Source organism: Schistocerca gregaria, chromosome 10 (assembly GCF_023897955.1).
Source record: "Schistocerca gregaria isolate iqSchGreg1 chromosome 10, iqSchGreg1.2, whole genome shotgun sequence".
Lineage (NCBI taxonomy): Eukaryota > Metazoa > Arthropoda > Insecta > Orthoptera > Acrididae > Schistocerca > Schistocerca gregaria.
This window is the reverse complement of record NC_064929.1, coordinates 150072476-150360833: the sequence shown is the minus strand read 5'-3', so window position 1 is coordinate 150360833 and position 288358 is coordinate 150072476. Positions and strand designations below refer to the sequence as shown.

At 44.2% G+C, this 288358-nt stretch overlaps 1 protein-coding gene across 1 annotated transcript; it reads left to right on the top strand.

Annotated features, from left to right (window-relative positions):
- Window positions 1-85278: 85278 nt before the first annotated feature.
- On the top strand, window positions 85279-277716 carry LOC126293599 (alkylglycerol monooxygenase-like). Its single transcript, XM_049986878.1, has 9 exons — window positions 85279-85469; window positions 186352-186479; window positions 231234-231385; window positions 247586-247689; window positions 252009-252171; window positions 257798-257949; window positions 264193-264327; window positions 268487-268600; window positions 275347-277716. The coding sequence occupies exons 1-9, from the start codon at window positions 85323-85325 to the stop codon at window positions 275611-275613; spliced, it is 1362 nt and encodes a 453-aa protein (XP_049842835.1). The 5' UTR covers window positions 85279-85322; the 3' UTR covers window positions 275614-277716.
- The last annotated feature ends 10642 nt before the right edge of the window (window positions 277717-288358 follow it).

The following is a 288358-nucleotide window of genomic DNA, read 5'->3' as shown; positions in this document are numbered from 1 at the left end:
ACTTTTTCGAACAGCGCTTCAATACCAGCACCGTGAACAACGATTTCGTCGACCGCTTTCAAGCAACTTTGCACTGGATACATCTATAAGCTGAATTTGGTTTTATAGATCCATTGAGACTCTTGTTCCGGATCTCAGAAACCACAAGAAACCAGCAGAAGAATTTTCGTTTGCTTTCAGCTACTGACGAACATGGCAAAGCTATCAGACAGAACCTATCCATCGTAAGTGACATGAAAAGGGCAGTAAGGGCAACATGCCCGCCCGGTTAGCCGTGCGGTCTAATGCACAGCTTTCCGGATTGGGAAGGAGCGCCTGGTCCCCGGCACGAATCCGCCTGGGGTTCTTCTGTCAGGTCCGGTAAGCCGGCCAGTCTGTGGATGGTTTTTAGGCGGTTTTCCATCTGCCTTGGCGAATGTGGGCTGGTTCCCCTTATTCCCCCTCAGCTACACTATGTCGGCGACTGCTGCACAAACAAGTTCTCCACGTATGCGTACACCACCATTACTGTACCACACAAACATTGGGGTTACACTTGTCTGGTGTGAGACGTTCCCTGGGGGGGTCCACAGGGGGCCGAACCGCACAATAACCCTGGGTTCGGTGGGGGGGGGGGGGGGTATTTACAAGGTCAGAGAGGTAACAACCGCTACATTCACAAGGCGAGGCTTCCTCATTGAATCCTGGATCTTGTCAAGCCCATTTATAGGTATATGCCGATCTCGAACTTCTAAAAAAAGCGTGTTCGTGACAAAATCCAGAATCCAAATGAGTCACTAAAATCGCTCATATGGAAACGATGACCTAAAACTACATTTACAGCAACTAAAGTTGTCAGAATTATAACGTATGCTGCAGTTCTTGTATTTAATAATGGGAACGTATCCAGGACGAAAGGTATTAAAGAGAATGAGATTTAAAAAAGGAAATTTCACTCAAGACACCTCGAGTAAAACAGATTTACGCCGTCTCTCTGCAGGTGAAAAGTCAGTTGAATACGTGGTAAAGAAAAGAAGGCAGATAACGAGAAACTAGAAGACAAGCCTTGAAGGGAAAGAGAACCCTCAGTACAAATCTGGGAACTCCTGAAGAAGTGACAAGAATAAACATTACGTTAAACTTTAAATTGAATTTCCTGAAAATGTACCTTTTTCTCAGAATCTATGAAGGCTAGAATTAAGACATTTTTGTACACTTGTATCTAGAAAAACACTAAATGTAATTGCAACTTGAAAATCTGAATGTAAGCTCAGATATGGAGAAAGTGCTTCGAATTCCACATTAATTTGATATTTTATTTACAGAATTGCAGTAAAAAACTATTAAAATCCTCCTGTTTGATATATTCAAAAAAACTGACACAAGCTTGCTATATGCAAAAAGATTGAACAGAGAAAACTTTGTAGAAATCCATTGAATAGTTTCTGGAGAAAAGATACATACATAATTTTTTGGAAACATAATTATTAACGGTATATTGATAATTCTTACTTATGGACCGTCTGACAGCAACTGAAAAAAAAACACAATTTTAGTGCCATACACGCGTTTCGCCTTTATTTTCTGCAAGGCCTGGAATATGTACATATGTTTGCTATTTAATTTACATTTTGGTCATTGTACCTACAGGTTATAAACAGTTTTGGTGGTTGATATTTCCTATTAAGTAGTAATTTATTGAACTGTACTTACAGATTTCGTGGGCGATTTCCTACATATCACGCTCCTGTTGCATTTTTAGTGTTGTTCTTCTTATAAATGCGGATTTGCGGTTTTTTGTTTCACATTTCACAGCACTATGCACTGCACAATGCAATGTTTTGATTTCTGTTACTGACTGTCATATGTTTTTGCCAAGGATCGAATGTTATTGCCAAACTTTCGAGTGTAATTGTTGAAGTGTCTGTGATCTGTGTGTGTGTGTGTGTGTGTGTGTGTGTGTGTGTGTGTGTGTGTGTGTGTGTGTGTGTGTGTGTGTGTGTGTGTGTGTTTTTATTAAGTGTAGGACAGAGCCTGTGCTTATTTGTGTGTGTGTGTGTGTGTGTGTGTGTGTGTGTGTGTGTGTGTTCGTTTATCACATGTTTGTTTTCTGCGATGGCTTTCTGAATGTGGAAGGTTTCTTGATTTTGTATAAGATGTTTGTCATGGTTGATTATTCTCATAATTTTCATTTCTTGTTCCATGTTTGTAGGACGGTTGTTATGGTGTTTTATATGTTCGGCAAATGTGGAATGGTTTGTTTCGTACTCCCAACACCTGATATGTTCTTTGCATGTCATGCCTATGTATACTGCGTCAGGACTTTGACATTCAAGTTTATATATTCCTGATTGTTGGAATTTGTCCCTCTTGGTAGCTGGTTGGCTTAGGTGTGATCGGGGGTTTCTCCAAACTTATATGCTATTTGGAAGCCGTGTCTCTTTAGGATGTTTGCAGCTCTGTGTGTTAGTTTGTGTGTGTAGGTTATGGTGTATCATATGGTTCTTTTCTGTGTGGTGTTGTCATTCTGTGTGTTTGTAGGTTTTGAGCTTGTGAGTTCCCTTGTATTCTGGAAATGTTGTGTTTGTTTTGTATGTGTTCTTATTTTTTGATTGAGCCTGTGCACTACATGTGTGTCGTACCCATTGTTCCTAGCTATTTGTATGATTGTACTCATTTCTTTTTCATAGTTTTTCTTGTTGGGTCAGATTCTGTTTAATCTATGTAACATGTGTCTTAGTGCTGCAAGTTTCTGGCTGTGGGCATGATTAGATATGGAATGTATTTTTGTGTTTGTGGCTCTTGGTTTTCTAAACATGTTAAACGTATGGTTGCCATTTTCTTTTTTTATTTTAATGTCAAGAAAATTTATTTGATTTTCCTTTTCTTCTTCAAGTGTGAACTTTATGTTCTGATGAGCTTTGTTGATTTCCAAATGGAGTTTATCTATTTTTTCACTTGGCTCATCTACCAGACAAATAATGTCATTCACATATCTGTACCAATATATGATTTTAAAACTTTCAATCGGGGTTATATTTTCAAATATCTGATTTTCTAGATGACCGATGAAAATGTTTGCTAATGTTCCTGATATTGGTAATCCCGTGGGCAGTCCATCACTTTGTAGATAATATGCTTTCTCAAACGGAAAGTAGTTTTGTTCAGCTGTCAGTCTGAGCATATTTGTTATTTCTTTTATTGAGTCTGTGGTGAGGTTACTGTGGAACGCGAGATTTTGTTTTATGATTTCTACTTGTTTCTGTGATAGGGATGGAGGTATACATATTTTCTACGTCGAATGAAGTCAATGATGGTGTGTGAGATACCAGTATGTTCTGTATGTTTTCTACTAGGTTTCCTCTGTTTATCACTGTTCTGTTGTTTTCTACTTTATAGTGTTTTGTAACTAACTTTTGGAGGTGTTTGACCATGTGGTATGTTGGGGCTTTCTTGAGGTTAACAGCTCTCATTGACATTCCTTCTCTATGTACTTTTGGTTGACTGCGGATTGTTCGTGTTTGTGGGTATGTCTATTTGTCTGTGAGTGTCAAAGACGATTACTGTTAATGGAATAAAAGACACACGCAGTGTATAGCAAATGAAAAAGCTACTCCTTATGTTTCGGATCTATAGTGCCATAAAAATGCGAAGGAACTGTTAATCAGAACTCAGGGAGAAGTTTTAGTCTAATTCACAATCGATGTATTGATCTTAAACAAGACAACAAAATTATTAAAGAATAATCACACAACAAATATTTATTTAACAAAGGCCTTACTAAAATGGATCTATGGTGGACAAAGTGATGTACTGGGATCGACATACGACACTAACCAGAACACTGCTCGCTCTATCTCACTTCATACACGTGAATGCAGGTTATGGCATCAAACTACGCCACCACCAAGCATCTATAGTCTACCATACAAAAAAAGGAAAAATTTGGTTAGAAAGAACAGGGTGCTGAGAAATAGATATTATAGCCTGACTTGGAAGCAGCGAATACTTTACCATCATACTGGTCAAGGCGCCACGCTAAGATGCGTTCCGTGACTGAAGTCATGGGCGACAGCAATCTGTTATTAAATGTGCGTTCCCGAAAAATGCAAGTACGCGGTCTCGTGAACGGTTAGTTCAGAACACAGGTACTTCCCTAAGAGCCTCTGAAATTCCGACAGATTCCAGTGTGCAGGTGGACCCGTTTGCTGGTCTGTCAAACCAATTTGACTCTGTGCCACGACTGTGTGTGTCGGGATACGTCAAATGTTTAGATGGCCGACTAAAGACAAATAAGTACACCCACGCGTCGCTCGTTTTGACCGTGATGATGTAAGCGGTACTTCTGACAGTTCAGGTGACTGGGACAAGGACACAAGTCTCACCGTTTGGGAAGAGACCTGCAGTTCTTTTACTAGCGAAGCGCCAGTACAAGAGACTTGTACCAGAGTGTCGATCTGACTTTCTCTGTACTGCCTCCCCAGCTCGGTTCCAAAAGCACATTTCGCTTTTTTTGAGTTCCCCCAATTTCGCACAACCCAGTCATAAGCTGGAGCCTGACATTCTAAGCTCAGTGAATGGTCTTTGCACTGCAAAGCGATTTGACCAATCAGAGACTTAAAGTCAATTGGCAGAAAACAGAAAAATTTCAGCTTAGCGGCGTCTTTCCCACACGTTTGCCGTGTCTTTTGCTAACACAATACAGGGTGGAAGCACAGACCTCCATAAACAGCTTGTTGTCTCCCCTGTTGTGTCCATTTCAAAGTTTGCAGGGAACGGCCATCAACTCGCATTGACAAAGCATGTTTTGAAACGGAGTCTGGATGTCTGGGCACCAGTTTCCTTCTCCCACGGACATTTGCAGAACGTTTACATTTTTTTGGCGGCTTGCTCGCTAACAAGGCCTGCAATGCGCTGTAAGCGACTTTTCGGCGCTAAGCCGTATACCTGGATGTCTGGCGCCAAAGCTAATGTGTTTTGCCACCGTGGCAGAGGGCCATCTGGAAATCTCTCTTCATCATTCTCCAGAAAAAACGCGATTTGTTGCCCCACCAATGCCGTGGTCTTACTGCAGTCGCCTAAGTCTGCATCTTGTTCTTTTGAACGCACGTAAAGCTTACCATTTTTGTTTCCCTAGAGCACGCAAACAATACCATAAACTGCTGCCCACCATTTCATCACAATGTATAAAGTCAAATCGCCATAGATCGTATTCCCTACACCAAATCAGAAGTGAGAGTGCCCTGAAATCTCTCAAGTGTGTGTTCAATGTTTTTCACTGTTCGTTTCACGTTTGCCTGGAATCGTGTAGCTGGATCTAACTTCAGTTTTTGTATGGCATTGGTGTTTATATATTCCTTGGTTTTTGTAATGTATTGTTCTTTATCCATGAGTACCGTTACATTTCCCTTTTCTGCTCTTGTTATTAATATGTTATTGTTTGTTAACTTTTGTTTTAACCGTTTCATAGTGGCTGCTTCTTTTTGGTTGTTCTTATTGTGTGTCCGCTTTTATTTGCGGTTCACTGATGCTATTTGAGTTTATATATTTTCATTTTGTCATATGCAGATACTGAATGGAGCTGTGGACGCAAGAAAATGCAGTATCAAGTGGAAAACATTCTTCTGTTTAGTTCAATAGGAGGGTAACAGCAATTGAGGTAGCTGGAAACGTTTGCACTGTTCATGGGGACAAAGCCATAGAACAAAACACGGCAAGAAAATGGTTTTCTCTAGAAATCATCCCTATTTTTTCTCATTAAATTTCCAGTATAAGAGTATTTATAGCGAGAAGGGTTCTTCTTTGCAGAAATAAATCAGTTGGTAACAAGCAGGAAAGAATGGACCAAACGGTGTTTGTTTGTTTATTTATTTATTGATTTTATCTAGTGTTTGACACAGTTCCGTGCACCCTTTCCCTTGTGCGACCTGGGCTGTATGAGTGAGAAATTATGTGAAGTGGCAGAAAGCTTTAGTCAGAGGTTGTAGCATCGCATGAGTAGAGTGGTTGTGTGGTAAGGTAGTACCAACCCCAACCGCTAACAAGCTTGTCAAATGTATGAATGCAGAGTCTCGCGGCGATAGCATTGAATAAAATGTTCTCGGGTTTCCAACCGCGTCAATTGCTTAAAACTACACGAGCTTTCAGGAAAGCACTCCTCGGCCACTGTCAAGTCATAACACTTAACAATGGCCAAGGACTGCTTGGCCGAAATCTCGTGTAATTTTAAGCAATTGACGCGGTTGGAAACCCGAGAACATTTTATTCAAGTTTCACAAAGACCAAGTGTGCAAATCAGGCCAGAGAGGCCGCGAAGGCACGAGTATTGGCTCTGACAGGTTGGTGAAACACCCCCTCCACCCCCGCTTTTGAAAGCGAAACGGTTAGGCGATGTGGCCTGCGGGACATTGGTCCCTGGGTAGCAGCGGTGTGCAGACGTTGAAGACTTAGCTCTCGATTTTACGGTAATATTAACAAAGGTATTAGAATGTTTCAAACCTGATGGTTACGAAGGTCCAAATGTTGAAATAAAGCGTGAGATTACCGCCAAACCCCCATCAGGGAGTTTATTTTCGTAATTTCATTAAATTTCAGTAATAACTATGGCTTGGGCCTTAAGCTCACGGTTAAAGCCGGCCATGGTGGCCGAGCGGTTCTAGGCGCTACAGTCTGGAACCGCGCGACCGCTACGGCCGCAGGTTCGAATCCTGCCTCGGGCATGGATGTGTGTGATGTCCTTAGGTTAGTTAGGTTTAAGTAGTTCTGAGTTCTAGGGGACTGATGATCACTGCAGTTGAGTCCCATAGTGCTCAGAGCCATTTTTCTCACGGTTGTATTACTGCTCTGAGAGTAAGGTAAGTTACTTCATTTAATGTATTTTAATGCGGTGATTCTTTCACAGTGATATTTTGGGGGATTTTTTTTGCTTTCTGATATGTTTTCTTTGTGTACTTGGATTCCAGTCATGTGGTCGGTTGGAGTAACCGCCACATTAGTAAAGAGTAGTTTCGTTCCAAAAACGTACAGTAGCTCAGATTAGAGAATCTGTATTAAATTTTTTTTTGTAAGAATGGAATAAAGCGTGTGAAAATTTTAGGAATGTTAAATATTATTTTTGGTGTGCCTGTTATGAGTAAACGAAGGTGTTACAAATGGTATAAACAATTCAAAGTAGGCCTTAAAGGACAGCGATTTTACAAGTGTGGATGGGATCAAAAAAGGACAGTTAAGAGACCTATGAACTATCCCGAGGAAACAGTTCCTAAAGTGTTTCAGGAATTGGAAAATGCACTGCCATAAGTGTATAGTATGTAATGGGGAATATTTTGAAGAGGACAAAGTTCTTCCCAAAAAATAAAAATTAATGTGTGAACGCACCTTGTATGTCAAACTTCTTACTTAGATGTCCAGAATCGGTGTACATGTTTCGGAGGAAATTTCAGCAGTGTTTAAAGCATCTAACGCGCACGTTTTAAGCAATATGTCTTAGGATCAGGTGAGTAGTAACCGAGATAGAGATTTAGTGACAATACATTCAAATGCTGCTGTTCCACAAGATCAAAGATTTTACGTGATTGTGAAACTGTCTATAACGATGGGTTTCCTCCCAAAACTATTAGTTTTTTTTCATGACGATTCCAGTAAACGACACAACTTATTTCCACGTTCCATCCTTATGCGTCCTATTGATGGGAGGCTGACCCTTGCATAAAATTGCATTCATTTGATTTGGACTGGTAATACACTCCTGGAAATTGAAATAAGAACACCGTGAATTCATTGTCCCAGGAAGGGGAAACTTTATTGACACATTCCTGGGGTCAGATACGAGGGTCGGTCAAAAAGTAATGCCTCCCATTTTTTTTCTACTTAAAAAAATTAAGTTAAGTGAGAAATTTGAATTTGGCGCCATTCCTCAAACCTCCTTCTGCAATCCACTGCAGTAGTAACTTTCTGTGTCAACAGGTGGCAGCACAGCAGAAGTTTGTAAGATGGCCGACATCGATGTTCGTTTGAGACAGCGTTGTGTGATTGAATTCTTGAATGCAGAAGGTGAAACGCCCATACGCATTCATGAAAGACTGAAGAAGGTGTATGGTGTTGTGACAGTGGATGTCAGCACTGTTAGACGATGGGTTCGTCGTTCTAAGGAAGCTGAAGGGCAAACACCGTTGACTGACGAAAAGCGGAGCGGCAGGCCGGTGAGTGCAGTGACTCCACACAACATTCAGCAAGTTGATGACATCATTCGTGGTGACCGTCGGGTGACTGCAGATGAAGTGTGTCGCATTATTTCTCTTAGTAAAGGCAGTGTGATCACGATTATTAAACAATTGGGGTACTCAAAAGTATGTGCACGGTGGCTTCCAAGAATGTTAACGGATCAGAATAAAGAGGCAAGGAAAACAATAGCCTCCCAACACTTGCAGCGCTTCCGTTTGGAGGGAGATGAGTTTCTGAAAAAAATTGTGACCGGGGACGAAACATGGGTGCATTTTTTTGAACCCGAATCAAAGAGGCAGTCAATGGAGTGGCGTCACACAAGCTCGCCGAGGAAGAAAAAATTCAAAACTGTGCGATCGGCAGGGAAAGTTATGGCAACAGTTTTCTTGGATACAGAGGGTGTGATTCTGGTTGATTTTTTGGAGCAGGGATGCACAATAAATTCTATTCAATACGTCACAACCCTCAAAAAACTTAAAGCACGTCTTCAGCGAGTTCGCCCAACAAAATCAATGGCAGATGTTCTTCTTTTGCATGACAATGCAAGACCACACACCAGTCGTCACACCTCTGACGAGATTGTCAAAATTGGATGGGAAGTTTTGCCTCATCCCCCATACAGCCCTGACCTGGCACCATCAGACTTCCATCTGTTCGGGCTACTAAAAGAAGCTCATCGTGGGATTCATTTTGAAGATGAGGAGGCCGTCAAAACATCCGTGCGTCAATGGCTTAGGAAGCAGAGCTGTGATTTTTACCGTGCTGGGATACATGCCCTTGTTCAAAGATGGACCAAAACTGTAGAGATGGGCGGAGATTACACTGAAAAATGACAAAATGATCCTCAATGTTGTGGTTTTCAACCTATGTAATTGCATTTAAATTTCCTGACAATTAAACGTAGAAAAAAAAAATAGGAGGCATTACTTTTTGACTGACCCTCGTAGATCACATGATCACACTGACAGAACCACAAGCACATAGACACAGGCAACAGAGCATGCACAATGTCGGCACTAGTACAGTGTATATCCACCTTTCGCAGCAATGCAGGCTTTTATTCTCCCATGGAGACGATCGTAGAGATGCTGGATGTAGCCCTGTGGAACGGCTTGCCATGCCATTTCCACCTGGTGCCTCAGTTGGACCAGCGTTCGTGCTGGACATGCAGACCGCATGAGACGACGCTTCATCCAGTCCCAAACATGCTCAATGGGGGACAGATCCGGAGATCTTGCTGGCCAGGGTAGTTGACTTACACCTTCTACAGCACGTTGGGTGGCACGGGATACATGCGGACGTGCATTGTCCTGTTGGAACAGCAAGTTCCCTTGCCGGTCTAGGAATGGTAGAACGATGAGTTCGATGACGGTTTGGATGTACCGTGCACTATTCAGTGTCCTCTCGACGATCACCAGAGGTGTACGGCCAGTGTAGGAGATCGCTCCCCACACCATGATGCCGGGTGTTGGCCCTGTGTGCCTCGGTCGTATGCAGTCCTGATTGTGGCGCTCACCTGCACGGCGCCAAACACGCATACGACCATCATTGGCATCAAGGCAGAAGCGACTCTCATCGCTGAAGACGACACGTCTCCATTCGTCCCTCCATTCACGCCTGTCGCGACACCACTGGAGGCGGGCTGCACGATGTAGGGGCGTGAGCGGAAGACTGCCTAACGGTGTGCGGGACCGTAGCCCAGCTTTATGGAGACGGTTGCGAATGGTCCTCGCCGATACCCCAGGAGCAACAGTGTCCCTAATTTGCTGGGAAGTGGCGGTACGGTCCCCTACGGCACTGCGTAGGATCCTACGGTCTTGGCGTGCATCCGTGCGTCGCTGCGGTCCGGTCCCAGGTCGACGGGCACGTGCACCTTCCGCCGACCACTGGCGACAACATCGATGTACTGTGGAGACCCCACGCCCTACGTGTTGAGCAATTCGGCGGTACGTCCACCCGGCCTCCCGCATGGCCACTATACGCCCTCGCTCAAAGCACGTCAGCTGCACATATTGTTCACGTCCACGCTGTCGCGGCATGCTACCAGTGTTAAAGACTGCGATGGAGCTCCGTATGCCACGGCAAACTGGCTGACACTGACGGCGGCGGTGCACAAATGCTGCGCAGCTAGCGCCATTCGACGGCCAACACCGCGGTTCGTGGTGTGTCCGCTGTGCCGTGCGTGTGATCATTGCTCGTACAGCCCTCTCGCAGTGTCCGGAGCAAGTATGGTGGGTCTGACACACCGGTGTCAATGTGTTCTTTTTTCCATTTCCAGGAGTGTATTAGCCAACAGTTCTTTTTGTGTCGCAATGCACTCTAGCGGCAGTTGGGGAATGTTTCTAGTTCGTAAATCACACTGTTTACTCAACGGGCGCGCGTAAATTTCCCACGTTAGCTCTATTAAAACGCACATTTCATCCATCGTCCACGAAAAGGGAACTACCATGTCCAATCAATGACACAGGCTTACATAAGTTCCATTACAAACAGTTGGGTACACATTTGGAGTACTTATCAGCATAAGAATAATAAATATTGTTTATCATTTCATCATTCGCACATTTTAGTAAAACCCCCAGCTCAGTCTTACTTGATCACTGTTCCTACCCAGTAGCAGAAACTTTGCAACATGTGAATAACGAAGCGTAAAAGAAAAAGGAGCAATATATGTTTATACATGTAGCGGAAGCTGTATATTAGATTAAGCCAATCGAACTAAGTCACCACTCAAAAAATGGTGAACTTATATTTATATAACATCAAATATTATAGTGTATGCTTATATTATACTAATAACAAAGTATCAGAACTAAATAAAATCGCGAATGTTAGGAAAAAAATTTGGAAGGGTCAGGACACGAACCAAAGCCCCAACCAACAACTCAACACAGTACAGTAACACTACTCATTACGCGAAACCAACAACGCGTCCTGGGTATCTAATCATATTACGTTACCTTCCTGAAAACCTTAATCGTAGGTATGCTACTAATTGGAATTTAGTTATAACAAATTCTACCAAGAACAATGCGTTTTTGGTGAATCTTCAGTGTGTGACTGCCTTCAAATAGCCTACTGGCATACGCAGGTTACAATAATTCTTTTGCCACGAATATGATGTTTCTCATTATTTCGTTGGAACGAATCACACAGTTAACAACGGGTTTTCCAGTGATTTTCAATTTGCTGGTGCTCTGAAACGGCATATATACGTACAAGCTTTTCAAATGAATGCCGATATGGCGCCCCACAACTCTTTACTGAAGGGAGACGGCGTGTGTGTGACTTAGGTGACGTTGTGCCATCCCATTGGTGAACGCTCAGACGCACGCTCAGAATATCTGACATGCCAGATATTGCTCTGCACGTTCGGAAAGACTCCCGAACGTGCTACTCCACGCTATGACGTCAGAAACTGGCACGCTCAACGTTCGGATGCACGGTCCGTGTGCCGACGGCTTAACGTTAGACAGCACGGTCCGTCTGTCGACAGCACGGTCCGTCTGCTGAAGGCTTTAGACTACTCGGCTAACTGGGCGGTCTACTGGGAAACAATAGTTCTTATGTTGGCCAGCAGCTGCAAAACTGGCGCTGTGAATGCAAGAAAGACGTATAGATAAGTTTCCACACGTAATGGATTAGCAACGAAACGTGGACAGAAACGGCCCAACAAGAGAGAAAGCATAAGTTTGATTTTATTATTAACGTCGCTTTCGCAGTTTGTTAAATATGACCATCGGAGCTGTCGACGAGATGCTGGATCTGTAAAACGACGTGATCAACGGTTGCTCGCAGCAGTTTCTTCGGAACCTCAGCCACGTGTTCCTGTAACTGGCCTTCAGATAATGTAGACCGAAAGTGTCCCTGGTAAAAGCGTTCTTTTAGGTGTCCTCAGAACCAAGTCACATGGATTCAGATCAGGTGATTTTGCAAGCCATGCATCTGACGGTAACGTCTGACGGTAGGTTTCATTAAGCAGATCTTTCACTGGGTGAGCGACGTGAGGTGATGCCCCATCTTGCACGAAATCAGTGGTTTCCAAACAGTTGTGTTCATCCATTGCAGCAATTACATGCTGCTCTATGGGTATCCTCTCTTAAAGAAGAGCGGACCGCGAATAAAGGTGCTTGTGAATTCATACCACATTGTCACACATGGCGAGAGCAATTTTTTGTCGTGCGGAACTCATGATTCAACAGCACCCCAAATTCGCCAGTTTTGTGTATACACTACATTCTGTAGTGTAAAATGCGCCTCGCTACTGCATGGAATACTGATTACTCACCTTCATCAACTTCGATCCGTGCCAGAAACCGAAGAGCAAATTCAGAACGTTTTTGCGGATCATTAGGTTCCTGTCGCTGCACTATCTAGATCTTGGGCGGGTAACAGTGTGAAATAGATCGTAGAACATTTCGTACCATTGACCGTGGGATGCTCAATTCTAGCGACACTGCACGAGTATTATCACTGTGCCGCGTGCAACAACCACCTCGTCAGTAGCTTCCACCGGGTGTGGCGTTCTCTGTGTTACTCAGTGGTTCGGTATTTAACTGATTTGTTAGTGAAAATGATCATCTTATTTCATTACAGTGTGTAATTACAAAATTTTTCTCCCAGCTAAAGATTTGGTCAAGTTGCTAAAGAACTCAAAGTTAACGTTGTTTTAGTGTTGTCGATAAGTTGTGTGTCACTAAATCACAGCTCATACATTGATGGAAACAGTTGTCTTCAGCAAAATGATCATTAAAACCACAGAATATCAGCCGCGCACAACACTGGCGTATGTTACCTGAAACAATATTCTTCGCAACTCGTGCGTAATTAATTTCGGCTCCATACATCAGCAAGAAAAAGTTTAAATTCTCAATTTTTGGTTATTGATAACTTGATACCAGTGTCTGAGTTTAATTTGTACAGCACTGAAGATGATCACCATGTGATAGAAAATCGATTCTGCTACCAATAAAACATCAATATTACGGCCAACGCTGACCTTCCTTTTAATTTAACATATATGGTCGTTGTCTACACAGCACTCCATGGAGTCGCCAATCAAGAAAACGTTTGTTATATGGATCGTGCTATGAGCACAGTTTTTAAAGAACCAATCTGATTCGAATTATTTTCGTTAAAATGAGTTCGGGACCACCGGTGCACATTTATTTTTATTACCTTCGGCAGTTCTGTTTGCAGAGTTGCGTAATTTGAATTTGCCACTGAGATAATAAAGATGTCAGCAAACAATTGACAGAGACTTTCTATTGTTAGAGGAAATTTCCTTTTAGCGGGATAAGTATTTGAATTAAAGCTTATTACACTTTGTTTTTATATTGTGCCATATTTAGAATACTTTTCATCAAGCAAACCTTTGATACTTTCGTAAGAAACACAGATAAAAATGCGATACAAATCGCTATCGTCAATGGCTGCGCTCCTTGCAGCGGAAAGAAATAATTAACCCAGATAATGCTTATTGAGAGAGGAATTAAAGTTACAAATAATTATTCACTCATATTTACAATAATAATGAATCTATTCTCAAGTAATAATTAACAAATAATTAAAATTTCTTAACAGATCTTAATTTGATATGCGTCTTGCTTCCGCAACCTGCAAAAGCCAACCAAATAAAGGTAAAAACGAAGGAAGACAAACGCAGATCATAAAAGTAATTTACAATTATCATTGTCTTTGTATGCTACACATAGATATGTCCAATTACATCATAAAATATTACATAAATAAATATTTATCATCGTTTTGTTTTATTTCACTGTTTTTCCATATGTCGGATAGATAATGTTTATAACTGTTACAGGCATGATTTCCTCTTGTTGCACTGTAGGTAAAATTTATCTGGTGGATGTTACACGGGACAGGACGGCTTCCTCTTCCAGGTGCCACACCAAGCGTAGTTATGTTTTCGAATGTCAAGGTGATCTTCTTTAAATCATTTAATGATATCGTAACTCTCGTCAGAGCTTTTAGTGGACGATACTCTCTCAGTGCAGCACTGTAATCGCTGCCGCGTACATACTCGTACAACTGCTTCAGTAACAGGGTACGGTTTCTCTTCTCTATAGCTGTACTGTTCTCACGTTATAGCTTTGTCACACCACAGTGTGGATTTCATACCACACACACACACACACACACACACACACACACACACACACACACACACACACACACACACTCTACAGCCCGAGATTTGCATTTTGTGGCCAAAATTGGAACTAATTTGCTTTCCATTGTAAACTGGTTCCGCATTTAACGAATTAGCATATATACCAAGTTTCGCTGCCAGACGATAATTACAGCCCATGCAGGTTATCCGTGAAAAACTACCCTTTAATTATAACCACACGGTATTTTCTGAAGCTTTTATTGGAATATTTCTCATATAAACAGTGTTACACGTTACTTAATAGTAATGTAAACCTCGATGATAGCCGGCCGGGGAGGCCGAGCGATTCTAGGCGCTACAGTCTGAAACTGCGAGACCGCTACGGTCGCAGGTTGGAATCCTGCCTCAGGCATGGATGTGTGTGATGTCCTTAGATTAGGTTTAAGTAGTTCTACGTTCTAGGGACTATTCACAATATACATAAATGACCTAGTGGATGACATCGGAAGTTCACTGAGGCTTTTTGTAGATCATGCTGTGGTGTATCGAGAGGTTGCAACAATGGAAAATTGTACTGAAATGCAGGAGGATCTGCAGCGAATTGACGCATGGTGCACGGAATGGCAATTGAATCTCAATGTAGCGAAGTGTAATGTGATGCGAATACATAGAAAGATAGGTCCCTTATCATTTAGCTACAAAATAGCAGGTCAGCAACTGGAAGCAGTTAATTCCATAAATTATCTGGGAGTACGCATTAGGAGTGATTTAAAATGGAATGATCATATGAAGTTGATCGTCGGTAAAGCAGATGCCAGACTGAGATTCATTGGAAGAATCCTAAGGAAATGCAATCCGACAACAAAGGAAGTAGGTTACAGTACGCTTGTTCGCCCAATGCTTGAATACTGCTCAGCAGTGTGGGATCCGCACCAGGTAGGGTTGATAGAAGAGATAGAGAAGATCCAACGGAGAGCAGCGCGCTTCGTTACAGGATCATTTAGTAATTGCGAAAGCGTTACGGAGATGATAAACTCCAGTGGAAGACTCTGCAGGAGAGACGCTCAGTAGCTCGGTACGGGCTTTTGTTAAAGTTTCGAGAACATACCTTCACCGAAGAGTCAAGCAGTATATTGCTCCCTCCTACGTATATCTCGCGAAGAGACCATGAGGATAAAATCAGAGAGATTAGAGCCCACACAGAAGCATACCGACAATCCTTCTTTCCACGTACAATACGAGACTGGAATAGAAGGGAGAACCGATAGAGGTACTCAGGGTACCCTCCGCCACACACCGTCAGGTGGCTTGCGGAGTACGGATGTAGATGTAGATGTAGATGACCTCAGAATTTAAGTTCCATAGTGCTCAGAGCCATTTGAACCATTTTGAACCTCGATAATATAAGAATATAGTTCGTTGATGTTTTGTATTTTCCCATCCTTATCATTTTCTTTTGTTTTGGAGAGTTGTATCAGAAGTGACAAGAATAACATACAGAAGAACGGAAAAGAAAATTGAGGAAGTGCTAGATGATGATCAGTTTGGCTTTAGAAAAGGTAAAGGCACGCGAGAGGCAATTCTGACGCTGCGGTTGATAACGGAAGCAAGACTAAAGAAATATCAAGACACGTTCATGGGATTTCTCGACCTAGAAGAAGCGTTCGACAGTGTAAAATGGTGCAAGTTGTACGAAATTCTAAGAAAAATAGGGGTAAGCTATAGGGAGAGACGGGTAATATACAATATGTTCAAGAGCCAAGAGGGAATAATAAGAGTGGACGACCAAGAACGAAGCGCTCGGGTTTAAAAGGGTGTAAGACAGGGTTGTAGTCTTTCCCCCCTGGTTCATTTTGTACATCAAAGAACCAGTGATGGAAATAAAAGGTTCAGGAGTGAAATTAAAGTTCAAGGTGGAAGGATATGCTGACGACATTGCTATCCTGAGAGAAAGTGAAGAATTACATGATCTGCTGAACGGAATGAAGAATCTAATGAGTACAAAGTATGGATTGAGAGTAAATCGGAGAAAGACGAAGGTAATGAGAAGTAGCAGAAATTAGAACAGCGAGAAACTTAACATCAGGATTGATGGTCACGAAGTAGATGAAGTTAAGGAATTCTGCTGCCTAGGCAGTAAAATAACCAATGACTGACGGAGCAAGGAGGACATCAAAAGCAGACCAGCAATGGCAAAAAGGGAATTCCTGGCCAAGACAAGTCTACTAGTATCAAACATAGGACTTAATTTGAGAAAGACATTTCTGTAAATGGACGTCTGCAGTACAGCATTGTATGGTAGCGAAGCATGAACTGTGGGGAAACCGGAACAGAAGAGAATCGAAGCATGTGAGATGTGGTGCTACAGACGAATGTTGAAAATTGGGTGGACTGATAAGGTAAGGAATGAGGAGGTTCTGAGCAGAGTCCGAGAAGAGAGGAACATGTGGAAAACACTGATATGGAGAAGGGACAGGATGATAGGACATGTTAAGACATGAGGGAATGACTTGCATGGTACTAGAGGGAACTGCAGAGAGCAAAGACTGTAGAGGAAGACAGAGGTTGGAATACATCCAGAAAATAATTCAGAACGTCGATTGCAAGTGCTACTCTGGGATGAAGAGGTTGGCACAGGAGAGGAATTCGTGGCGGGCCACCATCAAACCAGTCAGAAGAACGGTGACACCCCCCCCCCCCCCCCCAAAAAAAAAAAAAATCGGAAGTGAAACTGTAGTGTGTAACAGTGTTAGTTTTGTTGCAAAAGAGTTTTAACGCCACTGTAAATAGTTATAAACTTGAAATTATCCGTCACCTCACCTACTTAGGTCAAAGAATGTGTCGTAGCCTACCGTTTCTTGCTGAAACCTGTGGTATGACGCAAATTCGTGGATTCCGCTGTTTTCGCCCTTAAGTCCTTCCATAAAATCCAGTAAAATTCTTTACCCGTGTAGGTGTTTCGAAAATGGTCTGCTATTAATTCAGAGGTATCCAGGGTGTTTTTTTTTAACTTCAGACAACCAAATATCTCGAAAACAACGCCTCTTACGAAAGTGAGCCCTATGAGAAAAGTTAATACTATTAAAGGGGACTTCTGGCTGTGCTACAACTGGCCAATTCCTAGGGTGAACTTTGCATTTTCAAACTGGAACTCATCCACCCATTTTTATTGCATATTCGGATTCTATGCCAAAAAAGTACGATTTAATCAAACTGTCATTTTCCATTCTTGGTAGATGACACTGTAATCGACAAATATCAAATGTGCTTCTTTCACGCTGTCTAGGTTCGGTCGACAGCTGGCCACGGCAAGGGGGAGTCGCCGTATTTTAACACATCACAACGCCGCCACACCTACTCCTGTCATCAGAGAACTAGTAATGGGCTCCCTGGAACACTGTATCGCCCTGCACCATTGACGGGAGATTGGTAATCTGCCGGGCGAGGGAGTAACTGTCCCGTGCGTAGCCTGCTGTTAACACCATGCCACAACTTCTCACGCGACAGCGCCGTGGTTTAATTTTCCAACGGGACAATGCTCGTCCACACGTGATATGACCTGTCATCGTAGTGTTCAGGTACTACCGTGGCATATTATATGTGTCGGACCAACTCACACACATTCCAGTATCCGGGGCATCAAGGGACGAGTTCCAACAGTTGTACGGTCAATTTGCGTCAATAGAGGATGTAACGGCCTTACAGTAGTCTTCCCAACAACACCCGAGCATGCACTCAGCGCTTGCATCCATACCAGAAGCGGTGCGACGTTGTACTGAAAAGTGGGCTCATGGTGCCAAGTTCTTTCTAAATCTGACTTAGCTTTGCAATCACTGACGTAACATTACGTACTCTCCTTCCCATGAAGTCAGATTTTATCCATTATAAATGTTTTTTAAGGCCTGCAACTTTGAAAACAAAGGGTTTGTTTATAAATAACTTTCTGCTACCCGTCATGATTTTCTTTTGTTTATGTTTTACACGACGCGTTGTGGGGAAATGATTCCCACTTTCAAGTGTGTGTTTCTTAGTACTATGTCCTTTTTTCTGTTGTTGTAATGTTTTCGATGTGTGAGGTTCTGCTTTGTTTTGTTAACTTTACTGCAATACATAAGAAACGCGCAACTTTTAGTTAGTTACAGATTTTTATAAGTAGTTAGTGGCGAAATTTGGAAGGACGTGTATTTAAAGTTTTCTTATGGTCAATTCGTGCAGTGTGTCACACATTAAACAGTACTCGAAACGTTCTGTGCACAGTACATATCGGGAATAACTTACGTAAACAAACAGTTACAAAGATGTTTTTAGATGTAGTTGATAGATATAATGTTGCAGGTCCTCTACAGATATGCTTTTGTACAGAACATATTTATCTTAACAATATGGATTACAATTTTCTTACATTTATTTTACAATGGTGTTCATTTCTGTGTTACAACAATTAAGTATATTGTCGAAGCGCAAGACGAAATTCACCGATTAATTTTCAAGTTTTTTGTTTAGCATTTTGTCTTCGTATTTTCTGTAATACTAAACGACGAGCTTGAAGGTGAATCGGTGAATTTCGTCTCGCGCTTCGACAATATACTTAAATAATTGTTGTAATACACAGAAATGAACACCATTGTAAAATATGAGTAAGGAAATTGTAATCTATATTGTTAAGATAAATACCTTGCGTACAAAAGCATATATGTGGAGGACCTTAACATTATCTCTGTCAACTACATCTAAAAACACATTTGTAACTGTTTACGTAAGTTACTTCCGATATGTACTGTGAAGAGAGAGTTGAGAGTGCTGTTTAACATGTATGACTCTCTGCGCAAATGGACCATAAGACAAGTTCATCCAAGTTTCGTCACTAACTGCATATAAAAACTAATAACTAACTAAAAATTGCGCGTTATTATATACTGCAATAAAGGGATACATTCCACTCACCGGCTTTGAGCAATGACGTCATATCTAAGACAAAGATGCAACGTATAGGCAATCTATGAAAGAAGCGGATCATACTCGTAAACAAAAAAATGTACCATGCGATAAAATTACAACCTCATTCACGCAGTTATTTACTTGGTCGTGACTTGTTTTGAAACGAGCTGAAGATAACGAAAATTAAGAACAATTAAACAAATCCTGTCTGGTAAGAAGTATTCTCGTAATATATGCGACTAGAAAAAGCAGAGTACTTTTAAATTTCATTACAGTAAAGCGCATGGTGAAGCCATACTGCTATAAAATAGCGTTAATTTTCCATTGATTATTGAATGTAACCGGAGCAGCGCAGAAAAGTGGGAGTTTTGGGAGGGGAGACACTAAAATGTAACAGAAAAGCTCGAAATTAAATGAATGACAACAAATACGAAACTGTAGCATAAAATGTGAAGAAATCGACACACTAAATTCTGAAAGAAAAGCCTGACATGACAAACGAATATCAACAAAAAATAAGTAATATTGAAATTTTTAACAAGAATTAACCTATTTCGGTAAATTCCAGTTACAGATTCCAACCGCTACATGATTCACATGTAAATTATTTTTGCAGTCTTATACACTGAAACGTAATACCATTTCTCCATTTGTAATTGTGCTCTAAAATTGCTGCGATGTATAACAGAAATTGGAATCGGTAACTAGAACTGACTTTCCATATAGGTCAATTCTAGTTACCGATTCCAATATTAGTAACTTTTTTTGTGTGGTTCAGAGAGCAAATACAAATGCAGAGACCATATTACCTAAATTTTCGTGCACACACGTGCTGAAAAAACGAGCTTACTAATGAATCACCAAATGGCTGGAATCGGTAACTGGAATTGACATACACTCCTGGAAATGGAAAAAAGAACACATTGACAGCGGTGTGTCAGACCCACCATACTTGCTCCGGACATTGAGAGATTGCTGTACAAGCAATGATCACACTCACGGCACAGCGGACACACCAGGAACCGCGGTGTTGGCCGTCGAATGGCGCTAGCTGCGCAGCATTTGTGCACCGCCGCCGTCAGTGTCAGCCAATTTGCCGTGGCATACGGAGCTCCATCGCAGTCTTTAACACTGGTAGCATGCCGCGACAGCGTGGACGTGAACCGTATGTGCAGTTGACGGACTTTGAGCGAGGGCGTATAGTGGCCATGCGGGAGGCCGGGTGGACGTTCCGCCGAATTGCTCAACACGTGGGGCGTGAGGTCTCCACAGTACATCGATGTTGTCGCCAGTGGTCGGCGGAAGGTGCACATGCCCATCGACCTGGGACCGGACCGCAGCGACGCACGGATGCACGCCAAGACCGTAGGATCCTGCGCAGTGCCGTAGGGGACCGCACCGCCACTTCCCAGCAAATTAGGGACACTGTTGCTCCTGGGGTATCGGCGAGGACCATTCGCAACCATCTCCATGAAGCTGGGCTACGGTCCCGCACATCGTTAGGCCGTCTTCCGCTCACGACCCAACATCGTGCAGCCCGCCTCCAGTGGTGTCGCGACAGGCGTGAATGGAGGGACGAATGGAGACGTGTCGTCTTCAGCGATGAGAGTCGCTTCTGCCTTGATGCCAATGATGGTCGTATGCGTGTTTGGCGCCGTGCAGGTGAGCGCCACAATCAGGACTGCATACGACCGAGGCACACGGGGCCAACACCCGGCATCATGGTGTGGGGAGCGATCTCCTACACTGGCCGTACACCTCTGGTGATCGTCGAGGGGACACTGAATAGTGCACGGTACATCCAAACCGTCATCGAACCCATCGTTCTACCATTCCTAGACCGGCAAGGGAACTTGCTGTTCCAACAGGACAATGCACGTCCGCATGTATCCCGTGCCACCCAACGTGCTCTAGAAGGTGTAAGTCAACTACCCTGGCCAGCAAGATCTCCTGATCTGTCCCCCATTGAGCATGTTTGAGACTGGATGAAGCGTCGTCTCACGCGGTCTGCACGTCCAGCATGAAAGCTGGTCCAACTGAGGCCCCAGGTGGAAATGGCATGGCAAGCCGTTCCACAGGACTACATCCAGCATCTCTACGATCGTCTCCATGGGAGAATAGCAGCCTGCATTGCTGCGAAAGGTGGATATACACTGTACTAGTGCCGACATTGTGCATGCTCTGTTGCCTGTGTCTATGTCTATGTGCCTGTGGTTCTGTCAGTGTGATCATGTGATGTATCTGACCCCAGGAATGTGTCAATAAAGTTTCCCCTTCCTGGGACAATGAATTCACGGTGTTCTTATTTCAATTTCCAGGAAGGTATATAGGTCAATTTTGGTTCCCGATTTCAACTTTTCGATGGTTAATAATTTTGGACATTTTTCCCGTAAATCTGTGCACTGTTTTTGGAGGATGTCTACATTTCTCATTGATCTCAGAACTACTACGAGAAACATATTATAGGCACAGCTTCCAAATTTTTCTTTTTTTCATTAATGAAAATAGTAATACCATACGTATAAGTCCTGTAACACTACAGTGCACACACTTTTTGTTACTTGTGTATTCGTCCCATTATATTTAACAGTTAGTATTAAGTTAGCCGACCGTGGTGGTCTAGCGGTTCTAGGCGCTCAGTCCGTAGCCGCGCGACTGCTACGGTCGCAGGTTCGAATCCTGCCTCGGGCATGGATGTGGGTGATGTCCTTAGGTTAGTTAGGTTTAAGTAGTTCTAAGTTCTAGGGGACTGATGACCACAGATGTTAAGTCCCATAGTGCTCAGAGCCATTAAAAGTTAACACTGATTCATAATATTACGACTACACCATGCGCTACACTGTACTGGATTTAAAGGTTCTCTGTGCTTTTCGTACTCGCATAAATTACGCTTTTTCTGTTCTTTATTTTCGTTACCTTTAATTCTTGTCGGTATAATTCGTGATTAAGTAATTAATCACGTGAACTGTCATTTTATAGTATGCTACAATCGTTTATTTACGAAACTGATCAGTTGCTTTCAAAGATTGCCTCTTTGTAGCGTCTCGTCTCTGCATTAGGAATGACGCCATTGCTCAAAGCCGACTAGTGGAATGACACTAGAATTGGCCCCAGTAAAGTCAATAACACAAAACAGAACCTCACACATCGAAAACATTACGAAAAAATGACATAGTACAATGAAATACACACTTGAAAATTGGAGTCATTTCCCGAGACGCATCGTGTTAAAAAGATAAATAAAAGAAATCGTGACTGGCAACAGAAAGTTATTTATAAACAAACGTACAAAGTCTCGTCTCGTCTCCCCCTTCCTTTTATTTCAATTTCTTTGTCAGACAGGTATTGTACGAACGGTAATGGCGCTGAGAAATTCCCTTTGTGTACGGCGGAAGTTGCTTTAACGTCTAAATATTTCTCCCCGTTGATATAAACATGTTATGTTTTAATGAAATGAAGTCAAATGATTGTACGGCTTTGTTTGCCGGGAGACCCCATGCGGGGTGTTCGGCCGCCGAAATTTCAAGTCCTTTTTAGCTGACGCCACTTCGGCGACTTGCGAGTCAAAGATGATGAAATGATAAGACACAACACCCAGTCATCTCGAGGCAGAGAAAATCCCTAGAATCGAACCCGGGACCCCGTGCGCGGGAAGCGAGAACACTACCGCAAGACTACGAGCTGCGGACGTTGTTTTCTATTAATTTTATCTTGAAACTCTACCATTTGGCCCGTGTTGGCATACAAAAACATGGAATTATGGGTCCGCCTTGATGCAAAAAACTTTGTTTATTCATTCCCAAACTGATTTTAGCAACAAATTCCGCTATCAGTGGGTTCTTTATACTAAAACATTAGTACATAGTTATTTTGTTCCCAATGTTGTTTTCCTTGAATACTTTAGTAATACATTATTTACTACACGTCACAGCATGATTTTACGGTTGTTTCCGTTATTTCAGGCATATTTTCAGCGTGTGGTTTTTCCATTTCCTTCAGCATGCATCATGTCATCTGCAACTGTATGAGTGAGTATTAGTAAACAAATACAACGAACGCGAGTACATCACAAACTACGTAACTACGTAACAACCTAGTACACACCGAAACTGTATCCACGACACTACCGCAATCCCATTTTTATAACACTGAGATTCCTAAATTCATGTTTTTGTTTACTAACAGACACTCATACAGTTGCAGATGACATAGCGTATGCCGAGAAAAACAACAAAAAAACCGCAGAAAATATGCCAGAAATAGCGGCAACAATCGTAAAACCTTGTTATGACGTATGGTAGAATAGTTATTTAATTATTCGCGGAAAGCAGTATTTGGAAGAACACAGTAAACATGTAATAATGTTTTACAATGTTTTATAAGTGTGCTGTTTCTCCATGTTTTAGAATCAAAGAATCCACTGATGGTGGCAATATTTGTCACTGAAACTAGTTTGGGAATAAGTAAATGTTTGCTTCAAGGCGGACCCACAATCCCGTGAGGTTGTGTTCTGTTCGCTAGGCAGTAACTGTCAAGACACAGCTCGTACTTCGCTCGTTAGGTGGTAGTGCGGAACTGTATCGAACGCCTTCTAGAAGTCGAGGAGCAGGATATCAACCTGTGCGCGGGTATCTACTGCTTTCTGGATCTTTTGAAGGTGGAGGAACAGTTTGTTTCCACCCAGTAGGTGCTGTCGAAATCCATCTTAATTCCAATAAAGGGCATTGCGTGTTTCTAGAAATGTCATTTGACGCGAGCACAAACTACGTTCCAAAATTCTATAACAGACTGACGTCGACGACATAGGCGTATATTTTTGTGCGTCAGTTCGACGACCCTTCTTGAAAACGGGAATGACCTGTGCATTTTTCCAATCGCTAAGAAAACTTCTCTCCTCCAAGAACCTTACGGCACGTTGCTGCTAGAAGAGGTGCAAGTGCTTTTGCGTGTTCTATGTAGAATCGTATTTGTATCCAGTCAAGTCCAGTGGTCTTTCCTGTTATGCGCAATATCAAGTTGATTTTCAATCAAGCTTTAACGTCACAGCCCGTTAATTGGGATTTAATTATTATACATGCATTTAATATGGAAGGCAATTTCGTGTTGTGAACTATTTTTATATTAAAATGAATAGCAATGGCGGCAACGCTAAAAGAAACTGTGGCCTCTTTAATTAAATGACTAACTTAATTCTGAACTGTTAAGAAAGTTAATGCAATTTCCTCTGAAAGTAGCAATGGCCTACAATTTTGGCTTGGAAAGCAAATTTTTTGGTAAAATTTGTTACTGACAGTGAATTTTAATGTTTCCTTGCAGAAATTAGTATTAAATTGATTACGGGACTTAGTAATATTAAAATGATTGCAGGTTCTAGCGTATTCCACACACGAGACTACGGCGCATGAAACGGTGCACGCAAACTGTAATAACCAAAAGAAATGCTTTTGTATTTAAGAAAACACACAAAATTATAGATCTGTAAAAGGAGGACAGTATTGTAAATGAAATATGGTTAAACTTTAACAGTATATTTTAAAGTAATAAGTCAACCTACACTATTCCACACAGCGAATATTTTGTGCCTAATATTTAAAACAAAAGCTCCTCTACATGAAACGCGCGATGTTCAAATACACGCACTTTATATTCTGATTTGTAATACGTTCCAGTGGCAAATAATTAAGTCCAAGAAAGATCTCCTCTGACCATTGCATCAAATCGGGAGAACTGCTTAACCTGTATCAAGCTAACCAAGTGAGATAAGCACAATTACAAAAGGGTAAAGAGCAAAAAGAGCAGAGCAGAAGGGAATTGTGCCCTTGTTCCACTGTTTTTTATACTAATTACATATTCTGATTTTTGTATGGTTGTCGATATATTATCCAGAGGTATCTGACACAGTTACATTACATAGGCTAAATTTCGTGTAAAAGTTTGTCACGTTATAACGCAGTCATTTGTTTCCGTTCTTGCGACGGTTTACGGAAAGAACTGTAGCACGATCTTCTTTAGTAAAATAGTTTTGGGAAAAGGAATTAAGTACTTAGACATCCTGTCCGTCATATTCCGTTTCAGTGCCGTTATGGTCACTGAGCGCCTGGAAAATGTTCACACCACATTCGCAACTCGACAGTCTTTATTGATAGACTTGGAGCACATACTCTAAGCATGTCACATCGTTAAATTTGTTTTGATTTGGTCTCCCTTCTTGCAAAGGTCCCCCTCGCTGTCACCCTGACACTGATAGCAATAAATTTCATGCAGACGTCAGTATCTTTCCAGCATGTTCTTAGCTCCACCTAACACAGCAACGACGACGACATTTTTATAGATAATTTTAAAACTTGGGGAACGACAGCGAAAATAGTTAAACATGACTGCTTTTTTTAAATATAGATTTTAAAACTGTAAAAATGAAACTGAATGAAATGTTCTGTTGTTTGCTGTAGCTGCATTTATTCAGGTCACTTGCCAAAATATTTTCAAATAAAAACAAATACGTGCGAAATAATTGTGACCAATAAGGGCCTCCTCATTTACATTTGTATTTCTGTTTCTTAAAATGTATCAACATCTTTCAGTATTTTAATACTGTTTGTTGTCTACTATTTTGGTATCACAGTTGTCAAATAACTGATAGTATTTGCGCGACATCATCAGTCAATTTTTGCGCAAAATATCGCAGCATGTATCACTGTTGTCGGGTAAATGGGCGTGTGTGTAGGACGGACTCGCGCCGTTTACCATGTACTCTACAGAACAGGAAAGGTCGCATTGGACAACGCAGCTTCGAAGGACGAATACGATACGAGAACATGTGTGTCTCAAAAACTATTCACCTAAATATTATGATACACACACATTTGAAACCGTCTTTTTAAGCCCATCATGTTACGCTAAAATTTAACATAGGGTTCAATTTAAAAAAATGGCCTCGTATCTCTGTAATAAAAAAATATCACAAACACGAAATGCGATGTATTCAAGTAGCCCCTGTCCCTGCAATTCACCGTCCAAACGGCATCTTTGTATCTATTATGGTTGGAGAGATACAAGGGGCTTTATGGCTTAGCTGCCTCACCCTGTATATTTTTAATATACAGGGTGATTCAAAAAGAATACCACAACTTTAAAAATGTGTATTTAATGAAAGACACATAATATAACCTTCTGTTATACATCATTACAAAGAGTATTTATAAAGGTGTTTTTTTCACTCAAAAAAGTTCAGAGATGTTCAATATGGCCCCCTCCAGACACTCGAGCAATATCAACCCGATACTCCAACTCGTTCCACACTCTCTGTCCAGAACTTTTCCCTTTGCACAAACACCCATTCTCTGTAAACTGTTTATACCAACGTTTAATACACCACATATCAGGAGGTTTAACACCATACTTCGTTCGAAATGCACGCTGAACAACTGTCGTCGATTCACTTCTGCCGTACTCAATAACACAAAAAGCTTTCTGTTGAGCGGTCGCCATCTTAGCATCAACTGACGCTGACGCCTAGTCAACAGCGCCTCAAACGAACAAATGTACAACTAAATGAAACTTTATAGCTCCCTTAATTCGCCGACAGATAGTGCTTAGCTCTGCCTTTTGTCGTTGCAGAGTTTTAAATTTCTAAAGTTGTGGTATTCTTTTTGAATTACCCTTTACAATAAGAAAGGGTCGATGTTGGTACCAAAAACCTTCGAAAATTTCGTGACGGACTTACTTCAAATTTTTACACATTCTCTACTAACCTTCAGATGGACACAGGCTATAGCTTGTTTCTGAAAAACTATGTTCTTTTTGTATTCTAAAAACGATTACGAGAAAGATAATGCTGTGCTGTGAAAAACCTTTCTCTCAATCAGTTTTAACAACAGTAAGGCAGTTAAACTATTAAACAAATTGTTTCTCGCGTATTCCTATTTCCTTACATAAAATTTTAAACAAAAAATGTATACAAAATGTGGTATTTTTCTTCACAGATGGTTTTAACGGAATACAGGAAAGTTGTATTTCTGGCTAATCGGCTTATGATTATAATGCTACTAAGGAATCTGAATCATCGGCAACTTCCCAATCCTAAGCTTTTTCGGATTAAAACTATGCGAAATACTGTCACTGAAGCCACTACCCTCACAGAACCAGGAACTGGAGGTGTCGCTATCGTACCCCATATGTAGACTACCAATGATCTCAACCGATTCTCCCATTCATTTTAAGCGACTTTAGTTTCCAGTCAAGATTTCGTTTGCATTAGCAGTAAACAAGGCTAGAGGCGTGATTATGGGGGGGGGGGGGGGGGGGGATGGACGGAGAGGGGAGGAGGAAATGCACAAAGAGCGGAGGAGATGGGCAGAGATGGGGAGTAGTTTAGGATGTAATTCAATTCCCATTGAGCGCCAGCTGCTACACTCGTGTAAACTATATGGTCTGTACAAATTTGTTTTCCTTTAATCAAATTTTTATCTTCAGAAACTGTAACACTTTCTAAACTGTTCATGCTAATTAAGTCTATGAAAGCATGTCTTTTCTGAAAGCAATTCTGGAAGCAGGAGTCCAGGGCTCTTGTTAATCATGTCTTTTGCATTCATGTGGTGGTATTTACATTTAAAGTTTCATCCCCTAACACATATCTTTATATCTAACTGAGAAGTAAAATACCAATTTTTATAGATTGTTTTAAAATTTTTTTTTATGTTCCAAGGTGCTACTGCAGGCAGGTGTAAAAATGAATGGGCGAAATGGAAAATACTAAAAGAGAAAATGAAGATTCGGCCCTATCTGGCTACCCCCTGAAGCAGATCTTAGGATCTATTAGTGGTGATATTATTTCCTCCTTCTTGCTCTTTAACATATATATTACGATATAAATGAATGATTAAGGGAGCTAGTGACCACTAAATGATAAATATTGTTTCTCCTTAGACATTTATTGTAGATTAAAACCCCTTTATATATTACAAGTGTTTATATATCAATGTCCAATGGACATAGACATACAAATAAATTTCCTAACTAATATTACTGATCAATTGCCCAAATCTGCCCCTTTTTATGGCTACGCGATCTAATATAAATAACGCGAGATGACTGACATCATCTACGTACCGAACACTAGAAGACACTACTTTCAAAGATGATCTACATTGGCGTGCAACCTCAGTGGAAATAAAACTTACGTAATCACAGCTGCTTAGCTTTATAGCCCTAATAAGCCGAAGCAATTAGTAATGTCACCGTATGTACTGCGTCCGGCACATCGGAGTGATGGTTATCGTACACGTCTGCGACAATGGAATAACTCCAGCCGCAAAATAAAAAACTCATTCAAACACTAGGACGGTAGATGGCGGTCCTCTGACTAGTATACTCTAATACTGTCTTCTCCTCTCTGTGTTCTACATACAAGAAACGCGAACTCTCAGCCACAAGGACGGAATTCAGATAAATTCTCATTGTCAGTATAGACAGTAGTAGTATTCTGTCACTGAACACTATGTACTCAACGACGACTCCCTACCCAGAGACCAAGTCCAAAATCGTACTCCAGGAGTTCACGAATAAAGCAGTAGAATACCTTACACATATCACGAATGTCATACTTAAACACCGACACTTCCCGCCTTTTGGAAAACGGCCAAAGTCCTGATGTTCAGGAAGCCGGGGAAAGACCACTCCCTCCCACAAAATTACCGACCCATCACTCAGCTGAGTGTCCTCAGTAAGATCGTCGAGAAGGTAATACTTGAACGACTCACTATGCACTGCAATACAAATGACACTCTGAGACCGGAGCAATTCGGCTTCAGGAATCACCATTAGACAACAAAACTACTCCTCCGCGTCGTTGAATACATAACACACGTATACAGCACAAAGCAAGTGGGGCTGTGTTCCCGGACATCGAAAAGGCCTTCGACTGACTATGGCACAATGGCCTCATATGCAAACTCAGCGACGCAGGGTTCCCCGACGAGCTCGTACGTCTCGTACACTCATATCTCACGGACAGGAGTTTCAACACCGACGTGCAGGGCAAACAATGAACACGACATGCTGTTCAGGCTGGCGTACCCCAAGGAAGCATTCTAGGGTCCATACTGTTGAACCTCCACATTAATGACCTCCAAGCTACATGCAACACGATGGTGGCAATCTACCCGAATGACAGCGCCATCCTCGCGAAAGATTGGAAACCGTCTAACATTAACTCACGACTACAGACTACACTCAGAGTGGCAGAGCCTTGGTTGCTGAAATGGCGTGTTAGAGTAAACGTCGACAGTGCGAAGCCGTTCTGTTCACTAGAAGACCGAAACTACTGCGCAAACATCAATACTGCAACTCAATAACACTACTTGGACACCCAATACGTTTCCGCGAGAAGGTCCGATACCTCGGTGTCTGGCTGGACCGGAAACTACTCTAGGGGGACCACATTCAACACGTGACCAACAAAGCAAACGCGAGGTTCAAACAACTCTATCATATGCGTAACAGGTGTAGCACACTAAATACAAGGCTTGTTTTTTAAATAAGTACCGTTTTGAACTAAAAAAAAAGACGTGCTAAGATATCTCGATAATTTTATTTTTACATGAAAGCCTCTACCTTAATCTACTCTTCTACATAATTTCCGTCAATATTGAGGCATTGTCATAACGTTGTACAAGTTTTTGAATACCCTCCTCATAGAAGTCTGCCACCTGACTTGTTAACCACTGCATCACCACTATTTTGCCTTCGTCATCGTCTTGAAGACGCTGACCGCCCAGGTGTTTCTTCAAGTGCAGGAACAGATGGAGTCACTGGGCGCAAGATCGGGGCAGTACGGAGGATGATTTCGAGTTTCCCATCGAAAACACGTGATGAGATCTTTGGTCTGATTCGCCACATGCGGACGGGCAAAACGATGCCCTTGCTCAACTCCCATGTACTGTTGCTTTGATTCTAGTGTGACGTAGGCCACCCATTTGTCATCGCCCGTAACAATCTGGCTTAAGAAATTATCAACGTCGTTGTGGTACCGCTCGAGGAAAGTCAATGCACTGTCTAAACGTTTGGTTTTGTGCACATCCGTCAACATTCTCGGTACCCAACGTGCGCACAGTTTTCGGTAATTAAAGTGCTCGGTCACAGTGCCATACAAAACACTACGAGAAACATTAGGAAAGTCATCCCGCAAGGAGTAAATCGTAAAGCGTCTGTTTTCTCTCAACTTATTGTCCACTTCCTGCACCAAACTTTCATTATCGACCGAAGGACGCCCATTCGTGCACATTTGTGCGGCCATCTTTAATTGCTCTCACCCACTTTCTTCCAATTCCATCACTCGTAATGTTTTCTCCGTAAACTGCACAGATCTCACGATGAATATCGATCGCTTTTAGAACTTTAGCACTAAGAAATCTTACAACAGACCGTACTTCAGTCGGCGGGACTCCCGACTATCGGAGGCATTTTAAACACTCACTTCACAACGTAAACAAGGAAGAATCAGTCTGTAATGGTGTCAGTGCGTAGACAACAGATGTAGGTACCCAGTGCGCATGTGCAGAAGGCCGACCGCACCACTGCGGCCACGGCGTGGCAAAACGGTACTTACTTAAAAAAAAACACGCCTCGTAGGAGGGTGTCCAGCTCCATGTACACCACACTTACTAGCCCTCTGGTGTATGCTGCTCCCGTCTGGGGATACGCTGCGCCGTCTGCAGCTGATACAGAACAAAGTACTCAGAATCATAAGCGATGCTCCGCGTTACACACGCACCGCGGATCTTCACTGGGAATATCGGCTAGATACCCTCTTGCACGTATTGCAAAAACTCTCCACACGATTGTACAGAAAACGAGACACTCGCGTAACCGGTTTATTCTTTCTCTGTGGAACTACGACCACAACCATAGATGGAAATATAATAGATCAAAGACACCATTAGCAAGGAACTAAAAATCTATGGTGCATAGCACGCTAACACAACAGTACTGGCGAGCCCCTGCAACACAGCTAGTACTGGCAACCGCAGATGCTCGACCCGCCAAAAAACAGGGAACCGCGGGGAAGCCGTACTGTAGACAACACACAAACCAGCCACACACACGCACACCACCTACACTGTGAGCTGACCCACTGCGGATCGCCCACTAATGTATGACGACCTCGGACTGCTACAGGGACGTAGCCGCTGCAGCAGGCCCAGGAGAATTCACAGGAGCCCAGCCGCAGCTCCCGGACTGACCCATCTACAACGAGCACCCGCAGCGACAAAGGTAGCAATGCACGATACCTCGCACTAACGTAACCTCGCCTTGCATGCACTGTCGCAGCTAGCAAGCTGCTGTAGCCTATACTGCCCGTCCTACTGTCGCAGAGGTTCTTGCCTTGGCACTTTTTTTCCCCCTGTGCCCTTATAAACCGCTTCCTTTCGATCACCTTCGTCCACTCTGTCTACTGATGGACCATGTCAATGAGTAATCCTACCCAGACGCATGGATAACATCACTAGCCCGCATCCTGTACCTCCTGATTCGAAAACTAATCAAAGCGCCACCACAGTCGTTGGCATTCAGTTCAGTGATCTAACCTGCCTTCGAACGACTGTTCAGGCCTCGGCCCCAAGCGACGCAGCCAGTTGGTATACGTGCTACAGCTTGCCTGGATCTCTCGGGCATGAAAATACACTCCCAGGGGTGGAACGCACTGCTGCCTTAGTGTCTTCGGAGGCACAAAGTGATTTTGAACTTGACGCAGTACCCGAAAAATTGTACTCCAAACACGGTTTTTACAACATTGTTTTCGTCTATTTTAAGTACACTCCTGGAAATGGAAAAAAGAACACATCGACACCGGTGTGTCAGACCCACCATACTTGCTACGGACACTGCGAGGGGGCTGTACAAGCAATGATCACACGCACGGCACAGCGGACACACCAGGAACCGCGGTGTTGGCCGTCGAATGGCGCTAGCTGCGCAGCATTTGTGCACCGCCGCCGTCAGTGTCAGCCAGTTTGCCGTGGCATACGGAGCTCCATCGCAATCTTTAACACTGGTAGCATGCCGCGACAGTGTGGACGTGAACCGTATGTGCAGTTGACGGACTTTGATCGAGCGCGTATAGTGGGCATGCGGGAGGCCGGGTGGACGTACCGCCGAATTGCTCAACACGTGGGGCGTGAGGTCTCCACAGTACATCGATGTTGTCGCCAGTGGTCGGCGGAAGGTGCACGTGCCCGTCGACCTGGGACAGGACCGCAGCGACGCACGGATGCACGCCAAGACCGTAGGATCCTACGCAGTGCCGTAGGGGACCGCACCGCCACTTCCCAGCAAATTAGGGACACTGTTGCTCCTGCGGTATCGGCGAGGACCATTCGCAACCGTCTCCATGAGGATGGTCAAACACAGCATGGGCCCTCCATGTGCCACAAAGTGTAATCTCAGGATTATGGCAACGATTCCAGCAGACAGGAAACGTGTCCAGGCGCTACAGTACGGGACGTTCAAAGTGTACAACACCACGAGAAGACCGATATCTCACCATAAGTGCCCGCAGACGGCCACGGAGTACTGCAGGCAGCCTTGCTCGGGATCTTATCGCAGCCACTGGGACAGTTGTCTCCAGACACACAGTCTACAGACAACTGAACAGTCATGGTTTATTCGCCCGGAGACCTGCAAGGTCCATTCCACTGACTCCTGGTCACAGGAGAGCCCGTAAAGCCTGGTGTCAAGAACACAGTACATGGTCATTGGAACAGTGGTCCCAGTTTACGTTCACAGGCGAGTCCAGGTATAGTCTGAACACTGACTCTCGCCGGGTTTTCATCTAGCGTGAACCAGGAACCAGATACCAACTCGTTCAATGTTCTTGAAAGGGACCTGTATGAAGGTCGTGGTTTGATGGTGTGGGGTGGGATTATAATTGCTGCACATACACCCGTGCATGTCTTTGGCAGAGGAACTGTAACAGGGCAGGTGTATTGGGACGTCATTTTGCACCAGTATGTCCGCATTTTCGGGGGTGCAGTGGGTCCCACCTTCCTCCTGATGGATGATAACGCACGGCACCACCGAGCTGTCATCGTGGAGGAGTACCTTGAAACAGAAGATATCAGGCGAATGGAGTGGCCTGCCTGTTGTTAAGACCTAAACCCCACCGAGAACGTCTGGGATGCTCTCAGTCGACGTATCGCTGCACGCCTTCAAACCCCTACGACACTTCAGGAGCTCCGTCAGGCACTGGTGGGAGGGTATACCCCAGCAGCTGCTCGACCACCTGATCCAGAGTATGCCAACCCGTTATGCAGACTGTGTATATGTGCATGGTGATCATATCCTATATTGATGTCGGGGTACATTCGCAGGAAACAGTGGCGTTTTGTAGCACATGGGTTTCGGCACGGTTTTCTCAACTAATCACATATACCGTGGACTTACAGATCTGTGTCGTGTGTGTTCCCTATGTGCGTACGCTATTAGCGCCAGTTTTGTATAGTGCCACGTTGTGTGGCACCACATTCTGTAATTATCGTTAATTTATGAGCACGAGTGTACTTCACACACGTTTTTATTTTTTATCTCCGTGAGAGTTCTGTTCGGCATAAACACTGTATAGTATAACAGTTGTCAAGATTACAGAAGGAGAACAGATGTCACTGCCCGAACGGAAGGTTTGTAATTCTGTGAAGAAAAAAAAGCACGAGGGAGATTTGAAACGTATCTCCCTCTTCGCAATTCAATAGCGTGACCACAAAACCACAACGCTGTGGCTATTTATATTTGCTCGATGTTGCACTTCTTAAGCTTGGACCGTTCTCTGTTTTTATCCTGCTTTTTTCCCCACATATCAGTACCCCTTCTTCCTGTTTTCATGCTTGACCTCTGTTAAGTTTTTTACCGTTAACTCTGAGGAGGGCTGTAATAGGGAGTTCCCTTGTTAGTTGTGCGGGCTGGGCGATGACGAGTCAGTGGGTGACGGAGTCGGCAGGGACACTGCCTTTCTAGTTATAAAGAGAGATTGTGAAGCTTTACCGGGTTGACTAGTCTTAGATCCTCTTGTTATTAGTTTTAGGAAGAAACGGTTTTGTCCCCTGATTCTGGTGTAATTGTTTTTCATATCAGCTCTACAGTGTTCAGATCACAGTGGTATGGTGAGAGCCTCAGAATGCCTTACGCTTGACAACTGTACCTGCTTCACAAAAAGGTTTCAACTTATTACAAGCTCAGTTCTTGCTAAACTAGGTTCAACTCTGGTTGTGTTCAGAATGAGCTATTTAGTAATGTCGTTTTTAAATTAAAGTTGAAATAAATAACCTCTCGGTCACAATTTTTAGTCTCTTTCACCAGACTTCAACACTTAATAAGAGTGTCTTCATCAGAATTTAAATATTTAAAGTGGCCTATAAAATAAATACAAATTTATGGGAAAAGAAAATTTTGTGTATAAAAGTGCAAGGAGACAGTACAAGAAAGAGACAGCAGAGACGAATATCATGAAGAACATTATTCAGTACATGATGAACAAAATATTCCTATTTACAACAGCGGCAGATAAAATAGCATTTTGTCTACATCAGAGCTTAGAAGTACAGTTTAAAGTATGAAAACATCATACAGTGTGTTTAAAAAATGACCGGTATATTTGAAACGGCAATACAAACTAAACGAGCAGCGATAGAAATACACCGTTTGTTGCAATTTGCTTGGGACAACAGTACATTTTCAGGCAGACAAACTTTCGAAATTACAGTAGTTACAATTGTCAACAACAGATGGCGCTGCGGTCTGGGAAACTCCATAGTACGATATTTTCCACATATCCACCATGCGTAGCAAAAATATGGCGTAGTCTCTGAATGAAATTACGCGAAACCTTTGACAACGTGTCTGGCGTAATGGCTTCACATGCAGATGAGATGTATTGCTTCAGCTATTCAATTGTTTCTGGATTCTGGCGGTACACCTGGTCTTTCAAGTGTCCCCACAGAAAGAAGTCACAGGGGTTCATGTCTGGCGAATAGGGAGGCCAATCCACGCCGCCTCCTGTATGTTTCGGATAGCCCAAAGCAATCACACGATCATCGAAATATTCATTCAGGAAATTAAAGACGTCGGCCGTGCGATGTGGCCGGGCACCATCTTGCATAAACCACGAGGTGTTCGCAGTGTCGTCTAAGGCAGTTTGTACCGCCACAAATTCACGAAGAATGTCCAGATAGCGTGACGCAGTAATCGTTTCGGATCTGAAAAATGGGCCAATGATTCCTTTGGAAGAAATGGCGGCCCAGACCAGTATTTTTGAGGATGCAGGGACGATGGGACTGCAACATGGGGCTTTTCGGTTCCCCATATGCGCTCTGTTTATTGACGAAGCCGTCAAGGTAAAAATAAGCTTCGTCAGTAAACCAAATGCTGCCCACATGCATATCGCCGTCATCAGTCCTGTGCACTATATCGTTTGCGAATGTCTCTCGTGCAGCAATGGTAGCGGCGCTGAGGGGTTGCCGCGTTTGAATTTTGTATGGATAAAGGTGTAAACTCTGGCGCATGAGACGATACGTGGACGTTGGCGTCATTTGGACCGCAGCTGCAACACGGCGAACGGAAACCCGAGGCCGCTGTTGGATCACCTGCTGCACTGGCTGCGCGTTGCCCTCTGTGGTTACCGTACGCGGTCGCCCTACCATTCAGGCACGTTCATCCGTCACGTTCCCAGTCCGTTGAAATTTTTCAAACAGATCCTTTATTGTATCGCTTTTCGGTCCTTTGGTTACATGAAACCTCCGTTGAAAACTTCGTCTTGTTGCAACAACACTGTGTTCTAGGCGGTGGAATTGCAACACCAGAAAAATCCTCTGTTCTAAGGTATAAACCATGTTGTCCACAGCACACTTGCACGTTGTGAACAGCACACGCTTACAGTAGTTACAATTGTACAACGTACAGAATGGCGCACCCACACATTGCGTTGTCGTCTATACCTTTCACATCACTTGCAGCGCCATCTGTTGTTGAAAATTGTAACTACTGTAATTTCGAAAGTTTGTCCGCCTGAAAATGTACTGTTGTCCCAAGCATATTGCAACAAACGGTGTATTTCTATCGCTGCTTGTTTAGTTTTTATTGCCGTTTCAAATATACCAGTCATTTTTTAAACACCCTGCATATCACTTTTGCGAGTGTCTGTAGCCGGGTTTCATTTGAAACGTTCGGTGCGGCGTGTTATTAACAATAATACTCCGAACTGGGATGTTAAGAAGCAGTTTTTCTTCTTAACGTTTGTGATCATTATCCTCATTCACATCATTGTGATAAACTTGGGATTTCAAATTAGAGTCTCGCCCATTTATGGAATCCGTAGCCCCTCCAGCATGGACAGTAAAACCTCTTTGGCCTGCGCTGCTCTTAGTCAGAACACCTGGAGCTGTATGCCGGTAGTGCATTTTCGCTGTGTAATGCGTAATCACTCACGTTTCGTCCGTGAATACCACTTGTTTATTTGGCCTCTTTTCATTGTTTGTGATTGCTCCCAAGTATTCCCAGCGCTTTGCAAAGACGTGGAATGTAGTGTTACGATGGTTCGTATTTTTGCGTTTTCTGAAACGAAAAGGCATCTCTTTCAAAATTTGTTGCAGTGTTTCGATAACTCGTTGGTTCACCTCTGGTCTGTGTTGAAACAGTTACTCGGCTTGGCATTGATTAACATAGTTGTTGGATGTCGTCCTAAGGCATATCGTACCGAATTCTGTCCAACTGGCGAGTTCGACCGTCAGAGTGTCGAGCTAACTGGAAGATCCTGCCCATAATGCTCAAAACCTTCTCAACTGGGGATATACAGGGTGTCCGAAAAGTCTTTCCCTAATTACATAAATTGATAACTCAGGCTATAAGTAAGATACAAATATGAAACTGGTGTCTAATTGTTTACAAACTATCAAAGTTTTTGTTCACACATCAGTGAACTTCCACATGAGCACCCTTGGTAGCACGTAGCACATCTAGGCGATATTCAATTTCCGTCCACACATTAGCCAACATCACTGGAGGGATCGATTCAACGACTGTGGTTATCCGTTGCCGCAGGGTTTCAAGATTTGGTACACGTGTTCGGTAGACCTCGTCCTGGCAATAACCCCATAAAAAGAAGTCTAATGGGGTTATGTCAGGAGAGCGTGGAGGCGAAACCGTTGGCCCGTCACGACCAATCCATCGCCCAGGAAAGGTCATATAGAGATAGACACGGACGTCCAAACCCCAATGAGGCGGTGCACCGTCTTGCTGAAACAAGACATCGGAGTGATAATGAAGCAGCTGAGGAACAGCATACAATTGCAACATGTCCAGATACACTGCAGATGTGATATTAGCCTCAGCGAAGAAGAATGGCCCGATAATTCGATCGTGCAATAGCGCGCACCAAACATTAACCTTTCGACTGCCTCTGGTGCACTCCATGACCTTGCCAGGGGAGTTGTGAACCCCAAATGCGCACATTATGGCGGTTCACTAATCCACTGACAAAAAAGGTCGCTTCGTCTGAGAACCATAATCGTCGTCAACACGTGATAGCATTTCGACCGCAAACTCATATCGACGTGTACTGTCATTGGGCAACAAGGCATGAATGATTTGCACTTTGTATGCAGGAAACGATAAACGTTTGTGTAAAATGTCATGGAGAGAGATTTTTGGCATCTGTAATTCACGTGAGGCCCTGCACACTGATTTCTTCGGACTTCGCAGAAAAGACTGCCTTACAGCTTCCACCCTGTCTGCTGAGGTTCTTGGTCGACCAGACCTCGGAAGGTCAGCAACCGATCCTGTGTTCTTGAACATCTCATACCAGGCTTTCAATGCTCTTGACAACAGGTGGATTTCTTCCACATGTTCTCTGGAAGTGTCTCTACACTGTGATTGGTGATCGTCTCGCATGGTACCACAGGACACACTGTGCCTTCTCTTGATTGGTTAGCATAGCTTATTCAGCACTGCACCTCTTGCACTACTTACGTATTGCGAACCTAAAACAGAAAAAAAAACTTTGATAGTTGTGAACAATTCGCCAAAAGTTTCTTATTTGTATCTTACTTCTAGCCTGAGTTATCAATTTATGTAATCAGGGATAGTCCTTCCGGACACCCTGTATATTGCTGCCCAAGCCAGGATCTGGCAAGCAGCAGAAACTATCGCCGTGTGCAGGCGGGTATTCTTTTTTTTTTTGTCTTCAGTCTACTGACTGGTTTGATGCGGCACGCCACGAATTCCTTTCCTGTGCTAACCTCTTCATCTCAGAGTAGCCCACCTAACCTCGGTCCTCAATTATTTGCTTGACGTATTCTAATCTCTGTCTTCCTCTACAGTTTTTGCCCTCTACAGCTCCCTCTAGTACCATGGAAGTCATTCCCTCATGTCTTAGTAGATGTCCTATCATCCTGTCCCTTCTCCTTATCAGTTTTCCACATATTCTTTTCCTCTCCGATTCTGCGTAGAACCTCCTCATTCCTTACCTTATCAGTCCACCTAATTTTCAACATTCGTCTATAGCACCACATCTCAAATGCTTCGATTCTCTTCTGTTCCAGTTTTCCCACAGTCCATGTTTCACTACCATACCATGCTGTACTCCAGACGTACATCCTCAGAAATTTCTTCCTCAAATTAAGGCCGGTATTTGATATTACTAGACTTCTCTTGGCCAGAAATGCCTTTTTTTCCATAGCGAGTCTGCTTTTGATGTCCTCCTTGCTCAGCCCGTCATTGGTTATTTTACTGCCTAGGTAGCAGAATTCCTAACTTCATTGGCTACGTGACCATCAATCCTGATAAGTTTCTCGCTGTTCTCATTTCTACTATTTCTCGTTACCTTCGTCTTTCTCCGATTTACTCTTACACCATATTGTGTACTCATTAGACTGTTCATTCCGTTCAGCAGATCATTTAATTCTTCTTCACTTTCACTCAGGATAGCAATGTCATCAGCAAATCGTATCACTGATATCCTTTCACCCTGTATTTTAATTCCTCTCCTGAACCTTTCTTTTATTTCCATCATTGCTTCCTCGATGCACAGATTGAAGAGTAGGGGCGAAAGGCTACAGCCTTGTCTTACTCCCTTCTTAATACGAGAACTTCGTTCTTGATCGTCCACTCTTACTATTCCCTCTTGGTTGTTGTACATATTGTATATGAACAGTCTCTCCCTATAGCTTACACCTACTTCTTCAGTATCTCGAACAGATTGCACCATTTTATATTGTCGAACGCTTTTTCCAGGTCGACAAATTCTATGAACGTGTCTTGATTTTTCTTTAGCCTTGCTTCCGTTATTAGCCGTAACGTCAGAATTGCCTCTCTCGTGCCTTTACTTTTCCTAAAGCCAAACTGATCGTCACCTAGCGCATTCTCAATTTTCTTTTCCATTCTTCTGTATATTATTCTTGTAAGCAGCTTCGATGCATGAGCTGTCAAGCTGATTGTGCGATAATTCTCGCACTTGTCAGCTCTTGCCGTATTCGGAATTGTGTGGATGATGCTTTTCCGAAAGTCAGATGGTATGTCGCCAGACTCATATATTCTACAAATCAAAGTGAATAGTCGTTTTGTTGCCACTTCCCCTAATGATTTTAGAAATTCTGATGGAATGTTATCTATCCGTTCTGCCTTATTTGACCGTAGGTCCTCCAAAGCTCTTTTAAATTCCGATTCTAATACTGGATCCCCAATCTCTTCTAAATCGACTCCTGTTTCTTCTTCTATCACATCAGACAAATCTTCACCCTCATAGAGGCTTTCAATGTATTCTTTCCACCTATCTGCTCTCTCCTCTGCATTTAACAGTGGAATTCCCGTTGCACTCTTAATGTTACCACCGTTGCTTTTAATGTCACCAAAGGTTGTTTTGACTTTCCTGTATGCTGAGTCTGTCCTTCCGACAATCATATCTTTATCGATGTGTTCACATTTTTCCTGCAGCAATTTCGTCTTAGCTTTCCTGCACTTCCTATTTATTTCATTCCTCAGCGACTTGTATTTCTGTATTCCTGATTTTTCCCGGAACATGTTTGTACTTCCTCCTTTCATCCATCAACTGAAGAATTTCTTCTGTTACCCATGGTTTCTTCGCAGCTACCTTCTTTGTACCTATGTTTGCGGGTATTAGCTTGCTGAAATGTAAGCCCAGGATGACTTGTCATGAAGGGCAACAAAACCAGGCGTAGAATATCGTCGACAACCCGCCGTGCTGTAAGAGTGCCGCAGATACCAACCGAAGGGGTCCTGCAATCATAAAACTTCTTGTTGTCAGGTCGTATGGCGGGCGACAGTTGCAGTCCCACTGGTGTCTGGGACGTCACCAGGCGTGTCAGCTTGTCATCGGGGCTCAGTTCGAAACGGTGCTCATCACTGAAGACGATTATACTCCAGTCACCGAGCGAGCTGGCGCAGTGTTTAGCACTCTGGAGTCGTATTCGGGAGGACGACGGTTCAATCCGGTGTCCGGCTATCCTGATTCATGTTGTACGTGATTTCTCTAATCGCTCCAGGCAAATGCCGGGATGGTTCCTTTGAAAGGGCATGGCCGACTTCCTTCCCTGTCCTCCCCCCCCCCCCCCCCCAAACAACTTCTACTCCAGTCAATAAGATTCCAGGATGAAGACGTGGCTGGAGACGCCCAGGAGAGCGGTGGGATAACATGACAACCACCCGCCATACAGCCTGACAACCATGAGCGTTGATCTGAGGTGCAATTTATTTTCATAGCAGGTGCCCATTACCTGTGGCAGCCTTACAGAATAGCGGTATGATAACGATATCGTACGATTTGTTTCGTTGCCCTTCATGTCAAGCCATTCCGGATGTATATTTCAGCAAGATAATGCTCGTCTGCACACTGTGTTTCTAATGCTTGTCATCGTACTTGCAAAACCCTACTTCGGCCAGCAAGGTCGCCAGATCTTTCTGGAACTGAGAACTTTGTGTCTATTATGGGCAGGGCCCTCCAACCAGCTCGGTATTCTGACGACCTAACGCGCCAATTTCGTGCAATATCCCTCAGGACGACATTCACCAGCTCCATCAATCAGTGCCAACCTGATTAACTGCTTGCGAAGGGCCAGAGGTGGACCAAAACGTTATTGACATGTGCAGTTTGTGAAACTGTTTCTCTTGTATAAATAATCCAATATTTTTTCTGAAATTATAATCGTTTGTTCGTCTTTACATGTACACTACTGGCCACTAAAATTGCTGCACCACGAAGATGACGTGCTGCAGACGCGTAATTTAACCGACAGAAAGAAGATGTTGCGATATGCAAATGATTAGCTTTCCAGAGCATTCACACAAGGTTGGCGCCGTGGCGACACCTACAACATGCTGACCTGAGAAACGTTTCCAACCGATTTCTGATACACAAACAGCAGTTGACGGGCGGTGCCTGGTGAAACGTTGTTGTGACGCCTCGTGTAAGGAGGAGAAATGCGTGCCATCACGTTTCCGACTTTGATAAAGGTCGGATTGTAGCCTATCGCGATTGCGGTTTATCGTATCGCGACATTGCTGCTTGCGTTGGTCGAGATCCAATGACTGTTAGCAGAATATGGAATCGGTGGGTTCAGGAGGGTAATACGGAACGCCGTGTTGGATCCCAACGGCCTCGTATCACTAGCAGTCGAGATGACAGGCATCTTATCCGCATGGCTGTAACGGGTCGTGCAGCCACGTCTCGATCCCTGAGTCAACAGATGGGGACGTTTGCAAGACTACAACCATCTGCGCGAACAGTTCGACGACGCTTGCAACAGCATGCACTATCAGCTCGGAGACCATGGCTGCGGTTACCCTTGACGTTACATCACAGACAGGAGCGCCTGCGATGGTGTACTCTGCGACGAACCTGGGTGCACGAATGGCAAAACGTCATTTTTTCGGATGAATCCAGGTCCTGTTCACAGCATCATGATGGTCGCATCCGTGTTTGGCGACATCGCTGTGAACGCACATTGGAAGCGTGCATTCGTCATCGCCATACTGGCGCATCACCCGACGTGATGGTATGGGGTGCCATTGGTTACACGTCTCGGTCACCTCTTGTTCACTTTGATGGCACTTTGAACAGTGGACGTTACATTTCAGAGTGCTACGACCCGTGGCTCTACCCTTCATTCGATCCCTGCAAAACCCTTCTTTTTAGCAGGATAATTCACGACCGCATGTTGCAGGGCCTGTACGGGTCTTTCTGGATACAGAAAATGTTCGACTGCTGCCCTGGCCAGCACATTCTCCAGGTCCCTCACCAATTGAAATCGTCTGTTCAATGGTGGCCGAGATGAAATGTAGTATCGTGTTGACGGTGCATGGGCAGCTGTACCTGTACACCCCGTCCAAGCTCTGTTTGACTCAATCTCTAGGCGTATGAAGGCCGTTATTACGGCCAGAGGTGGTTGTTCTGGGTACTGATTTCTCAGGATCTATGGACCCAAACTGCGTGAAAATGTAATCTCATGTCAGTTCTCGTATAGTATATTTGTCCAATGAATACCCGTTTATCGTCTGCGTTTGTTCTTGGTGTAGCAATTGTAATGGCCAGTAATGTATATCACATCTACCGATTCCCATCCCATTTATATAATCCCTTCGCGGTGCGTTTTTTAGACTAATAGTAGCCAAAAACTGAATTTTCTCGAACACCAAGATTGGAACTTCAACCATTGCGGCATCAGCCTCGGCTGTGTTGGCTGATTGTTTCGGCCGTGTGCTGTGGTACCCTTCCACGTGCGGAGACTGTCATACCCCAGCGGGTGGCGTCTGTGGCATTCAGGCTCCACATGGCCACAAACAGCCGGCGGCCAGGTCTCGTGGAGCGCTATTGTTGTCCCGACTGCACGGGACGGTTTGTTTGCGCGCGGCCAGCGACATGACGCAACTCCGGGGCGGTGTTGCTGCATCCAGCCACGAGTGGCGCGGCCCTGGACTCGGGCGCCATAGACGCCTTGTCCTTCCTCTGCGCAGACCTCGGCCAAGTTCGGCGCCGGTGGTCACGTGGACACTGCACCGGAGTGCATCGCAGGCCATCAGCTGGGGGTCAGGAGCGACTGAGAAAAGTGGAGGAATGTGAAAAATCCCCTCACTTCTAAACTGATACTGTTATTACTCAGCTTAGCCGCGAGTTCGTAGAGGGTGGTATGTACATGTGGCGTACAGCATAACTGGTCAGCATTTTCCACCCGGAATTTGCGAGTGTAAGTCGCACCTTCCTTGATACGCCTTGCTGGGTCGTGTCGTCGGATTTCCTCCTACCTGTGCGCGGTGCAGCTCTCGTAAATGTCCAGTGCAGATTCTTCATTGGCGCATTGGATGTCTCTGTCGGTGGAAGCTAATTATCTGAAATTGCCGTCTGATCAACTTTGGGGTATCTATTTACTAGAAATTAACATTCAGAATGCCGTAGTATCACTTTTATTCCTATTAGATCAATAATGAAACACTCATGTCACAAACTACTCGTAACCGAGAGCACGGCTACCATCGAACAAGACAGGAAGACCTCTTAATGCCGACTGCCGATTTTGGCGCTCAGTCCGTATCTCTTACTAGTTTCGTCACAGTTGGTGGATTTCCGATCAAGTTCGTACTTACTGAGATATGCATTTGTTAATGAACGGGTGTGAATTTTAATGAGGCAAAATTATGATAAATAGTTTTTCAACATCCAGAGGCTCCTCCTAGGATTCATGTTGTCATAAATGACTTTAATTATTAAATATAAACAAACAAAATCGGTGACTTTGGCGCCAAGATGGCGGTACTTCCCTTCATGCATATTTCCCAGGCTGACATTGTTGCTAAGGTCCAGCGCAGAGCCCCACCCCACTACGTGCGACATATGGTCGCTTCGTCACCTAGCCAGCCAGCGTGGGAAATGCTCTCCGACTCGTGGCCGGCTACGGACTACGGCACTTCCTACCTATCGTGAATACATCAATAAGAGACAATTTATTAGACCTGCTAAAAATGTCTTGCTCACGTAAGAGGCACATTACAAATGGGAGGAGAAGAAGTGACCAGTTGCCCTGAGTGAACGTCGAGGTTTCCCCAAGCCCTGGCATTACACTGCCTGTGTTGGTAGTGATGGAAAATTTCGTACCACCAGCTTCTTGCCTGAACGCTACGAATCAGAACCTTCAGTGTTTCCATACCTCTGTTGTCGCATCCCAAACAGGAGTGTTGTTTGGAATTGGGCGACAGGTTTCGGGAAGAAGAGAAATAGTCACTTGGCCTAATTGAGAGGTAGTCTTGACTTGACTATGTTAAAACGAAATGACTAAGTGTGGTTTTACAACTGGCATCATTCGGAAAATAGTATCAACTCCTGCTATACTTGCTTTAAAGGAAGCGTACCTATGATAAGACGTAGTCTTCACTCAGAGACTGTGACTAATGTGGTCAGCGTGACGGATTGCTGTCCTACGGGCCTGGGTTCGATTCTCGGCTGGCTCGGAGATTTTCTCCGCTCAGGGACTGGGTGTTGTGTCGTCTTCATCATTTCATCCCCATCCGGACCACAGTTCGCCCAATGTGGCGTCGAGTGTAACAAGACCTGCACCAAGGCGGCCGGACCTGCCCCGCAGGGGGCCTCCCGGCCAATGACGCACAAACGCTCATTTTCATTACTGTTTAAATTATTTTAAATGGAATTGTCAGTAGTAACTGAGCCTACACCTACGGCAGAACACACAGAATTCCACAACTACACGACTAGGATTCAGTCAGCTGTGTTGCAACTACTACAAATAATGAATGCTGGGCTCCATGTGCAGGGACTGTAAACCATAAAATTAACAAACATAGTTACGTTTGACCTCTGCTTAAGACAGTATTACTACGCAGGGCACATACTGGTTGAAAGCACCGATAATGGCTGTTGAACAGTTGAAATCGATTTGTAAAAGTGAATAAATAAAACATGATTTTTCAACTGGTTGCTACATATTTGGTAATTTTACTACAAATAACTCTGCTTAGCCCAGCCTACGCTAGTCTCTATGGCTGCGCTGATGATGCTGCTCCGACTGCCACTGGTTTCTCGGAGCATTCTGCTTGTAAGTTTCATTCAGTTTTCCTCTCGGCCCCCGTCACTACCAGATTTCCCCCCCCCCCCCCCCCCCCCCGGCGTAAGGCAGCAACTCGACGTCGCTTGGACTCAACAAATCGTTGGAAATTCCCTGCAGAATTATTCAGCCATGCTGCCTCTATAGCCGTCCATAATTTCGAAAGCGTAGCCAGTGCAGGATTTTGCGCACAAACTGACATCTTGATTATATCCCACATATGTGCGATGAAATTCATGTCGAACGATATGGGTGGCTGAAGCATTCATTTCAACTGTTCACAATGTACTTCAAACCAATTGTGTACAATTTTGGGTTAGTTATACACATTTGTTTGGGAACATGAAATCCATTAATGACTGCAGATAGTCTCCAAATAGCCAAACACAACCATTTCTCACAATTATCGCTTTCGTTGGAGCAGAGGACCCAACTTGTTGTTGTTGTTGTTGTTGTTGTTGTTGTTTTCAGTCCTGAGACTGGTTTGATGCAGCTCTCGATGCTACCCTATCCTGTGCAAGCTCCTTCATCTCCCAGTACCTACTGCAACCTACATCCTTGTGAATCTGCTTACTGTATTCATCTCTTGGTCTCCCTCTACGATTTTTACCCTCCACGCTGCCCTCCAATGCTAAATTTGTGATCCCTCGATGCCTCAGAACGTGTCCTACCAACCGATCCCTTCTTCGTGTCAAGTTGTGCCACAAACTCCTCTTCTCCCCAATTCTATTCAATACCTCCTCATTAGTTATGTGATCTACCCGTCTAATCTTCAGCATTCATCTGTAGCACCACATTTCGAAAGCTTCTATTCTCTTGTTGTCCAAACTATTTATCGTCCATGTTTCACTTCCATACATGGCTACACTCCATACAAATACTTTCAGAAACGACTTCATGACACTTAAATCTATACTCGATGTTAACCTATTCCATCGAAACACAGCCCACACCATTATGGAGCCACCACCAGCTTGCATTTTGTTGACAACCTGGGGCCATGGCTTCATGGGGTCTGCGCCACAATAGAACCCTCCCTGACCAGGCGACGGTTTTCTAGTCATTCAAGGTCCAACTGGTACGGCCATGACTCCGAGAGAGGCGCTGCAGGCGATGTCGTTATGTTACCAAAGGCAATCGTGTCGGTCCTGTGCTGCCATAGCCCATGAACGCCTAAATTCGCTGCACGTTGTACGTCCCACATTGAGATCTGCGGCAGTGTTGTTTGTCTGTTAGCACTGACATCTCTACACAAACGCCGCGTTCTTTGTAGTGACAAGTAACGCCTGAAATCAGGTACTCTCGGTACACCCTTCACACTGTGCATCTTCGAAAATTGAATTCCCTAATGATTTCCGAACTGGAATGTTCCACAGGTCTAGCTCCAGGCACCATTCCCGTTCAAAGTCGGTTAATTCCTGTCGTACGGAGGTATTCATGAGGGAAACATTTTTCACATGAATCGCCTGAGTACAAATGGGAGCTCCGGCGATACACTGCCTTTTCATACCTTGTGTACGCGATACCACCGCCATCTGTATATGTGGATATCGCTATGCCATGACTTTTGTTATCTCAGCGTACAGTACACAACATACTAAAAAAAGAGGCAATTGATGCACAGAAATGGCACTTTCACTCAAAGATCATGATTAAACAAACTATCGCGATTCGCGGTGGTCCCCATGACTTCACAAAAGGGTAGAGTGCGTGATCATCACACAGCAATAGGGATCCACATCTATAAAATTACTTCGCAATTCACAATTAAGTGGCTGGCAGAGGGTTCAACGAAATCCCTTGAAGCTATTTCTCTACCATACCGTTGCCCAACAGCGCACGGTAGAAATGAACACTTAAATCTTTCTCTGCGAGCTTTCATTTCTCTTAATTTATTACGATGATCATTTCCCCGTATGTAAGCTGGGACACCAAAATATTTTCTGGAGAAAATTGGCGACTGAAATGTCATGAGGAGACCCTGCGGCAATGAAAAACACAGCATGGAATTCAACCTTTTACAAAACGACATAAGCTCAGCACAGTAGCCTGTGGGATGGTAGCACTGGACCAAGTGACACATAAGGCAATCACCATCGACAGATGCACTGAACACTTATTTGGCACATTAGGCAATCACCATCGACAGATGCACTGCACACTTATTTGGCACATTTAAACAAGACAAATAACAAAACTATCAACACATTTATAAAATTACCACATCTTTACATTTACCATTGAGATGAGAGGAAGTTAATTCAAAATTTAAACATTCATAAAGCATGGCCCACATTTAGTGAAATGAGTTAAAAATTATTTACTCAAAAACTTATCAAACTGAAGAACAATTTACTAACATTAACGAGTAAATGTAGTGTTTCGTTACTGCAGTGATTGGTATTTCCCATGTAATTTAGAGTACAGGCAACAACAAATCAGATACCATTTGATGTGACCAAGCAACCCCGTGGGATTCAACAAACTACGCCCAGAAGCGGACGCCCGCTCACTCAGGCTCTGCACGGAACCTGAAAGGGGAGCAGCAACAGTCACGAATAGGCACGAAAAACAATTCATTACAGCACATCATCTGTATAATTAATCACCTTATTAACCAACATCAACTAAGCAGTACAAATTTATTATCTGATGTGCGTAAGGCCAATCATAAATTAAGCCGCGAGCGAACTAGATACACGGAGAGCCGGCACGCGCGGGCAAAGGCGGCGGAAAATACACAACAGCACAAACAGGACGCAACCCAGGACCCCGCACCGGCTACCAGGACAAACAGCAGAAGTCCCGATAAAACAATGCAAGTGACTAGCCTGCAGGCTAACGGTATTTTGTATGTTTACATCTCTGTATTTGAATACGCATGCCTATGCCAGTCTCTCTGGCGCGTTATAATGTTGAGGTGACCATTATTAATCGTGGAGTCTGAACCGTGATTTATTTTCAAAGAATATTCTTAAGAATTTATTTTATTTACTAGCGAGTCATCAAGAACATTAACACATTTAATCACACTATGTAAGCATGGAAGTAGTTGCCAGAGAGCAACTGATGAAATCGTAACCAAATTCCTTTTAACAAATGGGAATTTTATTCACTTTAACAGTGCCTAAAGCATTTTTAAAAGAAACAGATTTAAAATTATAGTCAGAAAGCACCCTCTAAATATCAAAGTTACGATTTATTCAGAGGCAGAAAGAAACAAGTTTTGACCATATGAGCTTTCGGGCAGAGAACCTCGCCGCTCCCTTTTGACACGGCCGTAGTTAAGACCGCTCACAACAGCATCTGAAAGACTGCACTGGTGCAAATCTGCAACACACCAGATAACTAAACTAAGAGTTTTAACAATTCATACAAGCACACAAACTATGCACACCCTACCCCTGTAGGAGGGATGTAAATGGTACAAAACACTAACAATTAAAAATTACCTTTGCCACCGAAGGTGCAACTTGATTTTAACTTCTAAGAAAAGTCTTACGGTGAAAGGGTGGCTACTTTATATACTACAATTGTGTCAGGCAAATCCAACACCTTCCATGAAAACCCTGACATAATAAGTAAATCTAGTAGTATGTCACATAGCTCCGAATAAATCGTGGCATTAAATTAACCAAAGTAATACGAGTAACGAGTGAGCAAATGGAATACCATAGACAAACACAAGAATGCCGAAATACATGTCGTACCTTCCCACTGTGAGACCGACGCAGTTCCGAGGGGAGAAACGAGAACAGAAGCCGAGAGCAGAACCGTGTTAAGCTAGAAGGCCCTACGATAAGGGACGGTCTGGACACCCACGCCGCCAGCCTACCTGTACGACTACCACCCGCACGTTTTAGCGTGAGACTTTTTCGCGTCTCAGGTACGTCAAGGACCACCCCCCAGCCCATGTTAAAAGCTAGAGCCCTCCAGAAAAACAGTATAGATCTTACGATAACGCTAAAAGGACCACACCAGCTGCAGGTTTTAGCGTGAGACTTTCTAACGTCTCTGTTACGTTGCAAACTTTAAAAACATTGCCCCACCACGAAAAGTATAACGTTTCTCATTGGATAGACAGAATTTTTGTAGGTGGAGCTTAAGGTTATCATTGAGATCCTAATTGGTCAGATGAAAACATAGCCAGATAGTTTTTTTTAAACTAACTTCGGTAAATTGTAGTAAGGAGAAGTTAGAGGAGAGTTATTTCAGAGACGGCGAGCTGGATGGCTGGTGCGCCGGCCGCTGTCGCCCTGACGCTGCCTAAACACCGACAAGGAAATGAGGTAATGAACGCACGCGATGCCGCATTTTTGAGCGCATAAGGCTTCACACAGAACTGCAGAAGACTCACTTGTTACACCCCCATTTTGCGTAATACTAGTGTCGATCGTTAATTAAAAATCATGGTGTTCACATTTGCCACTTGAAGAAAAGATCTGAAACACGATGATTTTTCTTTTATATAGTTATTGAGAAGCCACATCAGCCACTGTAATTTACGACAAGTTAGATAAGTTATTAAAGATAATTGAGGGTCACTGTAGACCATTTTGATAGTTTTCTCTTTTGTGAAACTTAAATTTAACCTAGATTATAGATGTGATATGGCATAGGTCATCCTTCGATCGATTGTAGAACTTGGAAACCCATTCAGGGAATATTCGTTCACATTTTTGTTGAACGCAGTTGGTTTTTACCATCCTGTATTAACACAATTCCTTTTATCAATAGTGCAATTTATAAACAATGTTTTGTGAGAAGAATGAAATTTCTAATGGTAAACTTAACTGCTTTTTCGACGTTATTTTACCAGCTAACTAAAAATAGGAAAGCCTTGAACCCCTTCCACTAAATTTAGTTAATATTAAGATTCTTTTACAGGGAGTGCAGTGGAGCTGACGCTGAGATCATTAAGTATTTGGTTATATCATCGCTAGTCTCACTGAACTCTTCCGAGTTCTACATGTCGTGTGTGGTCTGGCGTCTCCTCACCAGCAAGAGGTCCCAGGTTCAAACTAGTTAATTCCTTAAAAAACACGCTCAGAGCGTTGTTGCGCGAAAGTGGTAGGGAGACACGATATAGAACAAACACACAACCATGAATGTTTAGACAATGATAATTTAAATAAAAACCCATGAAATACAATCTTATATAAAATTCTACAAGGTTGGCCAAACAATAGTTAAGATGCTCTACAGTACACAGCTACCGCCTCTCAAGATCATAGGCAATAATATCAAAGTTTCCAAAGATCAAAACAGATTTCAGGCATTAGACCGTTACACTCCAAGCAATAAATTCGTTAACACACCAAACATGATTAGAGGCAGCTACTAACGTACGGTAGATTGATAGGGAGATTACCGAACAAGCCGAACCGTAGGTTGCTCTAACCCGCCCCTACTCCACAAGGGAAAAACGGACCACCCAATTTATAAACAACCACCTTCCCGCGGGTGGGCAAACGGAGAAGAATGGTGGGACGACCCCAATGCAAAACGGCTGGTGACCTCACCAAGAAACAAGTAGAATTTAACAAGAGTAACTCAAACAACATATCACCAATCACTTAACTTCTAATAAATTGTGATTTCTCGAGAAGACCTGGCGCAGCACCCCCAAATCGCTCTCCCGAACCGTCCGCTGCCAGCCGCTTGAACGGACACAGGAAGGCGCGCCGATCTCCCGTCTCACGCCGTCGCAGCTCGCACCGGCCAGACTGATGTGGTTTCACTCCTGTTGCTCTCGTGTCGGCCGCGAAGCCACTACCCCTCGCTATACGCCGCGGCCCACTGGACTCATGTGGCGACCTCAAATGCGCAGACGCTGAAGGCGGACAAGTCATCTCGTGTCTCAGTGCGCGACCGACCAACCGATCTATCCAACCGCTAACAACCGTTGCCCGAGCAACTCGAGCAGACTGGCAGCCTAACGCGCACACTCAGATGCAGGAACTCAGACCCGACCAGGCGACCAGTAGCTGAGTTCTGTTACTTGCCTAAGGGCAAGACACTCATTCGGCTGGGTTTAAAGTTTGATCCAAACGTCAGACATACTAGCACTCCGAACGACAGACGGACACTGACTGCCCCACACTGACCCTGCTGACCAACTGACCAGACTGCCTCCGACTGATCAACTCAGAGCTCATAGCACCCTTCAAATGCACGTGACGAGGCAACCTTTCCCCTTTTCCACCAGAGGGAGACACCAAAGCTGCGATTGCCACAGCCAGAAACGGAGGGCGACTGCTTCACACTACGCGCTGCTGCGCGCTCTTCAAAACAGCAGTTTTTACCACGGCTCAGAGTCTTCTGTGTAATTATTGTCTTCGATTAAGTCTCATTTCTGTTTGTGTCATCGCATATTTATTTCTGTATTATACACTGAGGAGACAAGTAATTTGATACCTTCCAATATCGCGTTGCATCTCCTTTTGCCCGGCGTAGTGCAGTAGCTCGGCATGGAATGGATTCAACAAGTCGTTGGAAGTCCGCTGCAGGTACATTGAGCCATGCTGACTCTCTAGCCGTCTGTGACTGCTAAAGTGTTGCACGAGCTGACGTCTCGATTATGTCCCATAAATACTGGATGGGGTTCATGTCGGGCGTTCTGTGGGGCCCAACCACTCTCTCAAATTGTCTGTAATGTTGCTGAAACCAGTAGCGAAAAACTGTGATCTGGTGACATATCGTTGTCTGGGAACAAATGCCTGCAAATGATCTCAAAGTAGTGGAACATAACCATTTACACTCAATGATGAGTTGAGCCAGTGGAACCAGTACATTTCACCTAAACACAGCAAACTCCGTTATGGAGCTACCACTAGTTGTCTGTCAGCAGTGACAAGTCTACATAAACGCCGCTCCTCCCGGTCGTTAAGTGAAGGTTGCTGGCCACTGCATTTCCCGTGGTGAGAGGTAATGCCTGAAATTTGGTGTTCTCGGCACGCTCTTGACACGCTGAATCCCGGAATATTGCATTTCTTAGCTATTACCGAAGTGGGATGTTCCGTGCATCTGGAAGACTACTCTCCCACGTTCAAAGTCTCATAATCCCCGTCGTGCGGCCATAATCTCGTCGAAAACTTGTTCGTGTCAATCATCTAAGAACATATGACAGCTCCGCGGATAATGGTTCAGATGGCTCTGAGCACTATAGGACTTAACTGCTGAGTTGTTGTGCGCCTTAAAACACTAATCATCTAACATTCATGGTGGTGTCTGTCTGTTCTATATCGTCTCTCCCTACCACTTGGCGCTACGACGCTCTGAGCGTGTTTTTTTAGGGAATTGACTAGTTTGAACCTGGGACCTCTTGCTGATAAGGAGACGCCAGACCACACATAACATGTAGAATTCAGAAGAGTTCAGTGAGACTAGCGATGATATAACCAAATAATATATGATCTCAGCGTCAGCTCCACTGCACTCCCTGTAAAAGAATCTTAATACTAACTAAATTTAGTGGAAGAGGTTCAAGACTTTACTATTTTTAGTTGCCTGGTAAAATAACGTCGAAAAAGCAGTTAAGTTTACCATTGGAAATTTTATTCTACTCACAAAACATTGTTTATAAATTGCACTATTGATAAAAGGAAGTGTGTTAATACAGGATGGTAAAAACCAACTGCGTTCAACAAAAATGTGAACGAATATTCCCTGAATGGGTTTCCAAGTTCTACAATCGATCGAAGGATGACCTATGCCATATCACATGTATAATCTAGGTTTAAATTAAGTTTCACAAAAGAGAAAACTATCAAAATGGTCTACAATGACCCTCAATTATCTTTAATTACTTATCTAACTTCTCGTAAATTACAGTGGCTGATGTGACTTCTCAATAACTGTATAACAGAACAATCATCACGTTTCAGATTTTTACTTCAAATGGCAAATGTGAACACCATGAGCTTTAATTTACGATCGACACTAGTATTAAGCAAAAAGGGGGTGTAACAGATGAGACTTCTGCAGTTCTGAGTGAAGCTTTATGCGCTGTTATGCGGCATCGCGTGCGTTCATTACCTTGTCGGTGTTTAGGCAGCGTCAGGGCGACAGCGGCCGGCGCAGCAGCCATCCAGCTCGCCGTCTCGGAACTAACCAACCTCTCCTAACTTCTCCTTACTGCAATTTACCGAAGTTGGTTTAAAAAAAACTATCTGGGAGTGTTTTCATCTGACCAATCAGGGTTTCAATGTTAATCTTAAGCTCCGCCTACAAAAATTCTGTCTATCCAATGAGAAACGTTATACTTTTCATGGTGGGGCAATATTTTAAAGTTTGCAACGTAACAGAAACTCGAGAAAGTCTCACGCTAAAACTTGCAGCTGGTGTGGTCCTTTTAGCGTTATCCTAAGATCATACTGTTCTTCTCGAGGGCTCTATCTTTTAACATGGTGTGGAGGGTGGTCCTAACGTGACAGAGACGCGAAAAAGTCTCACGCTAAACTTGCGGGTGGTGTGGTCTTAGCGGTTAGCTGAAGATGTGGGTGTCCGTCCATCCCTTATCGTAGGGCCTTCCAGCTTAACACGGTTCTGTTCTCGGCTTCTGTTCTCGTTTCTCCCCTCGGAACTGCATCTGTTTCACGGTGGGAAGGTATGACATGCATTTAGGCATTCTTGTGTTAGTCTGCGGTATTCCATTTGCTCACTCGTTACTCGTATTACTTTGGTTAATTTAATGTCACGATTTATTCGGAGCTATGTGACATACTACTGGATTTGCTTATCAAGTCAGGGTTTTCATGGAAGGTGTTGGATTTGCCTGACACCTTACAATCAACATCATCGACTTAACTGCTGAAGTCATCAGTCCCCTAGACTTCGAACTACTTAAACCTAACTAACCTAAGGACAGCACACACATCCATGCCCGAGGCAGGATTCGAACCTGCGACCGTAGCAGTCGCGCGGTTCCAGACTGTAGCGCCTAGAACCGCTCGGCCACCCCAGCCGGCTGCTCCGATCATACACTGCCCTTGTATACATTGTGTACGCGATACTACAGCCATATGTATATGTACGTATATCTATCCAATGACTTTTGGCACCTCAGTATAATGTAATAGTTCTTTGTATGTGTGGTCGAAGTTCCATCGACCTATGTTACTTGGCAGTGACGTGAGACGAAAACATGAAAGTTGAGTTTGCACGGTATTTAATCTTATAGTGAATGTTAATTGGGGGGGGGGAGGGGGAGGGAGGGAGGGAGGGAGGGAGGGAGGGAGGGAGGGAGGGAAATTTGTTTCCTGTTTCCTATGCAGTCATATTTACGCGCATCCTAAATGGGCAGCCGCCCATGCGCCTCTAGCAAACAAGCGTCTTCTGTTGGGAAACGCCTCCCTAAAACCGTTCAGGAGATTATTGATAAATTTTTGCTATGTGTGTGCGCAAGGCTTAAGGTCGTACGGAAGTGTAGGTGGTGATGGTTCACTGGTTCTTGTTCAAGCATAAGTCGATACTGGAGCGACTTAGGGAAAGTACCCGCAAGTACTACTGTGTTTCATCCCACAACCATGCCACGACATATGGCAGAAAGTTCTAAATGTCAATTACACGTAATTGTACCCGTGGTAATTGGTTATATGGTTATATGGTTATATGACATGCGGTCATGCAGCGAAAGAAGGAACTATTACGGAACATGTACTGTGTCCTATTGCTTTCATTCGATTGCGCCCGCAGGATAGTACACGCCATATGACACTTTGAGAAGTAAAAATCCAAACTATCTGTAATAAGTTTAATAGTCGTTGTTACAACTGTTTAGGCTCTACTGCATTCTCAAGTGATCTGCACATATGGTGGCCGAACATATTTCAAGAATTGGGAGATAAATATACATACAAAAGACTGACTAGACGAAATACTAAACGAACACACACTTTAAATATTATGTGGAAAGCTTCATTGACGCACAGTAGCTGGGCGGAGTGGCCGCTCGGTTTGAAGCGCCATGCACGGATTGCGCGGCCCCCTTCCTCCGGAGGTTCGAGTCCTCCCTCGGGCATGTGTGTGTGTTGTTGTTGTTCTTAGCATAACTTTGTGTAAGTTAGTTTAAGTAGTGTGTGAGCCTAGGGACTGATGACCTCAGCAGTTTGGTCCCTTAGGAATTCAATACGAAAAGGGATAGTATATATGGACAAAAAAAACGTGGACCAAAGGTATAATTGACAGCAAATATAACATTATCATTATTTAGCTACCTATATTTTGTAAATATATAGCACCAGAATAAACGAATACTCTAATGTCGAATCACACTTCATAGCAAAATAACTGTCAGTTTAATGACAAAACGTATTTCATACGTTTATAATAACGTGTCGCGTTGTCTCTATGAATTAGATAATGGCAGGCCGCTGTGGCCGAGCGGTTGTAGGCGCTTCAGTCTGGAACCGCGTTGCTGCTACTGTCGCAGGTTCGAATCCTGCCTCGGGCATGGATGTGTGTCATGTCCTTAGGTTAATTAGGTTTAAGTAGTTCCCATTCTAGGGGACTGATGTCCTCAGATGTTAAGTCCTATAGTTATCAGTCATTTGAACCATTTTGAACACATTAGTGTGGATAAAACACGATCTATTGGTATCCATAATAAAGGTTCTTTATAAACGTCGCCAAGACGAGCACAATCTGAATGTATATCACTTAGCACAATTTACATAAGGAACAAAAGAATATGAATTATATTTGATATTACCGCCAAATGGTGTTAAATCTTGCTTTGGCAGATGTGAACTCGGTATCTTTTGAACCCTATCACAGTGACAAAGACCTCTATAAATTTGGATTGTTTCATTTCAGATACAGAAGTTGTAACATCATTTGCCGATAGTACTAAATATAATACACGCTTTTACGTTTTTTATGTAAATTTTGCTAATTAGTGACGTACGTGCTGGTTGTGCTCGTTTCGACAATGTTCGTAAAAATACCTTCATTAGGGATAACATTAGATTGTGTTTTATCCAGACTGTGTGGAAGATTTAACACAAGTTGTTCATGGTGAGGGAGGTGGATAAAACGTCTCTCTGCACATTTGACTTTATATTTCTATTTTTGAAGCTGCTGTAACTTTCGTCATTTGTTTAACTATAAGATAGCTTGAAAATGCCAAAGATGGTGAATTAACTTATACTGCCGAAACGTGAAAGAAAGTGAATTATTATTGGTTTTTCTGTCTTAAGCTGACTGTAATTAATTACAGAGAATCTTTTACTCCAGACGCGTTTCGCTTTTATTTACAAATCATCTTCTATGATCATTCCGGAAATATAGGTACATAAGTTCGTACTGATTCAAATCAGTATTTACTTATAAAGTTAGCGTGAAATTTACTTAGTGTTTCTGCCTCTTGTTCACATTACGGGGAACCACTGCTTTTTCCTTCTATGTTAGAGGAAGTTGAACTTGAAAGAAACTTCAGTCTGTATATATACTTGGTAGCTTTTTGCCTTTTGTGCCTTTTTGCACTTTCTCTTAAGCTGTATTAGTTTTGCTTGCACCACACCTCACTTTTGGAAGCAGAATTGCAGTTACATGTCTTCGTACTCAGCACAGGGTTGCCGTGTTTGTTTGTTTTTCGTATAGGATGTGAGGCTTGCCAACCTGTGAATATTTTTCAAAAAATTAAATGGTTCAAATAGAATTGACCGCTGTGGGACTTAACATCTGAGGTCATCAGTCGCTTAGAACTACTTAAACCTAACTAACCTAAAGACATCACACACACCCATGCCCGAAGCAGGATTCGGACCTGCGACCGTAGCAGCAGCGCGGTTCCGGACTGAACCGCTCGGCGACAACGGCCGGCTGGCAGTAAGCAACTTCAGTGTTAGGGTAAGGTTTTAACAATCAAACCCCCAAATAGCAGGCAAAATAGTCAAGTTTCAGTATAGTTCTTATAAATTAATAATGGCAATGTGCGTGATTATAAATTTAAGCTAATAGGGCCCAGATTTAGCAACAAAGCTTTTCAGACATACAACGCTAAAAAAAAAAAAAAAAAACAATTATATTGGCCAAGCACATGATTACTACATTCCAACAGAATAGTCTAACAGAGCTTGGCAACAAGGCCTTTAAAATTTATTACCCTAAGGAAAAGGTATAAACCATATAGAACCAGCAAATCTAACAAAAGAAAGTATACTTAAAGAAAATAAATTATGAGAAAAATCAAACTTAGAAATAAGATAACCTAATAAGCACCTAAAACAACTACTGTAATAGTTAAAAACTTTAAATGATAAGGTAAAGCAATCACATGAGGAATAGGAAAACTTAATACTGGCCAAGCTCAGTAAACACAACATTAAAACAATAAGCTACTGTCACCCAGTCATGCTGTACGCTCACGGGGCCACAGTGTCAATGTGATAGCTTTCCCTTAAGGAGCTGCACAAAAAATGTTAAATTAAACCACGCGACTGTACCCAGCTCATCAGCTGCGGTCAAGCATTCTTACTTAAAATTTACTGCCTGCAGTGGTGCACCGCTTTACTATCCTACAGAAGCGAAGCACGCTACTTCAAGAACACGCTCCGCAGAACAACCACCCCAAAGGGGCAACATACAAACTTGATAATAAAAACCTTATAGTCAATTTAAAGGAAAAATACGATGAAAGTCTTGACCATACAACGCCCTGTACAACCAAACATGGTGCCCACACAACATAGCACAGGGACGTCTCAACTTCACATAGCCCAAGCTTCACTTTGTTGCAAACACAACGTACCCAAGAGACAGACCGCCAATGCCTCCCCCACACAACATAGCACAGGGACGTCTCAACTTCACATAGCCCAAGCTTCACTTTGTTGCAAACACAACGTACCCAAGAGACAGACCGCCAATGCCTCCCCCTTGTAGGTTACATCAGTAACAACAACCAGATACGAACGATTCAGTATCGCCACAACCAAGAATGGTATCACAGCTGAATGACGATTCTTTCTGCCGGGTTCCAGTGCTAACACACTGTTGCAACTAATGAAACTTTTGCCACCAGCGATGCCTATTCTCTTTAACCCTGGATTGCTACCCAAGAATTTTTGACGATCACTGCTACCCATTCGTCGATTCGACGAACACCATGATTTTTCATGTGTATAATCAACAATAAGAACAATTTATGTAGATTAGAGCCTTGGAATGTATGTAATACTTGTTTGCAATCAATAACATATCAAAATTTCAAAATAAGTAGGGTTCAAATGAGGACTGGTATGGGAATATAGGTAAAGAACTATTTAAGAAGTAGGCTTGGTTCGGTGTTTATTAATGTAAGAGCAGACAATTTAATTCCTTCTGTCTTTTGGGCAACAATCACTTGAAAATCTGTAAGAAAAGGACAGTATAACTATGCATTACAATAGATTCCACAGTAACAATCAGAGTAATACTGTAAGAATAAAAGTAACACATTACTATATAGAGATTTAGAAACAAAAAGAAATAGCTATTCTTCACGGGCTCCTCACCATGCATGTTCGTGAATTGAAGACTAGTAAATAAAGTGCCAAGGTTGCGTAGACTACTAATCACTCGAAGCATAGCTGAGCGCAGCCCACGCTAGGCAGCGGTAGTGTGGCTCAAATGGTTCAAATGGCTCTGAGCACTATGGGACTTCAAACTTCTGCGTTCATCAGTCCCCAAGAACTTAGAACTACTTAAACCTAATCTAAGGACATCACACACATCCATGCCTGAGGCAGGATTCGAACCAGCGACTGTAGCGTACTGTGGCTCAGTACAGTAAACATCCTTGCACGTTCGTCACATCGACGAAGGGTAACATTCCAGGGTTTACGGTCGTTTCCATCACTTTACTACGTTCGACATTCTTTTGTATTTCTCCTTAGCATCAAGAAGATTATTAAGCACAGCCAGTGTCAGAGCCAGACCTTGCGATAACTCACAACGACAGCACCACGAACCAAGACAAGGAAATGAACACTTAACACACAGTTGAAGAATAGCGCTAACAACTCGGAGTCGTTACCACCAAGAAACTACGGAACCAACGTAACTATCTTAGCCATCTCTCGTAGTCAACTACAGTCAACTACCACACGGCTTCTTATCGTCGGCACGGTCTATTGGCGTTGTCTTCTTAAGGTAGAAATAAACTTTACTACGACGCTACTCACCACTTAACAGAACCCGTCCAGTAATGTTGAAGAAAGACAAGGGGAACGATCTGCCAAGCCCAACCACTATTCTCCAGTATCCTGACTCAGTCCAGCTACACTCCTGGAAATGGAAAAAAGAACACATTGACGCCGGTGTGTCAGACCCACCATACTTGCTCCGGACACTGTGAGAGGGCTGTACAAGCAATGATCACACGCACGGCACAGCGGACACACCAGGAACCGCGGTGTTGGCCGTCGAATGGCGCTGGCTGCGCAGCATTTGTGCACCGCCGCCGTCAGTGTCAGCCAGTTTGCCGTGGCATACGGAGCTCCATAGCAGTCTTTAACACTGGTAGCATGCCGCGACAGCGTGGACGTGAACCGTATGTGCAGTTGACGGACTTTGAGCGAGGGCGTATAGTGGGCATGCGGGAGGCCGGGTGGACGTACCGCCGAATTGCTCAACACGTGGGGCGTGAGGTCTCCACAGTACATCGATGTTGTCGCCAGTGGTCGGCGGAAGGTGTACGTGCCCGTCGACCTGGGACCGGACCGCAGCGACGCACGGATGCACGCCAAGACCGTAGGATCCTACGCAGTGCCGTAGGGGACCGCACCGCCACTTCCCAGCAAATTAGGGACACTGTTGCTCCTGGGGAATCGGCGAGGACCATTCGCAACCGTCTCCATGAAGCTGGGCTACGGTCCCGCACACCGTTAGGCCGTCTTCCGCTCACGCCCCAACATCGTGAAGCCCGCCTCCAGTGGTGTCGCGACAGGCGTGAATGGAGGGACGAATGGAGACGTGTCATCTGCAGCGATGAGAGTCGCTTCTGCCTTGGTGCCAATGATGGTCGTATGCGTGTTTGGCGCCGTGCAGGTGAGCGCCACAATCAGGGCTGCATACGACCGAGGCACACAGGGCCAACACCCAGCATCATGGTGTGGGGAGCGATCTCCTACACTGGCCGTACACCTCTGGTGAACGTCGAGGGGACACTGAATAGTGCACGGTACATCCAAACCGTCATCGAACCCATCGTTCTACCATTCCTAGACCGGCAAGGGAACTTGCTGTTCCAACAGGACAATGCACGTGCGCATGTATCCCGTGCCACCCAACGTGCTCTAGAAGGTGTAAGTCAACTACCCTGGCCAGCAAGATCTCCGGATCTGTCCCCCATTGAGCATGTTTGGGACTGAATGAAGCATCGTCTCACGCGGTCTGCACGTCCAGCACGAACGCTGGTCCAACTGAGGCGCCAGGTGGAAATGGCATGGCAAGCCGTTCCACAGGACTACATCCAGCATCTCTACGATCGTCTCCATGGGAGAATAGCAGCCTGCATTGCTGCGAAAGGTGGATATACACTGTACTAGTGCCGACATTGTGGATGCTCTGTTGCCTGTGTCTATGTCTATGTGCCTGTGGTTCTGACAGTGTGATCATGTGATGTATCTGACCCCAGGAATGTGTCAATAAAGTTTCCCCTTCCTGGGACAATGAATTCACAGTGTTCTTATTTCAATTTCCAGGAGTGTAGTAACCAAAGCTGTGACCAGCAACTTAGAACTAAACCATCATAGGCGTATATCAACACTTCCGCAGACCTTAATGCCAACGGACACACATGCTATCCGCAGCCACGACGCTGGCCAGCACAATTCTGCCTCGTCGCTGTGTTGTCCCTATGCGACCCTGCGACCGTAAAACACCAGTAGTGAAGAACTGAGTGCCCGGCCTAGCTTGCACTAAACCACTCTAGCACCACAGCACTGTCTCTCGCGCACCTAGGTACGAGGGTTGTTCCAGAAGTAAGGTTCCCAATGAGCTACAGCCTCGAAGGAAGGTGCTAGGCTAAATCCGACAACAGTGCCGTGTGCAGTTGTTCCCCCACTCACGAACCCGCCTGTCCGCAATTCGCTACGTCGCTCAGTTTTGGCTTGGCAGTAGAGGTGGGCCAAACGGTTATTCTACAGTAACAGTTATCACGGTTCCAGTTATTCTTTGATAAGATATTTTCAACGGTTATCAATAATTGTCAAGTTACGGTATATTGATAATTTTTACTTATGGACCATCTGACAGCAAATGAATGAAACACAATTTTAGTGCCATACGCGTTTTGCCTTTATTTTCTGCAAGGCATCATCAGTGGCCTGGAATATGTATATATGTTAGCTATATAATTTACATTTTTATCACTGTGCCTATAGGTTATAAACAGTTCTGGTGTTTGGTTTTTCCTATTAAGTAGTAATGTTTTGAACTGTACTTACAGGTTGCGTGGGCAATTTCTTACATATTACGCTCCTGTTGCATTTTAGGTGTTGTTCTTCTTCTTGTGAACGCCAACTTGCGGTTTTTTTCCCACAGTCCACAGAACTGTGAACTGAACACTTGTTTTAATGCAATGTTTTGGTTTCTGTTGCCGACTGTCAACTGTTTTTGCCAAAGATCGCATGTTATTGCCAAACTTATGAATGTAACTATTAAAGTATCTGTGGCGTGTGTGTGTGTCTGTGTGTGTCCAGATGGTGTGGGGAAGAGTTTTTTGTTTTATGTTATTTCCTTTATTAAGTGTAGTAGGGAGCCTGTGCTGATGTGTGTTTGTTCATTTATCACATGTTTGTTTTTCTACTGTGGCTTTCTGGATGTGGAAGTTTTCTTGCGTTTGTATAAGATGTTTGTCATGGTTGCCTATTCTCATTATTTTCATTTCTTGTTCCAGGTTTGTAGGATGATGGTTGTAGTGTTTTAAATGCTCTGCAAATGTGGAATGGTTTGTTTCATACTTCCAACATCTGATATGTTCTTTGTATCTTGTTTCAAAATTCCTGCATATCATGCCTATGTATACTGCATCACAACGTTGACATTCAAGTTTATATGTTCCTGATTGATGGAATTTGTCCCTCTTGGTAGCTGGCTGGCTTAGGTGTGATTGAAGGGTTTGCCCAGGCTTATATGCTATTTTGAAGCCCTGTCTCTTTAGGATGTTTGCAACTCTGCGTGTTAGTTTGTGCATAGGTCATGGTGTACCGTCTGGCTCTTTCCTGTGTGGTGTTGTCATTGTGTGTGTTCATTGTGTGTGTTCGTTGAGTGTGTTTGTAAGTTTTCAGCTCGTGAGTTCTTTTGTATTCTGGAAATGTTGTGTTTATTTTGTATTTGTGTTTTTATTTTTTGATTGAGCCTGTGTACCACGTGTGTGTCATACCCGTTTTTCCTACCTATTTGTATGATTGTACTTATTTCTTCATAGTTTCTCTTGCTGAGTGGGATTCTGTTTAATCTATGTAACATGAGTCTTAGTGGTGCAAGTTTCTGGCTGTGGGCGCGGTTGGATGTTGAATGTATTATTGTGTCTGTGACTGTTGGTTTTCTAAACATGTTAAATGTATGTTTGCCATTTTGTTTTTAATTGTAATTTCAAGAAATCACACCTAAGTCAGCCAGCTACCAAGAGGGACAAATTCCAACAATCATAAATATATAAACTTGAACGTCAAAGTTGTGACGCAGTATACATAGGCACGAATTTTGAAACAAGATACAAAGAACATATCAGGTGTTGGAAGTATGAAACAAACCATTCCACATTTGCAGAGCACTAAAACACCATAACAACCATCCTACAAACATGGAACAAGAAATGAAAATAATGAGAATAAGCAACCATGACAAACATCTTATACAAACGCAAGAAAACTTCCACATCCAGAAAGCCATAGCTGGCAACGAACATGTGATAAATGAACAAACACACATCACCACATGCTCCCTACTACACTTAATAAAGGAAATAACATAAAACAAAAAAAATCTTCCCCCACACCATCTGGACACACACACACACACACACACACACACACACACACACACACACACACACACACACACACAGACCAGAGATTATTCAATAGTTACATTCATAAGTTTGGCAATAACATTCGATCTGTGGCAAAAACCTCAGGGTCAACAAAAGGTGACGATACCTACAACTAAACCTGTGAAAATTGGAATCGGACATTTCCCTTGACCTATACAGGGTGGTTCATTGATAGTGACCAGGCCAAATATCTCACGAAATAAGCATCAAACTAAAAAACTACAAAGAACGAAACTCGTCTACCATAAGAGCGAAAACCAGATGGCGCTATGGTTGGCCCGCTAGATGCCGCTGCTATAGGACAAACGGATATCAACTGCGTTTTTTAAATAGGGACCCCCATTTTTATTACATATTCGTGTAGTATGTAAAGAAATATGAATGTCTTAGTTGGACCACTTTTTTCGCTTTGTGACAGAAGGCGCTGTAATAGTCACAAACGTATAAGAACGTAGTATCACGTAACATTCTGTCAGTGCCGACGGTATTTGCTTCATGATACATTACCCTTGTTAAAATGGACCGTTTACCAATTGCGAAGAAGGTCGATATCGTGTTGATGTATGTCAATTGTGATCAAAATGCCCAACGGGCGTGTGCTATGTATGCTGCTCGGTATCCTGGACGACATCATCCAAGTGTCCGGACTGTTCGCCGCTTAGTTACGTTGTTTAAGGAAACCAAGTGTTCAGCCATATATGAAACGTCAACCACGACCTGCAACAAATGATAATACCCAAATAGATGTTTTAGCTACTGTCGTGGCTAATCCGCACACCAGTAGCAGACAAAGTGCGCGAGAATCGGGAATCCCAAAAACGCCGGTGTTGAGAATGCTACATCAACATAGATTGCATGATTGCACCCGTACCATATTTCTATGCACCAGGAATTGCAATGCGACGACTTTGCACGTCGTGTACAGTTGTGCCACTGGGCACAAGAGAAATTACGGGACGATGACATATTTTTTGCAGTATTCTTTTTAGCGACGAAGCGTCATTCACCAACAGCGGTAACGTAAACCGGCATAATATGCACTATTGGGCAACGGAAAATCCACGATAGCTGCGACAAGTGGAACATCAGCGACCTTGGCGGGTTGATGTATGGTGCAGCATTATGGGAGGAAGGATAATTTGCCCCCATTTTATCGATGGCAATCTAAATGGTGCAATGTATCCTGATTACCTACTTAATGGTCTACCGATGTTACTACAAGATGTTTCACTGCATGGCAGAATGGCGATGTACTTTCAACATGATTGATGTCCACCACATTGCTCGCGTGCGGTTGAAGCGGTATTGAATAGCATTTTTCATGACACGTGGATTGGTCGTCGAAGCACCATAGCGTGGCCCGCACGTTCACCGGATCCAACGTCCCCGAATTTCTTTCTGTGGGGAACGTTGAAGGATATTTGATATCATGATCCACCGACAACGTCTGATAACATGCGTCAGCGCATTGTCAATGAATGTGCGAACATTACGGAAGACGAACTACTCGCTGTTGAGAGGAATGTTGTTACACGTATTGCCAAATGCATTTAGGTTGACGGACATCATTTTGAGCATTTATTGCATTACTGTGGTATTTACAGGTAATGAAACGTCCCCTTAGAAAAATTATACATGAATGTGCTTAAACTGACACACAATATTTTTTTATTTTTTATGTTTTTTAGCGCAACGCAATCTGACTTCCAGAAATCACAACAAAAAAATGGCCCTGACTAACATTAACCTATACGTTTCACAAATCGGTTACCTCACAAAAATCTTGGTTACTCCAAGTACTGCAATACAGCGAGCGCCACTACTGCCAGCTAAATAAAAGATTCAAACTACGGAAGGCACTAACTACTGATAGGGATAGTTAGCAAATGAAAGATTTTAATGGAGAATAAACAATGTATTTACCTTAATATCATCAAAATGGTTCAAATGGCTCTGAGCACTATGGGACTTAACATCTGTGGTCATTAGACCCCTAGAACTTAGAACTACTTAAACCTAACTAACCTAAGGACATCACACACATCCATGCCCGAGGCAGGATTCGAACCTGCGACCGTAGCAGTCGTGCGGGGTTCCGGACTGAGCGCCTAGAACCGCGAGACCACAGCGGCCGGCCTTAATATCATCAAAAGTCATAATATATATAGCAGTTCATGACATCCATTCTCACAAATTTTAAAACTCCGCCATCTCTCTCCCCACATCCACCACTGCTGGCGGCTCACCTCCAACTGCGCAACGCTACGCGCTGTTAACATCCAGCTGCCCAGCACTACAATAGCGAGTATTACAACAATGCCAACCAGCCACTGACTGCACACAGCACAGCCAGTGATTTTCATACAGAGCGCTACGTGGCGTTACCAATATAAAAACCTAAACAGCCTACTTACAGTAATCATGCTGTAACAGCATGCTTTCTCAGAAATGACAAGTTCACAAAGGTACATGGATATCACATTGGGACAACCGAAATAAAATGTTCAAACGTACCTACGTTCTGTATTTTAATTTAAAGAACCTACCAGTTACCAACTGTTCGTCTAAAATTGTGAGCCATATGTTTGTTACTATTGCAGCGCCATCTGTCACAAAGCGAAAAAAGTGGTCCAACTAAAACATTTATATTTCTTTACGTACTACACGAATATGTAATAAAAACTCGGGGTTCCTATTTAAAAAAAAAACACAGTCGATATCCGTTTGACCTATGGCAGCGCCATCTAGCGAGCCAACCATAGTGCCAACTGGATTCCCCTTCAAGCTAGACAAGTTTCGTTCTTTGTATTTTTTTCGTTTGACGCTTATTTCGTGAGATATTTGCCTGGTCACTATCAATGGACCACCCAGTATAGGTCAACCACAGATGATGATACCAAAACACCAACACCTACAACTACGAAAATGGGAATCGTTTATTTCCGGTGATCTGTATATGTCCACCACAACTATTGATACCAAAAAACCAACACTTACAACTGCGAAAAATGAAACCAAATCCACAGCCTCAAAAATCCTCATATCAAACTTCCCTACATAAATTAAAACACATTCAATACTCCATAAATACACACAACATGACAACTAGGAAAAAAGGTTACTTACCACGTGCAAATTCAGAGATCTAAAATACAACCAACTCATGAACACTGTGTAATGACATTCACACACAACAGTTTTACGTCAATGCAGACTACTGGAATCGGACGCTTCCATCGTCCCCCTCCTCCCCTCCTCCCCTCCTCCCCTCCTCCTCCCCTCCTCCCCTCCTCCCCTCCTCCTCCCCTCCTCCCCTCCTCCCCTCCTCCCCTCCTCCCCTCCTCCCCTCCTCCTCCCCTCCTCCCCTCCTCCCCTCCTCCCCTCCTCCCCTCCTCCAACTCTGTAGATGAACATCTTAACAGAGTCTGTTAGACCAGCTTAAGTAAAAATTATAGTATATTTCAGTTTTGTCAGTACTTGGTCTCAACAGTCAAGATCAGGTATTCTGTGTATGATAAATTTATTATAAGTGCATAACTCAATTCTGTAATATATTCACATATTTTGACAATCTACTGACAAATGATGAGGATAATAATTATTACATTCAAATGTTTGTTATACTTTCTGAGATGTTGTTTGTCTTACTTTCTGAGATGTTATTTGTCTTCGCGATGGCCAGTGGCTATTCTTCAGTGTAGACTGATTCAAAAAGAAAGAACAGATTTCAGTTGTTTAATACGAGCTATAAAAGAAACAACACATGTCACTGGATAGAAGACTGTTCGAAGTTCCTCAATAAGTAGTAATCTTGCAGTGTGAATTAATGTTTCTTTTGAAGCGGTGTTTATACAACCATTCAGTTTCAAGAGTCCTAGTCATCCCCTTGCTTTTGCTATGACGTTTTTGTGAGGTTTCCATGATAGTGTATTCAGAGACAATTAGCCATTTTTACAAGAATCGATCATAAGTTTTATGTCTTATCCGTGAAAGTTAATACCTATTAACAAAACTGCTATATAGCACAGTTACGTCTAAATTGCAATAAGATGAATTTGTAAAAGATTTTTGTACAACATTTTTAGGGCCCAGTAGTTCTTCATTCTTTCTGATCTTTTCCTCTCTTCTTCTGAGATGCAGGGTTTGGACTTTCCTGTTGATTTGTCTTGGAACCTTATGTTTTCACCTTTAGTAATTAATTTAGCTGTTCGATCAATAAGTGAATTTTCTGAAATCTTTAATTTTACTAGGTCTTCCTCAGTTTCTTTAAACCAGTTGGGTTTCGTTTTGCAGTTACAGAAAAAGTCAAAGATTTGTTTAGTTAATCTGTTGGAATTCATTCTGAGAAGATGACCATAAAAATTTATTCTTCTTTTTTGCGTATCTGAAAGTTTTTCAATTTTCTTGTAGAGCGTTTCATTTTTGATGTATATAATCTTATTGTCTTGAAATTTTGGTCCTATGCATTTTCTTATAATTTATCTTTCCTTTAGCTCAAGTTTCTCCATTTTGGCCTTTGAAATTCATGTTTAGTGTTTCTGCTGCATACAGTGCTTCTGGCTTAATCACTGTCTTGTAGTGTGTAATTTTGGACCCCCACGAAAGGGATTTTTTTTGTATGTACTTTTTGTTACTTGGAAGGCCAATTCAAGTTTATTTTTTCTGGGTTCCATTGCTTTGCTTTCCCCAGCATTCCAACTAATCCATTCTCTGAGATAAATGTATTAGTGTATTAAAAGAAATATTGCCAATTTGAAACTGGTTCATGCTTAAGGCATCCAAAACTAAATGGAAAGGCGGGATGGCGAAAAGGTGGAATGAATTGGCGCGCTGCAGCTACCTAGAACAAAGAAGAGTGGTGTTAATCTGTAGGCAGCAGTGATAGGAGCAACATCTTAGGCTTAGCGTGGGCGTGGCTTATGCGTCAGTTGCCTATACAGCCTTGGATGTAGACGGCACTTTAATAGTAGCACGGCGTTTACAATTAGGCCGTTTTGCATATGTAAATAAACACAAAGAATAATTTATTAAACTCAAAAGCATAGAGCCCCGACTGCTAATGCATGGGTTGTGTATCCGCTACAGTGAATTGCCATACCCGTCGCCTACAGCAAAGCATTAACAACTTTATTTAGAACTGTAGTAACAGCTTGAATCAGTAAAGTTTCTTGTGTGTCTTTTTAAAAATACGAGGGTGAGTCAAATGAACACCTTAAATTTCTAATAAATCGAAATTTCGCGCCGTTATCCTGTAAGTTGGTAAGCATGCTACAAACAGCGTGCAGAATGGCCTGTAGGTGGCAGCATAGTGCAGATGCACACATACCGTCGCAGTATCGGTATAAACATGGTCGTCCCACTTGCGACTTGCACCAGGGAAGAACAGCGTTCTGTTATTCGGTTATTGCGTAGTGAAGGTGTGAAACCTACTGAAATTCGTCGGCGAATGAAGGTTGAGTACGGTGATGCATGTTTGTCAAAGCAGCAAGTCTACGAATGGTGCATAAATAAAAATAAAATTTTCGATGTGTACCTTGCAAAAAAGGTATTTCTTAAACAACTGCAATTTGTAAGCTATGATTTTGTTCTTTATTGATAGGGATTTTCTGACAGTTACGGGTGTGTCCAGTTATGAGTGTGTCCATTATCTTTAAAAACCCAAACTTTGTTTTGAGTCTTAGTCGGCACATCATAATAGCACAGCCATATCTCATTATCTGTCGTGATGTTATTCACATACTGAGAGTACCCCTTAGAAAACTTCAACATTTCTCAGCACCAAGTGACACGTCATGCCATCTGCTCTTCCATCAGTCTATGGTACACACAGAGACAACAAAGTATCTTTACTTGCAAATAATCATGCAGAATCGAACGAATTGTTAGTGCATTTAGCTCTAAGCTATCCTGTATCTGCTTATACAAGGTGTGACAATAAAGTAATGAGACTGATTTTCTTTGCAAGATGTGGCAACCCTGCAGGCTTGTGTAGGCACAATATCTTTGACCTCAGTCTATAAGCTGCTTCTAGTCCAAGCGGCACATAGATGCAACTGCACAGTCGTGAGTTGTGCTTTAATAAGTTAACATGTGTTTGTCTCTCTCGTCACGGAAATGGAAACGCATAATATTGTGCAATGGTATGCCATTACTTTTTGTGTTAAATTGGGTGAAAACGCGACAACTTACAGTAAGATTCAGAAGGCTTTTGGAGAGAAGGTTATGTCAAGAGCTCAAGTTTTTCGTTGGCATAAAAGGTTAGTGAAGGAAGAATGTTGAAAATGAAGACGACCATCAACCTCACTGACGGATGTTAACTTGGCCAGGTTGCGTGAACTCGTACAATCTGATCGAAGATTATCCATGAAAATGATTGCTGAAGAACTGAACATCAATTGAGAAACGGTTCGTCTAATAACTGAAGATCTTGGTATGAGAAAGATTTGTGTATAAATGGCCCCCCCAAAAATCGCACACCACAACAGCGAGAAACAGGGAAAAATGTGGCAGCCGATCTGTTAGAGCAAACGGAAATCAATCCAATTTTGTTGAGCCGTGTTATCACTGGTGATGACGGCTTTTTCAGTACGATCCAGAGACAAAACACTTAAGTTCGCAATGGTGCTCAAAGGGATCACCCAGACAAAAAAAGCTCGCATGTCAAATTCAAAAGTGAAAAGCATGCTTCTGTGCTTCTTTGATTCCAAGGGAATTGTTCATAATGAGTCCCTGGCTCCTGGACAAACAGTTAACCAATATAACAACAAAGAGATTTTAGAAAGAGTTCGTAAAATTGTTCTTCGTGTCCATGTCAACATTGCTGATAACTGGATTCTACATCACGATAATGCGCCATCCCATACTGCTGTGTCAGTACAGCAATTTTTAACCTCAAAACAAATTTCTGTACTACCACAGCCACCTTATTCAGCAGATATCGCTCCGTGCAACTTTTTTTTTTATTTCCAAGAGTCAAAACGGCAGTCAAGGGATACCACTTTCAAACACAAGATGTCCAAAAAGCTATGACGAGGGTCTAGGAGGATATTACAGAAGATGAGTTCCAGAAATGTTACCATCAATGGCAGAAGCGCTGGAAAAAGGGATCTACTTTGAAGGAGACAACACTAAACTTGACTAAAAGGGTAAGCAACATTTTTTTCACATCTGTCTCATTACTTCATTGTCGCACCTCGTAGGTCACTCGCCACTCACCTGTCTTCGTCTAGTGTTTTCCTCACATAATCAATGTTTTTCTCTGTAACTAATGCTTGTGGCCTTCCCGTCTTCTCATTGTATTGCAGAGCGAAATTTCCTCTTTGGAATTCTCCGTACCACCTGAATATTGTTGTACGATGTGGGCATACATCACTGAGTGCAAGAATCATTTCTTCAAAGCACCAGTCTGCTTAATACACGCGTGATGTTGTACCACAAAACTGCCTGAGGCTCATTTAGTGACATCTACATGGATACTCTGCAAATCACATTCAAGTGGCTGGAAGAGGGTTCATCGAAGCACCTTCACAATTCGCTATTATTCCAATCTAGTATAGCGCGCGGAAAGAATGAACACCTATATCTTTCCGTACGAGCTCTGATTTCCCTTATTTTATCGTGGTGATCATTCCTCCCTATGTAGGTCGTTGCCAACAAAATATTTTCGCATTCGGAGGAAAAAAAAGTCGGTGATTGGAATTTCGTGAGAAGGTTCCGTCGCAACGAAAAACGCCTTTCTTTTAATGATTTCCAGCTGAAATCCTGTATCATTTCTGTGACACTCTCTCCCATATTTCGCGATAACACAAAACGTGCTGCCTTTCTTTGAACTTTTTCGATGTACTCCGTCAGTCCTAGCTGGTAAGGATCCCACACCATGCAGCAGTATTCTAAAAGAGAACGGACAAGCGTAGTGTAGGCAGTTTCCTTAGTAGGTCTATTAGATTTTCTAAGTGTCCTGCCAATAAAACGCAGCCTTCGGTTAGCCTTCCGCACAACATTTTCTATGTCTTCCTTCCAATTTAAGTTGTTCGTAATTGTAATACCTAGGTATTTAGTCAAATTTACGGCTTTTAGATTATACTTGTTTATCGTGTACCCGAAGATGGAGTTCATTTTAGCACTCATGGATGACCTCACACGTTTCGTTATTTAGGGTAAACTGCCACTTTTCACACCATTCAAATATCTTTTCTAAATCGTTACGCAGTTTGTTTTGATCTTCTGATGACTTTATTAGTCGATAAACGACAGCGTCATCTGCAAACAACCAAAAACGGGTGCTCAGATTGTCTCCCAAATCGTTGATATAGATAAGGAACAGCAAAGGGCCTATAACACTACCCTGAGAAACGCCAGAAATCACTTCTGTTTTACTCGATGACTTTACGTCAAATTCTACGAACTGTGACCTCTCTGACAGCAAATCACAAATTCCATAAGCACGGTACCGTAGCAAGTACTTCAAACGAACCCTGCTAATGAACGATTACGCCCACAGACTTGCCACAGCGGCTACAAGGCAAATATGAGACATTCCCAGAAGACAGCAACAATCTGCCTCCTGCGACTATTGTTGCTTCGTACTGCAAAACTTTCCTACTACCCTTTGTATTTATGCGCGAGCAGACTGCAATCGTCTAATCGGGAAGTTGGTCGAGCAGCGCTACGATTAGATTAGTTTTTCGTTCCATAGATCAGTGCTGAGGAGATACTCGTGGATGTCGAACATGTCAATTTTTTTTTTTTCAAGCTGAAATAACAATGCTAATAGTATGAGTATATACAATAAGTCATTTGTTTCTATTAAAAACTTCATCGATAGAGTAGGAGTTGGCTACTAGTAAGTCGTTCAGGCTCCTTTTAAACTGATCTTTATTTGTAACTAAATATTTTTTGTTTGCTGGCAAATTATTGAAGATGAGTGTTCCTGAGTAGTGGGCCCCTTTTTGAACTGAAGTAAGTGCTTTAAAGTCCTTGTGCAGATCATGTTATTCCTGGTATTGTATGTATAAACTGAGCTGTTGGTTGCAAAAAGAGATATATTACTTAGGACAAATTTCATTAAGGAGTAAATATACTGAGAGGCAGTAGTTCATATACACATTTCTTTGAAGAGGCTTCTACAGGACTTCCGTGGATTTACTCCACAAATAATACGTATTACACGCTTTTGGACTCCGAAAACTTTTGACTTAGAATTATCCAAAAATATTATACCATATGACATTACAGAATGAAAGTAGGCAAAGTATGCAAGCTTTTTCATTTTTTTGTCGCCTATGTCTGCTAACACTCGAATTGCAAATACAGATTTGTTAAGGCGTTTCAGCAGTTCTGTGGTGTGCTCCTCCCAACTGAATATATTATCAAGTTGTAATCCCAGGAATTGAAGACTGTCAACCTCTTCTATCTGCTCTCCTTCATACTTTATGCATATGCTGGGTGGAAACCTCTTACAGGTTCTCAATAGCATACAGTGAGTCTTTTCGAAGTTTGTCAGTGAGTTGACTTTAAACCATTTATTAATATACATGAAAATATCATTAGCAGATCTTTCTAGAACTACACTCGGCATACTATTTATTGCAATACTTGTCATCTGCAAACAAAACTGGCAGTGTAACTGATGAGAGATCATTAATGTACACAAGGAAAAGCATTGGCCCTAATATGGATCCTTGTGGGACACATGTAATTTCTTCCTATTCCTATTCTGATGATGACTGATGACTTAATTCACTACTCTGTTCCCCCCTGCGGGTTCGGGGGTTAGAATAGGCCCGCGGTATTCCTGCCTGTCATAAGAGGCGACTAAAAGGAGTCTCAAACTTTGCAGCCTTATATGATGGTCCCCTGTTGGGTTTACCTCCATCTCTCAAAATTTTCCGAAGAGCGAGCCGATTGGGGAAGGGCGCCTTACTTGGTGCATTGTGTCCATCTTGCAATCAGACCTTTCGCCAGCTTATACACCGTTGAACTGCAGTCCTGTCCGCTCTCCATCTCTTGGGCATGACTCCGTTTTTGCGTGCAGATTCTACCTTGCACTGTGCAGTGCCTCTTTCTGCACCGACGGCGACCATGGACCACATGTTACCTAACATCCAGCACGGTAGCCAGTCCGTTGTGGTGGGGCCGCCATGTACCCTGTTGGTTGTAGCCCCCTGACAACACAGGGATCGCTCTACTGATGCCTGCGCCGTTAACTCCCCACGTATGCCAAGGAGTAGATGCCTATCCTCCTGGGGTATCGGGACTCCCGGCAACGGCCATCCTGCCAGGTGGCTCTTGCCGTGGCTGGGTGGCGCCTGTGGGGACGGCCCTTGGTCGGAGTAGGTGGCATCAGGGCGGATGACCCGCAATGAAGCGTGGTACATCGTCTCTCACTGGTGGCCAGCCGCCAGCAGTCTCTAAGCATTCTCGGGGTCAGTTTACCGCTCAGAAGTACGATCCGAAAATGTTCCCCTCCCTGGCCACACCGTGGGAGGAACGTAAGTCTCAGGATGGCAGTGGCAGTTACTCGCCCCGCTTCTTAGTTTGTATGAGGGCTGATGGGGAGTCTTTTCTCTCCACAAAGCCTCAGTTCTTCGTCGAGCATTTAGAGGACAAGTTTGGGGAGGTGGAGGGCTTGTCCAAAATGCGCTCTGGGTCAGTCCTGATACAAACGGCATCCTCTGCACAGTCACAACAGTTACTCGCTTGTGACAAGTTGGGGGATTTTGCCGTTACGATCACACCCCATAAGAGTTTAAATATAGTGCAGGGAGTTATTTACTATAGGGATCTTCTTTTGCAGTCTGACGGAGAGCTGCGCGCCAATTTAGAGCGCCGAGGTGTACATTTTGTCCGACGCGTTCATCGGGGTCCGAAGGAAAATCAGATTGCTATCGGTGCCTTCATCTTGGCCTTCGAAGGGGATACATTACCGGAAAAGGTCAAGGTGATGGTCTACCGATGTGACGTTAAGCCCTATATCCCTCCCCTGATGCGGTGCTTTAAGTGCTGGAAGTTCGGCCATATGTCTTCTCGCTGCACTTACAGCCTCACATGTCGAGATTGCAGACGCCCATCACATCCCAATACTCCATGTGCCCCGCCTCCCATCTGTGTCAACTGCGGGGAGCACCATTCACCTTGCTCGCCAGACTGCCGAATTTTCCAGAAAGAGCGTAAAATCATGGAACACAAGACCCTGGACCGACTAACCTATACTGAGGCCAAGAGGAAATACGACCGACTCCATCCTGTGAGAATGACATCTTCCTATGCTGCTGCTACAACACCTGTGCTAGCCCCGTCTGTTTCTCCAATTGTGGCTGGATCGACGAGTAGTAAAACTCCTCCTGCCCCCTCGCCAGTGGGGGGCTCTACCCACTAGGTTGCTCCTGTGCCACCTACCTCAGGAGCAACACCATCCCACCCATCGGGGACGTCCGTCCCCACTTCTAAGCCGGAGAAGTGTCCAACTTCTTCGGCTTCTCACGCTCGCAAGGGGTCCCTTGGGTCCCTCCCTTCCCAGGTTTCCGCCAGCGAGAAGACTGACGACCGACAATGGCGTAAGTGCCCGCCATCAGCTGGTCTTAGGGCTTCACGTTCCTCCTCCTTCCCGGAGACTGAATCGGTGAAGCCCTCCCAGCCGGTGCGACCCAAGGAACGGCGTGAGAAACCCAAGAAGAGCTCCCAGCCCAAGGAACTCGCGGTGGCAGCCATCCCACCGCAACCTTCCAGCTCTGCGTCTGAGGATGCGGTGGAGATTCTGGTGTCCGCTGAGGACCTCCATCTCGCCGGTCCATCAGACGCCGTGGAAAGCACTATCACAGGTGCTAAATCGGAGGCGGCAGGTGACCCAGCGGCGTAATCTCCCTTCCCAGTCCCGTCAAGCCTTTCTCAGCCATGGACAACACCATCCTCCAGTGGAACTGCAGCGGTTTCTTCCACCATCTAGCTGAGCTCCGCCAACTTATCAGCCTTCACCCTTTCTTCTGCATTGCTCTGCAGGAAACTTGGTTTCCGGCAATGCGAACCCCCGCCCTCCGTGGCTATCGGGGTTATTATAAGAACTGGGCAGCTTATGAAAGGGTGTCTGGTGGCGTCTGCATCTATGTCCTGAACTCTCTTCACAGCCACTCTGTACCTCTCCACACACCTTTAGAGGCTGTCGCTGTTCGGGTGTGGACGCCACAGGCTGTTACCATCTGCAGTCTTTACCTTCCACCGGATGGTGATGTCGCACAGCATGTCCTGGCTGGTCTGATAGCCCAATTGCCGCCACCTTTCTTGTTACTGGGTGACTTAAACGCCCAAAACCATCTGTGGGGTGGGTCAGTGGCAACAGGTCGAGGCGCCATCGTTCAGCATTTATTGGTGCAGCTCGATCTCTCGATCTTAAATGATGGTGCCTTCACACACTTCAGTGTGGCGCATTGCACATACTCCGCCATTGACCTTTCGATCTGTAGCCCTAGCCTCTTACCGTCTGTCCAATGGAGAGTGCATGACGACCTGTGTGGTAGTGACCACTTTCCGATCTTTCTGTCACTACCACAGCGTCAGTCTTCTGGGCGCCCTAGCAGATGGGCTCTGAATAAGGCTGACTGGGACTTGTTCTCCTCCACTGCCGCTATTGAGCCGCACTCTAACGATGACATTGATGCAGTGGTTCAATCGGTCACCACCGGCATCGTTACTGCCGCCGAATCTGCCATTCACCGTTCTTCTGGGTCCCTTCGGCGGCGGACTGTGCCTTGGTGGTCACCTGAGATCGCTGAAGCGATTAAAGCTCGCCGGCGGCGCTCCAGCGTCACAAGCGACATCCTTATCGCCTTCAAATGGCTGCGTGCGCGAGCCCGCTGCATTATCCGCCAACGCAAGCAGGAGTGCTGGGAGCGGTATGTGTCCACCATTGGCCTCCATGTCACTCCATCGCAGGTCTGGGCTAAGATTCGCCGCTTCTATGGCTATCGGACCCCTGTCAGTGTCCCTGCGCTCTCACTGAATGGTGCAGTTTGTACTGACTCTGACGTCATTGCAAACCGCTTGGCAGAGCACTTTGCTATGAATTCCGCTTCTGCCAACTACCCCTTGGGCTTCCGCTCCATTAGGGAGCGGATAGAACGTCGGAGTCTTTCTTTTCGCACTCACCATCCTGAATTGTACAATGTTCCATTCAGTGAGTGGGAATTTCGAAGTGCCCTCGCCGCTTGTCCTGATACCGCTCCTGGGCCACATAGCATCCACTCTCAGATGCTGAAACACCTTTCAGTGGACTGCCAGCGATGCCTCCTCGATCTTTACAACCGCATTTGGGTCGAGGGTGAGTTTCCGTCGCAATGGCGGGAAAGTCTTGTTGTCCCCATTCTGAAACCGGGGAAGAACCATTTGGAGGTGGACAGCTACCGTCCCATTAGCCTCACCAACGTTCTTTGCAAGTTGCTTGAACGGATGGTGAGCCGGCGCTTGAATTGGGTACTGGAGTCTGGAGGCCTTCTGGCTCCGTCTGAGGGTGGGTTCTGTAAAGGCCGCTCCGCCGCCGACAATCTGGTGAGCCTGGAGTCGGCCATCTGTACTGCCTTTGCCCGCCGTCAGCATCTGGTTGCTGTCTTTTTCGACATGCGGAGGGCGTATGATACGACATGACGTCATCACATCCTTTCTACGCTTCATGGATGGGGTCTTTGGGGCGCTCTGCCGATCTATATCCGCAATTTTCTGTCGTATCGTACCTTCCGCGTGCACGTCGCGGCCTCATATACACTCCTGGAAATGGAAAAAAGAACACATTGACACCGGTGTGTCAGACCCACCATACTTGCTCCGGACACTGCGAGAGGGCTGTACAAGCAATGATCACACTCATGGCACAGCGGACACACCAGGAACCGCGGTGTTGGCCGTCGAATGGCGCTAGCTGCGCAGCATTTGTGCACCGCCGCCGTCAGTGTCAGCCAGTTTGCCGTGCCATACGGAGCTCCATCGCAGTCTTTAACACTGGTAGCATGCCGCGACAGCGTGGACGTGAACCGTATGTGCAGTTGACGGACTTTGAGCGAGGGCGTATAGTGGGCATGCGGGAGGCCAGGTGGACGTACCGCCGAATTGCTCAACACGTGGGGGCGTGAAGTCTCCACAGTACATCGATGTTGTCGCCAGTGGTCGGCGGAAGGTGCACGTGCCCGTCTACCTGGGACCGGACCGCAGCGACGCACAGATGCACGCCAAGACCGTAGGATCCTACGCAGTGCCGTAGGGGACCGCACCGCCACTTCCCAGCAAATTAGGGACACTGTTGCTCCTGGGGTATCGGCGAGGACCATTCGCAACCGTCTCCATGAAGCTGGGCTACGGTCCCGCACACCGTTAGGCCGTCTTCCGCTCACGCCCCAACATCGTGCAGCCCCCCTCCAGTGGTGTCGCGACAGGCGTGAATGGAGGGACGAATGGAGACGTGTCGTCTTCAGCGATGAGAGTCGCTTCTGCCTTGGTGCCAATGATGGTCGTATGCGTGTTTGGCGCCGTGCAGGTGAACGCCACAATCAGGACTGCATACGACCGAGGCACACATGGCCAACACCCGGCATCGTGGTGTGGGGAGCGATCTCCTACACTGGCCGTACACCTCTGGTGATCGTCGAGGGGACACTGAATAGTGCACGGTACATGCAAACCGTCATCGAACCCATCGTTCTACCATTCCTAGACCGGCAAGGGAACTTGGTGTTCCAACAGGACAATGCACATCCGCATGTATCCCGTGCCACCCAACGTGCTCTGGATGGTGTAAGTCAACTACCCTGGCCAGCAAGATCTCCGGATCTGTCCCCCATTGAGCATGTTTGGGACTGGATGAAGCGTCGTCTCACGCGGTCTGCACGTCCAGCACGAACGCTGGTCCAACTGAGGCGCCAGGTGGAAATGGCATGGCAAGCCGTTCCACAGGACTACATCCAGCATCTCTACGATCGTCTCCATGGGAGAATAGCAGCCTGCATTGCTGCGAAAGGTGGATATACACTGTACTAGTGCCGACATTGTGCATGCTCTGTTGCCTGTGTGTATGTGCCTGTGGTTCTGTCAGTGTGATCATGTGATGTATCTGACCCCAGGAATGTGTCAATAAAGTTTCCCCTTTCTGGGACAAGTGTAGTTCCTCCCAAGTCCAGGAGAACGGTGTGCCACAGGGTTCTGTTCTCAGTGTGTGTCTGTTTTTAATAGCTATTAACGGGCTCGCTGCGGCCGTGGGAAATACTGTCTCCGCTTCCCTATATGCTGACGACTTCTGGCTTTACTACAGCTCTATTGGCATTGCAGCTGCTGACCGTCAGCTACAGGGCGCAATCAGCAAGGCGCAGTCTTGGGCTGTAGCGCATGGTTTTCAGTTTTCCGCAGCCAAGGCCTGCGTTATGCATTTCTGCCAGCGACGCAGTGTTCACCCGGAGCCGCGGCTTTATCTTGACGGCGAGCTTCTTAAAGTGGTGGAGTCACATAGGTTTTTGGGGATGGTCTTTGATGCCCGGTTGACTTTGCTGCCTCATATTCGGCAGCTTAAACAGGCGTGTTGGCGGCATCTAAATGGCTGCGATGCCTGAGCCACACCAGGTGGGGCGCCGACCGATCTACTCTCCTACGGCTTTACCAGGCGTTAATCCAGTCCCATCTGGACTACGGGAGTCTGGCTTATGGCTCAGCATCCCCATCTGCGTTGCGGGTGCTGGACCCAATCCTACACAGCGGGATACGCCTTGCCACTGGTACCTTCCGAACCAGCCCTGTGGACAGCATACTTGTGGAGGCAGGTGTCCCTCCACTGCGGTTACGACGCCAACAATTACTGGCTGCTTATGCTGCCCATGTTTATTAGCTTGCCCGGGCATCCAAATTATCGTGTCCTGTTCCCTCAGTCAGTCTTCCTCTGCCAGAACGTCGGCCCCGGTCGGGTTGTCCGATCGCCGTACGCGTCAAACAGCTTCTCTACGGGCTTGGGTGTTTCCCTGTACCACCTCCTTTCCGGGCCCCTCTGCATACACCCCCATGGTGTGTGCCTCGCCCTTGCCTTCGGCTCGACTTGGCACAGGGCCCGAAGGACTCAGTCCCTCCGGTGGCCTTCCGACGCCGCTTTTATTCCATCCTCGCCACGTATCAGGGCTCTGGCGTTGTATACACTGAAGGTTCGATGGTTGCTGGTCGTGTCGGTTATGCACTAACTCTAGGGGACAATTCTGAACAACGTTCGTTGCCGGCTGGCTGCAGTGTTTACACTGCTGAGCTGGTCGCCATCTTTCGTGCCCTAGAGTATATCCGCTCCTGCTCAGGTGAGTCCTTCGTTACCTGTAGCGATTCCCTGAGCGGTTTACGACCTCTCGACCAGTGTTTCTTTCGTTCTCGTCTGCTGATGGCTATCCAGGAGTCCCTGCATACTCTCGCCCGTAGCGGCAGGTCTGTGGTCTTTGTTTGGACCCCAGGCCATGTTGGTATACCCGGCAATGAAACTGTTGACAGCCTGGCGAAAGAGGCCACCAGTGCGCCATCTCTGGAGATTGGCCTCCTGGCGGCTTTTTTGCGGGCAGTCTTACGCCACCAAGTTCTCTCGTTTTGGGATGCTGAATGGCGCGGTCTGACCACCCCTAACAAACTCCGTGCCGTCAAGGACACGGCGACTGTGTGGCGGTCATCCATGCGAGCCATCCGCAGGGACTCAGTCGTCCTTTGTCGGCTCCGCATTGGCCACACCCGACTCACGCACAGTTATTTACTGTGTCGTGAGGATCCCCCTCTTTGTCGTTGTGGGGCGTCCTTGACGGTGGAGTGCGCCTTTTTAACCGTGCTCGGGCAGACTTTTGCAATGACTGACGCGCTCTCTGCCATGGTGGACTTGGCTTTGTGTTTTATTCGGGCATGGGATTTTATCCTTTAATGTGTGTTGTTTTTTTTTAAGTTTTGATTCTGGCTTTTAGCCTCTGATTTTAAACTGAGTTTTTAAAGTGTTCTTGGTGGTTGGCTTCTCCCCTTTTTCTCTACGGTCGGCCAATCACCATGACACTGTGTGTTATAATATGTTTTGTCTGGTCTCTGTCAAAGTATTTCATGTTCTGTTTCGTCTGCTGTCTTTCCTGTTGTTCGTTTTTTATTCTGTTCGGGTGGTTTAAGTTTTTATGGAACAAGGGACTGATGACCATAGTAGTCTGGTCCCTTTAATCCCACAAACCAACCAACCACTACTCTGTTGCACTGACACCCTTTGTTTCCTGTTACCGAGTTATGACTTGAACCATTTTGCAGCACTGCCAGTGACACCATAGAATTCTAATTTATTTAAAAGGATGTTGTGGTTCGCACAATCAAATGCCTTTGACAAATCACAGAAAATGCCTGCTGCTTGTAATTTTTTATTTAATGAATTAAGTACATTTTCACTGTAGGTGTAAATGATGTTGTTGTTGTTGTTGTTGTGGTCTTCAGTCCCGAGACTGGTTTGATGCAGCTCTCCATGCTACTCTATTCTGTGCAAGCTTCATCATCTCCCAGTACCTACTGTAACCTACATCCTTCTGAATCTGCTTAGTGTATTCATCTCTTGGTTTCCCTCTACGATTTTTACCCTCCACGCTGCCCTCCAATACTAAATTGGTGATCCCTTGATGCCTCAGAACATGTCCTACCAACCTATCCCTTCTTCTTGTCAAGTTGTGACACAAAGTCCTCTTCTCCCCATTTCTATTCAATACCTCCTCATTAGTTATGTGATCCACCCATCTAATCTTCAGCATTCTTCTGTAGCACCACACTTCGAAAGCTTCGATTCTCTTCTTGTCTAAACTATTTATCGTCCATGTTTCACTTCCATACATGGCTACACTCCATACATATACTTTCAGAAATGACTTCCCGACACTTAAATCAATACTCGATGATAACAAATCTCTTCTTCAGAAACGCTTTCCTTGCCATTGACAGTCTACATTTTATATCTTCTCTACTTCGACCATCGTCAGTTATTTTGCTCCCCAAATAGCAAAACTCCTTTACTACTTTAAGTGTCTCATTTCCTAATCTAATACCCTCAACACCTCCCGACTTAATTCGACTACATTCCATTATCCTCGTTTTGCTTTTGTTGATGTTCATCTTATATCCTCCTTTCAAGACACTGTCCATTCCGTTCAACTGCTCTTCCAAGTCCCTTGCTGTCTCTGACAGAATTACAATGTCATCGGCGAACCTCAAAAGTTTTTATTTCTTCTCCATGGATTTTAAAACCTACTCCGAACTTTTCTTTTGTTTTCTTTATTGCTTGCTCAATATACAGATTGAATAACATCGGGGATAGACAACAACCCTGTCTCTCTCCAACCACTGCTTCCCTTTCATACCCCTCGACTCTTATAACTGCCATCTGGTTTCTGCACAAATTGTAAATAGCCTTTCGCTCCCTGTATTTTACCCCTGCCACCTTCAGAATTTGAAAGAGAGTATTCCAGTCAACATTGCCAAAAGCTTTCTCTAAGTCTACAAATGCTAGAAACGTAGGTTTGCCTTTCCTAAATCTTTCTTCTAAGATAAGTCGTAAGGTCAGCATTGCCTCACGTGTTCCAGTATTTCTACGGAATCCCTACTGATCTTCCCCGAGGTCAGCTTCTACTAGTTTTACCATTCGTCTGTAGAGAATTCACGTTAGTATTTTGCAGCTATGGTTTATTAAACTGATAGTTCGGTAATTTTCACATCTGCCAACACCTGGTTTCTTTGGGATGGAATTATTATATTCTTCTTGAAGTCTGAGGGTATTTCGCCTGTTTCATACATCTTGCTCACCAGATGGTAGAGTTTTGTCAGGACTGGCTCTCCCAAGGCCGTCAGTAGTTCCAATGGAATGTTGTCTACTCCGGGGGCCTTGTTTCGACTCAGGTCTTTCAGTGCTTTGTAAAATTCTTCACGCAGTATCGTGTCTCCCATTTCATCTTCATCTACATCCTCTACCATTTTCATAATATTGACCTGAAGTACATCGCCCTTGTATAGACCCTCTGTATACTCCTTCCACCTTTCTGCTTTCCCTTCTTTGCTTAGAATTAGGTTTCCATCTGACCTCTTGATGTGCATACAAGTGGTGCTCTTTTCTCCAAAGGTCTCTTTAATTTTCCTGTAGGCTGTATCTATCTTACCCCTAGTGAGATGTGCCTCTACATCCTTACATTTATCCTCTAGCCATCCCTTCTTAGCCATTTTGCACTTCCTGTCGATCTCATTTTTGAGACGTTTGTATTCCTTTTTGCCTGCTTCATTTACTGCATTTTTATATTTTCTCCTTTCATCAATTAAATTCAATATTTCTTCTGTTACCCAAGGATTTCTAGCAGTCCTCGTCTTTGTACCTACTTTATCCTCTGCTGCCTTCACTACTACATCCCTCAGAGCTACCCATTCTTCTTCTACTGTATTTCTTTCCCCTATTCCTGTCAATTGTTCCCTTATGGTCTCCTTGAAACTCTGTACAACCTCTGGTTCTTTCAGCTTATCCAGATCCCATGTCCTTAAATTCCCACCTTTTTGCAGTTTCTTCAGTTTTAATCTACAAGTCATAACCAATAGATTGTGGTCAGAGTCCACATCTGCCCCTGGAAATGTCTTACAATTTAAAACCTGGTTCCTAAATCTCTTTCTTACCATTATATAATCTATCTGATACCTTTTCGTATCTCCAGGCTTCTTCCATGTATACAACCTTCTTTCATGATTGTTAAACCAAGTGTTAGCTATGACTAAGTTGTGTCTGTGCAAAATCCTACCAGGCGGCTTCCACATTCATTTCTTAGCCCCCATCCATATTTCCTACAACGTTTCCTTGTCTCGCTTTTCCTACACTCGAATTCCAGTCACCCATGACTATTTGTCATCTCCCTTCACTATCTGAATAATTTCTTTTATTTCATTATATTTTTCTTCAGTTTCTTCATCATCTGCACAGCTAGTTGGCATATAAACTTGTACTAGTGTAGTAGGTGTGGGCTTCGTATCTATCTTGGCCACAATAATGCGTTCACTATGCTGTTTGTAGTAGCTTACCCGCATTCCTATTGTCCTTTTTATTATTAAACCTACTCCTGCGTTACCCCTATTGGATTTTGTATTTATAACCCTGACCAAAAGTCTTGTTCCTCCTGCCACCGAACTTCACTAATTCCCACTATATCTAGCTTTAACCCATCCATTTCCCTTTTTAAATTTTCTAACCTACCTGCCTGATTAAGGGATCTGACATTCCATGCTCCGATCCATAGAACACCAGTTTTCTTTCTCCTGATAACGGCATCCTCTTGAGTAGTTCCCGCCCGGAGATCCGAATGGGGGACTATTTTACCTCTAGAATATTTTACCCAAGAGGACGCCATCATCATTCAATCATACAGTAGAGCTGCATGCCCTCACGAAAAATTATGGCTGTAGTTTCCCCTTACTTTCAGCTGTTCGCAGTACCAGCACAGCAAGGCCGTTTTGGTTATTGTTACTAGGCCAGATCAGTCAATCATCCAGACTGTTGCCCTTCCAACTACTGAAGAGGCTGCTGCCTATCTTCAGGAACCACACGTTTGTCTGGCCTCTCAACAGATACCCCTCCGTTGTGGTTGTACCTATGGTACGGCTATCTGAATCGCTGAGGCACGCAAGCCTCCCCACCAACGGCAAGGTCCATGGTTCATGGGGGGGTAGGTGTAAATAGCCTTCTCGATATCAGAACCCTTCAGAAATCCACACTGTGTTCTTGATAATACGTTATTTGTGGTCAGATGGTTGAGAAGCTGTCTGTATATTACTTTTTGTAAAATTTTTTATAGTGCTGGCAAAAGGGTTCAAATGAGGCTTAACAGCTGAGGTCATCAGTCCCCTAAAACATAGAACTACTCAAACCTAACTGACCTAACGACATCACTCACACACATCCATGCCCGAGGCAGGATTCGAACCTGCAACCATAGTGGTCGCGGGGTTCCAGATTGAATTGCCTAGAACCGCTCAGTCACAACGGTCGGCTCTGGCAAAAGGGAAATCGGTCTGTAGTTTGATGGTATCTCTTTATCCCCTTTTTTGAATAGCCACTCAGGAAATGTCCCAGTTGTAATTGACTGGTTACACAAGTAACTTAGAATTGTACTAAACTCACAAGAACATGCCTTAATTAACTTTGTTGATATTTCGTCGTAACCACTAGAGTGCTTTGTTTTTAAAGATTTTATTATGGAAGTTGTTTCTTTTGGTGAAGTGGGATATTCATGTACCAGAAGCTATCTGTAAACGCTGGTTTCATATACTCAAGGTCGTTACTTACTGATCCTGACAGTCCCTTCTATCAGTTACGGATATAAAGTACTTGTTAAATAGATTTGCCTCACTATGCCCATCGGTTACTAATGTGTCATCTACCCTTAATGCTATTTGCTCCTATTCCTCTCTTGTTCTACCAGTCTCCTCTTTCACTATTTGCGGGGTGAGGGGGCGGGGGTGGGGAGTTGGCCGTGGGATGGCCAGCTCCGACCGACAGCCAGGAAGCCCCTACACACGCCCAATTTATCGCTGTGGAAGACCCTGAATGTTCAGTTCCGCATTACGTAGTGGTGTTCAGATACTTTCCAGAAGATAGAGTATATAGGTCCATGCCGCTGTTGACTGTGGTCCAATGGTTGGTTGAATGGGGTGCGTGCGGCAGCAACAGGTGGCTGCGTGGTGGGGAGGGCGCGCCAGCCACAGGTGCGGGTGGGCGCGGCCTCCCCTCCACGGCGCCCTCCTCTCCCCTCCCCTTCCCCCATCCTTCCCTTCCCCTGGCCCGGCGCCTGTTACGTGATAGGAGGCGCCAGCCGGCTATAAGCGTCTGTGCCGCGTGCGCGCCGGCATTCAGCGTCGCGACGCCGCCATGAACACATCGTACGCGCCACACCTCTTCCTACCGGGCGAGCCGCCGGCGGGGGTGCTCAAGGGCGCCGCCGCCATGTTCTACGTCGTCGACCCCGCCGAGACGACGTTTCAGGACGCCGACGACGTCCCCAATTTCTTCAGACAGGTCAGTGCCGACAAACGTTAACTGCCGGTCCTTCTTAATACTTCTCTCGTGTACCCGATTCCGGGTAAGCCGGTTTGAATCGTTGTGATGGATGCAATTTACTGCCAGTATTTCGCTGGCAATGAAAGGGGAGTTGTTGCCTGAACTTTATCATACAAGGCTGCCCTACGTCCGACTTCCCGTAATCTGTCATATTTTCGAGATTGTCCAGAGGCGTGCATGTGTTTTTACGTTCCGTACCTCAATTGATGAAATTGAAAGCCTTATACGATTGTAGTCTCATTTATAAAAACATACAGGTTACTTACCTGTGGTCTAGGATGATGATATTTGGCAAGAAAAATGATTAACGGTAAACATAAAGGAAAAAAATCCGAAAAATGACGATTTGTAATTATTCGACACGAAATAATTTGTGATTTGTTATGTGATATGTACGTCCGTTTAAGACCTCTTTCTCTCAGGGACGGGTAGACGATTAGATATTAGATAGACGCTCCAGGTAGACGCCATTTATCTTGACTTCCGGAAGGCTTTCGATACAGTTCCGCAGTATCGCCTAATAAAGTACGAGCCTGCGGAATATCAGACCAGCTGTGTGGCTGGATTGAAGAGTTTTTAGCAAACAGAACACAGCATGTTATCAATGGAGAGACGTCTACAGACGTTAAAGTAACCTCTGGCGTGCCACAGTGGAGTGTTATGGGGCCATTGCTTTTCACAATATATATAAATGTCCTAGTAATAGTGTCGGAAGCTCCATGCGGCTTTTCGCGGATGATGCTGTAGTATACAGAGCAGTTGCAGCGTTAGAAAATTGCGGCGCAATGCAGGAAGATCTGCAGCGGATAGACACTTGTTGCAGGAACTGGTAACTGACCCTTAACATAGACAAATGTAATGTATTGCGAATACATAGAAAGAAGGATCCTTTATTGTATGATTATATGGTAGCGGAACAAACTCTGGTAGCAGTTACTTCTGTAAAATATCTGGGAGTATGTGTTCGGAACGATTTGAGGTGGAATGATCATATAAAATTAATTGTTGGTAAGGCGGGTACCAGGTTGAATTTTCATTGGGAGAGTCCTTAGAAAATGTAGTCCATCAACAAAGGAGGTGATTTACAAAACAATCGTTCGACCTATACTTGAGTATTGCTCATCAGTGTGGGATCCGTGCCAGATCGGGTTGACAGAGGAGATAGAGAAGATCCAAAGAAGAGCGGCTCGTTTCGTCACAGGTTTATTTGGTAACCGTGATATCGTTACGGAGATGTTTAGCAAGCTCGAGTGGCAGACTCTGCAAGAGAGGAGCTTTGCATCGCGGTGTAGCTTGCTCGCCAGGTTTCGAGAGGGTGCGTTTCTGGATGAGGTATCGAATATATTGCTTCCCCCTACTTATACCTCCCGAGGAGATCACGAATGTAAAATTAGAGAGATTCGAGCGCGCACGGAGGCTTTCCGGCAATCGTTCTTCCCGCGAACCGTACGCGACTGGATCAGGAAAGGGAGGTAATGACAGGGGCGCGTAAAGTGCCCTCCGCCACACATCGTTGGGTGGCTTGCGGAGTAGAAATGTAGATGTAAATGTAGATGCACATGAAACTTATTTCACATAATAACGCCTATGGTCCCTTGAATGTGTACAAAAACTCAATGCAGTCAAAAGTTTCTGCCTTCTGTCACACATTTTGCTACTCGCTAACCCACTCATCAAAACGTACTTACCATTGACCTAAAATCATGAAATTTTGCAAAAAGCGAGAACTCAACAGTACAACTGAAGAGAAAAATCTGAAAATTATTAATTTGTAATTATTTCATTCGAAAAATTTGTCATTTGAGATCGGACTGTCTGCCCGTCTATTGAACCTCCTTTCTCTCAGTAACCGATAGATGTCAATTTCAAATTTAAGTCAGATATCAAGATCTAGGTTCTATTGGCGGTGTAAAAAAATTTAAACTTTTATGTCAATGCAATCAAAAGATACGGCCGTTTACATCACATAGTTTGATAGTCGCAAACTCACTCGTCATAACTTATCTGGTACTTGCCGTTGGCCTAGAATCATGAAATATGGCAGACAGCAAGTTTTCACACTAAAAGTAAAGGTAAATTCAAAAATATTTAATTTGTAATTTTCACACACTAAAAACGATTTGTCATTCGTTGCCTGACCGACTCTCCGTCCGTCTGCCTGTTCGAAGTTTCTTAGGAACCGGTAGACATGCGAAGTTGAAATTTATCACATACGAAGGTCCACCGTCTCTTTTCGGTTTAAAACATTTAATCATGTTTGTGAATGCAATCAAAAAATACGGCGATTTAGTGACCTATTTTGATATCTTCCCAGTATCGATATCGATAACAGACAAAAATAGGCGAAATTTTAGATTCCCGAGATGAGTGAACTATCTAAACACATAGATAAGTTTGTATGGAACCTCGATGCGCGAGTACTACTCGCACATACGTGATTATTGAGGGTTTTTTTTTGTACAGTCGTCCAGGGTAAACCTGGACCCTTTTCAATGTCTGAGGAAATTCGCTAGATTGCAAATAAATTGCTTTTAGGAAGTAGTGTATTTAGTATTAGAGGGCAGCGTGGAGGGTAAGAATCGTAGAGGAAGACAAAGAGATGAATACACTAAACAGGTTCAGAAGGATGTAGGTTGCAGTAGGTACTGGGAGGTGAAGAATCTTGCACAGGATAGAGTAGAATGAAGAGCTGCATCAAACCAGTCACTGCACTGAAAACAACAACAGCAGCAGCAAGTCCTGAAGATCACTAAATGGGGACTGGCAAGTAGGTCTACTGAAAAAACAGCGGCAAACACGGTTAGGCGCTCCTACACCCACACATTTGTCATTCTTCTTTCCCCACCCCCTCTCCCCCCCCCCGCCTCCTCTCACATCTCGTAGGCCAATTTGTCGACTGTGTGTGACAGGGAAAATAATTTGATTTGATCCACGTGCCAAGCGTTTTCCAAGTTTCTGTCCTGGGTCGGCTAAAAATTGGAACAGGGCTGCAAAAAAGTTAAGTAGGTCACTTAGAACTCGTAAAACGTTATGAAATGGTAGATGAATGATTTTAACAGCAGGCGTTTCGGGGTAACCACCTACAGATATATGTGAAGCAGGCGATAAATTGTCACGTAATAAGAACAACGGGAATGGCATGGAGCATCAAACATTCATAAGTAACAAGTAAAAGGCATGTATCAGACACACAGAGTTATGCGGATGAACTGAAGTTACATGTTACACAAGTGTCAGAGGCAGACTGACAGTTCGCCGGCCGGTGTGGCCAAGCGGTTCTAGGCGCTTCAGTAGCGAACCACGCGACCGCTACGGTCGCAGGTTCGAATCCTGCCTCGGGCATGAATGTGTGTGATGTCCTTAGGCTAGTTAGGTTTAAGTAGTTCTAAGTTCAAGGGACAGATGACCTCAGATGTTAAGTCCCATAGTGCTCAGAGCCTAGACTGGCGGTTCGACAGTGATAACAACACGAAACAAAATTCTACTGATGGGTGGCGGTAGTGTACTCTTAGTGGCGCCACGACAACGTCAAGAGAAAAACGAATACTTGAGTGCAACAGTTTTTAAAAATGTGTGAAGTGATATAGCCAGAAATACCCAAACGACAGTATAAAATATCTCGTACATAATTAATTAATGGATTTATAAACGCTAAAGGTTTGAGAAAATTTAACATAAGTAAATGGCTCTGAGCACTATGGGACTTAACTTCTAAGGTCATCAGTCCCCTAGAACTTAGAACTAATTGAACCTAACTAACCTAAGGATATCACACACATCCATGCCCGAGGCAGGATTCGAACTTGCGACCGTAATGGTCGTCCGGTTCCAGACTGTAGAGCGTAGAACCGCTCCTCCACTCCGGACGGCTAACATAAGTAAAATAAGATTTTCTTTTAAAATTGTACAAGCGTTTACAGTGTCCTCGTTCCACAATAACAAGAGTTGTAATGATCCAGATAACAACATAAGAAAATAGACACAGAATTACCATTGGCTTATGAGCGTGAGCCTTGGTCCACCTCTGGCCCTTACGCAAGCAGTTAGAATGATGATGATGTAGCCGCGGATGGGTTACCATGGAGGGCGATAAAACGGAGAGTAGAATACCGTCAACGTACCGCTGTGCTGTAAGGGCGCTGAGGATGACAACCAAAGGGGTCCTGCTGGAAAAGAAATGTCACTCCGGACCATCACTCATGGCTGTCGGGCCATCTGACGGGCAACAGGCAGGTTAGTATTCCTCCGCTGTCCGAGGCGTGTCCAGACATTAGAGTGTACATCATTGGAGGTGCAGATAGAACGGCCACCACATTCCAACGTAATTAGAATTATATTAATACCTTCAGCGGCCAGCGGCTGACAGGCATTGATATATATCAACGGGGACAGATGAAGGTATTAACATAATTCTAATTTCGTTCTAGACGGCTGCAGGTTACCAGTGGTGTCTGTTCTTTGGCATGTCCGAAAGAGCAGACACCGTATCCATATAAGTGTATAGTTCTGGCAACACCGGCCACCTCTTCTGTGCCGATGCACACATACTCCCCGAACTCTTACGGGACTTGGTAAGAATGTCTCCCACGAGTAATGAGTGTGTTGGGGTGGGACACTAAGAATGTTGTGTGTGGACATACAAGGTGAGAATGTGGGTCTCGCGGGAGGCGTGCGCGAGATAGTCCCTGCAGTCGCGCTATCCTCTGTGTCCTCGGTGGATCAGCTGGATAGAGCGTCTGTCATGTAAGCAAGAGATCCCGGGTTCGAGTCCCGGGCGGGGCACACATTTTTACCTGTCCCCGTTGGCAGATATCAACGCCTGTCAGCAGCTGAAGGTATTTATATACCGGGTGATGAAAAAGTCAGTATAAATTTGAAAACTTAATAAACCACGGAATAACGTAGATAGAGAGGTAAAAATTGACCCACATCTTGGAAAAAAAAAAAAAAACCACACACACAACACCCGATATTGCTAGACGCGTGAAATATCTCTTGTGCGCGTCGTTTGGTGATGATCGTGTGCTCAGCCGTCACTTTCGTCATGCTCGGCCTTCCAGGTCCCCAGACTTCAGTCCGTGCGATTATTGGCTTTGGGGTTGCCTGAAGTCGCAAGTGTATCGTGATCGATCGACATCTCTATGGATGCTGAAAGACAACATCCGACGCCAATGCCTCACCATAACTCCGGACATGCTTTACAGTGCTGTTCACAACATTATTCCTCGACTACAGCTATTGTTGAGGAATGATGGTGGACATATTGAGCATTTCCTGTAAAGAACATCATCTTTGCTTTGTCTTACTTTGTTATGCTAATTATTGCTATTTTGATCAGATAAAGCGCCATCTGTCGGACATTTTTTGAACGTTTTTTTTTGTTGTTGTTGTAATATACAGTCTGGAACCGCGCGACCGCTACGGTCCTGTGTTCGAATCCTGCCTCGGGCATGGATGTGTGTGATGTCCTTAGGTTAGTTAGGTTTCAGTAATTCTAGGGTCTAGGGGACTGCTGACGTCAGAAGTTAAGTCCCATACTGCTCAGAGCCATTTGAACCATTCTTTGTTCTAATAAAACTCCATGTCATTCCAAGCATGTTTGTCAATTTGTACCCCTCTATCTACATAATTCCGTGATTTATTCAGTATTCAAATTTATACTGAGTTTTTGATCTCCCGTTATAATTCTAATTTCATTCTAGACGGCTGCAGGTCATCAATGGTGTCTGTTCTTTCGGACATGTCCGAAAGAGCAGACACCATATTCATGTAAGTATATTCCATCGTGGTTGGTTCCATAGGAGGCATTACTTTAGATGTTCCCTCTCCTAAAACCTAAGTCACCAGCAGCAGCAGCAGCAATACGTTCAACAAATAATCGGAGATGTTAAGTGTAAGTGCTGCTGAGAGTTGAAGCTGGTATAGGAGACGGAATCGTAGCAGGCTGTATCAAACTAGTCTCCGTTCTGATGACTCATAATGCCAAAAAAAAAGCTATCGTAACAAGAAGCACAGTTATGCGTGTTAGAAGGTCCAAGGACGCAGGCAGCTGTTGTGTGAGGTAAGACAATGCCACCTGCTGTGAGGCGTGGCCTAGAGGCAAGTGTGCTGTGAATGCAGAATAGTGTCCGCAGCCTGAATAAAGATGGCCATCCCGCGCTGCGATGTTTGCATGCACAGCAGATGAACTGCAACAGCAAGCGGGTAAACAAACAAGTGGATGAGGGGGACAGAGTAGTGTGCAAAGCAGCTTTATTAAGACTGGGATGAAAATTGAGAGGGTGGGGCAAGCCACTGGATGCCACACTGCTAAAAAGAATTAGGGGAACATCACTTTAGCAATAATTGAGGAATGGTTTTGTTAGCAAATTTATTCACTAATTAAGTACACCTTATTACATCCTGGACCGTTCTCGTGAAAAGAACTGAAATGTCCGACAGGTGTCATCCTGGTGTTTTTATCGGAATTTGAGAGCTTCAATAATGCGCACCATGAAAACTGCTACACCACGAAGATGGCGTGCTACAGACGCGAAACTTAACCGACAGGAAAACGATGCTGCGATATGCAAATGATTAGCTTTTCAGAGCATTCACGCAAGGTTGGAGCCGGTGGCGACAGCTACAACGTGCTGACATGAGGAAAGTTTCCAACCGATTTCTCATACACAAACAGCAGTTGACCGGCGTTGCCTGGTGAAACGTTGTTGTGATACCTCGTGTGAGGAGGAGAAATGCGTACCATCACGTTTCCGACTTTGATAAAGGTCGGATTGTAGACTATCGCTATTGCGGTTTATCGTATCGCGACATTGCTGCTCGCGCTGGTCGAGATCCAATGACTGTTGGCAGACTATGGAATCGGTGCGTTCAGGAGGGTAATACGGAACGCCATGCTGGGTCCCAATGGCCTCGTATCACTAGCAGTCTAGATGCCAGGCATCTTATCGGCATAGCTGTAACGGATCGTGCAGCCACGTCTCGATCCTTGAGTCAACAGATGGGGACGATTGCAAGACGACAACCACCTGCACGAACTGTTCGACGACGTTTGCAGCAGCACAGACTATCAGCTCGGAGACCGTGGCTGCGGTTACCCTTGATGCTGCATCACAGACAGGAGCGCCTGCGGTGGTGTAGTCGACGACGAACCTGGGTACACTAATGGCAAAACGTCATTTTTTCGGATGAATTCAGGTTCTGTTTACAGCGTAATGATGGTCGCATCCGTGTTTGGCGACATCGCGGTGAACGCACATTGGAAGCGTTTATTCATCATCGCCATACTGGCGTATCACCGGGCGTGATGGTATGCGGTGCCATTAGTTACACGTCTCGGTCACCTCTTGTACGCACTTTGAACAGTGGACGTTACATTTCAGATGTGTTACGACCCGTGGCTCTACCCTTCATTCGATCCCTGCGAAACCCTACATTTCAGCAGGATAATGCACGGCCGCATGTTGCAGGTCCTGTATGGGCCTTTTTGGATGCAGAAAATGTTCGACTGCTGCCCTGGCCAGCACAGCCGAGAAACTAGCTCGTCACAATACGCAGGTCCCTACTCTTGATGAACTGTGGTATCGTGTTGAAGCTGCATGGGCAGCTGTACCTGTACACGCCATCCAAGCTCTGTTTGACTCAATGGCCAGGCGTATGAAGGAAGGCCGTTATTACGGCCAGAGGTGGTTGTTCTGGGTACTGATATCTCAGTATGTATGCACCCAAATTGCGTGGAAATGTAATCACATGTCAGTTCTAGTATAATATATTTGTCCAATGAATACCCGTTTGTGATCTTCATTTCTTCTTGGTATAGCAATTTTAATGGCCAGTAGTGTAGTAGAGTGTAGAATGCCGGCGCGACGTGCGACTTCACCAGCGTTAACTTGACCACACGGAGATGAACCAGCCAAAGTCTCCATTCCTTGCTGAACTGTCCGTGCAGCAGTACCGCGTGCGTCTTGTCGCCCTTCACGGAGCCGATCGTCTAAACAATCTGCGGCTTTGTACTCAGAGATTTCTTCACAGCGACACTTGTCACAGGACCACTGCCCGTCCGAATACCCTTTATTTTGGCGATAGGATCGTAAAGTTGCAGTAGCTGATTCTCCAGTCTTATAATAAAGCTTCCGTAACGGTGGCTTTTCAGGTAAAATCATGCCCCGACTGCTGGCGCATCTGACTCCCTCTCACTACAGCTCATTTTATACGCGATTCTGATACAGAGTCAGTAAGGTGTTGGCACCCAGCGCCGTCTGTTGGCCGGCTTCTGCATTCCTTCTCGGTCTGAATAAAATCGCATATCATTTCAGGCATACTTGTCAATTTTTACCCCCTCTACCTAAATCATTCTCTGAATTTGAATTCACGGAATTCGGGGTCACCCTGTATACAAGGTGAGTCACTAACTATTACCACCTAAAATAACTCCGAATGTATGATAGGAGCTGAAAAGTTTGTGGGACAAATGTTGCATGGGACAATGGGGACAATAATATGACGCTGGTTTTTTGTTGCTTGGTGGGGTCGCGTCAGAGATATGAAGGTCAACTTTGCTTTTTAAAATGGGATGCTATAGTTTGGCACATAGTTTTTGATATCGGCTATCTAGAAGAATCCAATGATGTGTAACAGTAAGATCATCTAAATTCATCGAAGTTCAAAAAGGTGGCATGAACGTCCATTCTAAGTGATGACCATTGTTATCAATGCAGTGCTGTAATCTTCTTATCATGGATTTCGGCACTTGTATAGAAGCTCTGACAATTCCCTCTCGTATATCCGTGCAAATAGTAAATATAGTGAATACGGCGTATCCATCTAACGCGCCATTGACAGGTTCAAAAATGGTTCGAATGGCTGTGAGCACGATGGGACTTAACATCGATGGTCATCAGTCCCCTAGAACTTACAACTACTTCAGCCTAACTAACCTAAGGACATCACACAACACCCAGCCATCACGAGGCAGAGAAAATCCCTGACCCTGCCGGGAATCGAACCCGGGAACCCGGGCGTGGGAAGCGAGAACGCTACCGCGCGACCACGAGATGTGGGTATTGACAGGTAAACGGTTTCGCAATACAACACTAATAGGAACGGTAAGACTAGTATCGTCGAATCAAGCGAATGTGAATGGTTTATTCCTTCGAACAAGAAGTCGATATGCTTCTCATTTACAGAGAACGCCAACGAAATTCAGTGAGAGTTAGAGACTTACACGCTGAAGGATATCCTCAGCGTACTCGCTCTAAACGTCGTGTGATAAGTTGAGAACAACTGGATCTTCAACGCATCGGAAACATATCCGGCAAAAGAAAGTTGTTACGAGGAATCGGAAATTGGTACTCTAGCCACTGTGGTTCGAGATCCCTGTGTTAGTTCTCGTCAAATCGCAAGGGAATCTGGCACGAGACACAGTAGTTACGTTCGTGTTCTGCATCGCCATAAATATCACCCTTACCATATCAGTCTCCACCGAGAATTAACTGGTACCCACTGTATGCGTCGCATTGAATTCTGCGGATGGGCTCTACTTCAGATTCAGAGGGATCACACATTTATTAATTTGATTTTATTTACTGACGAGGGTACATTCACGAACCATGGAAATGTTAATTTGCATAAGATGCGTTATTGGGCAACTGAAAATCTGTGTTGGCTGCAGCAAGTTGCCGGTGAATCAATGGTGTGGGATTCTGGAGGACAGGATTATAGGCGCCTATTTCACCGAAGGAAATCTTAATGGTAGGAAGTACACCACATTCCTGCAAGAGAAATCAGGTCTGTTACTTGAAGGAATAACCTTCGGAACAAGGAACAGAATGTGGTATCAGCACGACGGATGAGCGGCACATTTTTCGCTGAGGGCTGGAAATGAGTTGCAGAGACAATTCCCAAATCGTTGCATTGGACGCGGAGGAGATGAGTCGTGGCCGGCTCGTTCGCCAGACTTGACACATCGGGATTTTTCCTTGTGGGGATTCGTAAAAGACGTTGTTTGTAAAGACTTTCCGACTACACCTAAAGACATGCGGGAGAGAATTGTCAGAGCATGTGCTTCGATAAGTGCCGACCTGATAAGGAATATTACTCAGTGCATGATAAGAAGATTGCAGCACTGCATTGATACCAATGGTCACCACTTAGAACAGCTTTCGTAAATGTACGTTCATGCCACCTTTGTGACCTTCGTTGACCTTCAAAGACCTTACTGTTGCACATTACTGGCTTCGTCTCGATAGCCGCTATGAGAAAGTAAGTACCAAACTATAGCATCCCATTTAAAGAAACAAAGTTGACCTCCATATCTCCGATGCGACCCCACCTAGCAACAAAAAACCAACGTCATATTGTGGCCCCCGTTGTGCCATGCAACATTTTTGCCCCACAAACTTTTCAGCTCCTGTCATACTTTCGGAGTTACTCTTATCGGCAATAGTTAGTGACTCGCCCTGTATAGTGCACCTAATACCAGTCCGTCCGTTCTCGATGAAGATTGACCGTTGCAAGATGACGTAATTTCTACATAAAACGTAATATCCATTCATTTTACTTTCTGCAATGGATTTTTAATTAATGCAGCCGAGTCAGACGTGCGCCGCACGGAGGAGGGAATCCCTGTTGATATTGCTGGCTGTTGCGTAAGGTGCTCCGGTCGCCGGCTCAGCGCTGGATGCGCAGTGTTTACGTTGCGTCGCTGCTGCGCTCAACATGTAACAGAAAACAACGGCTCATAAGCAGCAACAGCCTCCCGCCCTGGCCTCGCAACGAATTGCTAGAATGAGACTGGCATTCAGCAGGGATCGGTCGATGCATCCTTCATTGGGCCAAATATATCCAAGACGAAAGGTTCACGAAAGTTGTGAAACAAGCAATGAGGATTTACGGAAAATAAATGCGTGGTGTAATGACTGGCAGTTATCTCTCAGAAAGTGTAACCTACTGCGTATAGTAAGGCGAAAATCCCCATTAATGTAAGAGTACAAAATAATTGCCCAGTCTTTTGAAGCGGTAACGTCCGTCAAGTATCTGGGTGTGACTATTCGAAATGATCTCAAATGGAATAATCTTCAGAACTGGGGATTTTGTGCATCTTTTAAATGTGTGTTTTTCATGAACGTGCCACTTTAATATGTGTTACGTTACTTGTAAGGCTTCTCACTTGCAATCGCTAAGACGGGCAGTACAGTAGCGTGAAGACTGCAGTATCGCGTGACACTGTAGCGTATGCTACTCAGTCTGTAGACAACGAGCCTTCGCGATCGTCTTTGTAGTGGCGGTCTTGGGGATTACTGAAGAATGGGATACAACCTATCGGCTTTGACCAATGACGTCATAAGTTACCAGAGATGGTGTGTTGCACAAATTTAATAACAAAGACGAGTATTGAGAAACTACACTCATATTTAGATCATAATGTTAAGCATATCGCTTCTTTGAGTCCTAGTATCCTATTTTTTTCTCCTTCGTGTGATTCATCTGAGGTACCTGCATAGGTCAACTGAAGTATGGGACACAAATTTTACGTACTAGTTATAGCGAAAGCGGAAAAGTCGAAATAAGTTAACCGATACAGATGAATTGAAGCTTGGGATACAACTCATGTATGTCAGCTGAGGTATTCCATGCTAAAGTTACTTCTATCACTTTTTTCTTTTCCTTTCTTTTCTGCACCAGTATCCCATTCTTCAGCTGGGCTGACAAATCCATACCTAGAAACAAAAATCAAAAGGCAAACAGTGTCCAGAATGAAAAAATTCTTCCAAAGTATCTCAAACTCATTAAGAATGAAAATAGGTACCGAATGAATTGGAACAAACTATTTAAGGGGAGGATTAGTATCTTTTGGTTCTAAAGATCGATTAAATAGCCCCTGAAATGGTTTTTCCGAATACGGAACGAAAATGTTATTCGCGGTTGAAGAAAAAAATGCACCTGCCTGAAATCGGCTTTTTTCACGCACCAGTTTTTTTTTTCTTTCGGAGGACGAGTTACTGTACCGGTGCTTGGGAGGAAACACACAAAATTCAAATGAAAGTTTGAACGCGTGTATTTGGAAGTTAGCCCCCAAGGATTTGCATTCGGGCGCGAAGACTGTGGAGATTACGACTTTTCTGGCAGTGAGCAGCTTCAATGAAGGGTATTCAGCAATTCTGAAGACCATGACAACGATGGACGTCACCCTGGGACTCTATTCGACGCAGTTCGCCAAGCATTCGGACGACCACCGGATTCAAGCAGCCGAAAACCGCTCGTCACCGGCCGTACGAGCGGCTCTGGAGCAGCGCAGGATGGCCCAGATAGAGCAGAACGCCCTCTGTGAGGAAGAGGAAGGACTAGCTTATGGACCCGGAATAGCAGATTGAACGTACGCTGCATAATATTGCATTTATACGTAGTCAAAACTTCAAACGCGTTTTCCTCGAAAAAATTTTTATCGCTCCGTATGGTAACTTCAAATCCACTGAACCGATTGGCACGATTCTTTGTTTTCGACGAAGCTAACTAAATTGTCTAGGAGTTGTACCACTTTTATTACGATCTATGAACTACACATATTTTTACTTGCCCGACGATGTCGAAAACCCTATTTTTTTTTCAAATGTCCATTTTGTTTGCTTCGGTCCAAATAACTTAAGCGAGGTACAACTCCTAAAGAATCTTACATACTTCGCTAACGTCAACTCAATTTCGATTTCAGGCGAGCCCTCTGACCTGTGACATACTGTGCGTCGAGGTCTACATCGAAATTTTGTTTCGTTGCGACGGCACTTCGGCCATTGCACTTCGACATTTCCGGTCGAAAAAATTCCAGAGTGAAATTTTCACTGTACGGACGAGTTTGCGCTGATATGGAACTTCCTGGCAGATTAAAACTGTGTGCCGGACCGAGACTCGAACTCGGGACCTGTGCCTTTCGCGGGCAAGTGCTCTACCAACTGCTATTGCTATTCACAATATACATAAATGACCTGGTGGATGACATCGGAAGTTCACTGAGGCTTTTTGCAGATGATGCTGTGGTGTATCGAGAGGTTGCAACAATGGAAAATTGTACTGAAATGCAGGAGGATCTGCAGCGAATTGACGCATGGTGCACGGAATGGCAATTGAATCTCAATGTAGACAAGTGTAATGTGATGCGAATACATAGAAAGATAGATCCCTTATCATTTAGCCACAATATAGCAGGTCAGCATCTAGAAGTAGTTAATTCCATAAATTATGAGGGAGTAGGCAATAGGAGTGATTTAAAATGGAATGATCATATAAAGTTGATCGTCGATAAAGCAGATGCCAGACTGAGATTCATTGGAAGAATCCTAAGGAAATGCAATCCGACAACAAAGGAAGTAGGTTACAGTACGCTTTTTCGCCCAATGCTTGAATACTGCTCAGCAGCGTGGGATCCGCACCAGGTAGGGTTGATAGAGGAGATAGAGAAGATCCAACGGAGAGCAGCGCGCTTCGTTACAGGATCATTTAGTAATTGCGAAAGCGTTACGGAGATGATAGATAAACTCCAGTGGAAGACTCTGCAGGAGAGACGCTCAGTAGCTCGGTACAGGCTTTTGTTAAAGTTTCGAGAACATACCTTCACCGAAGAGTCAAGCAGTATATTGCTCCTTCCTACGTATATCTCGCGAAGAGACCATGAGGATAAAATCAGAGAGATTAGAGCCCACACAGAAGCATACCGACAATCCTTCTTTCCACGTACAATACGAGACTGGAATAGAAGGGAGAACCGATAGAGGTACTCAGGGTACCCTCCGCCACACACCGTCAGGTGGCTTGCGGAGTATGGATGTAGATGTAGATGAGCTACCCAAGCATGACTGACGCTCCGTCCTCACAACCTTAATTTCTGCAGTACCTCGTCTCCTACCTTCCAGACAGGCGGAATTAAAGCTGTGAGGACGGGGCGAGAGTCGTGTTTCGGTTGTTTGGTTGGTTGTTTGGTTGGTTGGTTGGTTGGGGGAAGGAGACCAGACAGCGTGATCATCGGTCTCATCGGATTAGGGAAGGATGGGGAAGGAAGCCGACCGTGCCCTTTCAGAGGAACCATCCCGGCATTTGCCTGGAGTGACGTGTTTGGGTAGTTCAGTTGGTAGAGCACTTGCCCGCGAAAGGCAAAGGTCCCGATTTCGACTCTCGGTCCGGCACATAGTTTCAATCTGCCAGGAAGTTTCGAAAATATTCCAGTTTGTAGAGGAAATATCAATAAACGTTTTGACCAAATTTGACATTGATATAACACACCCCGAGAAAAAAATTCTCAAAGGAGATGTTTCTTTCGAGCCATAGATACTAAATCTCTCCTTAAATTAATACACGCGCCAAAGTCGTACGCAATGCGTAGTCCTGTCTTCTAAAAACACATCCATTTATATCAATTTACATTGATGATGCCTTGCCACGGAAGAAAGCGATTTATTATCTACCGCTCGAAAGTAAAGACGTAGAGATGTTAGTGTCTGTAAGTAAACTGTGACGTCATTGAAGCCGATGGGTTGTATCCCCTTCTTCAGCTGTATTGTACTGTACCGTATTGTATTGTATTGTATTTTAACCGGGGACCTAGAAACGACGGAGAGGCTCCAACCCCGCCGCAGCCGCAGTGGTCCACAACCCCACGACTACCACCGCAGTCCACTTCACCCCTCCGCTGCCCCACAGCGAACCACTCTTTCAGGGTTATTGTGCGGTTCGGCCACCAAATGGTTCAAATGGCTCCGAGCACTATGGGACTTAAAATCGGAGGTCATCAGTCCCCTAGACTTAGAACTACTTAAACCTAACTAACCTGACACCACACACATCCATGCCCGAGGCAGGATTCGAACCTGCGACCGTAGCGGTCGCGCTTTTCTGGACGATTCGGTCCCCGGTGGACCCCCCAGGGAACGTCTCACACCAGACGAGTGTAACCCCTATGTCTGCGTGGTACAGTAATGGTGGTGTCCGTGTACGGGGACAACTTGTTTGCGCAGCAATCGCCGACATAGTGTAACTGAGGCGGGATAAGGGGAACCAGCCAGCGTTCGCCGGGGCAGACGGAAAACCGCCTAAAAACCATCCACAGACTGGCCGGTTCACCGGACCTCGACAGAAATCCGCCGGGCGGATTGGTGCCGGGGACCAGGCGCTCCTTCCGGCCTGGAAAGCCGTGCGTTAGACCGCACGGCCTCTTCTTCAGCTGACCCCGGTCTTGCTGCTTAAACAAAAAAAAAAAAAGAGGGGGGGGGGGGGGCACGCGAGCCGTCGTAGTCCGGTCAACTTACTGAAGAGCAAGCGCCTATCCAGCGGCCTGACTCCGCAGTTGTGGTTTCCGCTCAACGGCGGACTGCGCGTCGTCAGCTCGTTGCTACCTGTATAGTTGCTGCGGCCCCGCTGTGGTTACGAGGCTGCGTGTGCAGCCCGCTAGCGGGTGGAACACGTCAGGCCTCCCGCCACCCGCCCACCCCCGACCGCAGCGCTATTCCTAGCCTGGCCTCGCCTCCCGCAGCGGCTGCCTGCTCTTCCGCAGCCATTACCTCCAGTGGGCCAGCCCGCCTCAGCAGTCGGCCTTCACGACTGTGGCGGTGCGATCCCGCTCACCTCTTTCAGACACCATTGACACGCTTTTCCCGCGCCCAAGGCGGCGGCCCGGCGCCCGACAACAGCTCCTCGGACGCTTCATCCAAACGCTATCAGCCACCTGAGGGCAGACTCACACGAGAGTAGCTTGAAAAATGTCTCCTACCTTTAATGTAGAAGCGGACCTCGGGGAAGATCAGTATGTATTCCGTAAAAATATTGGAACACGTGAGGCAATACCGACCCTACGACTTATCTCAGAAGATAGATTAAGGAAAGACAAACTTACATTTCTAGCATTTGTAGACTTAGAGAAACCTTCTGACAATGTTGACTGGAATACTCTCTTTCAAATTCTGAAGGTGACAGAAGTACAATACAGGGAGCGAAAGGCTATTTACAATTTGTACAGAAACCAGATGGCAGTTATAATAGTCGAGAGACATGAAAGGGAAGCAGTGGTTGGGAAGGGAGTGAGACAGGTTTGTAATCTCTCCCCGATGCTATTCAATCTGTATATTGAGCAAGCAGTAAAGGAAACGAAAGAAAAATTCGCAGTAGGTATTAAAATCCATGGAGAAGAAATAAAAACTTTGCGGTTCGCCGATGATATTGTAATTCTGTCAGAGACAGCAAAGGACTTGGAAGAGCAGTTGAACGGAATGGACAGTGTCTTGAAAGGAGAATATAAGATAAAAATCAACAAAAGCAAAACGAGGATAATGGAATGCAGTCGAATTAAATCGGGTGATTCTGCGGGAACTGTAGACAGGCAATGGCAAGGAAAGCGTTTCTGAAGAAGAGAAATTTGTTAACGTTGTATATAGATTTAAGTGTCAGGAAGTAATTTCTGAAAGTATTTGTATAGAGTGGTGTAGCCACGTATGTAAGTGAAACATAGACGATAAATAGTTTGGACAAGAAGAAAATAGAAGCTTTTGAAATGTGGTGCTTCAGAAGAATGCTGAAGATTAGATGGGTAGATCCACGTAACTAATGAGGAGGTATTGAATAGAATTGGGGAGAAGAGGAGTTGGTGGCACAACTTGACAAGAAGAAGGAACCGGTTGGTAGGACATGTTCTGAGGCATCAAGGGATCACAAATTTAGCATTGGAGGACAGCGTGGAGGGTAAAAATCGTAGAGGGAGACCAAGAGATGAATACACTAAGCAGATTCAGAAGGATGTAGGTTGCAGTACGTACTGGGAGGTGAAGCACCTTGCACAGGATAGAGTAGCATGGAGAACTGCATCAAACCAGTCTCAGGACTGAAGACCACAACTACAACAACAACAACCACCCAATCTCGATTCGTCAAACAGTCTAACTCCCATGTACGAGGAGCGTTCAATAAGCAATGCAACACATTACTTTTCTTCGCCAACTTCGGATGAAAAAATGCGGAATTTGCTGTGGCACATAGTGGAATATTCCTGTTACAGCCACTATAATTTCATGAAGTTTAGATCTACATCTACATCCATACTCCGCAAGCCACCTGACGGTGTGTGGCGGAGGGTACTTCGAGCACCTCTATCGGTTCTCCCTTCTATTCCAGTCTCGCATTGTTCGTGGAAAGTGAGATTGTCGGTATGCCTCCGTGTGGGCTCTAATCTCTCTGATTCTATCCTCACGGTCTCTTCGCGAGATATACGTAGGAGGGAGCAATATACTGCTTGACTCCTCGGTGAAGGTATGTTCTCGAAACTTCAACAAAAGCCCGTACCGAGCGTCTCTCTTGCAGAGTCTTCCATTGAAGTTTAACTATCATTTCCGTAACGCTTTCGCGATTACTAAACAATCCTGTAACGAAGCGCGCTACTCTCCGTTGGATCTTCTCTATCTCTTCCATCAACCCTATCTGGTACGAATCCCACACTGGGGAGCAACACGGCATCTGCCTGGGAATTGGTGGCAGTGCTGTACGTAGCCTTCAAAATAGCGTCTGTAACGGAGACCCGTTCCAAGCAGACAGCAGTCATTGAGTTTCTTTAGGCGGAAAAACAGAACATCCCAGAAATTCAAAGGCTATTGATGTATGTCTACAGAGATATGTACGTGAACGAAAGCAGGGTGACTCGTTGGGCGAGACGTCTATTGTTATTGAAACAGTCACGCAAACTTTTTCAATCTCCCGCGTACCGGACGGCCGCACACAGCTGTGATCTCCCGCAACGTTGGAACGTGCGGACACTCTCATTGGCGGTGATCCACTGATCACAGTCTAATACCTATCTGCACAACTGGACGTCTCTCATGGTAGTGCTGACACATTTGTCCACGAGTTGGGATATTCCAAGGTGTCTGTCCGCTAGGTTCCTTGCCACCTAACGGAACACCATAAAGACCAACAAAGGACCGTCCTTGCCCAGTTGCTTGCGCGTTACAAGGTTGATCGTGACAATGTTTTATCGGACGTCGTTACAGGTGACGAAACCTGGGATTACCACTTCAAACCGGAAACAAAACTGCAATCAATGGGCGACGCCACACCACGTCTCCTCCGAAGAAAAACTTTGAAGTAGCACCCACGGCCGGTAAAGTCATGGTGACGGTCTCAGAAGGGGTTATTCTGTCCAATCTCTTCCTTTCATGGTACAACAATCAACTGAAATTAATTGTGCTGCATTCATGAGTTTCAAGAATAAAGACTTCAGCGTGTCAAACACAGAAATGCGAAGGAACTTTGTAACCTTCCCGTATAAATAAAGAAATATAAAATAATGATGTGTAACCTTCCCGAAGAGAAAATAAAAATAATTAAATTTTGATAATTAAATCCTGACGTATGAAAACTGATAAATCTTAACTCATGAAAAACTGATAAATTTTGACGTAAGCAGCGCTACGCCATGGCCGTGTGAAATCAATCTGAATCTGTCCGTGAGAAGTAAACAAAAAATTCTTACCTCGTGATGATGGTGTCGCCGGATAACGCTGTCTATATATCTGCTCGTAAGTGGCACAGCTTAGTGCAATGCTGGCCTATCTACTAATACTGGATGACGAAACTAGGCAAATGTCCGATTTAGAGTCTCGGTCCGGTACACTGTTTTAATCTGCCAGGAAGTGTCATATCAGCGCACACTCCGCTGTAGAGTGAAAATTTCATTCTAGATAAATATTGGATAACATTTGTCTGAGATCTGACAGCTGCACTGCTGGTCGTCTGATTACTAAAGAACACATAACTATGATCTGACAGGAATTCTGGAATATTTTAATTTAGATAAATGACTGAATCGAGACTGGCAATGACTAGAGGGGAATTATACTTTTACAGTTGTCTGGTAAAAACAATTATATTTTGAAAATTTTTTACGATATTGACAAAGATATTTTTGCATTCTGAGGACCAATTTGGTTTGAAACTTCCTGGCAAATTAAAACTGTGTGCTGTATCGAGACTAGAACTCAGAATTTTTGCCTTTCACGGGCAAGTGCGCTACCGACTGAGCTACCCAATCACGATTCACGCCCCGTCCTCACACCTCCGATTCCGCCAGTACCTCGTCTCCTACCTTCCAAACTTCACAGAAGCTCTTCACTCTGGGAACATCCCCCAGGCTGTGGCAAAGCCGTGTCTCCGCAATATTCTTTCTCCCAGGAGTGGTAGTTCCGCAAGTTTCGCCGAGTCTGTGAAGTTTGGAAGATAGCAGACGAAGTACTGGCGGAATCGGAGGTGTGAGGACGGGTCGTGAGTCGTGGTTGGGTAGCTCTGTCGGAAGAGCAAATTTCCGCGAAAGGCAAAGGTCGCGAGTTCGAGTCTAGGTCCCGCACACGGTTTTAATCTGCCAGGAAGTGTCAAACCAAATTTGTCCTCAGAATGTAAAAAATATTTTGTTGGCTCCCGCCTTCGTAGGGAGAAATGGTTATCATAATAAAAGAAATCAGAGTTCCAGGGTTTTTCCCGCGCCTTGTTAGTGGAGCGATAGGGAAGTACGTTGAAGGTGTTTCAGTGAACCCTCTGCCAGGCACTTCATTGAGAACTACAGCTTAACCATGTAGATGGACACTGTCTGCAAAATATTTTGCGAATACAGTTAACAGTGAGGAAGAGAGAAATTAAAACGCCGTGCCCGATGTGAAACATAGTTCATTGTGTGCGTGGCGGAGGGGTGGGGGTGGTCAGCGAGAATATGCCTATGAGCTTGAAATTATGTGCCACGTTCGTTGCAAGTGGCTAAGTGCAGTCGTTATCAAATACTGGATGAATGTATTAGTTTGTATATGAAGATAGTGACTGTTCTCGAAGGAACAGATACCATTGATGGCAGTACAGCTTCTCTAGAATATATGATAATTAATTGAAACCCTGAGCTGCAGACAGGTGTTGTTGATACACCTCAATGGGAACAGCTGAAAATGTGCGCCCCGACTGGCTCTCGAACTCGGGATCTCCTGCTCATACGGCAGACGCTCTATCGATCTGAGCAACCGAGGACACAGATGAATAACGCGACTGCAGGGGCTTATCCCTTGCTCCCCGTGAGACCCACATTCCCATCTGTCCACAGTGTACATACGTAATGTAGCTAATAGATATCTGCCCATCCACTCATTACTCGCGCACACTGTGACGATTTCCGTAAGAGTTCGGGCAACCTGTACCCATTCGCACAGACTAAGGTCAATGGCCGGGTAACCTTTAACTATGTTCTCGAAAGAACACATACCATTGATAATCGTGCAGCTTCTCTAGAATAATTGATTGAAACACTCGGCTGCCGACAGATGTTGCTGATGTATCTCAATGTGAACAGCTGAAAATGTGTGCCTCGACTGGGTCTCGAACCCGGATCTCCTGCTCATATGGCAGACGGTCCATCCATCTGAGCCACCGAGGACACGGGCAGCGTGCAAGGGATAGGTACCTGCAGTCGCGCTATTCATCTGTGTCCACGGTTGCTCAGATGGATTTTTTGTAATGAAACAAAAATGAATCCATAAATACAAAACAAAATAAAAATTTTAAAAAAATTAAAATGTTATAAATTTAAAAAAACAACAACAACAAAAGATGTATAAAGCGTCTGCCATGTGAGCAGGAGATTACGGGTTAGACTCCCGGTCGGGGCACACAATTTTCAGCTGTTCCCATTGAGGTATATCAACAACACCTGTCGGCAGCTGAGGGTTTCAATTAATTATCATTTATGTTTAATTTCTGCCCTGTGAGCTACGCTACCTCACTACCTGCCTTGTATCGCTTCAGTTACTGTGCTATACCTTTGACGCAAGACTATACCATTAAATGAGTAGTCTACGGCAGAATTTTAAATTTTTAAATTATATCAATTTTATCAAATATTGAAAATCAAATTTTTGTATCCTCTGGAATCAGTTAAAAACGTTCTCTGAAACTGTAGCCGCGCACGATGGCTCAAGTTAGCTGTTTAGTAGTACAGATATCGCGCATAGCATCGCGGAGTAGCAATCGATTTCGGTCAACTCTCACGAAATTCACTACTTACGGGTGCGCAATCAAGACGATATTGTAGAAAGCGATCCAAACAGTCTGTCATATTCGTTATCGATAATTTCAACATCTTCTTTACAATGTTAGCTTTTAACGCTCACTGCAAACAAACTACGCAGTCAATTTCTGAGCTAATAAATGAAAACGTTCAAAACACCAGCAGTCGCATCAGACCTTATAAATAATTTACCACTAATTCGCGTGCCATGATTTTAATTTATTAGTATTTAAAAAAAATCTGAACTTATTAAGTCAGTAGTACTGCTCTTTCAGTGCTTTGTATAAAAAAGTTACACAGAAATGCACCTGAGGATGTACCTACAGGATAAGAAATCGGTTATACCAGTCTCTGAGCGAATACAATAAAACAGCTTACGCAGCAAATTGGGCTCTCAATCAACTTCACCAACATTTCAACACCTCGGTACATTTTGTTTGAGTGTTCCTTTCAGTATATAATAGCAATCTCAGTGGCCCTATTTAAAGGTCGCTTCTGAACACACACGAGCCAGCTTGGTCGCTTCTGTACTTCCCCACTGTCGCGCCTCTCAGCTGTAGAGCTACTGTTATCTGAGCAGTCACTCAACCTTATCTCATCGCGAAACTTGAACGGAAGCCTTCGCGCAAACAACGCTGCATATCACCAGTGACCCCCTGTAGAAGATACAGCTGTCCGTTTCAAACTGCGCATTTACCTGCAGTTGTAAACAGGCCCACGTAACGCCCTGCGTTAACACGTTCCCGCATACATTTTCTGACGCGTGTCAACCATATTGTAAACAAAGCCTTTTCCTGTTTTATTGGCCGGCCGCAGTGGCCGAGCAGCTCTAGACGCTACAGTCTGGAACCGCGCGACCGCTACGGGCATGGATATGTGTGATGCCCTTAGGTTAGTTAGTTTTAACTAGTTCTGAGTTCTAGGGGACTGATGACCTCAAATGTTAAGCCCCGTAGTGCTCAGAGCCATTTTAACCAACCTGTTTTATTTATTTATACTAATTACGCCGTTTACTGGCGAGAGCTAGGCGCACTCAAACTATTACTTTCAGTTTTTGTGTAAGAAATACGAGGCGTGTTTTTTTAAGCAAGTACCGTTTTGAAATTTAAAAAAAGACGTGCTAAGGTATCTCAATTTTGTTTTTACATGAAAGCCTGTACCTTAATCTACCCACTGACCCCATTACAGTCTGATTCTTCCTTGTTTACGTTGTGAAGTGAGTGTTTAAGATACCTCCGATAATCGTGAGTCCCGCCGACTGTGAAGTACGGGCTGTTATACGATTTATTAGTGCTAAAGGCCTAAAAGCGATTCATATTCATCGTGAGATCTGTGCAGTTTACGGAGAAAACATTATGAGTGATGGAATGGTAAGAAAGTGGGTGAGAGAATTTAAAGATGGCCGCACAAGTGTCTATGATGAACAACAGAGTGGGCGTCCTTCGGTCGTTAATGAAAGTTTGGTGCAGGAAGTGGACAATAAGGTGAGAGAAAACAGACGCTTTACGATTACGTTGGGTACCGAATATGTTGACGGATGTGCACAAAACCAAACGTTTAGACAGTGCATCGACTTTCCTTGAGCGGTACCGCAACGACGGTGATGATTTCTTAAGGCAAATTGTTACGGGCGATGAAATGTGGGTGGCCTACGTCACACCAGAATCAAAGCAACATTCCATGGAAGTAGAGCAAGGGCATCGTTTTGCTGCAAGACAATGCCCTTCCGCTTGTGGCGAATCAGACCAAAGATCTCATCTCATCACATCTTTTCGATGGGAAACTCTAGATCATCCTCCGTACAGCCCCGATCTTGCGCCCAGTGACTGCCGTCTGTTCCTGCACTTGTAGCTAGGCTCAATACCATTTCTTCCAAATCCCTCAGAAACAAACGCAAAATAATTTTATTTAAAAAAGCGGATAAAGTGTCACTAGAAGCCTTCCTAAAAGACAATTTCCATTCCTTCCGAACTGACTATGCGAATGTAGACGAGATGTGGCTCAAATTCAAAGATATAGTAGCAACAGCAATTGAGATATCCATACCTCATAAATTGGTAAGAGATGGAACGGATCCCCCGTGGTGCACAAAAAAGGTCCGAACGCTGTTGCAGAGGCAACGGAAAAAGCACGCGAAGTTCAGAAGAACGCGAAATCCCGAAGATGGACTAAAATTTACAGACGCGCGAAATTTGGCACGTACTTCGATGCGAGATGCCTTTAATAGGTTCCAGAACGAAACATTGTCTCGAAATTTGGTAGAAAATCCGAAGAAATTCTGGTCGTATGTAAAGTACACAAGCGGCAAGACGCAGTGCCGATGGTACTGTTATCGACGACTGTGCCGCTAAAGCGGAGTTATTGAACGCAGTTTTCCGAAATTCCTTCACCAGGGAACATCTGCTAGCATGAGTTTCTTAGAAGTAGATACCTTAGGGGTTGCGAAGCAACTCAAATCGCTTGATACGGGCAAGTCTTCAGGTCCAGATTGTATACCGATTATGTTCCTTTCAGATTACGCTGATACTATAGCTCCCTACTATCGCTCACCGATAGATCTGTACCTACAGATTGGAAAATTGCGCAGGTCGCACCAGTGTTCAAGAAGGGTAGTAGGAGTAATCCATTTAACTACAGACCTATATCATTGACGTCGGTTTGCAGTAGGGTTTTGGAGCATATACTGTATTCAAACATTATGAATCACCTCGAAGAGAACGATCTGTTGATACGTAATCAGCATGGCTTCAGAAAGCATCGCTCTTGTGCAACGCAGCTAGCTCTTTATTCGCACGAAGTAATGGCCGCTATCGACAGGGGATCTCAAGTTGATTCCGTATTTCTAGATTTCCGGAAAGCTTTTGACACCGTTCCTCACAAGCGACTTCTAATCAAGCTGCGGAGCTATGGGGTATCGTCTCAGTTGTGCGACTGGATTCGTGATTTCCTGTCAGGAAGGTCGCAGTTCGTAGTAATAGACGGCAAATCATCGAGTAAAACTGAAGTGATACCAGGTGTTCCCCAGGGAAGCGTCCTGGGACCTCTGCTGTTCCTGATCTATATAAATGACCTGGGTGACAATCTGAGCAGTTCTCTTAGATTGTTCGCAGATGATGCTGTAATTTACCGTCTAGTAAGGTCATCCGAAGACCAGTATCAGTTGCAAAGCGATTTAGAAAAGATTGCTGTATGGTGTGTCAGTTGGCAGTTGACGCTAAATAACGAAAAGTGTGAGACGATCCACATGAGTTCCAAAAGAAATCCGTTGGAATTCGATTACTCGATAAATAGTTGAATTGACAGCCTTGAGAATTGTACTAAGTACCTGGGTGTTAAAATTACGAACAACTTCAGTTGGAAGGACCACATAGATAATATTGTCGGGAAGGCGAGCCAAAGGTTGCGTTTCATTGGCAGGACACTTAGAAGATGCAACAAGTCCACTAAAGAGACAGCTTACACTACACTCGTTCGTCCTCTGTTAGAATATTGCTGCGCGGTGTGGGATCCTTACCAGACGGGATTGACGGAGGACATCGAAAGGGTGCAAAAAAGGGCAGCTCGTTTTGTATTATCACGTTATAGGGGAGAGAGTGTGGCAGATATGATACAAGAGTTGGGATGGAAGTCATTACAGCATAGACGTTTTTCGTCGCGGCGAGACCTTTTTACGAAATATCAGTCACCAACTTTCTCTTCCGAATGCGAAAATATTTTGTTGAGCCCAACCTACATAGGTAGGAATGATCATCAAAATAAAATAAGAGAAATCAGAGCTCGAACAGAAAGGTTTAGGTGTTCGTTTTTCCCGCTCGCTGTTCGGGAGTGGAATAGTAGAGAGATAGTATGATTGGGGTTCGATGAACCCTCTGCCAAGCACTTAAATGTGAATTGCAGAGTAGTCATGTAGATGTAGATGTAGATGAAGAAACACCTGGGCGGTAAGCGTCTTCAAGACGATGACGAAGACAAAACAGTGGCGATGCAGTGGTTAACAAGTCTGGCGGCAGACTTCTATGAGGAGGGTATTAAAAAACCTCAATATTGACAGAAATTATGTAGAAAAGTAGATTAAGGTACAGGCGTTCATGTAAAAATGAAATTACTGAAATATCTTAGTACGTCTTTTTTTAATTTCAAAACGGTACTTACTTAAAAAAACAGGCCTCGTAAAAAATTGAATTACAGTATTGTAGGAAAATTGTAATATCTGTATTTTCCACTCCAACATAATTATGAATCAAATAAGCCATTCTGAAGTAAGTAAAGCCCTTAGCAAAGAGCAAATAGAATCTGAGATTACGTAAGCCACATATCATTAAACAGTAATTCATCTGTGGATTCCGTCTTATCTCCTTTCCGAAGGCAGACACTATAACCAAACGAACTTGAATGGCAGTACTTCTAAGTTAGTCGCTTCAAATTCTGAAAAAATATAAAATGCTTAGATATCATAAAATTCACATTACAGTTGTCAGTAATGAAAATACAAGATAATAAGCTGACTCGCTACTCATCTTTCAAAATCTGTAAAAGTAGGTTTTCTAAAAATTGAAAACTTGCGTATATTGTCAAGTTTCCTAATAGCAATGTCAAGGTAGTTAATGCAGCTGTCTTTTTCAACTTCAGTAAAAGTTATTTTTGGGTGCATGCTACCTATTGCTTGGGCAAATGCGTGGACTTCAGTGGTGTCGCCTCTTATCAGTAATAAAATTTCGTCGTTTATATCATTTTATATTTTATCTGTGGAACGTTGGCAAAAAAAATTTACATTGTAAATCGTTCACAGAAATACCTGCTAAAGTACCAGCAACACTATTACTCATGTCAGTCCCACCTTTTTTTATAATTTATTTTGTTACTGAAGATCAAAAAAATTTAAGCTAAAATGGATTCCAGAAATGCAATTAGTTCTATACACTCTGCAGTGCTGATCTTGTTATGGGACAGGAGATTACGTCTACTAATGTCAATAGTTTCTTTTATTGGCATATTACTGTAGAAGTTTTTTACATCAATTGATGATAATGTCACATTATTTGGTGTATGTATATCCTTGAAGGTATTTGACAGCTCAGAACTGTTTTTGCTTCAAAATAATTATCGAACGTGTAAACTGATGTAAGTTTATTGTTCAGAAACTTATTTATTTTATAGCATGGTGATGACATATTGTTCACAATCGGAGGAACCGGATTTCCATCTTTGTGAAACTTTGAGATCTAAGCTGGGGAAGCTTAACATTTATATTTTAAGCGGTTTGTTTACATATTCGTTAAGAAGAAATTGGGAGCTGTCAGTCTTTCTCCGCAAACCAGTCTGATCCTTCTCAGTTGAATCTGTGTGAATTTCTGTAATATCGTTTACTGCAAAAAGCTCTTCCACTGTTCTAATGTAGGCATACCTGTTTTTATAAAATAGGTATACATCTTCATATTTAAAGCGCAAAAATGCACATGTGTGTCAGTAATACTTTGCATTGTTGTCCATTTTATTGTTTTAAGCTGCTAGTGTATTTGTGTTTTTCCCATATTTTGCCCCAGATCAGAAGATATTATAGACCGAAACCGGTAGTATGTTGATAAAAAAAATTGTACCATAGACGTGAAGCAAATGCAATGTCTTATTAATTTAAGTGTCAGGAAGTTTTTCCTGGAGGTTTCTGGTGTGTTTCCTTCTGTGGAAAAGAAATGTGGACCATAGGGAATTCAGACAGGAAGAATGCTGAAGATGGGACGGGTGGATCGAGTAAGAAACGTGGAGGTATTGAAACGAATTAGGGAAATAATTAAATTTATAGCACATCTTGGCAATAACAAACAAAGTCACTTTGCGGTAATCATTCCAAGATGATGAACTCTGCACAGGATAGAGCAGGATAGACAGCTGCATCAAATGAGTCTTTACACGAAGACCACAACTATAAACCTAATGCCTGCAGATGGATGGACGGTGAGACTTAGTAATAAAAGTGCGGAATCAGGTCATGGTTCTCAATGATTTAGCGGTCATTGGCAAGCCACGGTTCTAACGTGTGAAAGACGAAGGTGTTAATGTATTGGAGGTCATGTAGGTATCTTAAGACTGGTGCAAGCTACGGGTAAAGGACAGCAATCAAATGGAGAAAGGGAGGTGACTTACCAACTATGTCTTCCCAGCGTACGTGTGGGAGGGAGGGGGGTGGGGGGAAGCTTCAGGCAGTTAACGCTGTACTTCAGCATGCAATACAGCAGATTAAGAAAACTCTCAACAAAAATTCAGCAAAAATAATCACCACCACCATCACCCTTATCATCGTCATAGTTAGCAGCGATTTATCACAAAAAGGCTTTTCCCAGATTTTTCCTAGCACTACAGTCTTCTGTACGATTTACAGTGTTACACAAGGCCATGTAATAGATCGCCATCAGTTTTTTATATCCTGCAATCCAGTAAAGAAGATTGTCATGAAAGATTTTTACACTGAAGAGCCAAAGAAACAGGTACACCTCCCTAAATTGTGTAGGGGCCCCCGCGAGAAGTACTGCTGAAGGGAATTGACACCACGAATCCTGCAGGGCTGTCCATAAATCTGTAAGAGTACGAGGGATGGAGAGCTCTTCTGAATAACATGTTGCAAGGCATTCTAGATATGCTCAATAATGTTAATGTCTGCGAAGTTTGGTGGCCAGCGGAAATGTTCAAACCCAGAAGTGTGTCCCTCGAGCCACTCTACAGCAATTCTGGAGGTTTGATGTGTAGCATTGTCCTGCTGGAATTGCCAAAGTCCGTCAGAGTGCTCAATGTACACGAATGGATGCAGGTGATCAGACATGATGCTTACGTACGAGCCACCTGTTAGAGTCGTATCTAGACTCCAATTGCACACGCCCCACACCATCACAAAGCGTCCAACAGCTTGAACAGTCCCCTGCTGTCATGCAGGGCCCATGGATTCGTGAGGATGTCTTCATACTAGTACACATCCATCCGCTCGATACAATTTGAGACAAGACTCGTTAGACCAGGCAACATGTTTTTAGTGAAATGTTGGTTTTGACCGGCCCAGGCGAGGCGTAAAGCTTATGTCGTGCAGTCATTAAGGATACCCGAGTGGGCCTTCGGCTTCGTAAGCCCATATCGATGATGTTTGTTGAACAGTTGCAGGCTAACACTTGTTGATGACCCAGCATTGAAATCAGAAGCAGTTTGCAGAAGGGTTGCACTTCTGGCACGTTGAACGATTCTCTTCTGTCGTCGTTGTTCCTATTATTGCAGGATCTTTTTCCTATCGCAGCGACGTCGGAGATTCGATGTTTTAGCGGATTCCTGATATTCACACTACACTCGTGAAACGGTCATACGGGAAAGTCCGCACGTCCTAGTTACCTCGAAGGTGCTATGTCCCATCGCTTGTGCGCCGACTATAGTACCACGTCGAAACTCACTTAAATCCAGTAAGGCTGCGTCTGTGACGCAGCTGTTAGAGGAGAAATGGACTGGTCTCCGCTGAGTCCCGACCTGAAACAATGGACATTGCTGGGGTGAGCTAGAGCGTAGACTTCACTCCAGAACCCAGCGTCCGGCATAGCCATCTTCCTCAGGTTTCGGCTCTTGAAGGAGAAAGGACTGAGATTCCTTCACATTCAGACATCCCACTGAAAGTGTACCCAGCACCGTTCAAACCGACGTGACGAATGGGCAGACTACATATTAACGTCCACTAACAGGTGTCCGAATATTTTTGATCAGATAACCTATTTCGTTTTTTATTACAGTCGCAATTACGTTTTACACTATAGTTCATTTTCCTACCTCTCCTAGTTATTGCCAATACGGAGCTCTTCAGTTGTCGCGGAATAGGCCCCATTAATCCCTACTGTGGTGAGAGCGTTCGTATGTCGCCAGGACTCCGACGAGATACCACGTCTTCATTGCAGCACCCCACAGTCCCCACATCTTCTGTAACATCGCACGCAGCGTAAGACAGTCTCCAGTTCCTGGACCACGTGGGGACTCCTGCCTTTCTGGTGAAAGTACTACACCGGATGTGGCGTGCACCTTCCTGGACAAGTTTTGGTCTGGGTGCTCCACATATCGAGACCACGCCCCCCTGCGCTTTCTCCACTCGTTTGCTGAGCGCTACAAGGGATCGTTTTCCCGACACGACACACATTCTGCCACGATCCTGCTTCCTTCACTTGTACCCCTCGTCTGTTTACGTTACTCGGAATTGGACCTTCTTTGATGTGCGTTTTAAATCGGCCACTATTATGTTCATAGACTAGTCCCACCTTATTCTTGTCCTTCAGAGTAATAGATACCTGAACTCTTTTCCCATCATGAAATATTGCTCATCAGTGTGGGATGTACACCGGATAGGGCTGACAGAGGAAGTAGAGAAGATCCAAAAGAGCACCGCATTTTGTCACAGATTCATTCAATCAAAGCGAAAGCCTTACCGAATGCTCATGCAGCTCCAGAGCAAGACGCTGCAAATAGTACGATCCTGAAGAACGAGTATCAACATCTACGTGATTACTCTGTTGTTCACAATAAAGTGGCAGGCAGAGGGTTCAATCAACCACCTTCAAGCTGTCTCTACCGTTCCACTCTCCAACGGCACTCGGGAAAAACGAGCACTTACATTTTTCTGTGCGAGCCCTGATTTCTCTTATTTTATCGTGCTGATCATTTCTGTTAACAAAAAGTTTGTGACTATAGACGTAAATTAAAGGAAACATTGTACCGAGTGATCAAAAAGTCAGTATAAATTGGAAAAGTGAATAAATCACAGAATAATGTAGATAGAGTGGTAAAAATTGACATACATGCTTGGAATGACATGGGGTTTTATTAGAACCAAAAAATACAAAAGTTCAAAAAATGTGCCACAGATGGCGCTTCATCTGATCAGAATAGCAATAATTAGCATAACAAAGTAAGACAAAGGAAAGATGATGATCTCTACAGGAAATGCTCAATATGTCCACCATCATTCCTCAACAATAGCTGTAGTCCAGGAATAATGTTGCGAACAGCACTGTAAAGCATGTCCGGAGTTATGGTGAGGCATTGGCGTCGGATGTTGTCTTTCAGCATCCCTAGAGATGTCGATCGAACACGATACACTCGCGGCTTCAGGTAACCCCAAAGCCAATAATCGCACGGACTGAGGTCTGGGGACCTGGGAGGCCAAGCTTGACAAAGTGGCGGCTGAGCACACGATCACCACCATACGACGCGCGCAAGAGATCTTTCACGCGTCTAGCAATACTTTTTTTTGTTCTAATAAAACCCCATGTCATTCCAAGCATGTGAGTCAATTTTTACCTCTCTTTCTGCATTATTCCGTAGTTTAAGTTTTTATACTGACTTTTTGATCACCCGGTATATACGAGTCATTGGTTTATTCGCGACAAAGTCGCAGCTTGTGGAACAGTTGTTTCATTGACTCATTGACTCATTGGTTCATTGTTTATTAAGACACCCACAAAAAGTAAACATCATTTACCTTTAAACAGTTTAAAAATAATTTCTCAAAGAGAAACCACCTTCATTCGGAACTTCTGTTAGAGGTTAATGTTGATGGTGGGACAGAGTGGGATACTAGGTAATATTCGACAGCACTCGGGGGCAATGGTACAAATGTTCGGAATGACTCCCCGTACGTGCTTTTTACACGGTATGAAGTCAGAAGCTTGGCACGCTCAGTGGTGACGTTGGATTGCACGGTGCATGTGACGAAAGCTCACAAGTGAACCTTCCCATCGCACCCCCCTCAGATTGAGTTATAAGTTGGCACAGTGGATAGGCGTTGAAAAACTGAAAACAGATCAATCGAGAAAAGAGGAAGAAGTTGTGTGGAACAATGAAAAAATAAGCAGAATATACAAACTGAGTAGTCCATGGGCAACATAGGCCACATCAAGGATAATGTGAGCTCAGGAGCGCCGTGGTCCCGTGGTTAGCGTGAGCAGCTGCGGAACGAGAGGTCCTTGGTTCAATTGTCCCCTCGAGTGAAAAGTTTAAATTTTTATTTTCAGACAATTATCAGCGTTCAGGCACTCACACATAATCAACTTCGATCTCCAAAATTCCAGGACATGTTCAGATTTGCTTGGACATACGCAGGATTTCACGGTCTACACACGGAAAAATTTGAAAACGTTAAAAACATATGTTTTGACAGAGCACAGAGAAAACTGTGCGACTGTGAAACTATTGCATTCATTTGTTGCAGCTTATGTGACGCAATCTTATGTTTTCATCACTTTTTTGAGACTGATTATCACATCCACAAGAAAAACTAAATCGGGCAAGGTAGAAGAATCTTTTTACCCATTCGCCAAGTGTGCAAGTTAGGTGGGTCGACAATATATTCCTGTCATGTGACGCACATGCCGTCACCAGTGTCTTATAGAATATGTCAGACGTGTTTTCATGTGGAGGAATCGGTTGACCTATAACCTTACGATCAAATGTTTTCGGTCCCCATTGGAGAGGGACATCCTTTCGTCTACTAATCGCACGGTTTTGCGGTGCGGTCGTAAAACAGACACTAAACTTATTACAGTGAGCAGAGATGCCAATGAACGAACGGACAGATCATAACTTTGCGAAAATAAAGAAAGTAAACTTGAACCAAGGACCTCTCGGTCCGCAGCTGCTCACGCTAATCACGGCACCACGGTGCTCCTGAGCTCACATCTTCCTAGATGTTGCTTATCTTACACATGGACTACTCAGTTTGTATATTTTGCTTATTTTTTTCACAGTTCCACACAACTTCTTCCTGTTTCCTCGATTGATCTGTGTTCAGTTTTTCAACGCCTATCCACCTTCCAAATCTGAGGGGGGCGGGGGGGGGGGGGGTGTGCGATGGGGAGGTTCTCTTGTCAGAAGCTGCCTTCCCCAGTGTGGAAACCACGATAACTGCACGGGCAGACTCTGCTGACCGAGTCGGTGAGCACTGGTCAGCAGGCTAGCACAGAGACGAATGACTAAAAATAGCAAGTACGCCTGCCACTCGGCTGAAATATGAAGGCGGTCAGGTGACGACGCTCGCTCGTGTCGCGTGCTATCTTTCGTCTTACCCAAAAAAAATTGCAAATCTATTGTTAAGGATTCGATCGCAGCTGAATAGCCGGCCGGTGTGGCCGAGCGGTTCTAGGCGCTTCAGTCTGGAACCGTGCGACCGCTACGGTCGCAGGTTCGAATCCTGCCTCGGGCATGGATGTGTGTGATGTGCTTAGGTTAGTTAGCTTTAAGTAGGTCTCTAAGTTCTAGGGGACTGATGACCTCAGATGTTAAGTTCCATAGTGCTCAGAGCCATTTGATTGCTATTCGTTTTATTCGCAGCAATTTAAGCTGTAGACGTAGGTTGATCCTTTGCTACATCCTCGGAAATTGCGACATATTCGGAAAAACACGATCAAATGTTTGTGACAAGAAGGAATATAACTATCTTCGTTAGTTGTTTCACTCGCAGCAATTTAATCTTTCATTTCGTAATCATAATGAAGTCACAAATTGGGCTCATTACTGACAAGGAGAGACCACGACATCGGGATCTCACATTACTTTTGACTTTGTACACCTATAGTAGGCCTTTAAAACAACATAACGTGCAAGATGTGAGGTGAACTACTCTGGCAATTCCGAAAAATTAGCAAGTGAAATTTTACGCGGCTGTTATGTGGTTTACGTGCCTGTACGGGGCGGCTCGACGTCAGTGTTGGTAGTAATCAACTGATTGGCGTTCCAGCTTTGTAAGGGGAACGTGCATTAGGCGACGGATCGGCTCCCGCTCAAACTTAACTTTCAGTCTATATTTTCGTCATCACAGGTCATATTATTTAATTTATGACATTTGAGAGGTAATATAGTTTTAAAACCATGCTTACCTGTATGAAGTATTAGTGAATTTAGTGTTATTTGACTACTTACTATTATAATTAAATGTAGTTATTAAAACAAATATAACTGTCGACAAGTAAACGAAGCAAGGCAAAGAGTTTTCCTGATTTTCGTGATTTGCAAAATTTCTTGTACATGCAGTCGGGTAACGTACCCAGAACTACTTTGCCTCTCGGCGCTTCGAGTTGCAGACACAGAGATAGGCCCCCATTTGAAACTTCCTGGCATATTAAAACTCTCTGCCGGGCCGAGACTCGAACTCGTGACTTTTGCCTTTCGCGGGAAATTGGTCTACCATCTGAGCTACCCAAGCACGACTCAAGCCCCGTCCTCACAGCTTTACTTCTGCCAGTACCTCGTCTCCTACCTTCCAAACTTCACAGAAGCTCTCCTTTCTTCCAGGAGTGCTAGTCTTGCAAGGTTCGCAGGAGAGCTTCTGTAAAGTTTGGAAGGTAGGAGACGAGATACTGGCAGAATTAAAGCTGTGAGGACAGGGCGTGAATCGTGCTTGGGTAGCTCAGTTGGTAGAGCACTTGGTCGCGGGAGGCAAAGGTCCCGAGTTCGAGTCTGTCCGGCACACAGTTTTAATCTGCCAGGAAGTTTCGTATCAGCGCACACTCCGTTGCAGAGGCCCCCATTTGGCAGGTAACGTTGCTAAAATAGCAAGAACGAATAAAATAGGTGCAAATTTTTGAATAGTACAGAATTTACACTTGTACTACTAAATTGAAGGTTTCATCTGGATTCGAACTGTCACCTCACACACGTTCGTCTTACGAAGTTCGAACGCCAACCACATTCAGCTCTAAAGGACGGCATTTACCCACAGATACATCACTTACATGACAGACGCTTAAAACTTCTCTTGCGATTTTCTTCGAACTGTCAGAATAGTTCTCCATACTAGTTGCACGTTATGAGCCGCGCGGGATTAGCCGAGCGGTCTCATATTCTGCAGTACGGAATGTGCGGCTGGTCCCGGCGGAGGTTAGAGTCCTCCCTCGGGCATGGGTGTGTGTGTTTGTCCTTAGGATAATTTAGATTAAGTAGTGTGTAAGCTTAGGGACTGATGACCTTTAGCAGTTAAGTCCCATACGATTTCACACACAGCTTTTTTGCACGTTATGTTGTTTTAATGTCTACTAAAGGTGTACAAAGTTTGAATTAAATCTGTGACCCCAACATCGTGGCCACCCCTTGTGAGAGAGCACAACGTGAAAGTTAATAAAACTGACAAACCGCAGAGACGAATTCCTGACTGAAAATGAGGGAAAACGTAATCGACATGTGTCCGGAAATGCATCGTTGCCACAGTACACGGCGCTCAGGAATTTGTTTTGCTGATTACGTGTCATGTGTTCCATGTGTGTTGCAGGTAACAGGGATAGTAGCGGCTGTCATGCGTGATACACATAAGCGTACTTTCGCTTGCACCATGCTGGAGGGCCGTTTGCCTGGAGCTTGTGGTAGGTTCGCCTCAACTTCCTGCAGAACCCGCTCCTCCAAATGTGCTGTACGCACAGTCCACCGCCTCCCCGTACGATCGTCTGTCTGACTGGACCCATGATCACACAAACGCACAAAAAGGGCTAGAAACGTTCTGTGATGCGGTTGGTGTGCGTGAGGGTAACTGCTTTGGTATAGCCATGCTGCCTCTCCATCGTTCCCATCTGCTTGACCGTACACAATCACCATCTCGGCTTGTCTTCGACGTCAATACCGTGTAAGTAGGCTGTTTGGGTTTTCTTATTGGTAACGCCACTTAGCGCTCTGTATGAAAAATCACTGTCTGTGCTGTGTGCAGTCTGTGGCTAGTTTGCATTGTTGTCTGCCATTGTAGTGTTGGGCTGTTGGCTGTTAACAGCGCGTAGCGTTGCACAATTGGAGGTGAGCCGCCAGCAGTGGTGGATGTGGGGAGAGAGATGGCGGAGTTTTGAAATTTGTAAGACTGGAGGTCATGAAGTGCTATATACATTATGACTTTTGAACACTAGTAAGGTAAATACATTGTTTGTTCTCTATCAAAATCTTTCATTTGCTAACTATGCCTATCAGTAGTTAGTGCGTTCAGTAGTTTGAATTTTTTATTTAGCTGGCAGTAGTGGCACTCGCTGTATTGCAGTAGTTAGAGTAACTTGTAAGTTACATTTCACTGCACACGTTTCTGTAGGTCATAGTATGTGGACAATATGTGAGAAGTAGGGACTGATAGTGTTTGCACGCGTGTTAACAATTCAGCAAGGGACTGGTTAACAGTATTGCTGGTTCTAAGGACAATTAAAAAAAAAAAACTTTGTGAGTGCACAAGTGGTGGTTTATGGACTTGCTATATTGTCTGCAAGACTCTTCGATGGTGATTGTTCACCTGCACAGTCGCAACAGATGGTTGCTGGCCGTCTCTACAAGGACTACAGTGGGTCTGCACCTTTGATGGCCCACTAATACCATTATTTCTACAAGGACTGCAGTGAGTCTGCACCTCGGGTGGCCCACCAATACCGTAATCTCTACCAGGACTGCAGTGGGTCTGCTCTGTGATGACCTACCTACCAGTATTCTTCAAAACTTCGACTGACTCTGCTGTGGGTTTGCTCTGTTGCGGCCCATTACCTGTCGGCATGTCAAGAGTCAACACTGTCTTTCCCTTGGAAGGACAACACTACTTCTTCAAAACTGCATGGAAATCCACTACTTCCGTGTGCATTTTCTTTTACTGCTCAGACTTTGAGAAAAGCACTGCAATTTTACTATGATGAACGATCAGGACTGTCTTTATAGACTGTGAGAAAATTTTAGCTTTTGACCAACATTGTATAATAAGTGTGTGCATTTGATATCTTTGTTATTGTAATTATGAAAAAATTTATCAAATCATTATTGGCCACTGCCCAAAACAATTTGTAAAATTTTTTGTGGGGAGCATGGGGGCTATGTAAGTAGCCTGTTAAGGTTTTCTTATTGGTAACGCCACGTAGCGCTCTGTATGAAAAATCACTGGCTGTGCTGTATGCAGTCTGTGGCTGGTTTGCATTGTTGTCTGCCATTGTAGTGTTGGGCTGTTGGCTGTTAACAGCGCGTAGCGTTGCGCAGTTGGAGGTGAGCCGCCAGCAGGGGTGGATGTGGGGAGAGAGATGGCGGAGTTCTGAAATTTGTAAGACTGGAGGTCATGAAGTGATATATACATTATGACTTTTGAACACAATTGAGGTAAATACATTGTTTGTTCTCTACCAAAATCTTTCATTTGCTAACTATGCCTATCAGTAGTTAGTGCCTTCAGTAGTTTGAATCTTTTATTTAGCTGGCAGTAGTGGTGCTCGCTGTATTGCAGTAGTTCGAGTAACCAAGATTTTTGTGAGTTAAGTGATTTGTGAAACGTATACGTTAATGTTAGTCAGGGCCATTCTTTTGTAGGGATTATTGAAAGTCAGATTGCGTTGCGCTAAAAATATTGTGTATCAGTTTAAGCACTGTCTTGTATAATTTCTCAAAGGGGATGTTTCAGCCGGACCATTAAGCTGCGTCAAACACACAGCGTGCAACCCGCAAGGATCACACAGCACTTCAACAGAACTACCATTCATCAGCGCCATCTACCGTGGTAACGATGCATTTCCGGATACATATTCATAACACCTTTTTTCCTCAGTTTCCAGCCAGGAACGCGTCCCTGCAGTTCCTGGGTTTTATTAATGTTCACCTTCTATACACAGTACATATATCATCGAATCTTGTAGAACGTACTTTTGCTACATGAGTTAGAAACCCCGCAGGAAGTGCCACAAACACAGAGACAAAGACGAAAAACAAAAATATTAACATAAATGATAATTAATTGAAACCCTCAGCTGCCGACAGGTGTTGCTGATATACCTTGATGGGGACAGCTGAAAATGTGTGCCCCGAACGGGACTCGAACCCGGGATCTCCTCCTTACACGGCAGACGCTCTATCCAGCTGAGCCACCGAGGACACAGATGAATAACGCGACTGCAGGGACTTATCCCTTGCACGCTTCCCGTGAGACCCACATTCCCAACTGTACACACTCTACACACGTAATGCTCCTAATAGATATTCGCCCATCCACTCATTACTCGCGCGCACTAAGGTGACGATTCCCATAAGAGTTCGGGCAACCTGTGCGCATTCGCACAGACGAAGGTCAATGGCTGGGTAGCCTGTACTTAAATATATGAAGACAGTAACTGTTCTCGAACTTTGTCTTCTGAACAACACACAACACATTGCAAGGCATCCCAGGTTTGTTCAATAATGTTCTTGTGTGTGTGTGTGTGTGGGGGGGGGGGGGGGGGGGGGAGCGGGGGGTTTCTGACGAGCAGACGTGTTGAAACTCAGAAGAGTGTTCCTGGAGCCACTCTAGCAATTGTGGACGGGTGGGGTGTCGCATTGTCCTGCTGGAGTTGCCCAAGTTCGTCGGAATGCACCATGGACATGAATCGATGCAGGTGATCAGACAGGATGCTCACGTACATGTCACCTGTCAGTCGTATCTAGACGTTTCAGGAGTCCCACTCCACTCCAACTGCACACGATCCACCAGCTTGAAGAGTCCCCTGCTGACATGCAGGATCCATGGATTCAGGAGGTTGTCTCCATACCCGTATACGTCCATCCGCTCGGAACAATTTGAAACGAGACTCGTCCGACCAGGCAATGTGTTTCCAGTCATCAACAGTCCCAAAATCGATGTTGTGGACCCAGGCGAGGCATAAAGCTTTGTGTCGTGCAGGCATCAAGAGTATACGAGTTGGTCTTCGGCTCCGAAATCCATTAACGATGATCTTTCGTCGAATGGTTGGCACGCCGACGCTAGTTGATGGTCCAACATTGAAATCTGCAGAAATTTGCGGAAGGGTTGCACTTCTATCACGTTGAACGATTCCCTTCAGTTGTCGTTGGTCCCGTTCTTGCAGGATCTTTTTCCAGCCTCAGGGAGGTCGGAGATTCCATATTTTACCGGATTCCTGATATTCACGATACACTCCTGAAATGGTCGTTCCGGAAAATCCACCCTTCATCGATACCTCGGAGATGCTGTGTCCCATCGCTCGTGCGCCGACTATAACACCACATTCAAACTCACTTCAATCTTGATGACCTGCCATTGTAGGAGAGTAAACGATGTAACAACTGCCCCAGACAATTGTTGTCTTACATAGGCGTTACTGACTGCAGTGCCGTACTCTGCCTATTTACGTATCTCCGTATTTGATTCGCATACCTATCAGAGTTTCAAATGGTTCAAATGACTCTGAGCACTATGGGACTTAACTTCTGAGGTAATCAGTCCCCTAGAACTTAGAACTACTTAAACCTAAGTAACCTAAGGACATCACACACATCCATGTCCGAGGCAGGATTCGAACCTGCGACCGTAGCAGTCGGGCGTTTCCAGACTAAATCGCCTAGAAACGCCGTAGAGTACACACTCCCGATGTATAACTAGTATTATATGGATCCTGCGATACAAGGCCCAAGGAATAAAAATACTCCTCTGGTTTATAATGGACCTGACGATGACGTAAGTGACGCGTCGAAACTAGACATTTGAAATAAATTTCTTTGATGACACGGCTGTGTTTTCTTCATTTACTACTGTAATATGCGTTACTCTTTTAGATGTCAAGTTTATGGGACACAGAAGCTCTCCCGAAGTCTACGCTAATACGCCGTTTTGAGCGTTGGGACACGAAAATGTACGTCTACATTCTTTATGATCAACCACCTAATAGCCGGTATGTCGACCTCTGGTAAGGCGCTTCAGTCCGGAACCGCGCTGCTGCTACAGTCGTAGGTTCGAATCCTGCCTCTTACATGGATATGTGTGACGTCCTTAGACTAATTGGGCTTAAGCAGTTCTAAGTCCAGGTGACTGATGACCTCAGATGTTAAGTGCCATAGTGCTTAGAGGCATTTTAACCATTTTTTCTGACAGCAGTGTCGTATTCTGCCTATTTGCATATCTCCGTATTTGAATAGGCATACCTATACTAGTTCCTTTGGCGCTTCAGTGTACGTTGATTGTAGCTCTACAGAAAGAGGAAAATAAACTTCTGCCTGCAAACACCATGATCCCTTCCGGGTTACATTCTCTCCCTTCCTTGCTATCGGAATCTCTGGCCGTGGTTGTTTCCTCCCATGTGTTATGTTGTGTTGTTTTTGAATCCAATATGGCGGCTCAAAAATGGCGATCGTTTGACCCCTTTGCTATTTCAGCCAAACGTACTGCCGATCTTTAGTGGACAGAGTGGCAGGTGGTTTTCACGTGACGTGAGGTTGAGTTGGGTCGGGTATTTTGTGTGCTATCGAGAGTAGTGTGTGCCAGGGCCGCGGCGCGACACACAAGCTGCCAACCCTCTCACGCCGTCGCTCTGCTTCCGCATGGGGGAACGTTGCGGCTGACGTGTCCTGACGGGCGACCACCGCGAGGTCGGGTGATCGAACCCCGGCTGAAACCCACACCCGCGGCCTACTTGCGCGCTCGGCCGACGGCCGACTAGTCTTGACAGCTCGCTGACAACTGGGTTTATCTCCGGCAAACTGCTCTCACCACACAGTGGGGCCTTGCAGCACGAGCTGAATGTGGGGGGGGAAACGAAGTTAATACTCGTGAGTCGAACACAGTGCCGGTGGTGAGCTGCTTGTCACACTCACCTCGAATGTCGAGGCGTAACGCTGGAAAGCGACGTGAAATGGAAGGAGCACATAAGGTCGGTTGTATCGAAGGGGAAAGGTCGCTTGGATTATTGGGAGAATTCTAGGAAAGTGCAGCTCATCTCCACCGAAGCGCCAAAAGTAACTGGTGTAGGCATGCATATCCAAGTACAGGGAGATGTAAACAAACAGAATACGGCGCTGCAGCCGGCAACACCTCTACAGGGTGTTACAAAAAGGTACGGCCAAACTTTCAGGAAACATTCCTCACACACAAATAAAGAAAATATGTTATGTGGACATATTAGAGCTCGTTTTAGTTTCGTCAGTATGTACTGTACTTCCTCGATTCACCGCCAGTTGGCCCAATTGAAGGAAGGTAATGTTGACTTCGGTGCTTGTGTTGACATGCGACTCATTGCTCTACAGTACTAGCATCTAGCACATCAGTACGTAGCATCAACAGGTTAGTGTTCATCACGAACGTGGTTCTCCAGTCAGTGCAATGTTTACAAATGCGGAGTTGGCTGATGCCCATTTGATGTATGGATTAGCACGGGGCAATAGCTGTGGCGCGGTACGTTAGTATCGAGACAGATTTCCACAACGAAGGTGTCCCGACAGGAAGACGTTCGAAGCAATTGATCGGCGTCTTAGGGAGCACGGAACATTCCAGCCTATGACTCGCGACTGGGGAAGACCTAGAACGACGAGGACACCTGCAATGGACGAGGCAATTCTTCGTGCAGTTGACGATAACCCTAATGTCAGGGTTTGAGAAGTTGCTGCTGTACAAGCTAACATTGACCACGTCACTGTATGAAGAGTGCTAAGGGAGACCCAGTTGTTTCCGTACCATGTACACCGTGTGCAGGGACTATCAGCAGCTGATTGGCCTCCACGGGTACACTTCTGCGAATGGTTCATCGAACAATGTGTCAATCGTCATTTCAGTGCAAATGTTCTCTTTACGGATGAGGCTTCATTCCAACGAGACCAAATTGTAAATTTTCACAATCAACATGTGTGGGCTGACGATAATCAGCACGCAGTTGTGCAATCACGTCATCAACACAGATTTTCTGTGAACGTTTGGGCAGGCATTGTTGGTGATGTCTTGATTGGCCCCATGTTCTTCCACCTACGCTCAATGGAGCACGTTATCACGATTTCATACGGGATACTCAACCTGTGCTGCTACAACATGTGCCTTTACAAGTACAACACAATGTGTGGTTCATGCGCGATGGAGCTCCTGCACATTTCAGTTGAAGTGTTCGTACGCTTCTCAACGACAGATTCGGTGACCGATGGGTTGGTAGAGGCGGACCAATTCCATGGCCTCCACGCTCTCCTGACCTCAACCCTCTTGACTTTCATTTAAGGGAGCATTTGAAAGCTCTTTTCTACGCAACCCCGGTACCAAATGTAGAGAATCTTTGTGTTAGTATTGTGGACGGCTGTGATACAATACGTCATTCTCCAGGGCTGAATCAGCGCATCAGGGTTTTCATGAGACGGAAGGATGCATGTATCCTCGCTAACGGAGGACATTTTGAACATTTCCTGTAACAAAGTGTTTGAAGTCACACTGGTACGTTCTGTTGCTGTGTGTTTCCATTCCATGACTAATGTGATTTGAAGAGAAGTAATAAAATGAGCTCTAACATGGAAAGTAAGCGTTTCCGGACAGTTGTCCACATAACAAATTTTCTTTCTTTGTGTGTGAGGAATGTTTCCTGAAAGTTTGGCCGTACCTTTTTGTAACACCCTGTATAAGACAAGCGTATGGCGCAGTTGTTATAGCGGTTACTGCCCGCCGCTGTGGCCGAGCGGTTCTAGGAGCTTCAGTCCGCAACCGAGCTGCTGCTACGGTCGCAGGTTCTAATCCTGCCTCGGGCATGGAAGTGTGTGATGTCCTTAGGTTAGTTACGTTTAAGTAGTTCTAAGTCTAGGGGACTCATGACCTCTGATGTTAACAGTGGTTAGAGCCAAAGACCGGTTACTTCTGCTACAGTGGCAGCTTATCAAGATTCAAGTGAGTTTGAACGTGGTGTTATAGTCGGCGCACGAGCGATGGGACACAGCATTTCCCAGGTAGCGTTGAAATTGGGATTTTACAGTACGACCATTTCACGAGTGTATCGTGAATATCAGGAATCCAGTAAAACTTCGAATCTCCGACGTCGCTGCGATCAGAAAAAGATTCTGCAATAATAGGACCAACGACGACTGAAGAGAATCGTCCAGCGTGACAGAAGTGCAACCGTTCCGCAAATTGCTGCAGATTTCGATGCTGAGCAATCAACAGCGTGCGAAACATTCCTCGAAACATCATCGATATGGGCTTTCGGAACCGAAAGACCACTCGTGTATCCTTGATGGCAGCACGACACAAAGCTTTACGCCTCGCCCGACATTGGACTGTTGATGACTGCTCGGACGAGTCTAGGTTCAAATTGTATCGAGTGGATCGACGTGTACGCGTATGGAGACAACTTCATGAATCCATGGACCCTGCATGTCAGCAGGGGACTGTTAAAGCTGGTGGAGGCTCTGTAATGGTGTGTGGCGTGTTCAGTTAGTGATACGGGACCCCTGAAACTTCTGGATACGACTCTGACAAGTGACACGTAGCATCCTGTCTGATCAGCTGCATCCACTCATGCCCATTGTGCGTTTCGACAGAGTTCGGCAGTTCTAGAAGGGCAATACAACACCTCACACACCCGGAATTGCTACAGAGTGGCTTCAGGAACACTGTCTTGCGTTTAAACACTTCCGCTGGCCACCAAGGTCCCCAGACTTGAATACTATTTAGCATATCTGGAATGCCTTGCAACGTGTTGCTCAGAAGAATTTCCACCTCCTAGTACTCTTCCGGATTTATGGACAGCCCTGCAGGATTCATGGTGTCAGTTCCCTCCAGCACTACTTCAGACATTAATCGAGTCCATGCCTTTGTCGTGTTGCGACACTTCTGCGTGCTCGCGGGGGCCATACACGATATTAGGCAGGTGTACCAGTTCCTTCGACTCTTCATTGTATAAGGTATATGGCGTACGGAACACTAATGCGAGCCACTTCGGAGTACTTTAAAAAAGGATTATAAGGTCTCGATCGCAAAATCATTTGTCAGTGTTCGACCATTCAGACCCTCATACCGTGTTGGTAGGCGGTGGCGGTGGATGGAGCGTGTCACGAACGTTAACGGCTCAAGCATATGAGGGTCTAAAAAGAATCAACTACCGAAACCGGTTCCATCGAAATACATCTTTTGGCTGTCGAGTTTGTTGATAGTCCATTTTTAAACTATTTTTAACCAGACCGCTGTTTTCCCACGAGAAATGTTTTCAAAAATTACCGTTACTGTTCGAGACTTCGGATCCCCAAGAAGTCGGATTACAGGAAGACGTCGAAGCGATTCAGAGGTGTGGTGCCACATTTAGTACCAGCTGATTGGATCAACAATCGAGTTACGAAAATGCTTCGTGAATACGAATGGAAATCCCTGGAGGTACGATGACGTTCTCTTTGCGAAATGCTACCGAGAAAACTCTAGTATTTGCGACGGACTGCAAAACGACCGTAGTTCCGACCAACAAAGATCTTGCTTAAGGAGGAAACAAAAAAAAATGTTGAGTATGTAAACATGGTCCAGTGAGGCTGTATTCTTTTTGTTATCCCTCTCATTGGCTAGTTTCAACGGTGGGTCAATTTCGAGCTATACGTTTCATTTCACATTCTAATACATCCCTGGTACATGTCGCCAGTTATACATCATATTTCTGTGCGTTTGTGGCACACGAATAATACAATAGTGTACGTGATAACACGTCCATTAGCCGACACAAATCTAGGTAATGGAAGTAATGTTCGCTTTTTTTTTTTTTTTCGGCGTGTCCACAGAAATAAGATGTATCCCGCACCACATTTACCAGCGATGTATTAGAATGTCAAATCTACATCTACACTCCGCAAGCCACCTGACGGTGTGTGGCGGGGGGTACCTTGAGTACCTCTATCGGTTCTCCCTTCTATTCCAGTCTCGTATTGTTCGTGGAAAGAAAGACTGTAGGTATGCCTCTGTGTGGGCTCTAATCTCTTTGGCTTTATCCTCTTCGCAAGATATACGTAGGAGGGAGCAATATACTGCTTGACTGTTTGGTGAAGGTATGTTCTCGAAACTTCAACAAATGCCCGTACCGAGCTACTGAGCGTCTCTCCTGCAGTTTTCCACTGGAGTTTATCTATCATCTCAGTAACGCTTTCGCAATTACTAAATGATACTGTAACGAAGCGGGCTGCTCTCCGTTGGATCGTCTCTATCTCTTCTATTAACCCTGCCTGCTACAGATCCCACACCGGTGAGCAGTATTCAAGCAGTGGGCGAACAAGTGTACTGTAACCAACTTCCTTTGTTTTCGGACAGCATTCTCTTAGGATTCTTCCAATGAATCTGTGCTTTACCGACGATTCATTTTATATTGTCATTAATTTACGTGATCTGACGGGAACCGGTGTATCCACTGCCTCAAGGCCGTTACCACTATAAATCAAAGGAGTAGTTTTATTCCTTGGGCCATGTATCGCAGAACCCATATAATACTAGTTATACATTGTAAGTAGGCTGTTTCGGTATAGCCATGCTGCTGCCTCTCCATCGTTCCCATCTGCTTGACCGTACACAATCACCATCTCGGCTTGTCTTCGACGTCAATACCGTGTAAGTAGGCTGTTAAGGTTTTCTTATTGGTAACGCCACGTAGCGCTCTGTATGAAAGTCACTGGCTGTGCTGTGTGCAGTCTGTGGCTGGTTTGCATTGTTGTCTGCCATTCTAGTGTTGAGAAGTTGGATGTGAACAGCGCATAGCGTTGCGCACTTGGAGGTGAGCTGCGAGCAGTGGTGGATGTGGGGAGACAGATGGCGGAGTTTTGAGAGCGGATGATCTGGACGTATGTCCATCAGAGAGAGTAAATTTGTGATACTGGATATCATATATATATATATATATATACACTTTTGAACAATATTAAGGTAAAATACAAATAAAAATATATTAAGGTAAATACATTGTTTGTTCTCTATGAAAATCTTACATTTGCTAACTATGCCTATAAGTAGTTAGTGCCTTCAGTAGTTTAAATCTTTTATTTAGCTGGCAGTAGTGGCGCTCGCTGTATTGCAGTAGTTAGACTAACGAACGTTTTTGTGAGGTAAGTGATTCGTGAAAGGTATAGGTTATTGTTAGTTAGGGCCATTCTTTTGTAGGGATTATTGAAAGTCAGATTGCGTTGCGCTAAAAATATTTTGTGTCACTTTAGTGTTGATCAGAATAGGTAAAGAGCGAAATGTCTGAGTAAGTTCAGTTCTGCTCAGCTGTTTGAAAATCAAATAACGTAGGGGCTTACCAGCACAGTAATTCATTAATTATTTCTAAGGGGACGTTTCAACATCGGGAGTGTGTACTCCACAGTTTGTTGTGACAGTGATGACAACGCGTTATAGAATATGCGCTCCCGATATATGCAATCCACGACAGCTATATGGGTTCTACGATACATGGGCCAAGCAATGAAAATACTCTTTTTGGTTCATAGTGGCCCCGACGATGGCGTAAGTGTTGCGCCGGAAGTAATCGTTTAAAATAAATTTGTCCCGCTGTGATCGTTGGTTTTCTTTGTTTATGCCATCAGCCGCTCTCCCACGTCGACAAGAACGATGGATTTCCACAAGATTCATGAAGTGCATGGCTGTACAATGCGGTGTGTTCAGACGTCAGCATCGCGAGGCGTGGTGTGCTGCGCAGCACAACGCTACTCTGGCGCGCGCTTCTCGAGTTTGTAAGCGGCACGTGTTTCGGAGTGTAACATTGTCGCGATCTGCTGCCCCGACAGCGACACACACACACACACACACACACACACACACACACACACACTTACACATACACACACAGGGTCACGTGAGCGGCGGCGGCAGTCACGTGCAGCCTCTCCCCACCTCCGTACCTCTCGGTAGAGCGGCCTTGTCAGTTTAATGACACCCGGCAGACTGGCTGTCGACTTCCGCACGCTTGCCGCTAGCTCCGCCCGCGTATAACTTGATCCCCGCATACACGATGCAGACAGGGGGATAAGATCTCCAGGCATCTTTGCGACTGGACTCATTCCTACTATATTCTTAATGAAACTGGAGCCGTGTGGTTTTATCTGCATACATCGAAGAGTTTACGCGCCATAACTTCAGACGCAACGTAAGCGTTACACTCTGTGAGACAAAAAAGACTCATCACGAAGGAATTATACAAATGGGACGGAAATCAATAGATGTGATGTACATGCACAGACAAACAAACGGTTAGAATTTCAGAAAACCTGCGTGATCCTTTCAAGAGAAAGTCCGCAGCTCGTGGTCTCGCAGTCGCGTTCTCGCTTCCCGAGCACGGGGTCCCGGGTTCGATTCGCGGCGGGGTAAGGAATTTTCACCTGCCTCGAGATGACTGGGTTTTTGTGTTGTCCTCATCATTTCGTTATCATTCATGCAAGTGGAAGATTGGACTGAGAAAAGGTTGGGAATTTGTACGGGCGCTGATAACCGCGCAGCTGAGCCCCCCACAGTCCAGTCATCATGATCTTTCAAGAGAAAGAGCTTTACAAATTAAATGAGGCAATAACTGCTTAGTCCAGCTTCTGGCCTATACAGAAGCAGTTATTCGACTTTGTTTTGACAGACAGAGTTGTCGGATGTCCTCGTCAGGGATATCGCGCCAAATCCTGTCCAATTGGCAACATAAAGAGATGACTGGAGGACGCTGCCGATAATGCTCCAATCTTCGTCAATTGAGGAGGGATACGGCGACATTTCTGGCCAAGGTACGTTTGGCAACCACGAAGAAAAGCAGTAGGAACCCTCGCAAAATCTTGCTGAAATGTAAGGCCAGATTGACGTGTTATGATGGGCAATAAAACGGGGCGTAGAATGTCGTCGTGCCACCGTGCATAAATTATCTGGGAGTCGGCAATAGGAGTGATTTAAAATGGAATGAGCATATAAAATTAATAGTCGGTAAAGTAGATGCCAGACAGATTCATTGGAAGAATCCTAAGGAAATGCAATCAGAAACAGAGGAAGTAGGTTACAGTACGCTTGTTCGCCCACTGCCGCATTTGACAACCGAAGGCCTTGTGCTTTGAAATAAAATGCCGTTCCAAACCATTGCTGCTGGTTGCTGGGCGATATGGAGGGCGACAGACAAGTTGGTATCCCACCGCCGTCCACACACTACTTCGGCCTGGAATCTCAATGACTGGAGAATAATTGTCTTCAGTGTCCGCTTCGAACTGAGTCCCTATGACCACTGAAGACGTGTCGGGGGACACCTTGCGGTGGCATATCAACATGTCTGTCGCTCACCACTGCCCAACCCTGGAGTCATATCCGGGGTGCCGTTACTTTCCATAGCAGAATCCTTTTCGTTGTCACCGGGGCCACTCTTACAGCACAGGTCTACGTCGACGTTATTCTACGCCCCGTTTTGTTGCCCTTCATAGCAAGCCATCCTGGGCTTAGATTTCAGCAAGATAATGCCTGCCACACACGGCGAGTGTTTCTAGTGCTTACCTATTGAGAAATCCTATCTAGGCCAGGAAGGTCGGCAGATCTCTCCCCAGATGAGTACGTTTGGGTCATTTTGAGCAGGGCCCTCCAACTATCTCGGAATTTTGAAGATATGCCACGCCACAGAGGCAGAATTTGGGACGATATCCCTTAGGACGACCTACAACAATGCCAAGCAGAATGACTGCTTGCATAAGGGCCATAGTTGAAGCAACTATGACACCAATTGTGTGATTGGATTGCAGAGTTCCTAGATAACAGAACGCAGCATGTCATTCTCAATGGAGAGAAGTCTTCCGAAGTAAGACTGATTTCAGATGTGCCGCAGGGGAGTGTCGTAGGACCGTTGCTATTCACAATATACATAGATGACCTCGTGCATTACATCAGAAGTTCACTGAGGCTTTTCGCGGATGATGTTGTAGTATATCGAGAGGTTGTAACAATGGAAAATTGTTCTGAAATGCGGGAGGATCTGCAGCGAATTGACGCATGGTGCAGGCAATGGCAGTTGAATCTCAATGTAGACACGTGTAATGTGCTGCGAATACATAGAAAGATAGATCCCTTATCATTTAGTCACAATATAGCAGGTCAGCATCTAGAAGTAGTTAATTCCATAAATTATCAGGGAGTAGGCATTAGGAGTGATTTAAAATGGAAAAGCCATATAAAATTAATCGTCGGTAAAGCAGATGCCAGACTGAGATTCATTGGAAGAAAACTAAGGAAATGCAGTCGGAAAACAAAGTAAGTAAGTTACAGGACACTTGTTCGCCCACTGCTTGAATACTGCTCACCGGTTTGGGATCCGTACCAGATGAGGTTGATAGAGAAGATCCAACGGAGAGCAGCGCGATTTGTTACAGGATCATTCAGTAATCGCGAAAGTGTTACGGAGATGATGCACTCCAGTGGAAGACTCTGCAAGAGAGACGCACAGTAGCTCGGTACTGGCTTTTGTTGAAGTTTAGAGAACATACCTTCACCGAGGAGTCAAGTAGTATATTGCTCCATCCTACGTATATCTCGCGAAGAGACCATGAGGATAAAATCAGAGAGATTAGAGCCCACACAGGGCATACCGACAATCTTTCTTTCCACGGCCAATAGGAGACTGGAATAGAAGGGAGAACCGATAGAGGTACCCTCCGCTACACACCCTCAGGTGGCTTGCGGATTATGGATGTAGATCTATTGCCTTCTTCGATTTGTGAAGCTCTTTATCTTGAATGAATCATGCAGTTTTCTGAAATTGTAACCATTTGTTTGTCGTTACACTTACATCAAGGCTACTGATTTGCGTCCCCTTCGGACAGCTCCTTGTGGTGCGTAGTTTCAATTTAAAAAATCTCTCATAAACTGCGCATGAAGATATGTTAAACTCTTCACAGATACAGATAGAAACATGTGTGTATGTTTTGAGGTAGTAACCCAGTGCGCACAAATACCAAAACGATATTCAACCGCCGGCCGGGGTGACCGTGACGTTTAGGCGCTACAGTCTGGAACCGCGTGAACGCTACGGTCGCAGGTTCGAATCCTGCCTCGGGCATGGATGTGTGTGCTGTCCTTAGGTTAGTTAGATTTAATTAGTTCTAAGTTCTAGGGGACTCATGACGTTAGAAGTAAAGTCCCATAGTGCTCAGAGCCATTTGAACCATTTGAACGATTTTTGACCAGTGTCTGAGAACGGGAGCACATAGCGACATCGAACAAACTTTGAGCATAATTTCAAACCTTTCCTCACTTACATGCTTAGCGTCAAATACACTACTGGCCATTAAAATTGCTACACCACGAAGAAGACGTGCTACAGACGCGAAATTTAACCGACAGGAAGAAGATGCTGCGATATGCAAATGATTAGCTTTTCAGAGCATTTACAGAAGGTTGGCGCCGGTGGCGACACCTACAACGTGCTGACATGAGGAAAGTTTCCAGCCGATTTGCCATACACAAACAGCAGTTGACCGGCGTTGCCTGGTGAAATGTTGTTGTGATGCCTCGTGTAAGGAGGAGAAATGCGTACCATCACGTTTCCGACTTCGACAAAGGTCGGATTGTAGCCTATCGCGATTGCGGTTTATCGTATCGTGACATTGCTGCTGCTCGCGTTGGTCGAGATCCAATGACAGTTAACAGTATATGGAATCGGTGGATTCACGTGGGTAATACAGAACGCCGTGCTCGATCCCAACTGCCTCGTATCACTAGCAGTCGAGATTACAGGCATCTCATCAGCACGGCTGTAACGGATCGTGCAGCCTGGTCCCTGAGTCAACAGATGGGTACGTTTGCAACCATCTGTACGAACAGTTCGACGACGTTTGCAGCAGCACGGACTATCAGCTCGGAGACCGGGGCTGCGGTTACCCTTGACGCTGCATCACAGACAGGAGCGCCTGCGATGGTGTACTCGACGACGAACATGGGTGCACGAATGGCAAAACGTCATTTCTTCGGATGAATCCAGGTTCTGTTTACAGCATCATGATGGTCGCATCCGTGTTTGGCGACATCGCGGTGACCGCACATTGGAAGCGTGTATTCGTCATCGCCATACTGGCGTATCACCCGGCGTGATGGTATGGGGTGCCATTGCTTACACGTCTCGGTCACCTCATAGTCGCATTGACGGCACTTTGAACAGTGGACGTTACATTTCAGATGTCTTATGACGCGTGGCTGTACCCTTCATTCAATCCCTGCGAAACCCTACATTTCAGCAGGATAATGCACGACGGCATGTTGCAGATCCTGTACGGGCCTTTCTGGATACAGAAAATGTTCGACTGCTGCCCTGGCCATCACATTCTCCAGATCTCTCACCGACTGAAAATGTCTGGACAATGGTGGCCGCGCAACTGGCTCGTCACAATACGCCAGTCACTACTCTTGATGAACTGTGGTATCGTGTTAAAGCTTAATGGGCAGCTGTACCTGTACACGCCATCCAAGCTCTGTTTGACTCAATGCCCAGGCGTATCAAGGCCGTTATTACGACCAGAGGTTGTTGTTCTGGGTACTGATTTCTCAGGATATATGCAGCCAAATTTGCGTGAAAATGTAATCACATGTCAGCTCTAGTATAATATATTTGTCCAATGAATACCCGTTTATCATCTGCATTTCTTCTTGGAATGGCCAGTAGCATACTCAACACAGTCACTGATTTGTAATGTAATCAGAAGTTTGAAGTTCTTTTATACCGTACATGGGCATTCGATTCTTGAAAGATACCGGAATTTTCTACTAGTCACAAAAATCGCCAATTTAAGTCGCAGTTGGAGTTCGGGATCCACATTAGGTATAGTGAAGAGGATGTTTTGCTAAGAAATCGAAAGCGTACGTGTGACCCGCGGCTGAAAATACGAGAATTTGGTTCCCGAGTCTTTCGCCGTAATATGACCCGGTGCTACGGCTGGCCGGTGTTTGTGGCAACAGGTGTGGACGTAGCGGAGAGCTACTGGAAGGTCGCGCTAAGCGCTCAATATCAGCCGTCATGGCCCACTTAAGAGCATGAGTTAGCAGCCACACGGCACCCTACCCTTTGTTACACGACGCGGCGCGTATAACGAGATAAACCGCGCCGTCCCCAGAAATAAGTTTTCCACAAGATTCATTGAGCAATCAAAAAGATTGACAGCTGTACAGCGAAAATGGTTCTGTAAAGCAAAACAACTGGCTCATTTTGCACATGGTCCCCACCACTTCTGTGTACTTACCGTATCTTTTTTTCCCTCGATCTCAAAGCAAGTTTTGAACTTTATTTACCTCACCGGTGTCGTTGAAACTGAGGTAACGCAAAGGTACTTTCATCGATACGAACTGACACAAATGAGAAGGGATACAGCTAGGGCTGTATCGACGATGAGGTGGGAACTCGCAAACCTATTTCAGCAACAGCTTCCAGCATCAGTCGTGAGGTGTGAGATCGAGAGCTGTCTTGAAAAAGAAGCATCATGCCTTTTCTCTACCAAGGCGGACATTTTCTCTTCAGCGCGGACTTTCTTCTCAATCGTGGCAGACCGGTATAGAAAAAAAGCATTTTGAGCTACCAGCTGTACATAGAGGTTGATCCATTGATCGTGACCGGGCTAAATATCTCACGAAATACGCGTCAAACGAAAAAACTACAAAGAACCAAACTCGTCTAGCTTACCTCGAACAGTATTGCGCGGCCGATTAGCTCGCCTAAATAAACATAATTTTATATACTGTAAAGTGACCGTGTGTTTCCGATAACCGTTATGGGAGACAAAGTGCTCTAATATCGTTGACAGGTAGTATCTGAAGAAATGTTTTGCCTCGCCAATGTATCGGGTGGTTATTATTAAACTTCACCTATTTAACACTTTATAGCACGAAAACTAATTACCGTAAGGGTACCAAACTTGGTAGCATTAATATTAAGAGTATGGGCTGCAGGATTTCCATGAGTCACAGCGTCACCGTCCAGTTCCAAATACGGCCACCAGGCGCCGTGATCAGTCATCGTGATACATAGTCTCTCACACCTGACCAGTCACAGTGCATTTGCCGACGTGTCGACATGAGCTTGGACAAAACGAGCACGGCATTATTGGTGAAGCTCTATTATCAAATCAGCAGTAATGCTGCAGCTGCCACGTCGAGAATGTCCCCGCTTGAAAGCATTACGGAACGGTCCTCTTTCTCCACCTGTTGTGCAGTGCATAGTGAAGAAGTTAGAACCAACTGGGGAACTGGGAGTCGCTCCGGCAAGAGGCCGACGACCGGTTGCACCACACGCGGTTGATGAAATCGCTGTTGCTATGGCAGACAACAGTGCGCTCAATTCCCGATCGTCAGGCAGTGCGCGTGCTGTGTCACGACAGTTGCACATCCCGAGGTACACTGTACGGAAGGCGCTTGGAACCATTCTGGAACGGTATCCGTACCAGATCCATATCGTTCAGCAGTTTACACCGCAGGACGCACGACGACGTGTTGACTTCTCTCTCCACTTTCTCGCAAGGACTGGAGTTGACGAGGTCCATCCTATGGACCGTCTAAGCTCATTCCTCTCTGACGGGTGAGGTGAACACACAGAATTGCCGAGCGTAGGTGTGGCTTCAAGGCTACGTACATCACTGGTCCATTCTTTTCTGAACAGGTTGGCGCTCGAGGCTCAAAGACGTGCAGTGTGACTGGCCAGCGTTAGTGCGATATGCTTCGTCAGCATGTCGTACCCTCCTTACAAGAGAGTCGCATTGAACTCAGCTGTTTTCACGCAACATGGGGCCCCGCCGCACATCGCTCGAGAACTTCACTTGCTTCTCCGAAACACATTTGGAAAGGATCGAATTATCAGCCAATCGTTTCCGAATGCTTGGCCGGCACGATGACCTGATCTCACTCCCTGTGATTTCTGTTTGTGGGGCTACCTCAATGACGGGGTTTACCAGGGGAACATTCACACTTGTGCTGATCTGAAGCACAGCATATCAAGAGAGGTAGCCAGCAAAGCAACAGACATGCTTCGTTCTGCTGTGCAGAATGCAATCCTGCGCTTTCAGACTCTTCCGGACACTGATGGGCATCATATTGAATCCATTTTGTAGCAATAATGGTACCGCTATGTAATGGTATGATGTACCGTAGCAGCACATTACAAGTTTTCCAATTGAACTGATTCTGCATTATTTCTGTTCCCCATGTCCTTGACATTAATGCCACCAAGTTTGGTCCTTGTCAGGTAATTAGTTTCCGAAACTTCCTGGCAGATTAAAACTGTGTGCCCGACCGAGACTCGAACTCGGGACCTTTGCCTTTCGCGGGCAAGTGCTCTACCAACTGAGCTACCGAAGCACGACTCGCGCCCGGTACTCACAGCTTTAGTTCTGCCAGTGCCTCGTCTCCTACCTTCCAAACTTTACAGAAGCTCTCCTGCTAACCTTGCAGAACTAGCACTCCTGAAAGAAAGGAATTAGTTTCCGTATTATAACGTGTTAAATAGGGAAAGTTTAATTTTAACCACCTTGTATATGTAGTCATTGACGAAAGAAAAGTGCCACTGTGATTGCTTGCAAGGAAAACTCTCTATCGCATCCCCCTCAGATTTAATGGTAAAGTGGTCCAGTGTATAGTTGCCAAAAACAGAACACAGATGAAGCGCGAAAACATAAGGGAGGTGTACTGAACTGCGAAACATGAAGCAAAATAGAAACAGTGAATGGTCCAGGCCTAAGACGTGCAACACAGACTGAGGTTGGACATGGCTTCGTGGTGCTTGACTGCGGTGTTCAGATGTTCGTTGTGCCACTTCTTTTTTCGCAAAGTTATGGACTGTCCATACGGTCACCGACGTATCTGTTTGCCATGTTCAAAGTTGTGACTGTGTCGTGGTGTAACGCCCGTTTGCAGCAGGAAGGGGCCTGCAGGCGTACGTACATCCTATTTCCTCTACATAGGCACCACACTTTATGATCTTGCCATACGTTTTGTAAGTTTTTACTCCTAAATGCCTTAACATAGTTCACACCTGTACGTTGTTTCCGTTTCTGTGAGAGGTCTATGCAGCATCTCGGCTGCTCTAAGTCATCGTCACATTTACTTGCGATGGTACTATATTGTCACCACATTCCTCATATTCTGTAACCAATGTGTAGTATGACAGTTGCCAAGACGCCTCGTCCCTATTGGACCTAGTCTGGCGACATTTGTGACGTTGCCTCCCTTCGAGCGACTGGGACGACTGGAAACCGTACAACAGGTCGGTCGGCTACGCGGCTTAGGCGTCCGCCAGTCCTCCACTGCTGCTACCGCTACCACCCACAGCCGGTGTTACGTAATGGACCGCGCTGTCTGCTTAAAACGGAGCAATTGGGTTGCCTCGCAGCGTGTTTTGTCGGTCCGCCATCGGGCTGAGATGGGAAGTTCCGACTAGAATTGTCATCCCACTGAATCGGATGATGTTGACGATCATGATGATGTTGGCGCTCATTTCATGATGATGTTGGCGCTCATTTCATGATGATGTTGGCGCTCATGTCATGATGATGTTGGCGCTCATGTCATGATGATGTTGGCGCTCATGTCATGATGATGTTGGCGCTCATGTCATGATGATGTTGGCGATAAAGCTGCCCAGTTTCGGCGGATAAGCAGTCATTAAAATTCATTAAAACTGACAGAAAGACAAACTTACCACACTTGGTCTATACGGTAGTTTCTCGCTGTCGTCGACGGACATGCAGTGTGATCAAAGTATCCCGACACCAGATTGAAAATGACTTGCAAGCTCCTGGCGCCAGTATGGTGTTGGCCCACCCTTAGCCCTGATGACAGCTTCCACTCTCGCAGGTATATGGTCAATCAGGTGCTGGAAGATTTCTTGGGAAATGGCAACCCATTCTTCACCGAGTGCTGCACTGAGGAGAGGTATCGCTGTCAGTGAGGTCTGGCACGAAGACGGCGTTGAAAAATATTCCATATGTGGCTAAAAGATTCAGGTCAGGACTCCGTGCAGGCCAGTCCATCACAGGGATGTTATTGTTGTGTAATCACTCTGCCACAGGCTGTGCTTTATGAACAGGTGTTCAATTGTGTTGAAAGATGCTATCGCCATCCCCGAATTCTCTTCAACAGCGGGAAGTAAGAAGGTGCTTAAAACATCAATGTAGGCCTGTGCTGTGATAGCGCCACGCAAAAGAAGTGGTGCAAGCTGCCTCTATGAAAAACACGACCACACCATAACACCACCGCTTCCGAATTTTACATTTGGCACTACACACGCTGGCAGATGACGTTCACCAAACATTCGCCATACCCACACCCTTCCATCGGATCCCGACATGGTGTACCGTGATTCGTCACTCCACACAACGTTTTTCCACTGTTCAATCGTCCAATGTTTATGCTCCTGACATCAAGCGGGGCGTCGTTTGGCATTTTCCGGCGTGATGTGTGGTTTATGAGCAGCCGCTCCACTATGAAATCCAAGTTTTCTCACCTCCCGCCCAATTGTCATAGAACTTGCAGTGGATCCTGGTGCATTTTGGAATTCTTGTGTGATGGTCTGGATAGATGTCTGCCTGTTACACATTACGACCATCTTCAGCTGTCGCTGGTACTGTCAGTCAACAGACGGCCTGTACACTTTTGAGTTGTACGTGTCCCTTCACGTTTCCACTTCACTATAAAATTCGGAACAGTGGACCGAGGGACGTTTAGGAGTGTGAAAGTGTCGCGTACAGACGTATGACACAAGTGACACCCGCCGGCCGCTGTGGCCGAGCGGTTCTAGGCGCTTCCGTCCGGAATTGCGCTACCGGTACGGTCGCAGGTTCGAATCCAGCCTCGGACATGGATGTGTGTGATGTCCTTAGGTTAGTTAGGTTTAAGTGGTTCTGACTTATAGGGGACTGATGACGTCAGATCTTAAGTCCCATAGTGCATAGAGCCATTTGAACCTTTAAAAATGGACAAACTGACACGAAAACAAGAGTTCTTCAATCTCAGTTATCATCCTTTAGCAATGACTGTCTGTAACGCCCAAATAGTGGTATGATCCCATGATTACAACATGATTTTTGAGCAGAGTTTCAAGGAAAAGACTTAGAATCAATAGGAGAAAACTGGTGATATTTTTGTAATGTTCAACCTCTTATCATTTTTTTAAGCAACGAACGGTAGGACTAAGTATCTTTTACTTACCTATGTAATTTAACATATCGTCCGCACTTGGTAACTGATTGGTCAGCGCGACGGAATGTCATACCTAACGGCCTGGGTTCGATTCCCGGCGGGGTCGGAGATTTTCTCCGCTCTGGGACTGGGTGTTGCGTTATCGTTGTCATCATCATTTCATCCCCATCGACACGCAAGTCGCCGAAGTGGCGTCAACTCGAAAGACTTGCACCAGGCGAACGGTCTACCCGACGGGAGGCCCTAACCACACGGCATTTCCATTTAACACATTGACTGTATGTATCTTGAAAATGAGCAAAAAAATTTAATAATGTTAGATTTCTATGTTCATTATAGGAAATAACAGCAATACGAAACCGAATATCACTTACCTCAAAACCGGATATTTTCAACAGCTGTAACAGTGAGGTTAAACTGACTTGCGAAAATAATAGAAATAACCGGAAACTCGTTGTTTCAACGATAACCACCACCCCTGTTATGACGAATAAATCAATGGCAGGAGAACCCCTCAGAATGCACATGTTACGAGGGTGAGTCAAATGGAATCCTTAAATATTTTTTTAAATATTATATATTGTGCAGAAGTGGTACAAAGTTGTATTACTTTTCAACATAATAATGCAAGTAGTCCAGCGCATACAAAGCGTATAAATTCCTTTACAAAAAATTCTTTTGATAGTCCGCACAACCACTCATGCACCACGTGGCGTACCTCTTCATCAGGACGGAACTTCTTTCCTCCCATTGCGTCTATGAGTGGTCCAGACGTATGGAAATAACTTGGGGGCAAGGTGTGGTGAATATGGTGGATGAGGAAGACACTCAAAATGGTCTGTGATAGTTGCAACTGTTGTACGGGCAGTGTGGGGCCTTCCATTGTCGTGTTGCAAAAGGACACCTGCTGACAGCAATCCACGTCGCTTTGATTTGATTGTAGGCCGCAGATGCTTTTTTAGGAGGTCTGTGTATGATGCACTGGTCACAGTGGTCCCTCTAGGCACGTAATACTTAAAAATGACACCTTTTTCGTCCCAAAAGAGAGAGCATAACCTTCCTTGCTGATGGTTCTGTTCGAAACTACTTTGGTTTTGGTGATGAGGAATGGTGCCATTCATTGCTCGCGCTCTTCGTTTCCGGTTGGTGGAAGTGAACCCAGGTTTCGTCCCCAGTAACGATTCTTGCAAGGAAGACGTCACCTTTTCGTTCAAAGCGCCGAAGAAGTTCTTCACAAGCATCAATTCAGGAGTCAGCTGCCGTGGCACCCATCTTGCAAATACTTTGAGGAGCACATCATGCACAATAATCTGTAAACATGCTGCCATGTCATTCAGTGTCACTCGACGGTTTTCCTGCAATATGGCTTCAACTAGTGCAATGTTCTGTGGAGTCACAACTCGTTGTGCCTGACCTGGACGAGGGACATCTTCCACTGAAGTCACACCATTTGCGAACTTCCTACTCCATTCGTAGACTTGCTGCTGTGACAAACGTGCACCACCGTACTGAACCTTCATTCGTCGATGAATTTCAATAGGTTTTACACCTTCACAACGCAAAATCCGAATAACAGAACGCTGTTCTTCCCTGGCGCAAGTTGCAAGTGGGGCGGCCATTTTTATCCTGATACTGGGACGGTATGTGTGCATCTCTTCGACCATAAATATAATAGACTGGCCTTGACGTCATTTTCGTGGCTCCAACATCTCTGGGCTAAAGTCACGTGAATGTTGGCAAAACATGGTTGTTTCGTGTTGCGCTTATGACTGTACTCAGCGTTCTGTGGGGGGGAGGGGGGGGGGGGAATGGCATTACATTTCACGTGTACGTGTTTCTGTGATACTGCAGATGCGTTTATTGAAATCTGCTGACGTGACTTTTATATGTTTTTTATACTTGAAATAGAGTATCACGTAAATTAAAGTGTTGAAAGTGACGCCTGTAAAGTCAGACTCTCATTAAATTTTGGAAAGTATCTGTGATAATTCGGTTACAGAAGTAAATACAACTGTTTCTCGTTCCTACTCATAGGTTCCCTTAGGGTGAAAACGAAAGGCAGCTTTGGATACAGGCCCTGAAACGGAAAAATTGTAAGCCATCTGCTCATACGCGCCTTTTTGTATATACAAGTGAGATTGTAATAAGGTAAGAGCACATGTAGTCGACACATGAAGAGAATTTTTTTCTACCTTCTAATACTATTAAAATAATGTAGGCTCCAAAATTATTTTCTGAAACTTCAAGGTCTCACCTTTCATCTAAAATATCATTTATTTTTAAACTGATAGTTTAAACTTTTGTAAAAATAGTAAAACCTGAACCTTTGAAGTGCACCTGAAATTGATAGTCTAAATTGGACCTGCTCCTAAAGTTTACAATTTTGGCACCTATAGTTGACATAATTCCCATATCCCATTTTCTTTTATAAGTGACTAGAACTCAAAAGGCGGCTAACCCTATGTTTAAAGTTTTGACACGAGCCCACTCTTACGGTTTAAAACAATTTTAACGACATTTTACTAGTTTATAGTAATTTCGTCCCGCTGCTCACCAGAGGGACGTTCGATGTATTTGTTAGATTTTATAAATGGTACTGCGAACAAATCCAGGTCAAATGTAGTTCTGACATAATTTTTCGCAAATAAAAAGTAATTTTTGTTGGAAGCGTTTCGCAGTCAACTGAGAAATGTGGGTAAAATACGATACAAACGTAGGATGGCAGACCGCTGATTTGAAATCCCGCCACGTTTTGCCAACAGTCACGTGGTTTATGTTGGAGCCACACCAGTCCCATAGGTTCTGCACAGCAAGGCCAGTCTACTAGTATCTACGATCTAAGCTGCACCTGTACTATGCTACCACCTACAGGCCATTCTGCACGCTGTTTGTAGCACGCTTACCAACTTACAGGATAACGGCGCGAAATTTCAATTTGTTGTTACAAATTTAAGGTTTTCATTTGACTCACCCTCGTAAATTCTGGAGCCACTGAGCACACTCCTTCAAGGTGTTACATTTTTCTCCGGCAGTGTACATAGGTGTTGGTTTCTTGAAAGAATCTCGGGTTGCAGCGAGGGTTCCACTGTTGTTTACGCAGCCGTGTAGGTGTAGCAAGCGCGTGCGGCCAGGTGCCAGATACGCAGCAGCCTCTCTGGACGCTCTGCCGACCCCAGCGCCAGTGCGAGTAGGTTCAGCGGCCGCTTACGTAACCAGCCTTGACCGAACGACCGGCTGGGGCCGCGCCCACGCCGTCTGCATCTGCATCTACAGCCACAGCTGGATCTACAGCCTCGTCCCTATCAGTGCCGTGCCCTGCGCCGCTATCAGCTTCACCCGCCTCCTCAGTCCGACTGTGCGCCGAAAAAAAAGTAAAAAAAGACTTCGAATGCAGTAAAGTCACCGCGGGCCTCTTAGTGCATAACATTCCAGTGTTAATGACGATAGAGTTGCGCTGTACCAAAATTACGGTTCTGTAGTCTCGGTACATTACATAAATGACCCAGTAAATGGTAGGATTACATGTAGTGTTGCTAGCATTGGTAGGGAAAGAAACATAATAGAAAGTGTACGGGAGAAACTGGGAGCGAGCACCTTGACGCCCTTGTTTTGAACATGGTTAGAACCGAACGTCATTAAGTATTAGTCCATTGTATATTCTATATCCTCGTTGTTGTTATGGTCTTCAGTCCAGAGACTGGTTTGATGCAGCTCTCCATGCTACTATCCTGTGCAAACCTCTTCACCTCCCGGTACTTACTACAACCTACATCCTTCAGTATCTGCTTAGTGTATTCATCTCTTGGCCTCCCTCTACCATTTTTACCCTCCACGCTGCCCTCCAATACTAAACTGGTGATCCCTTGATGCCTTACAATATGCCCTACCAACCGATCCGTTCTTCTAGTCCAGTTGGGCCACAAATTTCTCTTCTCTCCAATTCTTTTCAGTACCTCCTCATTAATTATGTGATCTACCCATCTAATCTTCAGCATTCTTCTGTAGCACAACATTTCGAAAGCTTCTATTCTCTTCTTGTCTAAACTACTTATCGTTCATGTTTCACTTCCATACATGGCTACACTCCATACAAATACTTTGAGAAATGACTTCCTGACACTTAAATCAATACCAGATGTTAACAAATTTCTCTTCTTCAGAAACGCTTTCCTTGCCATTCCCAGTCTACATTTTATATCTTCACTACTTAGACCATCATCAGTTATTTTGCTCCCCAAATAGCAAAACTCCTTTCCTAGTTTAAGCGTCGCATTTCCTAATGTAATTGCCTCAGCATCACCCGACTTAATTCGACTACATTCCACTATCCTAGTTTTGCTTTTGTTGATGTTCATCTTACATCCTCCTTTCAAGACACTGTCCATTCCGTTCAACTGCTCTTCCAAGTCCTTTGCTGTCTCTGACAGAATTACAATGTTATCAGCGAACCTCAAAGTTTTTATTTCTTCTCCATGTATTTTAATACCTACTCCGAATTTTTCTTTTGTTTTCTTTACTGCTTGCTCAATATACAGATTGAATAACATCGGGGATAGGCTACAACCCTGTCTCACTCCCTTCCCAACCACTGCTTCCCTTTCATGCCCCCCGACTCTTGTAACTGTCATCTGGTTTCTGTACAAATTGTAAATAGCCTTTCGCTCCCTGTAGTTTACCCCTGCAACCTTCAGAATTTGAAAGAGAGTATTCCAAACAACATTGTCGAAAGCTTTCTCTAAGTCTACAAATGCTAGAAACGTAGGTTTGCCTTTTCTTAATCTAGTTTCTAAGATAAGTTGTAGGGTCAGTATTGCCTCACATGTTCCCATATTTCCACGGAATCCAAACTGATCTTCCCCAAGGTCGGCTTCTACCAGTTTTTCTATTCCTCTGTAAAGAATTCGAGTAGGTATTTTGCAGCCGTGACTCATTAAACTGATAGTTCGGTAATTTTCACATCTGTCAACACCTGCTGTCTTTGGAATTGGAATTATTATATTCTTCTTGAAGTCTGACGGTATTTCTCCTGTGTCACACATCTTGCTCACTAAGTGGTAGAGTTTTTGTTAGGCCTGGCTCTCCCAAAGCTGTCAGTAGTTCTAATGGAATGTTGTCTACTTCCGGGGCCTTATTTCGACTTAAGTCTTTCAGTGCTCTGTCAAACTCTTCACGCAGTATCGTATCTCCTATTTCATCTTCATTCTCTTCCATTTCTATAATATTGTCCTCAAGAACATCGCCCTTGTATGGATCCTCTACATACTCCTTCCACCTTTCTGCTTTCCCTTCTTTGCTTAGAACTGGGTTTCCATCTGAGCTCTTGTTAATCATACAAGTGGTTCTCTTATCTCCAAAGGTCTCTCTAATTTTCCTGTAGGCAGTATCTATCTTACACCTAGTGATATGCGCCTCTACATCCTTAAATTTGTCCTCTAGCCATTTCTGATTAGCTATTTTGCACTTCTTGTCGATCACATTTTTCAGACGTTTGTATTCTGTTTTGCCTGCTTCATTTACTAAATTTTATATTTCCTCCTTTCATCAATAAAATTCAGTATCTCTTCTGTTACCCAAAGATTTCTATTAGCCCTCGTTTTTTTACCTACTTGTTCCTCTGCTACGTTCACTATTTCGTCTCTCAAAGTTACCCATTCTTCTTCTGTTGTATTTCTTTCCCCTATTCTTGTCAATCGTTCCCTAATGCTCTCTCTGTAGCTCTCTACAACATCTTGTTATCCAGGTCCTGTCTCCTCAAATTCCCACCTTTTTGCAGTTTCCTTATAGAATATAAATTGCGTAAGTTTAGCGAAGAAGTGAAGCGATGTTTGATACCTTTTTGTTTTGCATTTTTGTTTTACCTCTTTTTGAGGAAACGGCGTTTTCTGGCGCTATATCATAAATCGGCATTGCTCTTCATTTTTGCAACAAGATCGCACTGTTTCACGTTAAAAATTAACAAATTTCGAATTGAATATCAATTAAACGATAAGAACTGCAATTTTGCTATAAATACTGTTTATTTTTAAGTGACAGGCAGGAGGAAAACAATACAAAGCAAAAATGTTCCGTAGGCTATGCTGCCCTTAATACAATCCTCACTCGGTTTCTATCGCTTCCAATTTGCAGGGGATCTAGTAAGACACCGATCGGATAGCCAGAAAGGAAAAAAGATCGAAATGAGGTAACAGTCAATAGGTGTACAGCACAGCTGACGTACAGTAACGCGTTATGACTTTAACTGACCAAGGCTACTACGAGAACTACCGTAGTCTCGGCTTGCTTATTGTAATCTACCGTAGCTTACTGTAGTTTTGCAACTCTGTGTTTAAATCTCGCTACCGCCGCTACACAAGCAATCGAAGTAGTGACGGGAAGACAGTCGAACGAAATTTGTCTCCATGGCCACGTCACTAATTTTCTGGCTTCGAGTGGTTTCACTTAATGAGAGAGAACTGACTGGCCCAAGTGTATGACAGTTGCGGCAGTTACATGGATGTACTTCCTGGCAGATTAAAACTGTGTGCCGGACCGAGACTCGAACTCGCGACCTTTGCCTTTCGCGGTCAATTGCAAGTATCGGTCCGGCACACAGTTTCAATCCGCCAGGAGGTTTCATATCGGCGCACACTCCGCTGCAGAGTTAAAATCTCATTCTGGAAACATCTCCCAGAAGCCATGTCTCCGCGCAATGTCCTTTCTTCCAGGAGCGCTAGTTCTGCAAGGTTCGCAGGAGAGCTTCTGTAAAATTTGGAAGGTAGGAGACGAGGTACTGGCAGAAGTGAAGCTGTGAATCGTGCTTGGGTGGCTCAGATGGTAGAGCACTTGCCCGCGTAAAGCAAAGGTCCAGAGTTTGAGTCTCGGTCGGGCCTCACTTTTAGTCTACCAGGAAGTTTCATATCAGAGCACACTCCGCTGCAGAGTGAAAATCTAAAATCTCATTCTTGTTTCTTGGATGTTTTCACTCATACTCCGTGTTTAATTGTACATCAACCAGTCTTTCTTTCTTTGGGGGGGGGGGGGGGGGGGGAGGAGAGAGAGAGAGAGAGAGAGAGAGAGAGAGAGAGAGAGAGAGAGAGAGAGAGAGACCCATCTAAAACTGAAGTTCTTTTAAAATTTGTGCATTTATTTATTTCAGTACCAATGTTTCTTATTTTTAGCGTTGAATATGGATTTTTGGTTCTTTTTAAATGGTCAATAACTAGTGCTACATTATAATTACGATTAAACAAATGAAAAACTACTTTTATTGTAAATTTATTGAACCTCTTTCTCTGTCTTTCCGCTGCTTTGAACCTATCATTGATAATTCTGTTTCGGTAAGTCCTGAGATTATGTGAAGAGAAACCATACGAGATATAAATTTTCATTACTTATGAAAAGCAATTTTTATTCTATAAGGAAATAAAATACACGGTGAACTAACGCTGTATGATTTGCGGTTTCTAATTGCACTAGTTAACAAATTTAAACTTTTTTCTGCATCTGGTTTGTAAATGGGTGAATTTACCTAATTTTGGGGTGCTGAATACACTGGTAAAATCAGTTTTTCTCTATGACGTCGCATTTCCTAGATACACAGCAGAATAAAAAATGATAATAGCTGAAATTGACACAATTAAGTCAAACAAAAATACACATTTAGAAAGTTTGAAATCAACAGTATTTTGTATGGATAGGCATGATGCAAATAAAAGTTCCGAATTAGTTCAGAAAATATTTTCAACTGTGATCTTCTTTGGTTATTGAAAAATGCGATGACGGAGCTCTTCTTTTATTTGCCGTTTCATCATTTCCCTTACAAGACTCCAACAGTAGTCACCCATCATCGAAGGGTTCCAGTGGCCTTGATAACGATGTCCCATGGTAAGAATGTCTTCGTGAAAGCGTTCACCTTACTCATCGCTTAAGGTTCCCAAATTTTCCGCGAAGAAATAAAGGTGAGAATGTAAAAAGTGAATTTTAAGCGACATTCTACACCCCATGTTCTGATAGTTGTCAAACAGATCATTCACAATAGTAACATAGTTTTTGTCTTTTGTGTTACCCAAAAAGCCCTTCACAATTGCTTTAAAAGAAGACCAAGCAGCTAATTGGATATATGTGAGTTTGGTATCAAAGGTTGGATCTTTCAGCAATTTTCTTCCTAGATACACAGCAGAATAAAAAATGATAATAGCGACCAACAAATATACCCGCTTTCAGCTTTGCCTCACTTAATTTGGGAAACTTTTAAGTGAATGAATGCCTCACCATCTTTATCCAGAGCTTTCACAAAGTTCTTGATAAGGCCCAACTTGATATGAAGGGGAGGCAAAATGATTTTATCGGGCTCAACCAATGGGGTATTGTTCACATTTACGTTTCCAGGAACATATGACTTCCTTATAGTCCATTCCTATAGTGGTTCTTGGTGTCACGGCTGTCCCAAAGGCACAAAAAGCAGCAGCATTTCGTGACTCCTGCATGTAAACCTGTAAGGAATTCAACCACTTTTAAACCACAGCAAAGCTGCCATTCATGATGGTTATACTTGATAGCCTCTAGCAGCAAAGTCATGGTTTCATAAGTTTCTTTCATGTCTACTGCGTAAGCCAAAGGTACCGATGGAAATTCATTACCATTATGCATTAGTACTGATTTCAAACTGGTTTTACTGGAGTCAATAAATAGTCGCCACTCGTGTGGATTATGTTGTACACCTAGCTGCATCATCAGACCATTGACATTTACACACACACACACACACACACACACACACACACACACACACACACATTGAATTATACACATTGAAATACTGAGCGAAGGAATCACCTCTTGATCTGAAACAGGAAATTTTTGTCCCTGGAGCTAGAAGGTTCTGTTGTTGCAGTCTCGACCCCCAAGAGTTCAGCTTGCTGTTTCGAAAGTTTTAGATCGCGAATAAAATCGTTAAATTCCTTTTGATTAAAGAGCTGAGGCGAAGTGTTACGATATTGAGAGCAGTACTCTTCTATATGTTCAAATACTTTCTGATTCACTTGACATGATGTCTGGTTCCGTGGCTTCAAAGTTACAGAATCCCGAAATATTTGTAAGACAGAAGTAACAGTATGAATAATGGTCATTAGGCTCACAACACACCATCGGAACAGCTAATGGCATGGCTCGGCGTGTTCCTTTCAATCACTCGGTTAAAGTTGTACAGGTTATATAGGCAATATGAGGTGCACAATTTTTATGTTGATCACCAATAGGACAGTCAAAAAACCATTTATATGCCTTCTTAACCAAATCAGTGTTTGGTTTTCTTTGTGCTTCTAGAGCGAATTTCCCACCCACATAACAAAAGTAATCGGGGTGGTTTAGACAGCAACGAGATTTACTAGTCTCCATTTTTCTTAGTGTAAGCTTTAAACACACAAAGTTTGCACTATATTTCACAGGAAACACTCACCGAGGATCTCTTTCACATCACTGGATTACCACACCAACCAATACCTGAAGATTCACAAGCTGCGACATCGTCGCGAAAAAACACAGTGACCCGTATATGTAATAAGTTTCCTGTAATTTACGTCTGTGGTCACAATCTTTTCTGGTTAACAGATTATCGGTTTCGGTCTTTAATAACCATCATCAGATCATGTCTCATAAGACATGAGACAGATCTGATGATGGTCATTAAAGACCGAAACCGGTAATTTGTTAAACAGAAAAGATTGTGACCGTAGACGTAAATTACAGGAAACTTATTACTGAAGATTTGTAGATCTTCTAGCTCTCCTCTGCTAATCAAACACAAACAATGAAACGTCAAAACGAAAGAACAGCAAAAAGCTAAATACTGAATACGAAAAATAAGAAACATTTACAAACTCAAAAATGGTACGTGCTAGGACATATTGAAAGATATATTCGGATTCTACACACCAAAATACATACTAGTTGATGTACCACATCCCAGATGGAAAATGGTTGTTGACTAGTGTTATGTGAAAAACAAACAAACAAACAAACAAACAAAAAAGGAATAGAACTCGTCGGTTCCCAGTTCCTCTTCTACACATGTAATTATCTTCATTTCCTACCAGTACTAACGGTAACTCTAACATTTACTAAATCATTTATGCAATATAGCGAACCGTAGTTATGGCAGAGCGCAAGTCTACTCCATAGACGTTCAGATGTAAAAATTTGAACTGTTGTGTAGCGTCTCTAAGAGCGAACATTTTCAGTCATTGCCGTGGGTTGCTTTGGCTTTCACGCACAAGGACTTTGGAATACATTATCTGTCTGTCGACAGCTATCACTGAATAATTCAGACGTGTGGTTAACCGGTCCTCTTAAAACCTGCCACCTCACCGTGTAGTTGGCCGCGCGTGCAGAAATAACTGCCTCTGAATTCAGCAGTCGCGGTCGTGTTAGGTACGTTAGAATTAATATCAGCTGAAGAACCATAGCTCCGACGTAAGTCAGTAGTCTCTTGATTTTAAGAAGTCGACCGCGCTGACGTATTTCAATGTGTTCTCCACTGCCAAAACGCGTACAAGGTTCGCATTTACATACGGACTTCACGGCTGAAGGAGTTTTGCCTGTATCTCACATGGTCGTAACAAACTGTTATGCCGAATGTCATCAGATGCTGCTTCCTCCACTAAGATACTATCCGAACGCAAATTTTTGCTGTGAAACAAGTAGTTGAAATGAAGGGTCTGTGCATGAGCTTCATTTTGTTTAACATTTAACTTAATGTGCCCAGCTCTGAAACCTCAATTCTGGGCACAAACTGTAAGCTACATAAAAATAGAGACCGAGCAGCTGAGTGTGTCTATAGTGGCCACAAGGTATTATATTACCTTCATTTCACATTTTACTGTGATTTTTGGTAATTATAGGAGCCCCACACGCATATTCAACACATCTATGTGCAGTGTGTCAGCACACAAATCTTTTCCTCCTCTCATCTGATGAGTGAAAAGCATGAATGAGAATGTAGAAGGTAAATTTCAGTATTTGCTTGGTGCGACAATAAAGTAATGAGACTGATGTGAAAAAATGTTGCTTACCACTTTAGTTAAGTTTTGTGTTGTCTCCTTCAAAGTAGTTCCCTTCTGATTGCACACACTTTTTCCAGCGCTTCTGCCACTGATGGTAACATTCCTGGAACTCATCTTCTGTAATGTCCTCCAAGACCCTGGTCACAGCTTTTTGGACATCTTGTGTCGTTTGAAACTGGCGTCTCTTGACCGCCGTTTTGACTCTTGGAAATAGAAAGAAGTTGCGCGGAGTGATACCTGGTGAATAAAGTGGCTGTGGTAGTACTGGAATTTGTTTTGAGGTTAAAAATTGCTGTACTGACACAGCAGTATGGGATGGCGCATTATCATGATTCAGAATCCAATTATCAGCAATGTTGGCACAGACGTGAAGAATAATTTACGAAGTATTTCTAAAATTTCTTTGTAGTAATATTGGTTAACTGTTTGTCCAGGCGGAATAATTCTCTTGGAATCAAAGAACCACACAAGCATGCATCGTCGTCCACTGTGGTCTTCATCCTCTACATTCTTTCTGCCTTCACTAAACATTTTATGCCAACGAAAAACTTAGGCTCTTGACATAATCTCCTCTCCAAAAGTTTTTTGAAGCTTACCGTAAGTTGTCGCGTTTTCAGCCAATGTAACGCAAAAAGAAATGGCATACCGTTGCGCAATAATATGAGGTTCCATTTCCGTGACGAGAGACAGAAACACGTGTTAACTTATTACAGCACAACTCACGACTGAGCAGTTGCATCGATGTGCCACTTGGACTAGAAGCAGCTTATAAACCAAGGTCAAAGATATTGTGCCTATGCAAGCCTGCAGGGTTACCGCATCTTGCAAAGAAAAACAGTCTAATTACTTTATTGTTGCACCTCGTATATCTTTGGGAGTAAAAGTAGCCTGCTACTGTGTCAGGATAGCGAACTCTATAAAGAACATATTGTACAGGCTGGCACCACACAATAGGGAGCTCCCTGGACACTTACTGAGGAGCAGAACGCATTGATTCCGAAAGGGCTCGCTCGTTAGTATTCCAGGAGATGCGAGATGGGCAACACTCTGTGTGTGTGTGTGTGTGTGTGTGTGTGTGTGTGTGTGTGTGTGTGTGTGTGTGTGTGTGTTTTAGCTCCAGTCGAAATTGACGTCTGGCTCTCACCACTCATTGCTCGTTGAGCGGTATTCGGAATTTTTCTGGTTAATTTCGGAACATTATAACCAGCTGCACTTGGCCACGCATGCAAGGCATTGTTCTCTCCATCTCTGTTCAATCATGTGGACACGTGATGTGTCTTCTCAGTTCAGTCCGACTTAGTTCGTTGATGATCTCACGAGTATAGTATGATAGTCAGTGAATAATTAAAGACACAAATTGGTCTGGGGCGAAAACTGTTAGTAGGGCAAGTTTGGTACTTTAATGGCTTTAAGTTGGCATCAATGGGATGAGCCCTGATCAGCTGATGTATCAACATTGTTTTGTTTGTAATCTCAAAAATGCATTTCAAGATGGCGAGTCCGCTTGAAACGTCCACGTTAACTGAACAACGTACTTTTATTCATTTTTTACTCGCTGAAGGCGAGAAACCAGTGAATATATACTGAAGAATGTCTAAAGTTTATGGTGAAGGTTGTATGAATCGTGCAAATTTTTACTAGTGGGTAGAGCAGTTCAAAAATGGTCACGACTCAGTGCCCGTCGAACACCGTTCTGCCCGACCAGTTGCAGTCTAAACTCCTTCACTTCAAAGTCGAATTGATGACATAGTTCGTGCCGACTGCTGTGTGACTGTGGAAATGATAGTTAATAAGGTTCAAGTTAGTACCCGTACAGTTCATAACATTATCTGTAACAAACTGAAGTACCGCAAAACATGTGCTAGATGGGTCCCTAAGGAGTTGACGCGGCTACAGAAGGAAACAAGGTTGAGAGTGTACACAGAGTTGAAGGAACATTATGAAAGATAAGGTGAGCACTTCAACAAAATTTTAACTTGTATAAAACTTCGGTTCACTGCTTTGATCCAGAATCAAAAAGACAAAGCATGGAGTGGAATCACACCAACTTATCTGTCAAGAAAAAATTCAAAACCCAAGCAGCACAGGAAAAGTAATGTTGACGCTGTTTTGGGATGCTGAAGGTCCGGTTTTTTGTGATTATCCCGAATAGCAGCGTACAGTTAACAGCCAATACTATTCGGATTTATTTTTAAACAAGGTGAAGCCTGCCAGAGAGAGACGTCGTGGATCTCAGAGGTGACGTATGATTCTCCAGCAAGAGAAGGCACATCCTCATTTTGCTCAACTAACCAGAGAAACCACCGACAAAATGGGCTGCAAAGTACTGCCTCATCCCTCTTACAGTTCCGATGTAGCACCTAGTGAGTTCCAATTTTTTGGTGCACTGAAGGAGGCATTGCGTGGGAAGAGTTTCCAGCACAACGACCACGTGAAAAAGTTCATGGGAAATTGGTTCAAACATCAAGATAAAGAGTTCTTTGTAGCCGGCATGAAAGAGCTTGTAGCTCATTGGAACAAGTGCATAAATGTTCAAGGGGATTATGTTGAAATGTAGAAAAAGTGTTGTTTTGTAAAAATAAACGCTTTTACTCCAGACCAATTTGCCTCGTTAATTATTGAATGACCGTCGTATAATTGAATAGATTTGTGAAATCTCGCTGACTTCGGTTTGTTACTACTCTATCTGTTTTGTTTTCTTTGCACGAGTTAAGAACGGCTCTGAGAGGCTTAAGTTCGCAAATCGTAACTCTCGGTAATGTATCCTGACCAATTTGGTCAGCTATTCTGAATTGTACCATTCATTTTGAGCAGACTTTTGTTTGTGACGACCACGTGTTCGTGGATTGTGAGCAGCGTTACATGTCAATTACCGATTCCCGGGATAAAACATACAAATTAATTTCAGAACTTCTGTGGCGCAACTATTAAGAGTTTACTCTTAGCGATGAATACCTGTTCACTTGCTTCGTGCACTCAAGCCAAGTGAACAGCCGTTTGGCAACCACGTGCATATTGCTGAAGTTTTCCTTCGTTCTTATATTTGTCACGAATCTCTATTATATCTGTTTTGTGGCTTGAATGCCGCCGTTGAAAGATTCCTCTTACCCTTTCGTAATTAATAATTAATGATAAATCGTGCTGGGGTCTCAAAGATGCAGTTGCAAATGTAACTCATCTATGAGCATTACGTAGAACAGCAACCATCACCCAATTATTAGTTGTTTAGTTTATTAGTTTGTTCAAGATTTTTTACATGTGCCTTTGCCGGCGTACGCACATGTCAGATACCGTTTATTTCACATACAGTCAACATGTTTCACACGTATTTGTGGACATATTTCACCTGCATCTCTAGCGAATTTCGCCCTGACTTTCCTTTTCACGCAACTCAATATTTGTGATCGTACCTGCTTAATTACGACGAGGGCCGGTATGCCGGGCAGCCTGGATGTGGTTTTTAGGCGGTTTTCCACATCCCGCCAGGTGAATACCAGGCTGGTCCCCAACTTCCGCCTCAGTTACACGACCCACAGACATTTGAAAACGTTCGCACTATTTCGTGACTTACACTTGACGCAGACAGCTGGGGTACACTACTTCCATCCCGGGGGGTTCGGGGTGGCGGCAGGAAGGGATTCCGGCCACCCTCTGCAATTAACACTGCCACATCCGTCATAACCAAGCCGACTCCGCGTTGGAGCGGGACAAAGGCCCGAGAAAGACAGAGACTCATGAAATGGTCGTACGGGGAAATCCCCATTTCATCGCTGCCTAGGAGGTCCTCGTGCGCCTACTGTAACACCACGTTCAAAATCACTTAAATCTTGATAACCTGCCATTGCAGCAGCAGTAACCGATCTCACTATTGCGCTAGACACTTGTCTTCTGTAGGCTTTGCCCATCCGAGCACCGTATTCCGCCTGTTAACGTACGTGTTTGAATACGCATTCCTGTACCAGTTTCTTTGGCGCTTCATTGTATTTCGTATGGATTCTAGCTCTTGTACGCTATACACGCCACACGTAAAATTTCATTACTTGCTATCGTTCCTGGCGTTGGGATTTTGATGTCGAGCAGTGCGGGTTTGCGGAGTGGTGTGCAGTTTGGTGTGAAACTTGGCGAGGTGGTACCCGCTACGTGTGTGCGCCTGACCGGCTGGTTCGCTTTCCTTAAGCAGAAGCCGTCGCTCCGGTCTGCGTCCTGCTCCCAATCTCACGGGCTGCAGCTGGTGCAAGTGTCTGTCCCGTGGATGTGTGCGACCCAGGTACTATTGAAGTGTGACCGACTCAGCTAGCGGCTAATGCAGTATCAGATACCGCGGTCTAGTGAAGTATACAGGGTGTCCACAATGAGACTCCAACATTTGAACTCATAAAATCTGAGAGCAAACACAGTTTATTGACGAACAAATACAGGGAAGTCATACAGCAGCTCATCAGGTTTTCATACACATGTGGACGGTTCAGTACACTTGAACATGGACGCTACGGGTAGCGGAGCATCTGTTCTGTGACAGAGTTGATGACAATTCTTATGCGCTGTTTCAAGTCTTCGCAGGTCCTTCACTGATGTAGCGTATAACCCGGTCTTTCACATAACCCCACAAGAAAAAAATCGACGGGGGTAATGTCGGGCGAATGTGGTGGCCAAGGAATTGGACCTCCACGGCCAATCCATCGTTGCGGGAATGTGTCATTCAAAATTTTTCGGACATCAAGACTCCAATGGGGTGGTGCAACGTCCTGTTGAAACATCACAGTGGGGTGCAGGTCTGTTATCTGTGGCACGGCAAATTGTTCCAACATGTCCAGGTAGACGGCTCTATCCACAGTCGACTCCTGAAAGAAAAACGGTCCAACAATGCGATTTGTCATCGAACCACACCACACATTAGTTTTCGCGCATGTGTTCCCCAGGTGCATGTGGAGTTTCGGACCCCCAGATGCGCACATTGTGATGACTGACAGCCCCTGACACGTAAAAGGTTGCCTCGTCAGTGAACATCACGCGTGATAAAAATGTCTCGTCCACGGCAATACGATCTAACATGACACGTGCAAATTCTTCTCGCTTTGGTCGGTCATCAGGCTCGATTTCTTGCACGACCTGCACTTTATATGCGTACAAACGCTGATGAAGCACTTTGTGCACTGTTGAACGTATCATACGAAGCTCTCGTGCTGGCTGTCGCACTGATTTCTGTGGACTTTGTTCGAATGACCGCCGCACTTGTTCCACATGATGTTCGCTGATCCCCAGGCTTACCACCACCGTGCCCTTTCGCAACACTCCCAGTAGGCAGAAACTGATCACACCACTTCTTTATAGTCTTGAACGACGGGGGCGCTTAGTCTAAACTCGACGAAAGTTTCTTAGCACTTGGGTCGCCGATTTTGTCTCTGCATACCACCAGACCACTTGTGCACGCTCCTTCAAATCCTCCATTTTGCTAAAACAATTGTTTGCAGCTCCACTACGGCCACACCACAAACTTCTTGAGTTGCTCTGTCTGGTCCTTCAGCATTCAGAGGTCCACCACCTGAAATAAGTAAGATATAGGACATGAAAATGTTGGAGTCTCATTGTGGACACGCTGTACGATACCTGCGTATTTCGTAATCTAAAGCTTTGTCTTCTCGGGAGTCCAGTATCTCATCATTCAAATGGCTAACATGTTTGTGTGCAACCGGGAAAAGAGTCGCACTGAAGTTGTGCAAAAAATACGAGGCTACAGAATCTCGGACCTTCCATGAAAGAACTCAACACGTCGTTTTTAGCGGAAGTGAATCGAAAGTTGTGAAAGTCGTTTTAGGACTACCTCGAGGAAGTATGTTAGGATTGGTGTTGTTTACGGTATGCGTGATGATGTAGTAGATAACAGGAGAAGCTTCATGACACTGTGCGACCATGACGTCGTTGCCCGTCTGAAGGTAGTAATGCCTGAAGATTGTAGCGGACTGCAGTGAAATGTGTAGACGAATGAGAACTGGTGCAGGGCCATCAAGACAAATGTAAGGAACCGTCCATAAAACAGGCACGGAGAGCCGTTACAGTCTGATTACGGTGTTGCGTTATACCACTGAAAAGAGTGTGACCATGTAGAGCGTCGTAAAGGTGGAATGACGATACAAAACAAATAATAGGATAAGCAGATGCCAACTGAGATTCACGGGAAGCGTCTTGGGGAATATAATTAGTCTACAAAGTGGCTCAAAAAACACATGTTGTACAGATTGCTGATCATTGCTTAAAAGTCTGGGACTGTACCTCAGATTTGTTTTTTTCCGAAATTTTGGGGAAATATATTTTTCTGGGTGAACTTCTGCGTAAACGGAAACCTTGATAAATTTTTGGAGGACGAAATCTTCGGTACCGGGCCAGTCGAGGAAGTATTTTATCTGCCCAACCTTACTACCAATGCCATCTCTGATATGTTAGTTCAAACAACACAGGCACAGTTTTCTAGACATCTACTACATGTCACTCTCTCTTCAAATCAATCGATACCTCTCCGTGACATCGCTATGACGTGTACATACCCAGTTGCAACCGTTCGGGGTGTCTATTGACTTTCGTAGTCTATCGAGTTCGGAGAAGATGCAATATTGGATTTCATCGTTGCAGTTGAAGCTTGTAATTGATAGCTTGTACATTATAACTAACGTCCTACAACTATATTCTGTTTAAAATACCGAGGATCTCTCGAAAACTCGTCGGAATTGCTATGATTTGTTATAATTACATTTAACAATGCCAGATCGGCGGCCTTCAGAAAGTGCAAGCAAAAAATACAGGCATGGATTTTGTGCGTTCACATTAGCGTAGTGGAGAGAGCTGTCTAATTGTGAAGCTACTGACTTTTCTCAATTCCGCATAACAGACAAATATTTCCCCAAAATGATAAAAGTTCGTTAACTTTTTCTCAGATACACTACGTGATCAAAAGTATGGAGACACCTCCAAAAACATACTGTTTCATATTAGGTGCTGCCACATCAGCGACTTCACTACTCATTAGACATCGTGAGAGAGCAGAATGGTGCGCTCCGCGGAACTCATGGACTTCGAATGTGGTCAGGTAATTGGGTGTCACTTGTGTGGTACGTCTGTACGCCAGATTTCCACGCTCGTAAACATCCGTAGGTGCACTGATTCCGATGCGATAGCGAAGTTGAAACTGAAGGGACACGTACAGCACAAAAACGTACAGGTCGACTTCGTCTGTTGGCCGACAGAGACCGCCGACAGTTGAAGAGGGTCGCAATGTGTAATAGACAGACATCTATCCACACCATCACACAGGAATTCAAGCTGCATCAGAATCCACTGCAAGTACTTTGACAGTTAGGCGGGAGTTGAGAAAACTTGGATTTCATGGTCGAGCTGCTGCTCAGAAGCCACGCATCATGCCGGTAAATTCCAAACGACGCTTCGCTTGGTGTATGGAACGTAAACATTGGACGATTTAACATTGGAAAACCGTTGTGTAGAGGACGAATCACGGTACACAATGTGGCGATCCGGCGGCGAATGCCCGGTGCACGTCATCTACCAGCGAGTGTAGTCCCAACAGCAAAATTAGGAGTCGGTGGTGTTATGGTGTGGTCGTGTTTTGCGTGGCACTATCACAGCACAGGCCTACGTTGATGTTTTAAGCACCTTCTTGCTTCCCACTGTTGAAGAACAACTCCGGGAACGCGATTGCAAATTTCAACACGATCGAGCACCTGTTCATAATGTACGGCCTGTGGCGGAGTGGTTACACGACGACAACAGCCGTGTAGTGGACTGGCCTGCACAGAGTCCAGACCCGAATCGTATAGAACACCTTTGGGATGTTTTGAAACGCGCGACTTTGTGCCAGGCCTCACCGACATCGATACCTCTGCTCAGTGCAGCATTCCGTGAAGAATGGGCTGCCATTTCCCAAGAAACATTCCAGCACCTGATTGTGCGTATGCCTGTGAGAGTGAAAGATGTCATCAGGGCTAAGGGTAGGCCAACACCATATTGAATCCAGCATTACCGATGGAGGGCGCAACGAACTTGTACGTCATTTTCAGCCAGGTATCCGGATATTTTCGATCACATAGTGTTGTGGGTGACACCGCTGGCTTTCCAGGCAAATAATATCGGTGAATTTCGCCCAACCAGATTGTAATACACTGTCTTGTATACAACTGTGAGTCGCAACAGGTTAGCCAACTGTTGGGTAAGTAAATCGTTACTACATGGTGCCACCTAGCGAACATTCATGGAACTTTACCACCAAACTTTACCACCCAATTGCTAGTCAGCAGCGAGTTGTAAAACATTAGATGTGACGTGGTGAAAGTAACCATGGCTGTCGAAGTGTACCCAGTTTATAGAGTACCACCAATGGTGCGAGTATCACTACATGGGAGCCCCGTAGATCGCGGCCTGCTGACGTAGATGTAGACAAGGAATGGATATGAAGAGGTCTAAATCACGGAAGTTCACGACCGCAGCGAGACTGATTTTAGCAGATGATTGAAGGTTTGTGACTAGACCTCGAATAAACAGGCAGAGTGTGTCGGTTTGTATGTGGAGGGGAATGGGGGCGATGACCTTTTATACGCGCAGCAGTGCTCGTATCGGGGTTCGGGCGCGTCAATACTGAGGTGTGTGCACCTGGAGAACAGAGGGACACACGTGGTCCAGACTGATGCAACCTGCTGCCGTATTTCACGTACGTACGTCTCGCGGTCAGAGGTCGGGGCAGATAGCCGTGGCGACGCTGCGCGCAAGTCAACACACACCTGCTGCCTGTGTTTACCTCCCGTGTTGTATTGTTGCTCAGCGTCAACTATACGCGGCTCTGGCAGTTGCCTGCACAAAGCTACCTACAGCCGTTTTCAGCCCCCCCCCCCCCAAACTCACCCACCCGCGCAGCGTCTCTTCACCCTCTCAACCAAATCGCTTAATTCTAAGTAGGGAAACCACCCATCGGATCCCCCTCAGATTTAGTGGTAATATGGACCAGTGGTTAGCCTGTCGAAAACTGAACAGAGATCAAACAGAAAAACAGGAAAAGGTGTACTGAACTGTGGAAAAAGAAGCAAAACAGGAACAGTGAATGGCCCAAGCTCCAGATGTGCAACATCGAGCAAATTTGCAGTAACCACGGCGTGGTGATTGTGAGGTCACAGTGTCGGACTGCAGAGTGAGAGATCCGTGTTCAAATATGTTTTCACCAAATTATGAACTTTCCGTCCGATCATTTACGTGGCTTCTTCTTCTGTAGTCTTGATAATTGTCATACTATACATTGGTTGTACAATATAACTCACCTGGTCATCGTCATAAACTAAAGACATCCTTGCCTTTGTCGATTTAGCCACATCCCTCCCTCCATTGCCATCCTCTTCCATTCTTCATACGATTTTATCCCCATATCTTCATTGATGTTTTTAAAATACGTTGCTCTTGGCCTGCCTCTGGTTTTTTTCCCTAAAACTTTTCCTTCAAATACATTCTTTAGGAACCAGTTGTGTCTTATTATGCGCCCTATCATTTTTGATTTTCTTCTTCCTATATAATTTAGCAGCGTTCTGTTCTCATTCGCTTCTCTTAAGACCTCTATCATTACTTTTTCTATCTACCCAGCTTGTTTTCGTCATTCCTCTCCATATCCACATTTCAATTGCTTCCAGTCTTTTTCTCTGCCTTTCCCAGAGTCCACGCTTCACATCCGTATGTTAAGACACTCTAGACGAAAGTTCTGGCAAACTTTTTCCTACTTTCTAGGCTTATATGATTATTAGTAAATTCCTTTTATTTTGGAAAGCTTGCTTTGCCAAGGCTATTCTTCTCTTTATGTCTGTGATACATTTATTGTCGTCGGTGATTGTGCTCCCCAAATAACAGAAGTTCTCAACCTGCTCTAGAACATCATATTCTAGTTTAATATTAACTTTACCATTATCTTTTGTCTTCCCTACTACTATATCTTTTGTTTTCTCCTTATTTATTTTTAGATTAAATTCTCTTAGGATCTTGGCAAATTTTAGCAACATAAACTATATTTCCTTTACTGAGGCAGCAAGTACTATTATATCATCTGCAAAACGCATACAGTGTATTCGTTCCCCGTTAATTTTAATTTCTTTGGTTATCCTTTTCAATTTTTGAATGGTTTTCTCAATAAATAAGTTGAACAAATATGGTGATACTGGGTATCCTTGCCTTACTCCCCTCCTTAATTTTGCTTTCTTCTTCACACCATTCACTTCTATCTCTGCTTCCTGCCCTTTATACAAGTTCCAGATTAATCTTCTGTCCTTTCAATCAAGATTTATTTCGCTCTTTGTTCGGAATAACATTTTCCAGCTAACCATGTCGAATGCTTTTTGCAAATCTATAGAAGTCAAATAGGATTTCCTATTAACTTCAATTCGTCTTTCTAATACCGTCCTCAGAGCTATTATTGCCTCTCTAGTTACTTTTCCTGATCTGAAACCAAATTGGTCTTCTCCTAGGTTTGCCTCAATTTTCTCTTTTATTCGACTTTTTATTATGTTTAACATTGTTTTAGAAGTGTGGGATAGTAAGGATATAGTTCTCACAGTCCAGAGCATTTTTTTTTTTTTTTTGAGCATTACTGTTTTGCTGTTAAGCAAATCTGTAAGTGGTTCTTTTCCATCTTCATAGTATTCATTAATAAGTTTATGTGAGTACTCTTTTGTTGATTCTCCAATTTCCTTCAGTATTTCTGCTGGGATGTTATCTGTGCCTGGCGCTTTGCCACTACTTAGATCATTCAAGGCACTGTTGAATTCCTCTTTAGATATAGGTGGCCCTATCATGTCGATACCCGCACTGCTCTCTCCTTCCAGAATTTTCCCCTCATTAGCCATATCTTCTCCTTCATATAGTTCCTCAATATACTCCTTCCATCTTTCGCATACATCCTCTAATTCGAAAAGTAGGTCACCGTTTTTATTCTTTACCATTCTTGACTCACCTGATAACGATATATATATATATTACCGTAGCAGGTAAATGCGATGAATAGTAACAGCAGGCGAGATGCCACATAGACCTCTCAGAGAAATGAAAACAGCAAATAAACGAGTGTAAGCGATGTTACAACAAAAGGAATGAAGCAACGGTCAAAACTTCCAAAACGGAACGCAAGACTCATAACATGCGGTATTTGTGTAGAGCGGAGGTACCTAAGTCTGGGGCTCTCTACCTTACACCTCGCTGTTGCAAACGACACACAACTCTGAATACAGCGAGCAGACTCCTCAATAGTCCGACGTATAATTCAATATTCTGAAAAAACGAAAGAAAAATGTTGGCAAAAGGGATATTTGAACACGATCTCCCCCTTCGTCCAACACCGTGACCACAAACCACGAAGTGGAGTTTACTCAAATTCACACATGTTGAACTTGTTTCTGTTTTGCTTCTTTTTTCATAATACAGTAAATCTCCTTGCCGCTTTTATGCTTGATCTGTGTTTGGTTTCTGAAGGACTATACACTGGGCCATGTTACCACTAAAGCTGAGGTGAGTTTCCTTTGTAAGAGGGGACAAAAGACTGACCGACTATTCTGGAGGAGAATAAAACATTCCACAATCCAGTGAACGGTGAATTTATTTCCAGTTTAAAAATATTTGTAGCTACTATGGTGATTTTTTATCGCATAGAGTTATCGCCTTACAGCAATAAACGAGGAAACGAATGTAGGGTGAACATTAACAAAACCGACAAAATGCAGGGACGGATACCTGACGTAAGTGGAGGAAAAAAGGTCCTTTGAATGTGTGTCCGGAAATGGGCGGTGTGCGAACAACAACAACAACAACAACAACAACGAAAACAAAATAATTGTCGCTGAGCACAGTACAGTGCTGAATCGCAGATGTTCAAAGTGGCCTCCATGTGATTGCATGTGACAGGCATAGTAGTGGTTGTCATACAGGATACACATAGTCGTACTTTGGCCCACACCATCTTGGCGGGCTAATGCCGGGAGCATTTACTAGGTTTCGTTTCAATATCTTGTAGAACCCGATTCTCCTAATCTGGTGTACACACAATCCGCCGACTCCCTGCACGTTCGTCTGTCTGATAGGACCCCTGATCACACGAAGTCCCACGAAGGGCTTGAAATGTTGGGTGATGTGAATGGTGTCTGTGAGGGTACTTGTTTTGATGAAGCCGTGTTGCCTTTCGACCGTTTTCATCTACTTGGCCCTGCACAAACACCATCTCGACTTGTTCCCGAAGTGAATACCGGACCATTTTGCTGCTTAAGTACGCTGCGTCAGTCTCTCAGCCTGATGGTTGATATGGCTCTGAGCACTATGGGGCTTAACATCTGAGGTCATCAATCCCCTAGAACTTACAACTACTTAAACCTAACTAACCTAAGGACATCACACACATCCATGCCCGAGGCAGGATTCGAACCTGCGACCGTAGCAACAGCGCGGTTCCGGCCTGAAGCGCTTAGAACTGCTCTGCCACAGCGGCCGGCAACGCACAAGAAACACACGGTACGTGGTCAGAGGAACTGCCGTTTATCGGCGTCATCTACCGGACACGAAGCGCAATCTTCTTGTTGGGAATGATGCCCTGTTTCTTGACTTTCGCAAGGCGATTGATACAGTTCCCCACAGTCGTTTAATGAACAGAGTAATAGCATATGGACTATCAGAGCAATTGTGTGATTGGGTTGAAGAGTTCCTAGAAAACAGAACGCAGCATATCATTCTCAATGGAGAGAAGTCTTCCGAAGTAACAACAATATCAGGTGTGCCACAGCGGCGTATCGTAGGACCATTGCTATTCACAATATATATATGGCCTTGTGGATAGCATCGGAAGTTCACAACAGGGGCTTTTTGCAGGTGATGCTGTAGTATATCGAGAGGTTGTAAGAATGGAAAATTGTACTGAGATGCAGGAGGATCTGCAACGAATTGACGCATGGCGCATGGAATGGCAATTGAATCTCACTGTAGACAAGTGTAATTTGCTGCGAATACACAGAAAGAAAGATCCTATATTATTTAGCTACAATATAGCAGGTCAGTAACTGGACGCAGATAATTCCATAAATTATCTGGGAGTAGGCAATAGGAGAGATTTAAAATGGAATGACCATATAAAATTAATCGTCGGTAAAGTAGATGCCAGACTGAGATTCATTGGACGAATCCTAAGAAAATGCAGTCCGAAAACAAAGGAAGTAGGTTACAGTACACTTGTTCGCCCACTGCTTGAATACTGCCCACCTGTGTGGGATCCGTACCAGATAGGGTTGATAGAAGAGAGAGAGAAGATCCAGGGGAGAGCAGCGCGCTTCGTTTCAGGATCATTTAGTAATCGCGAAAGCGTTCACGGAGATGATAAACTCCAGTGGAAGACTGCAAGAGAGACGCTCAGTACGGGCTTTTGTTGAAGTTTCGAGAACATACCTTCACCGAGGAGTCAAGCGGTATATTGCTCCCTCTCGCGAAGAGACCATGAGGATAAAATAAGAGAGATTAGAGCCCAACAGAGGCACACCGACAATCTTTCTTTCCACGAACGATACGAGACTGGAATGGAAGGGAGAACCGACAGAGGTGCTCAAGGTACCCTCCGACACACACCGTCAGGTGGCTTGCGGAGTGTGGTTGTAGATGTAGAAATGGCGAGACTGGACAGCGTAAAGACTGGGATTTTGTACGAGTGCTAATAACCACGCCGCTGAACGGCCCACAAACCAACATCTGCACCAGCACAATGAGGCCCTTCGAAAACTGTCAGGTGCTGACAAAGCTGTCACGCGAGTAAGCGGCATCTCCATGTCCTTCACTCAACATCTGGCGCTGTTCACACCCGTTATATACCGTACCACACCAGGCCTGATAAAAAAAAAAACAAAGTACAACACTGTTGTACTCTGGTGGCCCTTCTACTTGTAACGGTGAATTGTAACCCTAGATAATTTACGTAACCGCCGACATCGTGTACATGTACCAGGTTACATTCCGACCTTGTCGTCTCGGCTCTTCAGTTCTTTTCTGTCGGCAAGTGTATTAAGATTATAAATTTGGGTATGCTTTTTCATCCTTTTTTTTTCTAAGGTGAGTCATATAGCCAGCATTGCCCCGCGTGTTCCTGCTTCCGTCAATCAGATTCTCTCTCTCGCATGATCTCCAAGGATCTCCGTTCGGCCTTGCGAGGCTACGTCACGGACCAGAATCGGCGTTTCGTTGAGGCTACGACTTGCGTCACTGCGTCGTCACTGCCAAATAGGTTATTTTCCTACGTTAAAAGTATGGTTTTAGAAGATTTCATGATGCCTTCAGCTGCCATTCTCCTAATTTCACGCTATTTTTAGGAGCTCGAAAGTAACGTGAATAAAGAGAATGCCAGCTGAAGCAATCACGAAATATTTCACAAAATTCATCGCAGCTGCAGACCCTATTGTATTGAAAAATTATGTTTCGGATTGTTATTCTGATTGATCATATCATTCAAATAGCATTTATGTTCAGTATACTTATAAAATGTAATTTTTATGTAATTAAAGCTTAAGAATCATTCAGTGTCAATATTTGGTCACGTGACTGAAAACGCTCTGTTATTGGCTGCAGCTCTGGTGACGTCACAGACTACGAGTAAGATGAAGCTATGCGTGTGTTATAGGGAGTGTTGATCGAAATTAAGAGGTTTTTACGTACTTTTCCTGCAAACGCTTTAGCTATTTACTGAGGGAAAACGCAGTAAGAACATTTAATTAACAGTAGAAAGGACTTTTGTGAACGCTGATCGTGGAAATGTTGCGAAAGTTTTTGCGTTTATATTCCCCCCATTTAGAGCGGCGGTATGTGCAACGAGTGATATTCTAGTTCCTGCTCCCTATATCATTATTAAATTCGCTCAAAACTAAGGAATTCTGGAACTTATGCAAATGAGTCGGTATGCTATAACTAGAAACCACATTTTACGCATCTTCTCATTCCTTGGAACACTCAACAACTTTTCTGGAGTTTTCATACATTTATTTGTACAGTATGGTGCTACCCACCATTTGTTCCGAAATGTAAATTCCAAAACAGGACATCACTGTGAATTACCGTTAAGACAGTAGGAGCAGCGAACTAGCCAGTGACGTCACAGGTATCACATGACTCGAATGGAGCGTTTTAGCCGGCTTCCAAGTTATTTGACTTTCATAATCGTTTTTATAAAAGAATATTGATATTAAAGAGGAAAAAAGCATGTCAGGTGCATGAAATGGCATAATTAATCATCTAAAACAGTTTCCAGAAACGGTCAAGTACCCTAGTAAAAGCTACTACGTCTCTTACTTGCAGATAACTGTGAACTTCGTGGGGAGTGCACTCGTCATGTATCGTGGACGGATATCTACGCTGGTGCCAGTATCAGCGGATACACCACGTAACTACGAAATGTACGAAGTGTTCACAGAAATAAGGAGGGGTTTATTTTTTAAAAGAATTTTATCTATTCATAGACGTCAGTTTCATACCCTCCAGGATAGCCGAGAGCACTAACGTGCTGCTGCCTGGACTCGGGTAGGCCCGCCAGCCCCGGATCGAATCTGCCCGGCTGATTAACGACCACGGCCGGTGTGCCGGCCAGCCTGGATGTGGCTTTTCGGCGGTTTTCCACATCCTACTAGGTGAATACTGGGCTGGTCCCCACGTCCCGCCTCAGTTACATGACTCACAGACATTTGCAACACATTCACACTATTTCAAGACTTACACTAGATGCAGACAGCTGGGGTATACTACTTCCATCCCGCGGGAGAGGGGGGGAGGGGGGGGTTATGGGGTGGCGGGAGGAAGAGCATCCGGCCACTCCTTAAAATTAACCATGCGAAATCCGTACTTAACCCTGCCGACCTTGCGGATAATGCGGGATCAAGGCAGTAGCAAAAGAAGAAAATAGACGTCAGTTTCATGTCCTTCCAAATAGTTTACATTATGAAAGAGATTGTACTGAGAAGTAATATTCTGAATTTTTATTCTGCTCTCAATATTGATTGAGGTATAATACGTCATGCATAGTACTCGGTCGACTTTCTCGCTCCGTTGAAGAAAGTTGCAACCGTCTGCCGCTAGAGGACTCCGAATAGCAGCCTGTGACGTGGCAGTGTGTGACGTAACTACGTCGGTGCGTGAGAAACAGCGTGGCGTAACAGTTTTCAGCCGTCTACCATTGTAAGACGCCGTCCTCCAGCATGACAATGCCGGACCACACGAGCGCTGCGACGCCTCGGGTGCACGGCCATGGATCATCCTCGATACAGTTCCGACTCGGCCCCATCCGATTTTAATCTGCTTCCCAAACTTAGAGAATGCCTTCGAGAACTTTACTTTGATACCGATGAGGCGGTGCGAACAGGGGTGATATTGTTGCTACGTCAGCAAAATGAAACATTCTGCATTGACGGTATCACTCTTTGGGAGCAATTGTCGCCAGGGTGACTATGTTGAGAAATAAATATGTAGACATGAAGAATAAAGTCTTGGAATGTTCATAAAGTTTTATTGAAAAGCTTTCAGAGTTTTCACATAAAAAATTGGAGGCTTTACTTCTAAGCACGGTATGTATAACTGATTTCTACCTCAGCACATTGTCTCAGCATAGCTTCCAAAAAACTGCAATTCAGATAAATACACCATCTGACAAGCCCTTCTCCATAAATTTCGGGAGCACCCGTACACTTATTTTGACAACAATAATACGAGGGCATACAATATGCAGTGCAACAATTTTTTTTTGCCCTCCGGCTGTTTAGGTTGAAATATTGCGCAATTTGTTGTGGAACATCGTGGAATACTTACGCCTCAGACCTTATAGTTCACGAAATACAGATAGGTGGCGGCGCTGTACTAGCCTTTAAAATGGCGGCTGTAACGGGGCTGCGTTCCAAGCAGAGATCTGTCATTGTCATTGAGCTGCTTCTGGCGGGAAAAGGGAGCATAGCATTCACAGACGCTTGTAGAATGTCTTCGGAGACCTGATAATGACGAAAGCACGTAGAGTCGTTGGGCGAGGCGTCTGTCATCACTGCAACAAGGTCGCGCACACCTGTCCGACCTCCCGCGCACCGGCCGGCCGCACACAGCTGTGACTCCTGCAACGTTGGACACTCTCATTGGAGGTGATCGGCGGATCACAGTCACAGTCAGTAGTCACCTTCCAGCTCAACTGGACGTCTGTCTTGGTTGGTAGTGGTGACGCACTCGTCCATTACTAGTGATACCCAACCGTTTGTGCCTGCTGGATTTCTCGACGCCTAAGGAAAAATCATAAACAACGATGAAAGACTGGCATCAAAACGGCAGTCCTAGGAGTGGCGCCTCAGCAATTCTACTCCGAAGTAGTAGTTGGAAGCCATACCATTAGCTGGTAAAGTTACAGCGACAGATTCTGGGATCCTGAAGGGGCTGTTCTGTTTGATGTCACCCCCTCACAGTTCAACGATAAAGTATGAAGTTTCCTGTGCTGTTGTTGTTGTGGTCTTCAGTCCTGATATTGGTTTGATGCAGCTCTCCATGCTACCCTATCATGTGCAAGCTTCATCATCTCCCAGTACGTACTGCATCCTACATCCATCTGAATCTCCTTAGTGTATTCATATCTTCGTCTCCCTCTACGATTATTACCCTCCACGCTGCCCTCCAATGCTAAATTTGTGATCCCCTAATGCCTCAGAACATGTCCTACCAACCTGTCTATTCTTCTTGTCAAGTTGTGCCACAAACTCCTCCCCAATTCCATTCAATACCTCATTAGTTACGTGGTCTATCCATCTAATCTCCAGCATTCTTCTCTAGCACCACGTTTCGAAAGCTTCTATTCTCTTCCTGTCCAAACTATTTATCGTCCACGTTTCACTTCCATACATGGCTACACTCCACACAAATACTTTTGAGATACGACTTCCTGACACTTCAGTCTATACTCGAAATTAACAAATTTCTCTTCTTCAGAAACGCTTTCCTTGCCATTGCCAGTCTACATTTTATATCCTCTCTACTTCGACCATCATCAGTTATTTTCTCCCCAATTAGCAAAACTCCTTTACTACTTTAGGTGTCTCATCTCCTAATCTAATTCCCTCAGCATCGCTCGACTTAATTCGACTGCATTCCATTGTCCTCGTTTTGCTTTTGTTGATGTTCGTCTGATATTCTCGTTTCAAGACACTGTCCATTCCGTTCAAATGCTCTTCTGTTCTACCCTCAGGAAATTGAAGAAAAGACTTCATCGTCTTCATTGCCACAAAAATTGCAAACGAACGTCTCCTACATCACAATACAAGGACTCACCCACGTCTGCACACACGAGAGCAACTCAAAACACTTCAGTGGACTGTTCTTCCTCATTCACTCTGCGGCCCGCATCTCGCACCCGCTGAATTCCATCTATGCAGCCGAGTGAAGGATGCACTCTGCGGTAAGCAGTACGGGGTGACGTGGAGGTTATTGACGCAGCAAGACGTTGTCTTCGACGCCAAGTAGAGTGGTACCACGCAGGCACACAGGCCCTTGCAGTACGGTGGCATAAGGCCATCTCTTAGAACAGAAATTATGTTGAAAAAAGTGTTTTCTTGCCAAAAGACTTGTGAATATTATGGTGTATTGGTATCCTGTATAAAACCAACCTGCTTTCAGAAAAAAATGTGTTACTTTCTTTACTGATCACCCCTCTAATTTTGGACTGTGTTTCGAATATTAAACTCAATTTTTTGCATAAAGAAAAGTACGAATATATATTAGACCTCTGCAAAAATACGAGCGTGAGTCAAATGAAAACCTTAAATATTTTTTATTGTGCAGAAGTGGTACAAAGCTGTATCACATTTCAACGTAATCTCCCCCACGCTGAGTGCAAGTCCTCCAGCACTTACAAAGTGCATAAATTCCATTACAAATAAATTCTGTTGGTAGTCCGCGCAACCACTCGTGCACCGCGTGGCTTACCTCTTCATCAGAACGGAACTTCTTTCCTCCTATTGCGTCTTTGAGTGGTCCAATCATACCGAAATCACTTGGGGCAAGGTCTGTTGAGTATGGTGGATGAGGAAGACACTCAAAATGAAGGTCTGTGATAGTTGCAACTGTTGTAAGGGCAGTGTGGTGCCTTCCATTGTCATGTTGCAAAAGGACACCTGCTGACAGCAATCCACGTCCCGTTGATTTGATTGCAGGCCGCAGCTGATTTTTTAGGAGATCTGTGTACGATGCACTGGTGACAGTAATCCCTCTAGGAATGTAATGCTGCAAAATGTCGCCTTTTTCGTTCCAGAAGAGTCAGCATAACATTCCCTGCTGATGGTTCTGTTCGAAACTTCTTTGGTTTTGGTGATGAGGAATCGCGCCATTCCTTGCTCGCTCTCTTCGTTTCCGGTTGGTGGAAGTGAACCCAGGTTTCGTCCCCAGTAAGGATTCTTGCAAGGAAGCCATCACCTTCTCATTCAAAGCGCCGAAGAAGTTCTTCACAAGCATCAACACGTCGTTCTCTCTTTTTCAGGAGTCAGCTGCCGTGGCACCCATCTGGCAGGCACTTTCTGAAACTGGGTCACATCATGCACAATGTGGTGTGCTGACCCATGACTAATCCGTAAACATGCTGCAGTGTTATTCAGTGTCACTCGGCAGTTTTCCTTCACCATGGCTTCAACTGCTGCAATGTTCTGTGGACTCACAACTCGTTGTGCCTGACCTGGACGAGGAGCATCTTCCACTGAAGTCACACCATTTGCGAACTTCCTACTCCAATCGTAGACTTGCTGCTGTGACAATCAATCATCACCGTACTGAACCTTCATTAGTCGATGAACTTAAATAAGTTTCACCCTTTCACTACACAAAAACAGAATAACAGAACGCTGTTCTTCCCTGGTGCAAGTCGCAAGTGGGACGGCCATGTTTATACTGATACTGTGACGGTATGTGTGCCTCTGCACTATGCTGCCACCTACAGGCCATTCTGCACGCTGTTTGTAGCACATTTACCAACTTACAGGATAACGGCGCGAAATGTCGATTTGTTATTACAAATTTGTTTTCATTTGACTCACCCTCGTACTTCCAACTAACGGTCTTCTCAGTCTGTATCTGCGAATAGAACAAGAAGAAAGCATAATTTATGGTTAAAGTTATGCGCGAGAAAGAAGCCTTCGGCACTTGCAACTCATCCGCGCCTGTGGAGACTGAAACTTTGTAAACCAGTTAAACCTGTTCGTTGCGCCGGAGTTCGGGGTGGTGGCACGTGTTCTGCCTGTGTGTCCGTCTGCTCAAGTCGGACCTCGCAACTTGCATTACATAAACCAAGAACAGCGAGGTCGATCATGACAACATTCATACATACATACTCGTATAAATTTCGCAGCTATGTTTATTTTCCTCTGGGGAGGGGGGAGGGGGGAAGGGCGTACATAGCAGTTGTAATATGAAACTGTTGTGCAAACAGAAGACCACCTCGTCGCTAGAATTGCTGTCGCTCCTGGTACCATTGCAGACATGCCAGGAACCTTCGAACGAACGCGAAAGTCAATGGTCCGACGATCTAGTGCTTGCATGCACACCAATGGTCGCGCATTTTAGCAGTTGCTATGAATATCCCTGCTCTACTTAGCATGCTGAACTACCTTGTGAGTTCATTGCCCCTAGCGTCAGAAACTGCCGTCAGGGACCGTATGTACCACGACTCAGTTGTATTTGTTTCGATGTTCTCCACCTCTTTGATAGAATATTTTCGGAATAACCTGTATGTAAGCGACCTAGTCGGTGACGTTTGAAGTTCCTCCAAGATTTCAGGGATGGTGCTGTTGTATACAGAGGATACAGCGCTAGAAAGATGTAGCGAAATGCACTAAGATCTGAACAGGATCGACGCTTCGTACAGGGATTGAAAGCTGGTCCTGAATTTAAATTTAAGTAATTGCTGTTACTGCCAATTTACGCGCAATATGTGTAGGATTACACAGTTTCTGAAAAATGACTGGAAGCAGTGAAATGTAATAAAGATCTTGGAGTATGTGTGCATGTAATTTAAAGTCGAACGACCAGAGAAAATTAATCCTATGGAATGCAGATGGCAGATTCATATTCATTGGAAGAATGTTTAGAAAGCGTAGTCCACCCTCAAAGGAGTTAGGTCTTCGTTTGACCAATACTTTAATACTACACGCCAGTCTGTGATCGACACCAGGCAGCTTAGAGGAATTACAGAAGATCAAAAGAAGAGCAGCACATTTCGTCACACGTTCGTTTAGTAAGCCCGAAATCGATGCAGAGATACTCTGCCATTATGCTTCACGGTGTTGTTTCTTGTCGACTTTTCGAGAAAATACTTTCCTAAGTGAGGCAACCAATATATAGCTTCCACCTAACAGGGGGAAGGTCACGACGCTGAGATCAAAGATTTATTGCAAACTTCCTTTAGTAGGCCATTAAAACAACATAACGTGCAACTAGGAAGGTGCACTACTCTGGTAATTCCGACAAGTGAAGTCTTACGCGTCTGTTATGTGGTTTTTGTATCTGTGCGTAGGTGCCGGACGTTAGAGCTCGTGGTGGTAAAATGATTAGCTCTCGAGCTTCGTAAGACGAACGTGTATGACGCGACGCTTGGACTCCCGCTCAACCTTAATTTTTAATCTGGTTTTTTCATCACTGGTCATATTATTTAATATGTAATACATTTGAGAGCTATTATAATAGAAAAAACCATGCGTATCTGTATGAAGTTTCGATCCGTTTTCCTTGTCTGTGTGACAAATACCATCCTGCAACGTGTGATGTCGAGCGCACATCCGACAAGTAAGACTATATTACCCTTGTGGTCTGGCACATTGTGACTTACTACATTACTCAATGTGATTGTCATGTGCGTCATTATTTACTGAGGTTTGACATTGGCTTCCCAAGCCCGTCCCTCGTCCTTCAAAATTTAATTACAAATAGTAAATAATCAAATAACATATGAAATTCACTACAACTTTATGAAGATGCACGTGGTTTTTTTTGTTATTTCGATTACTCTGCTATTCACAATAAAGTGCCTGGCAGAGGGTTCAGTGAACCACCTTCAAGCTGTATCTCTACCGTTTCACTCTCGAACGGCACGCGGGAAAAACGAGCATTTAAATTTTTCTGTGTGACCCCGATTTCTCTTATTCTATCGTGACGATCATTTCTCCCTATGTAGGTGGGGGCCAACAGACTGTCTTCGCAATCGGAGGAGAAAACTGGTGATTGAAATTTCACGAGAAGATCCCGTCGCATTGAAGAACGCCTTTGTTCTAATGATAGCCACTCCAATTCACGTATCGTGTCTGTGGCACTATCTCCCCTATTTCGCATTAATACAAAACGGGCTGCCCTTCTTTGTACTTTTTCGATGTAATCCGTCAGTCCCACCCTATGCGTATCACACACCGCACAGCAATACTCCAGAATAGGACGGGCAAGCGTGGTGTAAGCAGTTTCTTTAGTAGACCTGTTACACCTTCTAAGTCTCCTGCCAATGAATCGCAGTCTTTGGTTTGCTCTACCCACAATATTACCTATATGATCGTTCCAATTTAGGTTATTTGTAACTGTAATCCATAAGTATTAAGTTGAATTTACATTTGTGTGACTTATCGCGTAATCGAAATTAAGCTAATTGCTTTTAGTACTCATGTCAATAACTTCACACTTTGCATTATTTAGGGTCAATTGCCACTTTTCACACCATATAGACATCTTATCTAAATCACTTTGCAATTCGTTTTGATCATCGGATGACTTTACAAGAAGGTAAATGATAGCAACATCAGCAAACAATCTAAGACGGCTACTCAGATTACCTCCTATGTCGTTAATATAGATCAGGAACAACAGAGGGCCTACAACACTTCCTTGGGGAACGCCGGATATTACTTCTGTTTTACATATACATTAAATAATATGACTAGTGATGGAAAAAGTATAGCTGAAAATGTTAGCCGGATTCGGACTGTCACCTCATCCACGACCTTCTCGCATAGCGTGAACTGTTACTTTACCACAATGACTTCCTCTGACCGGTACCTTCACACACATACTTCAGCTGCACGATAGATGCGTAAAATTCCTTTTGCAGTTTTCTCAGAGATGCCAGAGTAATGCACCTTATTACTTGCACATTATGTTGTTTTAATGGGCTACAAAGAAAGTTTGAAGTAAATCTGTGATGGGAATGTCGTGGCCTCCCCTTGTAATTGTATCCAAGATTATACTAAGAAGATAAGAGTTTGTAGATAAGACCTCACAGGCAGGCATACAGACAACTGCTCTCCCTGTGAACTGTTCCTGAGTGGAACAGGAAATGGGCAAAACGACAGTCATATACGAACTTGCTTCCGCTAAAGACGGTAAGCTGGCTTGTGGACTGCAGATGTACACTGCTGACGATTAAAATTGCTACACCACGAAGATGACGTGCTACAGACGCGAAATTTAACCGACAGGAAGATGATGCTGTGATATGCAAGTGATTAGCTTTTCAGAACATTCATACAAGGTTGGCGCCGGTGGCGACACCTACAACGTGCTGACATGAGGAAAGTTTCCAACCGATTTCTCGTACATAAACAGCAGTTGACCGCCGTTGCATGGTGAAACGTTGTTGTGGTGCCTCGTGTAAGGAGGAGAAATGCGTACCATCACGTTACCGACTTAGATAAAGGTCGGATTGTAGCCTATCGCGATTGCGGTTTATCGTATCGCGACATTGCTGCTCGCGTTGGTCGAGATCCAATGACTGTTAGCAGAATATGGAATCAGTGGCTTCAGGAGGGTAATACGGAACACCGTGCTGGATCCCAACGGCCTCGTATCACTAGTAGTCGAGATGACAGGCATCTTATCCGCACGGCTATAACGGATCGTGCTGCCATGTCTCGATCCCTGAGTCAACAGATGGGGACGTTTGCAAGACAACAACCATCTGCACGAACAGTTTGACGACGTTTGCAGCAGTGTGGACTATCAGCTCGGAGACAGTGGCCGTGGTTACCCTTGACGCTGCATCAGAGACAGGAACGCCTGTGATGGTGTACTCGACGACGAACCTGGGTGCACGAATGGGAAAACGTCATTTTTTCGGATGAATCCAGGTTCTGTTTACAGCATTATGATGGTCGCATACGTGTTCGGCGACATCGCGGTGAACACACATTGGAAGCGAGTATTCGTCATCGCCATACTGGCGTATCACCCGGCGTGATGGTATGGGGTGCCATTGGTTACACGTCTCGGTCACCTCTTGTTCACACTGACGGAACTTTGAACAATGGACTTTACATTTCAGATGTGTTACGGCTCGTGGTTCTACCCTTCATTCGATCCATGCGAAACCCTACATTTCAGCAGGATTATGCACCACCGCCTTTTGCAGGTCCTGTACGGGCGTTTCGGATACAGAAAATGTTCGACTGCTGCCCTGGCCACCACATTCTCCAGATCTCTCACCAATTGAAAACGTCGGGCTCAATGGTGGCCGAACAACTGGCTCGTCACAATACGCCAGTCACTACTCTTGATGAGCTGCGGTATCGTTTTGAAGCTGCATGAGCAGCTGTACGTGAACAAGCCATCCAAGCTCTGTTTTACTCAATGCCCAAGCGTACCAAGGCCGTTTTTACGGCCATATGTGGTTGTTCTGGGTACTGAATTGTCAGGATCTGTGCACCCAAACTGCGTGAAAATGTAATCACATGTCAGTTCTAGTATAATATATTTGTCCAATGAATACCCGTTTATCATCTGCATTTCTTCTTAGTGTAGCAATGTTAATGGCCAGTAGTGTAGATACGGAGCATCTTCTAATGAGCCAGCAGGCCGCCAAGTGCCTTTTTCACGTGCACCGACACGTGGGTAAAGTGGCCACCAAACACAGGACAGCACAGGGCAGCTTACGCAACGGCACCGGGGCGGGTCCTTACGTAAGGAGCAGGAGCTGGGCTGAAATTCCAGACAGCCGCCTCGGTCACGTTCAGCCGCTGCGGCGTGGCTCCCTGCAGCTACGGGTGTGCCCTGGGGACCAGGCTAGGGGCCGGCGCGAGTCTAGCGTTGAGGGTTGCATACACTAGAAGTCAAGGCGCCGCGGCACCCGCTTCCGTCCTTCAGGCTGTGCTTCAGCTGGTGTGGCGAGTCTGAATGGTGGCGCTGCCGCCACATCCTACTCGCCAACTTGTTCTCTCTTACTGAAGAGTGCTGGAGAGCAAGGCCGTACTATTTCTACGTTTGATTTTGCATGGGGGCTTAATTAAATATAATGCAAATATGTTTAGTAGCTGTCTGTCCAGTTACACAGTCCCGTAACCGGTTGCATTGAGTAATATTAGTACGCAATCTGACTGCATAGAATAACAACAGAGAATGAAGGGAAATTTCCGTTAACACAATTGATTAAGTAAGTCCCCAGCAACTATAAAAGCTACGAAACAACAAAGCACAAGTGTAACTGTTCTGTGTGTGGAAGTGTGATTAAAAGTACACATCTGGCACGGTTCTTCCCCAATACGACAAGATATTTTAAACACCATTTACAATGAAGTAATTAAAAAAAACAGAAATACTATAATGGCACATAGAAACCAGAATTACAGTCCAATACATGTACACAAGTCAGATGCTTTGTTGACTGAACCTGTGACTAAGAGGCATTGTTGTTTAGCAAATTTGAAATAAAATTTTTTTGTTACCTTCATATATATTGACGAAAAAATACACTGCGATCATTGCAAAATCCCCAATCGAACAGCTACTGCTGTCTCGCCCAACAGAACAACTGCACAGAACATACCCTCAGCTAGTACTGCTATCGACGTCCTCTCAACAAGCACTGCCCACGGCAACCTCTGAACTACTACTGCCCAGGGCAACTTCTGATCTACAATTGCCGGTGGAGGCGGCAGAATAATAGTCGTTGGCTCAATCTCCGGCGCTGTGACTCAGGGTAGCCACCTTTCCATTTTTGTGAACAGAAACTAAACTGAAGTGCTAATCCTTACACTCATGCGTATCTGTGTTGTGATGCTGAACAACACAACTGATGGAATTACAGGAATACTATCTGATATCGAATCGCCAAAACTGAAGCTGTATAAATGTATTTTCATTAAAAAAGCAATTATAAAACCGAAAGTGTAAACTAAATAAGATATCGTGAGAGATGGTATTGCCGCACGGGATTAGCCGAGCAGTTTAAGGCGCTGCAGTCGTGGAGTGTGCAGCTGGTCCCAGCGGAGGTTCGAGTCCTCCCTCGGGCATGGGTGTGTGTGTTTTCCCTTACGATAATTTAGGTGAAGAAGTGTGTAAGCCTAGGGACTGATGACCTTAGCAGTTAAGTCCCATAAGATTTCACACACACATTTGAGACTGTATTGTGTGGTGAAGTGAGCAATGCTACAATGTGTGATATCACAGTATGTGATTTGCAACTCCAACACACAAAGTTCGGTCAACAAAAATGCTACATTAGTTACTAGTTGAATTTTGAAAGGACGACTCACGAAAATGTTTCTCTAAAAATTCCCTGTGAATTTACGTACATGATCTGAATGAACAAAATTCCAAACACTGAATTATACCAATACAAATGTAACAATGCACTGTGAATACAAAACTGTCGGCATATGAAATGGAAACTGTAATAAGCTTTAACTAAACTAACTCTGATAATGAATTTTGAAAAAGCAAACCTAACTGTAAATGATTTTGGTTTGACTGTAATATACACTCCTGGAAATTGAAATAAACACCGTGAATTCATGTCCCAGGAAGGGGAAACTTTATTGACACATTCCTGGGGTCAGATACATCACATGATCACACTGACAGAACCACAGACACATAGACACAGGCAACAGAGCCTGCACAATGTCGGCACTAGTACAGTGTATATCCACCTTTCGCAGCAATGCAGGCTGCTATTCTCCCATGGAGACGATCGTAGAGATGCTGGATGTAGTCCTGTGGAACGGCTTGCCATGCCATTTCCACCTGGCGCCTCAGTTGGACCAGCGTTCGTGCTGGACGTGCAGACCGCGTGAGACGACGCTTCATCCAGTCCCAAACATGCTCAATGGGGGACAGATCCGGAGATCTTGCTGGCCAGGGTAGTTGACTTACACCTTCTAGAGCACGTTGGGTGGCACGGGATACATGCGGACGTGCATTGTCCTGTTGGAACAGCAAGTTCCCTTGCCGGTCTAGGAATGGTAGAACGATGGGTTCGATGACGGTTTGGATGTACCGTTCACTATTCAGTGTCCCCTCGACGATCACCAGAGGTGTACGGCCAGTGTAGGAGATCGCTCCCCACACCATGATGCCGGGTGTTGGCCCTGTGTGCCTCGGTCGTATGCAGTCCTCGATTGTGTCGCTCACCAGCACGGCGCCAAACACGCATACGACCATCATTGGCACCAAGGCAGAAGCGACTCTCATCGCTGAAGACGACACGTCTCCTTTCGTCCCTCCATTCACGCCTGTCGCGACACCACTGGAGGCGGGCTGCACGATGTTGGGGCGTGAGCGGAAGACGGCCTAACGGTGTGCGGGACCGTAGCTCAGCTTCATGGAGACGGTTGCGAATGGTCCTCGCCGATACCCCAGGAGCAACAGTGTCCCTAATTTGCTGGGAAGTGGCGGTGCGGTCCCCTACGGCACTGCGTAGGATCCTACGGTCTTGGCGTGCATCCGTGCGTCGCTGCGGTCCGGTCCCAGGTCGACGGTCACGTGCACCTTCCGCCGACCACTGGCGACAACATCGATGTACTGTGGAGACCTCACGCCCCACGTGTTGAGCAATTAGGCGGTACGTCCACCCGGCCTCCCGCATACCCACTATACGCCCTCGCTCAAAGTCCGTCAACTGCACATACGGTTCACGTCCACGCTGTCGCGGCATGCTACCAGTGTTAAAGACTGCGATGGAGCTCCGTATGCCACGGCAAACTGGCTGACACTGACGGCGGCGGTGCACAAATGCTGCGCAGCTAGCGCCATTCGACGGCCAACACCGCGGTTCCTGGTGTGTCCGCTGTGCCGTGCGTGTGATCATTGCTTGTACAGCCCTCTCGCAGTGTCCGGAGCAAGTATGGTGGGTCTTACACACCGGTGTCAATGTGTTCTTTTTTTCCATTTCCAGGAGTGTAGATAGTCCTAACAAACACTTGTGGTTATTTGTAGCAACAGAAACCCGGTACTGCTCGAAGCGATGGACACAGAATATGCAGGGCAGCAGTAAACAAGCTAATTAGGAAAGAAAAAGCCACGCAGAAGTGCGGTGCGAGGGCGTGCCACTATTCTAAACAGATCATGCTTTGCTTTTACTTTCTGCACCCACGATGCACTGTGGGCGCGCGTGTGCATTAGTAATTTATTTGTACCAAGAACGTTGGTGTAGTGTGACCTTCTGGGGGGGAAGGCGTATTTTCAAACTGTCTTAAAACGTTTTTAACGCTTTTCAGATCATTTAGAAGTGTTAATGTGACACTTGTACCGGTAGATTTCTTAAAACGTTTTTTTACGCATTTCAGAACATTTGAACTGGTAAGAAAGTTCTATCGTGCCACATCTCAAAATCTGCGCTGCTTTCCATCAGAGGTAACGGTAAGACGAGAAGAAAATCAGAACTGCAGATTTTGAGAAATGGTACGGTAGAACTTTCTTACCAGTACAAATGTTCTGAAATGCGTAAAAAAACGTTTTAAGAAATCTAGAAATCTAGGTTTCATAAACACCCCTCTCCCCCCCCCCCCTCTCCATCCTATCCCTCCAGAAGGTCTCAGTACAGGATCCTTTTCTCCAAAAATAAGGCACTTTATACAGGGTGTTCGGAAATTCCCGTTACGAACTTTCACTGCCAGATCTGTGGAGACTTTCTGCAAGCGCCCATGAATATTTCCGAAACTGAGGTTTCCGCCAAAAGAAACTCAATGACACCTCTCCGCTAGGGACGCGTCCCCGTTACCGATCTCATTTTGAAGGCTAGGTATAGTAATGCCACCTAGCGGAACTTCATGAAAAACTGGTTGAGAAAAAAGTGTTGCATTACTTACTGAACAGCCATCGTGTCTTCTCGGCAGCAGAATCGTTCTGGAGTCAACTGCCAATACCGGTTCTCCAAATTTCCTAAATACTGCTTCGCGAGAAAAACGCCGCCTTCCCCACCAAGCATTCCCTACTAAGTTCACGGATCATTTCTGTCGATGTCTTCCTTTAATCCGACGTCATAGAGATCCCAAAAATTACCCAGTTAAGAATCAGTTAAAAATTCCGCTACACTCACTCACTGTCCAGGGTGCTATTGGAATATTGGATGGAACATAATACTATAGACATGGCATGGCCTCTGCTGGTGAAGTGTTCGGTGTCAACAGAAGCAGACGATATAAAGGTGGTGGTGATAGGTAGCTATAAAATAATTTTGATAAACCATGAATTGGCACGGTAGCTATGCGTCACTGCACCAGGGCTCTGAGTTTCAAACAAATACTAGCCCACCCTCAGGCATAATAAAAGACGTGCGAATCATAATCATTTGCATCTACATGAATGTCACACGGGATGGATAAAATAAAACTGGGCCAGAAAACGTTAAGGTAAACAGCACACCTTACATCGTCTGCCTCGGCAGGAAAGATGTAACGTGGGTTCCATAACTTAATTTGCATGACAAGTTTTCTGGTCCAGTTTGATTTCTTCCACCGTGTACATTACTTACATCAGAATTTACTTAATCGGCTCAGCGGCTTAGTCATGGAAAGAAAATATATAAAGGCACTTCCACGTGGTTTTAGTAAGGTTCAGCTACTCAAGGAGGTCCAGTGTGGGTTGGAATTACCGTATGACAGAGAAACTTGGTAGGTATGCTAAAGTGTTGTTGCGGAACGGATCTGCACTGGAAAGAAAATTCAGTTCCACGTTTGGCCACCAGGAGCCAGTCTGGCGCTGTACACCATCTCGTCGACGTCTCCAGCGCACATATTGAACAAATTGTGTAAGCGGCAGTTTAATAATAAAATCTTACGATGCCTTTCTCAGTTGTTTGACCTGTTCTGCCCACGTACCATCCCTGATCCATTACATGTGGAAACATTTTTATACGTCTTTCTTGCATTCACACCTCTAGATTTGCACCTGGTGGCCAAAATTCAACTAGTGTTTCCCCAGCGTAAATCTGTTCTGCACTAACGCATTTTCCTTGCAAAATGATTTAGATAAGATATCTGTATGGTGTGAAAAGTGGCAATTGACCCTCAGTAAGGAAAAGTGTGAAGTCATTCACAGGAATACTAAAAGAAATCAGCTAAATTTCGATTACGCGATAAGTCACACAAATCTGAAGGCTGTAAATTCAGCTAAATACTTAGGGATTACAATTACAAATAACCTAAATTGGAACGATCACATAGAGAATATTGTGGGTAGAGCAAACCACCTGCGATTCACTGGCAGAACACTTAAAAGGTGCAACAGGTCTACTAAAGAGACTGCTTACACCACGCTTGTCCGCCCTATTCTGGAGTACTGCTGTGCGGTGTGGGATCCGCATCAGATGGGACTGACGGAAGACATCGAAAAAGTACAAAGAAGGGCAGCTCGTTTTGTATTATGGGGAAATAGGGGAGATAGTGTCACAGGCGACGGGATCTTCTCATGAAATTTCAATCACTATTTTTCTGCTCAGATTGCGAAAACATTGTTGGCACCCACCTATATAAGGAGAAATGGTCACCACGATAAAATAAGAGAAATCGGGAATCGCACAGAAAAATTTAAATGCTCGTTTTTCTCGCGTGCCGTTCGAGAGTGGAACGGTAAAGACACAGCTTGAAGGTGGTTCATTGAACCCTCTGCGAGTCACTTTGTGAATGTCAGAGTAATCGCGTAGATGTAGAGGTAACGCAGTAGAATACGTACCAAGTTTCGTTCCCGTGCGATATTTACGGCCCACATTGGACCTCTGCGAGTGGCTGCACTTTAGTTGCAATGACTGGGTATCAGTCTGCACAATAAGGTACACAATTTTTTCTCCAGGCAACACGTCTATCTGTTGTAAAATTTTAGAACATGTTTTTTGCTCGCGTATCATGTCGTTTTTGGAAACCCAGAATCTACTCTGTAGGAGTCAACATGGATTCCAGAAACAGCGATCGTGTGAGACCCAACTCGCTTTATTTGTTCATGAGACCAAGAAAATATTAGATACAGGCTCCGAGGTAGATACTATTTTCCTTGACTTCCGGAAGGCGTTCGATACAGTTCCGCACTGTCGCCTGACAAACAAAGTAAGAGCCTACGGAATATCAGACCAGCTGTGTGGCTGGATTGAAGAGTTTTTAGCATACAGAATACAGCATGTTCTTCTCAATGAAGAGACGTCTACAGACGTTAAAGTAACCTCTGGCGTGTCACTGGAGTGTGTTATGGGACAATTGCTTTTCACAATATACACTCCTGGAAATGAAAAAAAGAACACATTGTCACCGGTGTGTCAGACCCACCATACTTGCTCCGGACACTGCGAGAGGGCTGTACAAGCAATGATCACACGCACGGCACAGCGGACACACCAGGAACTGCGGTATTGGCCGTCGAATGGCGCTAGCTGCGCAGCATTTGTGCACCGCCGCCGTCAGTGTCAGCCAGTTTGCCGTGGCATACGGAGCTCCATCGCAGTCTTTAACACTGATAGCATGCCGCGACAGCGTGGACGTGAACCGTATGTGCAGCTGACGGACTTTGAGCGAGGGCGTATAGTGGGCATGCGGGAGGCCGGGTGGACGTACCGCCGAATTGCTCAACACGTGGGGCGTGAGGTCTCCACAGTATATCGATGTTGTCGCCAGTGGTCGGCGGAAGGTACACGTGCCCGTCGACCTGGGACCGGACCACAGCGACGCACGGATGCACGCCAAGACCGTAGGATCCTACGCAGTGCCGTAGGGGACCGCACCGCCACTTCCCAGCAAATTAGGGACACTGTTGCTCCTGGGGTATCGGCGAGGATCATTCGCAACCGTCTCCATGAAGCTGGGCTACGGTCCCGCACACCGTTAGGCCGTCTTCCGCTCACGCCCCAACATCGTGCAGTCCGCCTCCAGTGGTGTCGCGACAGGCGTGAATGGAGGGACGAATGGAGAGGTGTCTTCTTCAGCGATGAGAGTCGCTTCTGCCTTGGTGCCAATTATGGTCGTATGCGTGTTTGGGGCCGTGCAGGTGAGCGCCACAGTCAGGACTGCATACGACCGAGGCACACAGGGCCAACACCCGGCATCATGGTGTGGGGAGCGATCTCCTACACTGGCCGTAAACCTCTGGTGATCGTCGAGGGGACACTGAATAGTGCACGGTACATCAAAACCGTCATCGAACCCATCGTTCTACCATTCCTAGACCGGCAAGGGAACTTGCTGTTCCAACAGGACAATGTACGTCCGCATGTATCCCGTGCCACCCAAAGTGCTCTAGAAGGTGTAAGTCAACTACCCTGGCCAGCAAGATCTCCGGATCTGTCCCCCATTGAGCATATTTGGCACTGGATGAAGCGTCGTCTCACGCGGTCTGCACGTCCAGCACGAACGCTGGTCCAACTGAGGCGCCAGGTGGAAATGGCATGGCAAGCCGTTCCACAGGACTACATCCAGCATCTCTACGATCGTCTCCATGGGAGAATAGCAGCCTGCATTGCTGCGAAAGGTGGATATACACTGTACTAGTGCCGACATTGTGCATGCTCTGTTGCCTGTGTCTATGTGTCTGTGGTTTTGTCAGTGTGATCATGTGATGTATCCGACCCCAGGAATGTGTCAATAGTTTCCCCTTCCTGGGACAATGAATTCACGGTGTTCTTATTTCAATTTCCAGGAGTGTATATAAATGACCTAGTAGATAGTGTCGGAAGTTCCATGCGCCTTTTCGCGGATTATGCTGTAGTATACAGAAAAGTTGCAGCATTAGAAAATTGTAGCGAAGTGCAGAAAGTTCTGCATCGGATAGGCACTTGGTGCAGGAAGTGGCAACTGACCCGTAACATAGACAAATGTAATGTATTGCGAATACATAGAAAGAATATTGTATTATTATGTGATAGCGGAACAAACATTGGTAGCAGTAACGTCTGTAAAATATGTGGGAGTATGCGTACGGAACGATTTGAAGTGGAATGAACATGTAAAATTAATTGTTGGTAAAGCGGGTGCCAGGTTGAGATTAATTGGGACAGTCCTTAGAAAATGTAGTCCATCAACGAAAGAGGTGGCTTTCAAAACAGACGTTTGACCTTTTTTTTATACTTGAGTATTGTTCATGAGTGTGGGATCCGTACCAGATCGGGTTTACGTTGGAGATGGAGAAGATCCAAAGAAAAGCGGCGCGTTTCGTAACAGGGTTATTCGCTAGCCGTTGTAGCGCTACGGAGATGTTTAGCAAACTCGAGTGGCAATCTCTGCAATAGAGGCGCTCTGCATCGCGGTGTAGTTTTCTCGCCAGGTTTCGATAGAGTGCGTTTCTGGATGCGGTATCGAATATATTGCTTCCCCCTACTTATACCTCCCGAGGAGATCACGAATTCAAAATTAGAGAGATTCGAGCGCGCACGGAGGCTTTCCGACAGTCGTTCTTCCCGCGAACCATACGCGACTGGAACAGAAAAGGGAGGTAATGACAGTGCCCTCCGCCACACACCGTTGGGTGGCTTGCGGAGTATAAATGTAGATGTTAAGAGAGCGATGTGACACAGAGCTGCCGCGCCAGTGTGTGATGCTTCGGAGCGGGCGCAGTGGAGTGACGGGCGTGTTGCGTGGTGCTGTGTTGCAGGCGTGGCCGTACTTCGTGGCTTTCATGCTGCTGGAGAACCTGCTGTTGTGGCTGGAGGGGCGGCCGACGGCGCGGCTCAACGACAGCCTCACCTCCATCTCGCACGGACTCTTCCAGGAGTGTGGCAGGTCAGCGCCCACATTTCACTAGCCTTCCCATCGTGGCAAGCGCGTGTGTTGTCTGCTTACCAGGGAACTTCATAGTCTGGTAGACCTCGACGATCTTCGTACTCACGTACAATCAGTGTGCGATTTGTGCTTTTACCAGTGGGGGGGCGGGGGGATGTCGTAGGGGGTTAGTATAATTATATATGTTGCTAGCTTGGTCCGCGGTGTTGCCCATAGTTAAACAGTTACTTATAAATAGATTTTAATGCCGAAACTCATTATTCATGCGTATGCACTATCAGAAAAGCCATCCCTTGTTATATCTTTAAACGTACATTATAAGTAAAGCTTATTTAGATAATCATCTACATACAGGTATACGAGGGGATTTCGAAAAGGAAAGGCACATTTCTGAAAAGCTGTACTTATCCCGATGATAGAAAACTGAAACATGCGTTATTTTTCTACCTAACCTCCCTGCACTTCAATGCAGTTTTCCCCACGTTTTACGAGTTTTTTTTATTTCATCAGAAAAAACGTTTATCGGTTGCATCTGTAACCAATTTTGCACCGCAGCAATGACGTCTTCATCACTTTCAAATCTTCTTCCCTGTAGTGCTTTCGTTAAGGGTCCAAACATGTGGAAATCGCTTGGAGCCAGCTCTGGACTGTATAGTGGATGTTCCAGCACCTCTAATCTCAACTCCTTTCCGCTACAGTCGCAGGTTCGAATCCTGCCTCGGGAATGAGTGTGTGTGATGTCCTTAGGTCAGTTAGATTTTAGTAGTTCTAAGTTCTAGGGGACTGATGACCTCAGAAGTTGAGTCCCATAGTGCTCAGAGCCATTTGAACCATCAGCCCCTTCATTGCGTCGGCTGTCCGTTTGGCAGAATGTGGGCGAGCGTTATGTTGCTGCAGGATGACACCTCTTCACAGTTTTCCACGACGTTTGGATCTGATTGCACGTTTTAGTTTCGTACTTAATACATCACATTCACCATACAATACAGACCTGGCTCTAAAGCCTCGTTTACGCTAGGTTGACGTCTTGCAACATTGTGGCATGCTACGGAAATGTGGCGTGCGTCGTCTTGTCATTTAGTTCTAAATGTTTTGAAATGCTTAACTACTACATAATAATTTTTCAAAATTAATAAGCAAACATATTAATAGTAGTAATAGTAAACTTTCAGTGTTCGCCTCCACAAATTTAAATTAGATGTAAAGATTTACTCCAGTGCGTGGGAAATAAACATCCCAGGTTGGGATGCATAAACTAAAACCAGAGGAGGGGATGGTCTGATGCAGAGGGGGGAGAATCTCCCCCATCCCCCTTGCAAATCGCACCGTGCATACAATCTCGATGCTAGAATGAGATTTTCACTCTGCAGCGGAGTGTGCGCTGATATGAAACGGCGCGTGAGTCGTGCTTGGGTATCTAAGTTGGTAGAGCACTTTGCCGCGGAAGGCAAAGGTCCTGAGTTCGAGTCTCGGTCTGGCACACAAGTTTTAATCTGCCAGGAAGTTACAATCTCGAACGCTGCTAGGATCATATAGTTTCGTATACTCCATTTGAATGTGTAACTGGAAAACATCTCTGGAGAAGACGACGTATTTCTCCCGGAAGCAAAGGGTTAGATTACGGCGTGTATCAAAGTCTACAAGTAGTTTTTTACTCGGTCAGTTTCCTAAAGCAGTACGTAGCAGTTCTCAAAGAAATCCTACCTTCGAATATTAGATTTCTAAGTGCTCTTAAGTATAAAACTATGTTTGTTCGCATATTCCGCAGTAGATACGTGCGTATCGTAATAATGTAGTTAATCGTGACGCCTAACAAAAGTCTACCATCTTGTGAGCAAGATATATAAGACAGGCGAAATACCCTCAGACTTCAAGAAGAACATAATAATTCCAATCCCAAAGAAAGCAGGTGTTAACAGATGTGAAAATTACAGAACTATAAGTTTAATAAGCCACGGATGCAAAATACTAACGCAATTTTTTTTACAGACGATAAGAAAAACTGGTAGCTGACCTCGGGGAAGATCAGCAGAAATTTTGGAACACGTGAGGCAATACTGACCCTACGACGTATCTTAAAAAATAGATTCAGGAAAGGCAAACCTACGTTTCTAGCATTTGTAGACTTAGAGAACGCTTTTGACAATGTTGACTGGAATACTCTCTTTCAAATTCTGAAGGTGGCAGGGGTAAAATACAGGGAGCGAGAGACTATTTACAATTTGTACAGAAACCAGATGGCAGTTATAAGAGTCGAGGGGCATGAAAGGGAAGCAGTGCTTGGGAAGGGAGTGAGACAGGGTTGTAGCCTCTCCCCGATGTTATTCAATCTGTATATTGAGCAAGCAGTGAAGGACACAAAAGAAAAATTCGGAGTAGGTATTAAAATCCATGGAGAAGAAATAAAAACTTTGAGGTTCGCCGATGACATTGTAGTTCTGTCAGAGAGAGCAAAGGACTTGGATGAGCAGTTGAACGGAATGAATAGTGTCTTGAAAGGAGGATATAAGATGAACATCAACAAAAGCAAAACGAGGATAATGGAATGTAGTCGAATGAAGTGAGGTGATGCAGAGGGAATTTGATTAGGAAATGAGACACTTAAAGTAGTAAAGGCGTTTTGGTATTTGGGGAGCAAAATATCTGATGATGGTCTAAGTACAGAGGATATAAAATGTAAACTGGTAATAGCAAGGAAATCATTTCTGAAGAAGAGAAATTTGTTAACATCGAGTTTAGATTTATGTATCCGGACGTCGTTTCTGAAAGGTATTTGTATGGAGTGTAGCCATGTACGGAAGTGAAACGTGGACTATAAATAGTTTGGACAAGAAGAGAATGGAAGCTTTCGAAATGTGGAGCTGCAGAAGAATGCTGAAGATTAGATGGGTAGGTCACAAAACTAATGAGGATGTATTGAATAGAATTGGGGAGGGGATTGTGGCACAACTTGCTAGAAGAAGGAATCGGTTGGTAGGACATGTTCTGAGGCATCAAGGGATCACCAGTTTAGTAATGGAGAGCAGTGCGGAGGGTAAAAATCGTAGACAAAGAGAAGAATAGACTAAACAGATTCAGGAGGATATAGGTTGCAGTAGGTACTGGGAGATGAAGAAGCTTGCACAGGATAGAGTAGCATGGAGAGCTGTATCAAACCAGTCTCTGTACTGAAGACGACGACGACAACAACAACAAAGTAGTTTTTTACTCGGTCAGTTTCCTAAATTACTAAAACAGGAAATTAACCGTAATGTAATCTCTTGAAATATTTTATTATTCAGTTTTTTCGTTGTATTTTTAATTTTTTTCCGTTGAGGTAGGGAACATTAAAAAAAGTACCAACGAATGAGCGATTGAAAATATGTTTCATTTAATGGAATGTTAATCGATATTTCCCATATTTTGACTAGTACATTCCGGAGGATGGTACTTGTTATAAAAACAATCAAAACAGTCGTACTTTCGACACCACGAACATTGTACGAATGCACATTCATTTTCGTCACAATCGCATCTGTATTCTCTCAAGCCCGCAGGCAACGCCACTACATTGACGTTATGGAAACTGTTAAAATAAAAAAAAACGCAAAAGATTGAAACCATATTTGACAATCAATGTGTAATTTTGATTTATAGAGGCTCGTAATTCTTTTTCATCAATTCCTTGCGGAATTTTCATGATTAATTATAAATTAAAACAGTCATTTGAAAAAAAAAAAGGAAACAAAAGTAGCATATACGGGTCTAGAACCAGCGTCGCCTGGACGGGAGTCTCGCTCGCTTGACACTCGGCTACTCGCTTGTCAAAAAGACACTGTGCAAGTTGGTGGAGGCTCCATAGTGGCGTGGGCTGTGTTTACGTGGAATGGACTTGGTCCTCTGGTACAACTGAACTGATCACTGACTGGGAATTGTTCCTTTCGGGTACTCAGAGACCATTTGTTCCCAGGCAACGATGTAAATTTTATGGATGACGGTGTGCCATGTCACCGGGCGACAATTTTTTGCGACTGGTTTGAAGAACGTTCTGTACAATTTGAGCGAGTGATTTGGCCACACAGATCGCCTGACATGAATCCCACCGAACATTTATGGGACATAATCGAACGGTCATTTCGTGCACAAAATCCTGCATAGGCAATACTTTCGCAATTACGGGTAGCTAAAGAGGCAGCATGACTCAGTAGTTCTCAATAGTTCCAACAACTTGTCGAGTCCATGCCACGTCGAGTTGTTACACTACGACGGGCAAAAGGTGATCCGACACGATATTAGGAGTTATCACAAGACTTTTGTCACCTCAGTCAGCTCTAGAGTCTAGCTGCGTCGGGAGGTCGCCTCGTGAAAGTGGTCTCCACAGCGCAGCGCACCACACAAGGGCGCCTCGTTAGCGGTCCCCAGAGACCTCCACCGCCAGAGGCAAAACAGAACGGAGGGCAGGGAATGTTGATCCCGCCCGCTGTAGACTGCTTCGGCACTGCGCGGAGCCTCCTTACCTAGAGTTGTACAACTATCGTAGGCTGCTGTAGCCTACCACACTTAGCCTAAGGCAGTTTTCCTACTACCTTTGATTAGCTAACTCTATACCCGTGTTACAAACTTGTAAGTTAGGTATGTTGCATACCTATCAGGCTTTACCTCGCAATGGTTGCTTTATTTATGTATGCCGTCAGTGTGTTACTAGATGCCTCTAAAAGCCGGAAACGGTGAATCATCTAGAAACTGAGTGAATAAACGGTATTTATAGCAAAACTGGAATTATCAGTGTTTGAAGTCTTATTCGAAAATTCTCGATTCGCTACGGTCACAGGTTCGAATCCTGCCTCAGGCATGGATGTGTATGATGTCCTTAGGTCAGTTAGGTTTAAGTAGTTCTAAGTTCAACGGGACTGATGACCTCAGAAGTTACGTCCCATAGTGCTCAGAGCCATTTGAACCATTTGAATTCTTGATTTGTAACGAGAAACACGGGGCTGTTATAATAAAATTAAAGGAAACATTACAGATTCATCAAACAGCGTTAGAAGAGACAAATTCATCCACTGAAGGTACAATAAAAAAACTGCAAGGCAAAAAATATCAAACATCGCTTCCATACTTCTTCGAACTTACATAAAACATGTTTCTCTTAATAGTAGAAAACTTTGCGTTTATGAATAATAACAAGAAACTATTGTCTTTGATCGTGAAGAATGTTCTATTGCATGCAAAAAAGCAAGAATACATATAATGCTTGGGAGTGTAAAATGTACTTGAATCAAAAGTAATTTCTTTGGTTACATAAAAGCACAGAATTTTCCCGATCAACTAATTATTATCACTTACAAAATGCTATTTATATTCTGTAAGGATATAAAGTACACAATGGACTAACACTGATTGATTTGCGGTTCTCATTATACGTAAAAAACGAAAAGAGGAGGAAATTATAGGGGCCCATTTGTCCCTTAAACATTGATCTATATTTAAAAACTAAAAACCCGCCTCGATTGCGAAAAAAGCACCTAGTGTTAACCTAGGTTTCGGCGTAGATAACTACACCTTCTTCTACGCCGAAACCTAGGTTAACACTAGGTGCTTCTTTTTCGCAATCGAGGCGGGTTTTTAGTTTTTTAATATATTAACCAACGATTGCTAACGCGCTGCGATATTGAAGGGTACATTGATGTATGTTTCTTTCACAATCCTCCCGGCAATCCCACCAGTTACTACATAGTGTACCAAAACTACTGAGCTGTAGTTTTAAGCCGGCCGAGGTGGCCGAGCGGTTCTAGGCGCTACAGTCGCAGGTTAGAACCCTGCCTCGGGCGTAGATGTGTGCGATGTCTTTAGGCTAGTTAGGTTTAAGTTCTACGTTCTAGGGGACTGATGACCTCAGATGTTAAGTCCCACAGTGCTCAGAGCCATTTGAACCATTTATTGTAATTTTAATAGAGCGCAACTCTACTCCTACCGGATCATAGTCTGTCGCGCCGTTTTCAAGAATCCACCGCTTTCCACATTCAAACGTCAACACTAAGAATGCTACAGGTAATTCTTCGCTCCCTTCACACTAGGTGCTCTTTATTGTTACAAGCTCGACTTACACTTATTCAGAATTTCTTCTGATGACGTAATTACACCGTTTAAATTTCTTCGTGTTGCATGTAATTGGCACAGGTCACCCACAGTATTATCTACAAAACAGCTCCTTAATTCGAAACAGATGTCTTTTCTTTCAGTCTGTTAGGACAGATGTCTTGTTCTCAGATTTTCGGTTTTGGTCAGCAGTGACCATCTCCAAATCTACGAGGTGCAACAATAAACTGACGAGACTGATTTTCTTTGCAAGATGTGGCAACCCTACAGCCTTGTGTAGGCACAATATCTTTGACCTTGGTCTATAAGGTGCTTCTATTCCAAGCGACACATCGATGCAACTGCTCAGACGTGAGTTATGCTGTAATCAGTTAAAACACGTTTGTCTCTCGTCACGGAAATGGAACCGCATAATATTGCGCAGCAGTATGCCATTTCTTTTTGTGCTTAATTGGGCGAACACGCGACGACCTCTTACGGTAAGCTTCAGAAGTCTTTTGGAGAGGAGGTTATGTCAAGAGCTCAAGTTTTTCGTTGGCATAAAATGTTTAGTGAAGGCATAAAAAATGTTAAAGATGCAGACAGCAGTGGATGACCCTGTATGTTTGTGAGCTTCTGTGATGCCAAGGGAAATGCTCCTGGACAAATAGTTAACCAATATTACTACAAGGAAATTTTAGAAAGACTTCGTAAAACAGTTCTTTGTGTCTGTGCCGACGTTGCTGATAATCGGATTCTGTATCACAATGCGCCATCCGATACTGCTCTGTCAGTGCAGCAATTTTTAACCTCAAAACAAATTTCAGTACTACCACAGCCACTTTATTCACCAGATATCGCTCTGAGTAACTTCTTTCTATTTCCAAGAGTCAAAACGGTGGTCAAGGGACACCATTTTCAAACAACACAAGATGTCCAAAAAGCTGTGACGAGGGTCTTGGAGGATATTACAGAAGATGAGTTCCAGAAATGTTGTTATCAATGGCAGAAGCGCTGGAAAAGGTGTTACAGTCAGGAGTGAACTACTTTGAAGGAAACGACACTAAACTTGACTAAAACGGTAAGCGACATTTTTTCACATGTCTCATTACTTTGTCGCACCTCTTATAACAAAAAGTTGGAAAAGTCGATACAACTAACAGACTGTTTAACATCTTAAAACCAATAAATTACGCCGTCTGTTTCATAGTTTTAGAATACATACGCTTAAAGTACGTCGAAGGATACCTGTTTTGAAACGCGTGCAAATATAAGCGCCGACCCTTACTGACGTCAAAAAATACACATGAAATCAGCTTACCGTCGTCGCACATCTAAGCATAGCAACTTTCGCATTGTAAGAAAGTGTGGGTGGTAAAGATTGTAGGTGGAGACCAAGATCTGAATACAGAATGTAGGTTCATATGGCTGTAGGTTAGGGTACTTAGGAAGAAAAGAAGAGGTTTGCAGAGGATAGAGGAGCGTGGAGAACTGGTTCAAACCAGTCTTCATTTGGAAGAGCACAAGAGTAGCTTACATTATTGTCTTACCGAAATGATGGAATCCATCTAGCGCTGTCGATACGATAGTTCACGTTTCACTCAGCAAACATAAATGAATATCGCGCCTATCGAAACCAGTCGCGGATACTAATTAACTTACCTAGCTTTGAGCGTTCGGCTTAAGAAATTACCTTGAGCTCAATAAGCCAGCATTTGCGCCCGTTAGCATAACAGGTATTGACTGGGACAAGTGCAGACACTTCCACTGATTTGCTGACTTTTACGACCGTCGCTTCACAGGCCTGAATTGCCTACCCGAGGTTTTCTCGAAGGTTTCGTTGAGATCGCCGTCCCTAAACACTCATCCCACTTAACTGTCAGTTAATTTTCTTTGCTCTGCATGCTAAGCACCGCTGCTCGCCGCTGTTGTGTCCGGGTCTTCGGAGTTCGGTTCTTTCTGCAAACGTCGACGATTTCTGCAATTCCTGTTGTAAGCTGCCTTCATATGTGGCTGCATTTCATGCACATCACGAAAGTTTTAAAATTTATTTATACACTCCTGGAAATGGAAAAAAGAACACATTGACACCGGTGTGTCAGACCCACCATACATGCTCCGGACACTGCGAGAGGGCTGTACAAGCAATGATCAAACGCACGGCACAGCGGACACACCAGGAACCGCGGTGTTGGCCGTTGAATGGCGCTAGCTGCGCAGCATTTGTGCACCGCCGCCGTCAGTGTCAGCCAGTTTGCCGTGGCATACGGAGCTCCATCGCAGTCTTTAACACTAGTAGCATGCCGCGACAGCGTGGACGTGAACCGTATGTGCAGTTGACGGACTTTGAGCGAGGGCGTATAGTGGGCATGCGGGAGGCCGGGTGGACTTACCGCCGAATTGCTCTACACGTGGGGCGTGAGGTCTCCACAGTACATCGATGTTGTCGCCAGTGGTCGGCGGAAGGTGCACGTGCCCGTCGACCTGGGACCGGACCGCAGCGACGCACGGATGCACGCCAAGACCGTAGGATCCTACACAGTGCCGTAGGGGACCGCACCGCCACTTCCCAGCAAATTAGGGACACTGTTGCTCCTGGGGTATCGGCGAGGACCATTTGCAACCGTCTCCATGAAGCTGGGCTACGGTCCCGCACACCGTTAGGCCGTCTTCCGCTCACGCCCCAACATCGTGCAGCCCGCCTCCAGTGGTGTCGCGACAGGCGTGAATGGAGGGACGAATGGAGACGTGTCGTCTTCAGCGATGAGAGTCGCTTCTGCCTTGGTGCCAATGATGGTCGTATGCGTGTTTGGCGCCGTGCAGGTGAGCGCCACAATCAGGTCTGCATACGACCGAGGCACACAGGGCCAACACCCGGCATCATGGTGTGGGGAGCGATCTCCTACACTGGCCGTACACCTCTGGTGATCGTCAAGGGGACACTGAACAGTGCACGGTACATCCAAACCGTCATCGAACCCATCGTTCTACCATTCCTAGACCGGCAAGGCAACTTGGTGTTCCAACAGGACAATGCACGTCCGCATGTATCCCGTGCCACCCAACTTGCTCTAGAAGGTGTAAGTCAACTACCCTAGCCAGCAAGATCTCCGGATCTGTCCCCCATTGAGCATGTTTGGGACTGGATGAAGCGTCGTCTCACGGGGTCTTCACGTCCAGCACGAACGCTGGTCCAACTGAGGCGCCAGGTGGAAATGGCATGGCAAGCCGTTCCTATAGGACTACATCCAGCATCTCTACGATCGTCTCCATGGGAGAATAGCAGCCTGCATTGCTGCGAAAGGTGGATATACACTGTACTAGTGCCGACATTGTGCATGCTCTGTTGCCTGTGTCTATGTGCCTGTGGTTCTGTCAGTGTGATCATGTGATGTATCTGACCCCAGGAATGTGTCAATAAAGTTTCCCCTTCCTGGGACAATGAATTCACGGTGTTCTTATTTCAATTTCCAGGAGTGTATATTCATTTATCGATTTGCGTATGACTAGTATCACATCGCAAGAAAAGTTTTTTTTCTTTAACATATATACGTATTTAATACGTAATTCGTAAGTTAACTGTGTTTACATAGGTCACAGGCATACACTGAAGAGCCCAAGAAACCGGTACGCCTGCCTAATATCGTTCAGGGCCTCTGCGAGCACGCAGAAGTGACCCGACACGAACTGACATGGACTCGACCAATGTCTGAAGTAGTGCTGTAGGAACTGACACCTTGAATCGAGCAAGGCTGTCCATAAATCCGTAGAAGTACGAAGGGGTGGAGATCTCTTTCGAACAGCACATTGCAAGGTATCCCAGATACAGTCAATAATGTTCATGTCTGGTGAGTTTGGTGGCCAGCGGAAGTGTTCAAACTCAGGAGTGTGTTCCTGGAGCCACTCTGTAGCAATTTCGGATGTTTGGGTTGTCGCATTGTCCTGCTGGAATTGCCCAAGTCCGGCGGAATGCACAATGGACGTGAATGGATGCAGGAGATCAGACAGGATGCTTACGTACGTGTCACCTGCTAGAGCCGTATATAGACGTATCAGGGGTCCCAACTGCACACGCCCCACACAACTACAGAGCTTCCACCAGCTTGAACAGTCCCCTGCTAACATGGAGAGTCCATGGTTCATCAGGTTGTCTCCATACTTCTACACGTCCACCCGTTCGATACAATTTTGAAACGAGAATCGTCCGACCAGGCAACATGTTTCCAGTCATCAGCAGTCCAATGTAGGTGTGACGGTCCCAGGTGAGGTGTAAAGCCTTTTTTTCCGGCTCGGAAAGCGCATATTGATGATTTTTCGTTGAATGGCTCACACGCTCGCAATTGATCATCCAGCACTTAAATCTGCAGCGGTTTGCGGCAGGGTTGCATTAATTAGTTCTGATAATTAGATGACAGCCACGACTGCAAGTATATAAGAAACAAAGTTTTCTCATTCCACAGTAAAAAGGAGGAGATCACTTGCAACAGTGACTCATACGTCGATAGTTTTACGTACTGACTATGCGCTCACAAACCCAGAATAATTTTATTAACTGTGACCATGACCACAGAAGTCCAGGTTTGTATTTACATTAAAGCACCAAAGAAACTGGTGTAGGCATGCGTATTCAAATACGGAGATATGTAAACAGGGAGGATGACGCAACGGTCGTCAACGTCTATATAACACAAAAAGTGTCTGGCGCAGTTGTTAGATCGGTTACTGCTGCTACAATGGCAGGTTATCAAGATTTATGTTAGTTTGAACTTGGTGTTATAGTCGGCGCACGAGCGAAGGGACACAGCATCTCCGAGGTAACGATGATGTGCGGATTTTCCCGTAAGACCAATTCTCGACTGTACCGTGAATATGAGGAATTCGGTAAAACAGCAAATCTCCGACATCGCTGCAACTGGAAAAAGATCCTGCAAGAATGGGACCAACGAAGACTGAAGAGAACCGTTCAACGTGACAGAAGCGCAACTCTTGCTGCAGATGTCAATGTTGGGGCATCAACAAGTGTCAGCGTGCGAACCATTCAACAAAACATCATTGATATGGGCTTTAGCAATTTTAATGGCCATAGTGTAGTTTCCCGACTTTACGGCTCATAGGTGAGCGGTATAAAATTATTCGTCCGATTCCTTTCGACCAGTGTGGTACGTTGTATTCAGTTATAAGTTACATTGGTGTGAATGCGAGCTATGCTCTTAATAATTAAATGATATTAGTCTCTATGGACGCCCCTCTGGAATACTTGTTGTGGATAAGTTTTGTTTTTATAAGAACACGAAATGTGACCGCCGTGTGGCACTGCCACGCAATGAAAAAGAGGCGGAAAGCTGTGATACAAGACTGGAGGTTCCCTCTCCAGAGCGGCCTTGTGTGCGTGCCTCGTGCTGTGACGTTACGGAGAACACCACGAGCTGTCCGACTCAAAGTGCCGGGTTGTCAACAAACGCAGCTGCGTGCGCTGCTGTGCGTGACCTACCACACGCATTGCCGCCCGATCGTAGGTAGTCCACGCGCTATGCGTTACGTACCACGGCAGCTGGTATAATCACTTCTTAACGGGGTCTTACAATGCACATTTACTAGTCTGAAAATTAACCTCTGATAAAACGTCATAGGACCAAATCAGTTTAAGGGCTAGACCGAACGGACACAGAACTACTGGCAGATGGAAATATACAGAAAATGACTAACTTTTTCATCACCATTGAGACTTACGTGTTCCACCATAAGTTTTAAGAGAACCAACAGAAATTTGCTGCATTTTATTTCTGTGTATCAATCTGTCTGCCGAGGGCAGGGAAGGCAACTTCCCCCCCCCCCCCCACCACCCCCTTAGCTCTCAGGAAAAGGAAAAAAAATGGTGTAGTCAGGTGTTATTGTTTCAAGAAAGTGATTTAAAAATTGGCATTATGTAAGTTTTGAACGGCATCGGAACCAGAATTTTTTTATGGCTACTTAAAAGAATGCTGGCAGAAAAGTATTGGGAATATAGAAGAAATCTTGTGGTTGTATTTGTGGACATTGAAAAAGCGAATGACAGTGTCACGCGAAACAAAATATGGGAACGTTTGGAAGACCTGAAGATGCCCAAGTACCTAATCGATAAAGTCAATATGCTACACCAAACGTGCTACACCTGTGTCCAGATAGGTAACGGATGATGATAATGGTTTGAAACAGAGAGAAGTGTCCTACAAGGAAGTGCCCCATCACTACTCTTGCTTGTAGCAGTAATGGACAAGATGGTTGGTTCAAATGGCTCTGAGCACGATGGGACTTAACTGCTGTGGTCATCAGTCCCCTAGAACTTAGAACTACTTAAACCTAACTAATCTGAGGATATCACACACATCCTTGACGGAGGCAGGATTCGAACCTGCGACCGTAGCGGTCGCGCGGTTCCAGACCGTAGCGCCTAGAACCGCGCGGCCACCCGGGCCGGCAAATGATATTCATTAGAACTATGAATCGAACAACTATAAAGGACAAAATCAGCAATCAGTTGAACAGAAAAGCAGCTGGTATTGAGGTCCTTGTTACTAGTATCGTAAAGAAACGCAGGCCTCAGTGGTATGGGCACGCCCGCATCTCGTGGTCGTGCGGTAGCGTTCTCGCTTCCCACGCCCGGGTTCCCGGGTTCGATTCCCGGCAGGGTCAGGGATTTTCTCTGCCTCGTGATGGCTGGGTGTTGTGTGCTGTCCTTAGGTTAGTTAGGTTTAAGTAGTTCTAAGTTCTAGGGGACTGATGACCATAGATGTTAAGTCCCATAGTGCTCAGAGCCATTTGAACAATTTTTGGTATGGGCACATAATGAGAATGGACAGCCAAAGACCTTCCAAAAGGTATTTCAGCCTGAGCCTCGCAGGAAGAAGACCACGGAAAGACTAAGAAAACGCTGGATATAATATCAGATATGGAGGAGTAGGACACAAAAAAATGATTATTACTTAAGTCTTCATTCGCCTTACAATGTATTAAAACTATTATATCATCCCCCCCCCAAACTCCGCCGCCACTCTCCTAAAGAAACTATCGGATGGGTACTCTTGCTGCCAGCTAATGCTTTGCAGAATTCTTATAATTACAACTTGCACCTTTAGGCTGCACTGTTTTCAAGTTCTCTGTTAACTCTCTGCTCCGTATTATCGCATAGGATTACTATACTCCTGTACAACAGATTCGCAAAAGCGGGCTGCGGTAGCATCTACCCGAGCAATTCATAGTAATGAATTTCATACGCGAATGTGTTCAACCATGACGAGGGTTTAGGTCTCCAGAAAAAGCGTAAACCTCTCATTTCACATCCGCGTTCTCGGAGTAATTATTATTCACTGTCTGGTATTCCAACGCACACGTCGTCCATCTTATTAATTACCACATGTTTTGTAAACACAGTGCTTACTCGGCACTTGTTGTACTTTATTCTTAGGCGCAGAGTTTTATCTCTGACTGACCCTGTTGTGCCGACTGCCTTATCTGTGACGCATGAGCGTCTTATTCTACAACGTAACATAGGGTCAAGTGGTTTTAATTCAGTTACCGACTCACTTGAAGATGTCTTTACGGTTGAGAGCCGAAATGTCGGAAGAACTGTGGCCTGCTTTGGATGCACGCCAGAAAGGTAACGAGACAGAACAAGGCGTCCTCAATAACACAGCCGGCCGGTGTGGCCGAGCGGTTCTAGGCGTTTTAGTCTGGAACCGCGCTGTTGCTACAGTCGCAGGTTCGAATCCTGCCTCGGACATGGATGTGTGTGATGTCCTTAGGTTAGTTAGGTTTAAGTAGTTCTACGTTCTAGGAGACTGATGACCTCAGATGTTAAGTTCCATAGTGCTCAGAGCCATTTGAAAAACAACACGAGAAATTTTTATAAGGCGTCCAGGATTATCATATCTAGTTAGTTGCCATCAACACTACATTTCTGTCGAGTAAATGGCGCATTAGAGACGAATACTAAAGAGAACTGCACAACTTCTTCTAAGGTCTATTCAATTGTGAGCCATGGAAAGGAGGACAGCCCTTATAATCCGATATGGAAAGTGAAGACTATATTTTGGAGCCGCCGACGTTCACAGTTGTCACCTTTGTGACTCTCCCGACAGCACACGAGAACAACTCACCATCCTACGTGTCCTGGTTCAATCCGACATGGATGTCCTCCTTCCACTATCGTACATGCACTGCCCCTTGAACCACTTCTCTGCGGCCTTGTCCAAGCTCCACACGACTTACGATACGGGGACACACTTTCCAGTGTGTGGATGACCTATGATAGTTGCGGATGTATGATAGTTATTCAATCGACAGAGCTTTTAAGGGGAATATTTATACAGTTAATAAGAATGACTAGGAACCGCCTTCTCACTCCGTCAGGTTGCCGTTCGTTTCTGGGGTCACTGACCGCATGAGCAGAATTTTAAAGAAAAATGGTATTCAGACATCTTTCTTTAGTCAGAACAAAATAAGACTTTTTCATCCGGAAAACGGATGCACCTGATTGCCTCCACAATGCGAGCATCTATCAGGTGACATGTGGCTGCGGCAAAGTGTATATAGGCGAAACGGGAAGAACTGTTGAACGCATTAAGGAACACGAACGGCACATGCGGCTAAAACAAAGTGCAAAATCGGCAGTAGCGGAACATCATGAGAACTGTGGCACTGACATCGACTTTAAAAACGTACGTGTACTGGCTAAAGAAACATTTACAGAAGAAATGTCCGAGAAGCGGCTGAAATTTCTAAGAGTGCATCTAATTTCAATAGAGAGGACGGCTATAGGCTTCCGGCATCGTGGCTCCGCGCCATCAAGGAAGTAAATACGCGGCCGCGGTGTGTGAGCGGCATAAACAACGCGCTGCAAGTCACCTCGGCGGACAGTAATATTTTGGGTAAACATTCCCCCTCTCTAGCTATGTCCGTCCCGAATCTAGCCACTGGTGACCCAAACGATAGCGGTAGGAGGCATTTCAACCAATAACCCTTCTCCAGCATAAGTGTGAAATAGTGCCTTTCAGTCCAATGACGATGACCGCCATTTTTATCCACAGTAGCTACCAACGCCCCTTCTTCTGCATTAGCTTATGACTACGGCCCACCAATGGTAGAGATGTGAATTTTAACCAGTACTATCACTTCTCCAACATTAACGCGTGGAAACTCCCCCTTTATAGGAGGACGCTACACTCGTCTCTGACAGTGTTCTAGCAGTAGTGGACACCAGAAGATCCTGATGAAGATCCCAGCAGAGGGATCGAAACGTCGATCATTTTAGAAGAAACATGACGCGGCCAAATAACCCAGAAGATTTTAACTTCAATGACTCAATTGGTCGCCTACGCAGATATCTACCTAGCGTTACGTGTCCCCACTAGTCACAGATTCTTCCCGTGCCAAAGACGATCGTCGACGCATGCTGGCAGCATTTGGATACTTCGGCAGTGCGGAATCACTCTTAAAGATACGATACGACGCCCTGACCCTATCCACTAGTAGGGCAGGGTCGGCCTCGGCCTCGTACACGTTCACAATAGTACAATGGCGCTTTCTGTTACCGTGATGTTGGAAACGTTGGGTAGACAACAGCCGAGTCTGTCGGGAGTCTTGACAGACGAACTGGCACCAACTTCTCGAATTGCCCCGCTGATGGTGAAGAGCATCTCCCAACCATTTTCTCTCTTGAATATAGTTACGTTATGACAGATCTACTGGCCGGCCTTCATGGCCGAGCAGTTCTAGGCGCTACAGTCTGGAACCGCAAGCCCGTACCGCCCCAGGTTCGAAACCTGCCTCGGGCATGGATGTGTGTGATGTCCTTAGGTTAGTTAGGTTTAAGTACTAGGGGACTGGTGACCTCAGATTTTAAGTCCCGCAGTGCTCAGAGCCATTTGAACCATTTTTGACAGATCTACCGGCCAACAGGTAGACCCAACCCCACATTCCACTCGCCGATGATACGGCGGACAGTTCACCATACCACTTGACACAGAAACACGGACAATGCGGTGCCTGGTAGTTAACGGTAAACAAGTCACCGGCTCCCGCCTCCACACCACCAACAAGCTGAGCTCCCGGTTATGCCAACTGTCAGAGACAACGGCGCCCCCCGACTTCCGTGCGGCCCCTCTGCGGAAGTGTGGCATCTAGTGACGAAGATGATTGCCTCCCTTCTCTCCGTAGGACAAGAAGTCACTGATTCTTCTTCTTCTGAAAAGAACATACTACCCACGAGTCAAGACCACGCGGTGACTCGGCCCTGCTTCGCGACGGCTCGAAGAATGTGCTGGACTTCTGGAACGACCTCAGTGAGCGACATACAGCGATTGTGCCCCATACCAAGAATATCTTCCTGATTTGATGCGGAGTGCGTTACGCGAACCCACTCACACCACGAATGTTCCGGATACGAGAGGCTGATTTGAACACGATGAAGAGGCTGACCATGACGAAACGGTGATCTCCTCCAGTTAAACGAGACGGCGTGCCTGGAGGCAGAAACGCCGGAGAGGACCGCTCTTACGCTCAACAACCTGCGCCCCCCTCCATCTATCTATCTCTCTCTCTCTCTCTCTCTCTCTCTCTCTCTCTCTCTCTCTCTCTCTCTCTCTCTCTCTGTCACACACACACACACACACACACACACACACACACACACACACACGGCCATTAAAATAGCCAAATATATTATACTAGAACTAACATTTTCACGCAAATTGGTTGCATAGATCCTGAGAAAACAGTACCCAGAACAACCACCTCTGGCCGCAATAACGGCATTGATACGCCTGGGCATTGTCAAACAGAGCTTGGATGGCGTGTACAGGTGCAGCTGCCCATGCAGCTTCAACACGATACCACAGTTCATCAAGAGTAGTGACTGGCGTATTGTGACAAGCCAGTTCCACAGCCACCACTGACCAGACGTTTTCAGTTGGTGAGAGATCTGGAGAATGTGCTGGTCAGCATAGCAGTCGAACATTTTCTGTATCCAGAAAGGCCCGTACAGGACCTGCAACATGCGGTCGTGCATTATCCTGCTGAAATGTAGGGTTTCGCAGGGATCGAATGAAGGGTAGAGCCACGGCTCGTAAAACAACTGAAATGTAACGTCCACTGTTCAAAGTGCCGTCAATGCGAACAAGAAGTTACCGAGACGTGTAACCAATGGCACCCCATTTTCCAATGTGTGTTCACCGCGATGACGCCAAACACGGATGCGACCATCGTGATGCTGTGAACAGAAGCTGGATTCATCCGTAAAAATGCGTGCACCCAGGTTCGTCGTTGAGTACATTAGCCTGTGATGCAGCGTCAAAGAGCTGATACTCCGTGCTGCTGCAAACGTCGTCGAACTGTTCGTGCAGATGGTTGTCGTCTTGCAAACGTCCCCATCTGTTGGCTCAGGGATCGAGACGTGGCTGCACGATCCGTTACAGCCATGCGGATAAGCGGATAAGATGCCTGTCATCTCGACTGCTAGTGATACGAGGCCGTTGGGATCCAGCACGGCGTTCCGTATTACCCTCCTGAACCCACCGATTCCATATTCTGCTAACAGTCATTGGATCTTGACCAACCCTAGCAGCAATGTCGCGATACGATAAACCGAAATAACGATAGGCTATAATCCGACCTTTATCAAAGTCGGAAACGTGATGGTACGCATTTCTCCTCCTCACACGAGGCATCAGAAGAACGTTTCACCAGACAACGCCTGTCAACTGCTGTTTGTGTATGAGAAGTCGGCTGGAAACTTTCCTCATGTCAGCACGTTGTAGAATGTTCTGAAAAGCTAATCATTCGCATATCACAGCATCTTCTTCCTGACGGTTAAATTTCGCGTCTGTAGCCCCTCATCTCCGTGGTGTAGCAATTTTAATGGCCAGTAGTGATATAATGTGTGTGTGTGTTTTGGTGTATTGTAATGAAGCGTGTTGCAACTAAATAAAAAAAACACGAGATAAACTCAGAAGACCAGAGAACTGATCTTCCACTCTCTCACGAATACAACTCAAAAGCAACACTCTTCGACTTACTGCCTGAGCGTTCTGGGATAGGTCCAAGTATTCGTCAAGGAGACGGTCCCTCCTCCAAGGCGTTTAAATTCATTCTGGACAGAGTTATGAGAAAGCGGAAGACAAACATCAAAGGTGGAAACAGTGTAAATATCGGATGCAAAATCCATATTAAGTGGATCACCCTACTCAGGTTTGCAGGTGTTCTTTATGTCTGCCCGTGTTTGCGATTTAAAGCTAGGTTTGGTTTTGAAAATACACCTCACCTGGCTTAAGATAACAATGTTTACTTCTTTTTATTTACCCTGACATGTGTCGATACCTATGTGTTACTGCTGTAGGTCAAACTTTACTTCTGTAAAATATAATGTAAAGTATATAACTAGTTATCTATTGTGGGCCTAAAAATTATAACATATCCATTATGTTTTATGGTTTCCAAAGTACACTACACGACGTGTCATCCGCTCGATACAATTTGAGACGAGACTAGTCCGAATTGGCAACGTGTTTCCAGTCATCAACAGTCCAATGTGGGTGTTGAAGGGCCCAGGCGAGGCGAATAGTTTTGTGTCGTTCAGTAATCAAGGGTACACAAGTGGGCGTCCCGCTCCGAAAGCCCATATCGATAATGTTTCGTTGAATGGTTGGCTCCTGGCACTTGTTGATGGCCCAGCACTGAAATCTGCAGCAGTTTGCGGAAGGGTTGCACTTGTGTCACGTTGAATGATTCTCTTCAGCCGTCGTTGGTCTCGTTCTTTCAGGATCTTTTTTCGGCCGTAGCGATGTCGGAGGTTTGTTGTTTAACCGGATTCCTGATATTCACGGTACTCTCGTGAAATGGTCGTACGGGAAAATCCCCACTTCATCGCCACCTCGGTGATGCTGTGTCCCGTTGCCCGTGCGCCGACTGATGCTCCACATTCAGACTCGCTTATATCTCGATAACTGCCATTGTAGCAGCACTAACCTATCTAACAACTGCGCCAGGCACTTCTTGTCTTACATAGGCGATGTCGACCGCTGCGCCGTGTTCTGACTGTTTAAGTATCTCCGTACTTCTACATCTACATTCATACTCCGCAAGCCACCCAACGGTGTGTGGCGGAGGGCACTTTACGTGCCACTGTCATTACCTCCCTTTCCGGTTCCAGTCGCGTATGGTTCGCGGTAAGAACGACTGTCGGAAAGCCTCCGTGCGCGCTCTAATCTCTCTAATTTTACATTCGTGATCTCCACGGGAGGTATAAGTAGCGGGAAGCAATATATTCGATACCTCATCCAGAAACGCACCCTCTCGAAACCTGGACAGCAAGCTACACCGCGATGCAGAGCGCCTCTCTTGCAGAGTCTGCCACTCGAGTTTGCTAAACATCTCCGTAACGCTATCACGGTTACCAAATAACCCTGTGACGAAACGCGCCGCTCTTCTTTGGATATTCTCTATCTCCTCCGTCAACCCGATCTGGTACGGATCCCACACTGATGAGCAATACTCAAGTATAGGTCGAACGAGTGTTTTGTAAACCACCTCCTTTATTCATGGAATTCATTTTCTAAGGACTCTCCCAATGAATCTCAACCTGGTACCCGCCTTACCAACAATTAATTTTATATGATCATTCCACTTCAAATCGTTCCACACGCATACTCCCAGATATTTTACGGAAGTAACTGCTACAAGTGTTTGTTCCGCTATCATATAATCATACAATAAAGGATCCTTCTTTCTATGTATTCGCAATACATTACATTTGTCTATGTTAAGGGTCAGTTGCCACTCCCTACAACAAGTGCCCATCCGCTGCAGATCTTCCTGCATTTCGCTACAATTTTCTAATGCTGCAACTTCTCTGTATACTACAGCATCATCCGTGAAAATCCGCATGGAACTTCCGACACTATCTACTAGGTCATTTATATATATTGTGAAAAGCAATGGTCCCATAACACTCCCCTGTGCACGCCAGAGGTTACTTTAACGTCTGTAGACGTCTCTCCATTGATAACAACATGCTGTGTTCTGTTTGCTAAAAACTCTTCAATCCAGCCACACAGCTGGTCTGATATTCCGTAGGCTCTTACTTTGTTTATCAGGCGACAGTGCGAAACTGTATCGAACGCCTTCCGGAAGTCACGAAAAATAGCATCTACCTGGGAGCATGTATCTAATATTTTCTGGGTCTCATGAACAAATAAAGCGAGTTGAGTCTCTCACGATCGCTGTTTCCGGAATCCATGTTGATTCCTACAGAGTAGATTCTGGGTTTCCAAAAACGACATGATACTCGAGCAAAAAACATGTTCTAAAATTCTACAACAGATCGACGTCAGAGATATAGGTCTATAGTTTTGCGCGTCTGCTCGACGACCCTTCTTGAAGACTGGGACTACCTGTGCTCTTTTCGAATCATTTGGAACCTTCCGTTCCTCTAGAGACTTGCGGTACACGGCTGTTAGAAGGGGGGCAAGTTCTTTCACGTACTCTGTGTAGAATCGAATTGGTATTCCGTCAGGTCCAGTGGACTTTCCTCTGTTGAGTGATTTCTGTTGCTTTTCTATTCCTTGGACACTTATTTCGATGTCAGACATTTTTTCGTTTGTGCGAGGATTGAGAGAAGGAACTGCAGTGCGCTCTTCCTCTGTGAAACAGCTTTGGAAAAAGCAAATATATACCAGTTTCTTTGGCGCTTCAGTGTAGATTACACACCTGAAAACTACACAGACAATAAAACTGCGTTATTATGGATGCATTTTTTGTGCCATTTCTTATCGTCTTTGATAGCATGTCATCTGCAAAGCAGTCACGAAGAAAATTTGTTCGTGCCTTTCTGGAGTACTATTTTATGGGTACTTGTCAAGCATGTTGCTCTACGTAAATTTTCCGTCATGGGGCGTATTCTCGTCGCTCTCTATTTCTACTGCTATTGAGTATACTGTTTTGACACTTATTTATAAAATTTCGTTCACAACTTTGGCTCTGAGCACTATGGGACATAACATCTGAGGTCATCAGTCCCATAGAACTACTGAAACCTAACTAACCTAAGGACATCACATACATCCATGCCCGAGGCAGGATTCGAACCTGCGACCGTAGCAGTCGCTCGTTCCGGACTGAAGCGCCTAGAAGCGCTCGGCCACCGCGACCGTCGTTCATAACTTTACTTCACACGTATTTGTGACAAATCGTGATTTGAGCATACACTTCTGTCTCTATACTCATTCAGAGGTGCTATGTTGTTGTCGCTGCTGACCTGTTCATGGTTCATCTTCTGTTTGAATGTGGCGCTAACTTTGAGACTTTTGTGAGAATTAGTGCAGTGTGTCTGCTGGGGGGTGGGGAGGGTCAGAGAGAGAGAGAGAGAGAGAGAGAGAGAGAGAGAGAGAGAGAGAGAGAGAGAGAGAGAGAGAGAGGCAAACTGGAAAGAGGGGGGGGGGGGGGGGGATTACCGAGAAAATTTATGTTTTGAGGGTGTCTGATATTTTTGCCGTTTGCTGATGATTTAGCAATACTGGTCTACGGAAAATACAGATTCACTTCGTCAGGTGATCAGGTACGAGTTTGTGCTGTGGCACAATCGGGCAGCTCGTGATCTGTCATTCTGTCGTTGAAGATACAATGAAGAACGAAAAGTACACACTTTTTAGTTCTTAAAAATGTGCTCCTGAGAACTCTAAATCACGTGGTTCCAATGTCATATACATGTGTCGTCCCCGTAAATTTCCAGTCGTAATAAATGGAATAAGACGGCGCGTACGTATTTGCAAACCGGTTGGTGGGAACAGGCAGTCCTACACTGAGGCATCCTACACGAGCGCCTGAACAGACCCCGCTAGACTTCTTCCTAAGTGGTCGTGTAAAGCGTGTGGCCTACTAGAAGGCGCCAACGACTACGAAAGACGCGAGAGGGCAAGTTGCTGCTGTGTGTAATGCGCTTACTCCAGATATGTTAACAGCCACTAGTTAATCAGTGATGCAGCAAGTACGGAAGGCGTTAATAAGTAATGCAACCATCTTTTTCTGAAAGCAGGTTGGTTTTACGTGCGTGAGTCAAATGAAAACCTTAAATATTTTTTAAATATTATTTATTGTGCAGGGGTGGCACAAAGCTGTATCACTTTTCAACATAATCTCCCCCACGCTCATTGCCAGTCCTCCAGCGCTTACAAAGTGCATAAATTCCTTTAGAAAAAATGCTTTTGGTAGTCCGTGCAACCACTCATGCACTTCGTGGCATACGTCTTCATCAGAATGGAACTTCTTTCCTCCCACCGCGTGGCGTACCTCATCATCACAACGGAACTTCTTTTCTCCCATGGCGCCGTTGAGTTGTCCAAACATATGGAAATCACTTGGAGCAATTTCTGCTGAGTATGGTGGATGAGGAAGACACTCAAAATGCAGGTCTGTGATTGTTGCAACTGTTGTACGGGCAGTGTGTGGCGTTGTATTGTCATGTTGCAAAAGGATACGTGCCGACAGCAACCCACGTCGCTTTGATTTGATTGCGGGCCGCAGATGATTTTTAGGAGATCTGTGTGTGATGCACTGGTGACAGTGGTCCCTCTAGGCACGTAATGCTCCAAAATGACGCCTTGTTCGGCCAAAAAGAGTGTCAGCATAACGTTTCCTGCTGATGGTTCTGTTCGAACTTCTTTGGTTTTGGTGATAAGGAATGGCGCCATTCTTTGCTCGCTCTCTTCGCTTCCAGTTGGTGGAAGTGAACCCAGGTTTCGTCCCCAGTAACGATTCTTGGAAGGAAGCCATCACCTTAACGTTCAAAGCGCCAAAGAAGTTGTTCACGAGCATCAACACGTCGTTCTCTCATTTCAGAAGTCAGCTGCCGTGACACCCATCTTGCAGACAGTTTGTGAAACGGGAGCATATCAAGCAAAATGTGGTGTGCTGACTCATGACTAATCTGTAAACATGCTGCAATCTCATTCAGTGTCACTCGGCGGTTTTCCTTCCCTATGTCTTCATCTACTGCAATGTTCTGTGGAGTCACAACTCGTTGTGCCTGACCTGGACGAGAAGCATCTTCCACTGATGTCACACCATTTGCGAACTTCCTACTCCATTCGTAGACTTGCTGCTGTGACAAACATGCATCACCGTACTGAACCTTCATTTGTCGATGAATTTCAATAGGTTTCATAGCTTCACCACGCAAGAACGGAATAAAAGAACGCTGTTCTTCCCTGGTGCAAGGCGCAAGTGGGGCGGCCATTTTTATACTGACACTGCGACGGTGTGTGTGCATCTGCGCTGTGCTGCCACCTACATTCCGTTCTGCACGCTGTTTGTAACACGCTTACCAACTTACAAGATAACGGCGCGAAATTTCTATTTGCTATTACAAATTTGAGGTTTTCATTTGACTCACCCTCCTATACGGATTACAACACACCCTATTATTCCTCACTCTTTCTGCTAGAAAATTCTATTTTTCAACATAATCTGCCTTACGCCACCTTACCGGGAGGGCCCGTATACGCGGATGGTACCACTACATCGACATCCATACTCCGCAAGCCACTGACGGTGTGTGGCACGCACACACTCCTCTGCTCGACTCACTGCGGCTCGCACCGTTGACCGTTAGCGCCTCTAGCCCGTCGCCATGCCGAGAAGTAGGAATGGAGGAAGAGGCAAGATTGCTGCTGCTGTGGAGCTCCTGCTAAACGCAGTCGGGAGCAACGGTTGCAGCAACAAGAAGAAGCGGAAGCCCGTGGCACAATTACAGTGCTATAAGTGTCAAAAGCTTGGACATATAGCCAAAGAATGCGGCGGTGTGGTTGCGTGTGTCAAGTGCGGGAAACCGCACGACACGCGCAACTGCACAAAACCAAGAGTTACTGCAGCGCTGTGCGTAAACTGTGGTGGCTCGCACGCCGCAAACGCGCGCAGTTGCAGTTACCTGAAGACGTGGAAGCAGCGGAAGTCGGCCACCACGCACGAAGAGGTGGTCCAAGAAGAAGAAATGGTGGTCACCCCGCCCCTCCCCCCCCCCCCCCCCCGCCTTAGTAGGGGAAGTGGGCCGCGCCACCAAGACGACGTGGACGCCTTCCGCCAAGCATTGCGGGAAGCCAACGAAGACGCAATCACCGCGCTCAAATCCGTCATGGCGAAGGAGAGAGCGGCCATGAGAGCGCAACTCGAAGAGATTCGCGAGGAGCTGTCTCAACTAAGGCACACCGTGTACCTCGCGGCCTGCATGAAGACGGGCATGGCGGGGTAGACACGGCAACCCAAACGCCCGCCGCCCTGGCCGACGCGGCAACGCAGGTTGCTAGGGAGGTGGTCATACAATCGGCGAAGACCACCGACAACAAGAAGACGGCCCCCTCGGAAGCAGTCGTCACTCCTGTCTCTGCGGAAACGCAGACGACACGGGAAGTGCCGATGGAGACCGAGGGAGAAGAAGACGAGCCGTTCGAGTGCCTCCCCCTCCCCAACAAGAACTGTGTGAGGGAGGTGCTCACCAAGATCGCCGATTCCTTGCGAGACGGTAGCTACCCCCACCATGATCATCCGTACCCTTTCACGGCAGATAATATCCCTCCCCTCCCCTTCCCCACAAACCTTATGATTTCCACTGGGGATGCGAACCCTTAAACCAGAAGCTGCACGGGAGGGAAATCGTCTGGCGTGGAGATCTGGAGCTCATAAACAAGCGCCCGATCTTCACGGACGAGGACTGGAAATACATGACTGAGGAAGCAGTCAAGTATATCCGGACGCAGACGCCGCCTGTGGACTTCTCCCGCCGGAAGAGAATAGAATTCAGGCAGCCAGGAAGCAGTAAGAAGAAGAAGAACAAGAAGCCGCCGGAATCAGCCGGCAGATAAGCTGCTACATCCACAGAAACCTGAGGACATACCAACACGCGAAGAAAAACCATTCCAAACCGAGAGGACTTCAGGAGCAACAGTTCAAAATAGCTTAAACTCCGCTACCTCGGACCAAGGCAATCCCGTCATTATAATGAGTGACGCTGTGTGGCGGAGGGTACCTTAAGTTCCTCCACCGGTTTTCCCTTCTATTCCAGTCTGGTATTGTTCGTGGAAAGAAAGATTGTCGGTATTCCTCTGTGTGGGCTCTGATGTCTCTGATTTTATCCTCATGGTCTCTTCGCGAGATATACGTAGGAGGGAGCAATATACTGCTTGACTCCTCGGTGAGGTATGTTCCCGAATCTTCAACAAAAGCCCGTACTGAGCTACTGAGCGTTTCTCTTGCAGAGTCTTCCAATGGAGTTTATCTATCATCTCCGTAACGCTTTCGAGATTACTAAATGATCCTGTAACGAAGTGCGCTGCTCTCCGTTGGATCTTCACTCTCTCTCCTATCAACACTATCTGCTACGGATCCCACACCAGTGAGCAGTATTCAAGCACAGGTGCGAACAAGTGTACTGTATCCTACTTCGTTTGTTTTCGGACTGCATATCCTTAGGATTCTTCCAATGAATCTCAGTGTGGCATCTGCTTTACCGACGATCAACTTCATATGATCATTCCATTTTAAATCACTCCTAATGCCTACTCCCAGATTATTTATGGAATTAATTGCTTCCAGTTGCTGACCTGCTATAACGTAGCTAAATGATAACAGATCTATCTTTCTGTGTATTCGCAGCACATTACACTTGTCTACATTGAAATTCAATTGCCATTCCGTGCATCATGCGTCAATTCGTTGCATATCCTCCTGTATTTCAGTACAATTTTCCATTGTTACAACCTCTCGATACACTTACAGCATCATCCGCAAAAAGCCTCAGTGGACTTCCGATGTTATCCACAAGGTCACTTATATATATTGTGAATAGCAACAGTCCTACGGCACTCCTCTGCGGCACACCTGAAATCACTCTTACTTCAGAAGACTTCTCTCCATTGAGAATGATGTGCTGCGTTCTGTTATCTAGGAACTCTTCCATCCAATCACACAATTTGTCTGATAGTTCATATGCTCTTACTTTGATCATTAAACGACTGTAGGGAACTGTATCAAACGCCTTGCGGAAGTCAATAAACACGGCATCTACCTGTGAACCCGTGTCTAAGACCCTCTGAGTCTCGTGGACGAATAGCGCGAGCTGGGTTTCACACGACCGTCTTTTTCGAAACCCATGCTGATTCCTACAGAGTAGATTTCTAGTCTCCAGAAAAGACATTATACTCGGACATAATACGTGTTCCAAAACTCTACAACTGATCGACGTTAGAGATATAGGTCTATAGTCCTGCACATCTGTTCGACGTCCCTTCTTGAAGACGGGGAAGACCTGTGCCCTTTTTCAATCTTTCGGAACGCTACGCTCTTCTAGAGACCTACGGTACACCGCTGCAAGAAGGGGGCAAGTTCCTTCGCGTACTCTGTGTAAAATCGAACTGGTATCCCATCAGGTCCACCGGCCTTTCCTCTTTCGAGCGATTTTAATTGTTTTTCTATCCCTCTGTCATCTATTTTGATATCTACCATTTTGTCATCTGTGCGACAATCTAGAGAACGAACTACAGTGCAGGCTTCCCCTGTGAAACAGCTTTGACTAAAGGCCGAAATACTAAGTGTCTTTTTTCAGTCATCTCCTGTTTCAGTACCATTTTGGTCAGAGTGTGGACATTTTCTTTTGATCCACCTACCGCTTTGACATAAGACCAAAATTTCTTAGGATTTTCTGCCAAGTCAGTACATAGAACTTTAACTTCGAATTCGTTGAACGCCTCTCGCATAGCCCTCCGCACACTACATTTCGCTTTGCGTAATTTTTGTTTGTCTGCAAGACTTTGGATATGTTTGTTTGCTGTGAAGTTCCCTTTGCTTCCGTAGCACTTTTCTAACTCGGTTGTTGTACCACGCTGGCTCTTTTCCATCTCTTACGATCTTGCTTCGCACATACTCATCTAATGCATATTGTACGATGGTTTTGAACTTTGTCCACTGAACCTCAACAGTATCTGTACTTGAAATAAAATTTTTGTTTTGAGCTGTCAAGTACTCTGTATTCTGCTTTTTGTCACTTCTGCTAAAGAGAAAAATCTTCCTACCTTTTCTAATATTTCTATTTGCGACCGAAATCACCGATGCCGTAACCGCTTTATGATCGCTGATTCCCTGTTCTGCGTTAACAGTTTCACATAGTTCGGGGCTGTTTGACACCAGAAGGTCTAATATGCTACCGCCACGAGTCTGTGCTCTGTTTAACTGCTCAAGGTAGTTTTCAGATAATGCACTTTTAAAAAATTCAATGGATTATTTGTCCCTGCCACCCGTTATAAACGTTTGAGTCTCCCAGTCTGTATCTGGTAAATTAAAATCTCCACCCAAAACTATAACGTGGTCGGGAAATTTACTCGAAATATTTTCCAAATTGTCCTTCAGGTGCTCAGCCACAACAGGTGCTGAGCCAGGGGGCCTATAGAGACATCCAATTACTATGTCTGAGCCTGCTTTAACCGTGACCTTCACCCAAATTATTTCACATTTCGGATCTCCGTCAGTTTCCTTCGATGCTATTCCCCTCTTCATAGCTATAAACATGGCTCCCCCTTCACTGTCCAACCTCTGTCTGCGGTATACATTCCAATCTGAGTTTAGAATTTCATTACTGTTTACATCTGGTTTCAGTCAACTTTCTGTCCCTAGCACTATGTGGACATTGTGACCATTTTTTAATGAGAGCAGTTCTGGGACATTTCTATAGACGCGGCTGCAGTTTACTATTACTACATTAATATTGTCATTCCATGTTGCGTTTTGTCTACTGCTACCTTGTCGCGTCTTGTCGGGCCTAGGGAGGGAATTCTGTAAGCCAAAAAACCCAAATGTGCACTCCACGCGTACTCCGCTACCTTTGTAGCCGCTCCCTGCGTATAGCACACGACTGACCTATTCAGCGGGACCCCACATTTCTCCACCCGACAGCGGAGGTCGAGAAGTTTGCACTCCAGATGTTAAACAAATTTTAACCTGATACGTCAACCCGTCCCTGAGAAAGAATTTCTAACAGGCAGCTGGGCAGAGGCAGGCAGTCAGACAGCAAAACGATCCTGTAGGATTTCCGTTTTTACAGACTGATGCACGAAACGCTAAAAAGAGATCAGAGACAAATTTTTGAACGCCACTGAAAGTATTGAAGCATTGCGATATTACACTGCTGGCCATTAAACACGCTACACCACGAAGATGACGTGCGACAGACGCGGAATTTAACCGACAGGAAGAAGATGCTGTGATATGCAAATGATTAGCTTTTCGAAGCATTCACACAAGAATGGCGCCGGTGGCGACACCTACAACGTACCGACATCAGGAAAGTTTCCTACCGATCCCTCATACACAAACAGTAGTTAACCGGCGTTGCCTGGTGAAATGTTGTTGTGATGCCTCGCGTATGGAGGAGAAATGCGGACCATCACGTTTCCGACTTAGATAAAGGTCAGATTGTAGCCTATCGCGATTGCGGTTTATCGTATCGCGACATTGCTGCTCGCGTTGGTCGAGATCCATTAGCAGAATATGGAATCGGTGGGTTCAGGAGGGTAATACGGAACGCTGTGCTGGATCCCAACCGCGTCGTATGACTAGCAGTCGAGATGACATGCATCTTATCCGCATGGCTGTAATGGATCGTGCAGCCACGTCTCGATCCCTGAGTCAACAGATGGGGACATTTGCAAGACAACAACCATCTGCACGAACAGTTCGACGACGTATCCAGCAGCATGGACTATCAGCTCGAAGACCGTGGCTGCGGTTACCCTCGACGCTGCACCACAGGCAGGAGCGCCTCCGATGGTGTATTGGACGACAAACTGGGGTGCACGAATGGCAAAATCCAGGTTCTGTTTACAGCATCACCCGGTTTGATGTTGGGATGCCATTGGTTACACGTCTCGGTCACCTCTTTTTGCATTGACGGCACTTTGAACAGTGGACGTTACATTTCATATGTGTTACGACCCGTGGCTCTACCCATCATTCGATCCCTGCGAAACCCTACATTTCAGCACGATAATGAACGACCGCATGTTGCAGGTCCTATACGGTGCTTTCTGGATACAGAAAATGTTCGACTGCTGTCGTGGCCAGCACATTCTCCATATCTCTCACCAATTGAAAACGTCTGGTCAATGGTGGCCGAGCAACTGGCTCGTCACAATACGCCAGTCACTTCTGTTGATGAACTGTGTTATCGTGTTGAAGCTGCATGGGGAGCTGTACCTGTACACGCCATCCAAGCTCTGTTTGACTCAATGCCCCGGCGTATCAAAACCGTTATTACGGCCAGAGGTGGTTGTTCTGGTTACTGATTTCTCAGGATCTATGCTCCCAAATTGCGTGAAAATGTAATGAGATGTCAGTTCCAGTATAATATATTTGTCCAATGAATACCCGTTTATCATCTGCACTTCTTCTTGGTGTGGCAATTTTAATGGCCAGTAGTGTAATTATCATCGTGTGACTGGTTCGGCGCCTAAAGACACTACCTGTTGTACGTATACTTTCGGTGTGCCGCCGAGTAGGGTGTCGGTATACGCCGAGCCGGGGCGTATAAATGCCTAGTGGGCGAGAATCTGCGAGCGCCGCCCTGTGGTGTCCCCACTCCCTGCTGGGAGGTGGGTTACACAACTCGGCGGGGAGAACCGGTCCACCACACGTAGCCGTGCCACTCTGCTCCGCGGCTCACGCTTCAGTTTCAGAGGACGGAAAAAAAGACCCTTGCAAGGCCCGCAGTTGTTTACAGCTCTCAGACCGCACCTAACAGGTCTGTGGCAGGCCGGCGAGATGCTCCGGCCGGGCCCGCGCCAGCCACCGAGCAAGAGAAGTTCTGGCTCAGAACGTTGGGGATGACACCACACACAAGGCACGTATCATGACGCACAAACAAGGACTCTACGTGTAGCCAACCTATCACGCAATTTGTGACCTATCAGCACTCTTAAGTCGGGTATGCGCGTGAGAGTTTGCCCCCCCCCCTCCCCCTCCCCTCCCACTATCAGCGAGCTTTCGCGACTAATATGTGCCGTGGAGAGTCAGCTCGCAGCCACCGTCCGATAGATCTCAAAGTCATGCGCTGAGGTTTTGGGCTAGCGACTGGTTAAAACCGATACCCGTATTTTAGTTCCAAATAACCGGTTTTTGTTGTTATGGTCTTCAGTCCTGAAACTGGTTTGCTGCAGCTCTCCATGCTACTCTATCCTGTGCAAGCTTCTTCATCTCCCAGTACCTACTGCAACCTACATCCTTCTGAATCTGCTTAGTGTATTCATCTCTTGGTCTCCCTCTACGATTTTTACCCTCCACGCTGCCCTCCAATACTAAATTGGTGATCCCTTGATGCCTCAGAAAGTGTCCTGCCAACCGATCCCTTCTTCTAGGCAAGTTGTTCCACAAACTTCTCCCCAATTCTGTTCAATACCTCCTCATTATTTATGTGATCTACCCATCTAATTTTCAGCATTCTTCTGTAGCACTACATTTCGAAAGCTTCTATTCTCTTCTTGTCCAAACTAGTTATCGTCCATGTTTCACTTCCATACATGGCTACACTCCAAACAAATACTTTCAGAAACGACTTCCTGATACATAAATCTATATTCGATGTTAACAAATTTCTCTTCTTCAGAAACGCTTTCCTTGCCATTGCCAGTCTACATTTTATATCCTCTCTACTTCGACCATCATCAGTTATTTTACTTCCTAAATAGCAAAACTCCTTTACTACTTTAAGTGTCTCATTTCCTAATCTAATTCCCTCAGCATCACCTGATTTAATTCGACTACATTCCATTATCATCGTTTTCCTTTTGTCGATGTTCATTTTATATCCTCCTTTCAAGACACTATCCATTCCGTTCAACTGCTCTTCCAAGTCCTTTGCTGTCTCTGACAGAATTACAATGTCATCGGCGAACCTCAAAGTTTTTATTTCTTCTCCATGGATTTTAATACCTACTCCGATTTTTTCTTTTGCTTCCTGTACTGCTTGCTCTTCCCAACCACTGCTTCTCTTTCATGTCCCTCGACTCTTATAACTGCCATCTGGTTTCTGTACAAATTGTAAATAGCCTTTCGCTCTCTCTGTTTTACCCCTGCCACCTTCAGAATTTGAAAGAGAGCATTCCAGTCAACATTGCCAAAAGCTTTCCTTAATCTTCATTGCCCCTGCAGTGTGCGGCCAAGAACTGGCATGAAAAAGGAACTTCTCGACCGTTGTGTTATGTGGGCTGCTTGACACAAGCGAAATCTCTAACCAGGCCCTCATACTTGGCGGCTGGTATGTTGACGGGTTACACTCCTTTAAATTCTCCTGTTCTGGTATTTCCTTCCCATATAATTTTTTACTCTTATATTAATTCTTGTATTTTACTTATACATTCATTCTTCAGGAAGATTTGGTGCGTTCCCTTGGATATTTCCGATCGTAGAAAAATTCGAAGCAGAGATACTGCGAACACCACGAGCGTCGCACAAAGGCATGTTTCCCACAGTAACATTTCTTCGTATGAATCTTAATTGGGGAAAGAAATGTTGTCGGCATTGGTGAAAATTTCGTGCCTTGACAATAATTTCGCGGCAAACTGCGAACAACCGATCACTTTTCTGAAAACTAGCGCTTGCAGTAAATTCTCACTGACTATAGGAATTTCATAGAAAACAATTTCAATTAATTTTCTCGTTTTTCTAAAAATCATTATTTGACGTACAATTAGTAGACGAATGAGGACAACGTAACATGAATGTACACTGGAAAACATTCGTGTAGTATTCTTCTACAGACATGGGTAAATAAACGAAAAACAAAAAAAGTAATGATCGCGTTTCGAACATGGGGCGCAAAAAAACAGCTGCGACGCTAATCATTGCGTTGCCATTTCGTCTGACGACCTAGTGCAGTAAAAGTCACATAGAGTACATGGAAAGTATCTCGATAACTTTGACGGTCGTTTTCTCAAACGGCTGAGTTCTACTGATAAGCCGAGATACGTGTCGCTTATTTTGGCCCCTCTTCCACTGGCTGAAGTTTCTGGGAAATCGGGTTATGGCACTTTTAAGTGTTCGGTACTTAAGTGTCAGTAAACTTAAATAAAGAAACGTATCCAGACTGATGTCAAAATATCCGGATGACACGCCAAAGGTACTGCTATAAGTGGCATAGAAAGAGTGTGTTGCCAGCGCACCACGCACCACCGCAGGAGGAGCGCTGGAAGCATCTGGAGACTCTCCAGGCGGCGGCTGGAGAACCCGTTCGTTACGTAATCGGCGTCCGGGACAGCGGCCTGACCTCAGGCTCCAGCCAGTAGGACTGGCCAATTCCAGGACGTCCGCAGTGAGGTGCGTGCTTGGGGATCTCAAAAAAGCGACGTTCCTGCAAAGCGCAGCACCTGGAAGCAAACGCCAGAGGACTCGCAAGACCAGAGTTGTGACCAGCGGTGTAGTAGAAATAACAACGCAGCAAAATTACTGGATTAAGATTGCAAGATGGTAAATGAATGATGGAGTTTATAAGTTAAAATAGCATTATGAGGAGTGCAAGGCCCAGATTCAAAAATTAAGGTTACAGGACAAGTCTGAGACTGCAAAATAAAGATTTTTACAAGACTAAGATTTGTACGTCAAGATTAAAATTGGAAGAAAAGCAGGCAAGACTGAAAAATTAAGCTTGAGAGGTTGAGCTTGTCAGATTTAGCCATGTAACTAACAGCCAGATTAGGATTGCATGATTAAGAAGAAAAGGTAAAGATCGTAATGTTAAGATCGCAAGATTAAGATTACGATACTGAAATTTCGAAAGAAAGATTTCAAGTTTAATGTTAACATTCCAGGAACAAGAGAGCAAGGTTATAATTGCAAGATCAAGATTCCAATATTAAGATTGCTGTATCAATATTGTAAAATTATGCTTGAAAGATTATAATAGCAAGAACAAGAAAAGAAGATTAGATTAAAATGACAATATTGTGATTATAACACTACAACTGCAAGGTGAATGTTGCTGCATTAAGATTACATATTATTTTACAAGATTAAAGGTAGCAATTGTAAAAAAGGCAAGATTCATACAGCAACACAACGATTTGAAAATTAAGAGTGCAAGAAGAATTAGTCTGTAGTGGTATTAAAAGATGAAGATCCTGAAATTAAGAAAGTGAGATTAATATTGTCAGATTAAGACTGTAATAACGACAAGGAATGATTAATATTCCAATAACAAGAAGCATGACTGTGATTGCAAGGAGGTCAGGTTGAGAATGCTACGTTTAGGTTACAAGATTAGTGTTACAAGATTATAGATTGCGAGGTTAACATTGCAGTATCGAGATTGCAAAATCACGCTCTCACAAAAAATGATGCACCACCACGAAGGGAACATCCGAATGGAAAGGAAATCGGTAGACGTGCATGTACAAATAAAACATATGATTACTGTTTCAGAACAACTGGATGACTTATTCAAGAGAAAGACGTTCACACATTGAGCAAGTCAATAACGCTTTGATCAATCTATGGCCCTTAAGCAAGCAGTTATCCGACATGGAATGGATTGACAGAGCTGTTAGATGCCCTCCTGAGGAATATCGTGCTAAATTCTGACCACTTGGGCTGTTAGACCGTCAAAATCCTGAACTGGTTGGAGGGCGCTGCTCCAAACGTTTTCAATTGGCGAGAGATCCGGTGAACTTGCTGGCCAAGGCAGGGTTTGTAAAGCACGGTCACAAGCAGTAGAAACTCTCGCCGTGTGTGGGCAGGTATTATCTTGCTGAAATGTAAGCCCAGAATGGCTTGCCATGGAGGGCAAGAAAGCGGCGAGTAGAATATCATCGACGCACCGCTGTGCTTGTAATCGTGCCGTGGAGCACCACCACTCCAGATCGTCAGGCCGTATTTCGGGCCACAGTCAGATTGGTATCCGGGGCGTCTCCAGACAGGTCTTCGACCTGGAATCTCATTGACTGTTGTAGTCCCGTTTCGAATTGAGCCCATGACCATTGAAGACGTGTCTGGAGACACCCGGGCAGATCCGGGATACCGGCACCACACTGAAATCTCATTAAGATCCGCCTGAAATTTCAGACTGTTCTTCGTTACAGATAACTACGTCTATAGGAACTCTGTGTTCATTATTGTCTGCGGGTCGTTAATACAGGTTGGTCCATTGATAGCAGCTAGAACACCTACTTGGGCATAATCATTTGTTGCTGGTCGTGGTTGACGTTTCACATGTGGCTGAACACTTCCTGTTTCCGTAAATAACGTAAATATCTGGCGAACGGTCCGGACACTTGGATGATGTCGTAGTCCAACGGATACCGAGCAGCGTACATAGCACACGCCCGTTGGGCATTTTGATCACAAAAGTCATACAGCAACACGATATCGACCTTTTCCGCAATTGGTAAACGGTCCATTTTAACACGGGTAATGTATCACGAAGAAAATACAGTCCCCACTGGAGGAATGTTATGTGATACCACGTACTTATACATTTGTGAATATTACAGAGGCATCTATCACAAAGCGATAAAACTGGTCCAACTGAAACATTCATATTTCTTTACGTACTACACCAATATGTAATAAAAATGGGACTTCCTATTTAAAATATGTGGCAGCTCCATCTAGTGACTGCTGCCCCTCTTCAGGAAGCACACATTTGTCTGGCCTCTCAACAGATACCCCTCCGTTGTGGTTGCACCTACGGTACGGCCATCTGTATCGCTGAGACACGCAAGCCTCCCCACCAACGGCAAGGTCCATGGTTCATGGGGGGGTGTCATGAAATATGCTATTCAATACCGCTTCAGCCGCACGCGGGCTATGTGCTGGACATCCACCCTGTTGGAAGTACGTCGCCATTCTGTCATGCAGTGTAACACGTTGTAGTAACATCGGTAGGACATTACGTAGTAAATCAGCATACATTGCACCATTTAGATTGCCATCGATAAAATGGGGGCCAATTATACTTCCTCCCATAATGCGGCACACCATACATTAACCCGCCAAGGTCGGTGATGTTCCATTTGTCGCAGCCATCGTGGATTTTCCGTTGCCCAATAGCGCATATTACGACGGTTTACGTTACCGCTGTTAGTGAATGACGCTTCGTCTCTAAATAGAACGCGTGCAAAAAATCTGTCATCGTCCCGTAATTTCTCTCGTGCGCAGTGGCAGAACTGTACACGACGTTCAAGGTCGTCGCCATGCAAATCCTGGTGCACAGAAATATGGTACGAGTGCAATCGATGTTAAGACATTCTCAACACCGACGTTTTTGAGAATCCCGATTCTCGCAATTTGTCTGCTACTGATGTTCGGATTAGCCGCGACAGCAGCTAAAAGACCTACTTGGGCATCATCATTTGTTGCAGGTCGTGGTTGACGTTTCACATGTGGCTGAACACTTCCTGTTTCCTTAAATAACGTAACTATCCGGCGAACGGTCCGGACACTTGGATGATGTCATGCAGGATACCGAGCAGCATACATAGCACACGCCTGTTGGGCATTTCGATCACAATAGCCATACATCGATATCGACCTTTTCCGCAATTGGTAAACGGTCCATTTTAACACGGGTACACTGGACTCGGATTCGGGAGGACGACGGTTCAATCCCATCTCCAGCCATCCTGATGTAGGTTTTCCGCGATTTCCCTAAATCGTTTCAGGCAAATGCCGGGATGGTTCCTTTGAAAGGGCACGGCCGATTTCCTTCCACGTCCTTCCCTAACCCGAACTTGCGCTCAGTCTCTAATGACCTCGTTGTCGATGGGACGTTAAAAAACGCTAACCTAACCCTAACCTAACACGGGTAATGTATCACGAAGTAAATACCGTCCGCACTGGCGGAATGTTACGTGATACCACGTACTTATACGTTTGTGACTATTACAGCGCCATCTATCACAAAGCGAAAAAAAAAATGGTCCGACTAAAACATTCATTATTTCTTTACGTACTACACGAATATGTAATAAAAATGGGGGTTCCTATTTAACAAAACGCAGTTGATATTCGTTTGACCTATTGCAGAGCCATCTAGCGGGCCAACCATAGCGCCATCTGGTTTCCACCTTCAGTCTAGACAATTTTCGTTCTTTGTAGTTCTTTCCCTTGACGCTTATTTCATGATATATTTGGCCCGGTCACGATCACTTAACCACCCTGTATACAAGATAAGGAGGAAGGGTCCCAGCACCCGTCCTTGAGGTACGCCTGAACTTGCTTTACATCGTTGACGACTCTCCCCCCCCCCCCCCCCCCCCCACACACACACACACACACACCAAGAAATCCTCAAGTCGTTACAAATTTCGTTTGATATCATGATATGATCACACTCCTGTTGCGAAGCCTTGATTTGCGAAGGGAATAGATAATTTGTCAACGTTACTGTATTATTTCATGCTTTCAGAGTATCAGTTAAAATAAACGCACGACCGGTATTTTGAATTCAGTTCGGTTGGCTGTACCACATGCAACCATCACGCATTTGCTCATATTCTGAAAATTCTCAAAAGACCTCAATAAAGGGACAGTTAACGCCATAGCCAGGCCAGAGTCAGGAGTTCAGTTCAGCATCGTAGTCGGAAACCAATGACAGGCCATCGCAACTGCCGAAGTTGTGTAGCGCCTCAAGGACCCTGCTCCGTTACTTGCGCCTGTTTGTCCCGCTACCTAGCCGACTGCTGTGCGTTGCAGGGAAGCCGAATCTACTGCTGTGCAAGGCGGTACAAGTGGATGCGTGTTTCTATATGAATAGTGGTGACCGAAGGCAACTGACTTTCTCAACAAATAAACCCTGCTTCGCCATTTTCCTCCCAACAAATCTAGTTGTTCCATTGAGCTAATGGTGTCAGTTTCCTTAGGCCGGCCAGAGTGGCCGAGCGGTTCTACTTGCTTCAGTCTGGAGCTGCGCGACCACTACAGTCGCAGGTTCGAATCCTACCTGGGGCATGGATGTGTGTGATGTCCTTCGGTTAGTTAGGTTTTAGAAGTTTTAAGTTCAAGGGGACTGATGACGTCAGATGTTAAGTCCCATAGTTTTCAGAGCCTTTTGAACTTAAAAAAAAAAAAGGGGGGAAAAAATGTAGTTTGTATCAGTTTACATTGGTTTGAAATATTGTAGTATTATAAAAGACGGGAAAAGCTATCAGTGCTGTTTTCATAATAAAACTTACAGAAACGAGCAACAAACACACTGCATAAGAATTGGTACTGCATCGTTGAGACAATATGTCCCTGTTGCCGTGCGTCGCGGATGGAGGTACGCATGTGCGAGACTTGGCCCCCATCTGGTCTACACGGTTGTTTCTCGCTGTCGGCGCCGGACACGCGCTGTACTGCAGTCTGGCACCAGCCCTAGTCTGCAAATATTTTTACGAAGTGATGTAGCAAGGGAGTGCAATGCTTCATGTGCTGAAAAGATTAAACATATGTCTGCCATTCCTATGAAATAACAACAGAGGGAGAAATTATGGTAACAGTTATAGATTAAAAATTTAACAATAATTCATTCATAATTTACAATAAATACAGAATGTAGCTCTTCTTCTGCCTGTGTCTACGTTCTATACCTTTATCAGCTTGTATTACTTGAACACGGAAAAATTAATGTGTGTGTGTGTGTGTGTGTGTGTGAGAGAGAGAGAGAGAGAGAGAGAGAGAGAGAGAGAGAGAGAGAGAGAGAGAGAGAGAGAGAGAGTGAGAGACAGAATTCCTTAACCTCAGTTATCATCCTTTAACACTGACTATTCGTAATGTCCAACGTAATGTCCAAATAGTGGTAATCAGCCTCTATTACAATATGATTTTTGAGCAGAGATTGAAAAAAATTACGAGGCGTGTTTTTTGAGCAAGTACCGTTTTGAAGTTTTAAAAAGGCGTGCTAAGATATCTGTTTTCTCTTACCTTATTGTCCACTTCATGCACCAAACTCTCCTTAACGACCGAAGGACGCCCACTCCGTTGTTCATTATGCACATTTGTGCGGCCATCTTTAAATGCTCTCACCCACTTTCTTACCATTCCATCACTCATAATGTTTTCTCCGGAAACTGCACAGATCTCATGAAGAATACCGATCGCTTTCAGGTCTTTAGAACTAAGAAATCTTATAACAGCCCGCGCTTCACAGTCGGTGGGACTCATGATTATCGGAGGCATCTTAAACACTCAGTACACAACGTAAACAAGGAAGAATCAGACTGCAATGGCGTCAGTGCGTAGATTAAGCTACAGGCTTTCATGTAAAAATAAAATTGTGGAGATATCTTAGCACGTCTTTTTTTTAAATTTCAAAACGGTACTTACTTAAAAAAACACGCCTCGTAGAACAGGAAAATACTGTCTTCCTTTTTGTAGTATTCAACCACTTATCACTTTCGATGAAAGCAGCAAAAGATGGACAAACTAAGTTTTCTTTTATTTGTCTATTTAATATTTTGGTAGTGGAATTAAGTCGGGTGATGCTGAGGGAATTAGATTAGGAAATGAGACACTTAAAGTAGTAAAGGAGTTTTGCTATTTGGGGAGCAAAATAACTGATGATGGTCGAAGTAGAGAGGATATAAAATGTAGACTGGCAATGGCAAGGAAAGCGTTTCTCAAGAAGAGAAATTTGTTAACATCGAGTATAGATTTAAGTGTCAGGAAGTCGTTTCTGAAAGTATTTGTATGTAGTATAGCCATGTATGGAAGTGAAACATGGACGATAACTGCCGGCTGAGTGGCCGTGCGGTTCTAGGCGCCACAGTCTGGAACTGAGCGACCGTTACAGTCGCAGGTTCGAATCCTGCCTCGGGCATGGATGTGTGTGATGTCCTTAGGTTAGTTAGGTTTAATTAGTTGTAAGTTCTAGGCGACTGATGACCTCAGAAGTTTAGTGCTCAGAGTCATTTGAACCACCATGGACGATAACTAGTTTGGACAAGAAGAGAATAGAAGCTTTCGAAATGTGGTGCTACAGCAGAATTCTGAAGATTAGATGGGTAGATCATATAACTAATGAGGAGGTGCTGAATAGAACTGGGGAGAAGAGAAGTTTGTGGCACAACTTGACTAGAAGAAGGGATCGGTTGGTAAGACATGTTCTGAGGCATCAAGGGATCACCAATTTAGTACTGGAGGACAGCGTGGAAGGTAAAAATCGTAGAGGGAGACCAAGAGATGAATACACTAAGCAGATTCAGAAGGATGTAGGTTGCAGTACGTACTGTGAGATGAAGCAGCTTGCACAGGATAAAGTAGCATGGAGAGCTGCGTCAAATCAGTCTCAGAACTGAAGACCACAACAACATAATATTTTGGTTCTATGTATCTCGAAATTGAGGCAAAATTTTACAGTCTTTGTCAGCTTTCTACATTTACTCTAGGAAACAATAGAAATAAAACGAAAATCGGTTATTTTAAGTCAGGCTATACTGGTGTGGAAAAGAAACACTATAACCGAAAAACCGGTTATTTCAGCAATAACCGCCAACCATAGAGCATGGATTTTGGTCGCCATATACGTGGCAGCGAGAATATCGCGAAACTAGTCCAGCAGAGCGGATAGCGAGAGACTGGTGGAGGTGTGCCTTTACATAAGGTGAGGCTGCCGGCCTTCGAAAAGTCGGCTAGTGGCGAGTCGCTTAGCAACAGCCTAATGCCTAATCCAGCAGCGGCTAACCGGTCCCGCGCACATCCGTCGTCCGTCGCCCCGGAGGAGCCAGCGGGACACGCCGCACGCTGGCGAGCCTCCAGACTCCAGTTCGTTCCAGCTCCAGGTGTAGACCTTACGTAAAGCAGCGCCCCTGGCGGCCTTCGTCGTCGTCCCGGGTCACAGGACACGCAAGGTGCCCGGTTACGTAACGGGCGCACACAGCGGCGGAGATCAGCACTACCATCTCCCCCACCCCACCTGCTGCTTACGGCCAACACTCCGCACTTTCAATTACCAACAAAATAAGAGATTACCGAGTATCGGATCACGTTTGTGGCTTGCTTTTACAGCTTCCTAGCATATACGACGGGCGTTCAATAAGAAATGAAACACACTTTTTTTTTCTGACGGCATGTTGGTTTTATTCAGGATTCCAATACATAATATTTTCCCCACTCTTATGGATACAAAACTCCAGTTTTTCAACATAGAGTTCAGTGCGGCGGCCTTACGCTACGTTACTGGCCTGTATGGTACCACTCTACTAATATACACTACTGGCCATTAAAATTGCTACACCAAGAAGAAATGCAGATGATAAAAGGGGAATTCATTGGACAAATATATTATACTAGAACTGACATGTGATTACATTTACACGCAATTTGGGTGCATACATCCTGAGAAATCAGTACTCAGAACAACCACCTCTGGCCGTAATAACGGCCTTGATACGCCGGGGCATTGAGTCAAACAGAGCTTGGATGGCGTGTACAGGTACAGCTGCCCATGCAGCTTCAAGGCGATACCACAGTTCATCAAGAGTAGTGACTGGCGTATTATGACGAGCCAGTTGCTCGGCCACCATTGACCAGACGTTTTCAGTTGCTGAGAGATCTGGGAATGTGATGGCCAGGGCAGCAATCGAACATTTTCTGTATCCAGATAGGCCCGCACAGGACCTGCAACATGCGGTCGTGCATTATCCTGCTGAAATGTAGGGTTTCGCAGGGATCGAATGAAAGGTAGAGCCACGGGTCATAACACATCTGAAATGTAACGTCCACTGTTCAAAGTGCCGTCAATGCGAACAAGAAGTGACAGAGACGTGTAACCAATGGCACCGCGTACCATCACGCCGGGTGATGCGCCAGTCTGGTGATGACGAATACACGCATCGAATGTGCGTTCACCGCAATGTCGCCAAACACGGATGCGACCATCACGATGCTGTAAGCAGAACCTGGCGTCATCCGAAAAAATGACGTTTTGTCATACGTGCACCCAGGTTCGTCGTTGAGTACACCATTGCAGGCGCTCCTGTCTGTGATCCAGCTTGAAGGGTAACCGCAGCCGTGGTCTCCGCGCTGATAGTCTATGCTGTTGTAAACGTCGTCGAACTGTTCATGCAGATGGTTGTTGTTTTGCAAACGTCCCCATCTGTTGACTCGGGGATCGAGACGTGGTTGTACGATCCGTTACAGCCATGCAGATAAGATGCATGTCATCTCTACTGCTAGTGATACGACGCCGTTGGGATCTAGCACGGCGTTCCGTATTACCCTCCTGAACCCACCGATTCCATATTCTGCTAACAGTCATTGGATCTCGACCAACGCGAGCAGCAATGTCGCGATACGATAAACCGCAATCGTGATAGGCTACAATCCGACCTTTGTCAAGGTCGGGAACTTGATGGTATGCATCACCATAATGTTTCATCACGAACGTCGGTCAACTGCTGTTTGTGTACGAGAAATTGGTTGTAAACTTTCCTCATGTCATCACGCTGTAGGTGTCGGCACCGGCGCCAACCTTGTGTGAATGCTCTGAAAATCTAATCATTTGCGTATCACTGCATGATCTTCCTGTCGGTTAAATTTCGCGTCTGTAGCACCTCATCTTCGTGGTGTAGCAATTTTAATGGCCAGTAGTGTTTATCGGAGTCAACGTCTTGCTCCGTCAATAACCTCTCCATCATCCACTTTCTCCGGCCAAGTGCATCCTTTATTGGGCCAATACCTCGAATGAGAGTGTATGCACGTTCCAACATTGCAGGAGTCAGAGCTGTATGCGGCGGCCGGCATGCTCGTGACCTTGTTAAGATCGTGACAGGTGCCTCGCCCAACAACTCGCAGTGCTTCTTTTTTTTACTGGTAGGTCTCCGTAGACATTCTGTAAGTGCCTATGAATATCTGCGATACTCTGGTTTTCCGCCAAAAGAAAATCAGTTATAGTTATCTGCACCTCAGATGTCATTTTGAAGGCTACGTACAGCCTGGGACTGAAACGGGAATATTCTACAATGACGCACAACAAATTTCGCATATTTTTTTCCAACCGAAACTGGCCTAGAACAAAGTGTTACATTACTTACTGAACACCCCTCTTAGAACTCAGTAAGTTATTCTTACCGGGATAAGATCGGTAGATGTTAATGTCTGGAGAATTCCGCAGGAGAGTTGTACGCTCATTCCCGTCAACATTCTACACTAGTGTGAAAGTCGTTGAGTCGAAAGTAATTTTCGCATGATCTGTCACTGCCAAGAAACTCAGATCGATGATCCGTAGATCATACATAGAAAGGACTTCTACAGTACAGTATAGGTGGTAGCTGAAAAAATTACGCTATGAGACGAACCGAAATGACAATTTTACTCAAAGACAACAATTACACTCCAGCTACCAAGAGTTACAGTAGCGGATCATGGTTCTCAATAGAATGTGAGAACATGAGGCGCGGAAATGCACCCTGTGCAACCAGTTCCCATGTGGATCTCAAGATTAATAAAGAGTTATTGTGGTAGGGCGTTGCATTCCTCCACCATCACGCTTGATAAAAGCTGGATGAACGTGCTGCAGTATGTAGTCCCAAAGTATTACACACGTGTTCTAATGGGATTTAAGGCCACGCCATACGTCGAACAGCGTAACGTTCCAAGAGCTGCTCCACCTGTGGAGTTAAATAAAGTCGCGAGTTGCCATCCACAAAAATGAAATCAGAGCCGAATACACCGCCTGAAAAGATGCGCATTGCAAAATAGTACAATGCCGCAATAACAGTTACCGGCAGGTGTTGAGTCTTCAAAGATCTGAAGCTCAAGAGGCCCATGCAACAAATGCGCCAGCATACTATAACGCCCGGACCACCAAAATGATCATGTTAGACACTCTTTCTGACGCCAATCATGGACAAACTTCATCTCTTTGGTGGTCCACGTGCTGTGGTCTGGGCAACTGTAGCGTTCAACGTACGTACCCAACTCGAAATCTTTGAACATGGTACACCCATTGTTCAGTGTCACCGTAACACTGTACTCCTTCCTCATCTGCGTCTTTTCAGGGATGAATTCGGCCCAAACTTCCTTTTTTAGGTTCCATATCTCAATTGCAATCCTTACAGGATCTCTTTTGCTGCCTGTATGTACTCATGCATGTCTGTATGTCATATGTCTGTATGTATGTATGTCGGATGTCTGTATGTATGTCCGACTTGATGGACCATGTCTATACGTAATTAAGTTTGTGCTGAACCCTTGGTGCGTGAGTCCTGCTCGCACTTTCCCAAATCTTTAAAACTGGCAGCACTACCGAGTCGAACAGTGCAGCTGGAGGATCTCTTGGAGCGAGAGATATTCGACTTGACTGGCCTGCCCTTTGATCCGAAGAGGGGGCCATCGTAAATCGCGGTGACATGAGTGTAATTATTGTCTTTGAGTAAAAGTCTCATTTCTGATAGTATCGTTGCGCATTTCTTCAACCATCTGCTTGAACAGTTCGACGACGTTTGCACCAGCGTGGACTATCAGCTCGGAGACCGTGGCTGCGGTTACACTTGACGCTGCATCACAAACAGGAGCGCCTGCAATGGTTTACTCAACGACGAACCTGGGTGCACGAATGACAAAACACTTTTCGGATGAATCCAGGTTCTGTTTACAGCATCATGTTGGTAGCATCCGTGTTTGGCGACATCGCGGTGAACGCACATTGCAAGCGTGTATTAGTCATCACCATACCGGGGTATAACCTGGCGTGATGTTATGGGGTGCCATCAGTTACACGTCTCCGTCACCTATTGTTTGCATTGACGGCACTTTGAACAGTGGACGTTACATTTCAGATGTGTTACGACCCGTGGCTCTACCCTTCATTCGATCCCTGCGAAACCCTACATTTCAGCAGGATAATGCACGACCGCATGTTGCAGGTCCTGTACGGGCCTTTCTGGATACAGAAAATGTTCGACTGCTGCCCTGGCCAGCACATTCTCCAGATCTCTCACCAATTGAAAACGTCCGGTCAATGGTGGCCTAGCAACTGGCTCGTCACAATACGCCAGTCACTACTCTTGATGAACTGTGGTATCGTGTTGAAGCTGCATGGTCAGCTGTAACTGTACACGCCATCCAAGCTCTGTTTGACTCAATGCCCAGGCGTATCAAGGCCGTTATTACGGCCACAGGTGGTTGTTCTGACTACTGATTTCTCAGTATGTATGCACCCAAATTGCATGAAAATGTAATCACATGTCAGTTCTCGTATAGTATATTTGTCCAATGAATACCCGTTTGTCCGCATCTCGTGGTCGTGCGGTAGCGTTTTCGCTTCCCACGCCCGGGTTCCCGGGTTCGATTCCCGGCGGGTTCAGGGATTTTCTGTGCCTCGTGATGACTGGGTGTTGTGTGATGTCCTTAGGCTAGTTAGGTTTAAGTAGTTCTAAGTTCTAGGGGACTGGTGACCATCGATGTTAAGTCCCATAGTGCTCAGAGCCATTTGAACCATTTGAATACCCGTTTATCATCTGCATTCCTTCTTGGTGCAGCAATTTTAATGGCCAGTAATGTATAACACGTGCCAAGAAAAAAAATTCTCAAAGAACATGCTTATTTGGGGCTACGATAGTAAACCGGCCATGCCTTGTGAGTGCCTCAGTCTGTTTGTCAGACGGTGTGGCCCAGCTAGGGGTAGGTGCGAGGCAGTGACCCGCGGCTCTCTGCCCACAGGCTGGTGTTCCGCGGAGCCGAGCACTGGGCGTACGTGAGCCTGTACGAGCGCTGGCGCCTGCTGGACCTGCCGTGGGACTCCCCGGCCACGTGGTACCTGGCGCTCGTCGGCGTCGACTTCTGCTACTACTGGGTGCACCGCGCCTGCCACGGTGAGCCACCGCTGCGCCTCTCTTCCCTGTTTGATGCGGGTTACATTTCGAGCGAACAAATGGGTTTTCCCAGGGATGTAAAAAAAAGGAGGTGGAGCCCCTCCACGCCCACACCGGCATGATGGCCAACACAAAAGGTCTACCGCCGTCTCTGCATAAAGGGTTAGTATTCACTAAAGTGAGGTGTCGCAGGATGTGGGTACTGCGATGTTTGCGTACGTCTGGTTAGGATTAACCATTAATACGCGCTCATCTGGAGATAGATTGGTCGAAATCTGACGAAGGGTAGCGGTTTTAAGGGCAGAGGAGAAAAAGTGCCAGGGCAAGAGCCAAGGGAAAGAAACCTCTGCGATAGTTAGGTCGGGTGGTAAGAGCAGTAGCGGTTGTCTTGCTGCCTGCGATAGGTTGTGCAAGGATAGGCTTTGTTAATAGTGGGTATCATGCTTGTCGATACCTTGGCGTTGTGCTGCTCGGCGGCTGGCGCTGGGTGCTGCTGCGGAGTCCTCGTTCAGCGTCAGCAACCTGCAACAGTTATCGATCTTGTGTCCGATAGGTCATATACCGGAGACACAGTGTGAGGGAATGTTGGCAGCGTGTTTGTGCGCCAGTGGGCGAGCCGGTCGGTGTCCCTGCTGTGGCCTGTTGATCGGCTCTAGTAGCAGCTGGTAGTTGCCAGTCAGTGTTGCTGATGTGCAGGGGCTTACCGACGTTTGTCGCTGTTTGCGTATGTTAGTTTACCACACGTGGCTATGCCCTAGCTTCCCAGGCATGTGGTACCAACACCGACTCAAAGGAAGGCCTCGGCGCTTGTTGGTGACGTCACGTCAGCTAGGCACGGCGAACGCCACGTCTGTTGCAGGCAGAAACGCTTGGGCGTGCTTATCACCATAAATCTCTTATTTTTTGGACAAAATGTTTGGTATTGTTTTGGATTCTGCAGTTTTATTTAGATGAAAGATTTTCTTACTATCGTAAAGATACAAATGAAGATCATAGTTCTGTATTACAGAAGCCTGTCGAAACAAACGTAGATCAATATGAGATGCTTTACCCCATTCCAAGCTGTGGAAATTTTAGTCAAGTAACTATATTTACTTGATCCATTTCGTTATCGAAACTTACCCCAACCCCTTACAATTAACTCGTTTCTTTTATTTATTTATTTATTTATTTTCGTTTGACATCGTCACTGGAAATGTGAACTAATTTACATGTGTAAATGTCCAACTGTTGCCAGTCATTAGATTACAGTCGTTTTCAACGAAAGGAATTCTAAATAGGAAACAAAATAGCTTCATACATCGAAAATACTTGTTGGTCGGTTGTTTCGGGGAAGGAGACCAGACAGCGAGGTCATCGGTCTCATCTGATTAGGGAAGGACGGGGAAGGAAGTCGGCAGTGCCCTTTCAAAGGAATCATCCCGGCGTTTGCCTGGAGCGGTTTAGGGAAATTACGGAAAACCTAACTCAGGATGGCCAGACGCGGAATTGAACCGTCGTCCTCCGGAATGCGAGTCGAAAATACTGCTGAGCTTATACTTTTTTAAACATGCACAATAGAAAAGAAAATATTCCCCTCTTGCAACTGAAAGGAGAAACTTTATCTTATAAATTTTTTTTTGATAAAACATGTATCTCTCTTTTGCCTCTTATTCTGTCCTCCACCCTCTCCCTCAACGTTTACAATCGCAAGATATTTCATTAACATTCAGTGCTCCACACTCCATAGTCAACCAAGATATCTAAAGAAGAGCACCGATATGTTCACAGCTTCTTGTGAAAGCAACTCAGTACAAACGTAATTTCCTCAGATGTACAAATAAGGTAAAGAAGCAGGAATTCTGTTGCTGCTGGACCGTGAAGTTGTTTTTGTATGTCAATCCTCAAAACAGGTGGGAATTTAAGTTCAGGAGTACACTATTTGTTAAGAAGTGTAATGAACTGCACAATTAATTGATTTCAGAAATCTCTCAGAACAATGTGTGTTGGTCAACTACCGCCAACAGTTTCTCATTTTCCTGTGTCAGAGAGGGAGACACCACCATTATGAGTATGCCTGCAACACAACCTGGCGTCTGCCGTGCCTAGCTGACGTGACGTCACGAACAAGCTCCGAGGCATTCTTTTGAGTCGGTGTTGGTGGCACCAAACGAAATACAGTACCAGAAACAAAGTAAACAGAAAATAAAAACTAAACAGAATGCAGTTCGTACATAAATCAAATCCCATTGTGGAAACCTCCCCCAGGCTGTGGCTAAGCCATGTCTCCGCAATATCCTTTCTTTCAGGAGTGCTAGTTCTGCAAGCTTCGCAGGAGAGCTTCTGTAAAGTTTGCAAGGTAGGAGACGAGGTACTGGCAGAAGTAAAGCTGTGAGGACGGGGCATGAGTCGTGCTTGGGTGGCTAAGTTGGTAGAGAACTTGCCCGCAAAAGGCAAAGGTCCCGAGTTCGAGTCTCGGTCCGGCACACAGTTTTAATCTGTCAGGAAGTTTCATAAATCAAAAAGGTTGCGTTTTAATCATAAATTACAAACTGTAACTCGTATTTCCAGCACAAAGTGTCTCATAAGTTATCGACGTATTTGTACCGATGTTATAATTGTTGTTGTTGTTGTTGTTGTTGTTGTGGTCTGCAGTCCACAGACTGGTTTGATGCAGCTCTCCATGCTAATCTATCCTGTGCAAGCTTCATCTCCCAGTACCTACTGCAGCCTACATCCTTCTGAATCTGCTTAGTGTATTCATCTCTTGGTCTCCCTCTACGATTTTTACCCTCCACGCTGCCCTCCAATACTAAATTGGTTATCCCTTGACGCCTCAAAATATGTCCTACCAACCAATCCCTTCTTCTAGTCAAGTTGTGACACAAATTTCTCTCCTCTCCAATTCTAGTCAATACCTACTCATTAGTTATGTGATCTACCCATCCAATCTTCAGATTCTTTTGTAGCACCAGGTTTCGAAAGCTTCTATTCTCTTCTTGTCCAAACTATTTATCGTCCATGTTTCACTTCCATACGTGGCTATACTCCATACAAATACTTTCAGAAACGACTTCCTGACACTTAAATCTATACCTGATGTTAACAAATCTCTCTTCTTTAGAAATGCTTTCCTTGCCTTTGCCAGTCTACCTTTTATATCCTCTCTACTTCGACCATCATCAGTTATTTTGCTCCCCAAATAGCAAAACTCCTTTACTACTTTAAGCGTCTCATTTCATAATCTAATTCCCTCAGCATCACCCGATTTAATTTGACTGCATTCCATTATCCTCGTTTTGCTTTTGTTGATGTTCATCTCATATTCTCCTTTCAAGACACTGTCCATTCCGTTTAACTGCTCTTCCAAGTCCTTTGCTGTCTCTGACAGAATTACAATGGCATCCGCGAATCTCAAAGTTTTTATTTCTTCTCCATGGATTTTAATACCTACTCCGATTTTTTTCTTTTGTTTCCTTTACTGCTTGCTCAATATACAGATTGAATAACATCGGGGAGAGACTACAACATTGTCTCAATCCCTTCCCAATCACTGCTCCCCTTTCATGCCCCTCGACTCTTATAACTGCCATCTGGTTTCTGTACAAATTGTAAATAGCCTTTCGCTCCCTGTATTTTACCCCTGCCACCTTTAGAATTTGAGAGTATCCCAGTCAACATTGTCAAAAGCTTTCTCTAAGTATACAAATGCTAGAAACGTAGGCTTGCGTTTCCTTAATCTATCTTCGAAGATAAGTCGTAGGTTCAGTATTGCCTCACGTATTCCAATATTTCTACGGAATCAAAACTGATCTTCCCCGTGGTCGGCTTCTACTAGTTTTTCCATTCGTCTGTAAAGAATTCGTATTAGTATTTCGCAGCAGTGACTTTTTTAACTGATAGTTCAGTAATTTTCACATCTGTCACCACCTGCTTTCTTTGGGATTGTAATTATTATATTCTTCTTGAAGTCTGAGGGTATTTCGCCTGTCTCATACATCTTGCTCACCAGATGTTAGAGTTTTGTCAGGACTGGCTCTCCCACGGCCGTCAGTAGTTCTAATGGAATGTTGTCTACTCCCGCGGTCTAGTTTCGACTTAGGTCTTTCAGTGCTCTGTCAAACTCTTCACGCAGTATCATATTTTAATTAATAAATATCATTTTGACTCTTGTTTGACCGTGATTGTCTCAAGAAATATGTAAAGATTTTTTTTTAAATTACCGCTACCAGTCACAAACTTTCTCAACTATTATATTACTCATTTATTTATAGACATGTTTCGAAGGAATACCTCATCTTCAGGCTAAATGGCATTACAAAAACAGCTTTAGAGTACGGTCATATTGATGTTACATAGTCTTTTCGTAAATGCTATGGTCATCCTGTCATGTTTGGTTAGTAGCATCTTTGGAAAGAGCGCACACCAAGTTTCAGCCATATTGGTCTATTTCTTTGTGTTTGCATTCGTGTGAATCCAGGAAGTCGAGTGATTGTCAAAAAATTGGCGAAGAACAATTTCGTGTGGTGATTAAACATTACTTTATGAAAGGCAAAACGCCTCAGGAGACTAAAGAGAAGCTTGATAAACATTACGGTGACTCTGCACCTTCGGTTAGAACAGTTTATAAGTGCTTTCAAAATTTTCGGAGTGGCCATATGGGCAAAAATTATGCTTAACGTTCTGGACGCCCTGTGGAGGTTACGACTCCAGAAACCACAGATAAAATCCATGATATGGTGATAGATGACTAAAGAGTTAAGGTGCGTGAGATTGCTAGTGCTGTGGGAACCTCGAATGAATGGGTACATAATAGTTTGCATAAACGTTTGGACATGAGAAAGCTATCCGCAAGCTGGGTTCCGCGATTGCTCACGCTTGACCAAAAACGGAATCGAGTGAAGTGTTGCAAGGATGATTTGTAGCTGTTCAGAAAGAATCCACAGGACTTTAAGCGTCGTTTCGTCACTGTGGATGTAACATGGATACATTACTGTACTCCTGAGGCCAAAGAACAGTCTAAACAATGGGTTACCAAGGGAGAATCTGCACCAAAAAAGGCGATGACCATTCCTTAGGCCGGAAAAGTTATGGCCACTGTCTTTTGGGATTCGCGAGGGATAATCCTCATCAACTATTTGAAAAAGGGTAAAAGCATTACAGGTGTATATTATTCATTGTTATTTGACCGTTTGAAAACCGAACTGCAAGAAAAACGCCTGCGATTGGACCGCAAAAAAAATACCTTTTTCATCACGACAGTGCACCAGCACACACCTCAGCAGTTGTGGTCGCAAAATTAATGGAAATAGGATTCCAACTCGTTTCACATCTCCCCTATTCTCCAGACTTGGCTCCCTTTGACTACTACTTGTTGCGCAATTTGAGGACATAGCTGGCGGGACAAAGATTTTATTCAAACGAGGAGGTGATTGCAGCAACTATAGCTATTTTGCAGACCTGGATAGTTCCTATTATTCGGAAGTGATCAATAAACAGCGTTGGACGAAGTGCGTAAGTCTAAAAGGAGACTATGTCAAAAAATAAAAAAGGTTTATCACAAACATCGCACGGACTTTTCCAACGCCCCTCGTATAGCGCTATGGACAGTGGAGATAACTATTATGGAGGAGACCTGAGTACGATTCCTGACAGTAGTAAAAATTTTAATTCATTTTTTCGGCCTACATCACTATCGCAGATAAAAGTAAGACACAGTATTTTGCAAGAACATCTACTCTATATGATTATAAACGTCGTTCGAAAATTCCTGCTGTGCGTCTGGTCCCGGCGGAGGTTCAAGTCCTCCCTCGTGTGTGTGTGTGTGTGTGTGTGTGTGTTTGTTTGTTTATTCTTAGGATAATTTAGGTTAAGTAGTGTGTAAGCTTAGAGACTGATTACCTTAGCTGTTAAGTCCCATAAGATTTCACACACATTTGAACATTTTTTGAAAATGCCTGTTACGAACTTCTACGACTTGTAAAGGGGAGTAAGTACATAATATTTTCAGTAGGAATACATTATTCCAAAACATAAATGAACCCAGCATACTGTACGTAAAGAACAGTACCGATGCATTACAACAGCGGCTTGATGTGGCCACCACCAATGTTGTTTCACACATCGTACGTACGAAGCATGTTCTGGTACATGCTCTCCATCCCACCTTACGTCTCTTCAGCTCCTAGTGCAGTGGCCACATCTCGTGCCAGCAGATCTTCTTCTGTCTGTACAGGAGTCGCGTAAATTTAACTTCACATAAGACCCCGCAAACACTAGTCCACAGGAGTTACATCCAGTGATGGAGGTGGCCTCGCCATTGGACTCTCTCGGCCTATACATCTTTCACCATATCGTCTGTTGAGATGTCTCCAAAGCACACGTCGGAAGTGAGCTGGTGCACCATCGCGATGGACCCATATATCTTGACGGACAGCCAGCGGCACATGATCCTGTCTACTCTGTTGCATGCCAGAACAAGCAGTTCCGAGACTTTTCTCTTTCCCTCAGCACACGTGGACGCGTTATGCATCTGATATGGAACCTCTGTAGAACGGAAAAGATACGATTCCGGACTGGGTTCCTGCTTGAAATATTATGTAATAACTCCCCTCTACAAGTCCTAGAAGTATGTAACGGGAATTTCCGAACACCCTGTATAAAACCCTAATACAATAGGATATGTACTTCGTTTGTTTACCTGATGTTCACGTAAAAGTTTTTTTTAAATAATCACTCAGCAATTCATAGGAATAGGGCCGGCCGCTGTGGAAGAGCGGCTCTAGGCGCTTCAGTCAGGAACCGCGCTGCTGCTACGGTCGCAGATTCGATTCCTGCCTCGGGCATGGTTCTGTGTGATGACCTTAGGTTAGTTAGGTTTAAGTAGTTCTAAGTTCTAGGGGACTGATGACCTCAGATGTTATGTCCCATAGTGCTCAGAGCCATTTGAATTTGAACCTTCCCTGGGCCCGTCAACACCGACGTGGGACTGTTGATGACTGGAAACACACAGCCTGGCCGGACGAGTCTCGTTCAAAAGTGTATCGAGCAGATGGACGTGTACAGATATGGAGACAACCTCATGTATCCATGGTCCCTGCATGTCAGCAGGGGACTGTTCAAGCTCATGGACGCTCTGTAATGGTATGGGGTAGGTGCATTTGGAGTATTATGGGTCTTCTGATACATCTAGATACGACTCTGACAGGTGACACGTACGTAAGCATCCTGTCTGATCGCGCGAATCCATTCATGTCCATTGTGCATTCCGACAGACTTGATCAATTCCAGCAGCACAATGCGATCCCGCCACACATCCAGTATTGGTACAGAGTGGCTCCAGAAACACTCATCAGTGTTTAGATACTTCTGCTGGCCGCCAAACACCCCAGACATGAACATTACTGAGCACGTCTGTGATGCTTTGTATCGTGCTGTTCAGCAATCTCCCCCACCCCCTTTCGTATACTGCAGGATTTATGGACTACCCTGCAGGATTCATGGTATTAGTTCCCTCCAGCACTACTTCAGACGTTAGTTGAGCCTATGCCACGTCGTGTTGCGGCACTTCTGCGTGATCGCGGGAACCCTACACGATATTAGGCAGGTGTACCAGTTTCTCTGGTCGTATTAAGAGCCTTGCACAGAGATTTGTAAGGTTTAGGAGATCCTCAGGAATCGTGGTGACTATTGTCTGCCGGCCGCGGTTGTCTAGCGGTTCTAGACGCTCAGTCCGGAACCGCGCGACTGCTACGGTCTGGATATCGCAGCCCACTGAAAATGTAGCACTACAAAGATGCAAAGTGCTGTGGAGCGAATAACGACGATGGTTCGGTCCAAGGATGTGTAGGCGTGGTTAGCTATGGTCTTGCTGGGTCGTGTGGGCTAAGCCTGGAATATTCGCCTCTGACTGGCCATTTCTCTTCCGCGTCGCCTTGGGCGCAGCTTCTAGCCGCGGCTGTGTGACGCCACACGCAGCGGCGATCGTATCTATGAGCCAGTCCGCGATTACTGAGACAAGGTCCTTGCTCACGCGATAGTTGGGAGGGAAAGAGAGAGACTAATTCTCGTTTCTTTACGTAAGCCGAGATGCTAACTGATCGTGCCCAAACTTAGCCGCTACATACAGGAAGTTAAAACCTATACAGTCTAATCGTCTAACGGCCGTGATTTGGTCCGATAACGAGTGGAAGGAATGAACACGAAGAAACAGATACAGCAAACTGGCTAACGGCCGTTTTTATGTTTTTTATAACTAGCTGTGGCTACATACAGAGACAGAAAGCGTGCGTTCTTTGTATGGTTGCCATAAGAAATACAACCTGGCCGTGCGGTTCTAGGCGCTCCAGTCCGGAGCCGCGCTGCTGCTACGGTCGCAGGTTCGAATCCTGCCTCGAGCATGGGTGTGTGTGATGTCCTTAGGTTAGTTATGTTCAAGTAGTTCTAAGTTCTAGGGGACAGATGACCACAGCAGTTGAGTCCCATAGTGCTCAGAGCCATTTTAGAACTACAATCAAACTGTTCAATTCAGTTCCCTTCTCTTTTATCATCCCTTGACCGACCTGAATCACACAAGTACATCACTTCCTCTATTTTCTTATAGTATCGTTTTTACGGTTCCATACTTGAATCGGTAAAAACGGTGCCCTCATACTTAACTTTGTTGCCTATCTGTCCGTCCAAAAATCGTTTTTCATTGAAGTGTGGACGTACTACACGAATATGTAAAAAAAAAATGGGGGTTCCTATTTTTAAAAACGCAGTTGATATCCGTTTGACCTATGGCAGCGCCATCTAGCGGGCCAACCATAGCGCCATCTGGTTTCCCCCTTCAAGCTAGACGAGTTTCGTTCTTTGTAGTTTCTTTCGTTTGATGCTTATTTCGTGAGATATTTGGCCCAGTCGCTATCAATGGACCACCCTGTAAATGGGAGTTTGGGACTTCACGTCGCGCGAGAGGATCGCGATAAATGCAAGATAAATGAACCAGTGCCGTAGAGTACTTGTAAAACCTAACTGAGATTCCATCCGGACCTGGCGACTTGTTTCCAACTGTCTGTTCTCCCTCTAGAACAGACATGCTTATTACTATGTCGTCCACAAGAGAATCTCTTCGATCGACAAATGACGGTATGTTTGTACGATGCGCTTGCGCCAACGATTTCTTAAACGAATGAACGATTGAGGCCTGGTGGCACGGACAGTTGCTGCAGATGGCATAGCCATCGGGGAAGACGTCAAGCATGAAAGGATACAAATGGAATGCGGAAGTGTTAGCGTAGAGCACAGATGCCATGGTACCTTTCGTTAGTACCACAGGTTTCTCGGAAGCCCAGGCGAATGTCGTCCATAGCGCAATAAGGGACACGAGCATGGACATGGCGTGACAAGAAACGCGATCAGTCCGATTAGGCGACACGTTTCCAGCGATCGACGGTCAGTCTGCATGATCTGGTACTCATTATCATTAAGCTTAGTGCGAACGTGGAAAGACGTAGTAGTGGCCTGCCAATAGAGCCTCGTGTTGGGCAATGTGCGCTGAACGATGTGCTCCGAAACACTTGTGCCTAAGACTACTGATATTTTTAAAAATATCAAGAACCCGATATATCTATATTTAAAAAATATATCATTTCGTCCCTCGATATATTAAAGTGTCGATATATCAACGGAAAAAACATCAACGTATCTGTCTATAAAAATATCGGGTGCAGATTGTAAATATACTTCCGATTGATTTATTATTAGGTATTCTGCACATCTACATCAAGAATTGAAGAAAAACCACGCACAATCACGTTCACGCTTGGCGATAAGCATCTGCAAATCACATTTAATTGCCTGGCAGAGGGTTCATCGAACCACCCTCACAATTCTGTTATTCCAATCTCGTATAGCGCGCGGAAATCGTTCATTATGTAGGTCGGTGTCAACAAATATTTTCGCATTTGGAGGAGAAAGTTGGTGACTGGAATTTCGTGATAAGATTCCGTCACAACGAACAACGCCTTTCTTTTAATGATTTCCAGCCCAAATCCTATATCATTCCTCTGACATTCTCTCTCATATTTCGCGATAATACAAAACGTGCTGCCCTTGTTTGACCTTTTTCGATGTACTCCGTCAGTGCCGTCTGGTAAGGATCCTACACCGCGCAGCAGTATTCTAAAAGAGGACGGACAAGCGTATTGTAGGCAGTCTCCTTAGGAGGTCTGTTACATTTTCTAAGTGTCCTGCCAATAAAACGAAGGCTTTGGTTAGCCTTCCACACAACATTTTCTGTGTGTTCCTTCCAATAGCACTTTGTTAACAATGGTAACCGCATCTAAGTGGCACAATAAAAGATGTCAGATGAGTCTATCGTTCGGCTTCGTCAAATACCGGATTTGTCCGGAACACTTCATGTCGACTTCCCTGAGTTTTCATTTCTGCAAACACCAGGACTCGGCAGTCGTAGTGTAAAAATTGCGTGGTGAATTCAAACGTTGCGGTTCCTGGTGGTAGCTCCGAGCGCCGCACGTCAGCATTTTCCCTCACACGTCTCCGCCCACCGCAGAGACCAATCTTGCCATTTAGATTTTTGTTCATGATTTTCGACTACTGTGTTTTTGAAGAATGCCGATGTGTAGAAATAGCACACTAGTTGTGTTAAAAATTGTTTTGTAACGGAACTGGTGTATTATTTCTCCACATCGGAAACTTTTTATTTCATCCACACCGCCACCCCCTTCCCTCCCCTCCCATAGTGCAAACGAACTCCTTTGTGCCATCTATACTTGCGTCGCACAGCCGAAGAGAGAGACTAGACGTGATGAAAACTCGAAACGTAGTAACACTCCTTCACACGGTGAAAGTAAAATCATGTTCTACTACAATTTCAAAAGAACAATTTCAAATACTTACCGAGAACTGCGCAAAAATATAATACTAGCTATACCCGGCGAGCTTCATTCCGCCTCTGAAAATCTTTATATGTTAAATCTGACCGGTAAACGTTGTTTTGCCATATAAATTCTCTAGTCTATAAGAATATGTGTACGTGTAACACAACAGCCGTTGTTAGCGGGAGCTCGTGACACAAACAATAATAATGGCTGAAAACTGTGTAGGGATTGAGAAAAGGCTTAGGGGAAAGCCGGCAGTATCGGCCACTAATTAGTTCTAGCTTTTCCACGGTAGATTGCGCGGATTTAACCATTGCAGCCGATACACGGCTCGTCCATGAGCATACAAACATAGCGGCAATCTCGTGTCGAAACGTGTTTGCCAGCATTATGTATAGGGCCAATCGCACGCGCATCGGTTTTTATCGTACGTAAATATACTGTACGATTAAATTCTTTTATAGGAACAAAGGAGAGCATAGGAACTTCTTTGTTCCATTATTCCATTAAAAGAATTTGCTCGAACGATATATGTCAGTACGATAAAAATCGATTCGTGTGTGCTAGACCTAAATATCGATTTGGCGAATGACGCGTGCTACCTACTTAAACTTCTCGGTCTAGTTACGTCGATTCAGAGAGAGATATTAGAGTCGTTGCTTTTGGTACGATTTCTTCAATTACGTATCTATCGAATAGTGACAGACTGTCACCGGTAGACACCTGGCGTGGGTAACTGATGAAGTGATAATTGATCAGTTATCGACCAGGTTATCGCTGTTAAAAAGTAGGAGTTGGTGGTAGAAGGGTGATAATTTAGGGTTGTGTGTATTTTGTAATGCCACATTATAAAAAATAAAAAGTTCTGTCCAAAAAAATAAGAATTTTTTTGGGGTGGAGCACCCTTATCACTTAGGGGTATGAAAAATAGATTACGACCGATTCTCGCACCTACCGAATGTACATGTAAAATTTCATCAGAATCGATAGAGCCGTTTCGGAGGAGTATGGCAACTAACACTGTGACACGTGAATTTTATATATAAGGATAAAATAAAAATATCGGCATTCGACATGGCTTTTACGATATCGACATAGCAATAAAAATTATCGCCATCATATATCAATAGCTTTGGACAAGATATCGATATTTTATCAACAGTCCTGCACTTGTCTCTGCACCAGCACTGTACCCTGTCGTCTGATCTGCCATAGATCGCCGACTATCCTAGTTTACAAGTTCTGTGATGAGCTGCGGACGCCCAACATCTCACTACCTATTCGTGTTTTGTCCGCCCTTCTCACGACTGTATGACGCGAACGGCCGAAAAGCTTCACCGCTTCAGTGAAGGAACCGGCCATAACAATCTGCCTTTGTCAAAATCGCTTACGCGAGTGATTTTCCAAATTTGCTGTCCGTGTCCTCGCTACAATGATTCACCAGCCGTCCCTGCTTCGCTTATACACTTTCCTTAAGCCGTCCCCTGGCGGGACGCGAAAACACGCTTGGACGAGGAGCTGGTGACGTCACAGCGTGGTATTGGAGGCCCACGAGAAAGGCCGCGGTGCGTACCTCACGAAGGTAGTCCTGGACTCGTTCGCTCAGCTCAGCAGACAAAATGCGTTTCCAAACCTGTTAACTCGCAGCTGGGCGTGTAACTACTAACTAGAATTGCATCTTCCACTGGAATCTGCTATTATGAAGTCTTACTGATTAACGTACTGCACCAAAATTTAATTTAAGATCAATACTCCATATAAATGGCATAACGGCTTGTTTACAGCATTTAGTCTCTTCTGCTTAACAGTACTCATTACATGTTGGAAGTGGTGCCTTATGCAACTGATAATCATTTTAGCATGATTTTATTTTATTGTACGTCAGTACAGCCGTAACAAATTATAAGTAGGCCCATGGTCTTCCCATCATTATAGGACTAATAACAGAAATATTCCATAATAGCAGATTCCAGTAGAAGATTCAGTTTCGTTTGTACGAACACGCCTAGTTAGGAGTTAACAGGTGTAGAAACGTAGTCTGTCTGCTGATTTGAGCGAGCGAGCGAGCGCAGGACTACCTTCGTGACGTACGCGCCGCGGGCTGTCTTTCTCGTAGGCCTCGGTGGTATTCGAGGCCCACTGTTGAATTTCACGTTCCACTATACTCCACAGCGTGAAATGAAGAATCGGACAGGTCAGATTTTTTTGGTGGAGGGGAACGTGCCTAATGATGTACATGTTTTTACCAAGCAAACAGAAGAGGACCCGCCGCAAAGAACATCCTCTTAATAAGAAATGCAATTGGGGGCGGGGAGGGGGGGGGTCTATAAGATTAAGTGGTAAGCTTGACTAGTTCATTTACGTCAGTGCAGTCATAAACTTCGTGACATCGGAAATAATTTACGGATTCTTCATTATAACAATAAAGGTGTTTATTTGGATATCTTGGAAGACCTAGAAATTTTCGTACATGGACGGCGCTATCATCACCGATTACTTAATGAGCAGATCACTTAACAACAGATTGTTTTTTTCCATATTTCTGATGTCTTCAATTGCCTTTGGAAGTAAAAACCGAGCGCCCTTTGCAGCCACTGTTTACAACACCAAGTGTTCAGTGACATTTCCCACAATTTTGAGTTTATTTTTATATGCTGTAATTTTCACATATTTGCTGTAGTGTCTCTCACTTTTTATGACTTCAAGCTTTACTTTTGTCATTGCTAGTAATCTAGTTACACAAATACATTAAATTTCCTATTGATACTGGCGGAGTGTTGCCACAAGGTGGTCTCTATCGGCCACAGTCCGCTTTAAATGCAGCCTCTGTCTGTGCGACTGGAAAGTTATTGCATGTGATAGGCAATGTGTATTCCTTGATGTACCGCATTTTCAAGTGCTTCTTGAGTTTCTCTAATTGCGTATGGTATCTTCATTTTTGTCTATTTTGACATTCTCGATTTTTTATAATTTTTGTATCTTTGTGAAGCTTGCAATCGTGTATACTTGCATTTATATTATGGGAAGAGTTTGTAATCCCAAATCGTAATTGCTCACAAGACACCAGCCAATGGGATGGGCCCGAAGCATGTTTTGAATGTGAAAAAAAATTTTTTAAAGTATTATGGGACTTAACTGCGAAGGTCATCAGTCCCTAAGCTTACACACTACTTAACCTAAGTTACCCTAAGGACAAACACACACACCCATGCTCGAGGGAGGACTCTAACCTCCGCCGGGACCAGCCGCACAGTCCCTGACTGCAGCGCCCTAGACCGCTCGGCTAATCCCGCGCGGCGTGAAAATAAAAAATCGCCAAAAACATCTAAGAGGATTTTCCAGTAACCAACAAGCATTCTTAGTCATTTTTATTGAATTAAACTACATAATTTGGTGGGTTTTCCTTGTCATAGAGTACGTGGAATGAATATAACCTTCAAAGCGTCGGCATGTTTATATGTGCGTCATTGCCATAGTAAAGTGACGTGCAACTATACCTCGATAGACTACCTAAATTTGATGTTTTTGCTGCTGAGAATATTTCCGAGTTGTATGGCCGTGGTCCATGGAACTTTTCAATCCCTGACGTTTCGTCCAAAGCTACGTTGGACATCTTCGGAGGTGCTCCTGGTTGTGCTGAATCTTTCCGACTGACGAGTCGGACGTCGAAGAGCGGCCTAAATACTGGGGAAAGTGGATTTCAGGTGATAGCAGATATAAACCTTGTCAAAGATAAAAAATTTTAACTATCGGTCATAGTGCGTTAAAGATGAAAACTTCTCATCGACTCTGTAGCGCCACAGTCCATATATCACTAAGTTTCATGCTTTTTTGTTTTCTGTTAAAATTATCCCCATGTTCATATATTTCGATGGATTCTCTAGATAGCCATGGACAATAGTTCGTCATAGTACATAAAACTTCAGTTTCCGAAAATTTCACTACGTGTTCACCTGATTGAAGAGCATGTCCCGCCATGGCTGATTTGTCTGTTTCCCTAGTCGGCAAAGACTTTGATGTTCCTTCAATCGTGTATTCACACTTCTCTTTGTAGTTCCAATGTAGACCTTGCCACTCGTACATGGAATCTTGTATACACCACTTGCAGACAGAGGGGGACGTTTATCCTTAACGGAACTATGTTTTCAGTGTTATAGCTTGTGTGCTATGAAAGTACACCGTTTAAATGTTACGCTATGATGATGAATTACGAATAAATCGTTTTGAACCAATTTTAATAGTTAAAATACCAAATAATTACAGTTAAAGATACAGTCTTTACAAAGTCTTTACTATATATTTATGACACACTGCCGTGTTGAAGCTGTAGCTCAGCTCATAGCGCCGTAAGCTGAAATCTCATTAACTGGAGTAGAATTGTATTCAGTAACGAGTCTCGCTTCGAAATGAGCGAACAATTGTCTGGTGACGCCCCAGACAGTGGTGGGATACCAACCTCACCATGAGTGACGGTCTGGCGAGACAATTTTTTTCATAGCACAACCCGTTTGGTTGTCATCCACGGCGCCCTTACAGCACAGCGCCCGTTTTGTTGCCCTTCATGACGAGCCATCCTGCACTTTCATTTGATAGAGATAATGCCTGCCCGGACACAGCAACAGTGCTTGCAAAACCCTATCGTGACCGGATTGCTCCCCACTTGATAAGGTTTGGAGCATTCTCTGCAGGCCCTTCTAACCATCTCTCAGTTTGAAAATCTAAGACGCCAGTTGGGCAGAATTTCGCACGATATCCCTCAGGAGCACAGCCAACAACTCTTACCAATCAATGGCAAGCCAAGTAACTGCTTGCACAAGGGCCAGAGACGAACGAACGAGCCAGCCGTTTTGGCCGAGCGGTTCTAGGCGCTTCAGTCCGGAACCGCACAGCTCCTACAGTCGCAGGTTTGAATCCTGCTCCAGGCATGGATGTGTGTCCTGTCCTGTCAGGTTAGTTAGGTTTAAGTAGTTCTAAGTTCTAGGGGACTGATGACCTCAGATGTTAAGTCCCATAGTGCTCAGAGCCATTTGAACCTATTTGAACGAACCAACGCTCTATGGACTTGCTCAAATTATGAAGCTCTTTCTCTTGAATCAATTGTCCAGTTTTTCTGAAATCATAATATTTGTTGGTTTGCAAACGTACATCACATCAATGTCCCTCCAATTCCTATAATTTCTTCATGGCGCATTTTTTTTTTTTTTTTTTTTTTTTTTTTTGTAGTAGAGTGTATGTGCGTGTGGCATATGTATAAGCAGGGGAGCCGCAGGCATAAAGCTAGTAAAGCACGAAGTACAGAGATAAGTAAAAACGAAGTTCGGTAATTTTGCTTTTGCAGAGGTGCATATCCTGTGGGCGCAGCATCAGGTGCACCACAGCTCCGAGGAGTACAACCTGGCCGTGGGGCTGCGGCAGTCGCTGCTGCAGGGCTGGTGCGGCTTCGTGAGTATCCACACACTTGTGTGACCTCTACTCACCACACACACACACTCCCCCCCCCCCCCCCCCCCTTTTGCTGATACTGTAGTTTCACACATTTGGGATGTGCTGAAGCGCTAACTATATTGCACATCTTCAGACTAACTTAATTAAAAATAACCCCATAATCAGAAATGAAATTGTTTGCAGCACTAGGACTTAAGAGGACCTTACCCTGCCTATCTAACCTATGTTAATTTAGGCAAGTATTTGACCCATTTCTGAAAAAAACTATTTGATGCAGGGCCTTGATATTTGTACTGTATGTTTCATGATGCTAATCCAGTCAACTGTACTAAAATCTATTTTATCCATTTTACAGTTTTTAAGAAATACTTTTTAAAATTTATGAACAAAAAATATTAAGTTTTTCTGTAGACAATATTTTTTGTGAACTTCCTAATGGGGGAATATTAATGAATGTATTACCAGAGGTGGCTTTTTACGTTATGCACAGAGTCTGAAAATTTCATTTATGTACGATAGTTTCTGATATAATGGGGCATATGTAATGAAAATTTTAGTTTGCTGGAAATTGACTTTAAAGAAAAAACTTTTGAAATTTGTTACTTACAGTTAACTAAAACTGTCCTGCTGCATATGATGGCCCTTCTTTGGCCTCCAGTAGATCTTCCAGCTTCTTTTTCACCTTCCTGGATGTTTGCCTTGCTTTCTTGGCCATATTAGATGCAGACCTGTCTGCATCGGCTATCCTCATTTTATCGCAATGTTGCAGCCCAGTCATCATATTTTCACCCAACACGTTCCAATATTACTACAATTAAATGTAATAACAGTATCATGAACTCCTAGTTTCATTGTGCATACCTACAAACACAGTGTTAGGAAGGCGGTTCCAAATTATGCTGTTGAAACATTCTTTTGGGTTCTCTGTCTTCCCACGCAGACATTTCCTTAGGTCAGGATCATCCAAGTCTCTGAAAATAGGTTTAACTGCTGTAATAACAGCAGCAGGAAGAGAATGCTGGTGAAAATAAGATTCTGCAGTTGCCTGAGCCCTATTGTATTTGGACCACGAATTTTCTCCTGATGGACACTATCCATGACATAACTTACCATCAGTAGAGGAGGTATGGAAGAATATGGCCCAAACATCTCTCTTCATTACCTCAATATTTTCTTTATTTCTCCTAATTGTTTGCCCATAGTATACCTGTAGGTTTTCTATAACAGCTACTCGCACTTACACTTGAACAAAACTATAACCGCGAGTTTGAAAGCGAGTTGTTTACAAACAGCATAAACAAAAGAATACCGACTGTTGCATTCCAAGAAGAGCCAACACCCTCGGGAGTAAAAAAAAAGTTCCAAACGTGCACTGTAGGGGATATAAAGATCTAAAATATATGCAGGAAAGTGGGTGACAGAAAAGCGAGCGTGGCACATAAATACACATGGTAGGAAAATACTAATTTTTCGACTTGAACCCCGGTGTGGTGCCCTTAACCGCGAATTTTCCTATTGCACCTTTATCCATTACACTATCTTGTTTAAATTGTTTTATTTTTGCTGAAACACAATGAGCTACAAAGCTTAACCGTTATTATCAATACATCAAAATTATTTACATTAAACATACAGAGAATTGTTAAAAAAGACAATGTACATTTTTCTAGACTTAAGTTTTGTTTCCAACATTGGATTCAAAGGGAATGTCTCTGCAAGAATGGATTTTATATACCTGCCGTAGTGGTTGCGTTATGCGTGAGAGTATTGGGAAGTGATTTAGGAAAAACATTGAAAACCACAGACACAGTGCGTTGAAGGTTGGTCTTCACGTTAATTGTCATACAGGGCCTTAAGTGATACGAGAGTGTGTATGATAGAGACTGTGTTAAGGATTTCAGCCTTCTTTAGTAATGTTTCAAGGTACTTAGCGAAACCATGGGAAAATCCAAATGAGGGTGGCTGGGTATGTAGGTATTCGACGCTAGGTCTTTGGATTAGACGTTATGTATCGAGTGCCTGCACTGGACTGTGAGAGAAGTGTGTTTCTGCCTGAAGAAATGTAGAGAAATTGCAGGAAAGCACTGTTCAGTTTGGGTGGCTGGACAGGGCCTAATTTTTTGATATTTTCCCAGCTGATCACAACTGTTGTGTATTAGATAGTCTCTTTCGAAGTGGCATCTACTTAGATTCTGAACCCTATGTATGGCTGTCTTCAGGTATATTGGGGGATCCGTGGTTAAACTCAAACTGGATTGGAACGGATTTCTTTTTCATCTCTTTAGTTCTGTTTACTGCACTTGACCAATAGATATGGCCTCGATGAGAGCAGACAGTACAGTCTCCACACCCTTATGTCAGAACAATACATCGCATAATGAGGTATTTACATTTAAAAACCATTTATCTTGTGCACCCTAGTGCCTTACAAAGAGATCTGTATGTCTCAGTGACCTTGACATCTTATAGAGCATCTCAGGAGTTACCCTTGAAAAGGCTTTCTCAACACTCTTCCGCAGTTCTGCATTACTGTACTAACGACAGAAAGCCAGTGACAATACGTCCCAACCATCAAGTGTCTGGCAATCAAAGAACTGGGCTTCGAGGTACACATTTCAAGGGACTGGAAATCTTGATGAACAATGCCCGATCTAACAGCCTCAAAAATTTACCTTAAGGAACTCTTGCATCTGAATAGAAAATAGTGTTGTATTTCTGTTCTGCTGCGACCACATATGATTCACGATTCCCTTGTCTTAGAGCTGAGGTATTAATCACGGTTGAATCTGTCCGAACAAAATTTCCATTCACGTCCCTTGAAAAAAGAAAAAAGAAATATGGTGGAGTACATATCATGATGATACCCAGGTCCACATCATAACACGAGGCAGGGTTTTTAACTCTTGTATGTATTTGGGGCTTTTCTTAGAGCAGAAAATTACATTCATTCTGAACTGCAACATACCATACATTCGTAAGGAAATAATCCTCTCAAGAGTCATGGCATTTGTAAACTGTACCAACAAAGCACAACATACGGAAAACACTGCTGCATATCATCATTAGATAATTCATTCACAAACATCGGTTTAGATCGTTCCCTTCACAAGCCTTCCTAGGGTTTCTTGCCTCAGTCGGTACAAACGGAATGCTTATAGAATAACTTGGCTGTCTGTCTTATGAACAGGTAGACGTGTCAAGTTGAAATTTGTCACATACTGAAATTCAAGATCCCTTGGCGGTGTCAAAGAATAAATAAATAAATTACCCTCAGGTGTATAAGTCAATGGAATCAAAAGATATGGCCATTTGTCACATATTTTGATATTTGTAAAGTCACTCATCAGAACCTATTGAATACTTCCCTTTGAGCTAGAATCGAGTACTTAAGCAAGAAGCGAGGTTCACAGTATAAATAAAGGAAAGAAAGTAAGAAAATTCGGAACCAATATCTTGTCGGTAATAGCCAAAAGTCGTAGAGATTCTCAGTTACCCGAATGGATAAAATACCTACATACATTATTAAGTTGAAGTGGGACAAGCATGTAATGGCAGTTGTAAGGAAGACGGATAGTCGTCTTCGGAAGATGTGGTTCATCTGTAAAGGAGACCGCTTCTAAAACACTAATACGACCTATTCTTGAGTACTGTTCAAGCGTTTGGGATCCCAATCAGGTCGGATTGAGGGAGGACATGGAAGCAATTCAGAGGCGGGCTGCTAGATTTGTTACTGGTAGGTTTGATCATCACGCGAGTGTTACGGAAATGCTTCAGGAACCCGGATGGGAGACTCTGGAGGAAACGAGGCGTTCTTTTCGTGTATCGCTACTCAGGAAATTTAGAGAACCAGCGTTTGAGGCTGACTACAGTACAATTTTAGTGCCGCCAACTTACATTTCGTGGAAAGACCACAAAGATAAGAGAGATTAGGGCTCGTACAGAAGCATATAGGCAGTCATTTTTCCCTCGTTCTGTTTGGGAGTGGAACAGTGAGAGAAGATGCTAGTTGTGGTACGAGGTACCCTCCGCCACGCACCGTATGGTGGATTGCGGAGTATGTATGTAGATGTAGACCCTTAGAGTGCGACTCCTACTCGAGCATGACCAATTTTTTAATGTTGTCGTACCCTGTACGTACCACAGTGTTTGTGCAACGTCCATGAGTGTTGAGGAGTGATTTTGGAATATCACTGGGATCCCACGTCGAGTCTACTGGATGGGTAGGAATTTGAAGTCTGGAATTCACCTCACTCGTCACCTTACCAGAACGGTCCCCCTCTAGGATGGGCTGTACAGTGGCCTCGTGTTGTCCACAGGTGTTCTACCTGCCGCTTGCGCTGGCCATCCCGCCGTCGCACTTTCTGGTGCACCAGCAGTTCAACCTGCTGTACCAGTTCTGGATCCACACGCAGGCGGTCACCACGCTGGGCCCCCTGGAGTGGGTGCTCAACACGCCGAAGCACCACCGCGTCCACCACGGTGAGTCCGCTGCTGCCGCCTCCCCCCCCCCCCCCCCCCCAAATGCGCTGCAAATCTTCCTCTATGATCCTGATGGTGTGTACCGCTGGGTCAGGCGAATAAGGTCGGTGGTCCAGCACTGGGATGCTGTACTTCGTTAGAAACCCAGCTAGTCTGTCTCGATGCAGAACCCATGACTTGTTCGTCCACAATTCGAGTCGTTTCTTTTCTTATTTTTTTCACCAAGTTGAGCAAGAATCTCAAGGAAACCAGTGAAGATGCACAATTCCACGAATTAAAAAAATCATCATTGCATCAACTCTTGATTTGATCATTACATTTTTTTCGCTGTCGCTGAAATTGGGGCCCTCCAATGCATGGAGTCGGCGCTTACTTTCTGGACCATAAGTGAAAACCTAAGATTTGTGACGTGTTATCAGTCTTTCCAAGAAATTGGGATTAATTTCAGTGGTATTCAAAATGTCAGTACAAACAGTTTCACTATACTCTTTTTTTTTTTTTTTTTTTTTTTTTTTTTTTTTTTTTTTTTTTTTTTTTTTTTTGTCCGATCGTGAGAATTTCGACGCTAGTTTCACGCACGTTGTTGTCATATTAACTGGTTGTGTAAAATTTGTTTTATGCATTCTTTTTCAATTCCTACAATTTCATCAATCGACGCCTGAACCACTCAAAAACTTATGTCCGTGATAAACAGTCTTGCTCATACACTTCTTGTGGTAAAACATGGGTTTCAGTAGCAGTTTTTCCTAGTTTTGTGTGCAAGAGATGCCACCGTTCGACTGAGAGACTTCACGCGTCACAGCTAATTGGTTGTTTATCACTTAATCTGTGACAGCAGCAGCCGCAACTCATACGTATGGCCTCCTCATCACATCAGGTGTGTGTGTGTGTGTGTGTGTGTGTGTGTGTGTGTGTGTGTGTGTAGCCAGCCACTTTGTAGCATTCAATCCCGCAGTGTCAGTAATGTTCTACCTCGACAGTATATATTCAACAAATTTATGTCTGCGTAGATGTAAGGAACTATACAGTAGTAGCGAACCTGGCATAGTTTCCCAATTGCTAAATATGTATGGAGTTGAATATCCATCCTAATCTCCTCCTCCTCCTCCTCCTCCACCACCACCCCCTTCCCCGCTCTCTGTACGTCGCCCCCCCCCCCCTCTCTCTCTCTCTCTCTCTCTCTCTCTCTCTCTCTCTCTCTCTCTCTCTCTCTCTCTATCTATCTCTGACCTTCTGACCTTGAGCTTTGTTGATTGTTATTGTTGCTCATTCGGATTCTATAATAAAATGATGAGCCATAAATACAGCTTTACGATTTCTGTGAAAATCGGCAGCGAGGAGTAAAAAGAAAACAGTACATTGTTGTGTATACATTTCTGTTTTAAAACATATGTACTAAGAAACAATATAGAGTATATGGGAGAACCAATTTTACTAATGATTTAAGTACCCTTCTATTACAGTTAAAACTGAGAGAAGGGAAACAGACCTCACATTTTCACACAGAGCACAGACCAGCATTTTCTTTCTCGTAGTCTGTTTCGAGAGAAAACCTGTACAGTGTTGTTTCGAGACATTTGGAACAACGTTTCCCTTTATGTATTAAATATACATTTATATATTATATGTATTTCAAGAAATATGTAATCTAGGTCCGTCTGAATATTCATTAGATTATACTATAAAAACTTGAACTTTTCAAGATTTTTAGTAGATTAGTTTATTGTTCCATAGATCCGTACTGAGGAGATCCTCGTGGATGTGGAACATGTCACATCTGTCCTCTATGTATTACTTATACATTAATATGTATAGTAAAGGTATATAGCCCATGTCAGTCAGAACGTTCATTAGAATATTGTCTAAAATTCTGGAGTTAATTGGTCAAGAACTTTCAAGATTTTTTGTAACATCGTCTATCAAGTACTTTCCGAGAGGTTTGCAAACAGCAGCAAACGGCTACTTGTCTGTATATAATATTAGGTTGGTGCATAAGTTCGTACCGTTTTTGTTTTGCATGTTGGTATTCCGGGTGCTAAGTTTTATTTATCGATTGCATCTTTTTTAATTTTTGGTTCACTTTTGCTACTTGAGTTTAGGCTTTGTCATTTGTAGATGGTGAGTGGAGCTGTGGACGCTAGAACATGGATCGCCAAGTGAATAAATCGGAACATTAGTGACATATTGTTCTGTTTGAGTTCAGTAGGCGGGTGACAGCAGCAGAGGCAGCCAGAGCTTTTTTGTGTATGGGGATAATGCCGCTGGACACAGTACGGCAAGAAAATGGGTTTCTCGTTTTAAGGAGGACCGTTTTGACATTAGTGGCTCTCCACGTTCAGGAAGACATTTGGAGCTTGATGAAAAGCGTTTAAATGCATTAATCCACAGTGATTCATGTCTGTGTACTCGACAACTGGCAAATCTGATGAACTGTGAACGAAAATCGTCCGACATTTGCATTTACTTGGAAAGGTTTAAAACTCGGGTGTATGGGTACCGCATGCTGTAAAGGAAATCAAAAATCAGCAGGTCTCCATATATCCATCTCTGCTTGCTCGTCATCAGTTAATTCGTGAACGTGAATGCACTCCGAACGTGGCTCGACGTGTGCCCCGCCTCAAACCCCTGCAGTTTCTGCTATCGCGGAATCGTTGGCGGAATGTAGTAAATAATGATGGAGAGAATATAACAGATAACTACAAGCAGGTGTTGACAGATGTGAAAATTACCGAACTATCAGTTTAATAAGCCACGGCTGCAAATACTAACGCGAATTCTTTACAGACAAATGGAAAAACTGGTAGAAGCGGGGAGGCAATATTGACCCTACGACCTATCTTACAAGATACAGGTTGTTTCAAAAATGACCGGTATATTTGAAACGGCAATAAAAACTAAACGAGCAGCGATAGAAATACACCGTTTGTTGCAATATGCTTGGGACAACAGTACATTTTCAGGCAGACAAACTTTCGAAATTACAGTAGTTACAATTGTCAACAACAGATGGCGCTGCGGTCTGGGAAACTCTATAGTACGATATTTCCCACATATCCACCATGCGTAGCAATAATAATGGCGTAGTCTCTGAATGAAATTACCCGAAACCTTTGACAACGTGTCTGGCGGAATGGCTTCACATGCAGATGAGATGTACTGCTTCAGCTGTTCAATTGTTTCTGGATTCTAGCGGTACACCTGGTCTTTCAAGTGTCCCCACAGAAAGAAGTCACAGGGTTCATGTCTGGCGAATAGGGAGGCCAATCCACGCCGCCTCCTCTATGTTTCGGATCGCCCAAAGCAATCACACGATCATCGAAATATTCATTCAGGAAATTAAAGACGTCGGCCGTGCGATGTGGCCGGGCACTATCTTGCATAAACCACGAGGTGTTCGCAGTGTCATCTAAGGCAGTTTGTACCGCCACAAATTCACGAAGAATGTCCAGATAGCGTGACGCAGTAATCGTTTCGGATCTGAAAAATGGGCCAATGATTTCTTTGGAAGAAATGGCGGCCCAGACCAGTATTTTTGAGGATGCAGGGACGATGGGACTGCAACATTGGGCTTTTCGGTTCCCCATATGCGCCAGTTCTGTTTATTGACGGAGCTGTCCAGGTAAAAATAAGCTTCGTCAGTGAACCAAATGCTCTCCACATGCATATCGCCGTCATCAATCCTGTGCACTATATCGTTAGCGAATGTCTCTCGTGCAGCAATGGTAGCGGCGCTCAGGGGTTGCTGCGTTTGAATTTTGTATGGATAGAGGTGTAAACTCTGGCGCATGAGACGATACGTGGACGTTGGCGTCATTTGGACCGCAGCTGCAACACGGCGAACGGAAACCCGAGGCCGCTGTTGGATCACCTGCTGCACTAGCTGCGCGTTGCCCTCTGTGGTTGCCGTACGCAGTCACCCTACCTTTCCAGCATGTTCATCCGTCACGTTCCCAGTCTGTTGAAATTTTTCAAACAGATCCTTTATTGTATCGCTTTTCGGTCCTTTGGTTACATTAAACCTCCGTTGAAAACTTCATCTTATTGCAACAACACTGTGTTCTAGGCGGTGGAATTCCAACACCAGAAAAATCCTCTGTTCTAAAGAATAAACCATGTTGTCCACAGCACACTTGCACGTTGTGAACAGCACACGCTTACAGCAGAAAGACGACGTACAGAATGGCGCACACACAGACTGCGTTGTCTTCTATATCTTTCACATCACTTGCAGCGCCATCTGTTGTTGAAAATTGTAACTACTGTAATTTCGAAAGTTTGTCCACCTGAAAATGTACTGTTGTCTCAAGCATATTGCAACAAACGGTGTATTTCTATCTCTGCTCGTTTAGTTTTTATTGCCGTTTCAAATATACCGGTCATTTTTGAAACACCCTGTAGATTAAGGAAAGGCAAACCCACGTTTCTAGCATTTGTAAACTTAGAGAAAGCTTTTGGCAATGTTGACTGGAATACTCTCTTTCAAATTCTGAAGGTGGCAGGGGTAAAATACAGGGAGCTAAGGACTATTTACCATTTGTACAGAAACCAGATGGCAGTTATAAGACTCAAGGGGCATGAAAGGGAAGCAGTGGTTGGGGAGGCAGTGGAGACAGAGTTGTAGCCTATCCCCGGTGTTATTCGATCTGTATATTGAGCAAGCAGTGAAGGAAACAAAAGAAAAATTCGGAGTAGGTATTAAAATCCACGGAGAAGAAATAAAAAATTTGAGGTTTGCTGATGACATTGTAATTCTGTCAGAGACATCAAAGGACCTGGAAGAGCAGTTAAACGGAATGGACAGTGTCTTGAAAGGAGGATATAAGATGAACATCAATAAAAGCAAAACGAGGATAATGGAATGTAGTCGAATTAAATCGGGTGATGCTGTGGGAATTAAATTAGGAAATGAGGCACTTAAAGTAGTAAAGGAGTTTTGCTATTTGGGGAGTAAAATAACTGATGATGGTCGAAGTACAGAGGATATGAAATGTAGGCCGGCAATGGCAAGAACTTGTTTCTTAAGAAGAGAAATTTGTTAACATCGAGTATAGATTTAAGTGTCAGGAAGTCGTTTCTGAAAGTATTTGTGTGGAGTGTAGCCATGTATGGAAGTGAAACGTGGACGATAAATAGTTTGTACAAGAAGAGAATAGAAGCTTTCTAAACGTGGTGCTACAGAAGAATGCTGAAGATTAGATGGGTAGATCACATAACTAATGAGGCGGTATTGAATAGAATTGGAAAGAGATTTGTGGGACAACTTGACTAGAAGAAGGAATCGGTTGGTAGGGCATATTGTGAGGCATCGAGGAATCACCAGTTTAGTATTGGAGGGCACCGTGGAGGGTAAAAATCGTAGAGGGAGACCAAGAGATGAATACACTAAGCACATTCAGAAGGATGTAGGTTGCAGTAGGTACTGAGCGATGAATGTGCTTGCACAGGATAGAGTAGTATGGAGAGCTGCATCAAACCAGTCTCAGGACTGAAGACCACAACAACAAGTACAGCCAATGTTATGCGTTTCTCTTGTATTTATTAAATTTATGAAAAAAAAACGCTCCGAACTTTTTCACCAATGCAATCGCCTGCGCTATGTACAGGAAGTGTGCTGGTGTGCTTGCAGGTTGCAACTTGTACTGCCTGGACAAGAACTACGGCGGTTTCCTGATCGTGTGGGACCGGCTGTTCGGCACTTTCGCTGAGGAAAGGAAGGGCGAGGAGATCGTCTACGGCCTCGTCTTCAACCAGCCCTCCTTCAACCCCCTCTACCTGCAGGTCAGTACCTTCCCCTCCACTCACTAATCAACCTCAGACATCTCGTTCCTAATTCCATCGTGAAGAACAGCCCTCAGGAGTGCGTAAAGACTCAACTTGCGCAAGCTGTAAAGTACGGAAATTCCCGTTGCAAACTTCTAGTACTTGTAGAGGAGAGTGAGTACATCATATTTTGAATAGGAACCTATGTCCAAAAACGTCATCCAACGACACTACAGAACTTCAAAGTTATAGGCGCGGGCGTCTGTAAATGTACATATACACGGGGTGATTCCGTTACGATGTTACAGACTTTCTAGGGTGATGGAGAACGATAAATGTATTAATTTGAAGTAAGGATCCCTGTACCGGAAACGAGTGAGTCGAAAGTTATAAAGTTATAAAGTTATAAACGAAAACCGTTCTGATACCTCTGGCTGTTGAATACATGTATCGTTTCTTGTGTTGCGAAGAGTTGGTAACTTTCAGTGGTAGTGTGGACAAAAACGAGAAAAAAATGTCCAATAAACGTGGACTCTAAAGTGCGTACCTTAACAGCTATGGACAATTGCTCAGTAGAGGAGATGTGTTTAACATGGGCGAAGATGAACGAATGGTCATAGCTCCTCGGGTATGCAATTTAGAGCCTACGTTTATTGGACTTTTTTCTCGTTTTTGTCCACACTACCACCACTGAAAGTTACCAGCCCTACACTCTTCGCAACTCAAGAACCGGTACATACATTCAGAGGTATCAGAACGGTTTTCGTTTATAACTTCCGACTCGTTCGTTCCCAGTACAGGGGTCCTTACTTCAAATTAATACATTTATCGTTCTCCATTATCTTAAAAAGTCTGTAACATCCTCACGGAATGGTCCCATGTATACGTCCATTTTCAGACTCCCGCGCCTATAGCTATGACGCTCGTTGGATGACGTTTCTGTACGTCGGTTCCTGTTCAAAATACGATGTACTCGCTGCCCTCTACAAGTCCTAGAAGTCTGTAACGGGAATTTCCGACCACCCTGTATATTTCTGAAACTAATCGACATATAATATGATTTTTTTTTTTTTAAGAATAGAAAACTCAGTTTGTTCCCTCGCTGCAGCGAGCATGTCTTGAGTTACGGCTTCCAAGGCTGCTGTTACGCCATGTTTATTCATTATTGTTGGTAGCAGAGGCACATAAACAGTCTTTTATAACCTCCACAAGAAATAATCGCATACAGTCAGATCCAGTGACCTTGGAGGCTGTCATCCTCATCTTAATGAAGTGCTTGCAGTAGCTGAACTTTGTATGGTTTCGTGTGTAAACGTCGACGCAACACACGCCAGTCGGACATCGGGAGAATGTTGAGCTATCGAGCTGCACGGCGATCGGATTTCTGCAGACTCCTTGTGAAACCATGGCAGCTGCATTCGTCGACTGTGTCAGACGGCCTGGCGATATGCCTTTACACAAAAAAAAACCTGTTTTTCGGAATTGTTCATGCCATCACCTACTGCTCTTTGACCATACCTAATATGAAAGTCGCGCTGAACAGTTATTCCTGATCCGCGCTGCGCAAAAGGTGGAACACAAAACGCTTTCTGTTGTCACGACACAATTTTTACTAGAACTGGCACATTGCTGCTACCTAGCGGGTCACATGTAAAACTAGTGTTTGGTCTTTCCAACAGTATGTTGTTCACGCCACATCTCGGGTTCCCGGGTTCGATTCCCGGCGGGGTCATGGATTTTCTCTGCCTCGTGATGACTGGGTGTTGTGTGATGTCCTTAGGTTAGTTAGGTTTAAGTAGTTCTAAGTTCTAGGGGACTGATGACCATAGATGTTAAGTCCCATAGAGCCCACGCGCATCTCAAATAAAACAATAGTAACGATTTTTTAAAAATCGGATAATTCTTTTTGATATAGCCCGTATATTGACAAGTCTTGTGCCTTACATGGATTATAGATGTATCAGCTGTAGTTCAGCAACACCAAATAGACTAGAGAAGCTGGATAAGTGCCAGTATGAAGTTAATAGATTCTGCATCGAAGTATGCAAAATAGGCTTCAACTAACACTTTGTTGGTGGAAGTAAATGTGACGTCATTAGAAAAATGCAGGATTTAAATCAAAGTCTAATTCATCTCGAAACGTTTTCGCTTCTTAAATGATTATTTATCAAAAAAGACTTAGAGAGATCATTACAAAGTGCTATGCACACACACATTTGACAAAAACAACCTACTCCCGTTAACAGGATTTTACTTCGCTGCTTCAGCTTAACTGTGAATACGTTTCTTCTTCCCAAAGTATAACCTCATTCAGAATGCCCTTCACTAACATCTTATGAAGCTGAAAATAAACATGCGCCTTCGATTCGACCAAGGTTCACTGAATGAGAAACTTCTAGCCATCCTCAAGATAGAGCTACAGAGATGGTATATTAACGAGATAAATTATGTGTTGCAGAGACATATGAAGTTCAGCTTTATCTAGGATGGCTGAGGCGTGAATTGGATTTTGTGTTAGGGAAGGAGAGGTACTAGGTTAATCTTGGCATCTGAGTTAGCTGCAGTGCCAGGGTGCTGCGGTGGTTAGCATACTTGCATGGTGAGCACGAGATCCAGATTCGAACCCTAGCCTTGGAACAAGTTTATTTCATTCTGCAGCCTGTATTCATAATCATATCACTACAGAGATGAGTCTAAACAAAAAGGCGGGGCAGGAAGTGTATTTGTAGATGGAAAGACCGAGACGACAAATTGAAGCCGCCTGAAGTTCTGTCCACATTTCGCGATTTTAGAGGGACTTCAACACGCAAAAGAAGAAATAGTCATAATTTTATCAGACTCACGCTCAGCACTGATGCTGTAAAAATTATCTAGTACATCTATCGCATTACAGAAGCAGTGCAGGAGCTTCCCCGACTAAATAAGATGACTATCATGTTATGGGTTGAAAGCGCACAGCAGAATAAAGGGAAATGAAGAAGTAGATACTCCGGAAAAGGAACCTATATACAGTGGCTCAGTGAAATATGACTGAGTGCCACCCAATTATGTTCTCCACAACATAAGGAAATTAAAGGGAGACGCTATACCGCATTGGTGCCTAATCCTGGTACGAAAATTGCAGATTCAGCAAAGACATTATAGTGACAACCGCTCAACTTTGCTTCAAGCACGCGAGATTCTGGCAACACCTCTGCCGCCTGAACATCACCTTTACTACATGCACCAGTGAGGAAGGTAAGCGTCTATCGACCTCTGGAAATACTTAGCCTACAAATATTAAAACCATTTTAACAACAGGAGCCACAAAAGTGTAAAAGCCACTATACGATTTTGTAACAGTGTGTCAAATAAGAATACAGGAAGAAAGAATTTTTCACATTATAATATTGTGAATGTTAATTTATTTAGATCGTTTACTTGAGTTTACATGACTGTATGATAGCTGTTGGTTTCATTGTCTGAGGCTGGTTGTACGGGTGTTGCCCGAAAGCCATTAATAAATAAAAAACGAAAAAAGAACCAGGAAAGACAGGCTTACACCGGTTGACACACAATGGAAACCAGTCCCGGTAAACAATGTAGAACAGTTTTATTGATAAATGTATCAACCAAAAGCTCCTCATTGGTGAAAAGTTAATAACAATACTTTGGGAAGGACCGAGATTAGCACTGAAGTTCGGAATTAGGCTCTAGCGATGAAACAAACAAAATCTGATATTTATTTGGCAGTAGACAAAAATACTGTCTAAGGTTCGCTTGGTAGGACAATATATGAAGATACGATGGTGGCTAATAACAGAGTCCTGATCAGTCCTGATGCTGAAAAGCCTTAAAAGGGGAGGCAACGACGTTTGTAACGCGGATTCAATGCAAACTTCATACACTCGTACTACTCCATTACGACAACAAAACCCCCTTATGTTTTAGGCCGGTCGCATAACACAGGCGTAAGAGGAGTTGCAGGTCTGGCAGGCGAGTGGTCCATTGATCTCACGAAATAAGCGTCAAACGAAAAAACTACAAACAACGAAACTTATCTAGCTTGAAGGAGGAGGAAACCACATGGCGCTATGGTTGGCCCGCTAGATGCGCTGCCACAGATCAAACGGATATCAACTGCGTTTTTTAAAAATAGGAACCACCATTTTTGATTACATATTCGTGCAGTACGTAAAGAAATATGAATATTTTAGTTGGACCGCTTTTTTCGCTTTGCGATAGATGGCGCTGTAATAGTCACAAACATATGGCTCACAATTTTAGACGAGCAGTTGATAACAGGTAGGTTTTTAAATTAAAATACAGAACGTAGGTACTTTTGAACATTTTATTTCCGTTGTTCCAATGTGATACATGTACCTTTGTGAACTTATCATTTCTGAGAACGCATGCTGCTACAGCGTGATTAAATGTAACCACATTAATGCAATAAATGCTCAAAATGATGTCAGCCAACAGTGCATTTGGCAATACGTGTAACGACATTCCTCTCAACAGCGAGTAGTTCGCTTTCCGTAATGTTCGCACATACATTGACAATGCGCTGACGTATCTTGTCAGGCGTTGTCGATGGATCACGGTAGCAAATATCCTTCAACTTTCCCCACAGAAAGAAATCCGGGGACGTCAGATCCGGTGAACGTGCGGGCCATGGTATGGTGCTTCGACGACCAATGCACCTGTCATGAAATATGCTATCCAATACCGCTTCAACCGCACGTGAGATATGTGCAGGACATCCATCATGTTGGAAGTACATCGCCATTCTGTCATGCAGTGAAACATCTTGTAGTAACATCGGTAGAACATTACGTACGAAATCAATCATTTATATCGCCATTGAGAAAATGGGGGCCGGTAGGGGTGGACGAGCGGTTCTAGGCGCTACAGTCTGGAACAGCGCGACCGCTACGGTCGCAGGTTCGAATCCTTCCTCGGGCATGGATGTGTGTGATGTCCTTAGGTTGGTTAGGTTTAAGCAGTTCTAAGTTCTAGGGGACTGATGACCTCAGATGTTAAGTCCCATAGTTCTCAGAGCCATTTGAACCAAAATGGGGGCCAATTATCCTTCCTCCCATAATGCCGCACCATACATTAACCCGCCAAGGTCGCTGATGTTCCACTTGTCGCCGTCATCGTGGATTTTCCGCTGCCCATTAGTGTATATTATGCCGGTTTACATTACCGCTGTGGGTGAACGACGCTTCGTCGCTAATTAGAACGCGTGCAAAAAATCTGTCATCGTCCCGTAATTTCTCTTGTGCCCAGTGGCAGAACTGTACATGACGTTCAAAGTCGTCGCCATGCAATTTCTGGTGCAAGGAAATATGGTACGGTTGCAATGGATGTTGATGTAGCATTCTCAACACCGACGTTTTTGAGATTCCCGATTCTCGCGCAATTTGTCTGCTACTGATGTGCGGATTAGCTAAAACACCTACTTGGGCATCATTTGTTGCATGTCGTGCCTGACGTTTCACATCCGGCTGAACACTTCCTGTTTCCTTAAATAACGTAACTATCCGGCGAACGGTCCGGACACTTGGATGATGTCGTCTAGGATACCGAGCAGCATACATAGCACACGCCCGTTGGGCATTTTGATCACAATAGCCATACATCAACACGATATGGACCTTTTTCGCAATTGGTAAACAGTCCATTTTCACACGGCTAATGTCACGAAGCAAATACCGTCCGCACTGGCGGAATGCTACGTGATACCACGTACTTACACGTTTGTGACTATTACAGTGCCATCTGTCACAAAGCGAAAAAAGTGGTCCAACTAAAACATTCATATTTCGAAAAGTGGTCCAACTAAAACATTCATATTTCTTCACGTACTACACGTATATGTAATAAAAAATGGGGGTTCCTATTTTAAAAACGTAATTGATATCCGTTTGACCTATGGCAGCGCCATCTAGCGGGCCAACCATAGCGCCATTTGGTTTCCCCCCTTCAAGCTAGACAAGTTTCGTCGTTTGTAGTTTTTTCGTTTGAAACTTATTTCGTGAGATATTTGGCCCGGTCACGATCACTGTACCACACTCTATACTAACAACCAACTACGACTGGCGCCAATTTGCCTAAACTGATAAATATGGTATTTACTTCTAGATTACTTGAAACAAGTTTTTCTGACAATTGTAGCCTACACTTGATCCAAACAGGCAGAAAGATGAAATCAGATTATTTTCTGGCCTGTTTACCCACAGCATCTCCTTCAAACCGGTATGGCTCACGTGTTGGCAGGTGTTCTACAACCAGCACGTGGTGGACAAGTGGCGTGCCATGGACAGCTGGTGGGACAAGCTGGCAGCCGTGTGGAAGGGGCCCAGCTGGCAGCCGGGAAAGCCCCGCCTGGGGCTCGACGAGGACAAGCTGGACGTAAGTGATCCCAACACAAAACATTTCATTCACGTACATGAACTGAACAGCTGAGATTAAGTGCTTTTGGGATTCTTGAATTTTCTAATACACTGTACACTAAGTTTCGTTGTCACATAGCACGTGAGTAAATCTGACCATTATCTTGCCATCATGATCGAAGTTGAGCATCTCAAATCTCTTTTTTGTGTATTTTTAAAATACAGTATGAACATGATTTCATACTTCAGATCTCCTGAGTTTGTGCATCTACAAGAGGGATGAGCATTTTATTAATTATTTGGTAGTACACTTTGTAACAGGAACCTTAAAAACTGTATATTGACTCCTCTGTCATCAGTACACTATGACTACGCCATCTCATCGAAAGCCTACTAATAAACAGTAATATGGAGTTTGTATACCCTTTGCCTTTAAAAGGCTTGAACTGTACGGAGACTTTCAACGAGGTATCTGAATGTCTCTGGAGGAATGGCAGGATATTCTCCCTCAAGAGCCGAAACTGGACGTGGTCGCCATGTTCGTTGCTGGGGTCTGGATCGAAGTCAACGTTCCAGCTCGTCCCAAAGCTATTCCACTGAGTTCACGTTGGGGGTCTACAAATCCCTGATTCAGTCCCGTCTTCATTATGGGAATCTTGCGTATGGTTCTGATCACCCTCAGCATTGCAGGTATTTGACACTATTCATCACTGTGGGGTCCGACCTGAGGCAGGAGTCTTCCGAACAAACCCTTTGAACAGCCTGCTTGTCGAGGCTGTAGTCCCTCCGTTACTTGTTATAACAATACCTCCACTTACTTAGTTCAAAAATTATCAGGTTGCACACCTCAAAGTATAATCTTTTTATTGCGCAACTGTAAGGTCTGTAATGTGGCAGGAACTGCTACATCAGTTGATTACAGTCACTGAAGAAAATTAACAATAATATCACTTACCTTGTATTTACCCACCAGGATAGCTGAGAGCACTAACGCGCTGCCTCCTGAACGCAGGTAGGCACGCTGGCCCCGAATCGAATCCGCCCGACGGATTAACGACGACGGGCGGTGTGCCGGCCAGCCTGGATGTGGTTTTTAAGGCGGTTTTCCACATCCTACTAGGTAAATACCGGGCTGGTCCCCACGTCCCGCCTCAGTTACACATCTCTCAGACATTTGGAACACATTCACACACTATTTCACGATTTACACTAGATGCGGACAGCTGGGGTACACTAATACTGTCCTGGGGGGTATGGGGTGGCCAAATCTGTCCTTAAACCTGCGCACAATGCTAGATAAGCATAAGATAGCGAAAGAAAGAAAGATCACTTACCTTGTATTTGCAATCCAACGACGATCTCGATCTCTCTTTGGCTCGTAATTAAAAATGTTGTCTAGATAGCATGACTATTGCTGCTTGTGCGAAAGGCACTCGGATTTAATTACGCCAACTTGAAGAACATACGAAGACAATTTTTCAGGACTAATTTGATGATTTATGGTTTTCATACTTTTTTAAACAATGGTCACTTTAAGATAATTCTTGACATTCACTTTTCACAAGAATTCACATTTATTAAACTTTTTATACTTTCGCATGTTCAAAACATTAATCGATCATACAATTTCGCAGCTATTACTGCTCTTAATAAAACTCACGACATTTTTCCTTTTCCATAACTCAGACTCATCTTTTCATTTCCAACACTAAGTCAAGACCGTTCATATTCAACACAAAAACTTGGCTACCCTCTACGCTTCCACGCCCAAAAAAATCACAAGCCAGCATCAAAGATAACAAAAAGTACAAAGGTATTCACACTAGATATTATATCGATTTCAACATCTCAAAATATCGACATACATACATACATATAAAAATGAAACAAAATATGAGACATTACGTAGAAAACTATTCATTAATCTACAGTATCGAAAAATAGGTTTGGTGGGTGGTAATGGTTTCGCAAATAATGAACCATTACACTGTCAACCGCCAAGAATAGCTGTTGAATTATGCCATACAAGTTCATAGCTTCCCTGAAAGCCCACTACCGTGTCCATTTCACTGGAAGGGAGCTCCATCTCCCACAGCAGTGACTTTGAACTGGGTTTACAATTGTTTCACCCCTCCAGTGTCGCTGTTCAGAACTGCAACTTCCACCACTACTGTCTCTGGTCAGGGAGACATTGCACTGACGCCATGGCTTATGCCCAAACCTCGGCTTTTTATCAAAGTCTTCTACAGTCAAAAAGATTCTGCTGAACACACGATTTTGATGTTAGCCGCCCTGACGGTGGCCCACTTACTCACAGATTGCCTCATTTTTATGCTTTGAAATGGCATCTTATTATTCCTGACACACCACCGCTGATGCCAGTAAACGACGCCAACTTGGCTGACCTGAGCGTTTTGGGCTCAGACTGCCTGAGGGATTGGTGGGGCACCCCTCGCCAGCTTCCCCCCCCCCCCCCCCCCCCCCCCGCCTTCCTCATGTGGATCCCTTGGTGACACTTGCTGGGTGATACAGCCTGGCCTCTACGCTTCCATCTTTTTAATTTATTTTCTTCGTTTCTTGGATTTAACGCCTTGCCTGATCTTTTAACAATTTGTCTGTGCTGTCTTTTTCCTTGGCTTTTATCTCTGTTTCCATTGTATTCTTTACACTTCCGCTTTCCTGGAGTTGTCTTTTACCTCCTTCCTTCGACGACTGCTGCTGGAGTGGCGTTAGAATGGAATTTTTTTCATTTTCGTATTTTTATCTCACAAAATTCGCAATTTTCCGAATACAATGATACACTCATAAACTCACGTGAGAAGTATTTTATTTTTTTAAAATATAATCCACACCTGTTAAAATTTTTTACATGCGTTTACTTCAAGATCTAATAAAAACAGTAATTTTTTTATCTAGAAGGCTGTGGCTTGCTGTGTTATATAGTTTATATCAAGAAGAGGATGGGCACTATGTTGAGGAAGTTGAAACAAAGTATGAGGGACAAGAAACTTTCTGATGGTAAACCCATAAGAGGCAGGCTGACAGACAAAATGATTGATCGAACTACAGCAGCATTGTGGGATGGCCATTAGAAATACTACTGAGGATTTGTTGAAAATGAAGCAGGCAGTATGGGCTACCTTCTTCCACAAATGTCAACTGATGAAAAACCAGTACACCACCCTTGCACTCCAGGACCTGATTCATGGTGCAATTACCGCAATGCCCAGTACTCAAACCGTTTGTACAGCCATAAACATTCCATCCCAGCAGCAGTCATGGATATCATAAAACCTATTTACAGAGACCTGGAAAATCCTGATTTATTGTATAAGTGTCTGCATGGTCGGACTCAAAATCCCAATGAGTCGTCCAGTAATCTTATATGGACTCGCTTGCCAAAAAATGTTTTTGTTGGAAAGAAGACACTAATGTGGGGGGTGGGGGGTCAGTGACTGTTACTGCTTTTAATGACGACAACATTGGTAGGGTAACATGGAAATTAATCCTGGAGCAAACTGCATCAGATAACATGAATGGGTGGACAAGGTTCACACTGATAAAGTGGAGTATGCAGCACAGTTGGCCACTAAGGAGTCCAGAAAGAACAACTTGGAAAAAGATAAAGAGTATGATTTACAGTATAGTGCAGTGTGCTTCTGAGTGACTAAAAATAAAAAATTAACTCAATATATGCTTAAAGTCTTTTGAAACTTTAGAAGTTGTTCCTGAAAATTAACATTTTCTGTTGCGTTTTTTCCCAAATCTCAGAAACCACTTAGAGTATTCAAATTTTTCAGGGAGTAATTACATACGTATTCTGTGTCTATTGAACTCAAATAAGAACATAATAATATGTATAATTAAAATTATTTAGGATAACATACAAAAAAGTACACAAAATTTTACCTATGTAGTTAAAAATTGTATTTCTGAAATCAGTGGCTGAAATGCAATTATTGTAGTGCAGTAGACTCAGAACATAGAGTTTAATGTCCTGTAAAAATTTCATGTCAATGGCTACAGTGGTTCCTGAAATACAGGGACGCCAAGTCACTACATCTAACATTGTCGGGATGGGCGTCCGTTAAGATGGATGAAAGGACTGATGACTTTGCAGTTTAGTCCATTTCACTCTAAACCACCCAACCTAAACAGAGTATTTTTGTTTTGTACAGATCCGCAGCCGGGAGAAGTACGACGTGCGGCTTCCACTGTGGTGCAATGCCTACCTGCTGTTGCACTTCTGCGTCGTCGTCTACGGCTTCCAGGAGCTGGCCGCTAGGCACATGGTGAGCGCCACCTTTTAAGTATTTAACAAAAATTATGAAAGTGTGTGCACAAAATAACTCGTTCCATAGCTGCCCATATGGCGTCATAGGAAAGGGGACAATAGTAGTGGTTGGAGCTCCTTAGTGAACAGCCACCATTCAGTAGTGGACATGTAATTCGACAGCTGAAACTCTCACACAACATATGTCACACGAATTACAAGCTCCTGCTGTTGTCTACAAACAATCGTATTAACATGTTATGACAGTATGAGCAATAAGTTGACAAAAGTAGATTTTCCAAGTCAGTAGTTTCTCACTAGAGTACTGAAAAAGAAGAGTCCCATAAAAATGATCAAAAAAAGCAAATAAAGACTGACAGCGCACTGCCAAAAGGTATCTGATAAAACAAAAGGTATAAAAAAATGCAGCACAACACAAAATGTTGACACTAATGAAGAAAAAGTTATTTTATTTATTTATTCCAGTATTATGCATCAGGTAATTAAGTTCTGTCAACAGAGAGCAGCTTCAAGACCCAAGCACAACCGATTTCATTAATGACTTGCAGCAAATAAATTATTGTAAACTATTTGGCACTAACAGTTCTTCGATTGTTTGAGTGAATGTTTCCAACATTACCAGTGCAACAAGCACGAATTTTCTTGAAAGTGGTTTAGGGAGAAAGTTAGGAGTTGGGGCCCATAATCTTGTGTAATATTTTTCCTTAGATTTTCTGTTTCCCAATGTTCCTGCCATTTAGAGGAATTCAGGAGCATGCATACTTACTTACTTTTTTTATCATCGTAGTTTACCTCACCTAGAGATGGCACTTCTCTTGAATAAAGTACATGACCAATGGTCGTTTTGTGAGAAATGTTTCTTACGTGCCTCAGTTTTACTTCAATTTATTGCATAGTGGGATTTCAATCAGTCTTCTGAACTACAGTATGGGCCCAAAGTCCTGTCATTCCCCTACACACATTAACTGCTATATTACATTTAGTAAATATTTAGCCTCTAGGAACAATGTGCATTACCACCAAACAAAAGTACTCACCAATGATGTCTTTAACTGCCCACATCAGATTGCATCCATTCATTTTCTGTACTTAAAATAATTTGGTGTCAGGTACTGTGACATTTTTCCCAGCATCGCGGCAGTAATTGCATAGCAGGAAAATGTTGCGGATGGAGAACAGCTATTGCAAAGACGTTTGAGCCTGATCGACTTGGTTCTGCAGGACTGAGTTTATGGGGGTTAGTGATAGACATAATCTGAACAGATGGACGTCATTGTTGCAACCCAAGAAGGGAAATCTGATGGCAAGGACATTTGGGCAGATTCCATGAGCCAACCAACAATGCAAGAAACAATATGTGGGACTGTGTTGTGGCTAGGGATAAGGAAATTTCCCTGTATTGCCACAGGTGGAAGGAGCAATAATATGAGAAAATACGCTAGAGTGATCAATTTGAAAGTATAGAATTAATGATAAGTTGGGAGTAATGTGGGTCATGAAATGCTGCACCAGCGATTAGTGCGACCTTGTTGCAGTCTGTTGTATGCCACCAAGACGGTTGACACAGAGGCCCATTAGAAGGGCATACAGTGCACTTTGTGAGGCGACAAGAGAGACGCAGGAAGCTAGAGACGACGACAGACACTGACTATAGTAATACATTAAAAAATAGTTGCAAAGGAAAACATCACACTCCCACAAGCAGCAGTTCACCATCCCCTCACCCCTATCTGCTTTAGCTGCCTCCTAACTCCCATCACCCGGTTGCTTCTCCCATCATGCGCTGCTACTCACAGTCTGGCTTCAGTAGCCAGAGGCGCTGTGTGTGTGTGTGTGTGTGTGTGTGTGTGTGTGTGTGTGTGTGTGTGTGTGTGTGTGTGTGTGTGTGTGTCCGACAAAGGGCTAGTTTTCTGAAAGTTCACTTTCTGACAGTCTCTTGTTGTGCCTGTTTGCGACTCAGCATCTCCACTATATAGTGAGTAGCAACTATCTTTTTTCATAACATTGTTACATTCTAACCTAGATTTTTCACTGTTTTATTTTGCCTGACAACCTTTCTTCCATCCTGTAACCCAGTGCTGTCTTTCTTTCTTACTCTTTTCCAATGCATTACTACACTCAAAGGCCATCCTTGTTTTTCTTCTTTCCTGTGTTTCTCTTGTCACCTTACAAACTGCACTGCACGCTCTACTTACGAGCCATACTGTATCAACCGCCTTGGCTGCACTCCACAGATGGCTACAAGGCTGTCCCAATTGTTGGTGCAGCATTTCATGACCCACATTACTCCTGCCTCTATCATTAATCCTGTACCTTTAAAATAACCACTCTTGCATATTTTCTCATGTTATTTCCTGTACCTTCCTCTGCCACAGGAACTCTCACCAAACCCTTCCCACCACTCCTGCTCCTCTCTATTCCAGTTTTCACCTACTAAACTCCCCTAACCTAGTCACACCAGCTGCCCCCCTTCTTCACACTTATCCACCCCACAGGCCTCTTTTTTTATTTATTTTTCTTTGATCTCATTGAAATGATAATTAAATGAAGACCCAAAGCTGTCGACAGACGTTGATATACAGCAACGTGGACAGTTGAAAACGTGTGCCCCGACTGGGACTCGAACCCAGGATCTCCTGCTTACATGGCAGATGCTCTATCCATCTGAACCACCGAGGGTACAGAGGATAGTGCGACTACAGGGATTTATCCCTTGCACACTCCCCGTGAGACCCACATTGCCAACTTAATGTCCACACACTACATTCATATTGCCCCTGCCCATTACACTCATTACTCGCAGCAGACAATCTTACTGAGCCGCGTAAGAGTTCGGGCAATGCGTGTGCATCCAGCACAGGAGGTAGTCAATGGCCAGCTAGCCTTAACTACATATGAAGATGGTATATCTTCATATATTGAGCTCATTGTGTCTTTACGCTAATTTCAGTTGGTTTACGCCTTTCACTATCGGCTTGCTTCCCCTTACTTCATCCTTTTTGTGATTCCCCCCCCCCCCCCCCCCCCATCCTCTGCCCTTTGTGCTTGGGTGTATTTCTGTGCATTTTATCAGACGCATTTATATGTTATTTACGTATTTTATGCGTTTTTGTCCACCACCATGGATCCTTGCTCCTTCCACCTGCACCAATCCAGGGAAGTCTCCTTATACCTAGCCACAAGCCAGTCCATCATACTGTTCCTGCGTTGTTGTTTGGCTCATGGAATCTGCACAAATGTCCTTACCATGAAATTACTTTCTCCGTTTACTTTCTCCGTTTGCCACAATGATGTCCATCCGTTCAGATTCCGCAGTTCCTTAGCCCTCACCAACATAGTCCTGCAAAACCTTATCAATCGGGCCCAAAACTTCCTTGCAATACCTCCTCTCCATCAACAAAATTCTCCTGCAATGCAATCCCAAATTCCTGGATCCAATATCGCACATTAATACTCATGCCACGTCAAAAAAAAAAAAAAAAAAAAACTCACTCTCTCCCACCACCATACCACATTCAGAGTCTAAAAGGACTGCAAATACAGTCAAGAGCCTTTCCTCAAAAAGCCTTAGCCCTGCAGAAGTATCAACCCTTTCTAAGGCCTCACCTTTTGCCCCACTCCCAAATTCAATCAAGCATAGCTTTTTAAAGACATTCTCTCCTCCTCCTTGTTCCTGCAGTGGAAACACTCTTTTGCCACATACCCTATCAGTAACACTCAATCAAAGACCAATGTTGAATCCTGCCTGATTCAGTTCACTTCTCCATCGAATCTTAATACCCACCCCCACCCCCAAATCACCTCCCGTGAATTTTCCAGAATTTTTTTTACCTTGAACCTAGCCTTAACATAATTCCCTAAATCACTCAACATGCAAACTAACCTTACATTTCCAGAAAGATCCGCAATCCAAGACCTAAAATCTGATCCTGACATGATCCTACATACTGAGAAAGGCTCCATCACAGTTATCTTGAACCTGAAGGATTACATGGCAGAAGAACTCTGCCACCTGTCCGATTCATCCACCTAAAAACCCTACCACAGTGAACCCATTCCAGAAATCCAGCAGGATCTCAAATCCTTAGGCCCATCCCAGAATCTTCCCCCTGGAATCCATCTCGAAACACCCCCGCCACACACCTGCCTTCCTCAATGTGGCCACTGCTGACCTTCCACTGAGAGAACACCTTCAGCCTATTACCCACAACCTTCCCTCCAGTAAAAAAAAGACACTATACAGTTCCTGTTCCTTCATCAGATGGTCCCTTGCTGAACCCTACTGATGCCACCTCCCTTTGCACTGACACCCCTAACGTCTTTGGTCTTATCACTATCTTCCCCAACGCCCAACAGATTCCAAACCTACAAACTCCTTCCTAGTCGGCATGACCAGCTTCATCCTCACAAACAATTGCTTCTCCTTTGAAGGCATTAACTCCAAACAAATTCGGAGTACAGCTATTGGCACCTGCATGGCAACGTCAAAATCCAACCTATTCATGGGCCATTAGAGGAATCCTTCCTAAATGCCCAGAACCCCTCACTCATGATCTGTATTGAGGGTGAGGACACCCTATCCACATTCCTCCTGAACCTCAACATCTCCCCCTCCCCCATTTGCTTCAACTGGTCCTACTTCCTCAATGTTTATCTCCACCTTGAAAGTAGCACCCGTCCATACAGCCTATGGCTGTCACATCTGTAGCGACAAGTAGTCCCTCTCGGATGACACTGAGGCCTTCACTGACCATAATTACCCTCCAAACCTACTACAAAAGCAAATTTACCGTGGTTATCATTCCAGCCACCCACCATCTCCCAAACTCGGTACTATCCCGGACTGTAGCAACTTAATTAAATTCTCTGCCAGGGTTTTGACTACCACTCGTGTCCAGAAATTACCTAACCACTTTCATTCCCATTTCCATCAAAGGCAGTGCTACCTGTGAAACCAATCATGTGATCTACAAGCTAAGCTGCACCCACTGTGCTGCATTCTAAGTGAGCATTACAACCAACGAAGTGTCTGTCTGCATGAATGGCCACTGCCAAACTGTGGCCTAGAAAAAGCTGGATCACCCCATTGCTGAGCATGCTGTCCAACAAGATACTCTTCATTCCAGTGACTGCTTCAGAGCCTATGCCATCTAGGTCCTTCACAAACACCAGCTTTTTTGAATTTCCCGTAACCCTCCTGGCCTCAGCCTTCATTAGTCACTGACCTTACCCCTTACCCCCTTCTTCTCATCGTTTCAGTGCTACAAGAGCCCTCTATCCCACCACTGCACCCACCGTCTTTTTACTTCCCCCCCCCCCCCTTTAACACCCCCCCCCCCCCCCTGGAGCCTGTCTCCACCTCGTCTCTGTACACTCCCACAAGCAGCACTTTTATCATTCCCCAAACCTACCCTACTACCTTCTCCTTACCCTCATGCACTGCTGCTTGCCATCTGGCTTCTGTAGCCAGAAACGCTCTGTGTGCATATATGTTTCTGATGAAGGCCTAGTTGGCCAAAATCTGTTTCTGACAAAGTTTTTGTTGTGCCTACCTATGACTCAGCCTCTTCATTCTATGGTGAGTAACAACTACATTTAAATCTATCTAGATGTAGATTTATATCCAGTCTATGTAAAGGGAATACATCTGCATAGATTAGAGCTATCTAGAAGTACAGAGTGTTCAGAAATTCCATTAGACACTTCTAGAACTTATGGAGGGGAGAAAGCACATTACAATTTGAATAGGAACCTATGTCTAGAGATGTAATGTTCCTGTGCTAAGCGCTCTTTGAAAATTTGTGCGTTAGGTAGCTTTGCAACAGGGTGGTCGTGTGTGCAGGGGCGCCATTACATTGGATTGGACTGGGTGATGTCATTTGATGTCCATCTTACCTCTTTGGCCTGATTCAAGCCTCATTCAAGTGTCTCGGTGTCGTTGAGTACACATTTGCACAATACACTGATATGATCCTTCAGCATGACAAAAAGCTCACCTTGATGGAAGAGCTGTTCGTTTCATTTATAAAATTCGTTATGCATAATGTCCGACTCCATCACATAGTCTTTTCACAACAATTATGCAATGGCTTCGAGTAAGTGGTACTTTCACCGTCAGCAAGCATGACTGTAATGCTTATTACAAAGAGGCCGTACTGTACCACGTTAAAGAGAATCTGTAACGAGTACATAAGGAATTGCACGTGCAATGGATATTGCTCCCAGCACCATGTGGGATGTTGTGGAGGAGCAACAACTACATGCTTACCACCTCCAACAGTCACAGACATGTACATGAGGCTCGAACCAGGTGAGAAAGGTAAGATACATGTCCAATATAGCAGGCAATCTATCACAGGCATCCCCATCGTGACTACCCTGTTGCAAACCTACCTAACAAACAAGTTTCCAAACAGCTGTAGCACGGAAATGGTATGTTTCCGGACAAAAGGTCCTATTCAAAATATTGTGTACTCACTCCCCTCTACAAGTCCTAGAAGTTTGTACAGGGAATTTCTGAAAATCCTCTAGATGTTGTTTACACACACACACACACACACACACACACACACACACACACACACACACGCTGTAACTCTATATCCACCTAGAGGTAGAGCTAGACCTTTCTTGATGCACACTTAAATTATCTAAACACAATCTCGATCTGCCATGATGTAGGTGTAGTTGGAACTGTAGCTACAATTGTGTGTGCAAGCCAGTGAGTGTCTATTTTGTCCTCAGGGTATGAGTCCCGCAGTCGTGCTGTTGTTTGTGGTGTACGTGCTCGCATCACTCACCGCTATCGGGCTGCTGTTTGACAACAGCCCACATGCGAGCTTGCTGGAGCTGGTACGCTGCCTCGCCTTCTTGGCTTACGTCCAGGGCTCGGGGCTGCACGTGACTGGCGGACCTCGTGTCTCAGTCCTGCAGTCCTTCTTTCTACTTTCGTCCTGCTTCTGGCTGCTCAAGGGCTTGCGCGTGCTGCACATCGAGAGCAAGGCGCAGTGAGCTATCTCTAGCACATGCAGTGCCTGCTCGTCCGCTGTCAAGAGTGCTCCGGCACCTACCTTAGTGTAGTGTAGTATAATATCGATGCCTGTCGTGCTGCTGCTGAGAGGTACAGCTCCGGACCGACAGTGGTACGGCAACTGCCTTCCACCTGTGATACTTTACATCACAACATGGCACCCCACAGCTCTTGTGGCAAGTAATGAAGAAAGGTTTAAAACTGTGTGCTGGACAGGGACTTCAACTCGGGCCATTTTGCAGGCAGCTAAGCTACCTGGGCACACGCCACGTTTGCAACTTGTATTCTTCCAGCACTTCTCTTACCTTAAAATTGATAACGAGTCCATAATGATTTTATGCGGCACAGAGACAGTGATACATTTTATGAACAAAAGTCCATCGCCTGCCTGTATTTCAGTGTTCCAGGCTTTAATAAGTGTTTCACAGTGAAATCCCCTTCATCAGTGTTTCCAAAATTCACTTGAAGTTTTTCATTGTAAGCTGGCAGATGTTATTTGAATAAAATATATATTACAACAACTGTACATAATAACAACATATGAGGAGACGTCCTAAGTATCAGTGCATCTCACTGCTAAGTGAAGAGTGGGTCCAATTTCTGATACAGCCAGGAATTATTTCCTTAGTGAGAGGACCAGTGCACTCACTGTGGGGGCATCTGAGGAGCTATTCGAAGAAGAAGTAGCGACTTCAAGGTCTCTACTCCACTTCGTTCAAATGGCTCTGAGCACTATGGGACTTACTATCTGAGGTCATCAGTTCCCTAGAACTACTTAAACCTAACTAAACTAAGGACATCACACACATCCATGCCCAAGGCAGGATTCGAACCTGCGACCATAGCAGTCGGGCTGTTCCGGACTGAAGCACCTAGAACCCCTCGGCCACTGCGGCTGGCTCTACTCCACTTGTCTGTGTTAAATGGGTGCTGTGAGCTGAGACAAAAACCCAGAAACATGCCCACACCTCTCTTACCTCCCTGCCACACAAGCTGATACGGTACATACACAGCTAACCTAGACTGTGACTGCTACTGTTGCCCTGTAATTGTGCTGGATTTCACAGACTTTACCTAGCCAATGAGCAAAAACTGATCCAAGCAGCTCCGCAGTTTGCCCCTAGAGCACACAGTGAGTTGCCCAGAACTGGCAGGCAATATATTTGGAGACTATTTTGACTGCAATCCTTGCTATGTAAACATTACAGCATACAATGTAATATGTAATAATTTGAGCTTATTTCTAATCAGGGTAACTTTTTTTTAAAGAAATGTTTTTGTAAATATATTATAATAAAGTGCTGCAATACCTGGACAGTATTCTTATGGAACAGAGCTTCTTAAAAGATATGTGGCTATATCACATTAATGTTATTTCTGTGGGTCCTTCTACACTGAGCTACTAATCAATATCTTCTGATCATTAGAGGTGAATGTTCATTTTGTTACTTAAAATAGTTACGGTGCTGTCCAGAAGAATTTCATTGCTGTCTGAATGTACATGATCTTTTCTCTACATGTTTACAAGGGTGAAAGAGTAAAAGTGCCATGCCGCTCATGCTTGCGAAGTAAACTGTAGGTCTGTAAACATTGCAAGACCTGATACATGTACTGGAACATATAACTACATAATAGCAACTTATACTGATTAAAACAAGATAGTAATATCTTCTGCTCAATACAACTCTTAACACCCAAACTTTGACTGACTAGTATTTTAGAGTGCCTGCCACAGCAGTGTGCAAGCATGGGTTGCCTTAGTGTTAATTTTCAAACAATTTAGCTACAGTAAGAATCAGTATTTGCATTTCCATTCTGTGGGCTATTCTCAGGCCCTTGACTGAAGAAACATTTTTTCATGCATCCCATATTACACGGTCATTTTAAAAATGTACAACAGTAACAATCAAAGACATTATGCTCACATTTCAGTTACACAGTATTCTTGAAATGTCATAGCTCAATATCATATAATTTATTTAATCACCACTTTTGTGTTCTTCAATTGTATATAACTTTTGATGTATGATATATTGTGTCTCTTTATACTGTATGTTTGGAATAAAATTCTTGCTTTATAACAATTTTATTGCATACACTATCATTCTTCCTTCCTTCCTGTCATTCACACATTGTATTCTGTAAAGCCAATCAGGAAGTTGAGGATGTGCATCGAGTCAGCTTATACATTAACACGCAGAAGCAACCACAAATTATGACTAACACTAGTCTGGTGCAATAACAAGGGAGTCACATTTACACTCTTTCAAGTAAAACGCAAAACACTGTAAACCCATTGGGGGAGAGACTGATCTGTCTTGTCTTTTCCCAGCTTTCATTCAGGCCAGCAGCACACTGTACTATCTTATTACAAAAATTTACAATGATACTTAATGAATTAAAAAAAAATTACACTTGACTTGTACCAAACATAGTTGTATGATGTCAAATAAATAAAAGTTCCTCTGCCAGTTACACCTAGGAAATAATAAGCTTGTCATTATCAGCACTTATTGTCAGCCAAAACCAGCTTTTTTAATGTAGAACAAGGAGTCTTAAACAGATCTTGTATAACATAACCATGCACCAGAATCAAGTGTTTGGTGCAATGAGAAGGCCCCAAACTCCTGACATTGAAAAGTCTATTTCCTTTGTTATTGTGTGTTCATGCCATGGGCAGGTGTCATTCTTGTTACATACCATCCAGCAGTGGACATACCTGGTTATTGCACCAATGCCTTCAATTATGGCAATTACTTCTAAATTACTTTAGTTGTTTTTCTGTAATATACATACATAATTTTGAAAAAACACCCTTCTCCTATACTATACAGTTTCTGTTTTTATGAAATACTTCGACAAAGTATTAATGTAACTTTACAACATACAGTTATCAGTTGCCTATACAGGCTGATTCAGCTGTCCCTACCAATAGATTTTATGCAACTCACAAAACTTTCAAAAACCATTAATGAGAGTTTGTATTCTCTTGCTTGCAATGCGAAAACTGTTAGTCCTATAGAAGAAAATTAACAGGAATTTTTTTTTGTAGGAAATTTTATGTAGTTACTTTTGTACTTGCAAAGGTTTTTGCTGGAGGCCACAGTTTTCAAGAAAAACTCTAGCCTCTCACGAAAATGTATCCCTGTACAAAATGTAACGACATTAAAGTCCTGTTAATTTTATCTACAGGAATAACAGTTTGTACATAGTGAGAGAGAATATGAAGCTCTTGCATGTCATGTTTAAAGTCACTGTGGATTGCATAAAACCCAGTAGCAGACGCAGGTGAATCAACGTGTATATTAGTAAAGCCAAGATCTATCCAACACAATTATAACAGTTATGTGGAATTTACATTCTTGAATACAAGTATTGTGATAAATTGTAGAGTTCGGTGGCTAATGAGGTATTCTTTTACTCTGTTCATCGCTATCTGTAGATTTTCAATTTACTGACTAATGTCTAGCTGTTTTAGACTTAGACTCCAGTCTGAACTTGAGACTGGGATGCGTAGCCTATATGGAAATTATGTTTACTTCTAATATTGTGAAACTGAATGGGAGAGTTTATCCTAAATTAAAGCATGTTATTAAGGAAAAAACACAAAAATAAACAAATCAAATGCACCATGCAACAATCATCTGAATGGGACAGAAATCGGTAGGGATGATACACATGTACAGGCAACCAAATGGTAACAATTTCATTAAAATAAAATGATTTATTTAAGAGAAATAGCTTCAAAAAATTGAAGCAGGTATTCAGTCACAACAGCTGTTCTGTGCTTCAGGAGAGAATGCAAAAGCTCTAAGAACCCTTTCCAACTGAATCGGTGCGTATCTTCTGGCCATAGAGGATGCTACATTGTACTGATAAATGGGACCATACTGTCAAGTTCTTTTGGAACTATTTTGTAATCAGATCACTCTTCACAACATCACATACCTCCTCACTCTGTGAAGTTCCATTTTGTTTCCTCCTCTGGGTGCTTCATTTTTCTATAAGGCTGTCCATTTTTCCTCATTTGACCTATATATTACCAGCACACGGATACACCTTTGTGCACAGCACATTATATGTCAGCACCATAAACATGTTAGAACTTAAGAACATTGTCTAGTTTAACACAGAAAATAAATGAGCAGCAAGACTGTACAACTGTATGTCAGCTGTGATTTCCACTTACAGCTAAAACTTCCCCCATTGCAACACTGAACACTGTGCTACTGTCAGAAATGTGTGGCTCACAAATTCATAAATAATTGGTCTGTGATGAGTTTTTACCATTTCTTCCCAGACTTTCTGATATATATATATATATATATATATATATATATATATATATATATATATATATATATATATATATCAGTACTTCGGCATGCCATGTGATGAGAAAAAAGTATTAGAACATAAGATGAGAGTACAAAAGTTCTACGATGTATGAGCTCCCACACTATCAAAAAAGGGAGGCCAGCAAATAATACTACAAGTGAGAGGTAGACCTGAATAATACATTTTTCATTGTTGGCTTCTTTCCTTTTCTTTCTTTCATCCTGTTTTACAAAGCCCATCAAGAAAAACTTTCAGGGCCACTGAACAAGTTGAGGTACACATTAATAGAAGATGAGTAAATCATAGAAACTTACAAATAAAATCTTTTAAGAGTCAAAATCACAAGTGAATAACATTGACTAGTTTCAACTGATTAAACAGCCAGTTTCAGTTCTGGAATAATACCACAAAATTGCACTAAGGTAGAGTACCAGAAGTGATAACACCAACTGTAATAATCCAAGCATATGTCAGTTACATACCCATTACAAACACACATATAGTGTCTGCTAATGAAATGAGGCGAAGACACACAGCATGCGCCACAACTGTGATAAAGGTTGTCAACACCATAAAGCTGTTCCTCACATCGGAGCATCTTGTAACAGCCTGACACACAGACATGATGTCAGTTCTATGCCAGGCTATGTTCCCGTCGACTCCTAGTCCACGGTAAACAGTAAGAACAGTATTGTGTCGGGTGATGACAAAGTTAGCTAATCAGTTAGATTCTTCAAGTTAATTAGCAAGTTCTTGCATATAGTTGTGAAATGTGTCTTTCAACAGTGCTATGAGAAAAGAGTTTCCACTGAACAGCACTTCATGTTGTGCAACCAATGACAGTCTATTTCATCAGAAGTGTTAGACTGTGTAATATTTCTAGCTTTGCAACCACCATATTCAGCTACAAGCTCTTCTTAAAGCAGTTGAAAAGGCAGCAGGGCAAGATGACATAATGTGGTGTGTGGTACCAATGACAGATGATTTGTTCAGTACAGTTATTGTGAGAAAGACCACCCAAATTGTCTTACTTCTCCATGATTGGCTGCTGCATTTGGAAGGTGTGCGCCAAAATGGTAATCTTCTATTATTAATATTAGAAAAACTAAACTGTGTATTTACTTGCATTTCAAATTAAAGCATCTCTCAATTGTGTGCTATCATTCCATTATTTCACATGTATTAATAACCAGAGGAATAATAAAAAAACTGCGAAACAAAACGGCAGACAAAGCACTTCGATGATATTCGGATCGCACCTGACTTGGATGGTGGGCGAAGTGGTTCAGCTGTGAGATCAAAACTGGTTCAGCAATGTCAGAGGACAGACATGTCTGCTGTCGTCAGCGTGAGTAGATTTCATTAGTGATCATGGTTTGTAAAAATAAAGCTGGTTCGGCAGCCTCAGAGGATGGCCATACTGTCTGCTGTGGTATCAGCTAAGTCTTAACTTGTAATGTCTAATTTGTGAATGTGAAAGCTGTAATTATGGAAATATGTTGTTTATTAATTTGTGACTCTAAAGTGGAATGTAATTGGGCAGTTTCTCGTGTTCTGCTAATAAAAAGCAAGTTGCATCCCAAATAAACAAACTAATTTGAAAATTTAATTATTTCTAAAATAACAGTTCTTCACTTAAAAGAGTTTCTATACAGCCTTAAGATAATGGATCCACGACATTGTGCTGTTTTCTGCAGAGACTATAGAATACTGCAAATTGGTGAATATTTACTAGACGTTAAGCAGGGTGGTGGAAGCAAATAGGTACCTCACATGTACTGCAATCTTAGTACAAATGAGGTCAATGACACGCCATCTGTGGTAACACAGAGGAAGTGTGAAGAAGAGAAATATTTTCGAGAGGAAGGGTTTGTGATATGCACATATGAGGGCGGTTCAAAAAATAAGGTGAATTTTCAAATTGAGCAAGCAATGTACATTCAATTATCAATTTTTTGTTGTTGTTGTGTTGGTACAGATGTCCCTAATGTATGTTCAGTTTCAAGTGTACAGCATACTCCGTTAGACATGTTTTAGTGCGCTCAGCAATTTTTTATTATTATAGAAGATGGAGCAAAGAATTTGCATGAAATATGGAATCAATTGCCATAAAACACTTGAAATGTTGACAGTGGCATAAGGTGACTCTGATCTAAGCAAGAAAAAAAAGTTTACAAGTGGTACAAGCTTTTCCAAGATGGACAATGATGAACCTCACTCTGGACGTCCCAGCATGTCAACAACAGATGATAATGTCAAAGCTGTGAGAAGAAAATTGTTGAATTAACAAAAGAAGTTGTAGAGGATGTTGGCATATCGGTCAGCTCGTGTCACGCAATTTTTTCAGATGTTTTCGGCATGAGACGGGTGTCAGTGACGTTTGTTCTAAAACTTCTCAGTTTTGATCAGAATGAGCATTGCTCAGGAGCACTTGAATGACATTGATGATAATCCTGACTTGCTCAAAAGAGTCATAACTGGTGACAAAACATGAGTTTACGGTTATGACATAGATAATGGTGTTCTTTCTGTGTGCTATATGAGATTGGAATGATAGAGAATTGTGAAGGCGGTTTGATGAACCCTCTGCCGGGCACTTAATGTAATTTGTGGAGTATCCATGTAGAAGTAGAAACCGAAGCCTAATCATCCCAATGGAAGCATTCCAGAGAGCCAAGACTTACAGTCAGGCCAAGTTTGATCAAATTTCGAAGTTTTGCTCACTGTTCCCCCCCCCCCCCCTCCCCAAAATTACCATGGCGTACTGCACCATGAATTTTTGCCTCAAGGCCATACGGTCAATATGGAGTATTACCTTGACATTATGTGCTGTTTACGAGAAGAAATACGCAAAAAAACGTCTGGAACTGTGGAAAACAATTCATGACTTTTGCATCATGACAATGCACCTGCTCATACATCGTTGCTTTTTTGGCCAAAAACGTGACAATCATACCTCAGCCACCATATTCACAAGATTTTGCCCCCTGTGAGTTTTTCCTGTTCCTAAAACTGAAGAGGCCTAGGAAAGGATGAAGATTTTCAATGATTGAGGAAATAAAAACTGCATCGCTGGAAGTACTCAAGGCTGTACCAAGAAGTGCTTATAACAAGTGCTTCGAGGATTGGAATAAGGGTTAGCACAAGTGTATCGTATCTCCAGGGGATTACTTTGTTGGGGACAACATGAACGCTGACGAATAAATAAATATTTTTTCACAAAAATATAAACTCACCTTGTATGTATCACTCCATCTCTCCCTCGAACCCTCTCTTTTTCAACTTGCCACTACTGCTTCTACCAAAGTATATAAATGTACTCACTCTCTGACTCACAGTCACAGCAAAACAAAGTTGTACAATGAAAGATAAGCGTTCATTTTCACTCAACATACTTCAAGTCACACATTTTACACATGCAATAATCATGTCATTCATCATCTGCTTGGAGTCCAACTAATCTGTGACCCATCACAACAACTACGATATTTCAGTACCGATGTTGTTCAGAAGTATGAGGCAAAATATTTCAGTACCAATGTTGTTCAGAAGTATGAGGCAAAGTTTCTTCAGACATGTAAGCAAGTCCAAAGGAACAGCTGCTGTGGCGACTACAGCTGTTATGAAATACATGAAACATATTTGCAGTTGCAAATACGGTTAACCATCAGCTGTATAATGGAATAACAACAGGTTGGAGAAACATGGTTGACAACATATGGAAGTTTGGACCTGGCCACGTACGGATAGCCTGATGCTAAGGTGTCAGCTCAAAGTATGCGGGAAATCCAGATTCAAGTCCTGATTTAGCACAAATTTTCATCGGTGTCATTCCATTATACAACTGATAGTTATGCTTATTCACAAATCTGAAAGCAGTTCATGCATATCACAATGAAGTGGAAGACTTATGTAAGAGACGGATCTCAGTAAAATAATGACAAGTCCAACTGAGATAAAATTAAGATATTCATGATGTAAGAGATAAACTGAGATGTCAATACAAAAAGGGGGGAGGGGGGGGGGGGGGGACGACGACGACAGTGTACGGACCCACTTCAACAGCCATATTGACGTACACTATAACTTGTCAACCAAACCATATTATGTAACTGAATGCTATTGGGTCTAGTTGTATGTGGCCCATTCATTGTTGTAAGCAGACTAATGAGCTACACGTGTTTGTGCTCGCCCACAAGGATAAGACAATATGCTGGTAGGCTGGGACTGAGAACATATACCTACAATTAGCTACAATAAATAAGAACATGTAATATTAGTAATGACAGACAGAAGAAAGATAAATTCAGCAGACCTGCGGTTTGTAAAATGAGGTAAAGTGACTGATAATTTTTATGATGGCCTGGTGGTTTGTTCTTTTGAAACTCACTATACAGAGAATATCTCAGAACTGGACAGCTTTTGGAATGCATTTGGATGCTGAACACCATGCTCTTTGGAACATCAGACACATTATGGATATATTGTATAGAGCATCCGAAGATAGAAAACTCTACTTGTTACAGGAATTTGATATTTGCAGTCTCAATAAGAATGTTCCTGACTTTATGCGTAACTATCAGCAAAGTTGCAATTAGAGATATTTCTTAAATATTTTTATGACCTTTTATAAATTTATTAACAAAACTGATCAAATTTTTACAATTTAATATAACTGAACAGATAAAAAAAATTACTCATCAAGCTGCAATAGAACACACATAAAAGGAGATTATACTTATGCAAGCTTTCAGAACCAGTGGCTCCTCCTTCCAGCAGAAGTGTTGAGGGGGAAGGAAAAAGCATGAAGCAAAAGGACTGGAGAGGTTTACAAGAAGGGGTAGATTCCAGAAAGTCACCCGATACCATGGGTCAGTGGAGACTTACCGGATGGGATGAGAAAGAACTTATATATTGTTTGTTTTGTCATCATACTTTGGAATGTGCTGTTATTATGCTGACTGCATGTATAATCTGTCAGATGGATGTTTGCGGCCATTGCCATGTCTCTCTTGTTTCGCCCAGCCCACAAACTTTTACATCAAGCTACAACTCGCTTACCTGTGGAGTAATTTTGCAACACTCAGTTTGCAGCCTAGTCTATCTTTTCCTCTATTTAATTATTTGTTGTATACCTCTTTTGTTTCCTCCTTGATTTCATGTAATTTTATCACATATTTATGGTCACAATAATTTTATGCATATGTTAGCATACATTTTTCTAAACTTTTATATTATGATACGGTTTTGGATGGATATTGTTTAATTATTTTCATTATGTCTATTATTGACCTATTGACACGTTGTATTTTCCTTGTGGTCCAACGCAAGAAAGCACAGCAGATTACTCTGCTTACAACTCTGAATGTGTTAAGATATTATTACACCCAGAAACACTCTTGTCACAACACTGTTTGGCTGAAATGTTGCTGATATAACAATAATGTATGCAAAATATTGTATACCAAAGTGGAATGTTAAGATGGGGTTGTACTCTGGGTATTCTTCCTTGGTTTATTGTGTTTTTGTATTTTATATTGTACTGACATCTCTGCTTATTTCTTAGGTACTGAATGATATTTTACCTCAATGGTATATGGCATTATTTTATTGCACACCCTCTCTTACATGAGCAACCACTGTGATGCAGACTTTGTCTCTTAGCCTCAGTTCAGAACCAGATATTACAAAAGTTGTGTAACACCTCCTGGTACTCTGCCTTACTGCAATTATCTGTTTTTCCACATCTGAAGACAGCTGTATAATCAGCTGAAACTAGTCATTTCATGTTATTTGCTTGCAGTCTTGACTATTGAAAGATTTTATTAACAATGTAGGTAGGAAAAGATAGATTGCTGCATACTGTAAAGAACACACCAAGTTGCAGACAGGCCATGATTAAAAAACACTAACATGTAGCTTTCAGCCACAGCATTCATCAGTAGAGAGAGAGAGAGAGAGAGAGAGAGAGAGAATGCATTCCGGCCCATGATGCGGGAATGACGGTCGAGTGTGTGTGTGTGTGTGTGTGTGTGTGTGTGTGTGTGTGTGTGTGTGAAGGGTGAGAACAGGGCAGCACGTGTGCTCACCTTCCCTCGCCTCACCCCCCCCCCCCCCCCTATCTCTCTCACACTGTCTGTGTGTGTGTGTGTGTGTGTGTGTGTGTGTGTGTGTGTGTGTGAGGGGTGGGAACAGGGCGGTGCGTGTGCTCACCCTCCCTCGCCTCACCCCCCCCCCCCCCCCCTCTCTCTATCTCTGTCTGTGTGTGTGTGTGTGTGTGTGTGTGTGTGTGTGTGTGTGTGTGGCCAAAAGCTACATGTGTCTTTTAAACATGCCTGTCTGCAGTTTGATGTGTCTTCTTTACAGTAAGTAGCAATCTATCTTTCCCTACACCGCTGACATTCCTACCTGGAGCTACCATTGTTTGTAAAGATTTTAGTATTTTTTTTTTTTTAACTTTACACAAAATTTTTATACATCAGTTGTCTCGATCCTGGTGATGTCATGAACTGACTTTAACTGAGAAAATTAAGAAGAAAACTGCTACATTCACACAAGCTGCTGCCTACACAGTTTTTACAATATAGCTTCTGTTCATCTGCTGTTTGTAGCACAACACAGTATTCACCTGATTACAATGGTCTTTCTCAAACCAAATATTTTCCTAATCTATAAGTACTGAGAGCTATTTGAGTACATTACTAATTTCCACATACCTTAATCTAGATGTACAAGTAATTCATAGAAAGAGTGGATAATGAGGTATATTTGAATTTTCTTTTGAACGGGTAGGGATTCCCAATTTCTTGCTTTATGTTAGATGAGACCTTGATGAATACAGAGATCCATTCTGAATCCTAGACAAGGAAGTAAAGTTTACACATCCACAACAGTTTTGAGATCTTTGAAAGATTGACTAAGTGGCCAACATTTTCGGAACTTGGAGGTTGTCGTCCAACCTGTAAGCCAATGGCCACTATGAGCTTGTTTAGGTTTTTACCAGTGCTGCAGCATGTAGGTTCTTGTTTGTCATTGGCAGAAATCCATAACGAATGTTGATGACGATGTAGAAAAGTGCCAGTATTTATCAGAAATCGTGTTCTATTTAACTGCATTATTATGTTTTATGTAACTGTTGTTGTTTCCATGAAGATAAATGGGAGGCATTTGCTTCGGAATGACCCTGAGAACACTGATGTAACCATTCTGACAGATTAAATGGAGCTTTCCTTCTTTTATTGCATCACTGATTTGCAGCCACTACTTTGATTGCTGTTTTATCTCTGGGGTGATAAAGCACATGAAGTCAGTGATAAACTGCAACACACAAACAGGTGTACTATCTTTATAGAAACCTAAACATTGCAGAAAAAAATTATTCCCACAATCAGTCTTGGTTAATATTCTACAATCACAGATTCCACGTCACGAAAACCTTAGTCACTTTAGATCTGCCTGTAATTTCACAAATCCTCTTTCTCCTAGTATGAAGTCATATATTGCATACAACTTCCATCATGAAGTATCCTAAAGCCACAGACGGTGGTCTGAAAGTACTCAGATTCACACACAGATGACAGTTCTAGGTGAGTGACCTTTTTCTGAAAGTTTGGTACACCATTCAACAAGCTCCATGTGAAGCTACAAGTCTTCCCATCCAGTGGTTGGCTGTAAGCAGCTGCCTGAACGATGCACAATGCACAAATACTAAGAAATGAAAGTTTTTGTACAGGAAGATTTCACAGAAACCAAACTTCATTCGAGGTCCATAAATGTGTATGCCTGACTCGAATTTAAGTGAGTACATGAAACTGTTCAAGATTATCCACATGAAGGACATTCACAAAGTGCAACCACACCACAAATCATCAAAGAAGAGTTTCATACAGTCTTGGAAGATGAGCATATGAAGCTATGTGACATTACTAAGGCTGTGAATGTGCTGGCTACAATCTGCATAAGAAATGCCTATGAGAAAGCTTTGTTCGAGATAGGAAGCCCATTCACAGTAGATCAGTAATAAATTCACACAATAATTTATGAACATTTTCATAAAAACTGGTGATTTTCTGCATCTGTATAAGACAGTCGTGAAACATGGGTTCACCACCAACACCAGGACCCAGCAATCGAAAGAGCGGCCAGAGTCTCGGACTTCAGTGCCCAAGAAGACAATGTCATCAGCAGGAAAAGTCACGGCACGGGTGTCCTCGGACACAACAGGTATTCTGTTAGATTATTTTCTTCAAAGAGTTAAAATAGTAACTGGGGGATATTATTCTAACATTCTAACAGACCTGGGTGCAAAATTTCAAGAAAAAAGAGCCCAAATTTCCTAAAGAAAGAAATCATCTTTTCATCACAACGATGCACTGCCCACAAATTGTC

Coding starts and splice junctions, on each gene's coding strand:
- LOC126293599 (XM_049986878.1), top strand. CDS start 85,323: ATGAACACATCGTACGCGCCACACCTCTTCCTACCGGGCGAGCCGCCG. Junction 231,386..247,585: donor GGTGCACCGCGCCTGCCACG/GTGAGCCACCGC, acceptor TTGCTTTTGCAG/AGGTGCATATCCTGTGGGCG. Junction 247,690..252,008: donor TGCAGGGCTGGTGCGGCTTC/GTGAGTATCCAC, acceptor TGTTGTCCACAG/GTGTTCTACCTGCCGCTTGC.